The following is a 287446-nucleotide window of genomic DNA, read 5'->3' on the forward strand; positions in this document are numbered from 1 at the left end:
GTTCTTTGAGGTGAACTGATATCTCAGACTGTAGAATGACCGGTTGGCAGCCAGCAGCCTTGCGCGCAACTCAGCTAAAGGGACAGAAGTGGTTACATATATACGGAGAGCAATATATTTGAGCTAAAATGAAAGCCAAACCAGTTCATCCATGAATCGATTTTGCAATAGAAACGATCCACTCCTATAGATCCACTCCTCCTAAAACCCCATTAATATTTGATACAGCATCATACATGATTATTACTGCGATATTTGTTGTAAATGTATTTCAAATCTAATTTATACTGAAACATGAGTGCGCCTGGTAAATTTTAATGAAATCAATTCGGATATAAATTTATTTTATTTACATCATTTTAAAGAATATAGAGATGAATTTTCTACTTGTACGGGTGTTCTACTATGACTTACTTTTATTTTTCTTAATTTTTTAGCATGGCAGTCCATTGAGCAGCATGATTAAAAAGAACATAAATACTGAAAGAACGAAAAATACGAAATAAATAAACACATACAAATAAAAACATAAAAAGTACAGCGTAATTCCTTCAAGCTTGGTCTTTTTATTCTTGACGATTGGTGAATGAGCAACACAAACAAGGATTGAGGATTATGATCAAATCATAATATTTCGTACGAAATATATACATAAACGATCGCAAATGAGCAAAACGCACTATCGCTATTGTTCGCTTCTTCGGTACGTGCACACGCACACACGTACACACGTGCTCCACGACCACACCGCGATGGTCTCTTATAAATACAGTCACACACGCACGCACACATCCTTTTGCAACCGCATGTCTGCAGGCTCCCCACCCGCAAGGGTTCTGTGTCTGTGTGTGTTTCTCCGTTTAGTCTGTTAGTTGCTACGTCCTCTCCATGCAGTAGAATCTAAATGCGAATGATGCTGGAAATGTGATGTCCTGATGGTAAAGCAAAGGTCCACTCGGTCACAGATCGAGTGTAGTTGCTCCGGCGGAGAGCTCGCTCGCTCGCTCGGTCGGTCGGTCCTTCTTAGACGGCCTTGTAGTAGCGGACGCACTTAGCGTTGCCGGCAGTCATGGTGGCGGTCAGATCGGTGGCAGTGAACTCGCGCACGATCGTGGTCGGCTTCTCGCCCTTCTGCTCGTGGATCAGCTTGTTGCCATCGAAGGTGCAGACCGACTTGACCATACGTCCATCGACGGTTTCCTCGTCGAACTCCTCGCCCAGCTTGAACTTGATCGTCGTGTTCTTGAAGGTGGACAGCGTGTTGAACGTGTACTCGTCACCGTTCTTCACGAGCTCCACTGTGGGCGAGATGCTGTTGCCAAGCTTGCGAAGCACCATGCCGACACCTGAATCGAGGAGAAAGAGAGGGTTGGTGAATATTGCACAAAAGAAATTTATATAGGTATCGTTATCAATCGCTGGGACTGACGTTGTCAATGCAGTCAGGGTATGGTCCTTGTGCGCGAAAGAATGCATTTGATGCAGACATAGCCTCATTATTCGATCGTCCATAATTTGACGCCACTATCACAAAACACACCCACCCTACGCCAATGCAATAGAGGAGAGAGTACAACAGCTGATTACCGTGCTATGGCAGGGTTGGACTTAGGTTCTAACACCGCATGAAGGGCAAGGCATAGTCAAAGTCCAATCCAAACGTCGATAACGTACACCAATACAGCGGGTATGAGAGAGTGGTAGCGTGTCGACTTGGCGCATTTGCTACTGGACGATGCCGACCACTTCCTGGTGCAGCGTCGGAAATTAATTCAACGTCCCGTGTCTGCAGCACATTACTGATGCCTGTGGTTCAGGAAGTGTAGGAACTTTATACTAGCAGGAAAACAACCATTTATGTCACACAAATATATTCGTGCAATGAGTGCGGTACTAAGGTAATGAGCATTATTCCACGTTCTTTGTCCGCTTATGGATGGCTGATGCTTAATATGCATACTCCATTCGTCGGAAGACTTGGTACGAAATGGAAAAAAATCAATAAGTCTACCAGATGAACGAATTGTCGAAGAATATTCTGCACGTTAGGCTGCCCAGTAAGGTGCAAACAGAGCAAACATCCTTCTGGAAATATGACTGCATCGTTACACAACATATTTTTTCTCACGTTTGCAGTTACTGATAACAGATAGCTTCACCTACTCCTACCTATAGCATGCGGCAAGGGAACAATCAGGGCGATTATGTTTATTTTAAACTGACCGCACGAGGGCTCAACTGTTAAGCTCAATTCCCCGATAAGCGGCCCCCGTCACGAAAGTTCAAAGTTGCTCGGGACGCCTTAATCTTGCACCTCGGCGCTTTTTCTTCCTATAATCTTTCCTGGGCCACGTTCATTCCAGCGTGAAGTAAGTTTTCGATCACACCAAATGTAGAAATGTTTCATCTTTTTATCGAGCACCGATTACAAGCCTTACCGGGCCGAGACCTAATGACTGGCAACTGGGTCTTTTACTGGCTTATCGATATTTAGACCTTTAATCAGTGTACCCAACTGAGGAATACTGAGAAAAAGCAAAAGGTACCTAAGCATCGCGTATAACTCTCTGCTGGAGTGCAACTTGCGAGTCTTATCATCGCTTATCTGGGTACAGTAGAATAAATCCATCAAACACCAACACGCCCTCCGTCGTTCCGTCTTTTCTTTAGGGTTCTCCCGTTCTACTGGCCTGTTCCACAAACGTTTCGGTTTAAATTTGTCCTGCCTCGAAAGTGCTACGAGTTGCTGCTGTTGGCTGGAAGCGACGACGGAAAGCATTAATTCCAGCTCGATTAACAATCGATGGAAAACTACCCGACCCAACCACAGGCCACACCGACCGTGCGGCGACAACTCCGTCGTCGACGACGCCGCTTTGTTGGATCGGTAATTTCAAGTGACGCTTAAATGAACCGAAATTATGCAATAAACATTGCGTGTCGACCTGACAAAATCGTTAGCAACAGGTAGTAGTGCAGCTAATGCTTTTTTGTGTTTTGCTCGCTTGTCTCAACCAGGGAGACGTCGAGGGTAGCGACCAGGGAAAGTGGCAATGGGGGAACACATGAGGCATCATTATAATTACATGTTTTACGCAAATATGGCGTCAACTGTACATATTTTGCGAAATGGTGAGGATTAATTGTGTTACACTGATCAGCTGATATGACCAAGGGCTGACGCAAAATATGGGAAGACGCCTAATTCGTTGCGTTAATGATAATGAAGTTAGTCTATTATCCATCATGCTATCTCGTGCTGCCTTCCGCATCAGTGCTGCTGGTGTCGTCATCGGGAACATCGGTTCTCGATCTGGCCACCGAGGAGATAACAACGTCCACCGTCACTTCAGTTCACTTCAGGCAGTTGACTACTGCCCTCACCCCTGACCGACAAACCAGTGTAAATGGGATAATATAATGGATTCTTGATTCAATTATGCTGCCCTCTTCTTTACCCAATTGAACCTCTTAAGCCTCGGCCACGGTGTATGTTGGCCTGCGGGTCGTGTTTAAACAGAGATTCCGTTGCGTTAGCTCGGCCTCCAAAGGGGCCTCTTCTTGGGAAGGATCGGGTTGTCTGACTACCGCCGTTGGATGGTTTGACAAGTGTCACCTCGGGTAGCATGGGAAAATACTTCAGCTACAACGACTGCTGTATTGTGCAGCTCTGGCCCGCGGATGTGGGGAAAGAAACGCAGCCCCACTGACCGGCAATTGGATTGATATTAATTGATTCACAATGGTCTCTTTATTGCACCGCCAGAAAGGAAGCCGTCCAGAGGTTATGCACTGCAGACCATTTGATTATGGCATTTTACTTTCTGCTGAGTGCATTCTTCCAGTCATCGTCACGTGAGTTCGTGAGCGAACGAAGAAGCCAAGTGGCTCTCCGGAAGTGTCTGTCTGGTATTTGCAATGCACCGTTGCTTTCATTGGAAGGAAGTCTGCTGTTCCTCTTATGAGCCCGTTGTGCGGCAAATTGAGCATGATTAATGCAATAAACACGAATTTTGCCATAAGGAGTAACTTGAAGCGACTTGAAAATGAAGCTACATGTACTTTGTTGTTGTGGACAAATGTACCTTTAGAAAGCTAATTTGACGCTCTGCCGTGACTCATTTCATACAACAAAATAAAGTGTTCTTTTGCTTCAACGACACAAATTCAAACATTGTACACCACGTGCTTTCGGACATCGCGCCACTCTTGTATGTTTGTGACGGGTTGGAAAGTACTCAAGCGTGACCGGAAAAGTGTGCCATGAAGTAATGACAGCACAGAACATTACACCGCCTTTTCCCGCTTCTGCCCTTCCGCTTGACAAACCCCCTCAAGCGGAATAGATGCGACAATACGCAACACAACAACTACGCTGCGCGCAAGTGTGTATTTGAATCGTTGGAAAGGCCATCGACCCGGGCCATCTAATCGACACGCGGACATTTCTCTCCTCGCTACATTTGTTCAGCGTGTTGTGTCGTTCGCAAAGAAGCACTATCGATGCATCGTTGAGCCGGCCGGTTAGAAAAACCGGTCTCTTGTGCATCCAATGGCGCGAGACTGTATTGTGCAAGTGGCAAACAAATCGATTCAAGGAATGCTGTTCAACCAACAGTTCAGTTTAAAAATATAAACTAATTTTCGAGATAAAGCAGCAGGATGCCAACGAGAAGGAATTCGCTGGCTCGTCATTCCAGGAGAGATTCGTATTGCGTATTTTTTGTGCTGAACCAACGAACGATGTTAGCGTGTTAACTACCCGTTTCATTTCACCCCTCTCTTCATTCTGGTCTCTGACTTCTCTTCAGCGCAAACGCGCCCTTGCATCGCACGATGTGGTGCGTAGCTGAGAGAAACTTTGCTCGTTGGAGTAGGCTAGACTGAAAGCAAACGACAACCGAAAGCTAGAAGGAAAGAGACAGCAAGAAGCAGATATACAGCATCGGATGATAGCTCGCACGATGTGTTCTAAATTACACTGACCCACTGTCTCATATTGATGCTGATTTTTACAAAAGGTTCAACTAAAACTTTGACAAACGATGTGGAATCTGCTAGCTTTGCACAAGTTTTTTCTAACCACACACGCATTTCACACCACTTTGGCTTCCTATCGTTTGGGAAAACGAACCGGCGTTTTTAGCCCCCCCCCCCACCCCCACTTGCACGCTCCACACACCCCACCGCTGACGATCGTCTGTACTTACCGAGAGCCTTCATGTAGTCATCGAATCCCTCCGACTTCTCCATCTTGTACTTCTTTCCTTCCCAGACGGCCATTGTGGATGTAAAGTGAGGTGGTTTTACACGGGATGAGTGTTTGGGAAATGCAATCGAATGTTGCTTGCGATGAAAGGCCGGGAAGTCGACTTCTGTCCCTCGCTGTGTCTGGCACCGAACTTAGCTCTCTCTCTCCCAGGCCGTGTGGTTAAATACACCATCACACCGCGGTGTCGGGATCGGCGGCCTTCGTGCGGCGAAGCACGAAAGCAGGTAGCGTCCTCTAGCGGACATCGCCCGTGGCACGGACGTAACGGTCGAAGATAACGCATCGTGTCAAACGCGCGCGTTTGAATGTACGGGTGGCGAGCAGCGTTGAGGTGGAGGTTGATATCGGCAGATAGATGGGATTTTATCTAATTTTAGGGCTTGATATCCATGCACTCCGGTTGGAGATAGGAATAATGTTTGCCTTGGTGCATCTAAAGGGATAAGCTAAACAGTGTTTGGTGGACTTTGGCCATTTTGCAGAGAATGTAAAAATGTATTTCCCAGCAAGAGTGATTGATGGGAACTTTATTTTATTTAGTTTTTACTTTATTTTTTGACGCGCTATAGCGAGGAATTTTTGTTCTCCGTGAATGCTCTGGCTTGATCTGACCAATTTTTAGTTTTAAAATGACATATTAAGTAACTGCACGGTTAAGAAGCGATCCATGTACGTTTTACAGCAACCGTCAATGTGACTTATAAGAGTCATCAACTGCAGCTAATTTAATTTTTGTTGATTTACTGAATTGATTGCTAAGCTCGGAAACCATTTCAATAAAATGGTGAATAAGAATGAACTTAGTTGATTTACTCTGAGTAAGTTTTGATCACAAATAAATGAAACAACCGAAGTAAAATGTATCTTCATTCATGTATATTCAACGATCTAATGTTTAACAGCTGAAAACAATAGTTTCCAAACATTATCGCACTATCTGCACTGGTTCAAAAAAAGTACCATTTAGAAGTAACCTTTAGTTAAGGAGGTAACTGGATGTATTGATTTGTAATTCAAATACAGGTAGCAATTGAAAATTTATGTTCATAAAAATATGATTTCAAGTGATTTGTTCAATTATGCTCAAACAAACAACGTATATATTTTTTAGTCTACAAACTCCAATACTTAATACGTTCCAATTATGAAAGAGAAACATGTTTCCGATTTAAAAAAAATATGTGTGGTTTTAAAATAATTGGAATTCATTGACACCATTTAAGTAAACTTGATGCTCGATGTTAGATCGTATGATACAATTTATTACTACATATTTTGCTACTATGTTTTGAAAATTTTCACTTATACTTCACTTTGTATCATATTTTACTAAATTATTTGCCAAAGTTTCAAAATTATTTAACAGTGTGTTTTTCTTTAAATTATTTTGATTTTTTTTTAATATATTTTAATTTTTTCTCATTTATCTGATTATCTGATTTTCTTATTATCTCACGATAAAAAATAATCTGCATGGTTTATGTTGAATGCATTGGTTAAAAAAAACAAGAATGTTTGCTAGGGTACTTTTTTCAGCTACAACAAAATGGACAAAATGTCAAAGAAAATAATGAATATATATATATATATATATATATATATATATATATATATATATATATATATATATATATATATATATATATATATATATATATATAGATATATATGTGTGTTTTTGTTTAAATAATGTGTAAATTACGGTTACATGATTTTTTACATTTTTTTTTTGTTATTAAAATTCAATTTAATATCAATCATACAAAATAAACTTGTGAAGTTTCATTGAATTTAGGAAGCCGCTCTCCTTATTTGGTGCGGTTCTCACCAAAAACACGCTACCGTCGTATAGTACATACCTTTTTCTCGAAAGAGTCATAAAATATGCATCCTTCAATCGTTGAAGGATAAAAATACCGACTGTTCTGCATCGCTGGCAGCCGGCGTACACCGAGCATCCCAAAAATAAAGTGCCCGAAATATAACCCCTTTGCATAGCCGGCCAACCAAAGATGCTACCGCGGGAGCGTCTCCATCGGGCATACGTGCATACGTGCGAGCATATTACCGGTGTGCCCTTTGGCCGGTGGCTCGGCTGGGTGTGGTAGGCTTGGGTGAGCCGTGCCGCATTATCGATTTCGATCCGGGATCATCTTTGGAAATGGCTCTAAATTCGATGCCGTCGGTGCTTCTTCAGTGCCTTGCATGGGGCCCGGTGATCCGATAAGAAAATCCCTCCCGCTCCGCAAAGGTCAAGATAAGATAATTGGACGAGGGACTCGAGGTTTCGTGTCCGGGTTGTGGACCCTAAAACTGGATTTCTTTTTTGTTTTTCGTGTGTATTACACCACTGCGCTGTTTTTCAGGGTTGCAGCCTGTGTTTACGTTCGCGTTTCCGCAAGGTGCGGTCGACCCTCGATCGAATAAAACTAATCCCATGAGACAAAAACAGAGGATGAAAACAGAAGGCACAAGGCGAACAAAAACAACGGTTAAAGTTTTACACTTTGTTGTTGTTTTTGTTGCTCGCTTTAGCATCAAAAGGTGGTTGAGCGGAGCTCGGTGGTCCGTGTTTTGATGGCACATTAGCTACGGAACGTTTCTCATCCTTCCAACAACTAACCGCGAACACGCTACATTGGGATTTAGAAGTTTGTGGCTTCGGCAGAGGAGAAAAACTTGCCTGTCCATTCGATAACAGGGGAAGTGGGAAGGACACCAAATGGATAAGGCATCTAGCAGTATTACAGCGGTGGGCTGCACTGAGGGCAAAGCTGAAACGGCTATGAGGCTGGGAGCTGATGGCTTGGTTTCTCAAAGAAAGAGTTTATATGTATGTATTTTTTTCTTGCAATGTGCTTAAGCAACAATTGTATGCTTAACGAACCTAAGCTATAACGCGATTCTGAAGCTACTTTAGCTGCTTAACGTTGAAACAGCAGCATTAAGGAAACAGGTTGTGTTTATATTACTTTGTATTCAACGGACGGTAGATACTATCCCATTTTTGTGAGACAAAAGCACCTATTTAATAGTCAAAAGCACCTTAAAATAAATAAATTTTACAATAAAACAATTTTATTATTGCTACCCTTTTTGTTGGATCTTGATTTCACTTTAATGCTTCGAGCATTCCAATCCTATAGTGTTGTTGGCCACTATTTTATTAAATGCTTTTGTAGCAATCATATTCCCTCTGTATCTATGACTACGTCTCGTATGGTTTTATGGGCAGTCTGAAGAGGCTGAGTACTTTAGTAGCTCAAGAACAACAAAGCCTTACAAAGTTTGGCATGGATCATGATTGAGGAAGTTTGGGATACTTTTTTGAATCTTACATATGAGAAATGAACTTTATAGGATGGGTTTTGGACTGCTCAAGGTATTCAATTTGGACAGGCTCTTTAGATTCGTTGGATTCGTTGCCGCAATTAGATTCGTCCAAAAAAGGTGCTGTAGAGTCCAATTCCTTTCACATTAAGTTCATTTCCTGTACGAAAGATTCATGAAAGTATCCCACAAGTAATACAACCCCTGTAACTCTCGTTTATGTAACGAAAAATATCCTGATTGTTATGAGAAAAAAATGCTACTTTTTCAGTGCAATTGAAAGAGCAGAACAGTAGCAGTAGACCTGCAACAGCTTTATAGACGACGGAGTTTCAGTTATGTAGCCTGCCTTAACACCAAAGCTGGATGGCTGGGTTGAACTGGCGGCAGAGTTCTTCTGAGGGCTCCATGACCCTGTTCTAAGCAATTACACAAAATTCTAAAAATAACAAAACATCCAGACAAATAGTTGGATTATCAAGGCAATGACAATCAAATTGGCAAGCCCAAGGATCTGCACATGAGCAATACCCTATTGGGAACCGAGATGGCGACATTTTTCACGAGAATGGTATCTAACTAGAGGAGCGACCAAATTCTGAGTCTCAAATGACGTAAAAAAGAAAATATATCATCATTTCTGCCAACATTCATGAATGCTGCCAACAAGTTTCAAGTTTCTGATTGAAGTCGGATCCATGCCATAGAAGACTATTTTAGTAACTCTAAATATCCCAAGAAGAAGAACCCCTGAAAGCCCTGGGGAGCGTATGTTTTCGATTACGTTCCACCCTCAAAATTGACCATGTTTGCCTTTCTAAGAACAGCAATAAGAGAAGTGGAGACTCCCTGTAAAGGTATGGAGGTAAAAAATAAAGTAGACACCTTCACATCAAAGCTATCCACAGGGCTGGTTAGGACAAGCACAAGCTGCACTTTCACTTTGATAAGCGGGTTTTTTCCCTTCATTCCTTTTCTGAAACCGTCAACGCTATGTATAAGAAAAAGGTTGCAAATAACCGAAGCAAGGGAAACTTTTGCACCCCATTATCACGCAGTAAGTAACGCTCTGCTCGGAGTTTCGGCGGGCGAGAAAACATGTAAACATTGTGCTTTCGGTGCCACTACAACCGGGCAATCGAGTGAGCTTCGTTTTTCGTTCCCTTGCGCTTTTCGCGAAACCATCCCAACAACAAACAACCCACCTTGCCACCAGCCCCACACTTCTACGCACATTTTTACGCATCGTTTACCTGCGTGCTTTTTTGTCCTAAAAGCTCGATACACGCACCCACCCACCCAAACACACACACACGCGCGCGAGCACACGTTCAGGAAGTGCTTGTGGTAGCTTTGTGACGATGCCAGACGCCGAAGCGCCGAGTGCGGTCGTGCGACGCTCCGGTGCGTTGGTATAAGTAGGCCAAAAGTGCATCCGTGTGTAGCCGAAGTCTCGCGGGCGTGCAGTGTGTCTCGTGACCTACCAACGACCGAACGGTGAGCAAAGAACGTGCAGACGGCATGGCGACAGGCAGTAGAGGGTTGAAGCCGTGACGGGGATCCATTTTCCGACTTCGGGGGCCTCCCCTATCGAGGCAACACTCGGATCGCATTCGGCTTTCGGGCAGGGGAAATTGGCCACCCTTTAGCAGCAGCAGCAGCAAACCAATGTATAGCAGCAGGCGGTCGCTGCTCTGTTGCTGCCTGGCAACTGGATTCCTTCGTTTCCGTTTGATTTCGAACCAATTTGGGACGGAACATGTGTCTTGGGCTGTTGGGAAAATTCCCGCGCTTTCTTCTAATGTCCCCTAATGGAGTGTATATGTGTGTGGACGCATTCCTATCGATTAGCCGCCTCGCAAGAGGTTGAACCATTGAGTGGCAGAGAGCAAACGGAGAGGAAAACGAAAAGGAAATCAAACCATACGAAACCCCCTAATCCAAAGGCAAACGTACCACACATTTGGTGGGGAAGGGAAGCCATGGTATTGCAGGGTGGGTGCAAGGGGCATTGAGCATTGTAAATTACGACCAGGCAGGATACGTATGAGCCAGCCAGCTTTCAAAAGGGGCCACACACATACACAACTTTTATGACCCTACAGAGGTGGAACCGTCCTCCACACCTTACCGCCGTAATGAGCGGAACCTTGAAAACTTAAAACATTCAATCGATGTCCGCTTCCGCGGACTATTAATAAAACGCGAGTTTGTTTACTAATTCAGTGGGCAAAGGCAGTGGAGGAGGTCCTTTCTTCTCTTTTTCTTCTCTTTTTTATTTGCGCTTGCGGCGGGGAAACGGAAGGGAAAATAGTAATCATTTTTCCGTGACTAGCGTTTTTTTTTTCGTACCTCAATCGTAATGGTCGGTTGTGTGTGGCTCCTAATCTTGACGATATGAAAATGCCGCTCTGGGGCCGATCGATACGCGTGATGCGATGTTTTAACGAACAAAAAGGTGCCTTAGAACGATTAGTAGCAGTGCGCTTTTAGTATTTTGGCTTTTATTTTCAATTTCTGAGCTTGTCGTTAGAATTGCCATTGATATTATATTGAAATGTACTTAATATATTTGCTCATTAGCTGCGTTGAGAAACTCTGTCTTTACCTGGATTACAATCTCGGTGCGAAATTTGATCAGCCCATACTCTTTTCACCTCACATCAGCTAAAACACTCTCTTGCGAAATGTTGATAAATGCACCCATCAAAGGGCCGACAGTTATAAGCTTTAAACTATGCTTTTGACGGATTGCTACAACTTGTCAAAAGGCTGTCCGTACTTTCCCACCACCGAAATGGTTCCCTCGCCGTTACGAGGTGTGCGAGGAAAATCATCAAATTTCACATCCCCCAATGTCACTCACAAATTCTCATTTGCCCCCTTTTGCCCAGCGCCACCTGGTTCGTAAATCCTCAGCTCGAGCATTTCCAACATAATAAAACCAACGACTAAAAAAAACAACAAACCCCGTTCCGTTGATCATTTCAAGGACGAAAATGGGTCCGAATTCCTGCCTAAAGTAACGAAGGAAAGGATAGCGGGAGAGGGGAAGGGAGGGAGGAGGCGGAGGCCCGACAGCCCGGAAAGAGTCCAGAATATTTATGTAGTATTCGCGGATGGCGTTGAATCACCCCACCGAGCCCCAACGGGGGTGCGTGTGTGAGGCAACGGTAGGGCGGTTGTGTTTTCACCTTCACCTAATTTCAGGAACTCACTTTTCTCACGGTTCCACCCCCACCATCTCCCCCTCGAGGGCAGGAAGTAGGGTGGAATTTTGAGTGGAATACGTTAGCAAAGGTAGGAAATAATCCGTTCGTTCGTTTGTTCGGTTCAAATCGTACCGCTAGGCTCTACCAGCAACATACAAAACACGTGCGAGCGACAGTGCAGGCATGAAACGAGCGAAAGGGATGCCAAATGCCACTTGACAAGGATTCGCTAGTAGTGGTGGTGGTGGTGGTGGTATGGCTTAGTTCACAGCTAGTGCACATTCACCCCTCGAACACATCGAGACGCCTTGCCGAGCACTGGCAGTCGTGCTCGTTCGGGTCGGTTGGTTTGACGAACGTGTAGTGTGTACAGAAGTGGGATAGAAACAAGGAAGCTTTAACGGTCCTGTCCCAGTGTCGGTCAGTAGGGGAGAATTTGTTTCCTTTTTTATGTTAAGCAATGACACATACACTCACACCGTACCTCATGGAGAGAGAGAGAGAGAGAGAGAGACAGCCAGAGCAAGAATAAACCAGCCGGAGGATGGACGAGCGAATGGGACAAAAAAGGGAACAGCAGGGAACAACAGCCACCAGGATCCACCGGGAGCGGATGTTCGAAAATTCGAAAATTGCGCACGCAGTTGTAGGTTTTTGAACTCTCGCTCCCGGAAGCTAGCGGTTCGTCTCCAGCTGGTGGCGACCGCTCGGGCTCGGGAAGCGTAGCTGAAGCAGCGATAGCCAAACCAAAACAAGTGGAATGTAACTACCAGCAGCCGTGAGGGAGGACGGCACAGATTGTTGTACTAAAAACCGTTGGCCGAATTATCGGCCTAGGTATGTGAAGGTATCCGGGACTGTTCGGGATTCGGGCGGTCGGGTAGGGGAAGTGTTTTTTGGCGACAGGTGCAGCGCTGCAGAGCGAGGTGCAGCACGCCAGACGCAACAGCAACATTGCGGAGGAAAGAAAAAGCGCGGGCGATAAACAAACGGCACGGATCTACCGTTCATCAACCCGATCCCCGTTGCTTGTAGGATCCGTGGGGAAGAGAGGGGGGGGGGGGTAATATTAAAACGTCGGGTCGGGGTGGTGAAGCAGGTGAGAAATTCGCAAAAAAAAAGAAAACACTCACACAAACACACATAAACTTACGGGCAGGCAAGTGGGTGAAGCTTCCCAGCGGCATGGCACGGAACTTGCACTCCCGGTTGGGATAGGAGCGGCAGGGAAGCGGGTACAGGAGCCTCACGGTGAAGGCGCGAGCCCAATCGGGAATCGGGTCCGGATCGGGTTCGCTCTCGCCACCGTTCTGGCGTTCTGCCGTTGCGTGGCGGTTGAGGCGGGCGGGCGGGCGGGCGACGACGACGAAATCGGCTGGCGGGCACGAGGGTATGCACAGCCTAGACTGCGGACTCCGGACGGTGACGGTCGGGCCATCACTACGCTTACGGCTGCGAGGGTGACCATATCGTGCGCCCGGATCATCGTCCTCCTCCGTGCTCAAAATCCGACACGACACGGCCAGGGTTCCGGGTATTCCAATTTCCTTCTCCGGTGGTGTTTTTTTGTCCTTCTTCTTCTTTTCGCTGCTGGTACAGCGTGCGCCTGTGGCACACATATCTGTTGCTTGGCCACACCAGCGTGTGTTGTGCTGCAGTTTGCTCACCTCATCGTTGCTACACACATCCCCTGGTTTCCTTCACGGGCAGCTTCTTGTGTGCAGGTCAGTAACATCCAGTTCTTAGCCAACAGCCAACAACAGCTCGCCAGCAAATGGAAGGATCACGCCTGGAAGGAAACGGAGTTTGAACATTGCTGGTCGTGAAATTGTGTGTGTGTGTGTGTGTGTGAGTGTGTGTTGTGCAACGGGATCATAAAACATGCTCCACGCTTCGTTGCTACCCCAAAGCGCTTAGAACCAACAAAACGGGCAGGCTGTGGCTCTGGGACGAGCGAAAATAGGTCACATTTTTGTGCCGTAGCCGTATCATCCACAGCACAGCTTTCGAAGCTTCCGAAGTCGGTACAGTGTTTTGGGAGGGATACATGATCCTCAACCGTAATATAATTAACACATCATTGTTGTGGTGCAGCTCTGTAGAGAGAGAGAAAAAAACGAGAATAATTGTGAATTGTACGAGTGTTTGGGTGTTTGTGTGCGGTGCATTGTGTAGGAAAGTTGTATGCTCAGCGTGCAATGCCGTTTGGCACGCAGTGAACGCGCATTTCAGAACGCAAACGAACCAATTTGACGCGTACCCCGCGAAGAACAGCTTCGTGTACGGTGGTTTCTTGAGTCGGTGGCTTTGCTCGCTGCCCTATCTAGTGGCCAGCGTATAATCGCGCTTGTACTGTGTTTTATGCCGCCTCGCTCGGGCTGGCGGCTTTGTGGTGGAAAACATGAGCAGCAATAGATCGGCGCTGGTGCGGAGTCCGTGGCTCGATCGTCAGTGCGAGCCCCAGTGTTGTCGCATCGAGTGTAGCTCAGCACCGTCCAGCCCTAGCTGGGCGTAGAGGGAACGGGGCGGGAGCGAGGAGCCGTTGTTTTCCTCCGACTTTCCCTTCCGGTGTGTGTGTGTGTGCTCGGATCGTTGAACACTCGCGTGGCAACAGATGTGCGACCGTGCGTCCCCGCGCCTGGTACCCTGAACGAAAAAGTGCCCTTTTGCTAGCCTCGTCCCCGGGATGGAGCTGGGCGGCGAAGTGTTTACGATGGGGTTGGCCCTCAAGCTGCAGAAGGTGCCACCGGGCTCCGGGATGGCCGATTTCACCGAGCTCCGACGGGAAAACTCCAACACTGCCACCTTCGCCAGCGACTGGGACAGCTATCAGGTGAGTACGGTGTAATTCTACATCACACAAGGGGTGACCAAATCACATGCACTGTAGCATTTTCTTGAGTTTTTAAAATAATGCCCATAAAGCTAACTATCATAACCTACTCGCGTTTGCATTTGTACAATCGAATCGAGGTCCTGTGAGTGGCGCTGCCAGCCGGAATCGTATGCATGCGGTTCATGCATTATTATCAGTTTATTGATTGCAAATCATTATCGACGTATACATGTGCATAGGCGCGCCCCAGAGCCCGTACCTGTCCCGGGACCAATGTGCTTGGGGCACAGCAACGCTGGTGGTTTCTCAATAGGCTACCCCAGCCAGCGCACGGCTATGTGTATGTGTTTGCGTCCGCATTTGTGGCTGTCTGCGTGCACGGGTGTACGGGCGTCGATGGAAGGGGCTGTTTGTTTGGTTGGTTTAGTGGAAAACTGGGCTGCAAAACACGGTTTTCCACCGAGCGTGCATCGTACGAAGCTCATTAACGTTAGGGTTTTGCTTCGGCAACTGCACGGGGGTTTCGGGTGCCCATCCAGCTGCATGCACGCTTTACGCTTTACAGCTCTCGTACGATGGGTTAATGTGGTGTGCTTACGGGCCGTCGTTGGATGTGGAAAATGTGAGAAAGCACGGCCGTAGGTTTATGGGCATTCATGGGGTGGATTTAAAACCGAACTTGGATTTAAAGGCCGGAACAAGCTAGTGGATAGAGCTGTCTAGTATTGCTAGCTTGGTATTATAATTAGCATTAATGGTGGAGATGTGTCAGGATAGAAATGTAAGCATTTCATCCTTACTCTTTCATTTACAGTACAAATGCTCTAAAGCTAAGAACTTTTCTTCTTTCACAATCATGAATTACCCTCCAGCACAAGCGTTATGGCAATCAAGAGTGTGTTCAGAATAAAGGAATGTAATATTTCGTATTAAAAATCATTAGCGTGCTAGGCATCAGACGATATGGAGTAGAAAAGATTGTTGAAAATATTGAGTTAGCGTATCATATCAATTCAGCTTTTTCCAGTTTTTGAGATTTTTGAGAAATTCGAAACAAATTGAATTGTTGTTAACATATTAGTTATATGTAGCTAGTTATGTTAACATATTACATATAAAAAATAAGTGGATAATTTCAAGCATTCTCATTTCAAAGACTAATGCAACACAAAATGGATCAAGTGGTTTTTGTGACTTTATTTTAAATGCTTTATATCTAAAACATTCTTATTTGCAAGGCATTCCTCCTTGCAGTTACCGCAATCACGGGTACGCTCAATTAGTGTCGAATGAGAGGCTATGAATACATAAAAAACAAGAGGAAAATGCTTAAAACGCATTTATTACTTTTCTTTTTTTTGCCATTCTTTCGCTAAGAGATGAACAAACATAGTTTTGTCTTGGTAACCTCACTCACCAGTTCATCAGAACGCTGCCAAGTGCTCTGCAAAAGGAAGCTCGCGTATACGCCTAAATGTATGCAACGCTGTAACATGGGCTGCTTCGCCGAGCCACATTTGTAGGGTTCTATTTCTGTTCCAGTTCGGCGTTTACAGTTGGTGAAATTGCATATCGAAACCGTCTTCCCAGTTGTATGGTTGAGTCAACTTCTACGCGCAAACCCTTTTTGCGCTTTCTTTGGGTTTGCTAGCGTACGGGCAAAACCACAAAATGGACGATGGAAACATCAGCACGATGGCCGATGGAAGTTTGCCACGCTTAATCAAGTGTACACGAACCGCAAGTATCTGTAAAACGGCGGTACAAACTTCCAGCCATACTGTGCCAACCCCTTTTGCCAGCCTAACCCTGCTGTGTTGGTGTGTAAGTGTGCGCTTGTGTGTGTGTGTGTACATAACGAAGTGCGCGCGTGAAGGGTTTTGGGGCCCACCTGAACATCTTCACATTTTCTTCGCACCGTACAAAACCATCGCGACCACTCCGAAACCCTTTTGTCACCCAGCGGGTAAATTTATTGGAATGTCTATGCGGGTTGCGGCAGTGGGAAGGGTGATGCCGGGAGCAGCGTGGTTTAATGCGCGCACCGGCCCCCCCATTCCTGTCCGTGTGAGCCCACCGGGGACAAACACCGAAATTAGGTCACCGCTAATTGGAATGTAGTTTTCCGTCTTGAAGGACATTCTGGCTGTGATTGCCAGTTTGGAGTTCCCGCCATTCCCGCGCTCGGTCGGGTTTTTCGTCCATGTGCGTCGCCCCAGCAGACCATGCGGAGCTGGAGTGCAATGTTATGTGCCACCGCGTGTTGTGCGCGGGGAAACGGTAATGGGTGTGCGCTGGAAAAAAAGCGAGAAAAACGAGCGAGGCAAACAGCTAAGGAAGCATACCATCACGGAAAAAGAATGACGAACCGAAAGCTTTATCCCTCCGCCCCCCCCCCCCCTTGCCCAGGATGGGTATGGGCTTGCAAATGGTGCGGCAAGACAGGACGAAGGCGAATTGATGTTGTTTTTGTTGGGAAGCTATTATTATTTCCGCCCGGGAAGTCGTACAGATTTCCTGGCCACGATAGGGATGCACATCGTCATCGACATTCGTGTAAGCGTGGTTCGCCGTAGCAGCTTACCGATTGGTTTATGGCACAGCGGTTTATTTGTGAGTCTTGCCAGGAGGGAGGGAAGCGGGATGAGGCACGGGATGAGGGAAGGGGTTTTTATGGTTCAATGTGGTGGTAGCACGGTACACACCACCAACGAGGACAGCCTGCTTGCAGATCGCAGGAAGCAATTAACGATCGAAGGAGATGGATGTTTTGTTTCATTTGGCACAGCAGCGCAGCAGTGGCGAGGGCAGCGGCAATCAATTATCTTACCGCTGGCTGAAGCTACTCTAATTTGTCCACGATTAGGATAGGATTGGAACGGAGCGCAGAGCAAATCCGTGCAAATGGAGCTTTGGTCGGGGGCAAAGCCTCCGTCCCGGAGGGTTTTCTTTGGAATTTTAGTTTTCCTATTCAGCTATTATGAAAATATCCCGATTATTATTGGAAGCACGATGAAAACTAAAGCACGATCAATTGATTGGGCTGCGCTTTTTTGGTGCTGCTCTTAAGACGAACGGAGTACGCTGCTCGCAGCAAAGCAGTGCAGCAAAACAAGGACTAAATAATTACCAAGTCATCCAAGCCAGCTTCTATTGCCTTGTGGGAAAACTTTTCCTGCTGCTTAGTTCTACAGAGTGACATGTTCGGAATTCGCGTAACATACAGCACATATACAAACACAAACACATCACTTTCTCGCGCGAGAAGGAGTGCACATTACCGTGGACGAAAACGGAGCGCACGGTAACAAAGTTGGCAGGTTACGTAACGATCAACCGGAGCGCGGCCGACCCCCTCTCCGCCGTCGGGTGAAGCCACATCGTTGCCATAACTGTGTAACTGCCATAGTGATGTGTGGCAACCGTCAAGGCGCGTTAACTAACCGCCCTGGCAGCAGCCACCATTTATCCATCATTTACTGATTTCCCCGTGGCGGAGTAAAGAGTCCCCTCTGACAGTCAGCCATCGTGGTAGTGGTGGTAATGGTGGTGGTCGTGCGCAGGTAAAACACCGGTCCGGTGCACTGTTGCCCGCTGTATGTGCAGGACCCGGCATCGCTCTGTCAATTACCGGAAATGCAGACCGACGAGGCGAAACTAACGATTAAATAATGATTCTTTATGCAACGGGCAACGGGGCTCGCGTCGCGGCCACAGTCGCCTCGGCTGTTCGGGGAAAGCAGTCGGACGCGCTTTGCGAAACGTTCCACGGAAATCTGGGCATGTGTATGTGCCCTACTCTCTCCGGGCTCTGTTTTCAGCGGGTCCAAAACTCGCGATAGAGAGTGAGAGAGAGAGAGCGAGAGAGAGAGAGAGAGAGAGAGAGAGAGAAAGAGAGAGATAATGAGAGAGAAAGGGAGGAGAGGTGCCTATTTGCCCTTTATAGGGAAACCATATTTTGCGCTCGTATCCTCAAATGCCCGGAAGGAATGACGTTAGTGGGTGTACGATAAGCCAAGATGTAGTAAGTTAACAAACTAGCGTTGAAGTTTGGATTGTAATATGTTTATGTTTTTATCCCAAGTAATAAGAGTATTTTGGAGGAGGTTTGGTGGTACAGTCGTCAACACATACAAGTTTACAACATGCCCGTCGTGGGTTCATACTCCGAATCGACCGTGACCCCATACATAGAACTGACTGTCCTGCTATGGTAACAATAAGTCACTGAAAAACAAGCCCACTTCACTAGCGGGTACAGGCAGGCCTTGATAACAGTTGTTGTGACAAATAAGAAGAAGAATAAGAGTATTTCAGGTTGGAAACAACAACACATTTCAGCATCTTTAACATCTTCAGAAGGAAGGACCAATTTCATATGGGCAAGTTAAAATGGATTAAATTTCAACTTGGCGCTAAAACAGCCATCCGGGACTCGAGAGTGGAGACTTCGGGAACCATCTTCTATATGTCAACCCAGATCCTGATGATATAGACATCATTGGTCTGTGGCTCTCCTGATAGCAGATAGCGAAGACCAAACATCAGCGGACCTAGCAATAAGTAATCTAAACCTACGTAGGCGTGACGTACAGATAGGTGAACACACTTTTGAAGTCGTCCCAGAATTCACCTATCTCGGGTCAAAGGTCAGCAACGACAATAGCATGTAACTGATCTGCGCGCAAGGATACTGGCTGCCAACCGGTCGTTCTAAAGCCTGAGAAATTAGTTCAGCTCAAAGAACTTGTCGCGACGGACGAAGCTGGGACTATATAGCACATATAGTACCGGTACTCACATACGCCTCTGAGACATGGACACTGTCCAAATCTGACGAAACCCTCTTAGTCGCGTTCGAGAGGAAGATGCTCAGAAGGAAGGACAATGGAGGAGCCGTTATAACGACGAGCATACGGATTGTACAGCTTCCTCACTCCGCCATTAAGGCAGGGATAACGGACTGTGAGCGGTGAGAGGTTTTCAACACTCCTGAGGCAGACAAAGACCGCAAAGCGGCTATAACGCCGGATTAGTTAGTAAGAATGTTAAAATGGAACGATTGCGATGGCACATCCATAACATGCCCAATACTTCAGGAGATCGCACACAGGTTTACTCTTGATTTTTGTAATCTGTCCATGTCCAACCAATGTTCAATTATTGTAAATTCTTATCTAATTCCTAAGAATTGATTATCAAATAATCAATAATCAATTCTTTTCTCTCAGCAACTTTCTCGGAATGTTTATTCTTGCTTGGTTTTCGTCCACACGACTCGTGCTTCTTATTTATAGTGCTGTGTTGGTCTCGTATGTATTCTAGTCTCTGAATATCTTTAGCTCCACCTCAACCACATATCTAATCACCGTCTGCGATGCTATTATCGTGTGTATTAATATCGACGTTAAACAATAAACCATAACTGCCAAACCGAAAGTAACCAAGAATTCGATGGATATGGTGGCACTAATTATAAAAATAGTTAACTGTTATACTTACAACCGTGTTTAAAAAATCACGATGATACTCTATTTAAAAATTACACTAATTGACTTACTGTACTGATTAAAATGAACTGTAGGTTACCTTATTGGGCCACTCGTTTAAACGATAAGAGCGGTAAAAGTTGTTTATACACTTGGAGTTTGCGTTCTAAACAACATCCTGCATTATCATTCAATAGTACGAAACTAGGAAGATTCCATTAGGCTACAGGAGGCAATTTATTCAATTTGTGTGTGGTACTCGATAAGTATTGTATCGTACCACATCAATGGGATGGATCTACAAGTACGACGTAAGGTTTTATTACACGATAATCTACGGAATTCTGAGATCCTTTGTGTTTGAAGGCATTGTATACTTGTCTAGTGCATCTATTAGAATCCTTGAGTTTAACTTTGTAGAGGAGCTCCAAATAATAGGGCATTACAAACAATCAATACAAGCAAAAAATGCTATTTAGGCACCAGCTACCATAGACAACAGACATTTCTGCACAATGAATATAGGAGAACAATAGCTTCATACAACAAGCCTTTATTGACAATATGCAGAATATTCGATAATAATTTCGTAACTTTTGACTTTAATTTGACAACTCAGTGCGAGTAGAACAAGTAGGATTTTAAAATCGTACATTCTTACAAATAACCCGTAACTAACTGAAGCAGTAATTGGCAGTAGGTCATTCATTAATAACTTATTGTTGTATTTGGCGTAACGTCCTACGCGGACCTGCCGGCCTATATAATGGACTTCTGGAGATTTATAACTTACACAGGTCCATGACAGTACTGATATTCCAAGCTCAAGCTGATGGTAAAGCTGCAAAGAAAGCTAGTCAGTTCAGATGTCTGTTATTGAATTTTAAAATTCAACTCTCATCAGTAGATCTCTCGACCCACACATCGACTCCGATGGTGGTTCGATATTTCGTTGCAGTCATTGTTGATCGATCCCGCATGTGCGTCTTCTCTCCGCAATTTGTCCAATCGCTGTTTTTTTTTTTTTTCATTCGATACCAAAATTGCACATTGTTGAAGGGCGAAGCTGTCGCATTCCCGGCGCAGCAAAGAATCTGGAATGGAATCGAACCAAAAACCGGACACTCGCAAGCATTTCCGATCACTCCGCGAGGGTCGAGGGATCGAGGAGACGGCGAGGAAGAGTGCTTTCGTGCCAACTTGGCACGGGGATGGGATTGATGGGAGAATTATGCAAAATTTATGCGGTATCATTCGCACTGCGGAGCACACTATTACGTGGTGTACTGTGCCGCCCACACCGGCATCCGTCTGCCTGGCAGATGAGTCGGAATTCCTTTCCCGGGCGGTACGGCCAAACGCTTGCGAAGGTTTTTGCTGCCTGGTGGAGTTTCGCCTGCAGCGAATATCTAATGTGAATCAAACACTGCTCAAAGTAGTACTTTGGCACGTTTATCGATCTTTATTTTGAATGTGCATCCGACGGGCGATGCAATTCATACGTAAGGTCGTTTGTTTTCGAATCGCGGGGTAGGGCAGCCGGAGGAAGTTTGCCTGTTGGGATGTATGTTGCTTTGGTGCTTTTCTGAAGTAAATCGGAATCGATCTGTAATCGGGCTCGAAGCAATTGCAAAACAAAATAGCTCCCCCGTTGCTAGAGATCGTCCGTTCGCGATAAGGTGTGAGGTTTAAGCTGGCGTTGGTGTCGGTGTTGGTGTGTTGCTGTTGCCAGGCCAACGCATTTACTGCCCTTTGGGCGATCTTGATCCATGGATCGATAGAGCAATCGCACAGTAGATGGCAGTGCTGTGCAGAACGGTTGAACGATAGTGTCATAATTTTAACCTTTTTATCTCGTCTCCTGCTCCAACTTTCTCCCCTTCCTCACGCACATGTATTCTTCTCGGTGTCCGGCTGTGGAGAATAAAGTGTTTCGCCTTGCGTAAGCTAATGGGAAAGCTGTTAGATAGTATCTAATTGTTGTTTGACACAGTGAGTTGCAGTAAATGGAGGGCGATCTGACTCGTTGTTGCATTTGGTCGAGCTGGTAGATTGCAACCCCGACTTTATAACCATTATATCCCGCACGACGCCCGTAAAAATGTGCCAATTAGTTATGCTGTGCGGCGGACTGGGACGCGGGACGCAAAATGACGTAAAAGCAGGAACATGAAACAAAGGGCAAACGAAGCAAACATAAAGTTAATGTTATTTTGTAGAGCTAAAACAGGTGGAACAGAACCTGGTTAAAAGAAATAGGGTTATTGTATTTTTTTTTGTTACCAAGGCAGTTTTGTAAGAAGAATGGTTTCTCTATTAAAATATTTTATTTTACTTAACGCTTTAATGATTTATTGTTGATTAACGAATTGCTTTACAGTTTCAAACACTGCTTTGCTATATTAATAATCAATAATTAATAATCAATTAATAATGCGTTCTTCTATCGGTCTCATGTTTTCGATTGTTTGATACATGAACATGAACACGATTTTTCGATGTTTTTTAAATAAAATATTATAGTTGATAGATTCAAAAAGTAATATATTGATAATACCAAAATCATGCGTCTAGTTGTTATTGTCCATCTATCAAGGTGCAACTTTTAATTGTTTCAAATAGATATTGCTCCAACAAGTGGTTTGAAAACGGTTCACAAGCTCTGTATTGTATAGCTAGCTAAGAACATCTTTGCTTCAATATAGTCAGGATGTTACTACCTTCCATTACATAGTCGACCGGAACAGGAACATCAGGAACAGTTTTCCCAAAAGGGTCTTATTTGAAGTTTACCCAAAAGGGTCTTGTTTCAACCTAATCATTTCTGGTTCACATTACATTACTGATTGGCCAATTAGGGTTTGACGTATTGCAGGGTTCCATCCTACAGGTAATCTCAATCCATCTAATATTTGAACCGATAAAAAACGTGTGGTTCAAATTCGGAAGTTTGTCTACAAAACAGACACAAAAACAGATGTTGTTATTATCTAATTATTTTAGTAAGCTTATACTTTTTAGTATTGATGTTAATCTTGATGTAGCCCCACATGAAAAAAAACTATCCTTAAAACGCATAAACAGAATTTATTTAAAATTCAAACCTGTAAAAAATTTTTTTTTTGTATCTCCACAAACTGATGTTACCTTGAACAGACTTCGAGACTTAATTCATTACCACGCAACCGGGTAGTCGAATCCTTGCTACGGTGGGACGATCCATTCTGTACTTGAACCCATGACGGGCATGTTATTGAGTCGTTCAAGTTGACGACTGTACCGCGGGACCGCACTTGAACAAATATAGTATGCAATAATCAATTTTTCAACAGTTTTCGGAACTGCATAAAATAATCAATATTTCCATGAACGGCAGCTATCGCTAATCCGTCCTTCTTTGCATCGCATTTTACGGAAACGAACCCGAATTCAACGAATGATTGATACCCGCCGCGCATTTCGTATGCATTTTCTTTAAACCGAAGCTCAAGTTCTGCAACCAGTAACCTGACCATAGACCGATCATTAAGCAACTACCAACGACTGCAACGATGTAACGAGTGAAATTTGGACGGGCGCAAAGTTTCCGCTTCAATCTGAGCTTTCTGCCACCGTGGCCCGCCCTCGGCTGCACTGTTTACCATCGACCGCTCGGTACTTTCGGCGGAATGATCTGTGTGATGTGTAAAGCTGTAAAGTTTTCAACTCGTTTTTTCCTCTTTCTCTCCTTCTCTCTCTCGCACTCTTGTTCTTTTTTCCACCGGTTTTTCCCCCGCGCAGGCTCGAGGCTCGCGTGCTCAAATCAAAGAATATTTTTTTCGCCTGAAGGCACTGCTGTTTCGGTTTCATCATTCCGTTCTCTCTGCGCGTTCACATCGATGTATGTGTAGCAGAAATATAACGAACTAAGAAGCTGCTCATCGTGAATTCCCAGTTTCGGAACGACTTTTCCCCCCCGCGCCGCGAGGACAGTTCCCTGCCCTGCCACCGCCGATGGTCCTCGGGTGGGGACGGGGTAGCCCAAATGGACTTTTATAATCTCTGAATTTGCCAGCCGCGTCGTTCGGTGACCTTGGCTGCGAAATTGTAAGTTGCACTTCCGTTGGCCCGCTGCACCGAACCCACTGCCGCTCGTCATCGTTTTCGTCTGGCGCTGGCATGATCTGGCTCATGATCACGGGACTGGAGTTGCCGCTTTTAATCCATCAACAGTGTGCAGCGTACGAAAGGAGCGCGATACCGGTTTCCGGAGTTTCGTCTCGATTCGGATGCGACTCGTTGCAGAGACTCTTGCTTGGGGTATTCCCTCCGGGGAAGGGATGAAGACGTCGGGCGCTCTGTTGCAGACTTAAAATGTGGCACAAAGTTTACTTTTAGATACTGCCAGCCGTACGGATCATCGGAAGGCACCATGGCGAGGGGGCGATGTGTGTCTCGAGTGAGTGTGTGTGTGCACAAGGATTTATTCTACTTGGTCACTGCTAAAAGTAGACTCTGCTAATGTGGAACAAAACCCGGTAAAAATGGAACCGTTCCTATATGCTTGCTTGTGGCAGTCTGTGTCGATGTAAAACTATGTATCTGTGTGTGTCAGTATAAAACCGGATAACTCGCTTAAAAATGATGAAAAATAAACTTGAAAAAAAGGAGAGGAATGGCGGGCTGCGATGGGACAAGAAAATCGGACAGTAAATGATTTATGGGATTGCTCCAAAACCGGCTTTTCCGGCTCAGCTTCATTTCCCCATTTCCCGGATGCTCCAAAGAAGCAAAGCTTCGGTGCCGGTTTTCGATGCACAGGATTTCGGAGAAATCTAATTTTAGCTTTGCGCTGTGTATTTATACATGTGTGTGTGTGTTTGTTTGTTTGTCCACCTGTCACTTCCGCTTGCTACGTGACGGATTTACTCGCTAATCTGGTCCGCTCGCTGCTTTTCTCATTCCAGAGTCCGAATGTAGCGGTAGGCAACGACACGGCCGGCCCGTTCGAGGAGTATGAACTGTTCTACCGGCACTCCTACACGATGACCGCCGTCTATTGTGTCGCGTACTTTATCGTCTTCATCGTCGGGCTGGTCGGGAACAGTTTCGTGATCGCGGTCGTCTTTCGGGCACCGCGTATGCGGACGGTTACGAACTTCTTCATCGTGAACCTGGCGGTCGCGGACGTGCTGGTGATAGTGTTCTGTCTGCCCGCAACCCTGATGAGCAACATCTTCGTGCGTAAGTACCTTACAAGTTTTGTTATATGTAATTATTAAGAATTTTTGACCGAAAAGGGGATATAAAACAATTGCATGTGATAGCAATCATCAAACATTCAGCCAATTACAACATTTCGTAAGAAAAAGGAATGCAATATGTCGAAATTTTTCAAAATTGTAATGATGGATTGTGAATCTGTAAACGAAATGATTGGAATTTAAATTGAACAATTGTCATCGAAGATTGAATTTAAATTGTCGGTGAACATTGCAGTTTAATTCAGCAGACAATATCACTTCCTGGGATCCAACCAAATCAATTAGAATGCAAGGAACAATTGTAATCTTTTGAAACTTTTCGAATACCTCCCAATATCCCATGTTCTCCACACGTACAGAAACGGCTTTTATCGATGGTACGTGCTGGCAGCCCTAGAATCTTGATGCACAATTGCAGTTTGTTTTTACCATTATATTTTTTTTTTGCAGCGCGATCTTAAACATTGCAGTTCGCCCCATTGTTGTGCGCTGTAGTACCTCCAACGGTGCGCTTCAATTGTTTTTGTGTGCTATTTTAACCGCAGCATTGTTTTGTAGCGCAGCGTGAAGACAGGGAGCAAAACAGGCGATGCCCGCGCTAGACGTTTCACGATCGCTGTTCGGGAATCGAAGCAATATATGCACTTTTCTAATTGGTTTCCATCGCTCGATTTCTTGCTTCCGCGTACGAGGCGCACCTGAAGTAAATATTGATCGATCGATAAAAGGGGCGAGCCTGCCTGTCTGCGCGGGTTGACCATCGTGTGTTCCCGCTGTTCCCGCATTGTCGGAAAGCAATCTCGCGTTGACGGCAAGCTCACGTCTGTCGGCCGTTAAGCGATGGAGAAGCCAAGACCAAGGCGCAAGGGTTGTTTTTTTTTGCGGTGGATGTTGTGATGTAAAGTTTCAATTTAAACGGATTAATTAATATTTTGTTTTTCAAACAAGTCCGCTTTGTACCGGATTGTTTGTGTTCAGATTGCCTTCGAAAACGGGGCAGGAGAGTTGCTTTAGCTCATACGCAAATAACGTTGTATACCTTTAGCTTATAAAGAAAACATTTTCTTTTGTAAATCGCTTGAAGCGGTTAGCATGTAGACATGGAGACGCCCAGTACTTGTCATATAGCGGAGAGAGACCAATACCGTAAGCTTAATTTTATCCTTAAATCTAAAAATTGAACTTACGAAACATGTCACTAGAGCAATTAATAGCAGCAAAGCGTGATAAGATATTAAATTAATGTAAAATAATTATTCACATAGAGCTAGCGGGTAATTGTATATCAATTACTATGTTGAAATAATTACTTAAAAACTGTGCATTGTTGCATACTGTCAATCAAATCAACCATCTACTGAATTTTGCTTTTCATAAAAAAACACCAATAAACCTGCCACAAAGGGAGTGGTTTGTTTGATTGAATGTATAGATTAATTTTCAGCAAAGTGTAACAAAAAAATAACCACACTCAGCATGCAAAAAAATTCCGTAACACCGCGCCATACACAAAATCCGGTTTTTGGTCAGTGACAATAGCAGCAGCAGCAGCAGCAGCAGCTCGTAGCATTCATCTCGAGTGCAAGTAATCGGTTGACCTTTTCACCATGTGCACCAATGGTGGGCACAAACAAAAAGCGCTGCCGGAAAACTTCACAAAATCCATTACAATGGGTCCATCTGCATATATCGGCAGAAAAAAAAAAATAAATAAATCCACTTGATACGGAAAACACGGGAATGGGATTTATTCCCGTTTTTCTATTCATTTATTTTCTATCTCACATCGCCTCCTTCCCTTCCGCATCATGCCGCTGTGTTCGATCAATGCGTTCCTCGCAGTGCCCTTAGATAAAGGCGAAATAAACTACCCAGCCAGTAGTCTGATTTACGTTCCGGTGGTGGAAAAAGTTTTAGCAGGAAGTATTGTGAAACTTTTTCCCAGTCAAATGTGCTAACCTTCACTTCCTCCCCCCCCCCATCCCTCTGCCCCTCTACCACCCGTCAGTCCAGCAACACAGCCAGCCAGCAGTGGACAGCAGCACTCCGTTCCGTTGTGTGGTTGCGTAGAGCATCGGTCCGTGTCTGTTGAGTGTGCTGTGTGTTGATGATTTTTGTGGACAACACATTGGCGGCGTTGGAAAACAATTTCGAAGCTGACATTGCAACCAATTAAAAAGACATTAAATTCACTGGCTTGCAGTTAAAGAGCGGCTGAGCGAGCTAGGCTGCAAGGAGAGACAGAGTGCAAGACAGCGAGTGACCTTTACCATTGAAACAAAACAACAACAAAAAAAACATACAAAACTTTCCTCTAATCCCGCTGCCCGCCTTCCCGGCGTGCAATGGGGCTAAACAAAAACTAATTAAATTCTATAAATCAGTGTCCTGTCTCTGGTGTTTGGTGCCCTTCAGATGCAAGCAAATTCGTTGACCTTGATACGGCGCTCCGCGCCACTGACTGCCCTTCAAGTCTTGCCTCTCGTGCCACACGATCCTTTTTCCCGTTCTTGATCGTGACGTCTGCTCAATGTAGCCGCACCCGGGACGGTCCGTCGAACGAAATTAGTATCTGCCAGTGCGCCGGAACCGAATCGAACACCCCGAACACTGATGGGTTGCTGCAGTAGCAACGGGTGGCCAGAGGGGGAGGGGGGGCTTGCGGTTTGTAACTATTAATTTAGAAATGCACCAATAAATAACCACCTTTCGGAAAAGACGAAACACGACTCGCCGTGAGGACAGCGCCGCGCACACATCTGGCACCAGAACCGTACGTGCGCACTGTAATTTGTGTCGAAAGTTTTCGTGTCAAGTTGCTGCAAACTGCTCGACCAACCGTCCAACCGTAGCCGTAATGCCGTTTTGCGTGAAGGGTTTCTTTTTGCACTCGGTTACTGGGCAATCCGGGGTTGTTTTGCATGCTGGTTTTTGCATTATCACACCAGCGCATATGACACGGATGTGTCCGGTCGTTTGGAAGCGAATGGATCCCCTATGTCCCATGCCCTCCACTCTTTACCCGCAAGGGACGTGCCGATTGCAATTGGATCACTTTTTGAACCATCGTAGTGTAAATATTGAAACATCATGTCACAGTACAGCTACCTAAACTGGAAACAAAGAGGAAAAAAGGAGCGCTCAAACGAAAACGCTGCAAGGTACGCTCGAGATAGCTTTTCACGCTGCGCTGTGAGGAGTCCGCGTGCCATCCGGCAGTGTGTGTGTGTGTGTACACCATTTGTAATATATCTCTCGCCTGGTCTCTATCGGGGCAAACGGCGTTGTACAGTGCAAATGCAACTCTTTTGTCATCGCCTTACAATCGAACGGATCCAATGGAAGCGATCGAGCGATCGGATGCTTCTTAAACGCGCCCGGATGTCGTCTTGGGGCTTGGGAGCAGGATGTCAAATATTCATCCACGAGTTTCCATAGCGGCGACTGCTCGCAATCGCATATTACTATCGCCCGAGTTGGCTTTCGTTTGCAGACACGATTCGGACCAGCTGATGGCGGAAGTGCATCGCGTGATGGATACACTGGTACACCTTTGCTCCCAAGGTGTAAGGTGTCGGATGTGCGATTGGCTATCCATTTTTTTTGTCCTACCCCATTTCCGTTGCAAGACATTTGCAGTGATGCAAATGAACTTCCCGTTGTAGGTGTGGGGTGACGCTCTCTTGCCTTCTGACGCTCTGAAGGTAGGTAACATAATAAAAATCAACACCTCTTTCCTTGCTCTACCTTTACCAGAGTACAATGCTTCGCAATATCAAATAGTCACAGGTATGATGAATAGTAAATTCAACTATCTTACCTTTGGCGTGGTGCGTGAGAAAAGGACAACCATTCTGAGAATGTATGGTCTTGCGATTGATAGCTACTGCATACTTTTTATGTGATAGATGAAATGCCACTATCCAGATGTAGGTTAGCGAACATGAGATCCCACTTCATTGGATTGTATTTACACCACCCAGATTGGTTCGATTTCGTTTTAAACATTTTTATTTGCATCTCAGTTCTTTATTATGTGTATTTTGGCTCGTAGTCGAGTCTGTGATTGCAAAAGAGTTTAATGATAGAAAGAAAATCGGAAATAATTGCTGATGCTTACCACTAAACTAGTGGTCGTTCCGGCGAAGAAAAAGTTGTAGTTAAATTTTACTACAATATTGCATGGATTCAAACGATTTAACATACGGAATATGGTAACAAACAAAGACATTTTAAATATCGTATTCAAGGAAGGAAGAACTTTAATTTTTATTTTTATTATCATTTTTATTTTTATTATTATTATTATAATTATTGTTATTATTACTATTATTATTATTACTATTACCATTCCTCCAGTGACATATACATGGTATATACATTGATGCTGGTTAGTAAAATAAGTCCAATTAGAAGAGTAACGACAAAATTTTGCTTCCATGTACAGAGACAGCAATTACTATGAGACATTCGCATAAAAAAGAAACATTTTTAGAGCAAATTTCTATACGCGCAGACACGAGCACATGAGAAACAGGCTTGATTGTATTGTCTTTAAAATCTTGAATTAAAGTAACTATTCCCCCAACTTTTTTTTATTAATGTCTGCTCAGAATAATGATAGCAGTAAGGTTCGAATTATTCAATGTGTATCATCATCATCATCAATACTACTACTTTCATCCATACTCCTCAAAAGCTTAGGCAAATCGCTACTACAAGAAACTCTGCAAGTTAAGTCAAGAGAAACAATAGAGATGATATAGTTTTATTTATTTATTTATTTATTTATTTATTTATTTATTTATTTACCAACATATGTGTCTGGCACTCTTGAGGCTGTGACACATTAAGTACTTAAAACCTATCCTACACCTAAGTCCTAAATTATTCCCCTAACATCTCCCTTGATCCAGTGTCGCCAACATTGAAGTTTAATAAAATGTTTTATTTAAATGCGTTGGTTAATCTTTTCCCTAAAACGTAAAAAGTGCGTATTTCATTTATATGTTTGCTTTACATGCTTTACACGGTACTTGAATATCCGGTTATTTCCGGTTCGGAATCTGATTCGAATCCAATTATTCGTAACCGCAATTCATTTTAGGGAAAAGTTATTACCGTCACGTCGTAAAAACGTTTCCGCGTTAGTGGAATCTTATTGTTAAACATGCACACATGAACAAGTATCAATCAGGAGCGGTTCCAATGGGCTGCTTTTACACGGTTTCGCCCCGTTATGGTTCGATCCCGTGTCTGTTGTTTACCCGGTTGCTTTGATATATGCGTCCGTTGCATGACGGGCCGAAGGGAATCAGCTTTCGATTCGGAGCAAACGTAATTAGTCGACAATGGCAATGAGAGCCTTTTAAAGCGGGTTCCTATTTCACTAGCTATCACACAGACACACACAGACATACATCTAGACCGTCTCCTTTTTGTTCTATTTTGTGCTCCACAATCGATAAGTGGAATTGGGCTGGGCCCGTGCGCCGGTGGAAAAGGGAATTTAACTATCAAATTAATTTGAAAACTTTCAACTACGAAGTGAGTGATTTTTCATCGCCTTTCGTATCATTAATCTCAATGGCCGGGTTTCACATTGACGGTTTGGTGGTTCGGTATCCGTTCGTTCGACTCAGCGATGGTGCGGTGGTTGCAATTGAAGAAATAGTTTGTGTGGAGCGTGTTTTTGCTTTGTTTTGAACACTTGGTCACTGTACTGCATTTCTAAAAAATAAAAAAAAAATAAAAATACAGTTGAATAGTAAGAGCTTCTGCGGAAGATAAAACAGAGAGGGTGGAGTGCATTTTTCATCCATTGCACCGATCGCCGTACCAATCAGCCTTGGTTTGGTGGCTGTCACGGTTTCATTTCCCTCTCTCACACACATATATTCCCAAAGCTGTAATGGATTGGGGTTAGCGTAAGATCGACTGCAGCGCTTCATTGTGCCAGCACATACGGGCAATTTGCTGCAGCTGTTTAGTACCGACCGATCGTGGTTTCTGTGCGGGGCCACTTTTCCCCTGTAAGTGACCCACTTTTCTGATGGATGGTAACGCTGCTAAGGGAACAGAGGAATCGAACGCAACCACATATGCCGCCGGACCCGAGTAAACTGCTATGCAGGGAAGCAATTAATGAACTCGCGAGGCGCACTGATTGATATTGCCAGTGCGTTCGGGTTTTGTTGCTGATGTCGGAGGGATGAAGTTTGCTGGAAACGGTGCCTGTTCTCCGTCGTGGCCGGCGTGTAATAGGAGAGCCACCCGGCACATCCGAACTTCCCGAGCTTCCAAACAGGGAAAACCTCCAAATCAGACGAGACATTCCACTCACCGACGACACCAGCAGGCGAAGTGCAGCAGTAGCAAACCAACCGCCCGAGATGTGGCCACACATTCGACGTACGCGTACGGCACATTCGGTACGGTGATCAGCCACGGACCGCAAAACGTAAACAAGGTATCGAAATATGCACTAATCATGTAAGCGGATTGGTTGGTGAACCAGTGTCCTGTTTGGGCAACGGCATTGCCCATCGGCCCGTGCGTTGTTTGTCCGGTCCACGGCCACCCAATTGGAGCTTTATCCCGAAATGGAAAATTTCGCCCGAGAATGGTGTGGTTTTAGCAAATAGAGGATCGTTCGCTTTTTTGTCGATGCGCTTAGTACGCAAGGGATATAGCAACGTTTGGAGAAGAAAAGAGAGAGAGATAGAGAGAGAGAGAGCGCGAGTAGAGAGAGTGGCTAAGGGTGGAAGTGGGAGGTAGGAAATAAATATGGAAATCATTTTCCGGTCAGCGCATCGACGGTCGGCTGTTTGGCAACTGCAACCACAACCGGGCGGCCCGGTAGAAGTTGCGGATCGGTTGCGGTACAGGGAAAGGTCACGCTGGGAGATTCGTAATTTATTTTGATCGGATAATGCCCGCATAGGCTCCGTGAGACCCGTAGCCTACCCGGGTTGGAGTTGCATAAAAACGACAGCTGTTCCGCTTGGCTGAGGGAACAAAGGAAGGGCTGATGACCGGCCGTGCGGAGCGCTGGAAGTATCAACATATGAATATGTATTCAAACGGATTGATGAGCGATTGAGTGACAATGTCATATCGCATAAACAGGGCAGGCAGCTTTCCCGAAAATAGTTGACCGCGTTATTGTTCAGCTGTAATGGAATTAATTACACCGGCCCTTAATTGCATGTAAGGGTTGAGTTATCGGGTTCGGGCTTCGGCCCATCAAACTCGCAGCCCTGAAACGCACGATTTACTGAAGCAATGATTATTGTTGTGTTTGGAATCGTGTTTTGGGTTATTTAGCGAAAACGGTCATGATACTCATTTCTTTTTATAAAACATTTTGTAAAGTGGTGTACATATTTTAATCGAATTCTCGAAAACAAAGTCTGATAAACATCAATCTTTGAGAAATTTGTTTTTTTTTTCTTTTGATTTTTGAACCCCAACCTGTGACCCTTTTTGTTCCTTGTGAAAACGCTTCCAACATCATGTTTGTCGAACGCCGTGGAACGCTGTTTATACGGGTACCTTTTATCTGGCTGTCTGTTTACCCAGTGTATACAAAAATGGTAGTTTTATGCGAAGGTGACATGATAGGCAGATACTAATTTCTTCCAATTGACAGCAACTGAAAACTACAAAAAAGTGGTTATCAGACCATAATATCATGACAAGAAACAGTCCAATTCTCGACAAATTTGGTGTAATTTGTTGAACAGACTTGAAATTAAACGAAAATTATTAGAATTTTTAAAATAAATCGAAACGTTGGAAAAACTATATACACAATGTGTAATACGGACGTCACACGAGGCGTCAACTCAAAAAGTTTACGCTTGATTTGTATGGAAGAGTCTTCCTGTCAAAAGATTATTGGGTTGTATGGCTGAAATCTAATTTACGAAAAAGTTTACGCTTCGTGTGACGTACGTATAAAATAACGTTTAAGTAAGTGTAAAACAACCACTAGGACCAATCAATCGTTTTAATCGAATATCCGGGCAGTTCCCGGATGAGCGCGGATAAACGGTCTTTGGCTGTACTTTTTTCTTAAACATTGATCAAACTCTTTCCATTTGAGTGTATAATTTAAAACAGTTTCCTCTCGGCGTCTCCACGAATGTTTAAGCCAATGAAGATTTATTTTTACCTCCCATAAGCTAGATCTTTCATTTCTATTGACATCAACTCGCAGAATTAATCTAACCATACAAATGGTTTCCAGCGAAAACACCGCTATTGTTTCGGCCGCTAAATGTAGGAAAATTTTCACCACCGCATTTCCGTGGAGCCAAAGTTGTCAAAGCATATAAAGGCCACTTATCGCACACGTTGCATCGGGATGGAATGAAACAATGCGATGATATATAAATAGCTGCCGATGCTGCCGCGTTGCTCGCCATGTTCTAAAGTTCTTCCATACAAGATCGCGCTAACATAAAGTAAGCATTTAATGAAGTGCCTGCCTGCCTGACGGCGAATGGTTTGAGTGCTAGTCAGCGGGTATGTGTGCAGTGGGAAAGATTTCCGAAATAACATTGCCACCAGGCGAAGCCGTTTGCTGTGCACTTCAATGTCGAGCTTTTAGCTGACGATTTTTATGTTCGTTCATTTTCCATTTCCGTACACGGATTGCATTTTTCCGCTCAATCACATGACAGCTTTGGAAGGAAAAAGGAAGTGGAGCAAAAGTCAACCCTCCACGCTCACGGACGAGTTCGGGGTGGGCGCTAGTCGGCGCTAAGACGACTGTCAAAATACCACTGAATTGAAATGTCAAGTGCAGGTTAGAATGCACTATCCGTCGAGAACGTCTGGTGGGTTAAACCATTGACACACGTTAATGCACAGTTTCGACTAAATTATAGATGAAATACGAGTATTAATTAATTCAATTGCATTTTGAAACATTGCAGTACTAAGTTAAACTCTTTTTTCTTGTTCCTCTATAATTTTGCGGAACAATGGAACTAGTTGGTCACGGTATCTCCAACCTATTAATGGTGTCTAAGATATGAAATATTTCTTTTTGAACACATGATGATGTCTTGACAGTAGTAGACAAACTAAAAATGTAAAATATAGCATGAGGATAATGTTTAACAAAAAACTGTTAGGTCATACGGCTCAACAACTATACTACGAACCAAGCAGACCTACATTTTCAGTGTATAAAATATTCAAAATAATAATTCTCGATCCCAAAATGAATTACGTCGGTTATTCTTGGACACTTGGAATGAAGAAAAATGTTGAACTGAAAATGTGAAAAAATGGTGAAAAACGATAAAAAATTTAACGATTAAGCTTCCACCGTTGCAGGGTCACTGAGCGAATCGAGCTGCGCATATGTGCCAATCTTTTTTCGTAGGATGCTTGAGGATGCACAAATGTAAGATTTTTTTTTGTATGTGTTTCTTGTCTATGGATATATGTGAGTTTTGTGTGTGTTTTTTTTCTTCTATTGTCGCATGAACGTCGCTCTAAGCCTTCTGCCAGGTTTAGCTTAGCGATGTCACTGGCAGGCTTATGCCTGCATCGTCGACGTATTCCCGGTCTTTATCGGTTTAGCGTAAAGTGTGCGAGTGGCATGGCAACGGAAGCAAACGTATAAAAGCGTTCGCCCATGGTTGGAGCTGGTTTTCATTGCTGGTAGGCTTGCAGCCATAGGCCACTACGTTGAAGTTTGTTGCCGATGGTTTTTTGTGGTTGTTGTTGTTGTTGCTCTGCCCACTGCTGCTACCTGCCCTGCTAACAAGTGGCGAAGCAAAGATAGGGACGGCACTTTAGGTTGACCGTTATACGGTCGCGATTTGGAACCGATACGAAGCGACGCCAAAAATGTGCATCCATCCTGCGATGTCAAGGGAGTATAGTTAGGATTTTTTGTTTTTGTGTTTTGTTTGTTTATTTGCGTCGCATAGTGTTACGACACTCGGGGTTTTATTTATCTCACTCCCTTTTTGCCATAGCGTAGCTGCTCATGGCTGTAGTTAGCCTTTGGGGCTGTAGTATGCAGTGCCCGTATGTTCTGCCCTGGCTAGGATATATTAGATTAAGCTATAACAAAGTGTGATTTACGCTTTGCATCAACCATGCAAGTGCAATCACTGACGGTCTAAAAAAAAACATTTTTCTTGGAAAGCGGCGCGCCATTAAGGATGCGGGTGCATGATGAATTTTCGGAGCGAAGTAGTCGGTGTGCTGTGTAGATTGCATAGTGGCAGGCGTTTTTAAAAAGCTTCGTTTAAGTTTGAGTGGGTTTTGATTAATAGTTTTAAAATTTTAAATTAAAACTTTAAAACAAACAGAAAGGTATAGACACGAATTTTAATTACTGTAGAAAGTTTACGTTGTGCTCACATTTATGACAAATGTTAGTATGCTCGGGTTAGTAGCGAGTGTTTGAAAGTATGGATTATCAAACGCACGGTATAATTATATCACACACCATTCTCGACATCTCCCGTTTTACGATGACAACTAACATCCAACAAATGCTGCAATGACAACACTCATTGCTTAGCGTGCTGCCGTTTGACTGTGATACTTTAGAACATTTCCAGGAACGCTCGACCGGAGCATCACAGATCGTGTGCACGGTGTAAATCACAACCGGCAACGTAGTCACACGTCGCCGCGAACATCATGTTACAATGTTTGGAACAGTTTTGTCTGCCCCAAACATACCACTCCGAATCCGTTTGCATCTAGCGGCTGTAAGGATCGTGTTGTTTCGTACATGGGCGGTGAGGCAAACTGCGAGTCGGTAAGTTTGTCATCGCTGTCGAACGTTACGCTGGCGGGTAGGTATAGTACGTAAAAGCATTAAATCCCCACAGCACCATCCTAATGGTTCGGTGTGGGTCAACGGTCACTAGAGATGGGTGGCTCCGTGCTACCCGAGTGCTCTTGGCGCAAGCGTTGGCGAAGAGTGGCGCCGAGGGTGAAGTGCAGTCGAATGGACAACGTGACCGACGTGATAAGGATGCAAGAGTAATTTGTACAAGGAAAAGGAAAAAATAAACGAGAAAAACAACACCGCCCACAGCAAGTGGTGTGCGGTTGGCTACGTGGGCGACAAGAAGCTAACGTTGCTGATCGCGGGAAAGGATTGTGCCGGAACAGCGGGAAAACTTGCCACTCTGATCGTTCCGTATGATTTGTGACACTTCGTAAATGACCGTGGTCGTAATGCGAATGGGCAGGCATGGGTGTGATCCGGGTGTTACAAAGAAGAGAGTGCTTAAGAGTTGTCTAGACATGTACGTTTGCATGTTTGCAGCGGCGTTGTTTGATAGCTGACCAAGGGCTATAGAGAGCCGATAGGGTCGGCAGGATGGAGATAGGCCACTTCGACGATTTCTGATCCAAATGAACAATCCCACAATCTGAGCATGCACGCCAGTCATTTGCAGGGCGGTGGAGAATTTTTACATCGAGTACATCCACTCGCTGTGATTGCACTACAGTCGGATGTGAATATGCGAGTGTGTTCACTTCAATGTGCCCGGCAGGGAGACCCACTTGAGACTGGGATGGCCGATACGATCAGATGGGCGGAAAAGCCGGACCGTTTGGGGAGACGTTTGTTTTCCCATGTTAAATGCCATGTCATGCCATTGTAGAGGACTTCAAATTGAAATAGAAACAAATGATTGTCAACATCTTCTTGCCGGGTGGGGTTGAATGGATGAGATTTATCGGCGCTGGTTGGAGAGAGTGACGCTGGAAGAAGCGAAACAGACACCTTGTTTACACGTGACACATTTTGTTGTGTCATAAATGGTGGAGATTAATGATGGTGCAGCTGTGTGACAGGTGTTTTGAGCGTATAAGCTCAATATCTAGATATTTTTTCTCGATCCATTGGTGGTAAACCTAATATGAAATAATTTAAAATTTAGACTTTCTTAAATAATGAATTCCCAAAAAAATATTATTAAGTTCTTTAGCTCTTGAGTTCTTTAGTTTGTTAGTTCTTGAATTATTTAGTTTTTTAATTATTTGATTTTATTTTCTAGAATATCACGTGTTTCGTTCGTCATTTCAGTTTTTCTTTTTTTTATTCAAAAAAAAAATTATTGAGTTCATAGGTTATGAAATTTATGCAAAGTTTTGTTATATAAGGCATTAACTGTCACGTTCGTTTTTTAAGCATTAATTGACACGCAAACAACAAAATACATGTAGAAAACTCCTTTCCATGAGTTGGTTACACTGTTTACTTTTCTCTTTAAAATAAACCTATATAGCACAAAGAGCTGCTAGTAATAATTTAAAAAATAAGAAACAAAATAGTTGATGTAGTCAAAGAGCTACTAATTATCATAAAAATAATAAGAAACAAGATATTTGATTTAGAGTTTCTGATCAATGCTCTATTTGACCCTTTGCCAGTCTAAGAAACTCTTTGCAGATCTAAAAGCTTTATACTGCCGTACTGTAAAGTAAAGTACTATACAAAACCGTTTTAAGCATTTTTGCATCTACTCAAAGGCATTACGGATACTCAAATAAACAGAAGATTTTCAGAGAAGGCTTTTTTTAATTTTTCCTACCTAAAACGTCCTGCCAGCCAAACGAGAAAGATTATCAAACACTTTTGGTTAATCAATTTTTGAAATAACATCTATTGTTATTGCTCCGATCCACCTAAATACCGATAAATAAATACCGATTAGGGACTCGGATATCTAAAAAAAACTTGTTTTAAAGATATCCTGTTACCAGAAATGAAGAAACGTCATCTTAGAGTAAACAGATTGAAAAGAAACAAGCATTAATTTTTATTTTATTGTAAATTGTAAATTATATTGTTTCGTATAGTACGGTACATACTAACAAAGTATCATTTGTCTAATATATTTACATATAAAAAGAACTTTGCTTTTAATTAATTATCATTGTTATGCGTATGCTATTTAACATCCGCTATCTATACTGTCATTGTTCCAGCTAACAGAACGCTCATTGCTCATTGCTTTACTTAGAACCATAGCTTTACAATGTACTCAAAGCTGCACAAAAGCCGCACAACAAAGTAGAAAATATTAAAATCAATTTACTAGTCTACCGGTTAGTGCAGTAAAAATGCAAACCAGAGCAAAAAATGAAAACCTTTTCAATCGTATCCTAGAAACCATCTAAAACCCGAAAGTGGAATTACATAACCCGTTCGCTGGCTGTTGCCAGCGCGCAGAGACGAACCGGCTGGTGCAGTGCCCAGGCACACGGCCAGCTAGTGGATCGGCACATCAACCGTTTGCATGCCGGTTTGCCGCCGAGCAGCATCATCCGTAGCAGCAAAGCCGAAGAAAATCCATTCCAATTAGGCGATCGATTGACGCTTTAATCGAATCGGACCGTTCGTCCCTGGCACAGGGAACGGGGAAGCGAATTACAGGCTTCGCGTTACGATGGTGATATTCACTTTTCTGTCGATTTGTGTTCAGTTAGTGCGTGTGCATAGATGCGTATGATTATCCATTCGTCGGTCTGGACCGGGCTAGTATCTTTGCCGAAAAACGCAACGCCAAGCTGACTAGCTCTTGATTTCTCGCACAAACTGCAACGGGATGAACGCACACACTCACACAGTGCTGCTGCCAGACCGTGCACTTGTACAGCATCATTTAGTGTTTTTGCTCATCAAGTGTAGTAGCGAGTGTAGGTGCTATGGTAATGAAGCACCTGGGAGTTTCTGGGCTAGCCAGTCGGTGTGTCGGCCCCGGTCATCGGCTGCTGCTGTTCGGGAGGGATTTACATGTTGCCATTCGTTCCATGCGTACGGCACATAAATCCTTTGCCCTCGACGCATCCGTGTGCACTGTGTCCGTTCACATAACGACCGACCGACCGACCGACGCTCGCTCGAGAGCCATTGAAGTTTGATCGTAAAGGTGAAAAACCCTGGGAAAGCGATTGCAACTCACTTTTCCGCCGAGCAAGAGCAGACCGCAAACGGTGAGGTTAGCTGAGAACTGGCACAGCAAGAGAACTCGGTCGTTGGTCGTTCGAGTTTGGATGAGAACAGAGCATGCAGCGGGAAGTTTCTCTATGCATTTGCACCGAGTGCTGGAACGGCTGGCCTGGCTGGCAGGAACAGAGAATTCCAAACTCAATGATGAAGAGGTAAGAGTGAACGCGTTAGCCGATCCTGAAGAACATGTGTGAGAAAGAGAGCATTGAAAAGAGAAGTGAGACAGATAGAAATACAGAAAAAGAGAGAAATAGAGACATAGAGAGAGAGAGAGAGAGAGAGAGAGAGAGAGAAAACGGCAGGAGAATGGGTAGATAACTCGGTGAAAATCGTGTGTCCAAACGTGTTGGCGACCGGAAGTAGTGAATGTATCCTTGCAGGAAGGTTCTTGCACCGAGCGTCGACTTTAAACTAGGTCGAACGGTCAATAAACCATGTACCTTCTACTACTACTACTACTACTACTACTATCACGCATTTACCTGGTCATGGTCGTTGCTCGGGTGCCAAGCGCGTAGCGAACCGTCACAATCGTTGGGTTTCGAAACTCCCGGAAGGCGAAACTACTACGACCACGACGGCTAGCTGTTACGTTATGGCGTGGGTCGTTCCACGATGCCTGGCACAGCAACGGCACCGGTTCTGGCTTTCCTCTCAACGCATTATGTGCTTGTGCATGTGTATGCATTCAGCATTTCCTTCTGCCCGGCTGCCGTTTCCAGCAGCGGATCAATATTTTTATAGTATTTACACACCTTTTGCCACTTCCGAGCTGGCCGAACGTATTCGATGGTTCAAGTGTCGCTTGCCAATTGCATGCACGGTGCGGGGCTGTACGTGCCCATGGCAGTGGTGTGAAATGGGCAAAGACAAAAGCTCACTTTCGCACCGAAGGACGATAAAAATGACAGTACAGTGGACATAAATGGGGAGTACAGTGGAAGACAAATGATGGATCGCATACGAACCGAAACACCCTCGCAATGTATCGCAGCCGAGCCAACGACCGGGATGGAGGGGGGGAGGGGGCAATTCTACGCTTTCGCCCATCGCTGGAAAGGCTAACGGGTGTAGTATCTTGCGATCCAATCACGTACCTGGCGATGGTGTCGTGTTTGTTGCACTGACACTTACTTTGGTTTTGCGACAGCGGTGAAGAGTTGTTTGAAGCTATTAAACCCATCACTTCAAACTTTTTCGCTAAGAAGCGGTGAACAACAGGGAGAGCATGATAAATAGACAGTACGATAGTATTGGGATTAACGCCTGTTCGAATCAGCATCAAGAATCTCAAAGAACCGATCGAAATTGGGACTGTACAACCCTAGTATAGGTTTCAGTTCACATACTCAAGCTTTTGGAAGATATGTGTTTTTAATCATTTTTTTATCTGGAGAGTATTTGGAGTTCCTGGTCATGTACGATTGAATATAATAAATCATGATGTTTTTGTTTGCAATAACGTTGGAGTTACTAAAGCAAAGTATTTTTTTTTCATTTCAGTCTTTTATAAACAATCGGGTTTACACCTTTCAAGCTCATAACTTCAGAATCTTCTTCTTCTTCTATTTGGCGTAACGTTCTACGCGGACATGCCGGCCTATACAGACTTTCGAGACTTAATTCATTACCACGTAGCCGGATAGTCAATCCTTGCTACGGGGGGACGGTCCATTCTGGGCTTGAACCCATGAAGGGCATGTTATTGAGTCGTTCGAGTTGACGACTATACCACGGGACCGTATATTACTTCAGTATATTACTGTATTACTTCATGATGTAGATGGAATATTTACAATTAAGCTAGAATATTCCTGAATAGCAGTTCGAAATAAAAATTGTACATAATTAAAATTAGTGTAAGGGGAATTGATACAAATAAAAAAAAAATCACTTTTAACTTATAAAATAACTTATTATAACCTGTACAAAAATTCGTAAACAAACAACTAGGAGCAGTGTTTCTATTTCTATTCTATTTTATTCTATACAGGCTTTCGAGGCTTTATTCAGTACCAAACGGCCGGATAGTCTGTCCTTGTTACGGGGGGACGGTGCATATGAGGCTTGAACCTACGACGGTCATGTTATTGAGTCGTACTAGTCGAAGTGTTTATAAATGATTATAAACACTTAATTTGTTATTAAATCTATTAAGTTTGTCTAAAAATGTTGCCCTGTACAATGTTTTATTCGCACAAAGTCTACGAACATAAACCATACCGAATCACGGAACCAGTCACAAAGATTCGTCATCGAAAGCTCGTTCTTGTTCGGAAGTAAATGATAAACCATTTTACGCTGAAAACTTTATTAGGTGCGGTAAAATTTGATTCACTGCAAAGTTTGTTACGAGCTGTAGCTCATACGTGGCCATACTAACCGCAACTGCAAAGATTCCATTCCGAAAGAAATGCTTTCCCCACCGTAGGGTGAGGAAAACATCGGCTGCTGGGTCAAGGGGCCCGGGAGGAAGTAATAAGAATTTACCGCTGTTGCCGGTACAAACCCGAGTTTCCGTTGGCTCTGCAGTCATTGGAGCATTAAACGGCTTGATTTTATTGCCCCGGCTGTCTGCAGGCCCATACAGTCCACACTATTTGCAGCCGCCCCGTGTTCGAGTACGGAATGGTGCACGCTGTGGCGTGGGAAAAGCTGTGTCCTGTGGCACCTAGCAGAGCTTTGAAGTGCCATTTTTTATATGCCCACCAACTCTGCTCTGCCCTCAGCGTTTGAACGGTTTCCAGTCGGTTACCCCGCATTGTCAACCTTGACACAGTTTAGGCTTCAGCTCGTTCAGCGAGCGGCAGGTGAGCACCGGAGGCCGTTCTCGTGCACCAGCATCCGTCCCCAGCGTCCGGGCGTTGGCTTCCCCGTTCGCATGCGGCCTGCCGATCGGCAGCGCAGATGGAGAACTGGGCCAATCGACACATCATCATCGTTCAAATGGGACTAGTTGTGAGGGCGGTCGATTGGCCGAGGTGAACCCTACACGGCACGACCACAGTGTGCATGAAGCCATTGCAAAACGGCGCACTGCAAAGGAACCACCCCGTACGGTTGCCAACCGTAGCACTGAGCAACTTGAAATATTTGCCTATTTATCAAAATATTCACACCACCGGCATTTCGTTCCGGATGCGGGACGGTTTCACAGGTCGGAACCAGGAAAGACCGACCGACGGGTACGATGAATTGCGAGTAGCTTTCGCCAGCCTCCAACCACGAACAGGCCCCGAATGGCCGCCCGGAAGTCTTGAGCATGCATCCTGCAGAACGTAACATGAGGTCGGAGATACTTTCCACAGTCACATTCATCATCATCCTACCGCCGTAAGATGCTTTGCAGCAGTGCCTCGAACATACCGGACCAGCATGAATGCCCCCGTCTACGGTGTCTGCGCTTTGTAGTGGTAATGATTTGGCACTTTTTCGTGCTGATATGATACCGTTCATGGCTAGCAAACGATGGGTTGCCGGGGAAAAAATAAAAGTCATAACCACCCAGATAAAACACCAAATGAACGAGACGTCATTAACACGACGAGATAGTCCATTCAGTGTCCCTTAAGGTCTTCTAGCTATGGGAAAAGCATTCATAAATTAACTTGCTTTAAATTAAATCATCAGGGATGTAGATTACTGAATTGGGCTACCTTAATTAGTTAGTGCACACATGCTCGTTAGGGCAATACGGTTGTCGAATGAACGCCTTAAAACATGGTTTTTACAGTGTTGTGTACGCAAATCGAGCAAAGATAGAATAGCAGAATCTCACACTCAAGATGTGAATCAATCAATACAATCAAATAAGTATTGCATGGAATGCTTATCGGATTATTTGTGTATCCCACTTTTATACGGGACAATTGAAAATCTCGTGAAAGTCAATGAGCAGGCCAATAATGTATATGATGCTACGAGTGTCCTATGATAAAATTATCAAAAAACGTACTTGAATGCAGTGTGTTGATGGATATATTAAAGTATAATACAATAAATGCTTTTATACAATGACTCTATACGTACATTCCATAGATATTGAATTCTAGTTCACCATTTGAAGTGTATAATCCTTTCAAATGTGAAATAAAAATTTACAATGAGATCTCCTTTTGCTCTTTATGCTCACAACATGATCGTTTTCAAAGCAGTAAATGCAAGTCATGAGAATAATATCGTGAATTGTACATGAAAAAATTAAGTTCGTTTGCTCGAGTTTGAGTAACAATTAGGAGTTGAAATTTTAATTCTCCTTCTGATTAAATTAACAAAATCTCCAAAATGAATGCTACATTCATGCTACATTAGACAGCTGGGTGACATTTTATTCTGCATTCTTGGCCATTTTTCCTCGCACTCTTCCCTCGCACAATCACACTCTTATACGAGCTCCTGTTGAGAATGTTTAGCTGATTCTTTATTCGACATTTCGCAATCGATTCGCTAGCATGCACTATACTCCGTGCCGCCCGTGTGCTCTATACGCATCTTGATTGAGTGTGCCAGCCATCGATTCGATGCGACAAATGACAATATTCGAGGATGAGGAGAAATGATGGAAATGAGACGAGAACGAGAAAAATACGTGAACAATCAGCAACATTGAGCTTGGCACCTGCCGTAGCTATAGTAACCACGGTGCGATAATTGCTCAACTCAATTCCGGTGCACTTGATTATGTTTATTTATGCTTCACGTCGTATCGATTTTGTGCAGCGGGTTATTTTTTCCTCCAGCTGTTTATTATGTGTTTACAGGTGCATTGCTGGTTAGCTGCAAATGCAGGAGTGCAGTGCTCTTAAAGTGCGATTTGCAGGGAATCATCAGCAAGGAATATTATATTGTATGTGCTACAATTAGAGCTTTATGCTACTTTCTTAAATTTCTTAAGCATTATTTAAGGGACCAATATTTAATGTACATTCCATGCTGTCAGTAGTTCATAAGTACTGCATGCAGAACTAATACAAACTAATAGTACACCTCGGTTTTTACAAAACATAACAAACAACTCAAAATGCTCATAAAGCTCACAATAATTACCGAACTGCAACATATTTGTATCTTATTATGTGGAGATGTATGTCTTTTTTCAAATTCTCCAATTGCCTTGTCCGCTAACAAAGATAAAAAAACAGCACATGAACACGCTAATAAAGATACAGCAGTAAATTCCGAGCAGCAACACTGAAACAGCCATTTTTCATCCACTGATAAAGAGTTGACAACAGCAGCGAGCAAAAACACAGCTCCCGTGCACCATACTTCCGTGAAGCGCCCCATCAAAAGCGCGGTACTCTCATCGTCCTGCGCGCTTAATGGAAGCAAACTAACATCATAAGAAACACACGCACAACTAGCTTAGTATCAGTGTTTGGTGCGGATGGTACAAGTGTAGCACACAAAAAAATGCCAAGCGTAACAACAGCAAAAAGTTCATCCTTTACTAGTTCGCGGAGATCGACGGTTTAGCGCATCGGTTAGCATGCTTCGTCTTCTTCTGGTATTTTCTATTGATAGGTCTATTAGTCAATCAAATGTGTCGAGCAACTTGGCAACGCTCTTACGTTAAGCGGTCGTCGGTTTCGTCCTACGTGTTTCGCCATGTAGTTTGTACGGCGTGCTGCTGTCCGCACCGGATGAAAACGTGATGTTTGGCGCGGTGGTCATGTGAGAAGTCGCATCCCCACTCTTTTGATGTTATTTTTTATACCCCCGTCGCTTGCGGCGAGATGTATGATAAGTTCGTGTCTGCGTGCGATTTATTCAATCATCTGGCGGTCCGGATCGATATCTTGGACGCATGGATAGAGCGGGGAGATATGGATCTTCAGGTTTTATAGCTCTTCTGCGTAGAAGTTTTCTTAACGAGAGTTTCATACAAATCAACCATAATTTTAGTATATGTTTTAGAAAAAAGGCATCCTTATATAACAGACTTAGAAGCTATGATTAAGTGGACAGTGGATTATGCATAAATAATAAGTGTTCGTAAAATTATTCACAGTAATTTCAAAGCATTTGGCCTGATGCTGCCATGATTCACCCTTTAATACTGGAAGATTTAAACGGGGTTTTTTTAAATTCTCCTTTATTATTACCAAAAAAACCGTCCGCCACAAAGTTGAACGAGAGCATAGGCATACACAAAGGCAAACATATGGATAATTAGATGGTACATTTGTTTGCTGACTACATTCCAAGCTAGTTCGATTAATTTTACCGACCAAAAATAGAATCAGTATAATACAGCGCTATGCATCCGTTATCCGCCACCGGCTGGTTTCAGACGTTTCGGCGAGGAGCACGTTTGCGCATCATCTGACGAACAAATCAAACTACGATCAGCTTTCATCGATGTTACACATTGTAACATCTACCCATAGTACCCGCTGTTGATTTGTGTTGTTGTATACTAACAACTTCCGGCGATTTCTTGTTCATTCTTTCGTTCCCTCGAAGCTGTAGTGGCTTCCGATTGCAGCGACTCTCGTTCGACTCTCGTGCCACGGGGGCCTGGCACGTCGGGGATCATTTCACGCCGGAAAGCACGAAGAAGGATGCAATCGCTTGACAGTCGGAATAGGAAAAACGTGTTACGTGCAGTAAACACTGATTATCCTTGTTACGTTCGCGCTTCGCATGCCAGATTACGGCCAGATCCGCAAAGGCTGGCCCGAGATCTACTCGTTTCCATCAGCCGTTATCCAATGGCGATATTTGTAGCATTTCATTTGCACAGCACGGCAAAACAGCATAAAGGCAGCCGGATGGGCGATGTTATTTCTTCTCTGTTTTTTTTTGCAACCTGTTGGAAATCAAAACTCTTCACAGCAGTTGCAGGAAGAGGAAGGAGCAGTGCGAAGAGAGAAAAGATTACGCAGCGAAAGAGTTCAGTGCCGTTCGGCGGATGATGTTTCGATTTGCAAGTGTTGCCCCAACGTCTTCATCATCCTCCTCTCGCTGGTTTCGCTTGTTATTATCATCCGCTTACAACAGTGGCGTTTCTTGTTGCGTTTGTCGTTGTTCATTTCTTCCCGAGTGAAATATAATATTATCCTCAACACTTAACAATCGCGTTAGGAAACAATTTCGAAAAAAAATGGGAAGGAAGCTTCACGAACCCCTGCTGAGGCAGCAAAACCGAGCATCCCGTTTCATTCCATTTCGCTTTAACCCTGCTACAATCGTTTGTTTGGTCGAATGGAGACGCCCAAGGAGGGTTGATTTTGTTTGTTAGAGTATATTTTGTATCAGGGTAATTTTGCTATTACTTCATCAAACTGCCAGGCCGTGTATTGTTCTACTGCTTTAATGATAGGGAAACAAAACACATCTTAGAATGTTACGTATTTATGGCGTCTTGTATGCCTAGAGCTTATCATAAAGGGAAAAGTGTTGTTGAAGAAAATAAAGGGATCCTTTTTATAAACCATTCAATATTAACTTTATTAATAGTTAAATTATGGTCCTAAGCAAAACACTTTTGTCGGTGAAAACTGGAAAACGTCAGACGCACGTTTGATTCCCCGAAGATTTTCATTTCAAAACAATGGTCCATTTCAAAACAAGCAATACATTATGGTGTTTATGTTCAAACTCCTGCTAAATGACTCGATCTACAGATTCCAAGAAGGGTCCACACTACACTCTATTTGTGCCATATGGTGTTTTATATATTATTAAAAAACACGTTTTGTCAATTTCATCCGAGATGTACCTGTAAAACAAATCCTACAAATATTCATATTCATATTCATATGAATATTGAAATATTGTTTGTCTATTGAACACTTCGATGGAATGTGTAGTACCCTTACAGAGACTGTTAGTGCATTGCTTTCAAATTCTATTCATTTCTCTCCCGCGTAAGAAAGCAGAAAAAAAATCGATCTCCCGAAAAACTACATCACTGGAAGAACATCAACCGAACGGTCAACCCGTCCGCCCATTCGATGTTTCACCTGCCAGATAGCGCATTTGCCTTCTTTTCTCTTTTTTTGCAAACGCAAAACGCTACATGAAAGCAGCAGCCGGCAGCAAAAGCAATCCGAAAAGTGGACGGAATCTCTCAGCGGATCTTGTTGACTACTCAACCGTATCAAGAAGCGTGGATTATATCCGTGATTTGGCGGGCCCGTGGTGTGAGTTCAACCGTTGTACCACAACAAGGAAAGCAATTTCTACGTCCCTGCAACACACAACTTCCTTCACACGCATAGCCCTTTTTCTCGCGAGGCACGAAACCCGGCCCAACGGAACGAGCTAATCCGGAACATTCTTTCCTCCTCAAATATCCCACTTCCAGGTTGTGAACTTGTGTATGTATGTGTGTTTTCTTTTTCTTTCCTAATTCCCGGAAATGCGTATCACTCGCTAACAGTGGATGCGGGTCATGCGTGCGAAATCTTTATGCCATCATTGTTTTTCTCTCTTTTTTTATCCTGTCAGACCTACCCTTCGCATTCCCTTTGCACGGTAGCCAATTTTTTCGGCCCCGAATGCGCATTCCTTCCCTAATGCTCTGCCCGTTCCGCTTTAAACGACATTTTCAGTTTGCTGTTTCTTTTTTCTAAACAGGGCTAGTTTTAGGGGTCGTAAAGCGAGAAGAGATTCGCGGCTAACAGAACGATGTTGGGGGAAAAATTGGCCAGTGCACAATGGGCAGTTTAGAACAAATTGCGGGATAAAATTATTTTTGCAGAAATTGTTAGTTTTTATCGTTTGTAGTAAAGTATTATGATAGTAAATAACATTTTATTTGTAGTTCGCATCCATACCACCAGGTGGCGCTACATAAAATAGTGTTTTAAGGGATCTTTGCTTAGTTTTATTAATTTTGTGTGTTTTTTTTCTTGTATTATTTGTTGCTAATAGTATAAACCATTTTAAAATATACTGTAGTGTTCCATAATGAAGATTAAATAAATAATAATAATAATAATAATATCTAAACAAAACATAAAAATTTTGAATAAGATAATTTTTTCTGCTTTGTATAGGACAATTGTAGCTAATTCTCGTCACTTTTACTCACAGGTAGTAAAAACATTAAAAATTTACATACACAACTTAGGTGGATGCTATTACAAGCTCCTGACGTCTAGTTCACTTTTCTAAAGACATGAATAAAGGCATTTAAATAATTAGATAGAGCAGGTGCATTGAAATAAAGTAGTTCCCAAATTCGTAATGAAAAGCAGCACATATTGTTTGTCTTTGAATATTCATCCAATACCTTTCCAAGTGATGTACTGCCTTCAGAAGGGGTAATAAAACTAAAAATCCTTCTTGGTTTTACAACTATCTGAAAAAATCAAAATTGCACGATAGCAACAAACTAAGTATTTAATTCATTTGTAAAGTTAAACCCTGTCTTTGTTTTAGTGCGTGTAGCTACTGATATTGAACTGGTTAACGAATCAGAGGAATACAGCTCATTATACAAAATGTCCTTCTTTATGCATTTTCTTTCTTGCTAAATATTCTTTGTAGCATCTCCCCTCTATCCTTATATTTAGTTTGTCATGAGTTTTGGGAGTTTCTTCTCCCAAAACGCCAATAGATGCTACTGCATTCATAACGTTTTCCTGTTATGCGTATAATTTAAGAATTACTTTCCTTATATCCTTCTATAATCTGCAGTAGGACCAAAAGGTATTTGCTTCATTATATTTAATGATAAAGTTAGGTTAGAATAGAAATTTACATATAAGATAAGTAAATGAGCTAAAACTAAGATACACAGCTTCGTAATTGAAATGAAAATTGATCAAAAGCACGTAGAATATATTTTTGTAGAATACACGAAATACGCTACACTAGGCACCTATGGAGCCGCCTAGTTACGCATGTGTCTGTTTTTAGAAAAAGTTGATGTGAAAAAACTTAAATAAAATTCGCGTTCGCAAACTTTCGCAGAATATTTCTTCACAGATTGATAGTATATATATTACACTATGATGTGACATATATGAGACAACGCCACTCTACGCCACTTTTATAATGGCATCAAATCAAAAATTAAAATTATGAAAATTTTCAGGAGGTTTCTTCAGTTATTATCGTATATTTTTGCATAAAATTAATTTAGCTCAAAATTTTTCATTTGTTTATAAAGCTGACTAAATATCCTTTATAAAATGTCTAAATTTATCAAAATCGGTTCATATTTGAATATGTTACAAAGGTTTAAAGTTTTCCAAAAAAGTGAAGATTTTTCTGCGTTTTTTTAACAAATCTCGACTTTGAGAGGTGTTTTCTAGAGAACCAGAACAGATAAAGAGCTTATATTTGGTATTTTTCTTAGTTTAACCCTTAGTATTAAAACCTATTATTTGGAATTGCGCTATTACAAAGTTGATTTTTTGAATTTCATCCCGGCAAATGCCCATTGTGCAGTGGGAGCGGGATGGAGCAGGCGGTAGAGTGCCTGGGCGTACATCGCGAATCCTTCACCGACCGGCTGCTTCAGGCCCACTGCTAGCGACTGCGGAAAGGAAAATCAATTCGGATATGAGTGGGAATAAAATAAATAGGTCATCGCAAAGCCTCGGCACGCTGTACATAAGCGCCTGTTTTGGGGCGTTTGGGACTGTGCTGGCTTCGGCCTGCTGTACACAGGCGCACCACAGAACGAACACATAGACACACACACACACACACACACAAATACGTACGTACACAGACAGACACTTGTTTCTGCCAGCACTGGCTGCCGTGCAGAAACGCTCCGGCCAAATGTGAGCACAAGGGAGAATGAACTTTCCAGCGTGTTTTGCAGCATTATGCTGGTGTTTTGTCGGGGTCAACATGAGAGGTATGGATTTTATTAGATAAATAGAATTCAAGATTAAAGGAAAGACAATAATGGAGCAGGGGAAGGGTGCGGGGAAACGGGAATCGGAACCAAAGAGCATGAGATAGCAATTTTATTTGATGATTTGAGCTAGTTCTGTTGTGTGTTTGATGTGCGTTTGTCCTATGTACTATTGCTCCATTGCCCGCACAGTAGCGAGGATAAGAATGACCGCACTGCTCGGTTTATTACACGGGCCAGCGTTAACAGGTTGGTTATAAAACGCAAACCTAACGGTCCATTTCATTTATCTATTCTCGATCGGAGTCATCTGAGGTTTTGTGGTAGCGCCGAGAAAGACAGCAAAATAGGGGAAGCATAAGCGTGAGAGTAACAGCTATCTGTTTGAGATGGGCCGAGATGCTGCCCAAAGATGCTGTGAGACGCATCAATCAGGAAACTCATCTTCAATTAAGGAACCAGGAACGGTGCATCCCGGCAGAGCGGTATGAAGTTCATTGGAAATGGCAATAATTACAGCGTTCGTGTGGTTATGGTGTCTGCTTGGGAAACTTTACGAAATGAAATGGTTCCAGTTGGCATTCCCGTTGCCATTGCTACCGTTAGCATTAGCACGTTCACATGTGTGTGTTTGTATGGGTGGCTGGATTGGTGGATTTAAACAGTCATTTGCAAACTGTAAACTAATACCTAAACGACTGTTACCATGCAACTGTACGTGTGCAGTAGAAGTTGTCCATTGCTTTAGCCACCGCTAAGGGTCTTGAAGTTATTTTACAATTTGCAACTCCTGGCAGAGTGCTCGATTGTTCGCGTAAAATAGCAATAGCAAGTGGCCGATGTAAATAGTTCCTGTTTTGAAAAAAAAAAAAAAAAACAATATTTAACTCAAAACAGGCAGCATAACTTACATCGTGCAGAGTAGTTCCACTAAAAAAAGCTCATTTGCAAAAGATTCTACCAAGATGAGGCTTGTATTAAAGATTTTTTAGACATTTTTTATGCCCGAAAGTACGTAACACAACAAGAAAACCCGATATTTACTTTATAATCCACCATAATATTCCTTCTTCGCATAGTAATGCCCATACATTGTCACTGGGCTCTTAAATAGTCTACAAATTTGCGTCAAAAATCCACTCGATAGCAGCAGGCTAGCTTAATTCTATTTGTTTTCGTGCACCACTGTCGCCCCTGCCCGCCAAGAGACGAGGTAGAGTAGTGAAAGCTATTGTCAAACGGACTGGACAATGGTTTTACGGATTTACGTGATGCGCCGTGCCTGGTGTAGACGATGCAGCACCACCCATAAATGGCTCACGTACGCCTGGCGATCCTGTTCGGTCTTTTGGCTTCGACTCTCGGGAAGTGTTTCCGCTAAACGTGATCAAACTTTCAACCCCAGCCCGGAACTGGGTAGTACCCAACTCTCCCCAGCTACACCTCTCGCCCTGCATGCAGCGTCTGTCTGTAAGGACAATCTTCGGCACAGTTTCGATGGAGCGGTAATGCCGTGTTATGCCGACAGTGTTGGGAACGGTGGATCCTAGACGTATCCAACACTCCAAAACCTTTCGCAAGAACGGGGTTGGGTTTGTATTAGCAGTCTAAACACAAACATTTTACAGCAACGTGCCTCAGCTGGCAAATGGGCATAGGGTGCTCTCCAGTGCGAGAGTGGTTGCGAGAGCGCGAAAGAGAAGGCACCGCAACAGAGAGGGAGCGAGTTTTCACTGCGAGGGTGAAATGTATCCATGATGGTGCGCCGAGGAAAATCGGGCACTGGGGTTCGTCTACCGTCGAGCAGTTGAACCCATAAATTTTCCTGCCCAGACAGCCGAGACGGGCCCGAGTCAGAAACCAGGCCAAACGCACACCATCACGCACGGCGTGTGTGTAGGTCAGTCGAACAGCGCCAGGCATCCCAATCGTCGGAACCGATCGCGGAGTGGCAATGCACTCGGAAAACGCACGAAGAGCGCGAGAAAAATGCATCCCGTACGGAGCGTTCGCATCGTGTCTCACGCAATAGATAGAGAGAAAAGCGAACAAGGGGAAATTTTCGAAACAAGAACAATTGCATCCCAGAAAATGCATTCGTTGCATCCCTTTCGGACCTTATGGGAACGACAGAACGAGAGAAAGAGATGTTTTTAAGCTTTTTCCTCAAGTAGGAGAAAGCGGCTGCCGAAAGCTTTCGAAATCCGAAAGCGATGATTGGTCGGTAGTTCGAAAACCCGAAGCGAGTCCTTGGAAGACGCTTCAAGTAGATTTCCGAAACACAACGGGTGTATCATTTTGCTGTTGATTGCGTAGCAGGGATGAGCGTATGATGTTTTGCTCTTACCAAATGGCTTACTGTTTGATTGCTTCACTAGATTGTGCGGGTTTCGCTCGTGTCCGGGAATGATTGCATGTATTCTCTAGAATTCCTGCACATCAAAATGCCTGCCATGTAAGATAGAAGCGATTTTATGAAAACATAAATACTAATATAGAGTAGTTCTTTGTACCGTAAAGCTCATGGAATTCAAGAAGCGATGCGATAAACATCGACGGATGACATGTTGCGCCTGCCCCAGACCTGCCTCTCGATAAAGCAGCATTTTGTTGATGACGCTTGAAGCAATCAATCATAATCATGCATAAGGTTGGCAGTTAAAGGGATGACGCTGATTTGATAATCCTTGTTTCATAAGTTTCGTATAAATCATGGTACAACTTGGCTTTCACATATGCTCCGAATTGTTTCCATTTCAGTTTCACTGTTCGGACAGCTTTCAAACGATTGTAACATTATCAAAAAGCTAGATGATACGTTAGTTTGATACCATATCTTAATCTCAAAGTTAGCAAGCATAGTATCGTGTGTCAGTTTATTTATTTGTAGCTCGTTTTCAAGCATTTATACCTCGATTGTTGTCCCTCTGCTACTATTCCGGTATACATTACAAGTTATATTAAATATTTATTTTCAAGTGTTTTTCAATACTCAAGAAATGCACTAAGTACGAGAATCCATAGCATTAACTTTAAAAAAAAACGACTACTGTAAAATTTGATGCTACAAAAATGGCTTTTCTGTAAGGTACACTTTTATAAACACTTTAAATGATTTCGTCTTCTAATTCGGCGGAACATCGGTATTAACAGGTTTGGCACTGAGAGTGACTTGATTGATTTATATGATTGACTAGAGTATGGCAAAATTACAAAAAACCGGAACTGGGTCCAAACGGTTTTATCAAATTTCGGAACCCGTTTCGAAAGGTAGGTTTAATTACTTACACAGGAACCGTTCAAAATCGTCCGAAACCTTTGGAATCATCAGGAATTGTCCGGAATCATCGGAATATATGAAGACACATTTAATATATTTTTCATTTTCTCGGGCATTGTAATGTCAAGTATGCCCTCCCTAAAATGTTTGGAACGTTGATGGAACCTCCTAGTATACTGGCAACAAAGAGACTTGCTTGTTTTACGGTGTTCAAGTGTTTCGAGGCTATCGAGGCATTTAGTCGGATCACTCCATAGTAGTACCTGAAATGAAATCGGATCATTTTTCTTTGTTATTTTCCGTTATTTTCTTGCTCTAAATATATCCAAGCAAAGACTGCCCCATATTCTAAAATAGCACGAACAAAGACGCAGTTCACTTGACACTATGTGAACGATTAATCAAACTGTAACTCATTGTTGTATCCATAGTAGGTATGTTGGCTAGGCCCATTCAGGAATCGAACCTACAATGGGCATTTTGTTAAACTCGTACGCACATTTACAAATATCGGTCGACTACAACTCCGGGCGATTTCGGACGATTCCGGACGATTCCGAACAATTCGTACGATTCCGGCGGAGTTAGCGATTCATTTCTTTGGAGTCGCAATTGGAAGCATCCTTGCCAGAACCGGAGCGGAACTGAGGGTGCGATCCAATGAACACATATCTAGTTTATAGCGGAATTTGGGGCAAGAGTGCCACCAAGCATTTTTTCCATAACAACTTTAGTTAAATGATCAATTGTGTATACCGATGGTTGCGTTCCAATGACTAGGTATACTGTGCCGAATTTCATATAGAACAATCGATTTTTCTCATTGTTCTGAACTGATTTAAATTGAGTTTCAAAATTGAGCAGAAAATTATAGTTTTTTAATCAAACCAAATAAGCTCCCAAAAATCATGGTAACATGGGATCATGGGAAACGTGAGATAACGTGAAATCTTTTGTGGGGTTAATTGAAAAAAACTTTCTTTTTGTCACTGAATAATTCAATTTCAGAAAAGTTACAACTTTTGGGGCAAAACAACCACCTCTATTTGGGTCAAAAATGTAAACATAAGAGAGGAAATAGATATAAAATGATTATGAGATTTAAATCGGCTTTAGACAAACACGTTTTAGTGAGTTATAACATGAAATGCTTAAGGTAGCACACTTGCCCCAAATTCCGCTATATAGCAAATGCTGGAAACTGTTGCATGGTTTCAACAGACTGTCAACGATATTCTCATCACGAAAATATACCTTTATAGGGAAAAACACATCTTGAGTTCTACGAAGCATAAAACAGTTACTATTTTCAAGAGGCCAATGTCGAAAGACAGACACTATAAATAATGAAATAGTTTCTGAGAAACAGTTTGGAATATCGTTGCCTTGTCGTTAGCAAATCGTTACGATCTATGCCGTTAACTAAAGATAACTAATATAGATTACTAATATACTAAAACATTGCACTTATGAACCATACAATTTTCCCCACATTTTTTACTACCGATCGCATTGGTTGACGAACAATATGCTTAACAATCAGCCATTATTTATCAAGCTTAGATTTTCATTAGAATACCGTGCAGTAATGTAGCTCCTACTAGCTTTAGCAGTAAAATCATAAAACATAAAATCGAAAACTATTTACACCGCTTTTACATACGATCAGCTACATCGAATCGAAACATCGTTGCATTGATCCTAGCAAAGCGACGTTCATTTGCACAAGTTCCATTCGGATCCATTCCGATCAATACTCAATTACTGTCCCGGGGCAGATAAAGAGGAATGATATTAATATCAATTTTTCAGCACACTTCAAACGCCACGAACGTGACATTTTCATTCTGCCTCTACTTTACCCCTCTTGGTTAACCCTAACCTTTCCAACGGAAGGACAGTTTTCTGTGTGTACGTATGTGTGTCATCCGTCTCATATAAAACTTCAATTTAATGGCTCAATTCGTCGGAAGCGTCCATAAACGATCGTTATCTCGATGTAATCTCTCGTAAATGAGTTTGTCTTCTGTGCAAAAGTGTTCCGTGTTTGATGCACTGGGCATCCATGGAAGGCGAGCTGCAATGCAGGGCGTTGGAGCCGGGCTGAGGTTAAAACTGTCGATTGAAATAAACGAAAAGAGCGATAACTGTGTGTGCGATTCGCAAACGAGCGGCCGACGGAGGATACTGAAGGATAGTGTGCCGGCCGGCTCCATTGTGTGTTTGGCGGCTCACACACGAGCAGAAAACTATGTCAAGATGTAGCATTGGAAGCCGTGTGTGTCTGTGTGTGTGTGTGGCTAAGTGAGTGGGCACGATGCACTTGAGCGGAAAGGCGGTATATTCCTCCTTTTTGTGGGTAATTTAATTTCCAGCAACCGTCCGACCTTCCCCATCCGTCTTCAGGTCATCAGTATCGCCCGGAACTGCTTCAAGGCGTTGAACCGTGATCGTTGAGTATCCTACTCGAAAGGCTCTTGAAAATGGAATGTGTTTGTGTGTGGGAGAGCCATACGTGGTAGGGACATGGAAAAGCGTTTCTCATATAACTTCCTTTTATACGCCCGCCACACATGGCGATGGGGCGCAAGGGCGTTCATTTCAATGCTAGCCGGTCATTGTGATGAGAGGGTGAGAAAATTGAAAGAAAGATCGTCCTCATCCGGACCCGGCGTCCCCTTACACTCTGCTTCCGCAAATGCAGTCCCAGCGAGATTTCGATTTATGACATCGAAGCGATATTCCCCCGTCGAACATTCACTCATCGAACGTCGAATCGCGCCCGGACGGCAGCCCGCCTCCGGTAGATTAAGCTCACCTCCGTCCCGTACGAACGTTCAAGGAGCGACCTTTAAAATTCACTCCTGCCTCTAGTGCCCTACCGTGCTGTCCTCGCTTATCTTCTCCACTCCCATTCCCCCTATCCTTACGAACGCTCGTGTGTGGGAAGCGTGGTGTTGGCAAACCCGGACTCGACAAATATGTGGCCCGGGAGGCTCCTTAATAGAGTGTCACCACGGGAAAATGGTTGCACAGAAACGAGTGTTGCCAGCGAGAATGTTTCCAGAAAGTCGGTATGCGACAAATCATACGACGGCCGGAACGAACGAGTCCCTGCGCTGGTGTGCAGACTGCCTGGCCTTGAGATTTGCTCCTTGAGAAACTCCGGATGCTGAAGCCGGCAAGGACCCCGCACCTCCCCTCGGTGTGTATGGTCTTTTTGCCGCTCTACATTGCATAAGATGAGTCAAATATTTACACTTCAATGCAATCCATAAACGCTGGAAGGTAGGTGGCAGATGATAGATGGTGCAACCGCGGGACGGCTAATATGATGCAAACCCGGAAAGCATTAAACCTTAATCCCGACCAGTGGAAAGTCGGCGCACCAGGAGCAATAGCTTGCAAAAGCTTTCGCCCAGCCCGGCGGGGATTAGCCAGCATGCATTAATAGTTGCAACTTAAAGCCGATGAAGAGCTGCTGTACGAGGAGCGATGCTTTTTCACTGTAATCGAAAACTCACCCTCAAGGGCACTTAGAGTATGGTTAATGATGTTAGATTTATGATATGTGGTGCTATATCTTCCGCCCTTTTCACCTACGAAGGTCATTGGCGGCTGGTTTTGAATGCTTTACAGGGTTTCGAATGTTTGTTTTTTTGTTTTTTGTGTTGGTTGTTTCATAACCATGTTTGGATCCTTTCCTAATATTTTTGAATTTGTTCAACGATGTGTTGGCCGTTATTCAGTTTTTTAAATCATTTATTTCGATTAACAATGGAGATATATGCGAATAGGTAAACAATTCGTCAGACGAACTCAAAACAATAAGACGAACGGGAAACAACCAAAGAAATCATGAAAAACACATAAGACAAATGTAATAAGACCAAACCCGGCCAGAACTTAGAGCTAGCAGCGAACTCTAAAAAGATTTTGGAGCAAAAACCCTGCTTTTCTGCAGATAAACTCAACACGACAATTTGTTGCAATTTACAGAAAATGATCATTGCTTGTTATTATTTTTTATTGTTTCTAATTACTTAGGATAAAAAAAACAGAGGCTTATTTTGTTCCGTCTTTTGCAACCGCTTGTACAACGATAGAACAATCGTATTACGTAAATAAGTGGTCAGGAATAGGATACTAATTGGAATTGATTATCCTTGAGTGGGGTTGTGCGCTTCGAAGGTCTCTGTATGGCTTACATTTTTTCCTGGTCAAGCTATCAAGGGTAAGTGCATAAAATCCTGTGGGGGGGGGGGGGGGGCGAACAAGAGTGAACAGAACCAAATGGGGGAAAGGTAACAGGGACTGGTAATGAATATTCATGACCTACCCCAAAGATTCCCATTCCCAGGAATTCACTCTCGAGATGAATTCAGTCAAGGTCTCTCTGGTGACGGTATTTGAGCAGCACCGTTTCCAGGAATTTGCCTCTAATGGAGTGGATGCTTGCTGCTTTGTAATAAATGAATTCCCTACTTTGACGTGTGGGGCATATGCTGTTGTACCTGCCGGTGGTTTTATTTACTTTTTTTATAACCTAACGGAAGATGGCAATTTTATGGCTGGAAAGCTTTTTGCTAGTCCCTTTTTTGTTTGGTTGTTTGTGCGTGTGTGTGTCTTTGTGATGTTTCCTGAAAAACTTTTGGATAGTGTTTTTAGAGGGCCCCTGCCATCAGAGGGCATTTCATGGTGACATTAGTATTAAACAGTAAATTTAAATAAGTTAAATTACTGAAATTTTGCATGCAAGTTTGAAGTTATTTTGAACTGAATGCTAGGCGTTTAAGCATGTTATAACAAAGCTCAATGACAATTTTCTCGCTCGTGACAATGTGTTTTTTCCTGATCTCGCAGGGCACTGTGGCCAACTGAAAAGTGTTGTGATATACATTGATGCAATATAATAATCGTGCATTGAATTATACATAGAAAGAACGAAACTAAGTTTTATATTGTTACCCAAATTAACTAAAAGCTAACCCAATAAGATTACACAAATTAACATAAGAAAAGTACATCATTTGTCATAAATAAAACGTACATCAAACGAAATTGAGCTGCAAAACTCAATGGAGCATAGAAAGATGGAAAAAGGGTGTATGTGTTTTTTTTAATATGTGTGAGCGAGAAAGAGATTTCCACCTTTCCCCCATGACAGCCAGCAACTGCAGTGTCCAATGTGATGTGGTTCGTAAAATCATCTACTCAACATAAACGTGAGCAGAACAATAGCGCCGGGTATGCAACGGCGGAGAAAGGATTTACAGTCCAAGTTCAGAAACACGTAAAAAAGGGGAAAAAAAGTTCAATGTTGTATTGCGCGCCCACTGCCAGAAACTGACCCGGCATCAGAGAACAACAGAGCAGTGAACAGAGAGTGAAACGAGAACAATGTGCCGGCACGGGAAAAGGCTGGCAACAAGAACGGGCCGGGAAAAGTGTGCATACCATCACTATGTGCCACCACCACCATCACCACCACCACCACCACCAACACCACCACGATCGTTTGGGTGGGAATGAAAAGCGGTGCACTACTGTGCATGTGCACCGAACCTATAAACGCCATTAATTTAATGCTTGCGGCGAGGGGTGTGGGTAAAGGCAATGCTGCAAAAGCCTGCGCGAGTAGCGCAGCGAGAAGAGTGCAGGAAGCGAACCATTATGAGATGTTTGCTAGATGTTTGAGTGCTCGTTTGAATGGGGCATGGTAGCGGTACAAGCACAGCCAAAGAAAAGCCACACCGGACAAGACATATCGCACAAGGCATACATGCGCGTACACGGTGGCGTATGCTGTGGCGGAGTGGGGAACGTGTTCCGGTGGCGGGTTGGTAAATGGTGATAATTGTAATTGCTGCACTTTTGCACCCGCAAATTTGATTTATCGTCCTCGGGCAGACGGAGACTGATTAATTACTTCCATGCGCACTCCTTACCTGGGTGCAGGGCCAATTCTGACCAGGACGTCGGGTTGTGGTCGTACATCGGTGTCGGTACATCTGTGCAGGATTGACAATAAACGGGGTTTAAGGATGAAGGGACACTCTCGACCAGTATGAACCAAAAGGTACTGGTTTGAAGGGTTTTCGTGTTAGTTTTCATGACACATTTAACCAAAGTTGAGAGATAGCTATCTCCCTACACATTCTCATTTCCGTGTGATAGCTCATGCAAATATGCACTTGGGTATATGAATACTATCATGCACGTATCATCTGTAGAAAGAATATCTACAATAGCAGATACACGGAGAAATGAGGAAGCATTGTCAACAGATGGTATGTGAAAAACCCAAAGCACCATGGCAGAACAGCGTGGATGTGGATTAATATATCTAAAAGCTATATTGTTTCATAGCGATATGGTAAGGTACATTGTTACCTGAGGTAAAGATCTGAAGAAGGTTTACTTTTTGTTGTAAAATTTACACTCAGTTTTCACGGAAGCCCAGTGGTCTAATAAATAGGCGCACCGGCTCCGTACAACGTTTCGACATGGATTGTTTCCTGGTAGCAAAAACCTTAGCCACAAACTAGTCTTTATTCGATCTTGTTTTAACAGGGAAAGAATAAGAGAGCCTGGAGTGTATTGGTATAGAGTTACAGCTGCGTTAGTCGTTTTTGATTTCGGTTAAATACACACTTTGCTTTGAATGAAATGTTATGTTTAAGCGCCATTACAAAGTTTGTAATAATTGTATCTTCTTGTGATGTGTTTATAAGCAACACGCCAGCGTGTGTTTATTGGCCAACACCTTCCCGACCAAGTTTTCAAGAAGAGTTAAGCTACCGATCGAGAGAAAAGTGCTTTCAGGGAATCTGTTCCGCCGTGAATATTTAATTATGCATGCACTTGCCGCTATCGCGAGATACAGTCAGTCTTTGAAAGAAGCATGTATTTTTGAACTTATCTAGGGTACGTGGTTCATTTTACATTTAATCTTTACCTTTTTATTTGATATCATAACCCTAGTCGGTCACACCCGGCCTAAGCATGACTAAATTTTAAATTTTCGACTACTGGCTGCTTTGATGTAAAGCGCATACAAATAGCTTTGCCGACTGTACGCAACTCAAAGTAGATCGTCGGCAAGTCGGAATCCAATAGGAATCCACCTACCGGAGCACGATGGATGAACTTGCAGTGTTTGCTGCCAACCGTTCCTTAGACGCATCAAGTTGAATAACATTAGTGCATAACACGTGTATGACGTTAATGTCGCAATAGCCTACCGTGCATATGGTTCGCCGGCTTAACATTCTCGTTAATGAGATTTCTCTCTCTACTCCCCGTACTCTATCTCTCGCTTGCACGTTTCCGTCTCGACATACTCTTACCGGCATCCCTATACTCCCACTCTGTCTCTTACCTTTTATGAAATGGAAAATGTGCAAACAAACGCGAGGTTTTTGAAAACCCGCAAGTAGTGCCATGAAAGAGCCCGCTGGGATGCTCTTCACGTGCTGCGGTTACACTTGACGGGCCAGGCCGGAGAAGCGCTAGCCAAGCGGGCGCAATGTACAGCCAACCGACCGCAAGATGAAACTGCATTTCGATTCCAAAGCGACTGCTCGACCTGCTCTGTGGCTGTGTGTAACCCCGTGACATTTGTGCCCTCGGCTTGCAGCCAGGTCGACCCGGGGCCGCTGCCGCCGTCACGTGTAGGGACGGGAACGGAAGCGTGGCGGTTCCGCTTACGGTGTACATGCAATTTTCTTTGAGCGAGGCAGGATCTCGCTGCAGCAAGTACCGGTGTACGGTTTGTTTCCGAAGCAAATTATTGGAGTCCAATGTCGAATGCCGTGCATCGAAGGTAAAGGTCAAACGTCAGGTGGTTTTGTCTGGCTGTGCGCGATACCTAGCTGCCGCTCCGTACGTAAGCACTGATATCTATTTTTGGGGGGGACGAAAGACATTTTGGATGTGGATTTTACGCTGCACCGGATAGCAAAGACGGATAAAGGGGGAGCATTCCTGGGGCTGGTTGACATTTGGTCATCGCATTAACGGTGCGATTTAATAACACGGTTGTATTTTATCATCAGCTTTGCCTGTTAAACGAAGCTAATTGACACGGGAAGCTGTCTGGGAGGATACATTACACGTTATAGTTGAATAAATACCTTGTAAATAGTTTAAAAATTGTACAACAAATCATGTTGAAATGAAAGTTTATTTTGTAGGATGTTTGTTTAGCTTTGGGACACTTTTTACCCACACTCTCTACTGGTAATTGCGCTGGCAATTAAGGAAAGATAACATTCGAATGAAAGTTGTTCCGGGCGTTTGAATTTCGTAGCTGCACTGTGCCGCGTTGTTGTTGATAAGTATCTAACATTTCTCTCGTTCTCTCTCTCTCTCTCGTTCTCTTTCTTTGTATACATTCTAGCATGGATGCTCGGCTGGTTGATGTGCAAAACGGTGCCGTACATACAGGGAGTGTCCGTGGCAGCATCCGTCTACAGCTTGATAGCCGTTTCGCTGGATCGGTAAGTACGATTGCATGCGAGATCAAAGAATGGATCAACTGGTATGGTGGGACCGACTGTACACTAGACAGTCACATTATGCAACGTCTCGTTTAACGAGGAAGGCGTCGGGACGGGGGGGGTGGGGGGCTTTCGATACCGATACCAGCACCGTCTGCTACCGTGCGCCACTAGGCTGCTCCATCGTACGGCGATGTGAGAACCAATTTGCACCTTTCGTCGTACTGGGGCGCCAGGTGGCAGGCTATGACACAGGCGATAAGCTTGTCGACATCAGCGCAAACAAACTGCACCGTGTTGGGTGGCATGTGCGAACAGCGGTGCCAGAAGCGCGAAGGTAAAGTTTTGGAATTGATCCCGCACTGCACGCACCGCACACGGCATCGCTTCGATTCGCTGTGGACCGCTTCGCGATGCAGTCTCCCGAGACTCTCGCAGCGTCTCGCATTTGGAACCTGCCGCCCAAACCTAAGAAGTCCTGTCCCGGAATCTATCCGGCAAATTAACGCCGCTCGGGTGTGCTGAGATGAATGCTAATTTGGACGTATCTCATCGGTGCGCTTCGTTGGTGCGCCCGGCCCAAACCCGCCTCCGGTGAAGCCGTTCGGCGTGCAACACTCCGACGCGCTGCTGCAGCGTGCGTAAAGGTACGCCTTGGACGGGACCAACAGATAAATAGTTCCCAGCGGAGAACAATCGCATCCACATCTGAGCAGCCCCGAATGATGCACTTGGGCTAAAAAAGAAAAGGAAGCCAGCAGGATGAATGTGATGTGTTTGTGTGTGTGTGTGTGTGTGTGTGTGTTAGTGTGTCTGCGTTAACAGAAAAAGCAGCTGCAATGGTAATCTGTTGAATGTGTGCCTCAGGGTGGATGTAATGCCAAACCAAAGGTTCGAGTGGTTGTTGCATGGGCGGGGAAACCCATCAGTGCAATGGCATAATACCATTGTGCTGCCAGTCAGGCGCACACCAACAATCCCCGACAGTGCCTTATACATATTCATTTCGGGTACTGTTGAATGCCATGAGGAGGAGGAGGACAAGGGGGAGCAAAAGAAATGAGGAAGAGAGATTGGAGGTATGAACGCATGCGGGAGGATATGCTATCAACAATATTAGACGTAGGTTCTATTGAATTTAGGCACATTACCGATGCACTGAATCCTCCGATGGATGGGCATGTGCGATCGCTGTGCGGCCAGGCTGACTCTGTCGGGATGGAGAAAAGCGGAAGGAGTGTGTGCGATATGTTTATGAACGCACGGATAATCTACTCTTCTTTCTATTCACTTTCACAGTAACTGACCACTGGGTCGACGCTGGTCGATGAAGACCAGCAGTGTGGTTTAAATTGTGCCAGTGCATATTTTACCGCCGGTCTAGCTTTGCAGGCTGAGGGATGCTGTGCAAGTGCTTCGATTTCTTTTGGTACGATTCGAAAATCAAAACACTATGTTGTACATTGCTGATCGGTAGCAAAGGAGTCGTATCGATGGCAACAATGTTACATAGTTTTGTCTACATTTGTATTTTGTTGGTGTGTTTTCACCAATCAGAAGAGCTTCATGCACCGTAGTTCAATGTTACATGATTTGTATATGATTTGTAGATGATTTGCAATGTCACTCAATATCCGGTAGTGTGGATGTTGGATACTTAATGTAAATTGTTTAAATTTATTGTACAGCAACGCATCTAAACAAACCGTATATTTTGATTTGATTGAAATTTGATTTCAGTATTAATATTACGGATCCGTGTTTAAAGATCTTTTTCAGTGAATCGAATGAATGTGAACCCGTCATATTTATTTTTGATGATACAATAATCTAAATACTCTAAAAAAAGAGTATTACGCACCAAATTAAATAAAGTTATACTCTCCAACTATCAGAATCTGAGCCTCATGCACTCATTGCGCGTAAAACTCATTCTGCTTGCGCTAAAACGGTTTACTAAATTATGCTTTATTTGTGTAATTATGTCACAACGGACCGGATAATGATTGTTTAATGCACTCAGCACACACAGCTCCATCGGCACCCACCGATCAACAGCGTGCATATGAGGCGTGTGGGTAAGTGAGTGGAGTGGCAGCATATTACCCGACTCACAATCGATGTTAGTAATCGATTATACGGTTGATTAAATTTCTCATTACACTGGTGCTGTTGCTATTGCTGTGGCGTTGCTGATAAGTACGACGATGAGATTTCATGGTAAAATGTTTACCGGAATGAAAAACAAGTGGTTCATTCCTAGGTGAACGTACAGGAAGATTTTTCCTTTACTTCGCAAAAAGAAAAACAAGGTACAAATGCATAGGCCAGTCGGCAACTAAGTGTGCTGCCAATTTGCCATTTTACGTTGGTGGCATTTGTTTCAATTGCAATTTTCTTCGGCCAGATTTCGATAGCTCCTACTAAATGCTTCTATTGCACCATTCTCGGCCACCGTACAACCCGACGCTGCACATGAAGCAAGCGCGAGTGCGCGCGCTCGCGATTGCATTACTTTGCCACTTAATCGTTTAATCAACGGCAGGCGCGTCATGATAGCGCGACCACGCAAATGCTATCAATTTATTATTTACAAGCTAATTAGTGTAATCCTCTGCGCAGTTCGATCGTCACCCCTTGTAGCCGCCGCCACGCGTGACGGCCACGGCTTCTCCTTCGCGCGCCGGAATTCAATCAGCGCCAATCAATTTCAGGCGCTGCATATTGCAAACTGTCTCTAATTCCCTGCACCGTTGAGCCGTGGTATCGGGCTCGCGTGCAGCACCGATTGCAAAGCACCGGTGCTCCGCGCTGCGCACTGTTAAGTCAATTAAGGGATTTTAATCGATCGGCTCGAAATTGGCCATCGGGGAAACGGGGTTCGCGTACCGATGGTTACCGCGGGCATGTGCATGTGTCTCCTCTGCGCGGACAATCGGGAACGGGCGCTTTGGAGGGAAAATTGAATTTTCCGCACGGTTTTCCTTTTCTCGCTCATTCTTTCGCCGGCTAGTCGTTATTCGTGACCTGACCTTCTCAGATTGTTTTCGTACGAAAATCGTGCCATTTCCAAAAAAAAATGATTCAATTTTACGGACATTGCGTATCTGTTTGCATTTTCACTGTCAACAGTTGTGAATGGAACATCAGCAATGTGAAAAAGCAATGTTTTTTTTACTGAGCAGCCAATTTTTATAGCTTAACAAATTACTCCATTACTCAAGGGATGCGTTTAATGTTGCAAAATGAATTGAAGAAATGATATGTTAATAAACTGTTCAATTTGTTGAATCGTGATTGCCAACTTTTGCGCAGAGAATTAAAGCATTCATAGAAAATGTGATTTTATTATGCAAGAAATATGTGACCCAGGCTCTACCAATGCGGCTCGGTAAGCCGTTTGTCGCTTAAAGCATATGCAGCAAACTGTGGCAAGCTATGAGGACGTCAAATTGAGACCGGCACACATCAATAGCCGGGATGGGATTGAATGCTAGAAAATGGAACGAAACGTTGTGCAAGCAAAGCCATACCGTAACACTGCATATCCCGGCTCCTTCCCTTCGTACGACCCTAACCTGCCCCATGTGCCTGGTCTTCCCGGCGAAGCGTAGTTTGTTGTAATGTAGAATTCACCGACGGAAGATTTTCCACCTGCCCGATACGGTCGCTCCCGTGCGAATGGAATGTTTATTCGCATTTATATTTCACCAACAAACCCCAGCCCGCCCCTGCATGCACCAACGCTTCCAACACTGTACGGTACCATCCACCCGGTGACCCGGTGCAGGGGGGAGCAGACGAAGGGATTCTTTCTTTTCGTTGCCTTTTCAGCAGCATCTTCAAACCCCTTTGCATTCCGATCCGAAGAATGTGCAAGGAAAGCACGGGATGCACGGGTTGTTGGTGATATGTTTTACATTGAACCATGCACAACTAACACGCGGGCTGACGACAGACGCACAGGGGGTGGTTCTGCGCGGAAAAGGATCGGAAAGAAGCAAGGGATGCCGCGTGTGCACCACTCACACACACACACACACACACACAGAACGCCGGCTGAATGGCGATGGAAAACCGGGATGGATGCGAGTTCGGTTTGCATGCATGGTTGCTTTTGTTTCGTTGCCGCATGTTGATGCTGCGGTACGCCTTGCTATTGCCGGGCCGACGGTGCTTCTTCTCGTTCGTCTGAGTACGTGTGTGAATTGAAGATTCTTTCAAGTGCAGTGTACATTTTTCCACAAGTCATCGTGTGACTGGGAGTCTTCTTGGTCGGATAGATAATGCAAGACGAATAAAGGAAAGTGTAGTTTTAGGAAGTTTAAAATGTTGCCCCGTAAGAGTGTCGTTTTTTTTTTATTCGCAGAGCTGATAATCCAAACACACGAGGCAACATGTTACAGCAAAGGCAATCATTTGGATTGCAATTCATCTTCTACCATGACTTTTGCTAAAAGGCATAGTTTTGGGCTGAGCGTAAAATACTATACATTTTAATGGCAAAATTAATGGCTGACCACACCGGTGTCGATGGATGATTAGAATTTTTCTCTTGGTTTGACCTTTCAATACACTAATGAAGCTCATCTCTCGTCAGCTGTGAACTTTGTACTGAGTACTTGAAATACAACGCATATCATGCCCTATGCACCTCAAAACTATCGCCCATCTGTCTGCCCATTCGTGCACGATGGGCAGCAAATGGGCATGCCCATACAGCCACCTTTAAGCTGCACGATGCATTCTTCTTAAAGCGACCCATTGCCCATGGGACAGGCACAGTGTAAACGGTATGCAGCATACGCTACAGCCTGAGCATAGCTGAAATCCCTACGCTTACGATCGAAAGGGCACAGGTCGCAAGGCACCAATCGCAACGCTTTTGCAATGGTTAGCCATACAAGTATTGGGGACTGCAACGAGGCTCACCGGTCGCTGCCAAAAACACATTGAGCAGCGAGTTTAGTCTCTTGTGCACGCACCACGTTTAACTCAAAACCCTACACATTCACACGCACGCAGCGTGTTGGAGAGCCCTTTGCTAGGCAGCCCTGTTTAGCCCTTTCCGCAGGCTCTGCCAATGGTGTCTGTAACGTTTGTCATCAGCAAGCCCTACCAGCAAGCCGATGTGGAGTGGAAAAAAATTAATCACAACCCCCGCACGATAGACGAAGACAGTCCCAGTGCTTGAAGTTTTCGGCACAAAGCCGTTGGTGAAATGAAGGGCTCGAGCAGATCGATAGGCAAGTCGTCACACACTCGCTCACGCAAGGGCAACGGCTCAAGCACGGTAAATATAGGTCGAAAGGTTCCACGAACAATGCGCTCAAGACGTCAGGCGCGCGGTTTGAGATTTGGTGTAACTAATTCTTGGTGTGTGTGCAAGCGTTTTTGTTTTTTTTTTTGGTCGCAATGACCTTCCACCCGGGTTGGACTGGATGGCAAGAAATGGTTGTTCTACCAGCCAGTCCAAAAATTATGTTTTTGTTGTGCTCGTTGTAGTTGTAGCTTTTCGTTTTCATTTCACCCCGTCCAGGTGACTTCTAGCGCTTGCTTCGCCGCAGTTTCTTTTAGTGGTGCGTCAAGGTCGAACTCCCGTTCGGTGGAACCTTCGCCGAGCTGTTGTAATGCGTCGTTTTGGGACAGCAGTGGGGGAAGGGTTCGCTAAGGTGCGGCAAACGACAGGCGTCCATCAATCAAATGCGTTGAGATTATTACACAAATAAGATTGGGAAAAAGCAGCATAAAAATCATGATTTTTTGTTTTCGGCATGTAATCCTCCCGTTCATCTGGGCCGCCCCAGAACGGGTTTGAATGGGCCGGTTTGTGTGTGTGTGTATGTGTGTGTGTTGGGAACGATGCTCCGGCACCAACTGTGTGATCGTTCGACGTAAAAGAACGACCTTACGAGAGGAAGATAAATCGACAATGTTTTGGAGGCTTGCCAACTGCGGAGCGTAATGATGGTGTTGCGCTAGCGCTGCTGCTCGCTGTAGTTTTGAATCGTACCAGCGTCTGGTGTGATGCTTGGTGGTATAAAAACACATTCTGTAACTTTGTATGTAATCTTGATCCTGATATAAAAACGCCTCATGAAAATAACATTGCTCGAAAAGTCGAAAAAAAAACATCTCCAGTTGCTGTCAGTGCCATACTTGTAGCTCATATTATTGATTCTCCTTTAAATGGCTTTGCTTTTTTGTATATAAGTAATTCTAGTATATAAGTAAGTAAGTGTATACAGTGAACCCTCTCTTATTTGAGAGGCGATGGGACTGTCGAATAAGAAGGGTTTTCAAATTACAGAGGTTGAAAATGAATGAAAGGTCCACACAAACAAGAAAGAGACAGAACCTATTTAGTATGCAGCCTTAACTGTTGCTATAGGAAACTGCGAACAGGATTGCCAATTTGAGCATACATCATTCAATAACCATGGCAACGCCATACACAAATAAGAGGGACACCGATTTCAGAGGTTTTCCAAATTAGAGGAACAAAAATGTACTGGAAATCAAGGGACTGTCCAAAATGTTCAAATAAGAGAGGTTTTTCAAATTGGAGAGGTGTCAAATAAGAGAGGGTTCACTGTATAAGTAATTCTAGGCTCTCCTATAATTTTGTGGCAAACTTAGTTGCAAAAACGCATTCCGAGCTTTAAAAACAAACTATTGGATTATTTAATAACTACTCCAAAGGCCCCAAATATCCCTTCGCATCAGACACATGTTAGCTGATCGCAGGTGCAAATTAACCATTAAACTCATTCCGCTTTTAAGCTCTGCTGCTACACTGTAATTTGCCAGCAGCTTACATTCAACCCCTCTCGTCTACCACGGTTCTAAGTGTCTAGTTTTCATACTCAATTTGCTTCTTAAATGCGGAAAACGTAAAAAAAAAACAAAAAAAATTCAAGTGCTGCGACACTTTCACTGCCCCCTGAAGACCTAACGCCACCTAATTGGCACGTGGCTTTCAATTGCCGGGCGGAGAGTGTTAATAGGGCAGCGCATTATTATTTAACATTTCATGTCGATTGGGCACGTTGCCAACGAAATGCTATTGGGCCCGGTTTGTGCAGCACTTGTGCCAAATGAAAGCGCTTCTATCTTGGCAATGTCTCGGTTTCGCTTGTTGTGTTTGGGTTTTGCAGTTTTGGGAAATCCGACACATTGAGACAAGAAATCGATCGAGGGACAGCGGCAGATGACCGGGTAGGCAGGATAAGCAGGACCCGCGAGTGCGGCATGGACACCAAGCAACACAACAAAGAAAAGCAAAGACAAACGCAGGCAGCAGGCGACAAGGTAAGGTTAAGTCTTGGAATTGCACCACGGAATAAGCATAATTGAAAAGCTACGGCTGGTTCGCATAATGAACCGACCATGACTATGAATATGCATTACCCGGAAAGGGATTGCTCGGGTGCCGGTAGTTCATACATCTGCTTTTCAATCTTACACTCACCACCACCGACGCCACTATCTCCAATGCATCGTGATGCCATCCATCAGCAGTGCCTGCATTAAACGCACCGTGCTGCCTGCCCTTTGCACGTCCTGTTCGACGTACCGGCGTCCAACAAGGTGGCAGTGAATATTGTTGTCTATTGTTTAGCGCCTTCTAAAGGCGATCCCTGACTTCTCGTTGCCCGCACAGGAGCCATCCGGTTTTGAAGATTCGGTCCCATGGTACAGTGCAAAGACCGTGTTTCTTCCTTGTCTTATTCTTTCTGCCTGCTCTATGACCGTGAATGGAGAACGCTTCAAACTCGATGGCCTTGATTTTCGATGGTGCGAAGAAAAGACCCTTCTGAATGGGGAAGCAAGCTGACGGATGCACCCTGGGGAGGGGGCGTGGACAGTACTGCTGCTTCTGCTGCCGCTGCCAGCTCTCTGCGTGGGGCTTCTCCCAAGGATCCCCTGGCTGGAGAGGATTGGCTTACTTGCAATTTCTACCCAGTGGCTCTAGTGGCAATGTGTTTTAAGCCAAGGATGAGTAGTGACATTTTCATCCCCGCTTCGACAGACACCAGCTCAGTTAACCTTGGCACACGAACCATTCGTCACTCAGCTCCCGAGCGCGACAGGATGCGTCGCCTGGTGATGGTTTGACAGCGCGCTCTGCAATGACATTATTTCCATTGCCATTCCCGACCTCACGCAAGTGCGGCTCCTCGCTTGACTCCCTTTTGGGCACTGATGAATAAACAAATTTAAAAGTACCGCTTTGCCCAAGATCGTTGCTAAACTTTGTCGAAGGTCGGAAGAAAACTTTTCTTTATCCAAGTTATTTTTTTTGTTAGTTTCGCCAACCACCATGAAAAAGTAATTGATGTGCAACTGTAACTGTGGCTCTTCTGGACCGGTTACCGGTTGCTCCGCTGAGAAGCACGAAATCTGTGACTTATTAAGGCTGCATTGAGCAAAACTTTTCTGCTGTCGGGGTTAACAATTTGTAAGAAAATGATGCATCTCTAAGCGAAATTGCTTGGGGAGCATTTAAAATTATACTGTCGTGCGAAACGAGTTTCAATTGGTACGTTGGTAAAAATTGGTTCAATTTTACTGTATGCAAATAAAAGTCACACGGGGGAAATAGTGTATTGTACTGTAATAAATTTAAATATAACGGGATTGGTAAAAAAACAATTATTTATTCAGGTGATACCCGAGACACGACTGTATTTGAGATCGAAAAAATGTCCCAAAGCAAGGCGTATGTCGAAAAGGTCGTATGTCCAATATCTGTCAATATAGTGCTTATAGATGAAGTTGAAGAGTCGAAATCTATGAAATCATTTATTTTATTTAAAACAATGTTCGATGATTTATTAGTTTTACTTCAATAGTCGTTGGTTAGCCGTTTCAAATGTTCACGATTGGGAGTTAGGAAATCTTTATAAATGTATATGTAATAGTTATCAGTGAGAAATAAAAAAACAATACAGGCTATCCCCGAGATACACTATTAAGGGAACCAAAACGACCGCAAAAAACCACGTAGATCGAATTTACGCGTACGTCGAATTTCTCGGTCTCAAACCAAAATATCACTAATTTTCGTACAATAATTTTATAATAGGTTTTAGCTACTAAATTAAAACAAATATATAATTCTAATCGAAGTTTACAATGTTTATAGCTTCTTGAAAGAATTATAAAATTGACCAGAGGAGAATTTATTTTGCATTTGACAATTGATATGTCAAATCAGTACAATCTGCTCAAAGAACTGTCTAATTTAGAAAACCGAGTATCTCCGAATCCGCGCATAAGAGATACCATGTATCTGGGGGACTGTATCGATACCATGTTCTTCTTCTTCTTCTATTTGGCGTAACGTCCTACGCGGACATGCCGGCCTTTGCAGGCTTTCAAGACTTTATTCATTACCACGCAGCCTGATAGTCAATCCTTGCTACGGGAGGACGGTCCATTCTAGGCTTGAACCCATGACGGCTATTGAGTAGTTCGAGTTGACGACTGTACAATGGGAGCGCCCCGATACCATGTATCGAAATCAAAATCGACGTATCGTCTGTACGCCACATTAATAAGTCGTTATGAAATGAATCTTATTTGCTTTCAGCAAAATACTACACTAACATAGAATATAAAACCTTAGGTGCATGGATTGTTAGCTGACTTGCGCGAGATAATGCTTATTGGATAACATTCGAGGATGTGTCCACAACGGAGACGCCTAGTACTTTTAGGATAGCAATCGTCAGACAAACAAACGGTTGAGATTGACCAAAGCAACAGGACAGGACATAACACACTAGCGAAGTTGTATAAAGTTTTTGGGTCAACTGATGAAATGAATGAATTTATCAACTCAAATTGAATTACAATAAAATTCTCGTTTTTTTTTTGTTCAAAAGAACAAGTAACTATTATTGAAGCAACCTGTCGTTAACAGCAGCTTGAAACAATGTTGAAACTTCAATCAACAAGGTGTATAAGAATAAGATGATTTAGCTCATTATCAAACCGTTGAAACCAAATTAAAAGGATTCAATTGTGCTTCCGATTTCCGACTATTTAAATGTGAAATATCTCTCGGCAGATTAGACATTTCACCTTTAACTAATAGGAAAAACTGATGCATCCACTATAAGTTATTTTTTACCAACACTTCATTTCATATTAAATATTATTTTTATACACCAAACTTTCAACACTAAAAGCTTTACACTTTTTCTCACTCATTGTCAGCCGTAAGCGTGCATCCAATGTGCAACTTGCAGCTGCCGTCACGTTTCGGATATCAATCATTTTCAATCCGCACTATGTATGACTAAAATGGGAAGCAATTTGTCGCTCTTCTGCGTTTGCCTTTCACGAACCAGCCATCTGTTCTATTCAACGGCGGCTAATGTTTCCCAGCCGTTTTCCGCCGCCGTTAAACAACATAATGGCACGTGAAAAAAAAACAACACAAAAAAGTCGCAAAGCAACCCCCTTTCAGAAATTATTGCACCAGAAAACATCCGCTTTTTTGGAGGGTAATTTTTCGACAACCACTTGTACCGGTGCACTACTCCCTCTCGAGCGACCTTGACAGTGAGTACCGACGGCATAAGCGACCTGCAACGCGGCTGCTAGTGTCACCGAGCATTACCGCTCAACGACACACCGCTCGCTGTACCAACCATCGAGAGCGATGTAAACTTTCCAACAGTGTTCAACAACTTCTCCTCTATCACCGGGAGATGAGTGGCGATGTTTGTGATTGGGGTTGAACAGTATTTCACCGCCAAAAACACACCATCGAAGCCATCGCAAAAAGATCGCAGCCCTTTACGCTAAGGAGGAGACTTTGTGGCTCTTGCGTCACGGTGAATGTAAAGATGTCTACCTCACTCGCCCATCTACCGAAAGCATCCCAAACGCACGTCAAGGACACATGCAGTGTCTTGCAGTGTTAAAAATAGTCTTAATTATAATTTGTCCTCGTCTTTAGCACAAAACAGCGAGGCGCGAGGAAGGGGTGGGAGCAGAACTACAGCACGAACCCGTCGGGCTTGACATTGTAACGGCACGATGGTACGTTGTGCCGCAAGATGCCGGATCCTTGCAGATCCGCCCCGTGCTTTCTTCACGCCGTTCTGCCGGGCTGCACTTGACACCTTGGGCAGGGTCGGTGGAGAAATTGAAAAAGATTTATGATCCCGTCCACAGTGAGCCAGTGAGCATCGGACAGGCATTCGCTGTAAGGTTGTAAAACTTGCGCAAAGAAAAGCGGACAGAGACGGTTTCCTCCCACTCAGGACACCGCGCGTACCATGTAATGAGGTTAGTAGACTGGTTCATCTGCACCGACTTACCTTTTAAATGGCAATCGAGTTTTGCACCGCTGCTCTTAATGATTGCTTATTTCTTTGTACCGGATGGTTACTTTAGCGGCTTCTGGGAAGCAATACGACTTGGTGCATTAGACAGGGGATGCAGTTGACGGTTTGGTTTCCTCCTTTAGCCTCTTACTAGGTACCCCGGGTTGCATACCCGGTTTGTGTCTTTATTAGTGTTCCACGCAGACCTGTGCACAGGTGATTGGTTTGTTTAGTAGATTCAATAGCAAAAAGTTCACCGCAATATTTTCAGCCCTGTAATAAATGTTATGAGTTTAAAGCTATTGCAATTTATATCTTATATTATACATACACAAAAAGGGTACACGAGACTGCCAACCGACTATTTGCTCGTAATCAATCTGGTGGATGTGCACTGTAGTACTAAACATTGAATTCGAAGCTAAAAAATAACGTTTCTTCAATGATCACCCTTGTACCTTTGTCAGTTCCGAAGTCAATATGACAGCAGGATCGTACAGCAAGCAGCTAGACTGTGTGCCGTTTCCAGTACTCTTCGCTGTGTTGAGGTTTAACTCTCTCCCTTTGCACGTCGATTCATGGTTGTCGTTTTGGTAAAATGGTAAGTTACCGTTAGCGCAAACTCGTTCGTGGCTGACTGCTGCAGTGTGGAGGACGAGCGAATGGGGAACCAGTGCGCCAGGCTGATTAAATTTAGTTGCCATATTAAATTTGTAATAAAGTTCCACATTCCCTGTCAGTCGTAGCCATACCGCTGTACCATTGCAGGTGAGTTAGTAGATTCAGGGAAGAAAACTAATAAAAAAGCGTCCTTTTCTGCCGCTATACGAATGCCATCAAAATACACAAGTAGTAGTTGTAGTAGCATTGAGAAAAAGTCGCTTAAAAAAGGAAGCATCCGTTTACAATACTGCCAACAGGCATATTTAAAGGATCCGTGTAGAATGAAGAAATGACCATTTTGCTACGTATTTGGTTAATTTTGTTCTAAAATGTATGACGTATGTGACGATGGGCTCTTAATATGATATATTTTTTACATTGAAACAAAAAAATACATTCACCAATGTCTTAGTTAGCATATGAAAAAGAAAGTCTAATAAGTAACACATCACTAAATTCTTATGGAAATTTATGTTTACTCGTTTAATTCCGGAACAATTTGGATAATCATTTTCCCCATTTATAAAATTTTTGGTGTAATTGTACTGGTTGAAATATGCAAACGAACTGCATGCAGACATTAAGAGAATTTAACAAAATTGATCGCTTTAACGTTAATGTTAATTGATGTTTAATGTTTTTCTCGCCAATACTGATTGCGACAGAAGAAAACTGCATCCACAACACCCTTTTTCTAGTGCAGCTTTATCCATCCAAACCATTGACAATTAAGAAAATCGAATCAACGCTCCCTTCAAAATGTGGTTTTCACTCTTTCCAGCGCGCAATTGAAGTGCATTCCCGCTAAACCGTGCATTCCTGGATCGCCCCAGGACAAGCAACTGCGTGCTGTCGATAGGAGAAGAAACGTGCTATTCAATCCGTTCCGCGCAGACCTTGAACTTGACCAACGTTGTTTCTCAAACGTCCCGGCGGCCGGGGCAGGGAAATTGTAAACCGACCAGATGCCGTTTCCACCTGACCGAAAGCGGCCAGCGCATAATAGGGCCCCAGTTGTGCTTACATTTTTCAAATCACGGACCGCAAACCACGGCACCGTCCACGCGGACGGACTGTTTGCTTGCTTGGGAAAATCTCAACAGCGCAATTCAATATCCCATTCCACACGCACGCGGCATTCTGATCCGATTTGGTCTTCTTTATTATTTTTGTTTTCCATTTTGTTCGGCGCTCCTCTCATTTCCTTCGCTGCAACAAATTGGTGCGGATGGCTCAGGCCGGGACCACTTTTCCGAGCGGTTGGCTTTGGAAACGACAATTTTCCCACTTCCACGCGGCGCGTGATGGCGTGAGCCGATAAGCACATTATTTATGTCCTTCGGGATCGGCTGCGGCACGTAAGTCACGCAGCATCCGCCGGTCCGGTTGCGGTCGCGGTCCTTCCCAGCATAGACGCGCGGCTGCTTGCCGTGTGGAGAGAGTCTGTTTTTTTATTATTTTGCTTCCTTACCTTGCACTGCTCGCTCATTCGCCTTCGGGACCGGTGCAGCTGTGCAGCAGCACACAGCTCCAAACGACGGTTTGCTCAATAATCTATTTTCTACATCCTCCGGTCCTCAACGTTCGCGCCGTCAAACGAGCCGCGCGACTCGCGCAAGGTCAACCGTGCCGTGACAATCGGTAACTTCGGGCAATTGCTCCTCATTTTCATCCACCGTTCCGATGGGGTAGAGTGAGTGTGGTTTTATTTCCGCTCGATTCGTCAGTGGTGATTATTGAAAGCACTCTTATCTGTCTTGGCGTTTAATGCATCCACCGTCGTCCGGGGTGGAGTGGCTGCGCGGCGCAAAATTCCCACCGCGGGGAGGAGATGGAAAATGCATCGTTCGTTTGGAGAAATCACTTACTTCACAGCTATAATTTACTAACCGCGTGATAATCTTGTCCCCGTGGCAGTTTATTATCGGGTTGGAATTTACCAACGGCTAGCCACATATTTTACAAGAAAGCTTGCTGTATGGAATGCGAAATGGTAAGCATTTTCCGGTGCAGCACACGTACAGGATTGCATTCTAGAGCGTAGAAATGTTGGCCTCTTGCCACGTGAACTTGAAAAATGTTACGCAATCCAGAGCGTTGAAACGCAGCTAGCTCACTTGAGCCGATAATGATAGCATCTTTAAACAACTGTAGCGAGCTCAAATTAGTCGGTGATTCTCACTGTTATTTATCTGTATGTTAATAATTTTATGTCACTTTTACTATCCTTTTAAAATCCTTTCGCGTTGAGCTTCTATTAAAAAGCTTATAGGATTTTAACGATTGAGTTTGGAATTGAATCTAGACTAGGAGCAATAGAGGATTTTCTATGAAAACAAGCTTTTATCAAACCAGTGGTCTGTATGAAAATGAAATGAAATCTAGATGAATATCTGTTTATTTCCTTTTTATGAACATTTCATCATGGGTTTCCTTCGTATACTTGTACAAATAACTAATTATTTAAATGTGTACTTATTACATTTACCGTTACGACAGGTTGTTTCGTAGCTGGCAACGTAACTTCTTGAGTTTATCTGGAATTATAAAACATATTCTTTGCTTTCGATGAACTAGTGCAAATAGTTTGGCCGTGTTTTATTTTCGGAGGCAACGTTAAACATAATGTTGGTGGTTGCATGGTTTACTTCCAAGAAACAGACGTTAGGAATTTGACCATTAAAATGCAGATTGCAGATAAATTGCTTCTAGAGGTGTGGGCAGAAATAGTGTGAATATTAAAAAAAAAATTTCGAGTGTTTTGGTAAAAGCTTGTTAGCAACATATTGAAATACCTAGAATCCCGGAACGTTCCAAGTAGGACAATTGCACAAGAATTTTGTTACAAAAATCTTTCTTCTTTCGATACTAGTGATGTGCTCTTCGGAGTGCACCCACAACTCCGATCCTACTCCCAATAGTCATTAGTCCGATTTTGACTCCGGCGAAATCGGAACCAATAGTTCCGCCCGGAGTCAACTCCGATTCCGGTCGACTCCAATCGACTCTGGCCGACTCCGGATGACTCCAACCGATTCTGAACGACTCCGGGCGTCTCCGACTCCGAACGACTCCGAGCGTCTCCGACTCCAAACAACTCCGAACGACTCTGGATAATGCTGGACGAACCTACCTTCCGGAGTCGGATTGGAGTCGACTCCGGATTTTTGCCAACTTTGCCTATCACTACTCGACACATTAAAACAACATCAAGAACTCAGGGTAGTTTATACTTTGAAACCTAAAACAAGAACAAAGTATTAAAAAACAGACGTTCTTGGTAACAAATGGTAAACGGAACCAAAAGATGAAAACAAAAACATTCAGAAGAAACACATAACCCGCAATCTAATGCGTGAAGCCCATAACCTCTGAGCAGCATAAATAAAACCCCCACCGATCTTGGCAAGTCAGATTCGTTCGGACTATCCGAAAAAAAACTATACCCTTCTTACGCGTCTTATCAATTATTGAGCATGGAATGTCACCCTACCTAAGGTAAGGTCCCTTTGCTCCAACACTCCCAGTCTCTTCAGTCTTTTAAAAATTTCAACGACCTCCAGGTCGATCAATCGCTGATATCAAACTATCCGCTTCGAAAAGGATTTACTTTTCATATTCACAGCTGTTTTCAAACAAATTATCAATTATATCATCGTCATAATTACAGTTTCAATTGCAGTTAAACTGCAAGTTTTTACTCGTGTATCGACGCCCTTAATCTGTTTTCGGTAATTGAAGACCTAAAATCGGGACGTTATACACGCTACAACAGCGTATTTGCGGTCTTGGGCTGCAGCAGGAGTGTTCGAAACCGCTCACGGTATTGCGCCTTCTTCACCTCAATTTGGATCTACCATGACCAGGTCTGTCCTTGTTGAAACGGCCTAAAGGAGCTTTACGGGCTCGGTAGTCCGGTTCCATGCGTATAGCGTGGCGAGCCCACCGAACGCTGGCGAGCACAAAGCCTCTTAAAAAATTAGACTTCAACACTGCGCAACGCCTTGTTCATGGAATAAATGGAATCTGTCCAAGTACACTCGAAATGAGGTGCCTTTGCATGACTGCGAAATGGAAATGTCTGGCAACCTTTGTGAATTACACTGATGCTGAATACACTGATGCTAAGCAATACGACAGATGCCATCCCTCGTGAACAAAAACTAAACAATCAAAAATAAATAAAACCTGACATTCATAATTTGCTTTGCCCATTCACGGTACCTCTTATCATTGTTTAACATGGAACCGGTCCCGTAATATCAGCAATGCTGCAGCAGCGAAATCAATCACCTGGGAGTGAATAAGATTGATTGTGTTTGTGTGGAATGGTGCATTCTTTGTATGGTGTTGTCACTCCGCTTAAGATGCACACCCAGACACGTACGCGAGTCCTTCAGGCTTGCTGCAGTTTCATGCAGTTTACTTTTACCGCCCAGTCTCGATACGACCGGCGTGATTCGCTGAAGATAAAAGTAGCTGAAGATACGTTGGAGGATGACAAACAAAACAGTAAAACACTGTGCCGGGAAACGGTGCCCAAGCAAGTGTGCTTGTAAAATGTGCTTCCTTCTACACCGTCGAACACGTATTGGTATGCGAGTGGCTGCACGGATTAAGGTACAAAATATATATTGCCCGTTTTGATTTGTTCCCATGGTGCGTCCGCTTTCTACCACCACCACGTCGCCCAGCACAGGAACGGACACGAGTTAATGTAAAATCGCTGTGTGAACAAAGCGAAACCGTTGCACCTTCAGCAACGACAAGTCGTTTTCTTTGCCTTTGGGTTTAGGTTTTCCCTCTGTCTCTCTCTCTCGCTCTTTCTATTTCTCTCTTCTCGCTCGCTTTTAATTGGATTGCAGATTTGCTGCAAATTGTTGCACGCATTTGGTGGCTCACTTTGCTACTCCCATTTTATGGCAGACATCGGCGAACGGCACAACCACTGCCACAGACAGAACCACTTTCTTTAAACGCCATACTGTTTGCCCATCTGCTGAGCGACACAACGCGCACGCTACTAAAGCTACTAAAACTACTAACACTACCTCGTACTGCACTACCATTTCCCTCACGGTACATTATGTTTGCGGTGCACGGTACGCTGTTTCATATCCGTGGTTTTTGTGTTCGTTGTTGCAAAATTGCTAATGTTGCAGGTTTTTTGGCCTGCTCTGGTCTGTTATCGTTCGCTAACGAAAGCGTATCATGTTCGGATATACCCAAGAGGACACTAACGGTATGCTGGAGGTAGGAAATAGCGAAAGCATCTTGATGGAAATTCAAGAAGCGGCGCTCACGCGGAAAGCCATAGAGCAAAATGGAAAGAAAAAACTAAAACCGATAGCAAAAAAAAGCGACAACTACAACACACTGTACCACAGCGTATCAGCAACCAAGGCGCCTTGGTTGCGTTCATAAAGCTGGTAAGGCTTTGGCAAGCAAAGAACTTGACAACAGTTTTCTCAAACACGAAAAGTCATTGTTTTTTTCCCTCCACCTCTCTCTCTCTCTTTTTCTTTATTTGTTCCTTTCATCGGATTTATTCTACTTTCACACTTACACATAGACACACCTACACACACATACTTGGCGTACATAAAATTCGTCGTCTTGTTCTGAAAGCATTATGGGCGGCCACAGGGGTAGCGAAAGAAAGAGTACCTCAAACGCACTGTTGCAGCTTGCAGCTTTCACAGTTTGATGCAGCTGGATGCAATCATGAAATCACTCTATCATTGCTGTCATACACCGGTGCTGCCGGGCAAAAAAAGTCGCACGTCCGCGCTCGCTTCGGTACTGTCCGCTGGTGGGACCGAATTTTTAAAGTTATTGCAATCTCTGGCCTAACTCGCTCGGTTGTGCAAACTTTAGCAGTCGCTGGGGCAGTGCGGGAGAGATTGTGGGTGCGCTTTTTTCCTCCTTCCCCGGCTCAATATTTGTATGGCTCTGGCAAAAGTTTTCCAATACCGAAACCACGTCCTAAGTGGACATTTCAATTACATCGGTCGCCAATGTTTACCCGGTGGTGCGCTCGTGTTGACTTACGGTTCTGCGCGGTTTACTCCGTCGCTACAGTCCGTTTTCTTGCCATGTAATCTATTATTTTTGCTTTCCGTGTATGATGGTGTGGGATTTATGCGAAGATCAACCTATTATAATCAATTCGTTTATCCAGATAATACTAAACATGATAAATAATAGTAACGCTGATAAAATGAGATAATCAACCCTAACTGTTTTGGCAGAATATCAAACGCGGCACGATAAGGACACTGTTTCGGTATTTAAATATCAATTTTTCATAACAATGAGATTGATCTTATTGGCCCAAATTTGAGCCTGTTGTGCTCATTCAGCTCTCTGTAAGCTTGCTTTTAAATAATATTAAGCATTATTCTTTGCAAAGCCTTTCCCTGTCTGCAATTACACTGTATAGAGTAATATGGGTCAAGAATGACAAGTTATCGAATTCAATTAAACATAACTTAAATCAAAATGAGTAAATACTTACGACAACATGAACATTGATGAAGCTGTGATATTAAAAACTAAATAACTACGATATTTATTTGTACGTGGGCTGTGTATTGCCTCATAACATGAACTAATACGTTTACTGTTAAAATAAAAGTAAATTCAAACGAAATGTTTAGAACATAAGAACCAATTAGCGAATTATTATTTAGTATACTTTCTGTGCTACGGATTTTTAAAACTAGCTTGAACAATTAGTCGAATTTACTAAGAATTTATAATGAACGAAGCTTTATAAAACTCATTTTTGGTATGTTTACCTATTGCTGATGTCTTGAAGGTGCACTGCGGTTCCTTCTTGACACGCTGTTAGATTTTGTAACCTTTAAGTTGCCGGAAAATCCCTACCTTCTTCAATATAGTTGTGTAATGATAAAGTTACACAACATGTGCACTCTTCCATGCGCCCAAGTAACTGCCAATCGCGTACAACCTGATCCTTCCCACGCAATGTCGGTGGGTAAAGGTTACATCTTCATCAGTGCCGGCAACGGCGAAGAAACACTGCCATCCTCGGCAGCGCCAGCATAGAATGTGTTCGCTTTCCCAACCGGGGTACCGGTTGAGTTCTCGGGTGAAAAGCCTGGGATTGCCCCGGTGTGCAGTTGACATTCATTAAGGCAATCTCTAAAGAAGGTGCACGATGTATCGTCAAATGGCTTTCGCCGGGAAAATACGGAAAGTATCAGTGTAAAGTGTGACAGTACCCGACATTCGCTTCCTTCGCCGTTGCTTCCCGACTGGTTCCCTTGATGACTGCACTTAAACGACTCATGCTGGTGAGGGGAGGTTGTACAGTGACAGTGTTGGTCGAATGGCTGAATGTTAAAGTTCAAGGACATCTGCCACCAAACGCACCGGTATCGTACCACCCGTACCGCTTTGTTGGAGCAGATTGTGATAAAGTATTATGCCGTTTTAATTTGATCGTTTTGCAAATTAATAGCACACCACCGTCACAGCACTGCCATTCCATTCACCCCTTTACGGCAGACCAAACATCCCGCCAGTAATCATTCGGTGCTATTTTGTTCGCATAAAAATTAAAATAACGACACACGACGCAAACACATTACTGCGAGAGAACGATCACCACACACTCGTATGTCGTCGTTTACGCTTCCTAATCTGATGAAACAGCCGGACCGTGTTGCGTGGTCTTGGCACACCGTGTCCAAAGATTGGGTAGTAAAAATTAACGGTTACTAGAGTGTAGCCGAGAGAAGGGAATGTAAAATTACACACCGGAAACGACGGGGGCAATGATAGACATCGCGGGGTCCGAATGATCTGTCACAAACAAGTTGTCATTGATCAGCAAACGCGTTGCAAATGAAACGATCGTTTGGCACGGCAGGAAACCCCGAATGCACGTTTGTAGCAGCTCGATGGACGTTTGACGGTGATCTTATATTGCAAAGTAAACACTTGCTTTCTAATTGCATGCGATAATTGTATTACCGTGGGATGTAATTTTGATTGACGGCATACGTATGGCTAGCCAATCTATACTCGTTGGTAATACAATGATTCGTAGTGAATTAAACCGGAGACCACACATTATCGTAATTTGGCTTCTTAATTTGCTTGGAATAGCCAATAATATAGCGTTTTATAGAGGTTCATAGTAAATGAAAGATATAAGAAGAAGAAGAATAAGAAGAGTGAATGATTTACGTATGTAGTATGGTTAGATTTACGGGCATGAACATAAATAACTTTCATTCGCTTGAAATATCCAGTAAATTGTGCGTTGTTCAACAAAACTGTTGTTGTTTTTAGTGTATGTTTTCATATGATTGCATTCATATAACCTGTCCTATTATTGATACTATGCTTTAAAAATTCATTGCTTTCGTGTACTTATTTTACAATTTTAGTCAGAATTTTCTAGTTAAAGTTGAACGAGGTTCAATTTTCATCTCACCAGACTCCAAAATATTTGGAGTATTTAAATAAACCAAAACAAATATCTAAAGTTGAAATAGTTTCTTCCATTGATCTAGGTCAGCGGTCGGCAAAGTCCGGCCCGCGGGCCAAATGCGGCCCGCCGCAACATTCAATCCGGCCCGCGAAAGGATTTGACTGATTTTGAAAGATGGGAAGCAACGATTCGTACACAAATTACTGAAGATCTTCTAGTATACCATATAAAACCATCGTACTTTTTCAACTTTCAATTAAAGATACTGAACGGTCCATCATTCCATAGTACTTTAATTAAAATTTGAAAAAGTGCGATGGTTCGAACTCGAGGCCAATATCCCCGTAGCTTTTGCATGAAAAAATATGCCATTTTCGACTTACTGTAGAAAAAAGTAGGAAAGATAATTTCTTTACATTTACATCTGTTCAAAGGGAATTATTTCAGATTACTTGCACAAATATGTTCAAGACTTTGCGAATTGCCTTTTGTCAGTTATTAGGAATTTTCATCATGGTGGACGAAGACATGCATGATTTAAGTTCTACCTTCGATTTTCATCAATTCCTCCTAAGTTTTCGCTACAATTCCTGATCTGTTTCTTGATGTTTCCCAGGTATTATTTTAATGTTTGGTGGGTTGCATCGATATCCCGGTCCAGCTAACGCAGGCAAAATCGACAATTGTTGTCCATTTTTTAATGCAACCGTTATGTAATATTAAAATTATTTTAACACCACAATAAGACTATCGGAATGAAGCTCGCATACGAAATTTTCTGATTTTTGTGTGTTACTTTTTTTATAGTAGGTATTATCAATTTTTAACCATTCTGGGATGACACAATTATAGGAAAACAGCAATAATAGCAATCGCATTGCTTGATATCATCAACCAATTATTTTGTTTCTAAAATTATTTAATGTAATAATGAAATCACAATAATAGAAAACACGCTTTCTCCTGGCCCGCTGCTTTAAATCATTTACTAAATTTGGCCCTTTGCCTCAAAAGTTTGCCGACCGCTGATCTAGGTCGATCCAATCGATCTCTACTGCACATAGAATTGATGATGATCGAACAAATAGATTACGACTTGGTTGATGACCAACAACAATATTGAAGTATTTTTATGTATTAACATTTAAACGCCTTTTCGGTTGTTTGTACATTTTTTTTTAGTGAAACAAGATTCGATGCTATAAGAAGAACACTGTTCGTCGTAACAACCTGTCAGTTAACCATTTTCTACCGGAATTGTTATTGTTCTCCTTGTTACGGAGGGGGGGGGGTCCATTCTCGGTTTGAGCTCACGATAGACATGTAGTTAAGTCGTGCGAGTTGATGACTGTACCACCAGACTACACCATGTGAATTGAATGAATAATTTAACTTCGCTACTTTTATCATTCTCAATGCAAATGAAGTAAAAACTCGAGTACTCGATTGAAAAGCATATTTACTTATGAGCGGGTTGTGGGTTCCTTTTTTCGGGGCCCCCTCGAGTCGTCGGGTCCCTACGTGAACACTTTGTTGGCGCAGCGCTTAATCCACCCCTAACTCTTTTAAAATTCTCTGTGTGAAATATTCGGTAATATATCGAATAAAATAAAGCACGTCACCAACATTTCTTTAATACGACTCTTTAAAATAACATGGAAGGCCTACGGCCGGGCAGAACTAAAGGCATCGACCACATAAAACCACAAATGAACATAATAACCACCAGGTAAATTATGTGGCATTGCTGATTTTACTGTAAAAGTGTTGTAAAATAATTGATTATATTTGCTGTACCATTTTCAACCCGTGTGAAAGGAAAGGATAATTCACTTCAAACGATCTGTCATCAAATGACCTTTCTCCCCTAACTTGGCAAAGGATACATTACGTTGTGGCTTACAGTGCACCACTATACCACATTGCCGAGCGTAATCAAAGAGACGGACCGGGCTGTCGAAGATACGGCCCACATACACCGCATAGTCCTTTCTACACACGCGTAATACTTTGTTACCAAAGGCTTGTGTTAAAAGCGATTACACCAAACAGATGCTCGCTGTGGCGCACTGTCATCGTTGGCGTTGTACTTAAACGTGTTGCTGTCATTTTGAGTAGCATTATCCTGAAAACGGATAATTTACCCACAAAAGCTTTACCACCTCTTTCTCGGCCGAACCGGAAGTTTTGTGGACAATTGTATTCGAAAGTGTGGCTTGTGCGAATGGCACGGGGACGAGGAAAGACGATTGTGGATAAATATTTTTCCCACCCAAGCAACGGAATAGGTGAACACTCACTCGGCAGGACAATTGCAACGAATCTATCGCATGGGTCATTCGGATGGGGCAGACGCAAAATCCTCCCGCATCCATTCCAACGCTTCAAGAGCTTGCCGTATTGCGCACAAAGTGGTCGTACGAGGGAGGCGGGATGCGTTGGAGTAGATGGAGACGCGGAAGTTCATAGGAAAACCGTTTACCAGCACGGGAAGCCACAGAGTTTCCTCACAACTAAATGTGGCCGACGAGCAATCCATTCTTCTGGTTTGAGTGCAGCCCAACAACCGCTGTTGCACACCATGCTTCCGCACCGCATGGTCAGCGAAACGCCAGTTGCCTTTAGGCTCGGCCACGGTTGCATATAAACCTTAGATTGCTGCAGCTTTCCTCTTCCACAGCTCCGCTGTGTTGGGTTCGTTACCAACAGTTCCAACGGTCCCGTCCACGGCTTGGCTCTTTTTCAAGTTCAATATCGTTTTCTACGCCACTTTACGGCCAGCTTGCTCCCAGCTTCCGATTCAACCGAGAACCCATCGTTCGTTCGTTCGTTCGTCGCTGTGGCGTTCGGTGAGGCGTACTTTTGTGACAAGGAAAATTGCAATCCACCATCCATTCCAGCTGCAACTCTATTTCGCACTTTGAGCATCAGGCCCCACGATCCCTTCCGTTCGCTCTATGTGTATGTGTGTGTGTGTTTTTTTTTTGTTTCTGCTTTCATCGCTTTCGGGCAAAACCGTTAGGAGAGAAAAGGAAAACCCCAAGAGATCCCGGTACACTTCCTTTTGCTACATTTGCCTTTTGCAATTTTCGCTATATACTATAGTTTTTTTTATGCATCAAGCACTTCCTCCAGCTATATGTGGCTCTGCGAATCCGTTTTCCCATTGATGTGCGGGATATGAGGGAAGAAGAAAAAAGGCGATAGTTTTGCTATCTGACAATCCCATCCGACCGATGCTGGTAACTTTCGAAGATGGTAGAAACCGTCGCTCCTAGCAGAGCGCTTCTTTAGATGTCCGTGTGTGTGTGCGTCTGTGCGTGTATTCAGGCAGTCTTTTCTTGCCTCCGTCGCCGCTCGCTTCGCCTTCAAAGCAAACGGGCCCCGGATGGCATCCCGTGGGAACACTCGTTATGCATTTGATTTGTCATCGGTTACGACGAGCAAATAAACAGTGTTTCGTTCCGGAACAGTGCTGGCGACATGTTGAGCGTGCCAAAGCATTGGAACGGGGTAAGGACGGGGTCGGGGCGGATCCAACGGTAGCGACAAACCGATGTGCCGGTAAACGGTGCAATCTCGTGTCGATTGCAACTCCATCAATGCGCACCACGCCCCGCGCCCCACGCGCCGCAACATGATCGATAGCAATGGGTTGGGTTGGAGGCGAAATAGAAAATAATGGCATACAGTTCGAGCTTTTGCCGTCTCCACCTGCCGCTTGGTTCGATTGTGCCGGCTTTATAAATTCCTTTGCAACAATCTCATCGTTTATGCGTGCTTTCGAGTTTGTTTTTTTTTTTTTTGTAAGCACAGAGATGGATAATTAAAATGTCTTAAAGCATGTACAGCCGGTCTCGTAGTACAGTCGTCAACTCGTACGACTTAACAACATGCCCGTCATGGGTTCAATCCCCAAATAGACTGCGCCGCCATACGTAGGACTGACTATCCTGCTATGGGGGGGGGGGGAATCAATTAGTCACTGAAAGCCAAAGCCCACAAGTGGGTACAGGCAGGCCTTGACCGACATCGGTTGTTGAGCCAAAAAAGAAGAAGAAGAAAGCATTTTTAAATGCGATAATCATAACCATTTATTTGAAAGTTTGCTATACATTTACGTTTCGCCTATGTTGTTCACCAATTACCATGACAATGGCAGTATATTGCATTCATCCATTTTTTTATTATTTAGACTTTCCCCCATGGTATCCATTTTTTTATTATTTAGACTTTCCCCCATGGTATCCATTTTTTATTATTTAGACTTTCCCCCATGGTAAAAATCAAAGTCTATATAATACAGAGGTCGATGTATAGCTCGATTTTGGTCCACCATTTTGTTTTGAATTTAATTATCATTACATTCCTGTCAATAAGGACACTTCATACATCTGTTTAAAATGATCTGTTTGCTTAAAATGTCTGCTGTGTGTTTGGCGTGTTTATTTGTTTTGCAGTTCATAGAACTAACATTGTTCTGTGAAACAATTATAATACTAATTATTCTTCAGCACTAAGCGTTCAGCTTTCTTTTGAGTCAAATTCCTGGCAAATTGGAACAAATGTGACACCCTTGGGAGTTTTAATTTATTCATGTTTCGCAGAAGCTTCCTCATTAACCTGGGTTGTTTATCATGTTTCATCAAGAAAATAAAAAGCACTTCCTGTTGCTGAACGTTCAGTACTTTTCTGGTAAATTTCGAACTTAAACATTGTTTTATCAATGTTTTATTGTTAGTAATACACTTTTTTTTATTGAAGTCGCTTACTTTTGGCTCTGAAAATGTAGTGGTCGCCGTGTTTTGCGAGCATTATTCTCTCAAATGCACCCTACCCTCTAGATTGCGTTCTCTCCTTTTTTCTATTCGTTTCTAGGGTGCTTTCTCTTCTTTCACTATTTCTTAGATTTGTCGCAATCAACTTGAAATGAGCCTAGTAACCCTGTTCAAAAAACCATAACCATCTGTTTAACGAAATATTAAACGTAGTTAGATAAGAAATACTAAAAACAAAATGCCTTAAAAACGTGCTTAATTCTTTCTATTTTATTTTTTACTGTTATCAGTTTTCAATTGGCAAATACAACGATGAAGAAGTTACCTTTCAAACATTAATATTTTCAAACTTTATTCCAACTGTACAACTGCCATATCACACACGGTTCAGGCTACGATTACATTTCATGAATGCGATTCAGGCAGCACGGCCTCTTTGCCTTCTGAATCCCGATTCGTGAAGAGATTGCATTAATTTTTTTAAGACACATTTGATTCAAACGTTACTCGTATGGCATAACTGTGATTTACATATTATACATTCCCCTTCGTTTTACAACTTTCCAACAGATGTATTTGCTGTGCTGTGTCTCAGTGTTCTCATGCTCGGGTGAGTGTAGGAAACGCATTTCAAAGTCAAATCAAAACTTTTACAATATGTTGCTACACATACAAACCATTTCAGAGAAAAGAGTAAGAGTGAGTACGGTTCTAAAACGATGTTTGATCTATAGTTTTGCCCTGTCCACTCACACAAGTTTGTGCGAACTATTCAACACTTTTTGACAACACAAAACAGTTACGATTCGAGCTGTTCGGTATCGGTGACCTTTCAATGTAAACAGTCGCTTGAGCTTCTTGCCTGGCGGAAACTTTCTGTGCATACTTACAGCTGAAAACTCCCACACTTTTCTGTGCTTACATTTTAACGTCAACATCAAAGCTCAACGTTGAATTTGAAGAACCAATCAAACTTATCAAATTAATCGTTAGAGCACAGCGCGGGTCAACAGGCCAATTCGCAAACGTTTTCGTCGTTGATTAATGAAGCGAAGCCTGCCAAAGAATGATGATGAAGCTCTTGGCTTGGTCAGCACCACCTCGGCGCGATACCTCGCTGTCCGGTGGTCCGGCGGTGCTGGAAGATACAAACACGCATACATAATTCAATACAACAGACGCTATTGAACAGTCTTCAATCATCGGCTCGAAACCGCCGATCAAAACAAAAAGGCCCAAAACGGCACCAAAAGCACAAGCCGGCAAGCCCGCCAAGGTCACCTAGTTCCCCGTCCGCGATGCGTCTCAACCATTCCATCCAGCCAAAAATAAACTCATCAACGTCGGACATGCAGCGGGTATTGGAATGGGTATGGAATAGAGCAGAGAAGCAGAAATGATCCAAAACCCGTGAACCGGAATTGGAAAAGTTATGCCTGACGTTGCGCAGGTTTACACTTCCGCGATTTGTGTGACAGTGGTAACGACGACTTGGGCCAATTCTTGCGGCCTGCTGGCCAAGCAGGTGGCAGACGGAGCCAAGACCTTCACGCATCTCCGCGACGTTCCCGTTTTAATTGCCGCGTGCGTCAGATAATGCGTGGAGCTCTCGGGTTGGTTGAACTTCACCAGGGTCAGCCAGGGAGCTAATAGTATGAGGGCAAATCGTTGGAACTGATTAGAAATTTTAACCACTCAATCAAAAGTTTTTAATTTAAAACTCACGCTCAACTTTACTGAGGGGACGAATTTTTCGTTAGAATTGCTTAATAATATCGCCGTCTAATGACAGCGTTTCTTTTTATTAAATGTACCATCCGTGTACCAGCACCTCACACACATTTAGTTGTCGGGCTTGTTCGAGTAAAACACAGGCTTCTGCCATTTTCTACCGTACTTTGAGTGGAACATCATCCAATCCTGGCACTCGTGAATGCAAAAGGCCATCGTGGATGAAATTCTGAAGAGCGGAACATACACAAGCATGAAAATATGCTGCCACGACGGTATGAATCGTTGGACAATTTGCCCCGGACGGTCTCGAATGCACTCTTACATATGTTTACACTGCTTGTTAGCAAACACGGTTGCACGGTAGAAGAGAGGCACAAACCGTACACGGGAGTTCTAGGAGCGAATAACACGGAACTAAATTTTGGGATGTTTGGATCCGCTCACATCTAAAGTTCTTGAGTCTAGCTCATCTGCTAGACCCAGATCATTCAATGGGTGGACGGCGGAAGTGCCCATTGGACGGAGCTCAGCTGAACAAGTGCGGTCCTATTGTCTGTAGAACAGAGCTGTAAGTATTGATATTGTTTCCCTCACAAGAGCACTCCATCTATGTTGGTTGCTCTTCATTCGAGCCGAGCCATTGTTAGATTTGCGCTCATTGCTCTAGATACCGCCGCCGTATCTGAGCCACATACATTCGTTGACAATTTCTGCAATCGAATTTGAGGTGGTTTTTCTGCAAAATAAACACTAAGCCAAAACATGCACTGATCTGACATTTTGAAATTTACGATCTCTTCGAGGTTATTAATTTTAATTACGAAAATTAAAGCAACACTTACCCCATACATTCTGCATGGAAGCAGCTGAGGTGCCGATGGACAGCACTCAACCCACGACACGGCACGATGTGCTTTCCGTCACGTCTTATTTAGCTGCTCATTAGATCTCGACTACGGCCGCCGGCGTACACTTATCTCCGGGTTAATTGAATTTAAAATTCTAATCCCCCGTCAAGGGGGCCTGGTGCGCCGGTGCTCATGAACTTGTCGCTACTTAAACCCGTATGCGCGGGGGATGCTACAGGTACACCGTCCGAGCCGGTCCGGCATGATCTTGAGCTGCGCCAAGTCACGAACTTATTGGTGTCGCTGTCAACGAAAGCGAAAGCCAAGCTTGTCTCCAATTGCATAACCGCGTGCACTGGCAGCTGCGCGAACTGCACACTTCTGCAGCATGCATTCCGTGTCGCTTGCAGGACGGTGCATACCTTGTGCCACCATCTCACCAGCCTTCGCTCGTGCTGTTCATCGTCTGCCCGGGAGTGCGATCGCCAACACGATGATGATGACGACAACGACAGGCACGGCAATCGTGCGAGCTCATGCGGTTTTACGATTATTGCCGTAATAATAATCTCGTTGAGCTGATTTGCTGCCAGCTGCTTCCATTAAGGCGACAAGTGCCGAACGCACAACTTCTGCTCAGTCTGCCTGGTTTTGGTGCACCCTTTGACCCTGGCGCTAGGTGCGATAAAATTGCAATGCCCTCCGGCAACATGCCGTAAAAGTGGATCAGGGAAGACGCCGTACACTCACGCAAAGTGATATTCCTTGCCGCAGCGACTGATCGGAGCAGAAGCTTCCCCAAGGTCGCAAGGTCGCACTATATGCATCGGATCGAACCCATTATCCGCCGACCGATTCCGGTTCACGATAATGTGCACTCTAAGAGAGGATGTATGCAGTGCGTCTCAAGGCCACAGGCACGGTGACACGACCAAACAACGGGCCCTGATTAATGCCACGTTTGTGCGTAATGAGATACCGCACGGTTGCAGCAAGATCAGTCCTTCGTCTGCTTCGCGTAGCCTACCGCAACTGTAAACCGATCCAAAATGCAGATTCGACGGACGCAAATCTGGGCCAGCATGCATCTTGATGGTTTCGGATCGGTTCGGGACATTGTGTAACCTTTCCGGCGAGCGGAACGTATCACAACTCATGATCGCCCACCTTGGCCTGAAGGATCGCTTGTCTACCGATCGATTGCAACGGTAGCATTTCTGTGTTTGTGTGTGTGTGCGCTAGTTTCGTATTTCTCAACTCCAAACAACCAACTGCATGGGAAGAGTTGCCAGAACGGTCTCGCGGTTTGATTAATCTTAAAGGCGTGTTGAGAAACATATGTTGATGGAAGGATTAGTACACGAACTAATGGGGTTGTGGACGGTGTGGGATGGATTATAATATATCATCTGTCCAATAACGTAAGTGTCAAATAGAATTCTGCGAATATACTTACATTGTGGAGTATAAGGTTATTATACTTGGGTAGCATTGTATTTCAAGAAGCCCTTTTAACGTCTCATCCAGCTCATAACGTAGTACAAAGTCAAAGTAACTTTTGATAGCATTTTCCAGAAACTCTCTTACTCCTTAAACTACCTTAAACAGCCTGTACGCAAGTCGAATATTCGAAGGCAAAGCATTCGTACACCACAAACGGAATTAAACTGAATTGTAATAAAAAAGGCAAAACATAACAAACAACCCACAACCAGATTAAACTCGTTAGTAAGCATGTAGATCATTTAGCACTTGCCCTGTGCGATGTCAAGTACGCTGTCGTGCCGTGAGTAAGGTCTTAAAAGCGTCCAACCTGATCGAGCGAAATCGAGGTAGAAGGGAATAAGAGAATAAAATAAAACAGCAGATACATCAACAACAGCAACAACAAAAAACCCGTCCTGACACTGGCTAACCCTCGGTGCGTAGCGCGCTGGCCAGATTTGACAAGAGGAAAACATTGAAACGTTGCGCACACACATCCACTCATCGCATCGCATGGCCACGATCCCTCCGCGACCTCCGACCCAAACCGATCCGCGGCGGCACCAGCATCACGGCAGTCTCGAAACACAGGCGGGTCACGCCGATCACCCCCGGGGGTTGTTTTCCTTCCTTCCGGCCCCGCTTGCGTTCACGAGCCCGCTGCTTCCGCCTCATGCCACAGCAGCAATGCGCTATGCGCCGTTCAATATCCATTTCAATTATCCTCGCGTGCTGCATCTTCCCTCGGCGATGATTGTGCACTGCCATGACCTCAAACACTCTTACCCACGTGATGCTGACCCGGGCCCGAGCAGACTCCGCGCGAAGAGGCGAACCCTTTATGCGCACAAGGATTTGATCGTGTTCCAAAGAGCGAGACGCGGGAAAGTTCATGGTAGACTGACGCCGCACACGATGGCAGTTGGTAGGCCGAGAAAATTCCACCGATCCTTTTGCATGATCCTCACTGCTACAATTAATTGCGGCCCAGTGTCTGCGATCGAGCGATCCGGGGGATACCGATCGCATAAATTAGCAACATAGTTCAAGAGCGCTCCTATCAGCGGCCTTTACTTTTTGCATCTTAATTTTTATGACACCAGCAGCAATTCCAAAGATTCCATGGCTCCGATGTCGGCTTTGCCGCATTTTCCCACACCGCACAAAAGAGTAAGCGATAGCTTTAAATCATACAAAAAAGTATGCTTTCATTGTTATGGAGAACGACAATAGTAAATAAAAGAGATAAAAAACAACAACCACCATTACCAACTCTGTCTCTCTCTCTCTGTCCCTCCCTCCGCACAGCATTGTATGCATTGCACAGCTCACGAGACACGGGTCGATATATTTATAGTTCCCGGTTAACGGCCAATCAATTAGCCACAGCTGGCGCGCGGCAATTCAAAAGGCGTAAAAACATATCCCGCCACAGCCACAGTAGCGCGCTAAACGCATCGAATCGAGCCACACACACGCACACAAAAAAGTACTTAAACATTAAATTAATCGCTCAATTATATCGCACGCACGCACTGAAAGTGGCCGGTGGTTGTTCGGTCCCTCCGGATTCTTCCCTTTTTTCCTCACCGCTTCCTGGATGCTGTCACCGGAGAACAATCAAAACACGGGGATCGCTCGCTCGCTCGAATCGTCACTGAATTGTGGTGCATTTAAATGGTTTATGCGTTTTAATTATTTTGCAACGGAATGCGGACTTACAAACGCATCGATTGCTGTCCACCCACCAACGTTTGCCCTTCGTTGCGCCGCTTAATGACGGTTACAAATGATTGTAAGGCCAATATTGGCACATTCATAACAAAGATTTTTCTTTCTTTCTTTTTTGGTAACTTATTGCCAAACATTCTAAGCGCGATTTGTGACACGTTTAATTATTGCTTAGCTCTGCCATTAAGTCCTTCCCACATGTGAATGTTAAAGTTCCAATTCGCAGAAGGACATGGGATAAAGATAACATTCGTTTTTTTTTGCACCTCAATCATCATCATTACGCGATCTTCCACTCTTAAGGCACCTTGAGCGGTTTCGGCGGATTTTTAGTTTTATTGACAATGACCCTCAAACGCTCCCCCCCTCGGGCCATCGCAAGCGTTCGGGTGAGTTATGCATGTGGCACTGTTCCGTGGTCCTTAGTTCCGGACATCATAAAGGTTTGCAAAAACGACACGCACACACACACACTCACTCAGACAGACACTCAAGCCATACCACGCAGGAAGTATCATGCTGTGATAAAAAAACACCAACAGTCAAGCTCCCAGCAAGGAAGGGAAGGCAGAGAGTAAGCTCAATGCCATCATCCGTCGTTTCGCGAGCTTTGCTAATTTGGCCAACAGCGCGCTCTCGAGCGCCTCACTCACTCTAATTGGACGCGTCTCGGGGACCGTTTTTAGCCGCCGTTTTACTGTCGTTACTGCTGCTTGTGCTTGTAGCTGCTGTGCCCCTGTATCTATCCAGTTTTGGGCTACTTCAGACCGCGCGTCTGGAGGTCGGGAGGACTCCTTCGCAAAGGTTTTAAAAATAAACAAATGCTTTTTGTTTTTGTTTGCTTTGGTTGCCTACTTCCCGTAATATCTTTACTGGGTCATCGGGTTGTGGACGAAATTGTGTACATCGAATTCGAGGCGGGTTTTCAATGCTAGTTGTCTAGCGGCTTATCGGACACCATCCAAAAACAACCTGCCAATCATTAGCCAGCAAGAGAGCTCGAGCCCGGCCGTGGTGCGTACCGGCGCTCCGCTACTTTGCCAACGCGATGACATTGAACCACCGTGGCACCGTGAGACCTCTTGAGCAGAGGCTTTAGCTTCAGCCGATCCCTCCAATGAGTGGGCTCGCGAGTGCGCGGGTCAAAACCGGTGCGTCTACACATCTAAACAGTGTTCCCAACCCCCCCCCCCCCCCGCCACCCCAACCGCGAGCAGCAGCAGCGTCAAGAGCAATAAAAATTATAACCGATCGCCGATGCCGCTGGGCTGGAGGGATGCGGGGCAGAACTTGTTTTCGGTTCGTGCGGGGACCCCCACGCCTGGCAGTGCGGCACAGCTGTGCTAATCAATCAGCTGGTGCCGGGTGCCGATTGATTGTACCGTGCGCCACCAGACCACCCGATCGCGTCAAAGCCCACCCTTAGCCCCCCGGCCCTTTATGGTGCCCCTAATGTGACGACATCGTGCACGGCCGGCCTTAGGATCGGCGGAACCCTTCGAAAGGGTCTCGGTAATGAGCCGTTGCGTGGATTATTATGATTGAATTCTTGGGCAGAGTGTGCCGCGCGCGCTTCGCCGGGGTTCGAGGTCGATCGTCACCCGAGCGAGTTGTGTGAGGGATCCGCTTGCCTACTCCCCACCCCCTAATAGCTATTTCTCTGTCGGCAAGATGTCGAACAAAAAGGCATGTTTAGTTGCGTGAAAATGATTTAAGGGAAAAAATGGTTTAAATTTTAAATCAAAAATGGCCCTCCAATGTGTGAAGGTCAAGCTGAGAGTGGGAACTATAAGGTTGATTTTGTAATCAGCGAACCGTTTCATATGAGCGAACCGTTTAGATATTTGAATCGAACGAAACTTTGCCACTTTGGATTGTCTTTCCACCAAAACTTCTTTCGGAATGTGCAGCAGCTTTTTGATTTCAATAATAGTACCAAAACATTGCCTTCTTCATTCGTTTCAATCAACATTCAATAATTCCATACCAGCGTCTCACTGGACCAAAACGCAATCGATCGGTTCGCCTTAATTCGCCACCACTTACCAATTTATACAACCACTTATAGCCACCGGATTTTTATAACGGACGAATAAATTTGGCAGGCCGTTCCTTTTTTTTAATTACCGCGCTTTTCAGTTGGATCGACTTCGCCATCCAAGAACGCTCCCCAGCACAACAAAATCAGAACGAAAATCAATTTAAACCATGCCCATGTTTAAAATACAAAACAACAGAACGCGGAAACAAGTGCTCTGCTTGTTTTTGTTTCACGCACTGCGTGCCTACCCTTGGGCGAGATGAACGCACGTTTGTGCAACCAAACGAAAGGGAAACTGTGAGCGACAAAAAAAAGCTGATTCACGCGGCACCAGCCGTGGAAGCTCGCCACCGCCGTCGTTCTAGCAGTGCCCTGCGTGTATGTCCGTTGCAGGTTCGGTTCCTTGATTGTGACATACGTGCGGGGGTTTCCGTCGTTCGCAGCCGCGCGGCCCTAGCAAGTGCATCTCGCGCCTCGCATACGGCCCTCACCCGAGCCGCACGAGCCGTCACGAGATACACGGCGAACGGTACGAGGGCGAGCGGTGCGATGCTTGCGGGCGCGATCGAGTGATGCAAAGGGTTAAAGTATGAAGACAACAACAACAACAACTACAAAAAACATATTTCTTCTCAAGCAAAAACAACAACGCGATGGTAATCTTCCCAGGCAAAGCGACCTGACCTGAGCAAAAGGGGACGGCACGAAAAACATTAAGCAAGCAACCAATTTACCTTTTGGTCGAATCCTGCAGCCAGCAGAAGGGGCAAAGGTTGCAACGGGCTGAAAACGGGTGGGCAAAAAACAAACGGGAGGTTTATGATGTTGCGGATATGTCGCACCAGCAGCTAGAACCTTCCTTGTGCCTCTCGCATGATGAAACGACCGACCCGATCGGCCGATCGGTCGAGCGCGTAAAGTCAAAGGGTAGAAGGGGGTGGCGCTCGAGGCGCAAGTCACTTGACTGGAAGGTGGAGGCTGAACCTCGGCAAGGCTTCGCGTGGAGTAGCGTGGCGAAACCGAAAGGAAGCTTGTGGAAGCGGGCGCACGCGTAGTGGGGGGGAGGCGAACCTTAAGTGTGGCACTCGCGCGAGTTCTCGCGTGGCTGCGTACGAGTGGGTCTGGAAGCCGTACCGGTTTGTGCGAGAGCGACGGGTGGTGCGGTGTGCAGCATAAGCTCGAAGTCGTTTGCGCTCAGGCTCGGCCCTCGGTGCACGATCTTTGACTATAAAAGCTGGCGGCACCGGGGCAAGATCGTCAGTCAACTGTGTGTGCTTCAGCCTCTAAGTGTTACAAACGCTTCACCCGCGAAACTTCTTCGTCGTTCGTCTTCGACAACTTACAAACAAAAAACCACCAAAATGTACAAGCTGGTGCGTAGCAATTGCATTGTCCCGAGGATGGTTCTTCCTCACCGGTGTGATCCTTTTTTACTAAGTGTTCTGTTGTCCTTTGTCCAATTTGGTTACAGTTCGTTGTTGCCTGCTTCCTGGCCGTCGCTGCCGCCGCCCCAGGAGTCGTTCTGCCGGCCCACACCGTTGTGCACTCCGCTCCCCTGGTTCACGCTGCCCCCGTTGCCGTGAGCCACTCGTCGTCGTAAGTGTCTGAACGCGTGTGTGTGTGTGTGGATGCGTCTGTGCGGACTTACACCGCCACAGTCGACCACCACACCTAGACCTAGTCCGGAAGGAGTGCTCCGGTTCAATGATGATTCGGTGCCATCTTGCTTACCTCGTTTTCTTTTCTCCCCTTCCACGCAATCCATCCTCCTGCCTGCAGGCACGTTGTGCACCATGCCCCGGTCGTTAAGACTGTTGCCGTCCACTCGGCCCCGGTCGTCGCCGTCCACCACGCCCCGGTCGTGAAGGCCCTCCCGGTCGTGCACCACGCTCCGGTCGTCCACCACGCCCCGGTCCTGAAGACCGTCGTCCACTCTGCCCCGGTCGTCCACTCCGTGCACCCGGTCCCGGTGGTCAAGAGCGTGCATGTTGCCAGCCCGGTCCTCGTCCACCACTAAAACCGTCCCATCACATCCCACATCCCGCACCAAGCGGTAACACTTAGAGATCACTACGAAACAGTAACTTTTTCTGCAAGACAACCATCAACACCTCCACACGTTTCGCGGCCCGCCACGGATCTTCCGGTGCGGCCATGTAAATACAAAGTGCATCCATACATAACACACACACGCTGAACACATCATCAGGCGAACAAATTTGAGTCAATCGAAAGATAAAGCGAGTACTACTAGCAAGAGTGCGTGTGAGAAAGAGTAAAGAGCTATGAACATGTCAATACAACTTTGTTGAAAAAGTTACATCTGGTGTTTTGGTTTTATTCTTTCCAACTACTTTTCTAACACTTTAATACTTGAATTGCTAACAAAAGTATGCTGAAACCTCCCAACTGCAGCTCACAGTACACGTGCAGCGTGCCAATGAAGTCATCGGCCATCCCTATTGCAATGCAATTCACTCCGCTGGCGCCAGCAAACATGGCAGCTTCGACGGTTCCACTGCATCGCACTAAAAGTAAAATAATATGGCTTAACAGCGTGTACTAGCGCGCCAGTAAAAAGGACGAATTGCATTATCACGCACCGCTATCTTGCTGCTATCCAAGCGCTGTCTTAAGCTGCACATAATCGCCCAATTGCGTTTGCATCTTCGCAAGCATCGCCTGCATCCAGCCGGGGAATGGAGGAGCAGCACGTGTCTGTTTTATGTGTTCGTTCTCAACGCGCTGACTTTACTGCTTGACGATGCACACACTTTTACGGTCATGTTAGTCGGTCAGCGCAAGCACCAGTTCGTCCGTTCGTCTTCCTTTGGAGTCCTATAAATTTACCATCGTTTCATCGAACACGGTGCGATTGAATGATGGTTGGCAAATCAAGTTCAATAAACATATTTTATGCATGGCTCAGGAGGTACAAAAAAAATAGAGATGCCTCTACGGAACGATGGATCCGCTCTGACAGCGCTCAATATATGCAGCGGAATAAATGCATGCCCGGGATGGAGAGAAGGAATGATATGCATCCGCAACCGATCCGCAACCAAGACGCAACCATCCTGTACCGTGTGGCGCACGATTTAACTCGTGAGCTGATGGTGAATGGGAGACGAACGAGTCCGGTGGATGGTACGCCATCGAAAAGGGGCCGTCTCGCCCGTCTATCGGTGGCAGACAAAAGCGTAATGTAATCGGAATCGCATTCGTCACGTGAGGTTTTACGATGCGCGGGTGCGATGAACGGGCAGAGCAGTTCCCATGTTTACCACCAATCGGAAACGTGTCGAAGCGTTGGTAAACATATTTTATCACCCATTCGTCTATGCGTGCTGTAGCAAATCGCTCGGCGGATAAAGGTCACTGTCACTAGAAGGCGATCGATTCGACCGGGCTGAAGATGAATATCGCATTATCTCGGTTCTTTCGTTTACTTCGCTGCTTTTGCTACAAAATTAACGGGGTGATTTAAGTGGTCGCTGGAATGAAGATGAACGAATCGATTAGAAATTGTGGAATGGAATTGTTGTTACACACATTTTAACTGCATGCGCTTAATGTGTTTTTATACATTCAAAAGTTGGTCATCTATCTTATTGATGCATTCTATTGAAGAGTTGAATTTTTGCCCCATTTAAATATGCTTTTTTGAAGAACAGAATGTCATGGCCTTTTTTCAACGAAATCAGCTTATTGCTTAAATTTGTTACAACTCTAGCAGTGGGACCTGGACGTTCTTCTGAACTCACTCAAAATTAGATACGAAAAGGTGATTTAAGCGTTATCTTTTTCGCTCTAACTTATTCCTTGAAAATAATAAAAAAGGTTTAGCACAGAAGTTTGGAAACTTGTGAAAAGTTATAAATCAGCAGGTTATTATTAAAGCAGGATAGTTAGTAGCTATCCTAAAGCATTCCACAGCCTAACGCATTCCGTGGAGTTTCTAAAACGACTTAAATGCTAAACCAGCTCGCTCAATTACTAACATACTTTACGGCATATAGTCATACTTTACGCGACCACTTTTCGCGCTGCACGCATTCCCTGTAAAAGTGATTGAAATTCTACCAAACCAATCTCCAACTCCATGTGTCGCGTGTTGGATGTTCAACGAAAAAGGGAAAAAACTCCAATGAGCTTTCGGTTGTCATTCCCCAAAAGAACATCTCTCGCCACCACTAACGCTCCCCTTTTCCCGTCGTTGGTCCTTTGGTCAACGTTTGAGCCTGAGCAGCCCCGGAGCAAGTTTAGGACTTTTGCAGCGTTTTCCCACATGAAAACGGCCGCAAGCGTAACGAGTCTGTCTCGGCCAGTGACACCCCGAAGGCTCAACCGGAAACTCATGCGACCCGTCCACCCTAAACAACCCCTCCCCCTCCCCCCTCACAGTGGCCCCAGCAATGGAACGGCCGTAACGCCTCACCCAATCAGAGCACCAAATGGGAACCGGAGGAGTAGCTGGGCTGGTGCGATATATGGTGCAAAATTTTAGAAAAGTTAGTAGTTAGTTTGCCGTCCTCTCTCCCCCCCCTTTGGTTCGGTCACACGGTATCTCGAGTACATTCCGATACGATGGTGGCCACTGCACAGGCAGCAACAACCGAACCAGCAACCGAACCGGAACCATCGAGTCCTGCCACAATAGTACCGCATTGTTAGTGGTAGAAACGCTGTACACATTTTGGTCTTCATGCGACATGGGGGCATTAGCACGTTCCCTACAAATTCACCACCCGAAACATTTAGACCGTACGCAGAGCGAAGACAGTTGCTCGGTTAGATGGGTAAGCCACAGTGAATCTTGTGTGTGCCGGGGTTTTTTTTTTGCTGTTGTTAAGTTTGTTGCTTTGTTTGGTACAGTCCTGCTCATTTAATGGACAGGACGAAGTGCAATCTGTAAGTGACACTTGAAACAACTTTAAATTCAATAGCAAGTATGGTTAGGGGATCGTAGAAAGCTGTGAGATAAGACTTTTTTGTTGATTATCTTATTTTAAAGGGATGCGTAAAGCAAAGTCCTCTGTATCGATCGTTCGTATTGGAATTTCCTGCAAATAGTTTTGAGTATGATTTGTGGTTTTACAAGGTTTTCCAATTCACTTGCGAATGTGCACATAATTATTCACCACCTGCAAGATGTTTCAATTTTTACACATAATTTTCAACACATAACAAAGAACTGTCAAACCCAACCCAGCTTGATACGTGTTGAAAATCATGAAGATGAAACATTACAGGGTTTTCCAAGTCACTTTCGAATGTGCACATAGTTTTTTACCGTCTCCAAGATGTTTTTCAACAGCTGGTAAATTTGCTCCATAATGAAATGAACATAAAATTTTCCACACATCACATCACATCAGGATCGAAAACGATGCTTTGTCAGTTTTAAGGTATAATATTCCACTTTCATGTTATGGATAATTAAGTACTGACTTGTGCTAAAATTAATAAAAGCAAACAAGCAAATTAAAGTGAAACTTGTTGGATGAAAAGGCACAAAAAGGTATTATTGATTGAAATTGTATAAAAAAGATTACCTGTTCTGATTATCCATAAGGAAATTCCTTAGTTTTTGGCTTACGTTCAAATGCTGTTTACGTATTTTAAATTAATTTCCGAAAGTTCGTCTGGCAGTTTGACGCCTACTGCGATTTTAGATACCCTTCTCAATGAATTTTCTCTAGCAGATTTCTGTAACAATACGCATATTTCAAAAAGCAAGTTTCTCGACTCGACTCAAATCGAGGAAAATAATAAAATAAGTCTTATTGTTATTCACCACGTGCAAAATGTTATTCCACATCGATCTGCCGTTTCATTTCCATCATAATATTTTTTTAATTTCTTCAGCATGATTTTCAACACTGTTATGGGGTGTTACCATCGTTTTTTCACCGGAGTTTGAAGCCGGATCTCACCACCCGTTGACAGGGCAAAAGTTGAAAACCATGCTGAAGGAATTAAAAATTATTATGATGAAATTGAAATAATAGAGTGATGTGGAATAACTTCTTACACGCCGTAAAATGTTTACTTTTGCAAGTGACTTGAAAAACCCTGCAACATTCGATAGCTGTTGAAAAACATCTCCCAATCAATGAAAATTGTTGTAGACATTGGAAATTGAATCGGAAAACCCTGTAAGTTGGATGATTTGATCACGTCCAACAAACAATGTTTATACCATGTGGAATGGATATTGATACAAGAAACACAGAAAAAACAGTCGAAGTGTATATGATGGCACATAGAGAGTGTGTTTGTGATGAGAAAACGAATCATGTTAGGTTTAAATGCACCATAAACACACTGTGATGACGGTTGAGAACTTGGTGGTCTGGTAACACCGACTACCATAAGTGGTAGTAGTCACTAATGGTTCTTGAAGCACTATTTGACAACGATGGAGACATTTTATCCGGCTTTTAAGGAAGCCCTAAAGGGACGAATGTTTGTTGAACTAATACTGTTTGCCTGGCCACTTGGGTTGGGAAATCATCTGATAAGTACCGTACACTGTGACTGGCAACGGCGGGAAAGGCAGCCAATGTAGCTGCTTCAACACAAACAAAACCTTCAATATTTAACTCAACCTCTTCGCTTGTTATGTTTTTCCTCCCTCTACAACTTTATTCCACAGCTTCCTTGCCATCTGGTGGCCGCTGAAGCTGCAGATCACGAAACGACGGGCCCGGTTTATGATCGTGTGCATCTGGATCATTGCCCTGAGCTCCACCGTGCCGTGGGCGCTGTTTTTCGACCTCGTGCCGATCATCCCGGAAGCGCCCGACATCAAGCTGTGCGTCGAGGTGTGGCCACCCGGGACGGACGGGGCGCTCTACTTTCTGCTCGCGAATCTTGTTGCCTGTTATCTGCTGCCGATGACGCTTATCACCATCTGTTATATACTGATCTGGATCAAGGTGGGGCGATTCTTTTTCGGAAAAAAAATCATAATAAACAGATAAACTGTAACTGTACTAACTGAGATCAACCGGCGTACTCCTCCGTACAGGTCTGGCGCCGCTCTATACCGGGCGACTCGAAGGACGCCCAGATGGACCGGATGCAGCAAAAGTCCAAAATCAAAGTTGTTAAAATGCTTGTTGTAGTTGTTATACTGTTCGTTCTTTCCTGGTTACCTCTGTACGTTATCTTCGCCCGCATCAAGCTGGGCGGGGCGCTCGAGAGCAGCGAGGAGGAGCTGCTACAGATCGCCACCCCGATCGCCCAGTGGCTCGGTGCGTCCAACTCCTGCATCAATCCCATCCTGTACGCGTTCTTCAACAAGAAGTACCGCAAGGGCTTCGCGGCCATCATACGATCGCGCAAGTGCTGCGGACGGCTGCGGTAAGTACTGCGTTAGGGAAAAAAATACAGTCTTGCTAAGGCATTGCAATTAAATGGTGTGTTGTTGTTGCTTGCAGATACTACGAAACGGTAGCGATCGCTTCCTCCTCCACCAGCACGCGCAAGTCCTCGCACTACCACAACAGCCAGAAACGGGCCGGCGGCAGTCCCTCGGTCAAGTCGGCGGACGTGGTGTCGTACATCTACGAGGAGAAGGGTGGCCGGAAGCACCACGCCATCTCGAAGCAGAACAGCGACCTGTCGCGGCACATGCTGCTCAAGCAGGACAGCAGCATATCGCGGCAGTCGCTGCTGCTGAAGCAGGATAGCGTTGCGTCACGATCGGGTAAGCCTTGCAGCAGCACGCAAATACGTCCGCGCGAGCAGTGATGATTTAACGCCCATTCGTGCACTACTTTTTTCCTCTCCTCTACCTCCTCCCCCAACAGCGATCCTGTACCGGCAGGACAGTGACAATTCGCGCCAGATGCTGCTGAAGCAGGACAGCAACAGCTCGCGGGACATGCTGTCCAAGCAGTGCTCGGCCTCGGACTCGATATCGCGCCAGGACTCGCAGATCTCGTACATCGAGCCGCCCCGCAAGGGCATCCTGTGCAAGCAGGACACGCAGATCTCGTACATCGAGCACGGCGGGCCGGTCGGCACGCTGGCGAACGGTGGCGGCCCGCCCGCCCCCAACAAGAAGTACTCCGCGTCGCTCTCCTCCCAGGACAGCGTGCTCTCGATCATCGAGCACAAGCGCCACAAGCTGGTGAAGCAGGACTCGATCTTTTCCTTCAACGAGCCGAAATCAGGTAAGCCGCTGAGCGCACTGCGCTTTCGCCTCCGGTTCGCCGGCCGGCGCCCCTCGGTCCGCGCTGCTGCCCCCCATCACCCATCATCACACGCTCCCGCACGTACCGGTGCGGGTCCGCCGCACCGCCCACCCGGCTCCGCTGGGGAGGTGCGCCTTCCCGCCGCCGCCCAGCCCACCATTGCACGAACGCACGCATGCACGCACCCTTTCACGGCCTTTCCCACCCTGACCACCGTCCGGCCGGTGGCGACCCATCCGGCTGCCGGTGAGCCCGTCGGCCCCAATGCACCCATGAATGTAAATGTGAATGTAAATGTGAATGTGAATGCGAATGTCGATGTTAGTGTTCGTAGCGATATCCTTTCCGCACCACCACCACCACCACCAGCTGCTAGAATCTCGGCCACCGCCCGCGACACCATTGCTTCATCCGCTTCACCGCATGTCCCCGCAGTGCACCGTCCGACGGCGATCGATCGGGCCCACTGCACGCTCGGTACGATACCGGAGCTGCCGATCGAGCATCCACCCTTCCACCCCAGTAGTAAGCACGCTAGTGTATGTCACGCATGTTTGGAGTCGGGTGCGACAGCAGCTAGTGCTAGCGGCACGACCTCCACCGTCACCACCGCCACCACCACCAGTCCGGTCCGTCGCTGGGACCGGCGCCGCTGGCTGCCCTTTGGCACGGGCAAGCGCGGCAAGCCAAGCGCCACTAATACGCGACATCCCTTGTTGTTCTTGCTTATTGTAGTGTACGAAAGTGCCACGCCGGCCCCGTTCAAGCGGCACCAGCTCGTGAAGCAGCACTCCGTCATATCGTTCGCGGATCAGAAGCGGGGCGGCAGCCTGACCAAGCAGGACTCGGTCACCACCATACACCGGGCGGGCAATGGCGAAGGGCCCTACATTTCCTCCATCCTGAAGAAGACCGATTCGCAGTGCAGCTCCGCGTCGCCGGTGCGCAAAAATATTGGATTTTTCGAAGGTTAAGAAATGTGAGCGAGAGTGAGTGAGAGAGAGAGAGAGAGAGAGAGAGAGAGAGCAAGTAAGCAAATCATTTGAATCAAATCGAGAGAACTGAAAACTTTTAAAAAGTGTGTGAGCAGTATTTAATGTTTTACCACAAAGCAAGGGAGGAAAATTGACCCCATTTTAGTGGAGAAGTACCGAAGGTGGTTCGAGAACGTTTGGTTCTACACATCGTATCCCTGACCTGAGCAATCCCCTTACCTTGTTCCATTAATCCTTACTCCAGAGGTGGTTTTTTGAGAGGTTCGTGAGGGTCTAATATGTGTCCAGTGTGAATTGCTTTTTTTCAATGAGCTTTTTTTTTTTACTACATTCCAACTTGTTCTCCTGCCAGATTGCATGTTCAAATTAGGGAATAACATATTTCAAAACCAAAGTAGCAGCATTTCTCCCTTGTTTTCTTTTATGACAATTGATGCTCTCTCGTAATTCATCAAGGACTTTCCCCTTAATTTCGTATGATTTATACACATATTTTATTTAATTTAGGATAGCTGGGTTGCTTTAATGAGTAGTTCCTTCTTTAACGACTTTTTCTAACAATATGATCCATTGTTAAACAATTGTTTTAAAAATGGTGCTAAAATTGCAATTCGATCCAAAGCTAACAAAATGATAGGGGAAGGTTGGCAAAGACGGACGCTGAACACTTTTCATAAATGCATGAAAAAGGTAATTTTCGAATAATTCAACAATGCAGCATCCAAACTTACAATACAACACATTTGAGAACATTTTTGGCATAATATATGCAAAATTGGGTAAATTCACGAACAAAACAAATTTTCGATCGTGCGCACCCTTGTGGATCTAATTTGACTACTGCGGATGTTTAGCTCTGTAACTTGAATTGTTTATATTTTCGGAAGTTTTATTGCATGAGTGAGTTGTCGTGATTATTAAGCACAAGACTGCTGAAAGAACGATAATGAAAGTTATTAAAAATTCTTGTTTTCTGGTGGTTTAAACATTCTGACACCAAAGGCGGGCAGGACGGACACACTGTCGTAGGGAAAGATGGACACCGAATTTGTTGATTTATTTTACTTCTTATATCAATTGGTGATAAATCTATTTCATCAAACACCTTTAGAAAGGGTATTTCGAAGACATAAACCATTCAGGCAACTAGAGAAAGTATTGAAATTAACGAGAAATGAAACACCGGTAAAAATAGCAGTCATGCGTTATGCTATTACTCGCTGGACGCTGGTGAGGCACTTCACAAAACCCAATATCTTGCCACGACTTGGACAACTTTCATCATCAAAATAAGGGAGCACTGATATGTAATCGTGCAGCAATAGATGAGGGATACTATGGGTTTACAAGTATCAAAAATTTCATTGTTCAATGGGAAAAATGGCTTCACCTATTAGCAAGTCCGTAAAACATGCTTTGGTCGCAGACTTTCCGCGGAGTAATTTCCTAAACGGAAGTTATAGACTGTTGTTCTGTAAGCTAATACAACGTCAGCTGTTAATGTCCGATATTTCAATAATGCCAAGGATCTGCATTATTCGCGTTGTTAGAAGTGGCGCTTACAATTCCTAAATGAACGGCTGAATGAACCGTGGTTGTATTTGGCCAAGAATTGTTTTATGTACGTACCAGAATGTGAAAATCAATGAAATACGTTTAAATACTATGAATCTCTTCAATTTCCAACGTTTTCGAAAGGTGTCCATCTTACCCTTCATTGTGTCCATCTTTCCCATATCAAGTATCCGTCTTATCCGAACATTTCAAAACTGCATGAAAAAAACACGTTTTTATTTCATAAAAAATCATAGAAAGCGATAGAAACTAAAAAGGTCCGTCTAAAGGTGTCCGTTTTTACCTGCCTTCCCATACATTAAATCATTTGCAAAGTCTAGTATTATTTCCAATTGTTATTATTTTTTAAATAGAATATCTGTGGCAGGGCAACTGTTCCCTCAAAAATCCATCATTCAAAGTGTCCTTAAAGCATTTTACTCACGATCAATCTGGACTGTTCCACTATCATGCGCTGGAGAAAGGGTCCCCTCCCGTACTACTAAGCGAAGAAGCTAAGGTTTGCCCAAACCCCCTTGAAACTCCGTTCCTGTCCTTTTGCGAACCGATGCCGGTGGTTACGAACTCCGCAAATTGTTACTGCTAATTCGCACTACATTAGACATTACACCCCCTCCCACCTCACAAAAAGAGTGGATTCCAATCCAATGGTGCTGTCTGTGGCCGTCGAATGCGTGCACTACACAGCTTCTGCAAATCTGCTTTACGTTACTCGCAAAACAGAGACCCAACCCAGAAGCACTATTTTGCAACACTTATTTAGCAAACGCGAGATGAAAACACATTTTTAACCAATCGGGCTACCACCCATTTGCAGAACAGCTGCAAACTAAACATAGTCACCTATATACATATATCAGAATATATTATATACCTACTGAGGGAAAACAAAACGAACAACTAACTGAAGAGGCAATAAAACGAAGCACAAACGCATTCTGGCGATGCGAGACGAGACGAGGCTGTTTGAGGCTTGGATGGAGAAAAACATTCAAACCACATACCGATACACACACACACACACATACTCATACACACATACACACACAAATCCAAAGAAATGGTGTTATTTTAAACATAACAAATTAACCTACTCGTGCTGTGTAATAATAGTAAACACACATAATCCAGCGATCATGTTTGAATGTATTTTTGAAGCGTTTGAAGGTACGAAATCTGTACACACGACGCTGTTAGCATCTGATCAGCACGGTATGACCGTCGCGTAATCCCCAAAGCCTCCCCCACCCCACCCCCAACGCATCGCGAGACACAACTCGAAATGATCCTCCCCTACCTAGCGATAAACGATAAATGTAACAAACAAATTGAATTTTAAATAACAACTCACGATAAACAAAACACAACCATAACAAAATCGAACCCGAACCCAAAGGACCAGTGTTAAGAAGAAATAACTGAACTCTAATAATAATAAAAAAAAAAACAAAAATAAATGAAAACAATCGATCATATTGTTCATGAGCTATTTTAAACTTCTCTTGGCAAACGAAGGTAAATTTATTTTACAAAAAAATAAAAAATAAACAAAGTAAACCCACTCTAAGCCCGACATATTTGATGCTAATAATAACAAAAAAGAAGAAAAACACGGAACCAACGGATTTGCGCAAAAAAAAAGTAATAGCGATCAAGCAAGGAATATATTGTTATATTTTTTGTACGAACCTGCTAAAACAACTAGAAGAGAGAAAATGGAAAAGAAGCACACGGAAGAAAAGAAAAAACAAAAAAAACAAAACAGACAAATTTAACCTGCTAAACCTAACCGTACGAATTGATGCAACAACAACAACAAAAAAAACTTACAAAATGTATTTAAAACAAAAAGCAAACCTAACAAAATATATCAGTAAAGAGAACAAGCAAAGACGGTTCTATAAAATGTCTTGCAAACCTGAGCAAAAAACCGAGGCAGCGCCTACTGCAGTGAAACGCATAAGGAATGATTACGTTAAGAACATGATCGAATTGAAATAGCCTACTGCACATGGTACGGAGCAGCGCAGCAGGGTGCGGCTGTGCAGTGTTTGATCGATCGAAGATTACAGTAGCATGGTGTGTGTAACGATCGTTAAAATACATAAGAAAAGGAAAAAAACCCCGATCGTTTACCATTTTCCGTTTTTTGTTTATCTTTCGTTGTGAGCCATTGTGTGTGCAATGCACGGATACACAAATGAACGAGCAACTCATAATTGTGATAAGAGCATAGACCATTAATGTTACTCGATAAAAGGGACTGAAGGGGAAGTGGAAACAAAATGCCCATTCAGTTCCTTAGGGAACCATAGGGTGAAAGGGTGGACGTATGGGGCTTGCGGGATGGGACAGAAGCGCATCTAACCTTATCACACATGCATGCACATCCCACAGCTTCGCAGGTGGGCACGCGATTGCGCGATTATGTGTCCGTAGCAATAGCAAACATCGATCCTAACTGTTTGGCGGGCGCGAAAGGGATGCGGCCGTATGTATGTTACGTGCTGAATATTGTTTAACAATAAAGCAACAATGTTAGCGCCATTAGAGCAATACACGCGCACCGGCGTAGATTTTATACCTATTAAGCTAATACATATATAATACAGATAAAAGAAGGCTGCAGAAGAAGTGAACGTAAAAAAAAACAAAACCAAAACAAACAAAAATACATTAATTAAAAACCGATCATAAACCGGTTTTCTCAGTGCTATCGTGTACCAGATGTTTTGTGTAATGCAAACAAGCAAACATGTACAACCGATAACCTAATCATTGTCCATTATGCATGTACAGCGGTAAGATGGAAATAATACAGGTTTTAGCATTTATACAAACTACAAATCATCAACCACAACAGCAAAACAAACAAATACCCAACAGTTACACTGCATAGAGTTGCCAGGCCTTCGGTTCGATCAAAACGGATGCGAGCTAAGCATGAGCATATATGCATTTATGTGTGCGTACTAATTTCTGCTGAATTGAACGGCACCACCACGCACGGGACAAGTGGCTCATCTCACAGTTTTGTAAGCCATTTAGGCATATTCTAATTAGCTGTAGTGCGGTCTTAGCAAAAGTGACACATAAGCCACACAGTTGTCAACGAAAAATGCTGCCATGATGATGACGATAATATGTTGCACTTGTCCTGCACACTTTCCCAACGCTCATTGCCGTGTGCGGTGCAGGAGAGGGCCAATACCGTCTTCTTGTTTACACGGTTGGAGCGGTTTAGCGTTTGCAACAGAAATGTTGATAACTGCGTGAAAGCATCGCTTTGTGATGCGTAGTGGTGAACACTTTTTCACCTCTTAATCGATCCAAGTTGGAAATAGGAATTGTAAAATAGAAACGAATGCGCGCGAATTTATTGCTCTACTCCACTCTACGTTTTTTATCCATTTGATGTGTCTCGCCCTCGAGACGGGGTGAGCGCACAAAACGCGCACCTCCATCTTAATGCCACGTTCTATACCATTCTGGTAAGGTAAATGCAAAGCAATAATGTATATCGATAACAAGGGAACAGTGCAAGTGAATTTCAATCATACTTGAAGTAAACATACCTTCGTTTACGATTCATGATGAGCAAATGGAACGAAGTTGCACATTTTGAAGCATGCAATTGTGCCGTTTCACTACATTAGAGGCACATTTTCGAGACACTGCCTATCATCAACAAGAGAGCGAAAAAGAGAGGGGGGCGAGAGAGAGCGAGAGCGCGCAGAGTGCCCCAGCCAGAAACATAACAAATGCATCGAAACAAATAGAACATACAGAATACAAATGATTATCTACATGTATTAAGGCATCACATTCTAATATGTGGACAATTTAAAAATGTCGGGTTCGTCGCTTGAAGAAGTCTTTCGTTCAACTCGTTCATCTACACGTGTGTGTTTTGTTCTTCTACGAGTTTCAGCCTATTGCAACAAAATAAAGTTGAAAGAAGATGCTCGAGTTAATGCAGCATATTTTTAGCAAAAAATAATACAAACCCTCATTTCTACTTTATGCATGTTATGCCAACAAAAAATGGCTCATAATGAAGGCAGGTTTTAAAATATTGTCAGCCAAAACGGCTACATCGGCTGAACTGAAACGTCAAAAGCAATGTGTGCGTGTGTGTTTCAATGTGTTTGTGTTTTATAAGAAAACTTTCCTCCAATTGAGAGCAACAGTGCAATTTCCTGTTGCAAAGTATCCAATTTCAAAAGCTTTAACTCTTAAAAGCAATTGCTGAACTTTTTCCTCTCAACTTGTTATCAATACACATTCCGAACTACAACAGTTGAGCTAATCCATGTTTCCACTATTTCAAACCACCTATGGTGCTTAAAAATTTTAAAATAAAACAAACAAGCAAAGCAATACACTGTTCATGGGCTCGCCAGTGCTTAGCAGAAGGTAAACTTTGTGATCACAATTCAAACAACCAAACCGCTCTCCACTGCACTAGGAGCGCCCGAAATACAGTGAAGTGAATGAATTAATGGTTTTCCTGGTCAACTTTTTGACATGCCCGGTGTTCTGTTTTACACCGTTAGATGGTGGTGTTTGTGCACCAAAATTTAAACAGAACCACGCAACAATGGCCACATGAGTGAAATTTAATGTTTTAATTGGAGGAGAGAAAAAAAACGGTAAATGTGTACATTTGTTGATGTTTGACAGAATGTTTTATTCGTTGTATTTTTGTGTGCTGACGGGCAGAATGTGAGAGAGATGGAGTAGAACGGAGATGGGTAGAATAATAAATTAAAACTCTGTGCTAAGTATAGTAGTCTAACAGATAATAATTTCCAAATTTAGAATTATGACACGAGTGCTGAACGCTTCATTCAAAACTAGACACAGAGCGAAGTACAAGAAAGCTCTCGAGTGAACAAAAAACCCCGCCCGAGTATTGGTAAAACTAAAGAAATAACGTTCAAATTGAACTGTGGCTAAAGGGTGAGCAATGTTTCAAATCATACTGAACAGTTGTGGGCAAATCAAATTGAAGGCAACCTTCGAGCAGAACTCAGTTTCAGTGGTCAGTGTTTGTCGTTAGATGTACCATACACGCTTCAAGCATGAGTGTATGATATTCTGTTTGAATTGGAAAATATAGTTAATGTTAAAACAAATGTTTTAATAAAATACTGCTGTAATATACGTATAGGTAATATACGATAAAGTGAAAGAAGAAACACTAAACAAAAGTCTGCCACAATGAAATGCAAAAAACAGCTAAGAAAGGAAGCAGATAAACAACTCCCTTCAGCAAACGAATACACCCATGCTTGGCACGTACGATCCGTACGATCGCATTTAAATAAAAAGAGGGAAAACAAAATAAAACAAACCAAAACAAAAATACTTTAAAATGTAGAAAACAAAAAAACCAAAACTAAATGGAAACACAAATAGGAACAGTACGGGAAATGGTAGGTAGGACTGCAATCGCGAACGGCAAGCAATCCTCCCCGGGGGGTGCCGCTCACGCATGGAGGACACTGAGGAATGAGGCAGAGCAAAGCAAGGGGGGGGGAGGGAGACGTAGAGAATGTGCAAATGGGGAGGAAATGCTAGCCCGATCTCGGTTCGATTGCAGACACTACACACTATAGTTGAGTGGTGGGGCGGAAAGATATGGGGGGAGAATGTTCCGCACCAGCCCAAATCCTGCTCCCAAATGGGTGGAAGCGGCTGGTGCCGGGCACTTCAACACTTCCAGCCCCAGTACACAGTTTTGTAGCCACACAGTAGTCCGTGAAGACGTATAATGGAAAACAAACTATCAAAACCTCAGCAAGCGATGCGAGCACGCACTAGGTCTACTAGGTTGCCATAGAGGACAAAGCAAAGCTATCAGAAATCACTGTTTTCGCGCTCCCACCATACCCACCCCTGTTAAGCTACCCACGGTGAAGACGGCACCGGTGTGCATTCACAGCAACAACAATAATATCAAAATATCTCTGGGAAGATGTTTCGTTACTATGTGTGAGTGTGTGTGTGAGTGTGTGTGCGTGTGTTTTGTTATCTATTTGAGCTTACTTTATTCCGTAGTGTTTGATGTGTGCGATGCAGAGTTGGTGAGGATGAAAGACAACTACTTAAAGTGTAATATAAAAAAAATGAGTAGCAAAAGTATCACACACACCTTCACCATACGCTTCATCCACACCCCAGTGCAATTGTTCGCTGCGGTGACATTACAATAAAAAAAAAGATGCAATACAGATAGAGATATAGAACGATAAAGAGAGAGAGAGAGAGAGAGAGAGAGAGAGAGAGAGAGAGAGAGAGAGAGTTATATATATATAGAGAGAGAGTAGAGAAAGGGAAAAGGAAGACAAGAAGAGTGAAATATAAAAGTGTATCAAATAATCGCCACTGTATAAATATAAACTACAAAACAAAAACAATCTGCCGATGAGGAGAAGCGCCAAGCGCATCCACGCTCGTGCAGAGTTGAGGCCGAAAAAACCGATTACAAAAGTAATAGTAATAATAATAATAGTAATCATAAGCGATAGTACTAGACATGGGCGCTGTGTTGCCAATAAGCGACAAATGCGCAAATAAGTACTGGCACTAGCAGCAACTACGTACTTGCGCATACTCCCTAACGCCGATACCGAAACGCAAACAAAGCCACAGCCCGAAACTGTTATCTAAGCCACTTTCCCCGTCACCTGTTAAGTGATAGCATGAATGTGTTTTTTTTTCTGCTCCTACCCTTTATCTGCCACGTGTGGCGCAGTGTTCGATGTGTAGTGTCTGTAGTGTTTGTGTGTCATTTTACAACATTTTACGTTCAATGCCCTTGTTAGTAGTAGTGTACGTCCCACCGGCATTAGGCGAAAGTGGCAATGTTCAAAACCGAGTGTCTGGAGAGCATGGTGGACAGGGCATACGTATGTGTATGTGTGTGTGTTTAAATGTGTGTGTGTGTCTGTGTTTGTTTGGGAGCAGTCAAGCAGTTTTCAGTGGAGAGCGACAGAAAGGAAAAATCCCCAATACAAAGCACATAATTAGATCGCTTTCGGTTGTGGTGATAGCGCTATGTACTTAAAACTAAACGAGTGGTGCTGTTTAGCTCTAGCTGCTTGGCCACAGCGTACCAATCAAATGATTATTATTTTCTTTCATAGAACACGTCCTCCCTCGATAGTCGATCTTGGATTAAGTGGTTCTTTTCATACTTAACTGATCTGCATAATATGTTAATATTTGCTACCCATATAGTTATTAACATCGCTTAAAAATCTAGTGCTTTGTTATCGTTTGGTGTGAACTGTTACAAGTCTATGCTAGTGGTAGTACTGCTGCGCCATCGTATACTATCCTCCAAAACCACACATTCACACAAACACACACACACAAACACACCTTTACAAACTAATCGTGGTGTACAAATTATGGTGTACAAAAACAAAAACCCCAACAAATCAAACCAGCAACAGTTTCAATTCAGTACAGTCGAAAAGGTGTTTCGGTTGGAGCGCTTTAGACTGCTGCGGCTTGTGTGAATCGAAACTTACCACCCTGTGCGTAGTACTACTACGCCCAGTGGAAGTGAAGCCCAGACCTGATCGGCGTAATACAAAGCATAAAAGAAGAAGGATAAAGATTACTATCACGTTTATATTTTAATCGCATCAAATGCATAACCGAGTACTTGAAAACAAACACGGATGGTGGAGCGACCAACCTCCGATGGATATCATATTCGAGCCAGTTATTGAAAGAGAAAGCAACCCTATAAATGAATACTAATATATATACATATACAAACAAACACCTATATATATATATATATATATACACATACAATATCAAAGCGTGGATAGAAGATGAAAGGACGAAACGCGGCCACGTGGCTAGGACAGAGCAAACAACGAAAACGAAACACTAACATCACACAAAACTGTACATGTGAGCGTGTGTGTGTGTGTGTATGTGTGTATGTCCCATCTATAGACTTTTTAGACTGATTTGCCCGCCCCGCTCTGGTGTGTGGTGAGACCGAAACCGAGCCGCGCGTACGCGTAAGTGTATGTGTGTATGTGAATGTATGTGTATATGTTTGTGTGCGTGTGCATGGCACACATGGGGAGTGGTCCTGGCGGCCACCTGATTGGTACAGGAGCGATTCCGTTAGTGGCACTGGTTTGGTTGACGAAGCAAGGGGGAGGGGAAACCCCCCATTTACGATTATCATTTGGAAGCTTAGCAAAAGTATGAAGAATGTACTCGGTACAATAATAATAAAAATATGAAGAATAATATTATTAATAATAATAATAATACTAAAGATAATAATAATATAATAGTAAAACTAATAAAAATAACAAAAAGTAATAATGATAATATAAACAATGGCAATTGCACAAATAGCGCTACGATCAGAGGCCATCCGTACACACGTGGCACGAAACTAGGCATGGCACGGGACTTTGGGCGTAACAGAAGCTTTACCTGAAGCGCGGAATAGAGAAGCAGCGAGTGGCAGTGGCTTGCGTGGTTGGAAAAGCATAAGCATGTAGAGGAATGTTGCATTCTCGCAAACACACGTTTAGGCATCTAATGCACCGAATGGCGGACATAGAGCAGTAGCTGAGCGAGCATTTGTAGCGATCGTTTGTAGCCAGACGGTCCAGAAACACAGAAACGCACAAACAAGCGATGGTAGAGAGAAAAGGTCGGCGGTTATGCGGCAGCGCAAGCCGAATGGGTAGATTTTAAATCCACAGCGCAGCAGACACACTTTAACTACACGGTGGACAAGCGTTGATTTGAATGACGGTTTGTGCGCGCACGTGGCGACATTTGAGTGCACCGCGGGGTGGGCTTTGAGGAGAATTGATTGAACCGAATTGGTGATTTGGAGTGTCGGACGGCGAAGGAAAACATGTTTATAAATGTAATACAAAAAAGTGAACAATAAAAAGAGAAGAAAAAAATCTCAAAATCTTTAAACATGAATACTTGTGTGGCAATTTAGCATTGGTTGGTTGTGTTGGGCTGTTGCAAAGGTAAGACTATTTTCCAATACAATACTTACATGGTTTTAGTGGTATGGAGTTATTTTTCCCCTATTTTTTGCCATTAACGGTTTGAGCCAATGAAAAACAAAACTGTTTGTAATGATTTTTCCCCTTTTTTGAATGGCGCGAAAATACACTTTCGTTAAGTGTCGGGTGCTTTCGTTAAACATCGTTAAATGTTGTACCAACAGCACAAGGTTAACAGCAAGGTGGATTAAAAATATCAGGTGGTGGATTAGGGCCTTTGGGTGGTCGCCATAGTTGAGGGACTTTACGTCATTTTTGAACCGTTAACCATTGGTTTCCGCACACAAAGCTTAGCAAATAGAACAGATTTCTTTGTTATTATGTGCATTTTTGTGTGTCTATTGATTTTATCGAAAAAATGAGATATATTAACAAAAGATTTGATGATTTGTGTATGCACGAAATTTAAAATCATGTGAGTATGAGTTCTAATCTCACGTAAATTGTCCATGCGGCTCGTCGATAATAAGGAATCAATGTGAAAATTGAAAAAATAATGGTTTTCTTAATTTTTATCTCCAAAAATGTCGAAAACACAATGAATTATAGAATAAATTCACGGAATAAAACAAAATAACACACTTTAATCCATGTTCTAATGTTTAATAAGAACTCGCAAAGTCCAAAATATATATTTTTAAAGAATATTTAATCGAAAAAATGGGGTAGATAAATTATATGAACAAATTTAATAAATGTAAGCAAAGTTTGAATCCTGGGGACCTTACGTCAAGTGACGAATTGTCAAAATGCACTAGAGTCCACCACCTGATATTTTTAAATCCACCTTGGTTGACAGCAACCGCTGTTGACGCTCATTTGAGAGCAATGAGCGAGATGCAGCGATATTCGAACGTCAAAAACCCTCGCCATGTTGTACGGGAATATAACACCAAGTACAGTACATGCCTGCGGAAGAAGAAGCAAAACATTTCAGCAAGGCTCCACAAAGGGAAAAACTGTAAATAAGAAATTCCGTAGTCGTGCCCTGCGACAACGCGTTCCAGAAAACTCCCACAGCTCAAGGTGACGAAACCGTAGCACGCCTGCCACATATCCTCGTCCCCATCTGTTTGGCTGGAATGGGCGACAAAGTGCTTCCAGAGGTTTCCAAAAGCGACGACGAACAGTTCGAGGATGCACAGAGCAAGGAAGATTTTAACGAGCGAACCGTCGACGAAGTTATCGAAAAGGTGATGGGACTGTCGGTCCGGAGGCCACCCGACTCGGACGCGGAAGAGTTTGTCGACTGCGTGAATGGGCCGGAGGTGTCGCAATCCCAAAAGAAACCGACGACAGCAGGGGAAGAGAATGAATCATGTCGACAGGTAGCGGGAACGTCGGAAGAGGAATCACCACCCGAGGACGATTTAATAGACGAAGACTCCCAGCGGGACTACGAGTGTGGCCTGTCGGAGGAGGAACTGGAGGCGAACAAAACCAAAGCGGACGAGCTGAAGCAGCAGGGCAATGAGCTGTTCAAGCAGGGCGAGCACAGCCGCTCGCTGGACCTGTACACACAAGCACTCCGGCTGTGCCCGCTAGATCGCAAAGAGGCCAGGGCCATCCTGTACGCGAATCGTGCCGCTGCGAAAGCGAAGCTCGACCGCAAACAGTCCGCACTGGAAGATTGCACCAAAGCGCTAGAGTACAATCCCCACTACTTGAAGGCGTTGCTCAGGTACCGAACGACAGGCTGGACAACCGTCGCAGTGGTGCAAACCCCGTTATCTAACCATCTTTCTATTTTTGCCAGACGCGCGAACCTGTACGAAGAGACTGACAAGCTGGACGAAAGTTTAGAGGACTATCGGAAGGTGCTGGAGCTGGAGCCGGGCAATGGTGAGGCACGGTCCGCCCAGGTACGGTTGCCGCCGAAGATAGCGGAACGCAACGAGCGGTTGAAAGAGGAAATGATGGGCAAGCTGAAGGATCTGGGCAACATGATACTGCGCCCGTTCGGACTGTCGACGCAAAACTTCGAGATGAAGCAGGACCCCCAGACGGGTTCGTACTCGATCAACTTTAACCAGGGCGGCAAACAATGACGCGTGGTGGGCGCGCGTGTCGTTTGATAGCGTGCCGGCGAGATGAACACGGCTGTACTGGCGCTGTAATGGGCCCGTCTTCTCGCTGGAGCAGAGGTAATAAAATTACGAGCAAAACATCTGTGAGCATATTTTTAACACTAATACACCTACACACACACGAACACCACACATTTCAAGCTATGAGGAAAAAATAAAAGGGAATATAAGCATACACAGAGCGTTTTGTTTAAAAGTAACCGTTTTATTTTTGCAATGCAATTGTAGAATCCTTGCATAAGTCAAACATGAGCGAAGCTAACCCTACTACAACTCCTTTGCAAGTGAAATTCCAAATTTGGACACAGTTTTGGAGTCTGATGGAAAACCCCAAGAAGATCCCAAAAGGAAAGAAAAAAGCTACTACATCATACACACAAAATATTGCAACAACTTTCTAGGCCGATTCATACTTCTACCTTGTGACGTCCAACAACGTAAATACTTTCGGCTTTTCGCAGGCAAATATTTAAAAAATCGCCTAGCCGCACTACCCGTTTATCACCAGAGTTTATGCGTCCTTCGGAATGTCAAACAAACCACACTCACGATTCGCCGGGACAGCTTTGTCTATTTTAGATAGGGCGTAATAGAAGAAAATAGAAAATGTTACCCAACGAAGGAACGAAACCTCCACCCACGGTAGTGGAAAACTTACCAATCATCTTCGGATAAGGCAGGTTCAAATTGTTCATCAGCTCGACGAACGCTTCCACATCCTTAGTAAGCCGTGGATTGTACCGCTTCTCTTCTGCAACCGTCGTTTCCATGTTACCCCTGGAACGACAAAGCACAACGCACATTGTCACACACACACGTTTCCGCGTTTACAAATTTACACATCCACAGACTGCTTACTTGTAATCGTGCGCCGGAAACAGACGGAAGTTTTCCGGCAGTGTGAAGATGCGCTCGTGCACGGAACGATACAGCGAGCGGGAATCACCTTCCTGGAAGTCGGTGCGTCCGCAACCTCGAATCAACAGCGTATCGCCAGTAAACGCAATGCCCTGCTCCTCGACCAGGAACGTCATGCAACCGTTCGTGTGGCCGGGCGTGGACATCGCTCGCAGCTCGTGCCGCCCGAACTGGACCGTTTCGTTGTCCACTAGATGCTTGTCCGCCTTGGCACCGCTGCTTTGCGAGATGACGCTTACCGTGCCGGGTAGCAGCTGCTTGAGGAAACCGGTGCCGGTGACATGGTCGGCGTGCATGTGAGTATTCACTAAAGAGGTAGAGAAATGAAATGGCAATATTAGAGAAGAGCAGAATTAGGCAATATTATGCCTTACGGGCATATTTCAGCGTAAATCCAAGCTCCTTGATCAACTGAGCATCACGTTTCGCCTGCTCTAGTACGGGATCGATCAGGATGGCTTCCTTCGTCGTGATGTCTGCCAACAGGTACGAATAGGTGTGGGATTGCTCATCGAACAGCTGAAACGAACGAAACGGGCGTATTATCGCTATCATTATTGTATCGTGTTGCTTTTGGCAGACGGATAGTTAGCCAAACTCTAGCTATATGAAGGCATCATGGAAATGATAAGCAACTTATTTTATTTGCCGTCTCAGAGCGTAATAATAGAGCAGGTGCATCTCGTAGGGAGAGATGTATTTGTTGCATCATACTTCCGCAAGCGCAAAAAAACGATAAGAACACTGCATTGCTACTGTTAAAAATAACTTTAAGTTTACTCATTTTTCTGCTCTCACCTATCCATCGGTTGCCATAGTTATTTTAAAGTCAAACAAAAGTATTTTCCCTCGTGTGCGTATCACCCACAGTAAGCTTGTTTCTTGGGAATCACGTCCAGGAAATTAATTTGGCCAAGCTTGCTCCTAGCATGACACAGCGGAAATCATATTACAGCATCAATACATACAAAACTAAACCATCTCTCATTCCATGCTCTTCATGATGACCCCCACCATGAATGTAATGACTCTTGTCAGACCCAATGCACTCCTATTTTGTCTTCCTATATTAGTTGTTCGTCCGAAGAAAGCTGCCGATTCCAGTGACGACAATGATAAATATACGTAAATATACGAGCTCACCTGTCTGAAGAAGAAATCTTCCGTGAAGGGCTTGCGTGAATCCAACATTTTCACCCCCTGCGCTAACGTTGCGGTCTGAGCAAAAGGACAGGTTGTTGACGACTTTATGTACGCCGCGGCACTGCTGGCAATCGTACGCACAGCCAACTTCGTCCCCTGCTGCTGGCTAGGTAGCACCAACACACTCGTCCCTGCCGCTGACGCCGCTGCCGCCAGTCGTCGAACGCTAATGACGAGCTGTCGCATGGTTTCACCCCCTCGCTGTTTTTGTCTTGCAAGGCAGCCCACGAACACACTGATCAGAAAGGGAGGCAATGGATAGCAACTCATTAACAGTGCACGATTGAATGCTGACGAAAATTAAACCTTTATCTTCAGAATCCTGATAAGCAGCGATAAGAACAATGCGATGTTTCAAACACATTTTGATAAGCAAAACGGATGAATTGGGAACAACAGAGAGACTACTGGCAAAGTAGGAACGCGCCAGATGCAAATGAAATTGAAACCCATATTAAAAGCAATTGCGCTTAATCATAACATTGTTTGTCAAGGTCACAAGCTATGCGTTTGTATTATCGCCGGGTGATGAATTAGAAGCGCGAGCAAAACAAACCTTTTGTCGTTGCGTGTGCCTTTGCGAGGCTGGAAACACTTTAGTCAAACTAAGCACCAAACACTTGACGCACGTCGGTGGTTGTTAATAATTCACCAGCTGCATTTATATTTGCTGCAAATCGTGTGCACCGATAGCGTAGTTTGCGAATAATCTCCCCATCAACAGAAACAGCTGATTACGATAAATAAGCTTTATTTACTAATAACGAGCTGATCTGACATCATCGAGGCGGGTGCAGTGTGTCCGATTGTTGCACTACGTCACTGATCGCGCTGGATGTTTTGTCATCCAGTGCAGAAAAGCGAATTGCCCATTTTCAAACCGTGAATTAACTTACGATTCTTAAGCACTGTTGTGGAATACTAAAATATTAAAATGTTTAATCCAATTTAATCGCATAAAAAACATTTTTTCCTATTTTTTATCAACTGTCACTCTTGACATTTCTCCAAAAGTGGAAACGTCAAACACGCTGTTCATGTCCGCAATAACAAAAAAAAAAGATTGAGCAACCAAAATTGGTTCCCCGTTCGGTGTCTCTTGTGTACAAATCTTTGGGCCAATATCCCCGTCTTTTCCTCGTTATCTGTGTTTAGTTTTCTTTTCTTTCTACACTTCGCTGTTGTTAGCTAGTGGATAAGCGTTTTATTTCGATTGTTGTTGCATTAAATGTACGCTCGATTTTTGTGTCTACTGTAGGCGGTGGTACGATAACTTTGGATAAAAAAAAAAAAACAAACAAACAAAACAAAGCTATCTACAGTGAAAAATAGAAGGTATTTATCAGAACGAAACCTGCATACTGCAGCAACATAAACGCCTCTTAAAGGTTGTGCTGTGTGCTCTCGCGCAATTATATTGCTTTATGTAATGCCGTGCTACTGTACGCACGAAATTGCGTGATTAGCATAGTGCGCGACAGATGTACCTAGAGGCGGGTTGTTGCCGCATGTATAACGCATGTGCCAGAGCATTCCATATCTTCTTTTCTGATTACCTCTGATTCGTTACCCCTTTTCTAGCGACGTAAGAGATAACACACACTCAACACAATGCTCCGTATCTTCCGCAATGCCATCCTGGACAAACGCATCACCCGCAAGACGTTCTCCTTCTCAGCCATTGCGGCCAAGCGCTACGTCATAAAGGATCACTACGAGTTCGACCAGAAGGTAAACAACAACAACACCACGCGAAGGCCACTCGCTCGCACAACAGCTGATAGGCTGCAGAAGTCGTTGCCCGACCTTCCACAGTGGGGTTATTTACCCCAGGTTAACCCTTCCCCCTTTTCCCCCAGGTGATAAACAGCGACAACCCGGTGATCGTCAACTTCCACGCCGAATGGTGTGACCCGTGCAAAATACTTACCCCGAAGATGACGGAACTGCTGGAGCCGTCGGAGGAGATCGATCTGGCGATCGTCGATGTGGACGACAATGCGGAGCTGGTGCAGACGTTCGAGGTGAAGGCGGTCCCCGCCATCCTTGCCTTCCGGAACGGTGTGGTGGTGGACAAATTCATCGGCCTGGTGGACGCGAACATGATCGAGAATCTGATTGGCAAGCTGACGAAGAAAAAGGCCACCTAAGGACCGGCCGCAGACAAACGGTCCCTGGGGTGTGTGTTTGTATGTGCGCGCGCGCGCGCGAGTGTGTGAGTGTATGTATGGTGGAACCGGATGCACGTGCATGGAATTTTAGCGCAAAAACGGAGATGAGCCGTGCACGGGCACGGATTTCGTTAGATATACCAAGTTAGCATAGGAACGACTACCCCCTAGAACGGCAGAAATGAGAAAAGTGACAAAAAAAAGCAATTGTGTGCATTCAAAAGGTTCACATGTGGTGGTGTGCGAAACATCGCGACCTTCGTGCCACCCCTTCCTCTTATACTACTACGATAGGCATTGTGTGATTGTACAGTGATCGATTGTATTGTTTTGTTTTTTTGTTTTTCTGTAAGAGGCCACACACCAGGGGTGAAGCGATTTTATCTTTTAATTTACGATCGGAAAATATACGGGAAAGCGAAAACAACTCATCCGCCGTTCGAGTTGTGTGTATGTTGGAGACGACGAGAAATGTAGAGCGTTAATGTAGGGAAATATCCTTTCGCTGTGGCCCACTTATCGCACTATTCTGTAATTGTTTCGGTAATATTTAATATGGCACCGCAATTTACACATCACCTCTCCCGGAGCATACCGACAGTACCGCCTCACGCATGCTCCAGCGAAGCTTAGCAACAACTCCAACCAGCTGCAACCGTCACTATTAGCAACGGTATTTACAGTTTGAATACTATCACATCTAGTCACAGTTGCCCCTTGGTCCCTGGCAGTCGCTGGTGTTTTTTTTTGCATTTGTGCAAACTCGGACTTGGTTAAAAGCCCTTTCTCTAATACAACATTCGTGCATTGGTGGGATAATGTTGCGGTGCTCTGGATTACCATTTCTTCCCGGTAACACCTTCCAGGATGTGAGTCACCACGGTCTTGGGCCGAAATTGGTAGAACACGCTTTAATCGATTCGGATTTTGTTTTGGTCCTTTTCCTCCCTGTTTCGGTTGGTCGCTCCCAGATTGGTCGTTCGAAGTTTCACAAGTCGCACCACTTCGATCAACGCAACCAGGTGTGCATTCTGGTCGACGCAAAGCGTCCCGGCATCGGCGGCAAACCGTTGCTAGCGACGGACAGTCCCGAGTACACGCTGCCCTCGCTGTACCCGCCCAGCTATGGCCCTTCCCGGCCGGGCTGGCTCGAGTACGACCGGCAGGTGCTGTGCTTCTACGGCTACTTCCAGGAATCGCTCGGCAACGTCGATCGCATACCGTACCAGATACGGAACGTGCGCATTCTGTACTACCTCGAGGATGACACGATGCAGGTAAGCGAACCGCGTACGCTCAACTCCGGCATCCCGCAGGGTTGCCTGGTAACGCGCCAGCGCATACCGCGACCGCCGCCGTACGACAGCGAGTTTACCTCGCTGCTGGACCTCAACATCAACCACACGGTGCAGCTGTTCGACCGTGTCTACACCATTACGGGGTGTGACGATTTTAGCCGCCGCTTTCTCAACCGGCTCGGTGTGGCCGTGCCGGGAGCGGTCGAGCAACCGAGGTAAGGCATACGGTCAGGTCTGCCTTGTACTCAGACGCAGAGCAACAACAAAAAACAACAATTCCACTTTTCCAGAGATCCTGCGACGGAACTGCGCCAGCAGCAGGATTCAGCCAAAATGGCCCGCCGGCCGGCGTACAAAATCGATACGCTGGGCAAATTTCTCCAGTACGATCGGAAGGTGCTCCGGTTCAAGGGTGTCTGGGACGACCGGGGCAGCGTGTTCGGGGACGTGCACGAGCTCGAGGTGCTGTACCATCTTAGCGACGACACGTTCGAGATCAAGGAAAAGCTGCCGGTCAATTCGGGGCGCGATTCGAATGGGATGTTTCTGCGCCGCGGTCGGTTGCCGAAAACGTTCGACCACCTGCCGGCGATGGGCGCCAGCACACCGGTCACCGTGCTGAACGTGGTCGGCGGTGGCCTCAAGGGCGGCCGCTACCTAAACGACTCGGTCGGAATTGGCAAAGCGGACGGGAACTACTACCGGGACGCCGATCTGCGTATCGGGGCGCGCCTCAACGTGTACGGCCGGATGGTGCTGCTGACCGGGTGCGACCAGTTCACCGAGAGCTACTACCGCGAGTCGTACGGGCTGGAGGATTTCACCCCACTGTACGGGTACAGTGCGCCGCGGGAGCAGTTTGTGGCGGGGCGGCGCACCGAGCGGGAGCTGCCCCCGTTCAACGGCTGGGGCACGCACGAGGATTCCGAGGGCAACTGTCTGACGCTCGAGCCGAAACCGCCCAAAATCAACTTCCGCAAGTTCGTCGTGTACGATCGGTGCAGTTTGCGGTTCGGTGCGCGGATGGTCTCCAAAATACAGGAAAACAACGATCGCTTCTTCGTGATCAGCTACTACCTCAGCGACGATACGATCTCGGTGTACGAGATTCCGATACGCAACTCGGGCTTCCTCGGCGGCGAGTTCATCAAGCGCCGGAAGCTGGCCCTGCCCCAGCAGGACCCGTACGCGGCCGAACGGCCCGCCTGCTACGGGCCGCAGCACTTCTATCTCGGCGCCACCGTCCGGCTGCAGGACCACCAGTTTCACATCACGAATGCGGACATCTATGCGCTGCGCTTCATGGAGCAGCACTGCGAGGAGTTTCCGCTGTCGAATCTGGGCAAGATTGTGCGCAAGCTGCGCGATGCAATGCAGCCCCAGTACAAGGAGTACGTGGCGAAGCACATGGCAAAGATAGCGCAGGTAAAAATAGACGGGCGCACGGTCAGCACGATCACGTACGAGGCGCTGCGCGAGATACTGATCGAGCTGCTCGGGGAGCGCATCGTCGACCAGGAGATCGTGACGCTGTGCCGATTGTTTTCGGCCGAGTCGGAGCAGCCGGAACCGTGCGATCGGGAGCTCGTCCGGTCGGCCGTGCACGCCGAGCTGAACCGGGCGCTGTGGAGCGATCTGGAGCGCACCAAGGAGCACATCTATCATCTGGAACCGACCGGCGCGGAATGGCTGACGCCACAGCGCATCCGAACGATCGTGAAAGCGTGCAAGATACCGTTGGACTGTGCGCTGGTCGACAAAATGCTGCAAGTGTAAGTGGTGTTAGTGGCCGTTAGTGGCGAGTATGATTGTCTAGAGATTATTGAAGGTACGCTTTTTGCAGGTTGAATAAAAATGGAGAGGGCAACATTTCGATGGAAGATTTCCTGACCATGCTGAACCCGGCAGCCGTACCGAGCAAACCGATACAGCCGCTCAACATTAAGCACGATGTGTGCCACTTTACGCCGTACCGCGTCACTGGTAAGCTGGTCAACTGGGATGAGCTGTTGGCGCACATCGACCTCGAGCGGACGTTGACGAATCAAACTTCTTAAATTGTGGCCAACTATCGTGTAGTAGCAGTGTGTGTGAGTGCTGACACGTGACAAGGCTGTTGCGTGCAGTAAATTTTGTGTGAGTGCAGTTTTACTAAAATATATTTTTCTGGAAATTGGGGCTTTTTTGTCTCTCATGACGAATGTAATAAAGAGAAGACTTTCATAAACAAGATCAGCTTAGTTACACTTTCATTCTCAAAGTTATGTTTTATTCACACTGTGTAAAGTTGGAAATATTCCGATTTTACCGCTCTAAACCGCTAACCTTGCAGCCAAGAGCAAAATTATCGTACACCACACTCCTCTCCTTCTTAAAACTGGATAAAGGTAAGAAAAGGGGTACACAGGTTCGTCCTCTTATTTGGGCAGTGAGCAATGTTGTGAGCCTAAACTACACTCAAAAGGGCAGGATTTCCTGTGAAACGGCTTGACCCCACCTGTGAACGAACACACATCGCGCAGCAACTAAAACGATAGCTGCTTTTCCGTCAGCTCATCTTCGTCTTCCTCGTCAACGGCAGGCTGCTGCTGTTCCGGCGAGTGCAACATTATCGTTGGATTCGTTTGACCGTTCGGGGATGGGTCAGTCGCTGACTGCTCCATCGGATCCAACTCTCTCTCCTCTGACTCTTCCGGCACAAGTGATACGTCATCGCCGGTGTCTCTTTCTTTTGTCATCTGCACTGGATTTCCAGCCTCCGCTGCGCCATCGTCTTCTTCATCATCCAGCATAAGCTCGACGGCTGCCCCGTAGGAGGAGAGCTCCTCGTCCGACAGCTGGGCGGCCAGCTGATCAAGCAAAAGGACGGCCGAGGTGGTACCAGTGGGCGGAGGATCGCGGCTACTTGGATGCTGGCCCGATGCTTGCAGCCGGAATATATCACAGGTACGGTCGTACGACGTCAGGCTGATGTCGTTCGTTGAGGTTACAGATGTTCCAGTCAGCGAGTGCTTCGTTATGCTTCCACCATCCATGTCCGAAACTACAAGAAAGGGGTGTTAGGTTTTAGTTGCTTCGCGACGCTTTGTGCTGCGATACGCAGTTGCCTAAACGCAGGCAGAGCGAAATGGTTAAACCAAAAAGATCGCGCACTCATTGAAAACTTCCATGCTTGGCAACCATGTTCGAGTCTACGGAATAATGTCATGCTAAGGGATGCACCAACTATTGCCAACAAAACTATAGAATTTGTATAGAAATTAAAACACAACTCAACTATAACAATGGTAGATCCGATAACGGCACAGAGCAAGCTTTATGCGTAAATTATAATAATTATTGCATAGGAAAATCAATACGCCGAATCAACCGTTTCTCGCCAACTGTGTGTTGCATGCCGCGTGCCAAAAAAAAAAGAATTTAGCACATTTTGGTCGCATCGTAGCACAAGCACTCCGAGATCGGTAGCGGTGGGAAGGGGTTTTTGTACGCCTCGGAGAACGCCGGAACCGGTGCCTTCTGCTTGACGCAATCGCGCACCGGCAAGGGTGCGTCACACTTCGGTGGAAACTTAACCTTGCCGCAACCGGGCACCTGCACGCGCAGGCATAAGTCCTCCTTGATTTTGATGCATTCCGGCGCCTCAACGCTGGGAGCGGGCGAGGTGCAGCTGGTCTTCTTAAGCACCGGCTCGCGTCTCCGACGGGTCATGTTGAGCAGACCGGCATCGTCGCAGCTAAACTCGCGCGGCTTCGGCGGATCCGGACAGGGTCGCCACATCTGCGGGCTGGCCACCTGCAAGCGCTCCGGCACGGTGCCCTCGAACACGCCCAAATCTCGGGCACGGTCTTCGCACACTTTCTGCTTGCACTTCTCGCTCCCCGTTCCCGACCGGTTCTTCGGGGCTTTCGAGGACATTGGCCGTACCTTAGGGACCATGCTTAGATGGCCGATAGTTTCTTTAACAATTCGATACATTCTTTGCTCTGTTTGATTAGATGATGGATGATTCGATACGAACGTTCCGAAGTTCTCTCCTTCCTTGGCTATGGCACCGGGGTTACACTTTGAATTTAGCTAAAAGACTTAAAATTTTGCTTCCGCCACTAACGACAGACCGAAATCGAATGAACGTTCTCTAGTGCTCTTGCTACAGTGGAAGCTTCACGCACCAATGGTTACTAAGATAGCAAAAAAAGACAAAGCACGTAAACCACCTTTGATCTTCGATTTCATGATGGTGCAAGTGTATGCACTGCGAACGGGGTTGCTCTTTTTTATTTTTGAGTATTGGTATTTGCCTACTTTACGCACAGTTTACGCTTACCCATTTTGTTGTTGTTGTAATTCTCACAAACCGAGAGAACTACGCAGAGGAAGGACGACTACCGGAATGGTTCCGCGCCATATTATGCTACACCGTTCTTTACAAGCGAGTACTTTCTTCGATAATTCTATCGTTATCACAATAGTCATCAATCGAATCGATGATGACGAGGGAATTTAAGCTGGTCGCCAACGAGGTACCGGTATCGAACGTAGTGAAACTCTGGATTGTGCGCAACGAGCTGGTACTAACGCCTGCGTTTTGGGGCACGGCAGGAGAGGAGTTTATCAAAACGGACAGGTTTTTTTTTCGTTCAAATGCACACACGAATGGTTGTTGAGCCGGCACAGCCGCGGTTGGAAAGGGGGGTGGTTGCAACATAAAAATAAATGAAAATAAAAACATATGTATAGATGAATGTACCCAGTTTGAAGAAGGATTGGAATTTTGGGGTTTTAGAGCATCAATCTGCGAAACTGCGAGTGATTAAACCATTACCTTTGACTATACGCGCATTTTTTGGCAGCCTTTGCAAGCCTGCAGGTTTAGTTAGGAGAGCAGAACAATCGTAACGTTAGGAGAAAAACAGAGTCATTATTAGTAGAAGCTTTGCTAATGTGGATGGCATTGGGCGGTTGCTTTTTAGCATTTTTTAAATGTACGAGCTAAACCCCGACCGACAATTAATGGACGAAGTGTACCGATGGAACACAGATGAGCACAACGCACAGACACGACGCATGGGACGGTTTCATTTTGTGTGTGTGTTTAGAATGTGATATGAGATTGCTCGCGACCCTATGGTTAATTTTGGCAACAATACACAACAAGAAATGCTTAACAAGCTGGCAGCACATTAAAAAAAACAAGACACTACAAGAACTAGCATAAATGAAAATACTACTTAGTTTAACGTAATTATCAAACGAAACGCATGAACAACAATTAACAGCGCTTGGAAAGCTGTAACTAGCTACATACCAACTCATGTTATCAATGATTTTAAGCCTATTTTGATGAAACCAACGGACAAACAAAACTGAAGCAAATAAGCAAATCGCACATGCCACCGATAAAAAGAACAATACGTAACAACGTACTAACCTGTATGCAGTTGGCTCACGGTATCTTCCGTAATATCATCGTAATCTTTCTCCGTGCGCTCGTCGTCTTCATCTTCCGCCGTAGCGGCACGGTCTCCGGCCCCCTGCACGCCATTATTGTACTGTTCTTCTTCCTCCTCGTTCTTCGATTCGCTGCGATACAGCACCGTCTCCTTGAGTGCTATCTCTCGCTCCGAAAACTGTTCATTGCGATGGCCGATCTGTGTATTTGAAAAATAGAAAAATCCGTAGCATTTTCTTCCAAAAAACGAATATGACGCACTTTCACTTACTCTCGCCTTTGTGGAAGGTTCGACCGTTTGCCCTCGTGGCATTGTGGGTAGCTCGTTGGCGGATGGAGGTGGCAGATTTAGAAGTTTTAGCTTCTTCAGCTCGTCCATCGAACTCTGAAGCGCTTTTATCACATAGTCATCATCATAGCCGAACTGTTTGTGCAGCGATGTCTGCCACAAAGGGGAGGTAGGAAAAAAGGAAAATAAATGAACAGATTACAACGAGTTTCTCATCCGCATCAAAACTCACCTGTAGGAAGTCCGTCACCTGATCCATGTCCTTCATCCGAAGAAGCTTCGTTTTGTGAACCTTTAGTATCGTGTAAGCCATCGCCGTTAGTACGCGTTCGCCGTACATCATGTAGATGTCCCACACCCGCAGACAAAGACTGAAGGGTATCTGCAAGGCAATGGGTTAAACAAACATTGCCAATAAATTCAACGAAACAGAAAATTCCGACCCCATCCGACACAACTTACCCGCTCGATGAAGATAACAAAAAACCATTTCAACGAGTACAGCACCGAGTGTACCTCGTGCTTGTCGAGATGTTTCTTCACCTTGGGCAAACACTTGGTCAGGATGCGGTCGTGGTGCGCCAGGAACCGCATCAGCTTCGGAAACCCCACTATATACAGCCCGTGCATGGCGTAGCGCTGATTCGTCATCAGTACGTCCAGCGCCCAGAACGTGTCCTCCTCGTCGAAGTACATCAGCAGCACCGCGGCGACCGTCGACATGCCCTGGCAGTAGCCGACCTCGGTGTTGTACATACTGTACGCGGCCAGCACGCGGAACAGGCTCTGCTGCTTCACGCTGTACCGCTCGCGGTAGAACACGTGATTGCGGAACTGGCGGTTCACGTCGAAATCGATCTGCCGTATGTCGGGACTGTGGCGCCGGGCACAGTCCAGCATCCGGTCGTACATGCCCCCATTCTCCCGGATCTGCCGGTCCAGGTCGAGCAGCTTGCGCCAGATTGCCGAGCGCATCCGATCCGGGATGCCTTTCATTACGCGCCGGCGCAGATTTTCCTTCGTCGCCGCCGCGTCCCAGTTTTTGTGCATCTTGACCCATTTCTTCACGCGCTCCATCTCGATCCGGTGCTGCAGCAGTTCCGCCTCCTTCGACTGGGCCGGCGCCACGGGATGCAGGAAGCCGTACCGGTCCGCCTGCGTGTACACTTCGAACATTGGATCTTCCCACGCATCGATACTGTCGCACTTGCGGCCCTGATCGTAGCGCAGGAATATCTCATCCCGCTCGGCGTTCGCCCGCTCGAGCAACAGCAGCTCCTCGTCAGTCATCGTTGTGCGAGAAGCGACCGCTACCGTGTCGAGCCTCCGGTCTGCTGCTGCTGCTGCTGATGGTGGGTTTAGCGTCTGCTTCTGTTGCTGCTGGTCGGTCGACAAGCTGTACCGATCGTACCTGGTCATGGACGGATGGACGCAGGCGACAGTCCAGTCTGGCGGGTTGGGCTTGCTGCTGGGTTGCGGCTATGGCGGCTGGCAGGAACTGTGGCACGATGCGTACTACTGGCAACATCAGCATTGCTCGCTGGCACATTTTTCCATCCACACGCCCAGATGCCGATTTGGAAGCAGCTGGACACCGGGTGGGACACACCCGTCCTGGTGCGGTCACACACTTTCCGATTGGGGCAGGATTTTCTTTTCTACCAACGAGCTGGAATGAAACGAGCAAACAATTAGTAGGCTGGATTCTACTACCGACCTGGTGGGGCCTTTGATCTTTCCACTTGGTCGACTTCTTAATTTAAAATGCAACGAAGAAGAATATTTAAAAAAAAAACACCGTAAGCATTCCCCGTGCGAAAGGTCGATCAAACGGAGAATTTTGATGAATCATCCGACAGAATGGAACTGTACGAGCGGCGCCGATAGGTGAAATCGCACGTCCGTATGAAGTAACTATATCGTACTTTTGGCTTTTAAAATGCCTAGATTGCCCTCTTCTAGTCGTGAACCGAACAACAATTCATTATTCATAAGCTGAAACTGCACTTATCACGTGCAAAGGGGCGTAAATAATGAGCTGCCCACCGTGGCAAACAATCCATCGGGCAGTTTGCGCTAGTGGTGCGCCAGGCTTATCGTACTGTTCGTCTAGTTGGGTTAAACCAAACCCTATCCCCTTCGCTGGCCCTTTCCGCAACGATATATGAACGCGAAAAGTGTCCGAATATGTTTTTTCTCGTTTACTGGCACAAGGCAATGGTGGTGGAGCCAGAAAAATGGGTTCGATTATAAATAAAATTTTAATTCTGCTCTAATTTAGGGTTCAGCAACCGCCGACCAATGCACAATCCAATTTTACCAGTTGCATCGTCGCTGTTTGTCTGCTGCTCGTACTGTACCAGCTTCGTACAGACCAGCATGGGTCGTGGGCACTGTGCCAACATCATTTATGTTGCATCTTCTTCTTTTATTTTTATGCAGCCATTGTCTCCACCACTTTCGCTTCCGCATTTTGAAGTCGAAAATCGTCCACGTTCAAAAGCGTTACGTTGTCGTACCCAAAGAGACCCAAATCCTCAAAGCCTACTTACACCCGGCGAGGGGGTCCACACGATTCGCACGTTTATTCCATTTAAGTTTGTGTTGCATTTGTCTTGTGCATTCAGAAAGCCGGCGAACCGTGAGAAAGTTTGCCATTTGTACGCGACGTGCCGCCGCAGCCTGGCTTCGACGTTGCTTGGGGTTTGTGGTGGCGAAAAGCTGGCAAACAAGGGAGACTGTGTGCCAAACCGAGCGGTCTCAATTGGGCGACGAGCTAGCCGAGCTGAATAGCATTATCATGCAGTAACCTTGACGGGGCGGCACGGCAAAATATAAATTTCCCGACCATCATCATTTTGGAGTCGGTCGGCCATTCCATTATGCAATGGGGCGACGCTGTGCTTTATTTGTGACGGCTTATAAATCGCGTAATTGAATGCACGTGAGAATAGGTACGAATAGTTAGCCTAAAACACCGCCTAAACATGAGCTTAGTGTTTTTAAAATACATCCAACATGAATGTTTGGCAATGTCCCATAAAAATGACAAACTGATGATAAATATAAAAAAAGGCAAACATTATTTTCGCCAAAATGAAAAACTCGTTCGTGGTCGCGCGCTCTACTCCTCCCATCCGACGATCATCTCTTTGAAGGATCATCCACTTCTCGATCTTCGAGGGCATATGTAGCAATGTCGGACCAAAACGGTAACCAACAACGACATCAAGGCAGTACGCAGTAAGCGGTGGCTCGTGAAAGTTTCTTCACCACCTTTTCGGCCACGGTGGTGTTCGGCACGCATCGTTTACTTGGGCCTGGTCATAAATGCCGGTCAGCATCGAACACCGAGCTCGAGCTACCAGCTGCTGCTGCTGGTGATGTTTGTTATACTTGATTGCTGTTTGGCGCTGGGCAACAACGACGTTGCCTCTCGACATCCATATCTATGCTTCTCCCGTGTCGTTGTGCGTGTGCATCTCCAGCGTTTTTGCCAAATGAGGAATAGCGGGGCCCTTCGGTGAAAACTGCAGGGTTTCGCTTACACGCGGCAGATGTTGCAGTGGAAATTTGTGCTGGAATCATTACGGGTGTTCTCTCTTCCTTTTTGCGCATCTGCCAGGGCACACGCTTTTGCACCTTGCTACCACACCATATGCAGGTGACGGCAAAGCATCATGGCAACGCAAGGAGAAGGATTTTTTGTTATCGTCGACGAGAGACGACCGGTGTTGCACCGGGAAATGCAAACAAAAACAGCAGTCACACACAAACACACACACACACAAGCTCACGCGACTCCATGGCTTGCTAGCTTACACTGTATGGCTTTCTTCATTGCCACCGGGGAGCGTCTTGGTTTTGCGTTTTTGTTTTCTTTTTTAAACAGCTGCTGTTTATCTTATCTATCGCTTCACCGTATGTACATTAGCGTCAAATATCACGAGCTAATGAACCTCAGCAAGAATGCGGAACCAGCATACACACACACACACACTCACTGTTGCGGCGGAAGGTTAAAGTATTGTTTCTACGCCATATCCAACACTGCCCGCTGGTTGCGGACTGCCGAGACGACGATGACGCAGTCCTCTCGCCCAATCACAATTATTGCTTACAACATCGAAATTCCGGTTATGCAAAGTGTAGGCCCGATGTCGGCCACATGCACACACTCGCGGGGTATTATGGGACCGTCGTCGCCACCGCCGCCAACAGGGTGTTGATTCCGTAACACAACACTGGGACCGTTTTTCGTGGAGTTTGGAGGAGTGCGTTAACCACAGATGGCAATGCGCGTGTGGGAGCCTTCGATAACGCACACTACTGGGACAAACGATTAAGAGCAGCGACTGCCATTTCTGCATTCGACTAATCACATCCCGTACATAGCAAACCCTTCCTACCTCACTACCCCGCTGCCCTCTTCACTACACCTTTTCTGAAAGGGCACAACTAGCTTAGTATGTGTGGCAAGCGTTGCTAATAGCAACGTAACGAGGCTTTTCCGCGAAAGGTTTTGCGAATGCTCTTTCTAGGTACAGTTTCCAGCGTACTGCTCACCAAACACACTTCCCTTTGGCACACTACAGCTTCCATCAACAAAAGGAGGGGGAAAGGTCTCTCGACAGCGTTCCGCGCCTCTGGCTTTGGTGATGGATTGATTTTCCTTTCACAACGCGTTTTTCGTCGTCGAATTAGCGATTAAGCACACAATTTCAGCAACACGTACACAACACTCCTCTAGCAGGATGCGAATCATGATAGACACAGCGATAAAGCACCATACGCAAGAAACATAGCGAGCTTGAAATGCTTTACTTTTCTGCAAGCGAGCGGAGACGCTACATTCCATTCAACATCACTACATCACATTAAAACTCTTGTTTCCCTTTGCAAATTACACAAACACTACGGAAGCTCAAAGCCCGTGCGTACCGAACTTTAACATTTAACGATATCCACTCCCACCGCTTGCGACTGCAACCTGTTCTTCTTAGGGCGGAAAACGACGAAAATATCTCCCCCAAACAGCGGCACACAACAAAAGCGCGTCCGACGTCCCGAAACGTTTACAGCACACACAGTCCCCGCCCGATTTAGCCGAGCCGTCCCGCTGCCCGCTGGGCAAAGCGACGGAAGAAATCATTGCCTTTCGCGCATTTTCGCATGCCTTCTTTTTCCCTCCTACGGCAAGCAGCTTTGTCAAGCAGCTTGTCGAGCTACCCGTCCCTGGCTCCGCTGTCTACCCCTCGCCTGTGCGCGCTGACCAAGGTTTAGATGTGCTGGTGCGCCAGATGGCCAATCGCTGTCAGCCGTCGTCCGTGCTCATCAGTGTGGCCAGATTTCTTGGCGGTAGTCGGTAGGAGGTTCAATTTGTATGGGTAGTTTTCGGTATGTTTTGAAGTGTTAATCGGAGGGGTTGGGGGGGGGGGGGGGGGGGGGAGGTGGGGTTGCTAATTTGCACGACAAAATATTTAAAGGCGATGCATCAGATTTGGTTCATAGCGGTCACACGAATGAGGCCTTTCTGAAGTGTCGATCTGAAAATTGTACTAGGGATTCTAAGCCAACGAAGGATTGAGATGCACATTTCCTTTTGAGCAGAGGCGATTACCTTTTCTCGGGCGCGTAGGATTAGTCGCAGTGGCAGTGCTAAGTCGAATGCGATTATATCGTATGTGCTGTTAGCAGCTATTTCGATTGATAATGCGACTATTTTGATCAATTGTTAAGTTGAACATAACAATAACAATAAAAAACATACGTTTGAGCTTGTCTATACAAATTATAGATACAAATACAACGTCTGTTGCCGCGTGTGTATACTATAAAACAGAAGAGCAAGTCCTCTAACCAGGCTACATTGATCAGCTTACTTTTTCTCTCTATTTTCATTGAATATTTTTTTCACACTTTCTCTTTGGCTCTACTTATCCTGTTGTTCTCTTATTATTTTATTCTTTATTCTTCACCGTTTTCCGTTTCCGTTCTGACGTTAAATTGCACTGGATAATCGTTGCAATTCGTCGTCCGACGTTATCTGTCAAATTCCATTCAAAATTTTGACATGCTTTCCGATAAAATCGCATGCGAAAAAGTAATGGCACGGGCCCAAAAAAAGGTGATTACAGCCCTTTCCCGTGTTACGCGGTTCTTGACTTTCACAGATTCGGAGGTACACAGTTCTCTAATTTTGATACATTAAATGTCAAATTAGTACAATTTGTTTCAAGAATTGTCGAATGCGGTATAAGTTTTTGTTGTGATCCGACTTGCCGAACTTGCGATCGCCGTTACTGCAGTCACTCACCACTGACAGTCCTGCCAGCGTGTCGATGTGTTAGTGAGAGCGGTTCGGCAGGACAGGACAATGATCGACCCAGGCTCGCCAGGACAACGAATGGGAGCAATGTTCCGAACACATTTGATGTAATCCAGACTTACAAGAATGTCCTCGGTGTAAGCAGTCGCAGGTTTTAGCAATACAGTTATATTACTTGATTAAGTTTTAAATACGTGTGCAGTTTATGTAGCTAGCAATACCAAATATCACAAAACCCTCGTTACAACACAAAACTTTTAATAATACTAAAAAAAATATATATATGCTTTAATGCCAGACATATTAGAATTTTCTGCACGAATCGTGTTAAATAAATAATAAAGGGAATAACAATATTAAATTAAATTTAAAAAAAATCACCGAGTAATCTAATGTATTTTAGCCGATCGTGAAATTCGACATTTGCGAATATTCGAGTCACGCGAATTCCTGGGGAACGCACAAACCGCGTATCTCAGGAACAGACTGTATTGAAACAAATCGTCACATCTCACCTGTATTTATCTTGACATTGCTACTCCGTGCGGCAATTGCAAGAACACTGCCTAAGCTCCTGGTTGCCGTAGCTTTCTGTCAAAACTTTGGCGGGCTTTTGGTCCAATTGCACGAACTGTGGCAATTGCTTAGCTCGTCGTCCGGTGTGTGTTTCATTGTTTTATTGTGGCGTGTTTTTGTGCAAACGTTCAAACAAATACTCAACCTTCACTGAAATCATGAGTGATGAAGAAGATATTCTATCCGGCAGTGAGGAAGGCGACGATTTTTCTGCCAGCGAAGACGAATGGCTGCCCACGAAGGATAGCAAGAAAAAGGCCGGCAAAGGCAAATCCAAGGACGAAAGCAGTTCCGCCGAAGAGGAGGACGAGGATGAGGACGATGGTTCCAGCTCGGCAGATGAAAGCGACCTGGATGATTTTGCTACCAGTCCCGCCAAGAAGAAGGGGAAACAGCCAACATCGCGGAAAAGGTTAGTGTGCATTGTTTAATGTGCCTGCTAAATTGATCTATTGAATCACGTCCTTTCCTTTGCAGAGCGGCCGGCAAGTCGCCTTCCGGCAAACAGCCGGGTGGAAACAAAAGAAAACGTCTGTCACCCGGCCTGCGGGATCGGCTCTATCAACAGTACAAGAAAGATTTGCTCAAAGAAATTGCCCCATCGAAGGCTCCCCTAAACAGCAGCGTTACAGACATCTTGCAAAAATGCCAATACCAGCGCAAAACGAAAGTCACTGAGCAGGCACCGAAATCATCCTCAGTGGCGAACGACTCCGATAGCAGCGGGGATGATCATTTGGTCGATCCGGAAAAGCTAGATCTGGGAGCGAAGTTCTTCGACAAGAGCGCTCCGCCCAACGAACGACCATCGGCAAGCAAACAGGGGGAGGAGGTGGAGGACGGTGGTCCTCCCCAGTTTGATGTGAACGCCGGCATGCGTCTGTCGGACAGCTCGGACGGCGAAGGAGGGGAGCGACATATCGGTGAGGAACCATTACTGCCAGCCTCGATTCCGAAGCAGGCCGCTGACAAACTGATCAGCCATATCAATCAACAATCGAGTGAATTTATGAATTTTACCAATCTCGACCAGTTCACGGCCAAGGTGGAGGAAGCGAAAAAGTTTCTCATGAGCTACCAGCAGCGGGAAACGATCGCCGATAGCGCTGCCGGCCGCGACGCTGACGCATCACAAACGAGCGAGCAGCAGAGGGAGAATGTGTCCAGCTTGCTGGCCATGGGTGAGAAGGAACCGGGGACGGGGACGAAGCACGAGGAGGACGCCAGTTCGGACTCGGACTGGGAAGAGGTGCAGACGGGCGAGGGCACGGCGGGAAAGGAAGAGGAAGCTACCAAACCTTCCGCCGAAACTGCCGCCGGTTGGCAGGTAACGATAGAGCTGGAAACGGCACAGAGCAAGCGTAAGCGCAGGGAAGAGCTGGAAATGGAATTGTACATCAAGCGGGAAATCAACCGGGTGAAGCGCAAAAATCAGCTCAACTACCACAAGAGCAGCGTGCTGGGGGCGATTTGCATCGGGCGGCGCTTGAACGGAATCATCAACGGTGGCGCCATCCGGGGCCTGTTGATGTCGATCATGCAGACGAGGTGCGCCGAGGCGAAGGTGAAATGGGACGAGAAAAAGATGAAAAGCCTGGCAGAATGGTACAAGCAGGAGTTTGCGCTCATGTCGAACGAGTTTCTTGTACCGCGCAATGGAGCGCATTGTAGCTTTGCCCTCTCGCTGGCAGTTTACACGCGTAAAGTCGCCTGCCGGCACGATTACATTCTCCTCTTTTTGGCCTGCCTTCGATTGGCCGGGGCACAGGCGCGGCTGGTGCTTTCCGCCAATGTACCGCCCAAGCGGCCGCCGCTGAGCGACTTGTGCCCGATGTCCGAGCGTCAGATAAAGGAAAAGTTTGAAAAACGTGTATCGAATGGTGGCGGGGCCGTTGGCTCCAAACAAGAGAGAGCTGTAAAAGCACCTGAAGAAGCAGTACAACCGAAGAGCATTGAGTTGAAGAAGGAGGACGATGCGAACCCACCGAAAACCGCTCCGCCCAGTACGGTAGACGCCGTGGAGAGGAAGGAGAAACTTCCAACACCAGCGAAAGAGAATCCGCCGGCCCCATCGAGACGATCGCCCCGAGGTAGTGGCGGCACCGTACAAAAGGACATCGCCCAGCCAAGGCCACCAACGACCCGCAGGAAAGCACTAATGACACTGAACATTCCTCAGCTGGACGGAGGGGATGATCGGTTGGTTGAAGCAAGCCTTCCGGCGGCACGTCGTTCCTTGCGCTCCAAATCCGTTACAGCCGTACAAGCAGAATCTCCCGGATCTTCCCCATTCGCAAAGCGAAAATCAAACACACCGACCACTGCGACTAACGCATCCAAATCTCAAACTATTGCCACTCGTAAGAGGAAGCTTTTCACCGCTGCACAGCCGGAAGTTAAAGCTGTTCCACCACCACCAACACCACCAACAACATCCAGACGTACCTCAGCGAGAAAAGCGGCAAAGCAAGCAGCGGAAACAAAGGAGCCGAAAGTTAAGCGAAGGACGGTTCGTCCAGATCCTCCATCGGATGATGATGCTTTCGAGGTGAAGACTAAAACCAGCGAGAAGAAGAGTGCTTCTTCTGGCAAGATCGTAAAAAAAGACCCAAAACCGAAGGTTCCAGTAATTGTATTGGAAGACATTGCAAACAAATCTACCGAAGACGACAAGCAGCTTCTGGGCGACGGCGAGGCAGCTTCTGTCCCAACATCCGAGGAAGAAAAGACACCGCTGAAACAGGCGAAAGCCACGCGAAAACGTGCCACTGTAACCCGGAAGCAGAAAAGCGCCCACGTGTCGGACGACTCCGCAGCAGACGACAGTGACTTTGAGATGCCGAATAGTGCGGCAAAGGAGCGGAACAAAAAGCGAACCAGCTCAGCAACGAAGGCGAAGAAGCCAGCACGGCCATCGCCGCGTCAAAAGCAGGCCGGAAGCGAACAGGGCAGCAAGCAGAAAACGGATCTGTGGATAGAATTCTACAACGAAAAATCGAAACGATGGCTTCCGTTCGATCTTGCAAGCGAGCAGATTGATTGTGTGGATTTAATTATGGTAAGGTTGGAATTTTGTCCACCCTATCGCGATTGTATAGTGATTTTCCCCATTTATTTTCTCCCCCCAGCGCAATGCCTCCAATCCGATAGCGTACGTGTTCGGGTGGGATAACGAGGGCCATCTGAAAGATGTAACCGCCCGCTACGTGAAGAACTGGAACACGGCCTGCCGAATGCTGCGCGTGGAGCAGGCCTGGCTCGAGAACGTGCTGCGCCCGTTCGTCGGCGAGAAGAGCGAAATGGATCGGCTGGAGGAGAAGGAGCTGAACAAGCTGGACGCCGACAAACCGCTGCCGAAAACGATCAGCGAGCTGAAGAACCATCCGCTGTACGCGTTGCGCCGGCATCTGCTCAAGTTTGAAGCGCTCTATCCGGCGGAACCGCCCACGCTTGGGTTTATCCGCGGCGAGGCAATCTATCCCCGGGAGTGCGTCTACACGCTGCAGACGCGCGAAAAATGGTACAAGCAGGGCCGGGTCGTACGCCCGTTCGAAACGGCCTACAAAGTGGTCAAGTGCTGGAAGTACGACCGGCCGAACAACAACTGGCTCAAGGATCAACCGTGCGACATCTTTGGCCTCTGGCAGACGGACGAGTTCGATCCACCGACGGCAGAGAACGGTGTCGTGCCGCGCAACGAGTACGGCAACGTGGAGCTGTTTACCGAGAAGATGCTGCCGAAGGGGACGGTCCATCTGAAGCGTACGTGTTTGTGTATTATTCTTATTTGCTTTTATGAATTTTTTTTATAAAATAATTTCTCTCTTTCGTCTGCAGTGCCGGGGTTGAACAAGGTTTGCAAGCGGCTCCAGATCGACTGTGCACCGGCATTGACCGGGTTCGATATGGCGAAGATGCGCGTGGTGCCAGTTTACGATGGGTTTGTTGTGTGCAAGGAGTTCGCGGAACAGGCGGTCGAGGAGTGGTACAAGGAGATGGAGAAGGAAGACCAGCGGGAGCAGGAAAAGCTGGAAAAGCGTGTGTACGGCAACTGGAAGCGGCTTATCAAGGGACTGCTGGTGCGCCGCAAGCTACAGAACAAGTACAATTTCGATAATCTAGCGCAGTAGTAGAGAGGGGCGTGCGCATTGTAATGCGAATCTACCTACGAAGTACAATCAAATTTCTTCTCTCTTACACAACACATTTCAATTGTACCTTAGCCATTTGTGTGTAGTATTATTTTTACATGTTTATCTTGTTACGGGTTAAAATATACATTTATCTTTTTTGTACGCAAATCGTGTTTACGCTTCGGAAACATATTTAACTTTTAAGTTCTCTTCGACTCTTACAAGGGATGACTATCTAAATGTTTGTGATAAAACCGTTCCGCAAAGAAGTAACAGAAACTTCGTTGAACGTTCCAGTGTTTAATTCGATTCTTTCACGATTGCTTGAACGTGTGCTCGCTGCATGTTTGTTTACTAACAGCTTGTTAATACTTGTTTCGGACGCGCGCCCTAGGTTAGTCGTTCTTAAGGTCAATCTCTTTCGTAACATCAATCAACGAACTGTGCGGGACAACTAGTCCAACACAAATCCACAGTAACTCGTCCCAATATACACTAGTGTTGGGTTTCATGAATCTTTCGTTGTAAAATAATGTAAAATAATTCACAAATTTTTAAAGATATAATAGACGATTAAAAGGAAAATTATAAAGAAGAATCTATAAGGATTAATTCATCCATAAACTTTCATCCAATCTAGAGAGATTCATGGATATTTGGAGATGTATCGTATTCAACTTATTGAATTTTTAATACCCATGTAGTACTCGCAAGACTTAGCAATATGCACGTTCTTGGGTTCAAGCCTCGCATGGACCGTATCCCAATAGCAAGGGCATACTGTTCAGCTGCGCGCAGTACTTGCCAATAAGTCTCGAAAGCCCTGTATTGGCTGGTATATGACCATGTAGTTTATTACGCCAAGGAGAAGAATAAGCGCTAGCTCCTTGAAATCTTGGAGATTTTTTTATTTTCTTGAGATTTATTTATCTTATAAGATTCATTAATCTTGCGAGAATCATCGATTTCCAACTGAGAAGCAGAATCATTGCGTCCTTTGAAAAATTCATTAAATTTCATGAATCTGAATCAGATTTATCTAACACTAATATACACACCTGAGTCATGAACAACCGATGGAGTCATTTGAAAATGATGGCCTGAACCTTCCAATCATTTAAAAAGTAAATCGTACAGAAGCATTTAAATGGTTCCTAGCCTCTTGCATTGGAATATTTTACACCAAAAAGTGTCTTATTTCGCAATTTTAACTGAAAATGAATGTCCAGATGTACATGTTTAATCATGGAAATGTACCGAGCAGGAGATTGTAGTTACTTGAGCTCCCTGGCTACCAATCACCCCTTTTGCACGGATAGCCATATATGTACACTAAACTCTGTTCAGCAAGCTCGCTGATAAGCGGACAAAAAATCACATCCGATAAAAAAGTCACCAAGGGATAGTCAAATTCAAGTGGTCTTTACACACCACCCTATCGTTGTGTAGCATACACACACCAGATGGTGGCGCGTTCTCTGTCTCCCCGTCCTCCGAAGTTCTCCAAACAGGTTCACAGATTCAGTTTATTTTTAGTAAATTCCTTCCGCACTCCGATATCCCTCCATTAATGCTTCCCGAATATTATGAACGTTAGAAGAGGAAAGACAAAAAAATGCACGTTATCTCCCACCAACGGTCAACCGAAATGTACACTAACACGCGGCAAACCTCGATCGGTGATGACATCGGCCCCCCACAAACACTAACCTGCGCCAATGCGTATGAAGAAGAAGAATGAAAAAATCATACAATTTGGCCGCGCAGCAGTCAAACGCGCCGGTCTCGCAAGCGTAAACCTAACATTCGCTCCCCAAACACGGAGCAACGTGGAGGTGTTGTGCGTTCGTCCGTTCTTCCCTTCAAGCACCGTTCGAAAGTGATCACGGGCGGGTGTTTTTAAACGTAAAAGATGTTTGTCACCGTCACACTGCTGGTGACGGCGATCACGTTCGTGTACGTGTATCTGGCATGGTACAGCAACTACTGGACGAAGCGGGGCGTTCCGGGACCGGCGCCGCGGTTACTGTTCGGTAACTTTCCCAGCTTCATCCTGCGCAATCGCCCGTTCGTGGACGACTTTCAGGACATTTACGAGTGAGTATCATTTACGAGTGAGAATGTTGGTTTGGCTCACTAACAAGGCCTATCCTGTCACCCACAGCAAGTACCGCTCGAAGGGCAATGTGATTGGAGTCTTCAATGGGCGCCAACCGGCAGTGCTGGTGATGAAGCCCGAACTCATCAAAGACGTGCTGATAAAGAACTTTAAACAGTTCCAAGATAACGAGTTTGCCGATTCGGTCAGCAAGGACAGCGATCCCATCTTTGGCCGCAATCCCTTCATGCTCAAGGGCGAGGAGTGGAAGGAGAAGCGTGCCGAGGTGACGCCGGCCTTTACCACATCCCGGGTATGTTGTAGAACACCCAAAAGCCCCCGGGGTTTTGCGAATTTTGAATGAGAAGATCATATAACTTTCCAAACTCTCCATCGATCCCCCCCTCCTCGCACAGATGAAGGCCCTGTTTCCGTTCGTGGAGGACGTATCGAACCGGATGAAGCAGTACATCGCGCAGCACACTACCAAGGGACCGATCGAGACGCGTGAACTCTGTGCCAAGTACACGACCGACGTCGTGTCGAGCTGCATCTTTGCGGCCGACGCGCAATCGTTCACCAAGGAGAAGGCCGAAATACGCGAGATGGGCCGGAAGCTGCTCGAGCCGAACTTCCAAATCGTCGTGATGTTTCTGCTGATCGGGTTAATACCGGCGCTCAAGAAGCTGATCAAGATTTCGTTCGTGTCGAAAGAGATCGAACAGTTCTTTACCGATCTGATGGAGAAAGCGGTCGCCTACCGGGAGCAGAACAATGTTAAGCGCGTCGACTATCTCGATCATCTGATGGCACTGCGCGCGAAGAAGCAGCTCAGCTCGCTCGATATGGCCGCGCACGGTGTGACCTTCTTCATCGATGGCTTCGAAACGTCCAGCCTCGCAATGTGCTTTACGCTTTACGAGCTGGCCAGAAATCCGGACTGCCAGGAGACGCTCCGGAGCGAACTGATGGCCGCTCGGAATGAGGACGGCAGCATCGATTACGATGCACTGCTGGAACTGCCCTACCTCGATCAGGTGTTGTACGGTAAGCGATAACTAAGAAGGGAGATTTGGCAAGAGTGTGTTGTGTTGAATATGCCTTTCCTTTGCTTTGTACCGAGGCACTGCGCATTTGGCCACCGGCCGCCTTCTTGTCGAAGGTATGCACCGTGCCCACCGAGCTGGAGGTAACGGACGGCCAGAAGGTGCTGATCGAACGGGGCCTGCCGGTAATGCTGCCCGTGTGGGCCGTCCATCGCGACAAGGAGTACTACGAGGAGCCAGAACGCTTCAACCCGGACCGCTTCTCGCCGGCAACCGGCGGCACCAAGGTGTACCGCGAGAAGGGCTGCTTCCTACCGTTCGGCGACGGACCGCGGCAGTGTCTCGGCATGCGCTTCGCACTGATGCAGGTTAAGCGGGGTCTGTTCGAGGTGATCACCAAGTACGAGGTGTCGGTCAACTCGAAATCGAAACAGCCAATCCAGCTGGATCCGAAAGCGTTCATCGTGTGTCCGCTGGGCGGTATCTGGTTGGATTATAAACCGATTGAGGCGTAAGCCAAGGGCAACCGAGGGGGGTGTGTCGGATTGGATTAGTGACGGAGGTTGTTATTGATGAGTCAGTGGGAGTGTGTGGTTATAAATAGAAGATATCTTAATGCAAGGTACGATTAACAGAAGATATGACATGAGAACCTGGTTTTTACAGATTACATGGGATGACCTTTAAATAGTGTTTCTTTTATTCCTTTTTTGAAAATATAATGTTCTTTACATTTTTATGGGTTTAGAGGTGGAAATTTTAATAACATTTGAATAAACGAGGAAAATTAACATTAAACAACTCTCGAACATTCGTTATTAAATTCAAGATTTTTTAATTATAAGCCCATCTTTCTATCTTGGGAGAAGACGATCCAACGATTAGAATCGATCCAACATCCGGCCTTGTAATAACTGGTGCGTTTACCATGGTGATCATTGAGTGGTTCTTGTATTGGGCGGTTGAAAACAAATTTAAAATAATAACAGTATGCAGACGATATCGTCTATAGGTTAGAAAGACATTTATTGAAGCTGCTTTCTAGACTTCAAATCACACAGTTTAATCGTGTAGCAAAATTACAGAGGACGGAAGGGTAAAGTTTGAGCACTCTGGCAGTTGTATGTTTACTTGGTCGCGTTTTGTTTGCTCGTCAGTGAGGTGAGATGCACTGAACACGATACTGCGAATGAATAGCCAAGGGAGTGTGTCGCATCAATTGAACTCAATTGCCTTTTCGAACGATGAGTTTGCAATTCTCCTACCAACGGCCCAACACACACGGGGTGCCCTGTGGAACTGATTTGTTTCTCGTATGGCATATTATCTCCCTCCGGGAACTTGGGAGGGAAACCTCTCAGAAATCGGTTATCGCATGTTTGTTTTGAATTGTTTGTAACCAGGCTTTTACTGGGATTTTACTGGGCATGCAACTAATATATAAAAACGAATAAGAAAAACGGATATGAGTGTAATATATATGGCACAATTCGTGAGTTTCTGCCTAAAATTGAACCTCTTCCCCCGACTCATCTCACCAAACAACGGAAAGCGTTCATCTGGAGGACACATATGGCATCGATCTGTTTTTGGAGCACATTTACGAACAGCAGCACAACCATACGGCGACCAAGCGATCTTAATGCCACGCTTCCACACCAAAGGAAGCGTGTGATGGTTCCATTCTGGTGCTGACCTTAGCTAGCACAGCTCCGATGGGGTGGGTTGATTTTAAATAGAATCAAACTACGTATGAATATAACCTTGGCTTGCGAGCATAATGCAGGCAGCCGCGGAACGAATCGTGCAGAGTGTTTGCGGGTCAAAAACAAAAACAAAAACAGCTGGAGTGTAATCTATAAATTAAGTAATTTATCACCTTCCAGACGTAACGTGTGTACTATCGCAACTGAGCGCGGTACAATTGTTTTGTTTGTGTGATGTTTTTTGTTGCTTCCCTTTCTTGATGATAATACGTTGAGATTGTTAGACATAACTTACGAATTCGAAGCATAGAATTCGATAAGGTCTTCACATTGGGCTTGCCACCCAATCAGATTGCAAACTCCATTGCTCCATTAGAATAAATATGTACAATTGGCATATGTACTGCATCGTTACGGCATGTTTCGGTGCCATGGCGTCATCTGCTGCGCCTTATTCCAAGAAGCAAATCCCCTCCAATTCGCTGGTGGGACAACTGCATATGCTAAAATTAATATAAACTTACACCGCACATACACTAGCAACAAATCGCGCGCGCGGCATCGGGCAACGGTCGCCGCATTCAAACAATGTTATCGCGTACGCAAGTGTGCGAATCATACACGGGCGCGTGTGCGCTAAACCATACCAAGACTACGATGACCAAATGGTGGCGAATTTTCAATCGAGAGTCGTCGAGAGATTTAAAATCTTTCGCCAACGCAATAACCAACGCACAGTCAGTCCAACCGAACCAGTTCTGATCGGTCGATTGTGTCGATCGGAAGCATTCGATAGTGGGTGCGCGGAGATTCGTGGAACAGAACGAACGTTATAAATTGGTGTGTTTTCTTCCGTTGGCAACACGAAACGCTTGAAGTCAAACCGACCGAACGATGTTGCTCATTCTGTTCGGCACAGTTGTGGCCTTCGTCGCATTAGTGTATATATTTCTTACGTGGGAGTTTGGATTCTGGGAGAAGTATGGCGTCAAGGGACCGAAACCGAAAATACTGCTCGGCAACATACCGTACTTGCTGACCAAAAAGCGGCACACTGTCTACAATTATGATCAACTTTACAAGTGAGTTATAATTACTGTAGTCGCTTTGTAATTATTTTTATAATTTGAATATTTGCGTTATTACTAATCAGTGGTGATTTCAATGATGAATTTATGGCAGTTGATTTAAGAACAGTGTTTCCTAAAACTGGACACTCATTAATTAATTAATTTTACATGATTCAATAACGGACTTAAGTGAACCTGTATAAATATCAAAAACACATGTGCATATAAATTACCAAGCTATCGTGTCAAAATAATGGTACTGTGAACTTGCATAAGGAAGAAAATTTAACTATTTGCGTCAAAAACGATTAGTTTAAGTTCAAATTCTCGTTAGATGTTTCTAATAGGAATTCTAATAGGAATGAAATACAATAGGATTGCACTGAAGCAATTCAAAGTATTGCTTTCATCCTCTTTAGCGCAACGGCCAGGGCAACAGTTTTTGCTACGTGGGCAGAATCCGAATGGGAATCAATTCAGTGTGGCCTGGTCCATTCGTTAGACTGCCGCATATTCTAAACGTAGCTCATATTTGAGTAGAAAAATATATAAAGAACACCTCATACAGTAAAATATTTGACGAACGGGTAGAAACATGTTTAAATAATGATTTTTTGGTATGTTTCTATTCTTATTTCATGCCATCAATCGCGATCGTTTTGGTCTGTTCTTTCAATTGACATTAATTGCAAATAACTCACCAGCCGTTTCGTGTAAAACACAGCAATCGAAAAGCCCTTTTAGGACGTGTTTTATTTAATCGGTTTCATCTGCCACAATCCGTCGTTGAGATAGTGGCAATTTTCCACACCAACGCCCTTATTTACTTTGGCACTGAAAACAAAACAGAGAGAAAAAGCAAAACGTATAAACATACGACTCGATTTCCCTACAGCGCAATGATATTTATAACAGTAATAAAACCAATACTCACATATCATCGGTCGACATGGCGGTCAATCCGATGGCCAGCGCGTGCTGCTTGCCTTCGGCCATTATCGCCACAACCGTTCCCTTCTCCACCTTGGTCATGCACGCACCCGGTGACGTCAGCCCGGGGCACATAATGTTGGCTCCGCTTAGTACGAACCGGATCGCACCCTTGTCCACCTGCTCCATCGGCAGGAAGAATGGAAACCGATGGAACAGCTTCAACGTCGGCATCCATGGTCCGTCTCTGTGACGGAAGAAAACCTGCTCGCCTGCGCCATTGATTAGCAGCTCAATATGGTCGTGACTGAAACGGGCCGAGGAGTGAGGCAGAGCAGTATTAGCAGTTAATTTTTGATGGTAAAGGTCATATTGATCAGCATATGCAGATGCACTCACCACTTAACTATCCGGAAAGCATCTTTCTTCGGTAAAACTAGATCGATGTGATTTTCGATGGTGGGAAACTGCTCAATCAGCTTGGCCCGGATGCCTTTCTGCACCGAGGACTTCAGTTGCTGAACCCCCGAGACGCTTTCTTTTTCGTCAAACCTGTTGTAATATTATAATTTTGAATGTTATTCACTTTGCTTTACAACAGACGCTGCAATTTATTTTACTTACTTCTTGAACATCGTGCGGCAGAGATACGGCTGAGTCTTGTTTTGGACGAATTCGGCAAATTGACAATTGTACAGTCGGCAGTGTGACCAGATAATATTGGCGGTTTTCGGTAGGCGCATCAAAATTTTATCGGTAGTTTTCGGTAGGTTAAAACTCGAAACATAACTCGAAAGAAAGAAGTGAAAGTGAAAGAAATGTTAAGCGTGATGGGGGGGGGGGGGGGGGGGGGGCACGAATGCGCAAAATTAAAGTTCCATTTCAAAAGAATATGCATCCTTTACTTAGGATATGGATTAGATTTGGTTCAGCGGTTACACAAATGAAGGTCTTTCTGAAGTGTTGATCTGAAAATGGTACTAGGAATTCTAAACCAAAGAATAACTAAGATGCTCATTCTTTTTTCTCAGTGGTGGCAAGTTATTTTTCTTGTGGCTTCACGCGACCGCTTAGGGCCACTGCAGTGCTCCATTGGATACGATTTTATCGTACATGCTGTAATTTGTTTTCGCTGGATTATTTAGATTGATTTGATTGTTTGGCTGAGTTTCATCGTTCAATGATTACAAAAAATTGAGATTTTTTCCTTCAAACCCAAATACATATACATCGGTGTTTCTGGTCACTTTGCCCACAGGGCAAGGCGAGCTTTTGGCGGCCACCGCCGCAAAACCGTCGCAAAACGTCAAAACCGGCGTCGCCAGCGAGCGAAACTCGCAACGATTTCGAGTGACCAGATTATGTGACCAGTGTGACCAGATTATATTGGCAGATTTCGGCAGAAGCACTGTTAAGAACGCAACCATTTAACCGTCTTGTGTACGACCAAAAAACATTACGTAATCGTACAACCGCCTACCCGGGTAGGCCATACAATTTGTATGGAAGAATGATTTTTTTTGTGATCAAAAGAGTATGGCTGGTATTATTTAATCCGATCGTAGCGGGAACGTACGGCGCTCACATGAAATTCTAGGGATGGCAACACATTTCTTTGGCCCGGTCCTACAACGCCGCGGTGAATACAGGGTTTTTCAATTGAGTTTAGACTAGCAGCATACTTTTTTTGAATAGTCGCAATAGATTCTTGACTAGCATCCTCTATTTTTGATTACGAGCAATGGATTACCCAAGCGCCACAGATTAAGCTTAAACGACTGGAAAATTGAATATCCATATAAAAAAAATAAAAGCTCCACAGCTTCATTGGTTTGATCAATAGATGGCGTATTACAACTCATCATTATATTGCTATCCTTTTCTTGCAATGTGTTTCGACAAGTTTTATCTTATCATGACCTACATAGCCTTCTAACTTTCTGAGCAAAAATCTATGTGAATGGTCGTGTGGTCAGATACGTGGGTATCAACACCAACGACCATTGCTCAAATCTCACATGCTTCAGTGCTGGTGGTTTCCGTTGGAGTTTAGTATTTAAACAATCGTATCGCCGTTCTAGTTCTAGCGATGCATAACTTCAATGCGAAACCATACAACAGTACAGAGGAAATGAGAAAGCTCTCCTCCAAGCGATGAAGCTCTCAACTGGTTGGGGTATCCCACCAACATATAGCGCCACCAGCTTTTTTTGCTATTTTTAGAATGCATGAGTCGTTTGCCGTCTGCTAAACGAAGTCTTTCTATATTCCGTTTAGGTAGAGAGCTTGAGTCGTTTAGAAGCCGTTTAGTGGTCTTTTAGTGGATTTGTGGCATTTGGGAAGTCACTGAAAACCAAGCCCACTTCACTAGTGGGTACAGGTAGGCCTTGACCAGCAGCGACTGTTGTGCCAAATGATGAAGAAGAATGAGCAAGAGAGCGCATTCTCCCTGTGGTAGCGCTCCATCCGCCATTCATTAAATATCAGCCCAAAACAACGGACTTCGGATCCGATCTTGGGCCGGACCCCCACCGTGTGTTTCTACCTTCCCCTCGCCTGAAAATTTCATTCTCTTTGTCTGTCGGGTAAGCTTTAACCGCCGACAGCGAGATTCAAATTCAAATTTAAATGACTTTCTTTGACGAGAAATTTTCGGAATCCACGCAACTGACATTTTCTACTTATTATGAACATTAAATTTTAACGGATAAAAAGTGCCAAGCAAACAAACGTGCATCAGCGCGTTAAGTAACAAATGTGGTTAACAATCCTTGAAATAGCATCCCAAGCGCCACAGATTAAGCTTAAACGACTAAAAATCAAATATCTGTGATTTTCGGTAGGATAAATGGAAAATCGGTAGTTTTAGGGCGGCCATCTGTGAATCGGTAGGCATATAAAAAATCGGTAGGTATATAAAAAAAATCGGTATTTCTGGTCACTCTGACAGTCGGCGCTGTTGACGTGTCCAGTGTTGCCAATTCGAACGGTTTCTATCAAAATTTGAATCTGTCTTCTGTGACCGTTGCGTATTTGGATTTCATCGTAAGTTTGATGAGCCCAAACTCATGATCTTCGGATGTATAGTGGAAATGAGTCTTTTCCGGTCTTAAAATTGTCCCTATTCCAGTAGCAGAACCGCTCCCTAGTGTCCCTAAATTTTATCAAATGTTTCCATTTTTACAGTGACTTCAAAAATGAACCAGCCGTCGGATTCTTCAGTATACGGTCGCCTCAGCTAATGGTACGTGATCCGGAGCTGATCAAAGAGGTGCTGAGCAAAGGCTTCCAAAACTTTGCCGAAAATGATTTTTCGGACACTGTTGACGAAAAGTCCGATCCGCTGCTGGCCCGCAATCCGTTCAGCTTGAGTGGGGAAAAATGGAAAACTCGCCGGGCGGAGATTACCCCTGGCTTCACCAACAACCGGGTTCGTTGTTTTACTTTAACCCTATTAAATGCCTCGGTTTGAAATGTTTTATTTCTTTGAAACTAGATTAAAGCGATGGCACATTTGATGGACGAAGTTTGCGAACATATGACCGATTATTTGCGAACCCAGGCCAAATCCAGTGACGGCGTAGCAACGTTGGATGCAAAGGAGGTAAAGTTTGAAGAATGCCATCCGCGAGTTCTTCCTGATGTTCACGCCAATTTATTTCCGTTAGGTCATGGCAAAGTACACCACCGATGTGGTGGCTAGCTGCATCTTCGCCATCGATGCCCAGTCGTTCGTGAAAGAAAATCCGGAAATTCGTCTGATGGGCAAGCGTATCATGAACTTTAACTTTGTCGTGCAGCTTGCCCTGCTGGTAACGACCTTCTTCCCGTCGGTGAAGAAATTCTACAGGTTTACCTTCATCCCGAAGGATACGGAGCAGTTCTTCATTCGCATCATGCAGGACGCGATACGCTATCGGAAGGAGAATAAAATCAACCGGACCGATTTTCTGGACCATCTGCTGCAGCTGCAGGATCGCAAGCAGATTACGGACATCGACATCGCCGGGCATGGTGTGTCGTTCTTTGCCGATGGGTTTGAAACATCCAGCATCGTGCTAACCTACTGCCTGTACGATCTGGCCAAATATACGGCCATCCAGCAGGAGCTGCGCGATGAAATTGCAAAGGCAAAGCAGGTGGGCGGTGGAACCATGTCGTACGAGCAGCTGGGTGAAATGGCCCTGCTGGAACAGATTATTTGCGAATCTATGCGCATCCATCCGCTGATAGCCGTCATGGCCAAGCGGTGCACCGCCGATACGACGCTCGTCGGGCCGAAGGATCGTAAAATATTCGTCAAAAAGGGTACAACCGTTGTGCTGCCGTACTATTCGATCTGCTTCGATGCGGAACACTTTGCCGATCCGTATAAGTACGACCCGAAACGGTTCGCGGCCGAAAACGGAGGCAGCAAGGCGTACCGCGAGCGTGGCGTTTACTTCCCGTTCGGCGATGGTCCGCGCATGTGTCTGGGGATGCGTTTTGCTGTGACGCAGGTGAGACGGGCGATAGTAGAGGTAGTGGAACGTTTCTCAATCTCTGTCAGCAGCAAAACGATTGAACCGTTCGAAATGGATCCGGACCAGTTTATGTTGATGCCCAAGGGCAGCATTTGGTTGGACTTTAAACCAATTGCATAATACTGAGCACGCATTTTTATTCACGTTGACAAGGTGCAATGTATGTAACTCGGAGTAACAATATAATAAGGTAAAAGTTTTGAAAACGAAAGCCTAATTCATAACATTTCGTGATACACGAAAACAGAGAGCTTCACAGAGATGCAAGGATCGACCTTTATAGAAAAAAACGCTGAACCGTAATAAAGCAACACACAAAACGTGAACAAATTAACAGCAAAACAATAAAAGAGTAAACATACCTAAACATCGTTCAATTTGTGTGAAATTAATCAGAGCAAACGTGTGCCCCAGTTCTACTGGACGAGATTATCAAAGTTGTACTTGTGCTGGAGCTTTCGGCGGATCAGCAAACCCTTGATTAGCTTCTTCCAATTACCATACACGCGTTTTTCATACTTTTCCCTCGCTCGCTGCTCTTCGGCCTGCTGCTCCTCATGCCAGGCGTCAACAACTACATCCTTAAATTCTTCACAGACGACGAACCCATCGTACACCGGGTGACTACTGCCGCCGTGAAAATCGAACCCAGTGACGGCCTGAGCACAGTCGATGCGAAGTTTTTTACATATTCGGTTCAGTCCCGGCACTGAAATGTGGTTTAAGGTTCAAAATTACTTTAAATGTTAAAGGCGTTGTGTGTTTCGTCCACTTACGTTGCAGATGGACCGTCTTCTTGGGCAGCATGCAGGGCTTGAATAGCTCCACATTGCCGTACGCATTCCGCGGCACGATTCCATCTTCCGCCGTAGGCGGATCGTACTCATCTGTCTGCCAGTAGCCAAAGAGTTCAAGCGGTTGCGATGGTAACATTTGTCCGGATGACTAGAATTAAAAAAAAGTATATGGTTTAAATGTTTAATTGTTCTAAAATCCATATCCAACACAACTCACCCTGTCGTATTTGGGCCGGCCGGAAACAATCTTGTACGGTGTTTCGAACATTTTCACCGTACGCGCCTGCTTCAGCCACACTTCGCGCGCATGCAACGTGTGTACGCATTCGCGGGCGTACACCGGCTCCTTGCCCGAGGTAAACCCAAGCGTTGGCGCATCCGGCGGGTAGATCGCTTCAAACTTGAGCAAATGGCGCTTCAGCGCAAAGTAAGGATGGTTTTTGTACTCCGCCACCGTGCGTGGCAGTGGACGCTCCTCCAGTATACGGTTCAGTTCCCGATCCTCGGCAGCGTCCCGTGCAGCGCACTGTTTACCGCCCCTGAACGGACCCAGCACGTTGTCCATCCACTGCTGCATGATGCGATGTTTAATCGTTACGGTAAGATAGTCCGCACAGTAGCGCGCAGAGATGTCCTTTATCGAGCCGTCGTTGTTCCAGGCGAGCACGTACAGCATAGGGGTGGATGCTTGCTGGACGATTTCATTGACACACTCCATCAGGCCGCGCGTAACGTCCAACGGAATCCAGCGTTGCTCCTCCTCGGCAAAGGCTTCAATCCACAGATTTAGTTTGTTGCACGAGCTCGTTTTGTTGTTGCTTTCGTCGTCGTCCGTCGATAGCACTGGGTTTTTGAGCAGTTTTCTCGTTTTCGGATTGAACCGTTCAATTTTGACGATCTTTTTGACGGGCGAAGGTGTACTGGTGGTGGATTTGGTAGTGGGTTTGGTAGTGGATATGGTAGTGGATTTGGTAGTTGGTTTGCTGGTTGATTTTTCTGGCAGTTTGTCATTCTTGTCTTTCTTCGCTTCATAATCTCTTCGTATCATTTTGGAGGATTCGCCGTTTTTATCTTGGGAGCTGGTGGTGGGTGCCTTTACCTGTTCGGACTTACTTTTTACATTTTTAGCCTCTTTAGATGGTTTACTATTTTTTTCTACAGACTAAAAGGGGAAAGAAAACAAAATAAATGTATTAAATAGGTTAAACTACCTAAACCCGCTTTGGTGTTTTACCTTTGTCGTTTCGTCCTTTTCTGTAGTCTTTGCTTCATTCATTCGTTGTTTTCGTGTTTTTCGCGGTGAAATACTGACCGGTTTAGTTGCTTCCTTCGACACCTTCGTGTTACCATCCGGCGGCACAGCTGACGTTCGCTTCTGCTTGGAACGGTTACTTCGGCTGCTTTCCGTATCATCTGCTCCATCTAGCTGCGGAATTTCGACAGGGGAAGATTTTCGTTTCCTGCTTGCTTTAGCTTTTTTCTTCTTTTCCTCGCCATAATCATGATCGCTCTCGACGTTTTTCTTCGTGTCATTGGCCACTTTCATTTTCTCCTTTGCCGGTACCACTTTCAGCAGATCGGAGTTGGACAGCACCTTCGGCACCACCTGTAACGATGTCACCATCCGACACTGCACGCCGATAGAGCGTAGCAGTATGATGAACATCAAAATGTAATCCCGCTTACAGTTGGCCATCTGTGAGAGCAGCTGAAGGCGAAGCGATTTTTCCAACGTTAGCCTTTTCCAGCTGTTCACAAACATTCGCCTGTCCTTCAGATCAACGATTTCGCGATAGTACTGCATGATCTGCTGAAAGTACTGCACATTGGTGCGACCGTTGGGATAGCACCGTTCCGATGGTATGAGCGCATTGCCGATTGCCAGCAAGGTGGGCGAATTCAACACGCCGTTGGTAAAGTTCCCATGCGCAATGCCCATTATGATGGTCACCTTGTGCAATACCAGCTGAGCGTCCCGTTTCTCGCGATTGATCATCCGGTTGATGTACGCCTCCACGTCGATTTCGGTACACTTTTTCTTCTTCTGCTTTGCCAGCTCCGGTTTGAGGGTGATTTGAACCGTTTCTGCACGGGACGTACTAGCCGGCTCGGCACCCTCTTCAACTTCCTCCCAGTCGGAGTCGGATTCTGCCTGCTTCTTTGCTGCCTTACGCGACTTGGATGTGGTTCCTTTGGCGGAATGGACAGGTTTTTCGGCCACCGTCGAACTCTTTTCACCCATCGCAAGCAGGCTCGAAATGTCGATCGCATTGCCGGCAGTGAGTTGCTGTTGCTTTTTCGTAGCGCTTTCGAGATGGTTCTTGGCCGTTTCGAGCGTTTTAGTAAAGTCCTGGAAATTTACGTACGCCTGCGACGCTTCGTTAATTTTCGCTATCAACTTTCGCCCCTTACGGTCTTCGGGAGTGCTATTGTCGTGCTGTACCACAGCATCGTCTTCCTCTTCTGAACTATCGGAGAGTTTTCCCATCCCAGCGTTACAATCGAACACTGGGGCGGCATCTTGTGCGGCTACCTTTCCGCCAGCGAGTGAGCTCGATGAGATAGCAGCAAAAAACTTTGAATTTAGATCCAGTTTAGTGGGATCAACAAGATGTTCGTCGCCAGAGTCGGATTCGGAATCTTGATATGAGCTTTGCTTTACTGATGCTCTTCCAATGGTTCCAGTTGCCTTTCCGGTGCGGTTAGTTGGCGGTTTGCCTTTCGTGTTGCTAGTAAGAAAAGGAAAAAAAAAGAATGAGATAGAGCACGACCTAACGCGTTGGGGTTTTGTGAACCCTTTTTGAAGCAGGTAACAAATTCCAATCCCCAACCGTTTTGAACAGCCGATTCAAGGTCACGAATGAAGTAGCGTGCACGTGTTTGCAGCGGAGGACGCGTACCTTTTGTGGAATCGTTGGTTGTTTTTGGCCATTTGTTTGCCTTTGCCAACTGTTTTGGAGGTTATCTCATCATCTTCGGAGTGGCCATCCGATTCGTCGGAAACAGCTTCACTATCTGAAGAATCGTTCCGCTTTCGTTTGTTCTTGCCATCCGATTTCCCGGGCAACCATTCGTCTTCGGACGCTGAAAAATCGCCCCCTTCTTCCTCACTCTCCGACATGAATGTATCGCTCATTTTTCTTTAGAATTAAGCAAGAACACGCACCAAACACTAACCAACTCCGAAACGGAGTTTTAAGCACTAGTTTAATTGATTTCTACCACGAAACTAGTTGCGAAATACACACCACCTGTACCGCGAAACGAAAATGCGCGTGCAGATGTAAACAAGATTCGCTGTCAATAAAGAGGGAAAGAGAAAGAGAGCAAGAGAAAACAAGAGGGAGAGAAAGATCAACAACAACAAGGTGTTTGAAGGTCCGGTATCCCTTTCTTTCGTCAAAATGACAGTTTAGCACAATCAGTACAAACTGGTTCAAGTGTAAAATAGCCATAATTATCAGGCAAATTCGCAATTCATAGCTGTACTGAGTGATGAAAGGTGAACAAACCCATGGTAATGTAAACCTCGAATTTTACTAATTTGAACTAAACGTTGAACTTATAAAAGGCACAAAATCGGAAGGCAGAAGAATTAACAGAAGGCTGAAGGTGTTGTCAGTACAACGATCCGTAAACGAATAATCTTTATTTTTGACATTCGGATTATCGCACAGTTGTCGCGGTGATGGTCATATTCCGATCCGGCACTATGGTCTAATTAGGGGTCAAATCTCCAGGGTACTACAGTAAGTTGAATTGACCGAAGAATGATATGTAGAAATGAGCTTAACTCGACAAAATAATAAAAAATATGCGATATTTTTTGTCGTAAAATTATTATTTTAATTAAGCCGTGTAGACGCGGCTTCAGGTTGCTCTGCGCTGGGCGAGATGTTTTGATTTGTCAATGCAATTTATTCATTTGTTGTCATCGGTGCATTGCGACGTCTTCGTGGATTGTGAGTGATAAAAGGTAAAGAAAAAGATACGTTCGTAGCGAAATTGGCTCATTGCAATTAGAGCGAACAAGTATCGCTAAACAGCTCCAGGCTGGAAATGTGTCCACTCTACGCAGGGACAGGAATACACGTTGGAGCAGCAACGGCTCCACTATTTCCCACAGTATAGGAGTCGGTGTTTCGTGGAAAAAAAAGAAAAGAAAAGAGAAGACCTTTCAGCGTACACGATAACGCTAGAGAAAAGGTAAAATTTACCCTATTGCAAGCTGCAGAATATCGAAACCGACTGGGCTCTTTGTATTCTTGAGCACCGTTTTCACGGTTGAATATTTACCCCCTGGAGCAAAGTGAATCAATCGCACTGCCAGCATGAACGTTCTGGAAAGCTGCACACACTAAACGGGTGCACACATTCCAAACGGGGCGCCGTGATCGTGAGACGCGGGGACAAGTGCGAACAAATACCGTCTTGTTTGTGTCCAGGCGATAGCGGTAGCAGGAGGCAGTGGAGGTGCGAAAGAGATAACGACCGACTCGGTGGGCCGTGGGCGAGGCGGAGCAGAGAGAGGTGTAGCAGAAGCTGTTGTTGGAAGTGTCCCCGCGGCAGGTAGGAAGAGGGTGTGGGATGTGATAGAAAATCCATCTACTGTCACGGTGTGACGTATCGACGTGTTTAACGTCCTGTTTTTGTTTGCAGCGTTCCAGCCTGCCATAGGAAAACGTTTGCTTCTGGTACACAGGCAGTCAGTCTGTCTACCCACTATATACACCAAGTCATCAAATTCCACCACCATCAATCGACATCCGTTCCGGGGTTTAGAATTGCTTCCGGAGGGGTACCGTTTGTTTTCGTTACCGAAAGCTCTGCTCGCAATCGAGCAGCAGCTGCATCCGGTGAGCAATGAACATGAAACCGAAGCAGCCGTACGGCAACACGACAAATGTCACCAAAATCTTGACTAGCCGCCCGTACTGGGATATGGAGCATGTGCTGCGGAACCGGCTCCGAACGGCACCGCAGTTCGTGGACAACATCGAGCTGGAAGCGGAACTGCGCGGTCACAACGGATGTGTGAACTGTCTGCAGTGGAGCGACAACGGGCACATACTCGCTTCCGCCTCGGACGATTTCCATGTGATGCTGTGGGATCCGTTCCGCCACAAGCTGCTGCACGATCTGATGACACCGCACGAGGGGAACATTTTTTCCGTCAAGGTACGGTTGTGGAAAAACACCCCTATAAAACGACCTCAATTTAACTTGATTCTTTTTTCCTCCACTACAACACCGTCTACAGTTCTTGCCGAAGCGGGGCAACTCCCTGCTGGTGACCGGTGCCGGCGACAGTAAGACGTTCGTGTTCGACATCAACCGACAGAACGACAACCCGATCCGGCAGTGCAGTTGCCATCTGCAGCGCGTCAAGCGGTTGGCCACCTCGCCCCGGAATGCGCACATGTTCTGGTCGGCGGCCGAGGACGGGCTAGTACTGCAGCACGATCTGCGCCAACCGCACGCCTGCCACGGACAGGACGCGAACGTGCTGATCGACCTGCGCAGCTACATGAGCACCGTGCCGGAAGTGAAGTGTATCGCAATCAACCCGCAGCGCCCGGAGCAGCTAGCCATCGGGGCCAACGACATCTACGCTCGGCTGTACGATCGTCGCATGATTTCTCCTGGAAATGTAGGCACTTTCGACGCGATTCGGACGAGCGAAAACAGAAATAATATTTTGTTTTGTTGGGGGGTCTTGTATGTTGCAGCCTAACAGAAGAACGGAAGTGATGGGCGACACCGTCTCCGTCACCAATCTGATCGACAACATCCCCAAGGACGGTTGCGTGCAGTACTTCTGCCCGGGACATTTGGGCAGCAAGTACCAGGCCGCGTCGCAGCTGGGAGAAATGTATCAGTACAAAGCAGTCACCTACCTCACGTTTAGCCCGGATGGCACGGAACTGCTGGCCAACATGGGTACGGAACACATCTATCTGTACGACATCACCCGTTCGCGCAATCCACTGGTTAGTAGTAGCGGACGAGGATGGGATGGCTTTTTAACAACTAACAAACGAACGGGTTTTACTACTTTGCAGTTCCTAGAACTACCCAAGCTTCCCGGTGCGGCCGAAGGCAGCAAGAGTGGTGCCAATTGCTCCGGCGCGGATGCAAGTGTGGGGGCCGAAAAAACGAAACACAAATTCTCCCCAGATGTGGAGCAGCTGAAAAAGGAAGGCAACGCTAGCCTGGAGAAGGAACAGTTTCTGCAGGCGATCAACAAGTACACGCAAGCGATACAGAAAGTCAATGGCAAGGATTGTGCCATACTGTACCTAAATCGGGCCACGGCCCTGATGAAACGCAACTGGTAAATGGCTGGCAAGGATATGATTTTGCATGCAATCGGGTTAATCGTTTTTGGCGTTTGATTTTTTGCACAATTTTCCAGGTACGGGGATGTGTACGCGGCGGTACGCGATTGTCACACTGCGTTGCGGCTCGATCCACATTACGTGAAGGCCCATTTCCGGCTCGCCAGGGCGCTGCTCAAGCTGGACAAACTGAAAGAGGCACAGATATGCCTGGAGGAGCTGGTGCGACGGTTTCCCTCGTACGCAAAGAACCCGGGCGTACTGATGCTGGAGAAGGACATAGGGCTTGAGATGGACAAGGCACGCCACCGTTCGCCCTGCAGCCGTATGCAGACTGAAACGTACGAGCAAAAGGAAAATGTGGGTAACATGCTTTGTGCCGTGCTTCTCATAACGCTACTCCCGCGTCGGTATTGACTTAATAATCCTTTTCTTGTAGTACTGGCGCACGATGTCGATTGACTACGAGCAGCGATACATTGGACACTGCAACACGAAGACGGACATCAAGGAGGCGAACTATTTGGGCGATTCAAATTACATCGTAGCCGGGTATGTGTGCTGTCACGTTCGACGCTTCTGACATGCAACAATCAGGCATGAAGCATGTTTTGATTGGACTGGTTTTTTTTTCTAGCTCCGACGATGGCAATTTCTTTATCTGGGATCGGCACAGTGGCATCATTCACTCGGTCTTTCAGGCCGACGAGCTTATCGTGAACTGCGTCCAGCCGCACCCGTACATCTGCATGCTGGCCACGAGCGGTATCGATCACGAGGTGCGCCTCTGGTCACCGCAGTCACCGGAAAAGCCCGCGGTGCGTCGTACGACCGTGGTCGACAGTATCGTGCACGACAATCAGACTCACATGCAGATCGATCCGTTCGACTCGATCGCACCGGATCAGGCGATCTGTCGGGCTAGTTAGCTTTTAGTGCAGCTGGTAGGTTGAGTTATGCCGCTTGTGGTGGTATTATCTGAAGTGGGCCGCTATTAATTATACCCAACGATGCATCCCATTACAGATTGGCAGTATCATTCATGTGATTAAAGCTAGCATTAATAAATTATTAGCAAGGGCTCGCCTGCAGTAACTAGACCGGGACCGGCTGCGGTGGCTGCGTGTACTCGAAGGGAAAACAGGATAAAGGAAGCAAACCTTGCCGGACACATGATTAGCCGCGACTGTACGTAGATGGCATCCGGCAACAGCGTGGTGCATTGTTGCAAATGGTAAGCCGTCGAAAAACAGCGTCCCTTTGAGCCATTTCATACGATGGAGATGGTTTAAGCATACCGCCGAACAGGAAGCAACGGTAGTTTAACGCACGACCTCTAGACAAGTTGAGCCTCGCACGGTAAAACGATGACCTGCCACAAGCAGACAAGTGTATGAGCGCTCTCTTCAGCATCTTCCATCCACTGGGGTACTCGGGCAATTACCCTACCTTTCGTTACTGAATTTTGCAAATTGTCTAGTTTAGTGTTCTGTGCATAATCAAAACATTCGGAATCAAATATTTAGAGTCAATTTTGGTTGAATTTTGAAGCCATTCGATTACCTTTCAGTTCATCTGTAAACTCCCAAAATCGATACAGTGCGGCATTCGGCACTACAAACCGCTGTTTCATCTTACTTTGGGATAGCATTTCATCGAAAGTTGTACCATAATTATTCAATTTTCATATAATGATCACGTCCCTTGGATTCGGTGGCTATTGAATCGAAAAAAAAAATCATAATTAACATACTATCATGACTGCGATCGATGAATACAACGCGAATAAAAGCGAGTTTCACATCCGAACATACGGAAGCGTTGGTGAACTATGTTACCAAAAAAAAAAAAAAAAAAAAACTACGGGCTCTGCTTTCTGTTGCTTTGAGGCTAGACGTTACGCTTCAGCTACGTTCGGAAGGGATGACAATGTTACGAAACGGAAAAGATAGCACAGCGGCAGAGGTAGAGAGCAAAACAGGCTGTTCTTGTAACTAAACCACAAACATCCGGTGCTGCGGGGTTGCATCGATAGGCCTGTGCATGCTTCCTGTGACACGGTGCGACCACACAAGCCGCAATGAAACAGATTAGGCATTGCTTGGCAAAGGCATGGAATTCAAAGGAAGTCGTAAATATTGGTGCATCATTTTCGTTGCCGTTCTGCAGTTCAACTGATCCATCGTTCCACCGTGGTGTAGTTCTTGGCTTGGAAGCTAGAATCTACTAGCATGCCAGGTTTAAAGACTGGCTGGCTTTTTTTCACCTCTGTTAAATACACTCACCCGTCTGCGACAAAGTAGAATGGAGTAAAAGCAAAGACAGCACCTTGAGAAGTGCAGCGATTCTGCCATCCCGCAACCCAAGACGTTTTGTATGATCTTGTTTCCAAACTGTTCCTGTTTTTCTTTCGCTCCGCCAGTGTTTCCTACACAGCGAATAGACAGTTTGCCTCGTACACACAGTCTTAACGCTACATTTATCTTCTTTTTTCTTCGATTTCCTTACCTCTCCGTCTGCCAACCCTTTCCAGTGTAACAAATATAATAGATTTTAATCACCATCGAATTAATCATTCGTCAGAAAGATTAACGGCGAATAATGGAATATAAACTGCAACGTTTCCGCTTCGGCCAATCGTGTTCTCGGCCATCTTCTGCTGCCCATGATCAAACTCCCATGCGTCTTTCGGACCCGTCAGCTCGTCGGCCGAACATGCGGGGTCCATGTTTCTTCCTCGTCGCTCTTCCTCCGCACCGCGGAAAGCACTCGATACCATTGCCGATGCACTTCGTGGTGCAAAGCGCGGCATACGCGATATCAGCATCGCTGCATCGTAGTTGGCGGTGTGCGCCCTTCAATATGCGAATGGTAACCTTTTCGCCGGCCGGGTGTTCTGTGGCTGTGGGTTCCGTCTATCCGTCGATGGCAAGACCTTGAGTGCCTGTAATTGGGCGAAGGGGTGGTGGTCTGGTTGGTGGTTAGGTCGGTCGGTCAAACGGTTGCTGTTTCGATGCGGTTGATATTGTTTGGTTTGCAAGCTCGCAGGCAAAGAAGATCACGATCGTGTGTGTGTGTGTGTGTGTTTTTGTTTTGTTTGTTGGTATATTTTACCCTGTATACACGCAATCGGAGAGTGCATAATTTATTCTCGTTTGCATCGTTCCTGGTATCGTGCTATTGCAGTGCTATAGCCATGTTGTGGTTTGCGAGGAAGGTATCTTTTTTTATCGGCTTAAGATTATGTTTCGATTCTTTCTGAACGCGTGGAAATCATTTTATGCAGACGATCGACTGTGAAAGACATGCATTTGCATCCGTTGTAAGAGCGATGTGCATTAAATCGATGTCTTTCATAACTTAACAAAGCTTAATAATAGCTATTGACATTATTAAATTACTTATAGAACGGCATAATGTTTTACAATATCGTGTCCTTTCACCACAAGTGCACGAAGATCATTAAAGTAATGTAGGATTAATTATTATCAGACTCATCTTACCTGACTCGACAGACATGTGGGTGGACTAGTGATGGGTAAAGTTGTTAAAAATCCAGATTCGACTCCGATCCGACTCCGATACTTTCGGGACCGTCTCCGCAAGGTAGGTCCGCCCAACAACATCCCGGAGTCGTTCGGAATCATCCGGGATCGTCCAGGATTGGAGTCGGAGTAGTCTGGAGTCGGCTGGAGTCGGCCTTCCAAACAAAGGCCTGTATACGAAGTGCACGCGCAAAGTGAAAGACAAAAAAACACAACGAAATGAAATACCTGATCACAAGCACATTGCACCGGACGGCTCCTGTTGACTCTGACTGACGACGATTCCAGCCGACTCCGATCGACTCTTGACGACTCCGAATGACTCCGAATGTCTCCGGACGACCCCGACTCCGAACTACTTTGGATGACTCCAGACGATTCCGAACGATTCTTAGCGATTCCGGACGACTTCGAACAACTTTGGACGACTCCGGACGACTCCGGGATGTTCTGGACGACTCCGGGATACTCCGGACGACTCGGATTCCGGACGGAATTAGTGGTTCGGATTTAGTTGGAGTCGGATCGGAGTCTTGGGTGCGCTCCAAAGAGCACATCACTAGTGTGGACTAACGTGTTTCGTGTAACTGCTGCAATCAACCGGCATGTCATCAGTGTGCTGCCCGAGGCTTCTATGTTACCAGCCAGTATGTGCCAGAATTTCCAGTGACTCCCATTGTGCCCCAAAACGCCCGAACAAACCGCTCAAAGAGTAAATTAGCAACCTCGCTTGATGCACCCTCCCCGTCCTGGGCAGGATAAATCTTAAATGATATGCTGAAGCGCACGTACACACAAACTTTGAAGTCGTTGCTATGTCATTAAGTAATACGCTTCACTGCACATCAGACTTTAGTGCTCTGCTCAACCGGACTGTGGTTTGCGAACGATCAAAACAGATCGTCCAATTTTGTCTGCAGCCGGGAGATAGACTGGAAGAATCCCTCGAATACTGCCTCGGATATCCTTTTTTGTGTGTTCTCCCCCTTTTTACGGATTGGTTAAAGCGCGCCCCATAACATGCCATTTAATTTACATAACTATGCTAATTCGTGGTGCCGAATACCGGGAAATGCACCGCCGAAGGATTGGGGAGGATTTTTGTTGTTGTTGTAAACGCCAAACATTTGAACCTGAACCCCCGACGGATCGTTTAGTGATCGTTCGCAGTTGGGAGAAGAAAAAAAAAGGCACGGAAAAGAACAAAACGATCGCCAGGCTGTTGATGAATTGAAGCTGAAAGGAATGCTCCGTCCCCGTTCCGAGGATGACCATTAGACGGAGGGCGCGATAAAGGGCGATTTTCTTAAATCGTTCCCTCAGACCGCCCGCCCTTTTCTGAGAGAAGAAAAAAAAAATACTCCGAACCGATTATTCCGAAACCGTTCTGGCTGGCGGTGCGTGATTCTCGTCGATCATCAGTTTTTTGTTTTTGCTGTTGTTGATGTTCTTGTTGAATTGGTCGCACATCAGCAAACCCAGGGCATTCCAGGGCAGCAAAGGGCAGCCACATAAAGCATAATCACACGTACCACCACAGCCCGGCTGGCGGTGGTGCAAGTGTTGAAAAGCGCTTCTTAAATGGATTCGTGGCGGCTTCCCGTTTCCATCCCGCTCCTCCTGCTCCGCTTCGGAGCGCTTCGGGGCAACCGGTCAGTGGCAAAAGGCACAAAGCATAAAGCATGAAAACATGTTGCTTTTAAAACAAAAAAAGAAAGAAAATCACGCTCGTCCTTGTGCCATCGCAAAATCGTACCTCGGCTCTGGTCCCGGGCATAATAAACGGCCCCGCCGCGGTCGGGTTTTGGTTCTTCCTGCAAGGTTTTTATGCCACGAATGCACCACGGCAAGAGGCGCGATACTCGTTCGAGCATCAGCGCAACAGACAAAAAAAGGGCAGCAGGACAAAGGGGCTGCCCTTGCGCAAACAAGGGCATGGGCTCTTTCGCTCCCTTCCCTTCATCTTCCATCCTCTGGCAACAAAAAAAAGGGACGACCGAACTGCTCGGAAGCTGCTGACCATGTCCTGCTTGAAGCTGCTGCTGCTGCTGCTGCTGCAGGTTCCCAGGCATCTTGGCATCGGTGGTGCTTGTGAAGTGAATACAGCAAACCTACACCCGGAGCCTTGATGGCATTTTAAGGGCAAACCGGTTTGTTCGTTTCGTATCGTCCCCTCGCCCGGTCCCCTTGCCCGTCCCTGTTGTGGCTCTGTAAATGGGCGATTTTTTTTGTGGCGCAGCAAAACGAACCGAAGCAAAGAAGGACTCGCTAAGGCTAAGCGTCGAATGGTGGTGTAACGGCAGGGAACAGGGAAATGGCACATGGATTGGCACAACGGGGAAGCGGTGAAGTCCAAAAGGGAGTACCATCCAACTGCCCTTTTGCCCTTGTTTTCTTGCTGGGCTGCGCTTCTTTGTGGTGGTGGACGTCGTTTCTTTCCAGCGCAAGCCTTGTCCCGACGTTTATGTGCGATCCATTCTTGACCAGCGTGTGCATGCGAGAGCTTCTTGAAGCGAGAGATCTTGCCTGCTAGAATAGTTTGGTTTTAGAAAAACGGGCTTCGCTTTAAATTTTAAAAACAATCTTTTGAAGGCGTAAACACTACATGAACCTATCACATTTTTTGTAAGCTTTAAAACACATTTTCTTATTTCAATTTCAAACACACAGTTGATACACTTTATCGCACCCGGTTCCATCTCGACGCATTAACGTTCGGCACGCGGAAACTCCAGCTCCCATTGGCAGTCGAATCTCGCCAACGGTGGTGGAGTTACCAGGCTCCGGAAACGTGTCACTAGTGAGCAGTGATCGCTGCTGCCTCTTGGAAAGCGTGATCATGGCTCTATTCTTTTTTCGCACCCGTTTACAACACCCCGTACCTTTTGTGTGAATGAAGATGGCAACGGTCCGCACGTAATATCTCGCAACTTTGCATAATGCACACCCCGATCCTCGATCAATCCTCGATCGCAAACCCCGTCGCAACGATTGCAGGTGATTCGAACGCCAACTCGTCCATGGCGTCATCTCGCCGTACGCAAGTCACTGTCCTCTGACGGTCGAAGTCGAGTTGACGAATTCATGGCTGACACGGGCAAAAACAAGGCGGCAACATGCAACACCCGCGCCGGATGACAAGTCGTAACAAGGGACGTGATCGCGGTATAAATTATTCTCCTCGGCGCAGCGAATGGTATCGGCCGGTGGCTACTTCCTGTGGCTGCTAGAGAAAAGGAGAGAGAGAGGGAGAGAGGGGTACTGTAGGAGAGATTATTATTTAGGCATAAAGATATTGGAATTTGTGACTAAAAGTAATGAGATTCTTAAGCAAATTCGGGAAAAATATTTACAAAAAAAAGGTTTATAAATAACATATCTTGTATTTTTATATCGTTTTCCAAGTCCTGCTGTCGCAAATCTCCACACGCATTGTCGCAAACAACCCCCCGCCCGAGGCTGTCCAAAATGGCTGCCACATACCGATGAAATTGCCCCGCGCGTGTAAATTAGTCAACCATTTTCGATTGATCGGTCGTGGGGCTGTGCATAACATTCGCACGTACCCACGTTGCCTTCTTCACCCGCGCGCGCGCGCGCCAGGATGTCCGTTCCTGCAGTTGGTACTCGATTGTTTTGCACTTACTTTTTGCGCCCTTTGCAAGGCGAGAATCGTCGGCGCGGCTCCCATTTATTTATTGCACCATAATAATTTCAGGCGCCCGACGCTTGCGTTACGTACCCCTCTCCCAATCGACCGACCGATCCAAAGGGAAGATGAGGCGGATCCCAACATTGATGGGCGGAAAGTGGCGTCCTGTTATCGGTCTGGAGGCGTTGCAACATTGTTGCACTGCTGGAGCACAAGGGAGGACGGGAAGGGGGGGGGGGGGATTAATGGGCACCGTCTTGCGAAACCGATCGCTTGTGGTTGGTATGTGGTTAATGTGGGTTGGTTGGTTGGTCGATAAAAAAGGGAATGGAAATATGGAATGTCTTCTGTCCATGCGCAATTGATTGGGATGATTGGGGCAGGATGGGTTTAGTCAATTTAAAAAAAAACAATCTCGTACCTTTGGCATTGTGCCTGGGGTTAACAGTAAGTTGTTGTAATTTTACACTGAAATGTTTTAATAAATGATGCGCTGGTAAATGGTTTTCGGCAACGTAGAATAAATTATATTTTAAAATAAGATGAATTCTCCATCATACAGGGTTTTCCAGGAGTTCTCATAGCTGTGGGACACTTTATTGACTCCTTCTTGAGTGAAATGAACTTAATGTAATGGGAATTGGACTCTATCGTATTCTTGTTGGACAAATTCAATAGGAATTTCCAAGGCGCCTGTCCAAAAAGGGTGCCATATAGTCCAATTTCCAACATATGAAGTTTACTTTCCATAAGAAAAAGTCAAGGAAGTGACCCACAAATATAAGAACTCCTGGAAAACCCTGTAAAAGGGTAACTCTCATAAGAACAAACCGAAAAGATTATGAATATTTCAATTGTTTTCGTATGTGCGATACAATTGTACTCTAGCGAACTAAGCTAACACACTACTGTTGATGATTTAACTACATTTTGGAAGATGAAAAAAAAATCCCTATTGACTGCCCCATTTTTTCCACGTACAAAAAAGTAATTCAGCTTATTAAAAAGACACCCTAAAACCGTTGCTGTTTGAAGGGAACATGCGAAAAGCCTCGCACTGCGACGAGCTAATGAGCTCGCAGAACGCACGCAGTAGCACGCACGTACGCCCGAACACAGTGCACGCCGATGATCAATTCATTAGTTAAAGAGGCCCTTCTTCCCCCTTGAAAGAACAATAACGGAACACGAGCAAAATAAAACACGCCTTCAAGAAGCTTCGTTCAATGCGGAGCAAAAATCGTTGAAACACCCCTCGACGCATGTGTTCTCATCTGTCACAGGACGCTGTCTTCGCATGCACTCGTGACGCGAATGCACAATTGCATTCCCCCGATGGATGAAGGGTTAAACAGCATCGCGCGCGTGTGTGTGTGCTATTCCTGTACGGGACGCGACAGAAGTGCAATAAATTCGTTGGCGCAAAGTTTCGCTTTCGTTTCGCGGGCAATCATTTGTGTGCGCGCCGCTCCCAATGCCTATTGTCAGGCGTCTGTGCAACGGGAGGGCGAGGCGTTGATGCTGCCGGTTCCCCTTGGCACACAAGTGCCCTTGTCACAAGTATGTGCGTGTGTGTGTGTATGTGTGTGCAAGCAAATACACACACACACAAACACACACACATGTCTCACAGATTCATTTTCTTTGCAGTTTTCCATTAGCAAAGTTAAACAAGAGCGCCAACGCACAATAAAGCAAAGCAAATGCAATCGGCGGCCGAGGGGGGAGGTAACGGCAGTGCAATCGTCTGCAAGGGTGCCGAACCGGTGAAGTGCATTTTTCAAGTTCACAGTCAACCATTTTGTCAACCGGCAATGGCGTTAAGAAGGGGCGGAGGACAAACACAAAGACAAGAAAAAGGGAACGAGCGTACACAGCGAAACCAAAAGAAGGAAAAAAACACGCTTCGTGTTGGGTTTCATTTTCTTTTGAAAAATAAAAAAAAACTCCCTACCATGCACCCGTGTACAGTTGTGTTAAAAACGAAGGAATTTGTGTTCGTTCACCAGTTTATGGGCCGTTTTTATCCGCAGCATCGTCTGCGTGCGCTGTAGGGTTTTTGGAACACTGTGCAGTGAGGAGGAATAATATGTTAGTTGGTGTGTTTTTTTTAAAGACAGTTTAATGCAGCTGTCGAAGTAAATTATAAAGCATTTGCACTTACTGCGAGTGAAAGGATGAGTGCAGTAATCGCGTAGATTGCGTTCCGTGCGATAACATCCCGGTGGAAATGAGAAAAACGATGGTAAACAAAACTTCATCAGCAACCAGGCGTCTCCATTCAAAGATGGGACCCGGACTGGACTGGGCTGGATGTTTAATTAACAATCGGCGTGCGAGCCCGCGCCGTACGTGAGAGATTGCGCAGCACATTATGAAAAGCAATGGTTGGAAACCGTGCTCCAACCAGGTGTGGGTGGTTGCACGGTTGTCCTCCCATTTCATTTATTGCCATTAAAGGAGCGCGCCGAAGCGAACGCGCAATGGAATGGGATAGGAATGAAAATAAAAAGGAAGTGAAGCACACAAAACAACTGCAAACAAGCAAAAGAAGCAGAAATGCCTGCCAACGACAGCATTTGTGCTGAAAGTGTCGCATAGCAACGGCACTCGAAACAGCGCCAGGCCAGCACAGCACAGCCCACCGTTGTTGCGATGGTGTTCGTAAAGTAAGCTGGTCGTTTGGCTTTATCGTTCTTCCACGTTTCCCTTTTTAGAGGCTTTTGCAACTCGTGTAGGCTGTGTGTGTGCACGGTTGTACACGGTAAAGCCACAGGACCGCTGCCACAGGACGGACGACGAATCAGGACACTGCGATCAGGTGAAGCGTGATCGTGATCGAGCGCAAGCGCAAAAGGGAAGGGGACAAACACAGACGCTGCCAGTTCGACCCTTATCCGATCCGGGCAGCAGAACGGGAGACAGGAGCAGAAGAGGGAATATAGAGAAGAGAAAAAAAACTGGTCATATTAATTCAGCCCTACGCCCCGATCGTATGCTCGAGGGGGATCTGTGTTGGTGTAGCCCATCGTATGTGTGTGTGTGTGTGTATGATTTATACCGCGTCCCGAGCGACGCGCCTTCGAGGTCCCTCGGACGGGAAGTCTCCGGGGCCCGTGGGGCTGTAATTTGCTGTGTTGCCGTACTCTCATGGCCACAGTTTGGTAGAAGTGATCGTACGGCAGGCGGCACCGCCAGTCAGACGGTGGAGGGAGCGTTCCAAAACGAACGGGCGATCAAGAACTGAAAGTGGGCTTGATGGTTCTTGGAACGGTTTGGAGGAATGTTCGGTTGGTTCGCTTCGTTGCACAAAATGCAGCATCGAGCCGCCGTACGGGCCTCGTTTCGTTTCGAGTGAGCCACAACAACGGAGCAACGGCGAAAATCTCTATCAATGAAGCAGTTTGAGTGGTGGAGTGGCTGCATACTAGAAGAAACTTCATTTTTTTGTGCTTGTGGAACATTAATTTCTTACTCATTTCGTAAATAACTCAAAACTCTACTTTTGAGACGCCCTATCCCGTTTCCAATTAAAAAAAATTCTCTCCTTTTCCTCCCTACTGCCATGTATCTGCACACTTCAAAGCACTTTCGCCTTTCATATCGAAGTAAAAAACAAAAACTGCTTACAAGTCGTACCATCTTCATTCGCTTTCCACCTCATCAAGTCTCTGCCTCACACACACACACAGTCTGTTGTTCTGTTTCACCATTTTTAATTTCACTGCCTCTTCCCACATTGCATAAATCTGGCCCTCCACGCGCCACCTCCGGCTGCACACACACCCAGTAGAACCATTTCCTCGACCGTGCTCACCGTCTCAGTCAAGTGCGTCGGCCGCCGTATAACAATTGGCGTGACTGTGCGATCCGAAATAGGGAATTACAGCAGAAGGCAGAAACTTGTGCGCGAACGAAACGCATCATCAACGCAGGGTGGGGAGAGTTGGGTTGGGGAGGCGGGGTGCGGAAGATGGTGAACGGTATTCAAGGGCCGACTGCGCAGACGGCAGTGCCGAACCGCTCCGGCAACCGAGAGGCAGAAGGAAGAAGAAACGTTTCTTCCAAGTGCCCGGGCGCGCGCTCGCCTTTTGCGAAAGGAAATGAAACGGAACCAGAAAACGTCGGTGCGAAAGGAGGCAAAGGGAGAAAACTGGGAAGCATCCCCGGAGCACGGATGCACGAATGCAGCCGATTCTGCGAATTGACGAATGTGTCGGGTCCGGGACTCGTCGAGACTCGTCGGTAGACAATAAAGTGACCTTGACTCCCTATAATTATGGCGTGGCGGTGGGATTTGTGCGTTGGTTACTCTCGCTCCGCTCTCTTTCCCGGCGTTTTCTTCCCGGGCATTTGTCTTGTGGGGGTTTTGTTTTATGTTTTATTATTTTTTTTGTTGCGAAGCCTGGGTCTGATGTCTGATACGTTCTGCGCTGCGAATGGGCGTCTGTGGGAGATTACAATGCAAGCGAAACGTGGCCGCGATGCGGCTTCCGAATCCCGTGTGGTGTGTGGATGGTGGAAAGGCGGCTCGTAGAGTGGCTTAGAACCATTTTACTAACAATCTTTCACGTACATAATAACGCATTAACTGCATGCTTCCAGGGAGCAACATCTCAACGAGCTCTTTCGGCCACTGACAGATTGGTTTGATGAATGCATGCTTATCAAGTGCGGCTTGTCTTCATCGGCGAACATGTTAATTATATCGTTTGATGCTTTGTTTTTGATAGCTCTATCAAACGCTTTTCTGTGGACCTTTTAAAAACACATCATGCAAATGACATACCCCCTTAACTTCCTTTATTCTGCATCTCCTGTATGTCCTGTGTCCGAGCGGGACCGCTTCGAAGTGGGCCCCTTTAACGAAGACTGACAGACAAAACCGGGCACCGAACGGCAAAGAAAACGGCATTAACCCCCGGCCGACGCAACGAATGCCGCATTTCACCGACGTGGGCAAATGGGGAGGTTGGTGGTGCCGATCGCCGATTAGCAAAACTGCCCACGTTTTTCGACCGACGGAAGGCGCGAGGACCCGGGAAGGAGGGAGAAAGATGGAGAGCCCAGAACCCAAGTGCCCACATTCTCGGTCCCGCCGAAGATGCGATTGAACCGTCGGGCAGACCCAGACCCGCTTTGGGCCCATTTCGAACCGGTTTAAGCCGTTCCACAGCCACGTTCTTGAGAACGTTCTCTTTCACCGGGGATGCAGTTTGTGTTGTTGGTTGGTTGGTTTCGGCGAATTGCATTAGCTTGCTTCTGGAGCCATGTGTGCGTGTGATTCGGGTTAGGGCTCGAGATAAATGCGGGCCCTCTTTAAGAGGATTTTAGCTGCAACTGCTGATGGTGCTCTGGCTATCTGAACCTGAACTGCATTTGGTGTGCTTTTGTGGGGTCCAGCTAGGGAGCTGCATGTTCAACACACACACACACACACACATACACACTCACACATGGCTTTGACCTTGGATCTCAGAGTACCGAAGCACAGGAATGGTTTCCTTGAGCGCTCTCTTTGCCTGAATTTCGCCTCGAAACGGTGCAGTTTTGCGGCGCACTGCAGCAATGGGGGATTCTCTACCAGCGGAAGAAGCTTAAACCGTCCCGTGATGCAGCTGGATGGAACGGCCACGAAGGCAGCGATTGGAACGCAACGCAGCCTTTCGAGCCTTCCAAGCTTCCGCGGGCAAGTTGTTTAACCAGCAGCAATAAACATGGGCGTTTTACGAGCCGCCTCGGCGTTAGCCGTGCACAGGCGTTTAACAGCGTCTAGACGGGCGGCGTCCTACATTCGATCAGCCCCTTTCTTTGTGTGTGTGTGTTTTTTTTTTGTTTTACTTCCCCGCTCGCAGACAGTAAGACGTTTGAGAAATTACCAAACAGGTAGTGTTTTATGTAAAATTATTCATCCAACAAATGAGATGTAAGATATGAAGATGTCGCACCGCTGGACGATGGATAGTCCCCCTGCCTTTCAATAATAACGACTGGCTGCGGATGCGATTTCCGCTTGAAAGACAAACAAAAAAGAACAAAACTCCCCCAACATTCGCCTCAAGAACTGGTCGACAAACTTTGCTTGGCATTGCAAGTGCCACAGGGAAGGAAGGTGATCGTACGATTGAGCCGGCCGGTTCGATCCGTTCGGTCGGCGACACACAAGCGCATTGTGGAGCGATGCGCTTGCTGTGAAGCCCTTGCAAGCGCAGCTCACGTCGAATGTAAATGACACTTTGTTTGCTCACCTTATTTGTCCTTCCACTTAGCGAGCTACATAGCAGCCTACGGGAAGGGTTCGAACGCGTTTGCTCGACCGCCGGTCGATGGTCTGCGAAGGACAGTTAATGTTTCACTGCCACTTTGTGTGTTTATATCAGGTTATTTCCCTTGAAAAAAAAACCCCTGAATAACCCTTACATTCATGTGGTCATTTTTTGAAACTTTTAATACATTAAACAGCAAAAGCAAAAATCCATCATCCAACATTGTGAGGAACAGAGGGCAAACCATAATCATTGAATTAAGCATCGCTCGTATGCATTCAATACCGGCAACGTGTTTCTCACTGTCCCTGCTTGGGCACGCTAAATTACTTTGACCATGAAAGCGTCCCTGCTCAGTCACACACAGACACACGAATTTACGTATAAAAAAGACACACACAAACATTTAAAAAAAACCTTGCATTGAAGCCCTTTCGCTGCGAAGGGCTGCACACACTGCAATACCATTCATGCTTTCATGCTGCGGACTTTGGGCCTGCCAGCGGTGGCAAAGCAATATGCAAACAAACAAAAAAACAGACACGTTGCGAAAAGCAGTGTACAGGCAGAGATGCGGAAGATCAACGGCGATCGCTGTGTCGGACAAACACAATGGAAGCGGAGGGTGCCTGCTGGATGACGAGAGCATAGCATAATGAACCCCCGTGTCCCAGTGCATCAACCGTACGTGTGTATGTGTGTATAATGGGGAGAGGGGCGGGAGGGGGGGGGGGGGAGAATGAAATCGGGCACCCTAAATTGAAGGCAAGCAGTGTCCAGAATGTGATTAGGCGAGGGACAAAAATGGACCTTTAAACGAACGTGGGGCGTGTCGCGGTCCGAGGACCGACAGGTAGGGCAGGTCTAATGTGTCGTACAGCGTGTGTGTGCACGCTTTTTTTGTGCTCAAATATGACCCTCGAAATTTCGCTTGTTTTGTGTTGGTTTTTTTTATATTTGCATGCTTATGTTGCTTCATCAAGCTGTGGTATGAACAAAAAAAATGTATACTCTAGAACCAAGGCAAAACAAGGTCCACATCGTTCACGATCATTAAACGACCGGATGGGGCTGACGTAGTGCAACATAAGTGCATGGTACGTATTTTTGTTTTGTTTTAGCTGATCTTGTTTCTATTTGAAAGGAAATTCTATATTTTTCAATTCAAAAAATGTAAAGCAAAACACACACACAAGTCATACATGTAACAGCAGTCAAAATGTGTCTCTTTTTTAATAGAAAAATTGAACACGTTATATCTGACAAAAAGAATTGGATAATATAAAAATTCATGGGAGTATGTATTCTTTTTACACGTTTTCATCAATTTTAATTCTTCATTTATGATGTTATTATTTTTTTTTAGTTATAACGCATTTTCGATTGAAAATTTTACAAAAGATAAATAATGAATTTTGATCGTAGACCGTTGTATGATCAAGCAAGAAGATTCATCACAATTGTAATGGGAATATAAAATAAAATGATATAACCATAACATTTATAAACATTTTCAATTTCTAAACATGTAAAAGGGTATGCTTTGCAAACATCCAGAAAGTATCTTCTTGCTTCAATCTGGCGAAGAATATTAATAGAACATAATTTAGCACAAACGATCTGCACCAAGCAGAAGCTGTATCTAAAAAAATCCCTTTCCTTCCCGCCATCCTTTACATTCTTTATGCAGCCACTTTACTGAGAAAAAACGTATGAGCAAAGCAAAAAAAGAACCTTCAAACCCTCCTTTTATCCCGGTGTATACTGCACTTGGCGTCAAAGGGGCCACGTTTTTGGCTGTCTTGGGGTCTATTTTTTGCTTCCGCTGCACGATCGTTTCCGTCTACTTTGCGTGCTTCGTTCCCATTGGGCGAATCTCAAAAAATGCGCAACCGTTCCCGCATCCCGGCTGCATGGGGCGAAGGAAGGAAAAAAAATGGCAAATTTATGTTGCCCTATGGAAACACCGGATGCAGTGCGATGCATGCTTGCATTATGGAGGCGTATGAGGGGTACCGTGTAATAGGCGGGAGGAAGGGTATAGGCCCATGCAGGAAGGGTTTAGGCACTGTTGATCGTGGAGAACATACTTTGGCCGAACAACCTTATTCTCTGCTGTACTGTTTTTTACGTTAGCGTTCCCTTTTAGGCGTTGCATTGGATGACAGTTTTGCGTCCCCAAAATGCATCCCGCTTGCGGTACCGAGTGTTCGAGTTGGGAGGGTTTCCCTGAGGCCAAAAAAGTCGCTTGCATAGCCAATTCCCCCTTGTTTGAGCTAATTTGACTTTTGGGGTTTCTGAAGCGCGAAAGGGAAAGTGCTAACTCAGGCACTAGAGCTTGTTAAATTTAGCAAAAATGGTTGAAGAACACAGCGAACAGCGAACGCCATATTTTATGCAACGGGAATTTTAAATAGAGAATTTCATTCAAACTGCTTTTAGATACCTTTTTTACATTAAAAATTCGCCTCCCATATATGTTCATGAAAGCCCAAACTTTAACAAGAGTATACACACCTGCACAAGCACACCGAATCGATGCCACCCCGAAACGAGGCTCCGTCCCCGGGATGAACGGTCCGAACCACCATACTAACCATATCCGGCGTTTCCGTTAGAACACTTCAAAACGCAAACAGCTCAGAAACTCAGTAACTTCACCGCCCTACACTGTGTGCAAATGAGTCAAAATTGTACCCCCAAGACGGGGCAACACCGGGACACCACGGAAGGGACACTTGGCTGGCGCTAACTGTTCAATACCACTATCGCCATCGGCCACCACTGTTTTGCTGCATCGCGTACGTGCTGCACCACGCGTATCCTTCTCACCGAGCGTGCCTTTTTCGAGCGACTGTACCTTAAGCGACGACCTCGGGCCAGTCGTGCCGGGCCTCTGTGTCTGTGGCACGGTGTTTTAGTGGCTTCTACGCGAGGAAGTCGCTGTCTTTCGCTCGACCCCGAACGGAGGCTCCGATTTTTTAAACCTCATCCTAGAAGATCCACCACGAGACTGATCGTAAAAATTGAAAAATCTCTTATGCAATGGATCGCCCAACGTTCTGCGTGCAGCGTTTTGTGCCTCCCCTCTTCTCTTTCTCCCTTAACAGACACACACACACACACACGCATACACATTCCGTACGGCGGCGTCCCTTGGATGGCCAGGTTTTGCCTCCAACTCGTTGATTCCCAGTTCCAGGGGACTGTGTTCTGCTTATACGTGTGTGTGTGTGTGTGTGTGTGTGTGTGATTTTTTATTCGTTGTGTTACCCCGTTCTACTTCATGTTTTTTCCTCCTTTGTATTCGCAAACTGCTTATTTCTCTTTCCCTTGCCCATTTTGCAAATGTGTTTGCATCTTTGTTTCACCCCCCTTTTTTTTTGTTCAGTGTTTTCCTTCTCTCCACTTCATTCCTTTACGTGTGTTCGTACATGTGTGTGTACCTGCGTGTGTGTGTGTGCGTTTTATGTGCTGTTTTAAACATTTTTTTAGCGTTCTTCTTTCATTCGCTTTAACCCTTTTCCCCCTTGCTAGTGTGCTCTCTCTCTCTCTCTCTCTCTTTTCCACGCTCTTTCTTTCTTTCTTTCTTTCTTTCTTTCTTTCTCTCCCTTCCTCAATTTTAATGTTTTTTCTCCGTTCCCCAGTTTCGTTGCGAATGCAATTCTGCTGCTGTTTTTTTCATCACCCCTCATCTCCCCCCCCCATTGCACACTGCAACACTGCTTCATCCTGGCATCGTTCGCATCCGATGCTGCCCGTTTCATGCGCGAGAGTTTTTTGTTGTTGTTGCTTCTACGTGTTGGTGTGCTGGCATGTATGTATGCGACCATTATGCTACCAGCAGACTGCATTATTTCGGCCGAAAACTGGCAAATCGCTCCTCCCCTCCCTCACCCCTCCCGTTAGAACGTCGCTGAGAAGTTTGTCGCGCAAAGTTGGTGGCATCCGACCGAGCTGCCCGCACGAAGCGCTTGCTGTTCTAATGGGGGACCCTCTGCCCTTGAACGCTCTTCGCGCCCGTGTATGCAGCAAACTGTGGCGCACGAATGAATCAACTGCCTTCCCTCTTCTCGTCAAGACGATTCGTCAAACGTGGCATCGGTTTTTGGGGGTAGGAGGCAAGCAAACTGGCAAACAAACGCACGACAAGAGACCCTCTCCTTGCGTACGAACACCACCTTGCCATCCGGGCAGCCGGGCTCGTGGCGTGCCCGGGAAGCGTTCCTTTCCCCGCCAGCGTTTCCGGTGCGTGATGTAAGGGCGTCCCAACAAAAATCACATATACACACATACACACGGAGTGGCAGAGACGATCCTGGACCATCCTAACCCCACAGGTTTCAAAGTAAAGTCTCTTCTTGCGGCATGTCTAACACCTTCGCCCCGTTCGGGGGGAGCAGCTTGATCCACTGGCGAAGTTCTGCACCACCACCCAGCCCCGCTCGAGCTCGTACGCGCGGAGGACGCGGAACCGTTGGGGAGCGGAACCGCGACAGCATCGTCGGCGTTCGCCTTTGTGTCTGCAGCATGTGTTTTCTCGTGTTTTTCTTATTGCTTTCCTTTTGCACCCGTCCTTGTCGCGACGGTACGCGACATTTTGACCAGCGCGATACGAAAAAGACCTTTTCAGCCACTGGGCGAAGGGAGGAGGAAGGGGGGGGGGGTTTGAGGGACTCGTTGGAGAATGCTGATGCCGTGTGTTTGTTTGTGTGTGTATGTGTGTGTGTGTGTGTCTGTCTATGGAAGAGAGAGCGAACGGAGCGACAGCAGCAGCAGCAGCGCGCCGATAGAAACTTGAGATCGTACATCTCACGTTCACGAATTAAGGGAGCAACGGAGGAAGCAACAAACACACCGAGCAAAGAGAAAGCGAGAAAAGTAGAAAACATCTCGGCTGAGAAGTGAGAAATGATCGTAGATCGCTCACTATGCGCGTGGATCAGCCTAGCGTGGAAGACTGATCGGATGCACTTCTAGAAAACCGCTTGGACCGCAACAACAAGCGTTGGCAACAAGCGTAAGCGTACGAGAGTTTGAACGTTGGATTGGAGTATTTTACGTAAAGCAAATAAATATTAAAATTGATTTCATCGTTTCAAAGACAAGCCTTCCCTCTAAAAAAACAAGCAACTTTGATGCAACAAAACTTTGTGCAAAAATTTTTCCTTCCTCTCGCAAACATCACTCAACCCTTCAGGTTCCCCCGACACTCCCGGTTGTCCCACCCATACGAAAACGCCTTAAATGACGAACGAATGACGAAATTGGGAGAATGAAGAAAAAAAAAACCTAGAGGGGGGGAATATTTCTGTGCCAAGAATTGCATGTGGCATGTAGAATGAAGTGCAACATAAGTGCAGTGTGTCTATACATGTGCTCTTATGACATGCACTCACCGGCGAAACCTTCACGACAACCCACTCTTTCCCCCCCACTACAAACTCGGAAATGCGTACATTCCGTGCCAGTTTCGGCCAGTCTGCCGTGCCCTCCCCGAGCAAGGCGATGAATAAGGACGAGCAAATTAAGCATTAATGAAACACGACAAACATACATGGGCGGCACAAAAATGAGGGGGGAAAACAAAAAAAAAAGAGAATTAAGCCTGATGTACAGTACAGAGAGTGAAGGTAAAGCGAATACGTTTGAAAATGGTAACGTATGGGGACGGAAAACGAGAATATGATAAGTATCGCAAGGTAGGAAGACAAATAAAGACTAAAAAAGGATACGAGAGAGCGAGAGAGAGAGAGAATGAGCGATAGAGAGAGAGAGAGAAAGAAAGAGAGAAAGAGAGAGAAAGAGAGAGAGAGACAGAGAGAGAGAGAGAGGAGACTGGGGGCAAGGTACGTGCGTTGATTTAAAATTCTCACCCTCCTTGCCCAAAAAAAAAGGGCGAAAACCAAAGGAGTGTTAATCATAATCCGGTGGGTTTTTAGGGGGTTAGACGAGCAGAAGAAGTTATTTATGCGTTTGGAACAAAAAACAGAAAAAAAGAAAAGATAAATGAAACATAATGTAAAATGCAACCCAGGTTGCACATGCAGCTCGACAGAATGAATGGGCGAGGAAAGTTGGCTGACAATTACAAGCCGTGGAGGTAATTTAACGATTTATCTTCTTTTTTAATTACAAATATTGCACTACAGCGCGCCGTGAGTAACTGTGTGAGCACAGAAGGCGTCTAACCGGGTCGGATCCCGTGTGTGTGTGTGTGTGTGTGCTTAACGCATTCACTTCAACTGACACTTCCGCCAAGGGGAGTATTTGTATTTTCCGAGGTCCCCGACAATGCTGAAGATTGGGCACGCAATCGTTACCTTCAGACACGGTAATGAGGCTCGTCAGCATCGTAGCTGCTTTGTGTGGTTTAGCACACACATATACACACACGCACACACGCCGGTGCACCGTAGGTACAGTTATTGACATTACCGTTGGATGTTTGGCATAGTTGCGCGGCTCGTCTAACAGCTTAGCCAGCCCCAACCGGCGCGTGCAAACGTTCTTGTTTTAAACGGCGCGTCAGCGACCTGCGATCAACCGGTACCGGGTGCCAGTTCCCATCGGGATAAAAATCATCAACCTGCATCGCTGGTTCCCCTGCCGTCCTGCCACACGCGGTGAAATGGTGTCGTCAAACCGGAATCCGTTAATGTCCACAGCAGCCCAACCCTTGGGATGGGTTTTGCCTCGGGATGGCAATGGTTGCGCCCGCTTAGCTACAATGCAGATGGCTCGGTGCAGCCACGGTCAGTGGGTAATTAAATTTTTTACGCTAAGCACCACCACCACCACCACCGTGGAGCATACTTTAATTGATAATGCTAATACAATTATTAGATGGGTGAATGTTGGAGAAGAAATAGACGAAGGAGTAAAAAAGTCCCCATTACAGTTTATGATTTAATTTCATTTGAGACTGCGTCATTTGCTTGGATTTGCAGTATAGAAGTAATTTCCCGAATGTGCGACAACTCCTTCCCACACACACAGATTGGTCCTCTATCGGGTGAATGTGCGTTGGAGTTGAAGCCAACGGTTGTTTTATTATCGGCAGATGCAGAAACAGGTTTAAGACATTTTATTCTAGCGCTTACCTCGCTAGCTAGGGTAAGGTTTAAGCTCTTTATCTTGCGCTGTCTTGCAGCTGCAGCATAAAACCACAGCTCTAGGCATCAAACCCTATTATTGCCTGCCATTTATCAGTGCTTTCCTTGCTGGCAAAGCGTTGATCTCTTTCCCCGCGTTCGATCTCCTGTGGTTTGCGTTTATGTTCCTCTCTTTGCATTTGCTGTTTGCATATTGCTGGTGCAGCCGATAAATTGTATTTGTTACATCTTAAGAAGAATAGAGTTATTGCGAATAGGCACCAAAATGCGTTTAAACCTAAGTCAAATGACATCTCTTTTGCTTCGAGACGGGCTCGAAATTCCTTCAGACTTTGCAGTCGCAGGAACTGGTTTGCCGCCAGAAGTGTCGCACCATCGCCAAGGTTGGAGCCACCCGCCGCAAGAAAAAAAAGAACTAGTCCTTCGCGTTCCCACCGCCATAAGAAGCTGGAGTTGGCTGGCTGCTGGTGAACCGGTGAAGGATCACATTGTGGCACGTTTGCCACACCGACCCGGGCCAGTGTTCGAGGTTTCAGAATGTTGTCCACCCGTTGATGTAGTACCCTCCAGAACGTACCGCGGCGGGGAAAGCGTACACGATCGATCCATCGATCGCGTACCCGTCGGTATGTGCGCTCGCAGCGACGGTAATGTTGGCGCAATTGCTGTCCGAAGCAAACGACATGTATTATTTATGGCTCGACCACGGTGAGGGACTGCCACAACCACGCGGCGAGTGGCTGCCGGACGCCCCGATAAGGACAGGTTTGCGGGTACGAGATTTCGCGTATGGCACAGTCCACCACCTCACGCTGGATTCGGTGGGACGGGGGGAGGAGATCACGGGTATACTTCTTGGAAGCGGGGACAGCTCGGACGTTCAATGTCTCGGACCGCTGCGGGAGAGCTCCGTTCGCTATCGCGCCCGGGGGTCTAACCCGCGGGACGGATGGCAGCGCGATGCCGGGACCGGTGCCGCCTGAAATGGTGATTAATTAAAATGATTCCTTATAAATCATCGTCCCTTGTCGATCGGCTGCTGCTATCCGCTCGATCGAGACCCCGAGGAAGCGCGTCCATCAAGGATACTTTGTTTTTCACCGCGTGCCCGGCTACTGCGTTTGGTTCTTCGCATTAACATTTCCCTTGGTGGGCAGGTTCTGCGGCGGAGTTTGCTATGACTACGTCGCCACCGTACACCCCGGGATGCGTACGTGCCTGTGGGTACGAGCAGAGTGATTTTCCCCCCGTACGCTGTTGTCGATGTGTCGATTACAAGTGTCCTTCTGCAGTTCTGCATTGACGCACTCGTCCGCACAGATCAGGGCAGCTCGTCGGAGAATGTCACCATCAATGTCGCGCAAGATGTCCCTTCTCTATCGCAGCATGCCGAGTTGGCGGGTTTTCCGCGATCGGCAACCGTCCCGGAATGGGATCGATCTGCTCGGCCGATAAGCTGGTGAAGGGGGGGGGGGGGGGCACCTGTGGAACCATTGCCTATCCGGGACGATGGTATCAGCGTGCTGGCATGCAAAAGGAGCGCTACAGCGCTTGTCACACACTTCCGATGGAATTTGCTGCTGGTTGTTGATGTTGGCTGATAAGGCATGTCTGTACAGTAGCTGAGGTACGAAATAGGCAATGTGAGTGCGTGAGGGATGTTTGATAGGCTAGTGTTAGCCATATTTGCATTAACAGTTTCTGAAGGAAACGCTATCCAGAAGGAATCAATTTCTGGATTTTTTCTTTGTGTCTAACATCAGGAGAGTTGTAGATGTGTATGGCAAGTGTAGATGCTCCATCTTTGGACTATATAGACCAGCGGTTTTAAATGAACAGCAAAAAATATTTAGAATTTAGTTTTGTAAGTTAGACATATCGTTTCTACGTGGCACCGATTACGAATGACAGTGATCGAATAGAGCATAACCTCGTTAAGTGCAGCGAGAATTTTCAATTAGCTTCCCGACGCTCCGCACGGACGTCTGTTGTTCTTTCTCGCTAGGTCGCATCCTCACCAACAGTAGGATAGGTACGACTTACGTCCGGCTGTGACTATCATCCATGCCCGCGGGAAGACTAACAAATGCTTTAAAAAAACACTCTACCCCAACGGGGCTGCCAAGTCTCGTACGGCGTAAGCCGGCTAGGTTAAGTCAATCGGCCATAAATAAGTGAGTGTAAATAATGGCCCCGGTCAAACTGAGCGATCCGTCAAGACCGTTTGCATTTACCTTTCCACTGTGCAGCGAAACATCCTGATGGTTCATCCCGTCGCAATGAGGTCCATCTGTGTGCAGCACATTCCTGGCCTATACAACGGGCGAGCAAAATCGTGCTCCAGTTCCGGGGGTGGGGAGTTCCGGGCATCCCAGGTCCGGGGCAGTTCGTCACTGGACGTCGACGGCACACGGTTTCCAACTGACATGCCAATTGTGTCATGTGAACGAAGCGCTGGTTAATAGTTTTCTTTACCTCTCCTCTGTGCCAGCCTTGACGGGCCGGGACGTGCAACGGCCGTGGTCGTGAGTTCCACCGGGCGTCTTTTGCGTTCATTAAATAAGAATCATAATTCATTTCGGTCGCACATTCTGTGCGGAGAGGAAATTTCTATAATTTAATTTTAATTACACTTAACAAGTGTTTGCATTCGGCGTGCCCGCCGTCCGTCGGTGCGTTCGAGTGCAGTTCTTGCTGTTGTAAGCTGGTTTGCGCTTTGTTTTGCAACGGAAATCGTGAGGGCTGTTAGTGTCTGCGGAGCTGGTTCAATATTTATTCTTTTACGTGTACGCGATTTGTTCGGTGGGAATAAGCCGATAAAGCTGTTGCTAGACTATATTTTAGATTTCATTGGCTAGTATAAAATAGTTTATTAAGCTATACGATCTATTTGGACCGTTTCTACTGAATTAAAAAATATATACAAAAGAGATTATACTTCCTTTTTGAATCCTCCATTGGTTGATTTTAAAGACATAAACCATACGTTGAACAATTTCTCAATATACCTGTAAATGTCTATCATTTTCAGAGTGCCGGCACTGATATATTATGTGATTTATTGAGATTGACAATATAGACTATTTATATACATTGATTATAAAGAAAGACGACTGTATTCTATAGGTTTGACGATGTTTTTACAAGTTGAATGAAATGATATGATGCAAATCATATTTATCGATTAGGGTAATATACTACGTATACATCCTACATCTGAATCTACGGCTACTATCGAATGAAATAAGGCATTGCTTATCTTGTTGATATGTTTTACATTAGTTGCAGCCTTCTTATGTGCTTTTATGAAACTCTTGTGTAGGTATGTAGGTGTCTATTTAAGTACTCAACTGACGCGGATGATTGGGTTGAATGAGTTGAAATCCACGCGAAGAGCCAACCTGATAAACCAAAAGAGAAAATGTATGAAAGTTCTATGAAAATTGTGAACGGTAAAGTGCCGCATGTGACTTGCGAGCCGATCGCTGTTATAGACCATTAGTTGCACTAAAACAACACAGCTTGTGTTTTATTTAAAAAAAGTAGTTTTAATGATACTATTATTATTTTGCGCAACACCAGCAATCAGTTTAGGCCTGTCGTATGGGGGAATGCTCCAGACGGGACTTATGACATATGACATCATGTTGTTAATTCGTGCAAGTTGACCACTAGTATTACATTCTATTGTTTTATTGCAGTTTTGTCCAGTTTAGAAAACAAGTTTTGTTTACAAGATGCTTATAAGATGAGTTTTGTTTCTGCGCTTGGCACTAAGCTATGCGTTTCGTTAGTAATACGCTCTACGGCCGTCCTTGGAGAGTAAAACAAAAGATAAATCAAGTTTTTTTTTTATATAAACAGTCTAAAAATATCTAAAGCCCGAGCATGCTTCAAAATGATACGAAGTAAACTAATGAGAAACATTCCTTCAGGCCGAAAGGCGAAAGCCATAAAACAAAAGCAAAAAAAAAACGACAAAAAAGATGCTCAAAAACCCGTTCGCACATCGTCAGGGGCCCCAGAACATGTTTCGTATTCATATGGCGCGCTGTGATGAATTTAATAATGAAGTATAATGATAGTGCGCCGGTAAGCATTAAGGTGTATCGAAATCGGGATACTTTTGCAGGGCAAAAGCAATGCGTTGTAGCTGCTAGCTGCTTCTGCACAGCGACATTGCATTGCAATCAGTGCATTTATGTTTGCTCGCACCACACCGGGTCCGGCTTGGTTCGTCTGCTGCGGCGATCGGAAACTGGTTTTTGCTGGCCGCTGGAAATTGCACCAGCCGCTGTGTGGTTGTTGTAGATCATTCGCTTACGCGCCAAGCCGGTGCTCGCCGCAGATCGGAAGGATGGACCAATAGCTCATCAACGGTTTGACGAACGAGCAACCGAATGTGTCCAATCGTTAGCCCTTGATGAAGGGAGTAGCGTTGTTTTTATTGCTCGGAAGATGGGAACAGCGCAGCCAGGCATGGTTGGACCTTAGTTAAGTGCCCTGAAACGATCGAATAAATCACTCCAGCTTGTTGTGGGATGGGGCTTGGGTATTGGCTTTACTGACGTTTTTTATGAAAGTGTGAGGTTAGAATTTATTTACTCTGCTCTCGTATTCACATTGATTTTGCTGGATTACGGAAGCGTTGGGTTGGAGCCATGATTTAAATGGAGCAACTGGAGTTGCTATGTGATGTGCAAGAAGTGTGACGAGCTGTATTCAATATTCCATCGCACAACATTGTACGGTGCATCCTTTAGTGGTCATATTTTGCATTAATAATGAAACTTCTGCGCCGCATGGGCTCGTTGCCACTCCAGAAACCATTCATCATCACTTCCCACTCGGCCAGAGAGGCCAGAACGGACCCGTAGGAGCACGGGAGAGTGTCAACAATTTAAAAGCAACTTTACATAAATGAATGTCATACAGGTGTTCATAGACTTTTGCACGATGCGTAACAGTGCACCATTACGAAGTGCAAGTGCATACGACGTGCGTGTGTTGATAAACGGGCAATTTAATTATCGCTGCCCTGGCGATTAACAGACCCTGCCACCGGGGACAGAACCAACGGTGTCGCACGTTGGGCTCGCGATGCTTCACTGGGCTCGCAATGCTCGAGCAGCACGTCGCGCGGCTCAAGGTCCACCATCGACGCATTTAGGTGCGGTGCGCGCCCTGTCCACCGGGGCTAATAGGGCGCCGATCGGTAGAAAGCTGAACACCGGTAGCCAGCCGTCCGTCAGCGTCAATGCTGTCCCAGGCGCTGGATGAAAAACTGGTCCGCACTGGGGCTTAGTTTCCCTTGTCCCGTGCTGCGTTTTCAGGGTCGAAACGCGCAACCGGGCAGCCCTGGAGAGTGGTGTCTTTGGTGACAATTTTTTTTCTTCTCCCTCCCCCCCTGCATGCCAGCATCTTTGGCCTGCCCCTTGGGATGGGAATATCCTTCATCAGCCATCGGTCGTCTCACCAGCCATCCAATCATCGCCGGCATGTATTATTAATCAAATCAGTGATGAACGGGGTGGTACACCAGTAGCTGGATGGGGCTGGGCCTCGCGCTTGTGGTGGAAAGCCGGGACTAGATCGAGCAACATGTTCGATTAATTAAAAGTTCAGTGAATTTATTACCTTTCCCGGTTGAATTGTAGTGGTCGCTCTCTCTCTCTCTTTCGCTATCCTTCCAGTTTTTCTCTGTCCTTTTCTCTCCGACTCCGTCAGTCTGCGGCAGAGAGCAGCAAGGAGCTGTAAAAGGATTTACCATTCCTTCCATCTTCCATTGGCCCTTTTTCCTAGACAGTTTATAGACAAAAAAAAGTCCCCATTCCTACCGCTCGGAGGTCAGCCCTCTGGAGGGCAGCAGCAGCAGCAGTACCACCATCAGCTCATAATTAAAGTGTATGTACGCACAGTGCGTTGAATAATTCATAACCGTTCTGAGCTGGGCGAACGCAATCGAACGTTCTTGTAAAAAATGGCCCTGGAGAAGAGGAAACTTGCTTGCTGTCCATGCAGCGGCAGGTAGGCAGACTTGCCTCAGCCAACCTTGCCAAGGACGCAGTGGTTGTTCGGGTGGCCGCGCCTGGAGTTGGCTTGCACTACGGCCCACCTTTCGCCCGTCGATGTGGCCGTAAACGATCATTGGTGGTGGGGGGGAAATGCAGAGAGCCTCTATTTATGGTGATGATAATGTTTATGCTGATTACGATCAGTACTCTGTCTTGTGTGTGTGTGTGGATTCAGGACGTACCGTGCTACCTACCGGAGAGCTGGGCTGGTTCTATCACCAGCGATTGAAAATAGCGTCGTTGTCTCCTAGGCTAGCCGGAAGTCATTGACTGCAATAATGTAACACGAACGCAAAGATTCACAGCTTTCGAGCTCGAATAATTGATTTGATTCGGGCCGGTGGCTATCGGTTAGCCGCGGCTTATGAGTTTGGTTGATGATGCATATCGGTTGACCGAATTGGCCCTTTAAACCCGCACAGAGAAAGGTCATGTTAGGGCGGTAGGACCAAACACCATCGTTATAAATGAAAAACGTGCAAAGGGCACGCCAAATGCACATGCAGCCAATCGATTGGGTAATAGAGTTGGGTGGTTTTGTAATTAAAACAGCAAAAACGGATTGCAATTACCATTTGTCATAGGAAAGCGAAAAAGGATTAATTTGTGTGCGCTTTGTGTGTGTGTGTGTGTCCCACAGCGGGAGCATTGATTATTTCCTTGCGGTCGATACAAAAGGGCTTAATTTTCGGAGCTTAGAATGTATCGATCAATAACTAATGGGATTTATCTGGATTATCCTCCAACATGATGAGCTAAACGGCGAGGCATATTTTAAATATTGAAAGCGTATGGTATGAGACTATCAATTGTTTGCTGATGCGAAGCGTTTGTAACTATATAAAATAATTAAAAAAAACAGTGTCTATCGCGTGTCATATTCCACCTGATGTAATGCATACTCGTTAAATGGAATTTATTGTGGAATAATTGCAGGAATCGCGCACAATACATTTCTTTCTGTTTTAAGCCAGAACCACAAAAAAAAAATCACAATACAAATGCTTTCAACAATTTCAACATGTTTGACTTTTGTTTCAGGAAATTTATTTGTGGTTTGTCGGTCGGTTGGTTGGTTGGTTTGTTTGTCTGTTTTGTTTTGGGATGGGATCTTCTTTTTTTACATTGTTTTGTTATCTCTAAATCACTTTGATTTATAAACAGTATTATTATTTTCATTTGTCACGTTCTATGTGCCAAGCTAGGGTAAAAGAGTGGTCTCTTTATCAGTTTTCATCCATTTTGCTTTTCTCGCTATTCTGTATCCCTTTCGCTTTGTTTCTGTTCGCCTTGTAGTACCTCGAGCTAGTAAAAGAAGACTGCCTTTTACATGCATTCACTCACACACGCTCACGCACATGCTTTCGGCCCTTATTCCTGCTTTTACTTTAGCCAACTGATCGGCCAGAGGAAGTGATTTAATTTTATTTAAAAGTACTACGTAATACAAATCCGTTATCTTACTTCTTAAGAGGAATAACATATTTAGCAAAAGATGGCAACTGGTGTTTGCATAACTTATTAAAAAATGATTTGGTTTAATGACAAAACAAAATAATAACAAATTAAATACTTTAGAAAGACTAAATAACTATTTGAATAAACATTTCAATACAAACGTTAAATTTACTTTGTAAAATAAACAAAACAAAGAACGTGAAAACAATCTCAACACACTGCAGATTCGTGGAAAGTAAATCTAAACCCCTTGGTAACTAACCATTGACCAATGTTTCCATCTATTGCTAAACTAGTTAAACTAAAGCTATTGATGTTTTGGTTGGTTCTATATCTATTTAACACGCTCCATTACTGTATCTTTCTTCGGTTTACATATATCTAACCCTCTTTCGTTCGCTTGTTCGCATCCTTACTAAATATGTTTACATTTGTTCGGTTTTGGGCTGGGCCACCGTGCCACCCAATCCATTCGGTTTTTGGTCTTGATGCGATCAGGATCAACTGCTGCTATGTCTGCTATTTGCCCTTTGGTAGTATGCGATTATATCCCTTTCTAGCATCCCATGTGTTTACCCCTGCCCATGCTACTCGTGTGGTTTACTATAATTGGCAAAGTTAAAGTGCTATCATTCATTTGTTTTTGTTCAACATTATAATCCTCTGCTACACTACTGTTTCTAACCTGGTTCTCCTCATCATGTTCACCTTCATTCTTTCGCTCGATCTAGTTAGTGGTACTTTGTGGTGGAATAAAATCGTGTAGTTATTTCGTGTTCGCGTGAACGTGTGGGAAGGAAATGTAATGCATTAAACTTATTATTAGAAAACGGTTACGTTCACAGCATAATTACAAAACAGCGTTATCGAATATTTTCAGCTAATAACAGAATATACAACAAAAAAACTCTTTAGCTGTAACGATTTTATAGTCACTTTGTTCTGTTCTTATAAATTAGCGACGGTTTGGCGCTCTAGGTTAAGGTGTACAAAAATCGAAATGGAACGATCAGGAACTCGTACGGCAAAATTCGAATTCAGCTTGAACCCTTTCCCTTGTTCACATTCCTAGACTAATGCGAACGGGTGCTGTTGGTCGATTTGTTTTGGTTTTCGTATAAGTAAAGCATTTGCTACTACCCTTCTATGCTTGATTATTACGTTAACTTCCTACGGTTTAGGTCCATCGGGTCCATCGGTGTGCACCGTACCGCACACAGGCCTAGGTTTATTATCGTACAAACTAGATTTGTTGTCCTTTGCTTTTCAACGAAGCCCTCGCCATGTTGCAATTCTCCTTTCAGAGGAGATTAGCAGCAGTTGTAAGTATTGTATCTGCTGGTTGCCGGGATTGGAGAAAGTTAAGCTTTTTTAAGCCACCATGGATCTGTTTAGAGACACAATCCACTCACTCATTCTGCTTGATGTTTCCCTGCCCATAGATCATAGCTCATAGATTAGATTATATTAGTTTGTCGCTAGTTACACTATCGATGAAGAGTAATTCCTAACGCTACAGCAAACACTTGAACAGTGAACAAACAAGGCATACCGGAATTTGGAACGTATGATCGATCACGATTACAAAACAAAGGGAGGAGCAGCTTTGAATCGTCTACTGTACTTCGTTGGCGAATCGGTTTGTTTGCTTTGTGCTAGACATATTTCGGTTCCACGCATCGAGATCAGGGGACTAGGATGGCCCAACGATCGCAGGGTAGCAAGCGTGTCTACTTCCTTAAAGCCTGTATGACTTCTGCCGCTTATTTGATGCCGATTTGTTCGATGTGCAGGAAGAAAGTGGTGTAGTAAACCTAACAACACAAACACAGGAAACAACAATTGCTAAGCATTGCGGTTTTTTTTTGCTTGGACGGGAATGGGTACGAGAGACTGCTAGCAGCTCAACGATTGCTAAACGAATTGCCAATTGAGTTACACGCCTAATCTCACTACTGGGTCGTAACGGAACTGCACTGCGCTGGATTGTTTCGGGCGAAAAGGGCACAGGGCGTTGGATTGGTTGGTTGGAGTGTTGCGAGTGTGCAGCGCATCACGCCTCACAGCTGCTAGAGACGGAGCGGCTTGATCGGGCCGCTCCGGCGATCGGTGCTGGACGAACCGTCGATCCCCGGTCAGCACGATTCCACTCGATCACGACGACCTTGGTGATGCTGGTAAACATGCACACCTCACAGTGAAGCGTTAATTCTCAGAGACGATCTTTGTCCCGGTCGAAGCTCAAGGCCTTAAAGATGCCGCCCCGCGACCGGGGCGCACTGGGGCCGGCCGACGGTGGGCCCGCTATGGTCGGGGCCCGGCCCGCCCGCCCAAAGGCGGCCCGCCGCTGCAGATTGTGCTGATCGAGGCTGGAGGCTCGCGGCCGCCCGAACGCGTCCCGCTCCGTTCCCTCGCTACCGTCCGTGTCCGTGTCGCTGCGCTTGCGGTGGCTGCGACGGCGCACCAACCCGTCGCCACCCTCCAGCTCGGCCGGGAAGTCGGTGCTGATGCTTTCGCGCTTTTTCAGCTCCGCCGCCAGCATTCGCACTTCCCAGTCGTTGTGATTGAGCTCTTCCTCCTCCTCCTCCTCCTCTTCCTCCTCTGCCTGTTCTTCCTCTTCTTGCTCTTCCTCCTCATTGCCTGCCTCTTCCTCCTCTTCCTCCTCTTCCTGCTCAAGCTCTCCCTCGAGCTCTTCGCCAAATGCTGCCTCATCGTCGCACTCCTCATCCGCACCATCGTTGTCGTCATCGTCGGTTTCGCGGCTCCCGGAGCGCCGATGCCGCATTAGCTGCCTCGCCTCGCCCTGCTCGTCCTCTTCCTCTTCTTCCTCCCCGTAAGGTTGATCGTTTTCGGACTGCGATTCCGACTGCGAGCTGGACGTGGCCTCAATGTTTACAATCACGCTGTCGGAAACGATGTTCCCGGTGAGCTCCGAAATGACCAGATCGCGGTACGGGCTGCGGATACGGTCCGTCGTGGCGGACATGGTAACGGCGGTGGTGGTGGAGGTAGCCGTTGCCGACATTCGTCTCGGCGGTACGGGGGGCGGAGGTCCAGTGGAAGATCCGCCGGCCGGTGCACCGTTGCCACCGGGCTGCGGGCGTGGACCGATCGGTGGTGAGTCTTTCCGATCGAAGCTCTCCTGATCGGTCGACTCGTCCCAGTTGGGACGGTTGCGTAGCTGGCGGTGGCGGGGCGATGTGCGCGGCTTTCTGCTGCGTGTTTTCGGTTGCCGCGGGGTGTCCGAGTCGGAGTGCGGGGAGGAAGCGAAGATGGTATCCAGTGAGTCACCGCGCTGTGGAAAGAGAGTGATAGAGTAAGGTCGGTTGATCTGATACGGAATGAATCAAAGCTACTAGCACCTACCATAAACGGTAGCTCGTTGGACGATCCCGTGCTGCCCGATCCGGACGAACCGGACTTGCGGTAAGGCGTGTCGCCCTGCTCCGGGGGCAACTGTACCTGCAGTCCCACCAGACCGTGGTGCTCCGCCTCCAGCTCCAGGATGCGATTCTGCAGCTTTGATATGATGTCGTCCCGCTTCTTCACCTCCTGCTCCAGATTGAAGAACTCGTCCTGAAACTTCACCTGTATGTCCTTCATGTGCGACTGGATGACCTGCTTGATGCCCAGCAGCACTTCGCCGAAAAACTCCTGCTCCTCCAGCGAACCTGTGCGACCCGCGGACCGGGACACAGTCAGGTTGGAATCGTTCGGTGCGTTCCAGGTCGGGGACGATTCATTCGGACGTGGTCACCGTGTAACCCCGGAAATGGATCCAGCAAATAACGGGTGCAATGAGTAAAACACAGTGCACAAGCGACCGAATGGGAATGGGAGAGGATGGGGGAGGAGAAAGTAGCGACCGGGATCACCGGTTACAGCGGCCGCACGTAATTGCGTTAGAAGAAATGGAGCGTCGGTCGGGTTCCGCGAAACACGTCGTAGTGATAAACGTAATTAGTATGCGTTCGCCAAAATGGCATGTCGTTAGAAAACGGAAAACAAAAACCAGAGATAGGAGGGGAGGCAAAAGAATAGAAACACTTAATTAGAGTTGGCTCTTGCGATCGACTACATCAGCGCATCACGTCCGCCAGTAGCTTGGGTTAAGTGGTTTGCCACGCCAACACAGTAACCGTGCGGTGCGATGTTTCTAGTAGTAGCAGCGCAGGAGGAAATACACTACGGAGGGAAGAAGGGTGCGTTGGTGTAGAAGAGAGCGTGTGTATGCGTGTGCGTGTGTATGTGTAGTATTGCGTTCTTTATCAAGTTTTAGGCGATGAAGTGATCCCAAGCGAGCCTGTTGTCGATTGTCTCCTTGTCGTTGTCTTCGGGCAGGGCGGGCCGGAAATCGGAATAATCGAAAGCGCATCGCCGGAGCCGGACATCCCCGTTCACTCCGGTTCTAACGAAGTTAGCCAGGCGGTACAGCTGTACGGCACCGCATCTGGTGGCACTTGCGCCGTTTCTGGTTCACTTACTTACAGAAGTGCCCCGACAGCCCGTGGAGGTGGAGGCCACTTCAGTATGCGTGCCTTGATGCTACGTGGTGTGCATGCGTTTCGTTCGATTCCCTCCCTCGCCAGACAAAGAGTTCAGCCAATCAACAACGAATCTAGCAAGGAGCTGTAGGGCAAGGTAGGGCAGGGAGCCTACTAATGCTAAGGGTCGATAGAAGGATAGTTTTATGTGGGAAGGAAATTTGTGTTTGATAGAATTTTGTGTGCGAGAGCGTGAGGGAGGGACCAGGTGGCACAAGAATGAAGTAATTTCCTGCGAAAAAGGACATCGATACTAGAAGCGTTCTGCCAAGCCCTGTGCATGCTGCCAAAGCAAAGGAAGCAGGACGATTTATCCATGCAAGCAAAGATGTAGGTCGATAAGTAGTTCTGCCGCTCGAGTGAAGAGTTCTTCAGATGAGCTAGAAGCCAGGAACCTCATGCGAATGGTGAAATGCATTCATTTAGCCTTAGAGCATGTAGAAAGAGCATCGGCAAACATTGTGAGCAGTATGCATCGTCCATTCAGACGGTACTTCATCCGGCATCTAATTTGCCTACGAAGCTTCAATCACAAATCATCGGTATTGTGTGAACGAATCGGAAATTTCAATCACAAGAACCAGCTACCCCGAGGGCAACAAGAGATTGGCCCACTTTGCAAGTGTTGATGATGATGAAAGGAAAAGTTTAGTTAAGGAAAGTGTATTACACGTACTTCCATTGTTCATGTAGATAGTCGGACTACGTGAAAATAGAAGTGAACAGATTTTCCCATAGCAATGAATTGACGATGCACCAAGAACATACGGGTCAGCGTGAGATGGCATGAGATGAATATCAAACAGTACCGTTGATTGAAAGCAATTTTGCTGATTGGCAATGGTGCGAAGATACTGTTAACATTTTGTTGGGAATGGATTTTTACTTTATCATAAAATAAGGGGAAGAATTTTCAATAACAGAAAATTTTTAGATAGTGCCAAAAACCGAAGATAGAAAGTGTATTCCTTTTAATAAAAATAATGAGAGGTTTAGGAAAGTCACAAACGAATGAAATGTATGCATGATACAAATGATACAGAGGCAACATATTGTCTATATTTAGGCGCACTACGCAAATGAATGAAGTAACGTTATGAAGCGTTACATACGTTACATTCCCAAAAAAGGTAGCTACTAGTGATGGGCAAAATGAATCTGCAGCCGGATTTGGATTGATCGGAATCGGAATACTTTCGGATTCGAATCCGGATCATCTCCAGAGATAGTGGGGGAGGGGGGGGGTTGGTAAGGGTTGTTTGGGACGGAAAAATGTTCAGCCTTGTTTTAAGTTGTTGAGTAAATTTCACCTTCCTTAGCCAATTATTCCAATCAATTAACTCTAAACTACACTTCCTAATTTACGTTCCTTTATCTGCACTATACAGTGACACTATACATTATATATCCTCTATAAATTTCATGTGAGCTTTCCGATTTGCCTGTCAGACATTCACGATTTGTTGTTAGCTTCCAGAAATAATTTGGATGCAATTAATTTATTTGAATTATTCAACAAGATATATTGAGCGTTGCTCTAAATTTATTGAACAATTTGTTTGAAAAATATTTAGATAATGACAACTAATTGTGGAAACGGGTAAAACATTTGCGGGAAACTGTTAATAAATCGTTGAAAGAATCCAAACGTATTAGGGAAGCAAACCATAAATCACGAGATTTATCAAGACAAAAATATGAAAGCAACCAGAAAATCATGGAAAACCCAATATACGGTTTATTGGTGGTACGCACATAGACGATCGAAAGTTTGTTTACAGGGTTTTTCAAGCCATCGCAACATCGTAACACTATTTTTCGAACACGTTAAACGATTGTCAACATCGTACATACAATTCGAATCCGCAAACTCTTTTCGATTTGGTAAAAATCCCAACCCAATGGGTGATAAGACAGCCAACATACATTTTCCAGATTCGAGTTGGGATTTCGATCAAAGTAATCGGGATCGCACGTTCATATTTATTTCGAAGTCGGATCCGGATTAAGAATATCGGAGTCGGAGTGGACTCACGAATTTTATCCGGAGCCTCCATCACTAGTAGCTACCTATGCGATGTATATTCTAGCATATGCAGCTTTCGTGTGGTTTGTTATTATTTTTTAAATGAATTAATAAAAAATCTCTCAAAAATATTATTTTATTTCGTTACATTTACTTTATGGTTTATGTAGACTGGTAAAAATAAAATATTATTTTAGAGTTGATCTAAACCAGGGGTCTCCAATCTACGGCCCGCGGGTAGCATGTGAGCCTCGATAGACAACAATGCGGTCCGGCAAGGCTTTGCAAAGTTTAAAATAAACCGTTATTTTGAGCTTTTAAATCAATATTTTATTTTATTATTTTAATTTTTTTTATTATTAAGTTTGGAGACCCCTGATCTAAACATTGAAGCGGCGTTGTTTCTGTTCTTGGAGTCAAGACTCAATAGCATCAAGCGGAGTCGATCTTACCTCACAAGGTTATTTCCCTCAATTTAAAGTCCTGAACTAATTCATGCCTTGTATCAAATTCTTACATGAAACACTTGTTCGTTCTACAAGGTGCCACAGATATTTGGTGATTCTAGTGGTCAAATTAGAGAGTCCCGTTCAATAGAGCAAGTATCCTTAGCATCCTTAGATTGCAATGAGCGATGAGAACTAAAGAGTATCTAATACAAGACTAGACCAACAATACAATCTGTTCTAATAATAAATCTAATAATGAACCGAAAACTGCGTTGAATATCTTTAATACTTCAGTTAAAACATATGGCCACAATAATTAAAAAGTTTTTTTTTAATTTAAAATAAGTGTGTTAAATGTAGGAAACATGTGTGAAATGTAGAAAAAAATTAAAACATGCAAATATTTATTGAATTTTTTCTTTTGTAAAGTACACAATTATGCATGTACTGTTTCTGATCTCAGCTGTTAGCTATCCTATTAGGAGCAGTAATGTTCAATTAAATAAAAAATAAGGAAGAATTTTGCCCGAAATACCATTAAATTTAAATTTTAAATTATCAAACAAGAAATTGGAAACAAAAATTGTATATCAACAATGGCTTAGACTTGCTCAGTGCTTATTACAAAGAGTACGAAGCTTTAGATGGACAAAACAAGGTAAGCACATCTAAAAGTGAACAGCACTAGAATTGAAACATCCATGGAAACAATAGCCGAATACAGGGGGAGAGAAAGCGGTTGGCAGTTTGAGAAGGTGTGCCGAAAACTCCCTTCTTCGGTTACATTCTGCGAACGACGCTGCGAAAGTGTTGCAGTTGGCAGGTGTGTGTAGCTGGCGCCATGATACAACCACTTACCTTTGATCAACTTGCGCTGGCTGGCTAGGGCGGAGAGGGACGATCTGGTCACCGGATCCGCACCGTCCCCCGGCACTAGATCCATCTCCTGTTCGGCGTGCGGATCGTAGGGGAAGCCCCGGTGTGCGTCACCATTGCTGATGACCGCCAGGGCGTTGCGCGTATCGTCGTCACCGATCGTCGGACCTGGGAGCCCCGTCGGTGACACTCCGCGGTGAAACTGACGGTGCTCCGCGCGGTGATGGTGCTCCTCGTGGTGGTGGTGCTCCTCGTGCAGCACCTGGTAGTAGCGTTCGTGCTCCTGTTCGATGGACGCGGTGGCCACCGCCGACAGACGCTCGTCGACGCGCGACGTTGCCAACGGGGCCGCCGCTACGGAATGTGGCACGCCCGGCACGGTGCCGGTGGCCGTTTGTGCGCTAAGAAGGGGAAAAAGACTACGTTCTTCAATAGGGTCACACTGGGCAGCACTGCTGGGAGGGCTAGAGAGTGTGTTCCTATGGAAGGTGACGCTTTTGGTGAATTTGCTGTGTCTGGCAACGTACCCTTCGACCGTTTGCGCTCGCATCAGCTTCTTGAGGTTCTCGCGGTTCGGGCGCTGTTCTAGCGCGGCCTTATCCTCGGACAGCTTCTTCAGTATGCTCTTCAGCTGGCGCCGCTCAAGCGTTTCGTTCGACTCGGGGCTGAGCGGCAGCAGCCCGTTCGAGTCGGAGCGCTTCGGCGACTCGCTTTTCGAGCGGACCGTGTGCGCCATGCCGGAGCCCTCGCTCTGGCTGCGCGTCAGCTGGTCGAGCAGGTCGTGCGTGCTGGCGTTGCTGGTGTTCGAATCGGTACAGTCCAGGCTGAGGCTGCGCGTCTTGATTGCCGACTCCAGTTCGGCCAGCTTCTGGCGCTCGTTCAGGATCTTCAGCTTCTTCACGAATGGCAGGCCGCAATATTCGGGCGACAGGTCGTCGATCGACAGGTAGCTCTTGGGCTCGGTAGATTCCAGCTTGATGGGTTTTGGTTTCATGCGCACGCGTGCCGGTACGGCACGGGCGCCCCCTTGGTCGCCAGTGGTCCGTTGCGTCCGGCTACCACTGGCTACCTCGCTGTCGCTGACCGAGGCTGCTTCGCCCGCCGCACAGGATAGGATCTTATTCGACAGAAAGGACGACGGTGGAGCACACGTGGTCGGTGGGGCAGAAGAAATGGGCGGTGGTGTCATCGAGACCAGCGAGTTCAGATTGAGATCGGCCGGGATGGAAGTTTTGAGCCGGCTGCGCTTGGATTGCTTCAGAATGGGTGACTCCTCGGACGCGGCATTGTTGAGACTGGTGTAGCTTCCGCCGAGACTGACCACCGTTGCCAGCTTCAGCTTGGACCACGGTTTCAGCTGATCGTCCGCCTTCAGGTGGCCCAGCGAGCGTATCTTATCCTTCAGGGACTGCGCGGTGGACGGCTTGCTGGGATGGTGCGATTGTTGTTGATGTTGCTGCTGCTGGTGTATCGGCTGCGCTTTACTGCCGGGCGACGGTACAATCGGCAGCAGGTGCTGCTTCATGTCGGTGGTCTCGTGTATCGTGACCGGTACGGAGGAGGGCTTCGATTCGCCGTGATGCTTGGAGTCTTGATGGTGCAGTTGGCGAAGGCGCTCCTTGAACGACACGCGCATCGTCGGTTTGGCGTGATGGCCTGCCACACCCGTCGTGTTCAAGATCGGACTCGGCGGTGCCTTCACCGTCGGGGACGTCGGACTCATGCTTTGTACGATCGATGGTGAGCTTGATGTTTGGTTCGATGTCACTTGCAGCTGCAGATTGGTACAGGTCGGTCGATGGTCGGAAGCAGAAAAAAACGCACGCAACAACAACAAAAAAAGGAAGAGAAAACACAATGGCGAACATTACATTACTCATGGGTGGCCACAGGACAACAGGGGCCGGACTGTGAGGCGGGTAAGGCGAGCGACGCGCTCTGGGTTCTCAATGACATGACCGCAAGTCCGCGTGTCGTATTGGGGGGTGGTGGGCGCACGGTGGAGCTTCGCTAGGCGGGTGGGTGGTTAGTATCCGGGATACAAGAGCATGGTGTTTTGATAGTTTTGCTGCACTAATTTGCATTCTCGCATTCGCCTGGCTATGCATTCGGGGTTTGGGTACGGCTTGTGCCAAGTGCCTTTTCATTGAAGGTCCGTGCCGGGTGTTTGGGTTGTAGTTGCGGCAAGGTGCGGGAAGTCTAAAGATTATCTATGCGATTCGAGCCAAACTCGACGGGGGAATAAGATTTACATTCGACAACAACACAGATTTACACGATGAGCCCGCCCCACGCCTGTAGTCACCAGCGTAGGCAAACAGACGCAAAGTCCATTCTGGCTCCGGTGAAAGTATCTAGTGGACCGTAAGGACTGTGCAGTCAGTGATAGATTGGAAGGAAAAAGGCTAGAAAATCCATACTAGTGCAAGGTATTTTGAAATAGAAGTGAGAAAAGGAAAGATTCATGTTCATGAGGTGACTGGTGTTTAACAGCTGCTGCTGAACTTGTTATTCACATTGTCCCTCTGTCGTGCTCCAAGCAGATGCATTGCGTACAACGAGTTTATTAAGATAAGCCGTTTATTATCTGCTGGTAAAACGCATTCGTAGAAACAAGAAACAAGTCGTAGCAGAGGCATGTTGTTTGCGTTGCATCTTCTACACGCTAGTAATCCTATTAAATCCAAAGTATCTACCATGTGGTAGCGGATTGCACGGGGTTAAGGTTTAGCCAACCGAGCGTTGATCCGGCACAATATTTGAACTGAATAACTAATTTGTCTGACGCGACATCGCAGGAATATCATTATCAATCCATACACAGCTTCTAGGAAAGCTTGCGTGCGATTGCGTTAGATTGTAAAGCGAACCTCTCGTTACTGCCTTGGGGTGTTCTGGGAACTGTACCAAGCGAAGCATGCTACAACATTCGCTTCCAAGTAAAGGAACTTTGGAACAATTGAAACATTATAAAATTGAAAATACTTTGAACATTGTTATGCATTTGTGTTCTTATTGATAATGCAAAGCGGTAGCTGTTTTTCGTGGACAATGTTAATTCCACGTTCAAAGTTAATATTCGTTCTAGGAACTGCTGTGGATCGTTTTGTGCACCGATGTTTTGGGGAATTTCTTGTTCTCGATATTCACGTACCTCTATGGAAATGTACCAAAACCCTTGAATATTTCACGAAGAAGTCGTGTCATCAAACGTTCTTTGCTTACTAAAAGGCTACTTCTTAATTGGTCAATACTGTTAGACAGGAAAACAGCTTCCACATCCTCTTTTCACAAATAAGATCACATTTTGTCGTCTTACTTCAAAATGAAAAATCAATGTTGGAGGCAAATAAAAACCTAATTTTAAGATAGTTGCTGGGACTGCATTGTGGTCTAATGGTAGAGGCACAATGCTGTGACTATAAAATAATCACAATTAGACGAAACCCATTGGAAAGTGTTTGACAGAGAGATGTGGTTGTTCTTGCCTTCAACTACAAATTTCGGGCTAAAGTAGAACGTGTACGTAGAAGATCTTTCATAGCAATGTTAGATCCCTTCTAAAAGACTCTTATTCTCCGTATTATCAAAGCTGCGTTGCTTTCACAACAAACCACAACTCACACATATACATATTTGTTGATTATCTGACCATCGTGTAACGCCACCCGCGGCTTGCTCTACGACTTCCCTTGCATTGTGCCACCACATTACCTTCGATTGGCTTTCCTTCGCTAGCCGATCCTCTTTCGCTTTGAGCAATTTCAGTCTTTGCATCAGCGGCAACCCGGCGCCGATCACTTCCGGTTCCGGTTCTTCCTGTATCGATTCCTGTGGTGATATGGCAGAGGTTACGTGAGTATGCGGCGGTGAGATAATTTGTGCAGTCGCCTTCGCGGCTCGTTCTTCGCGATCCTATTTTGTTTTTTTTTTATGGTTTTGGTTTTTTAGTTTTGTTGTTGTTGTTGTTGTTGTTGTAAATGTTGTAGTTGCAACCATTCGGTTTCGTTGACCGACACGATCAGTGGTTTTTTTGCGGTGCACGAAGTTTCGTTCGAATGATTATTGTGCCCGTTTGATGCACGTGGATTTTTCAATTGCAAAGCGATTGCATATTTTTGTGTGGTGTTTATTATTTATATCAATTTGCAGTGAAGCAAATCGTGGCGGTGGATGTGGTAGGTGGTGGTGGTGGTGGTGGTGGTAGTGGTGGTGGTGGTTGTTGTGATGAATAAAACATATTTGTTGGTTTTTGTTTTCGTTTGGCGGGGTACACGTGCATTTTACACAAATACACACACACACACACATTGAAAGACGAACACATACACAAATTTACAAATGTTTATAGAAAGAGAGAGATACACACGGGTACGTGGAAATAAAAAAGAGAGAAAAGAAGAGAAAAAACAACGTTCTAAGAATGCGCTAGTAAGGTCGGCAGCTCTAAAGGATATTTTATTTATACAAAAGTGAACGTGTTCGTAAACTCGCATGTACTGATGAGTGTGTCTGTCTGGGTGCGTTGTGTGGTGCCCAATGATGATCGTTCTAATGATGCTTCTGTAGCGTGTGTGTGGCGCAACTGTCCGAAAGGGGGGAGATGTGTTGGTGTATGAAATCAACTTGGCTTACACTAGGTACAGGGAAGCTTCTCCGGTTGTCGGGTTTTCTGCTCTATAACATCGGACGGGGGGCCTAACGAAGCGAACAACGGATGGGTGAAGCCTACGGTGGGTTTTCAGGGGTGCCAAAAACGACGATAATATTGAATCACTACTCCAAGGAAGATGTTGAACGTACCGCTTGAATACAACACAAGGAACTGTTTTAACCTAAGGACATGAATCTAACATCGAACAGTTCAAATTGGAGCCTTCATTAAAGGTGTAATGTTAATGAATAGAATTACGTCTTTTTAAACGAATGCGGGAGCATTAATATCAATATGGGTCAGCTTTCAAAGCGCTAATACACAGCATTAAAGGAATCTGGCAAAGGTTACACACAAAGACTAAAAAAATAGCGGAAGAAGGTTTGGGGACGCTGGAACCCTAGATCGGATGCGATTGATTGTGAGCCGGGGAGGAATTGTCTCGCAAAAGCACCGGAACATGTAATGTACTAAGTGAGAGCGAATAAATTCTTGCTTGTGTGTTTGGTGTTAGCGTGTGGTGAGGTGATATATGCGTCGTGACTTGTTGGTGAAAGTGTTGGGCCAAGCGAAGACTCTGGCACATTGTTAGGCGAATGAGAAGGTTTGACGATGATGCGACGATGATGTGCGGATGAAGATGATGAAGGTGAAGATTAGCGCCACTGTGAGGTATGTAGCCCTGCCGATGAGGATGATCGTGTGTGTTGTATAACGATTGGTGGATGAATATGGTGATGAGATAAAACGATCCACTGACTTGTTTCTCCTTGAGCAGCCGGAGACGTTGCAGCAGTGGAAGCCCGGCACCGATCGGGCTCGGCACCTTGTCATTGTCCTTGCCCTCGTCCTCCGTGTGTATGTCGTCCGACTTGACGCGCGGCATGCGCTTCAACATCGTTTTGGACGTTTTGCTGCCTCCGCTTCCGGCACTGCCGCCACTGCCCGCACCGCCCGATCCACCACCCGAGGTCGCGTTCCCGTGCAGTGGCTGCATCTCGATCGACTCATTGCTGCGTCTAGTTGTTCCCGTCCTAGCGTAGAAAAGGGCAGAAAGGTTAAATTGTTAAGGCCGATCCGCACGCGAAAGCGTTACCGCGTTACGTACCTGGACTTGCGCAGCACATTCTTCAGTCCCTTAACATCACTCCTAAGCTTATCTACGATACGTTTTGAGGCACTATTATCACTACTATCACCTTGGTTATTGTGGGTATTTGAGCTACGATCACCGGCGTGTTCCTTAGCGGCGTGCTTGTTGGCGTGCTTCTTGTTGACGCAGCGCACCTCCATCAGTCTTTTCCGACCCAGCGTCTGCAGGATCTCTTGTGCTTCCGGGTAGTCCTTCATCGCAGTCAGGACGTCTTCGCGGGACAGCGAGAACAGCTCCGAATAACCGACCGAGCGCACATCGGCTGTTCGTCTGCCGGAGGACCGTGGGAGAAACAAAACGATATAAGCCCTTTGCTATGATGTCTCGTTCCGTTCGTTTGCAAGTTCAAACTCACTTGTTCAACCCGTCCAGGTTGAGGATGCCGATCTCGCCGAAAAAGTCACCCGCCTTCATCGTGGTCAGCACCTTGCCAGTTTCGCTCAGCACCTCCAGGATGCCGTCGGCGATGATGAACATCTCCCGGGCGACCTCACCCTTCCGGCAGATCGAGTCGCCCGGCGTAAAGATGTAGGCCTTCATTTTCAGCACCAGGTCGTGCAGAAACTCCGGCTGGCACTCTTGAAATATTGTCACCTTTTTCAGCACGCTCAAATTGACATGTAAGGCCAGTTCGGTTTTAAGCTTGTCCGGCAGCAGCCCGAGTGCGGTGTTGATGTCTCCGCCGCCCTGTATTCGGCCGCGTGACCAGCTGTAATCGTACCACCGGAGTACGCGCCGCTTCATTCCACCCGGTACCTGTGGGAAAGGTGCCAAATTGAAGGACGGGATATGGAAATGTTGTGATTGAGAGCGAATGATAAAGCACATTCGGTACCGACCTTGTGGTGCCGCATGTACGTCTTTGCACCGTCCAGAAGTCGCTCGAACTCGAGACGGTTGGCATTGCGGTTCGTAATAACATTGCCCACCTGGCCGACGATCGTGGCAAAGATGAAGACACCAATCAGGTAGCTGACGATGGTGAACACGTACCTAATCGATGGTATACATTGATTGATCAATATCAGCAATATAATTAGAATTCGTATGCATCTCATACATTAAAAATCGTGTCACTTTTTCTGATAAAATTGGCTTTCTTTGCTAGGAGAAGCATCATTATGCCACGTTATTGTTAAGATTTGCAATGATAATTGGACCACCAACATTGTACTTGTACTTAATTGACCACAGTATTAATTGTATCAGATAAAGTTGATAAAGATAATCAATGTGCTTATGATATGAATATCAAAGTTTTCGAATATAATAACCTATCGCCTTATACTAGCATAACTGGCAGAAGCAAAACTTGTTTGGCAAGTTATGTTTTTATACTAAAGTGTCTGAATAAATCTCTGAAGGCTGTCACCGACATAGAAAGACCGATCACGTTTGATCGGCAAACTCGTTCAATCTGATGTGTGGCGAATTTTCATCCCAAAAAAACAAGCATTTGCGGCTGGATTAGCAAAATGGATGATTCGTTTGTGTGGATAGGATAGATATTCGAAAACTTTGATTAAGGTGTTTTGACCATCGGACTTTTGGGTGGAAAAGGTTAATCATAGACGACGGTACCAGTAATCGATTGCATTCTCGTTTCGTTCTAGTTTCAGCGAGGAGAAAGACAAGGATACTATGTATCGTGCGTTACAAAACTGTCCGCCTGTGAGGTTGTTATTTAATGCTTCAACCTCGTAACCAGACGTGTGTACCGCCTGCAATCTAATCAATCTAAAGTATGCCTGTTTTTCCTCGCACAATTATGGTAGAAAAAGGATATCCGTTGAGAATCAGGCAAACCCCCAACGAATTGAGATGGAAAGCAATAAAGCAAAAAAAGAAGAAGAAAAATCATGAGAAAGGACGAACCGACGGACAGCCTCCAGAAAACTTCACCAAAATAACCACCGGTGACGGGTAAAGCATAAACAAACGATCGATATCGGTATGGCATTATATTCGAAAACTTTGAGATGGGTTTCAGTATGAACACACATATTATTTGCACAGTGGAACAAAACAAAAGTGAGTATAAACCCGTGGCCACGCAACCATCGGCCGTGGATGGTGGAGCCGTACGTCCTACCCGCGGGATGAGTTGAACTGCAGCAGTCTGGACTTGAGGCCGCGCCTGGGAAGTGATCTAGGGCCGTCCGCCGATTGTGACGGTCTGAGTCGATGCGTTTGTATATAGAATACGCGAACCCAGGCGATTTAAAAAGAACAAGGGGTAGTAGTAGAAACAGTGTCGTGATTAAAACATTCAAACAACGATGTGGGGAATGGAAGTTAGAACCATGGTTTGCATTCGAAACTTACTCGGCATTCGTTTCCGGCGTCGGTAGGTCCCCAATGGTGGTTAGCGTCAGCGTCGACCAGTACAGGCTGCCGAGGTACTTGCGCGTGAGCGTGGCATAATCGCCGGGCCGATACGGATACACCCAGTCGCCCTGTGTGAAGAGAACCAGCGTCTTAAATTAGCACCGGGTGCCTTTGTTAACTTGAGCCGCTATGGTCTCCTACCTGGAAGCCCTCGGCCTCGGACAGCAGGAAGTAGAAGCATCCGAACCAGTGGGCCAATATTAGCAGGATGTGTATGAGGTTCACGACGCGCCATAGGTTAGGCCACACGGTGCGACTCTCTACGATGTAGTAATACTTGACCGCTCGATAGACCTGCGGGACAACATAGGAGGGAAAACAAATTTGGACCGTGCAAATTGCACCCAACCGCGGGATTTTTCCGCCTTGCTTTCTGTGACTTACTTTGAAAAACCGCGGAAATCGTAACATCGGCTGACTACCGAGCCGGAACTGTAAAATATCTAGCGGTACTAGTGCCGCCAAATCTAGGAGGAAAGCACGGGATCGGAGATAGTGGCCAGCCAGCTTCCGCGAGTCGTACACCTGTGGCAAGGGGACACCATGCAGTTAAGGTACCTTTGTGGAACGTTTCTACTCATCAACGATCGTTGGACTCACCATCAGACCTTGCTCCAGGTAGCCGGTGCGCAGCTGTACCGCCACATCGAAGATGAATACTATATCGGTGAAGCAATCACAGGACAGCCAGAAGCGGCTCGCATTGCTCTGCAGCTCCGGGAAGCTCTGGCGCACGATTAGCGTCCAGAGGTTGTACAGTATGCTGATCGTGACGAGCATCAGCCAGTAGAAGTAGAAGTTCTCGTCCGGGTTCACGACCGTGCGCGGGATTTTGGCAAACCGACGCCTCCTTCGGACTGTTTTCTCTGCATCGGTCGCACCCTCGGAGCCGGTATCTTCCACCGTTTCCTGCAGAGGATAGGAAGAAGAGATGTATTACAATAAAGCACTAGACATCATAGGCAGTACACATCATAGACATCATAGAAAGTAGACATCATGGGCAAAAGTTAGTACCAGCTGTTATTATTTGGTAATCGATATAGAATCGAAAGTATCTTGGATCGATTAACTAGTTATATGTATCTGATCGTTGATATGTATTTTTAATTTGTTATACGTAAATCAAAGATTTACAAAGAAAGAGACTATTCGTTACGAATAACTGAATATCCCCGAGATACGCGATTAATACGGACGACGAACAAACTGCGTATGTCGATTTTTTAGTTTTTCAGTTCATCTAATGCATCTAAATTTCGTGTAGTTTGGCCTTTTCATGTGATATTAACTACTACATTATTTATTTAATATTATTCTAACTAAAGATACAATTTCAGAGTTTTTGAGCGATTTTAAAATTAAATAGGGATCATAGTCTATGAGATACCGCATATCTCGGGGACTCCCTGTACTAATTTATGAAAACATGTCAGTTATTTTCATCAGTTACTACTAGAAGAATATTTATGTCAATAGCAAACAAGGTACATCAGCATGAAAAATATCAAAAATAAATTGACAGATAAATTGACAGAGTGTAAGCTACCCACCTGAGCTTCCGGTATCTGGCGCGTGGAAAAGCGTTTTAGAAAGGAATCCTCTCGCTTGAGAGGTGGTTTCTTCTGCATGGCAGAGGATATTTGTACCGTCGTGCGCAACTTCATCCATCGCTGGTTTGACTTCGTCCTGCAGTGTGAGCGCGGGTGTAGTTTTGACACATTTTCCCAACCATGCACACCGGGAAAAATCATTCCCCATAACCAGACAAAATTGGACACGGCCAAAAGAGAAAACGTGGTGCAGTGAAAGAGTTGGAAGAGAATGGAAAAAGAGACAAAGGTTTGCAAAAGGTTAAAACATACTCTGCCAATCTGGGTACAGGGGAACTGGTCAGCTACTCAGTCAGTTACGCATTTCGTTAGCACACAAACATTACGACGAAAAAAAGGAGTAGTAACAGAGAGATAGAGAGAGAGAGGCAGAAAAAGTAATAGTTAAAGAGAAAGAGAGAGAGAGAGCAAGGATCGTAACGGTGGCATTATCTGAGGGTCAAATTTCGAGCACACAAAGTCGTCTTAGTTTTCCAATCGCTTGTTTAGTGGGTATTTCTGTTACTTTTTTTGCTGGTATTTTTAGTTGTGATACAGTAGCTGATTTGAAAAGCAAAAACACACACACTCACACACACTCGAAACATGAAAATACGCTAAAGAGGGAAACGTAGCAATGCAGGGGAATGAACGAACACCGAAAGGTTTGGTTTGTAGTACGGTTGAGAGAGTCAAAACACTAACATAGAGATAACATGAAGACATAGTGAGGGGCTCCCAGCGAGGAGTGGCTAGCTATGGGCGTCTAGGACGGGGAAAATTGGTACACGGTTTCGCTAACCCACCGCACAATTTGAACACACATTCGAAACTAAACGAAAAACGTAAAACAAAACAAACAAAAAACCATCGGTCAAGTGGAATGACCTACCGGCTGTGACTTACTCATCGAAACGCATGAGACAACGCAACAACAACAGATTTGAGCTTGATCTATAACAGTACGTAAACGATGCACAAAACGGTGATAGAGAGTACATTCAGAAAAGAGGCAGAAATTAATAGGTGACAGAAGTGTATTTTGAACTAGGCAAGAAATATACGGGACTGAGGAAGATAGAGAGTGAGCTCGAAGAAGGACCGAGTCCACCTTTCGGCAGGACTTGTGAGTTCGCCGTCTACTGTAATCGTATCCCGCAAACTGTGTGCCAGGTGCTGCGTGGTTTGTGAGAGAGGGTATCATGTGGCTGTAATTTCGCTCAACTTGGAATGGTTCTAATCATGTGTAAACGGATCCATTTGAGTGAAGTGTGGGCGTTTTGAGTGGGAAATTCCAGTTTTTTCCCCATTGGTGCTGACGTGGTGGCGGATTGGAAGGCTCAGTTGGTTTAGTACGTGCAGAGCTCTTTACTATCGGGACGGTTCGTACAGCATTATACAGAGAGAGAAAAATAAATAGACAGACAGACACAGACACACACACACAAACAGACCGGACAATTAGAGAGAAAAGTAGGTTAGGGAAAAGTTCAAGTGTTGTTAGTTTAGAGGAAGTAGTCCGGTGAATGTTATAACCACGAAAGTACAATTTGCTTGAAAAGACAGGTAAAAGTAGATCATAACAGAGAGAGATAAAGAGAGAAAGAGACGAAATAGAGACGAACGAACGAACGCCAACGAAACAGAAACGCACAAAATTCCAATCGCGCACAGTTTTGGGTTGCAACCTGTATGTTTTGTGTTAGAGTTTGCTAGAAAAATGCACAAAAAACAATCGAATTATGCACATGTACACATGTGTTTATCAGTGAAATCTGCAGCAATTGTGCGTTTGAATGTCTTTGTTGATGGCTATTGCTGCAACTTTCACCACTTCTAGAAACAGATACTAACAGTACATAGAGCTTAGGTTGAAAATGTCTCTTCTCTATCCTAACTCTATTCTATTAAACGAAAGTGTAACGTAACCTTAGGGTAGTTTGTAATTCGGTGCAGATTTCATTCATCCATCAAGGAGAATGGTACCACTAACAGAAAAAGATGTTTCCACGTTCTAATATTCGTCCCAGGAGATCATCGTATGCTTTTGAACCGTATCTTACTTAATCGCTCGATGAGTTTTACCCCTCAAAAATGCATAATTACTAAGGTAGTGATCCTGCAGACGGTTGTGATTAATGGTCAATTAGTTGTATTCTACACCAAAGCAAAAGGGACATTTTCGTGGAAAAGGTAGGCAATTCCAGGATGTCCCTCGAGGAAAGCTAAACAGACCGAACTAATGGAAGGTAAACCACCGATACGGCCGGGCCGTCTTGTGAGCCTCAGAGATGGAGAGCTGGGTGATTTGGGGGCTGCTTCCTGGTGAAAAATATTTGGAATCCTTCAAATTAGCTAATAAAACAGCTTTCACTTCTGTGCTTGTGTTTAGGCTTTGATTGCGACATCGTTTATTCTTAATTAAACTGCTTCCCTTGCTCTCTACGTTGCTGGTGGTGGTGTTAAGTTGACTTTACCAATTACTCGTGACCAGACGGCATCTTAATGGTACGCGAAGTCAATCCAATCAGCGAATGGAAAAGGTCAACGCGATGTTTAAACGGATGGGCGAAAGTAACGTTAACTTTGGCCGTTGTTGACAGTGGTTTTGTGTAGCGTTTGTTGCAAACAGTGCTGGAAGGCTCAAACAGTTACTCTCACTTTTTTATCTAAAGTTGTTGTGAGACTGCCTACCTAAAATTCTCAACCAAATGTCTGCAAATACGCCAGGGGAACGCAGATCAGCCATTATATGCAGGATGATTTATTAATGGCTATGAGATCGTGGCTAACCTCAAACAACACCATCAACTGGTGACCCTTGGGGCTGGTGGTTTGGAAAATTTATGTAAGAAGTAACCGAAGTTGTAAGAGAAGAAAATTAATCTTAAAGTTTGCCGTATGTCCTCTGGCATCAAATGAATGCTTTGCCATTCACCCTGACTGCTTGCTAGGGCTACCAAATTGCGTAGAAACCTAATTGGTGGTCGAAATTCAAATCAACATCTTTGGATTGTTTCCCTTGGCCCTTGTGTTTTGTTTCGAGGGAGCTAGCTCGGTCACTTGAGCTCAAATTATCACGCATCTGTACCAAACGTTGATGGTATCGCTTTCATCTATCGCGACATTTGTCGCACCTTAAAAAGTGGTCCACAAATTTTAAATACCTTACGCTTGCGGGTCAAACCATAGCGTTCAACCGCAGGAGCACCACATTTGGCGTAGGCAATATTGAAATTTAATTGCTACCTATTTGTGTGATCCATTTTCGTGGTTTGCCATTTTGCATGCCACTGTATGGTTGTGCGCTTCCGCCGGGTTTCGGTGGTTTTGCCGAAGACAAATTGGAAAACTTTTCCAATCAGCAGCTGCTCTGACGATCGGCGGGTCCGGCATCATAACGGACGGATGCTTTGAGGCTTTTTTCTTTCTTCTTGGGAAAATGGGTGACATCTATTATTATCGCGTTATTTTCACGTACGCGTTCCGCACACTATCTTGTGTGTGTGTGTTAGCTCTTTATTGCTTGATGGTCGTTTTTCATTAGAACATGGAAACATCTTTTCATTATAGTGGGGGAAGAGATTAAGGAAGGTGGGGAAGTGGGTCATTTTTTTCCTCTCGCCCATGACGCACATACCAGAATCGCAAAAGCGATGGTGAGATATATATTCGGAGAGCTAAAGCGCCGTGAGGCACCGTGAACCATATCAGCCGTACAAAGCTGTCCGTCTGGCGTGGTATGTTTTAATTAACGGGTGCCTGCCCAACGTTTCAACGCCTCTCTGGCTCGGGTGACGCAACTGCAGCTGCAACCGATAGTCTGTTGAATGATATCAACCTGCTCGTAACGACCTTTGACCCGGTAATGGTAAAAAAGCAGCAGTAGCAGTCGCTACTAGACGGGCTAAAGCCGACCAACGAACCGGCCCGGCTTGCAGGAAAAGGATATCAAGTAGAAAGGGAATGGCATCTTCCCTCTAATGTTCGCAAGACTCCGAGCGTGTGTGTGGGGCTGCTTATGTTCCGGATGCCTGTGTGTCTGTGGTGCGATTTCGGCTCATTCTCATTCTCGGTCATCACCGTTAACAGGATCATAAGTTTGAGTTACCACCGGCTAAGCTTATTAGCGTACGGCCGGGTACGCTGGTCCTTAGCGACTGCGGCAGAATGCTTTTGCGTAATCCCTCGGCAACCACAGTATGGTCGTCGCTAGCGTTGAGTCACTGAGTTTAGTGCCGGATTTTGTTACATGTGTATGCATGAATGGAAGAGGTGCAAGGTTGTGTTCCGTTCGTGAGGTTGCTTTGTCCGCATCATTTCTGTTTTAGTAGGTCAACTACCATGTTACTTAAAAATCGAACATTTGGGCAACCCGGTGGCTGAGTGCAACCGAAGCTACAAACGTTTCGATGCGTTCCGCACAGGTAGGCTGGCTACTTTTACGCCAAACGCACGGTACGATGACTTGTGAAATGGCGATGAGTGTTCATCATTCTTATGGAAATATGTTTTTTTTTTCTAAAACCCCAAACAAAAACGCACGAGCAGTTCTAGCGAAACCGTGTGGTTCGTAAAATGGATGCATCAATGTGCCGGTACATGTTGGATACGCAAACAAACATACACACACACATACAAAAACACACATAAAGTATACAAACACACCCACACGCTCTACGCGTACGCTCATACACACATATGACACTGGTGCAGGTGCGATGGTGCCGTGCGTGGAAGTAACTACTTGGACGGTTGTAAAAAAAAGGTCGGTTGGTACGAGCTGGGCGACTAGTAGTAGACTATCGGTGGCGCTACTGCGAGCTACGTTTTCTAGTTCAAATATTGCTGGACTTCTCCAGTCTAAAGCTAAACTCCGGTCAGTCTCACCGTCACTTGCGATACGCTAAGGTTCGTTACTGAATCATTTTCGAACATATACGGTTATTCTAGATAAGTAATACTTAGTTTGGCTGTCAAACATATTTGGTTCATTGATATAAAAACGAAAACATTAGAGAAAACAGATCGTGATAACATAAATTTATATCAAATTAAGTTTCAGATATAAGTTAGTTTATGATAGACAAATAATGGTAAAAAAGATTCATATGAATTTACTTCTGCCACTGTATTTAATGCTTTTATATTGATCTTTTAAGTTGGAATTGTCAACTGAGTAACGAATTGATTATCTTTCTACAAATAAAATTTCTCACTAAGATGTTTATTTAACAAACACTTAAAATTTCAAAATATTTACCACAGCAATCTAACATAGTCACGAAATTTTATGACGTGTATTTGTAAAATAGCAGAAAGTGAAAACCTTATAGTTGTCTTCGAAATATGTCCTTCAATGGTCAATTCTTCTAAGAAATGGTAAAACTCATTCAATATTATACTGAAAAAGGAACTTTATGTCCCAAAATTGGATAATAATGGTGTAGTAAAGAAAAAAAACCAACGTTTTGTGTTAGAAGTACGAAACATTTAATATTAATTGTTAGAAAAGAAAAGAAGAAATATTATTATAAAATTGAATACAGTTCGATAATGAAAGCTAACAACAGGTACGAGGAAGTAAATAGACAAGAAACAGTCTAAGTATCACTTGTTAAAGACGTAAGGCATAACCGAAGAGCCAGAGTGAGTAATATCGACAAAAGAAAATGGGTAATACAATAAAAAAAGGAGAAGATTTTAGCATTTGGCACCGTTCCTCTTGATTTTCCGCAGCGAACAGTAGTACGCCATCACGGCACGTAGATTCTTCCAGCTCTGTGCGCCCCGTGTCGTGCCGTTGGAGAGGGATTGGCTGAGTTGCTGCTGCTGCAGCTGCTGCTGAGAGGACGATAGCTCGTCCCGCTGTTCCTGCTGCTGGTGCTGCTGCTGCTGTTGCGAATGGTACGACGATTGATCGAACTGATCGAACGATGAGGACGCAACGGACGGGTGGCTGACACGGTGCCGTGTAAGCAGCCCACTGCACGAACTCTGGCCGCCAACGCTATCGAACGACACCATACGATTCAGCCCGGTCGGCATGCTGCCGTCGTCGTCGTTGTCCCGCAGCGAGTATCGTCGGCGCTGGCTGCGCGGCACGCTGCCGGTGCGGCTGCCGGTGCGGGACAGTGGGTGCCGCTGCTGATGGTACTGGTACCATCGGGACATGGCATCGTGATCATGCTCGTTGAAGCTGTGACTACGGTCAATTGATTGATAGTGGCCCGGCACGGTCGTACGCCGCACGAGCCCGGTGCGGCTGGTGGTGCTGGATTGCTGCGTGGACTGGTAGCCGGCACGCCGGTAGCCGTCGTCCTCACTGTTCGTACGCGACACAAGCGAGGTGTGCACCTTCGGTGGCGACGACCGGTACGCGGCACGACTGAAACTAGTGCGTTTTGTATTTTGTTTCGATTTTGGGCGCGATGTTCGAGTTTTGAGAAGAGCAAAAAAGAGGGTGAAAGAAGGGGACTATTTACAAAAGAGCTTTCAGAGCAGGGAGGCGGCGCAACATTTGCACCAACCGAACAAGGGAGACTAAGGGTACACAGCGCACGTAACACGTAACGACACACGAGTCGTTTGGTTGGACGGACAACAAAATAAGCCGTAAGCGGACAGGGGTGGGAAGATTTCGTCGTAGACGTTGTCACCAACGAGTGGTGATGGGACGTGAAGCGCCCTCTACCGGAGTGGAGCATCGCACACTTAATCTACTATCCGACGGACGGACGTCTTTGTAACGAGCAAGGCAAATGGATTCGGTCGCAGATTCATCATTGCCAAAGCACCAATTAATTACAACCGGATCGGTACATCAGCTGTAGGTACCACGCGTAATGGATGGGATGGGCCTGTCCAGTCTGTCCCACAATGTAGGGCCATGTATTTGCGCCCGTAAAGTCTGCCTTTCCATTCGGATCTATTGTATCCATTGGTAAAAGATAATTTTGGTAGCCACTGAAACTTCACGATGAAAATGGGAAGTGGGAAACGGATAGGAAACTATTGTCGATTGCAGTCCTTAGAGTCCTGGAGTGTGTAATGTAAGCTGTGGTGTAGAAGCCGGTCCGTTTCGTGCCACAGTGTCTACCAGTGTGTGTGTGTGTGTGTGCGTAAGTGGGGACTAGTTAATTAGCAGCAATAATTTGTTTGATCGCGACCAACGGAATGTACAGATCCTAAAAAAAAGAACACCGAGGCAGCCTCGTCCCCGACAATGGAATGATGCACGACTGAATTAGGAAGGTAATCAATTCAAGACTAAACACTGCACGCTTGCTTGCTGGAATATATATAGATATATATACATTGTGTGCGTGTGAGTGCCTCTTCAGCTTAGCGAACGGGACGCACTAAGGAAGGGAGTATGCTTTTAATTGGACAATTTCCGCCCAATTGACCGGCCGGGCTCGTATGTGCGTATTGATGAACAGCACGACGGAACCACATACACACTGAGCGACACACACACACACCAACTGCTAGAGCATTGGAACAGGAGTGTCACAAAGAGGGGCAGGGGCCGTGGCAGGGGTATGGTAGGTAGAATCAAGAAAAAGGTCGCATCCTGTTCCGCTCGATCCGCGCCAGTGCACTACTTACCGCTGGCCGGAACCCTTGCTGCCGGAGGAGGCCTGATTGCTCGAGTCATCCTCCTCGTCACGCGAGGTCGCTATCGAGGCGGTGCCGGTGTTTGTCCCCGGGGACAGCAGCGTCGGGCTCAGCAGGCTGGACGCATGCTCGCCGACGCCGCCTCCGGATCCACTTCCGGTGGCCCCGTGACCGGATGCGGCACCGCCGATCGCACCGAACGGTGTGGCCGCCGGGTTCGGGTGATGATGGTGCTGATGCATCTGCGAGCTGGCGGACGATATGGTCGAACATGTTGGTAGTATTGCCCCTCCGGATGCTGTCCCTGCTGCACTCGGATTCGTCGGGTCCATCTGAAAGCGACGAGCGATCGTACCGGGTATCGTTGACAGGGAGGGTGGAATAGAAAGAATCAGAAGAAAAGAACAAAACGTTAGTTTGCAACTAGACATACCATCTGTACTGCCCACTCGTCAGTGCGGTTAGGGGGCTTTTATTTTTGCTTTAGAGGACAAGCGGCGTCACAGAGTGGCCGACTGTTTCGGGGAAGCTTGCTCACTAGCTATCAACTACGGCTCTGTGGTTTGCAGGCGTTAGAGGCTGGGAATGCTCGGCGTTGAGCGTATTGCATGGATTTATTCGAACAGGCGGGCAGTGCAGCGGTATGAGAAGAGCAAGCATTGCAAGCGAAGCGTTGCTTAGTGTTTATGGGGCACACGGTGTTGCACCAGTCGGTGCAGTTGCATGTACTGTGCAAGGGTTTGGCCACGCAACGCGAAGAGGAAACACTAAAGTAAACAATGCTATCGCTTTCTGGCAGTGCATTTAGGCGGACTACATTGTGGCGAGAGCATAACATTCCATTTGCTTACGTGAAGCGAAACTTTCCACCGAGGAAAAGCAGCAAATGGAATGCGCTCTGGTATTTGTACAATTGTTTTAAAAATAAATCGCTAAACTACCAGCCTGTGCGGACAGAAGCATATTGTTTGCGGTTTAGTGTTGGCTGTTAAAAGGTGCAATATGTAAAAAATACCATAAAAATAAGATTGTGCTACAGCGGGATGCTATAAAACTTTATGTGAAGATGTAAAAATGTACATTTCTGAAACAAAAAATGCAGCTAGCGTTTTTACAATTTTTTGTGCGGTGCAGCGAACTTTCATACCCAAAAAACAAAAATCAATCGGCAGCTAGCAACGGCGTACTTTGAATCACACATTTTCATTAATTACGTTTCAGGTAAGATTCTATCAAACAGGAATTCTTTTTATCCGGCTCCTGAGACACGAAGTAGTTATTTAATATTTGAGGTTGGCATGAACAGAAACATTCCCCCATGCCAGAGAACGATAGAGACCGAATGGCATAACGATTTTTAATAGACGTGCTTTTGTTTTGTTTTAGTTCGCCCAATTCATAGCGAAAGTTCGCAAAGAATGCCAAACTATTCGACAAACACACACACACCGCTCGGTAGGAACGGCTCGACCGCGTGGCTCAATGCTTCAGTTTTCCTATATTTTTTGTGTCTTTCTTCACATCACAATTCATTCCTTTCTGACGGGGAACTTTCCACTCGCGTCCTTCACTGGCATGGCCACTAGGAGCGCTGGGAGACGCCTTGGGGAGAATGGTACGATTGATTCTATTATTTTCGAATCTTCAAATGCCACTCGAGCCAAATCGATCGATCACCAGGGGGGGGATTGTCCCTGGGTGGACGGAGACAGCCCCAATGCGACGTGGGACGGAATCCCTTCGAACGGGTCAATGGGAAAGGGACCCGACAGGGCTTTGGTGGGATTAAATTTCTCACCGGCGACCGGCGGAGCAGGGATGTAGCATCAATTCTGTTGGCGTTTGCGTTGTGGTTCATTGAATTCAGGCAACGCTGGGATAGTGGGAGCTTTCACTCCCCGCTGTATCCCGCGCAACCGTGCGCGGTGAGTGCTTTTTGCGAATGCTTCCCTAAGGATAGGCAACCAGGCTTTTGGATGGAGTGAAAGCAAACGTGATCCCCGCGTTCGACGGGCGATGATTTGATGGATACGAAATCAAATATCTTGCAGCTCAACGGGAGCTGGTGGTTTGATACGCAGCTTAAGCGCAGCTGCTCGCCAACATATGGGTGTATGGTTGTTCGAGCAGTTAATATATTAGGGAAGAGATTATTACCAAAGTTCTGCAAATAGTTTTAATGGTTTCAATGCTGATAGAATTAAGTACATTTATGTGTTGTGTTTAATTTTGATAACAAAAAATATGTACAAAAAAAAGGGTTTGAAAAGTTTATACAAAATTCAATCGTTTGTACAAAACATGTTTGCTAATCTACATTGATTTAGAAACAAAACATACAATTTAATTCAATAGTATAGTAACTAGATTAATAAAGACGGGTAAACGAAATGTCATGCGTGTAAAGTGCAAAAAAACGTATGGTTGAGATTATTGAATATGTCTAAAACGAACAAAAAACCTAAAGCAAAAAATGCTATTGAGAATGTGTTGCAAAATTGATTAAACGAAATACGAGAGCAACACTAACGAAACTGTCACTGAAACGTTGACAGCGAAGGTGTTATGCTAAGCTCAGTTTCATTCCACATGACAGTTTGGCAACGCGCAGAAGTAAGAAAAATTGCACAAAAATGTTATTGAAAAGTTAACAAAACAGCGAAAAGCGCAGCAAGAAAAGACCAAACTCTGCGGTACCGCCAGCAGCAAGAAGTAGAAGTTTGCAAGTTTGACACAGGAACACAAAAATACAAACGGCTTTGCACAGTTCGGTGTTGAATCGCAGGCAGGTAAGGCAAAATACTTAAAGAAAAAAAAACACAGTAGAAAATGTGGAACGTGGTAGCAGGCAAGAGGTCGGGCTTGCGGAGGGGACATTTTGCGCCGCTGCTGCTGCCAGCCGTAACGTACCGTCGTACCGTTTGCCCAGGAAATCCCGTTCAAGCTGACCGTCGAGCCTAACACCAGACGGTTATCAACAAATAACACCTCAATGTCAACATTTATCCTGCTGGAAAATAGAGAGAACAGAAAGAAGAAGATGAATGCTATGGGGTGGATGAGAGTAGATGAATGCTGTCAAAAAAAGCAAAACAAAACCAAAATAAACCCACGATAAAAAGAGCTGCTTATCAGGGGAGAGATTCTCTGTAACCGTGGCAGAATGGTGGGCTGAAAATAATGCATAATTTACTTCACTCTTTCGTTCGCAATAATTTGCTTCTATTTTCATACTCTATTTCCAATATCGGACGACATAAATGTAACGAATACAAATTGATTGCAGCCCGAGCTGACTGAAAAGAGATTATGAAAGGCTTCAGAGTTTCCTTTCTTGTTTGACGCGATTGAAAAGGGGGATGTTGCGATTCAATTTGTTCAAAATTCGTTCCCCGAATGTTCGCTATTGCCCATTGTTGCCCGGGAGCTTTTGGGAAGGTAACCCATCTCGCGAAATGGGTATACGAATAGAGAGAGAGAGAGACTGAGAGAAGAGAAAAAGGATACTTTACACAAAGCGATACATACAAAAAAGCACATGCGTGAGGGAAGCAGTAGAAAATCAATTCACCTCTTTCAATGACAGGATAATGGGGAAATGGTACGAAATACGAGTCTGCAATCACGCTCGCGTCGTGTGATTGTCACAGTGCGCAGTGTGAGATCGAGTAGGAGGAAGGCAATCACACACACATCAGATACATAAAAAGAAAATATTAAAAACTGGTTCCTAAGGTTTCGAATATATCCTGAAGAAATTTCGCCAATTCTTGCTAAACACTCACGATTGCATCGCCATGCGTGAGATCCATTGCTTTCCCGATTCTGTTAAAACTTTGGTTAGAAACTCATTGCAAAAGCTTCCGTGGGAAGTTTTCATTTTTGCAATTAAATATACCTAAACGGTTCATATTTCAACTTTCGCAAGCTTTTGATATCGTCAGCCACATTTTGAAGTGTTTTTGCTGCTGTTGAAATGTTTCCCCTCTGCCTACGCGAGTGTTATCCAGTGTTTAACGCGCGTTTTATTCATGAATTCATTACTGGTTGCTGGGTTCGTTGTAAGCGATCTATAGCTATGGCCAGAAGAAGAACTTTGTAATCATACTTTGTGAGTTGCTGCATCTGTTATTTTCAGCTTCTTTTCAGAAGTTTTGTAAACGAGTGAAACTCTAAAAAGTGCAAACAAAGCATATACTGTACACGCCGTAATGTATGCAAACTTGTTCCCTGTTACGAATGTAGCATTTTCATCGCAACAAACATCCCCGTTATTTGAAAGCAATTGAAATTGTGCTTTATAATACTGATTTGTAAGCTGAAGGAACACGTCGGCAAGTCTTCGTCGGAGTTTTCGTACATAATGAGCAAGAACAATTCCCAGCCCAGTGCTGTCAGGCATGCATCAGGTGTGTTCGACCAGTTGCGCCACTGGTATTGCATCATTAACCTGATTTCTTTGGGGAATAATTTATGCTCTGTGCATTTTTCACTCGCGGCGACTGTGGGCTTTCGTGGCTAGCTTGCACGCATCGGTGTAGCAGAGACGACATACAATAGTTTTGCAAATGGTTTGATACATCTATAGGACGACGAATAAAGGGTATTTTTGTTGTTGCAAAAATAATGGCCTGATTGCAATAAAAGCCAGCCCAGCTTCCCAGCAAGCCCGTTAAAGTGCTAGGGTTTGGTGAAGCGAACGCAATAAAAGAAAAACAATAAGGCGGAGGAGGAGCGACCCTCGTGGCTCGTGGATCCAATTTCGTTCGGCGTGTTACGGCCCCCACCGGCAAAGTGCAGTGAAGCGAGAAAGTTGGATGCGTGAAGCGTGCAGAAACATACTGTTTTACAGTCACTCGCCCTCCGTCTATGGCTAGTGGCGACAGCAATAGTCCCCCACAGTTTCACAGAGAAACGATTTCAGCAAATTGTTATTTATTGGTTATGTAAATGGGGATTGCTTAAGCCTGGGTAGGATAGTGCAAAGGGCTTGCTGCGTCGGGTAGGATACTGTGTAGCAGTTTCTTGTTGCATTCATGTCAAGGTCAGCTTTAAGGTATCGTGAACCGGTTACGTGACATAACCTCATCAGCAAGATGTGTTTGTGTCCTTTTAATGAACCATTTAATTAGTAACAGTTTATGTTACAGAACCGTTTCTTGCTCGGTTTGGTTTTTTACACCATTTAAGTGTGCAAAAAAAAAAAAAAACAATATTCGACGCTCATCTACAACCACAATGCTAAACGGCATTGCGTAACACGTTTTGACATTGATCTGTAACATGCTCACTTCCAGCGGGTTGCTAGGGAATGGCTCACTTGTTGGAGTGCAGTGGGAGTGTAATCCACTTACCGAAACTGTCGGAACGAATTCGACACACGGACCGGGACGACATGCTCCCGCAGGACAGCAGACCCGATGCACGATTCGCACTTTGGGCAACAACTTTGTCAACATTCGCCGTCCCTTGGCGACATCCGTTGGCCGCAAGTGGATCGTTAGGATTTGCTCCTTCTTGCCCTTCCCGACTTCCTCCACTTCCCGCTCTTACACATTATCGTTTCACTTTATTTTTCTTCCCTAGCGGAAAGTCACAGCACTGGTCATTCCTATGACACTCTGAACTCGTGGAGACTTGGTCCGATAGTAGTAACGTGCAGTGTCACGCCGGTTGCGTTTGTGTGTATGTGTGTGTCAATCCCAGCACCGAGGCACGGGAATCATAATAATTCTCGGTGATGATTTGGTATGGCGGTATTTTTTTTCGACCTCACAAAAAAGGGGAAAAGGCCCTTGGGGGCGGCCAGTGACCGGGAGATGGGTCTGTTTGGATAGGTTGTTCCAACCTTTTTTTGTTGTTGTTGTTGGTTCTGCTTGGTTGGTAGAGGTTGGTTTGGGTAACAGATTGGCAATAAGAGAGATGACATGCCGTATGCGTTGTCATATGTGTTGCCCATAAAAAGTTATGACGTTGTATTGAAGGGCCATTTTTTGTCGAGTCCCTGTTCCCGGGGTTGACTTTTTTGTGACCTTTCATTATGCAGGACCGCGCTAAACCGAACGGATTGGATTTTGTTTACCTAACAGCTTCAAACCACGTTTGTCAGTTGTCACGTGGGACACATTGCTGGTCATCGAGGAAGGTGAAAGGATGGATGTGGATTATTTTTGGATGGCTTTCTTTTTTCGATGGTAAACATGATTTATGAGCTGAAATGCGGGTTTTGAGCTGTTGATTTGTCATGCGTATGCTAAAGCTTTAATCATTGTGCCGCTGTTGTCGCTGTTAAATGTCTGTTAGTTTCCATCTGTACCAATCTGTAGTTGAAACATCGAATTAGTAGTCTAATCATGTTTTTCTTAACATCATTTGAGGTAAATTGCATTTTAATATTTTTTGGTTTCGAAACTCTAATTGAATTGCGTTAAAAAATCGAATAAAACCTATGGCTTAAGTTTAGGTTCTTAGTAACGTTGAATTTATACATATTTATGATGCTTTATGAGAATTTTTTTAAATAAAATTCACAACTTCACTTTATGTTGCCACTCGTAGTAGATGAATAATAGGAGTTTAAATTTACGGCTATATTGTGTGCAAATAATCTCCATTCCACTGATGCATTTGAATATAACTCAATTCGCATTCTTGGAAAAACATGTACTCGAGCAACTTTAAATTAGAGTCTATATTGTGTTGCAGAAATCCTCATGAAACCGTAGTCGAATACCTCAACTGTGGAATTTAATAATGTTAGAAAGAGTTGTAAATCAGTGAGTTAACGAAAGTAATGTTATGAAACTGTTAAATTAATGTAGCTTCTACTGTTCCAAATAGATTTGAACGAGAAATAAAGCTAGTAAGTTTTATTAGTAAGTTCACACATTCGTAGATATTTGATAGACTCTTTTCCATAAATAATCAAAGAAGCACTTGATTGTTTGAAAAAATCTCACAATTTACACTCTCTCCGTTCATGACTAAACCATGTTATTCTACGATAACGACTCTTTTACCATCCATCACTCGTATTAAAGCCCACGCTGCAACTTATGTTTGAAGCGTGTGTACGCGCTTTATCTTCATTCGAAAACCAGCAGAGCCGCCGAGGATCGAGAAGGCCAATGTGGCGTGCTAGAGTGGAAAACAAATTTATTCCATTTTTGCAAACATTTGCTCATGCGATATGCGAACAGGATCAGACGGATTTCGTGGGTTTTTGGAACGTGTTATGAAACGTTATACCGCACGTCCATTGCGTTAAGGGTCGATGTAAGACAAAAAGACTGTTTGAAAAATATAATTTCGTTACTGAAAGCTTGCGGATCGTTTCAATGGTACAATGATGAAACAAAAAACAGTTAATAACGCTAAGAGCTTGGGATAAAAAGGAGTTGTATTTAAATCATGTTTGAATGGTTCGTATTAGCAATGTATGTGCAAACGGCGAAACAGAAAAAAAGTACAACACTTACAATAACTTTTTTGCCAGAGCGGTGCTGCAACAAATTCACACGTGAGTATGGCAACATACAGCGCAGCAAGACGTAAACCAAGATTTTATGCATCACACTCCGATAATCCTGCTCGTATTGACTGTGATGTGGAAAAGGAAGTGTACTGAGCCGTTTTATTTGTGTACAAATTTAAGCCGAGACATCTTGTAGATCTCATCTTGACAACAGAGACAGTTGTGCAAGATGAAATAACTGAGCAAGGTTTGTGAAGCGCAAAGCGAGTGAATAAACACGAGAGCTTTACTTTTCCTACACCACAATCCATACGCAAGCCCGATCCGTTCCTCCCAACGCCATCCAACGCAACTGGTGCGCAACGATGGTGACGATAATTTTGTTTGCAAATCTCGCAAAAATCACGAAAACACGCTATTTGATATCGAATCACACGTACACATGCACACAATGCGCGTGTTCTTCGTTAAGCTTGAATGCACAGCCCCAAATACGGCGCAAAACTGTCTGCCTTTTGGTTGAAATCGGGGAACATTAAGCTCGTAAAACATATCGAATGACCGTTAAATCGATTTTATTGGATCCTGTTTCTCACTGAACGATGAAATGAGTATCAATTGAATCCCGTTGCTAGCTGTTACAGTAATAGGAAATGTTGGGATGATGGTAAATAAGAGTGGAAATCTGTCTATTTCGATTGGACAATGGAGACGCCTGGTGGAAAGCTATGGGCACGCTTGCTGGTCATTCGATTGAATTGTGGTTAGTTGTCGTGTTTTAAGTTGTAAATACGATTGAAAATAAACAGATTGTACAAATTGTTTTTGCAGACCCAACAGTGTTTGAAAATAAAACAATCTGATTGATTTATTGCACATGTCAAAACTTCAGAAGAAATAATCTTGGCTGTAGCTATTCTCAAAACTCCATGGTTCTAATTCAAGTTAATGTTTTAAGTTCATTTTTAATAAAGTAACCAATAAACCATTCATATATAATCATTTCAAAATCTATAATAGTTCTACATCTTCTTTATGCAAACCAATACTAAATTGTAGCAACTGTAACACTTCAATGTAATTTCATTAATTGTTGAGACTGAATGGAATCGAATCGATGGTTTTTAGGTTCTTCAAAACTGAACATGTTAGCAAGAATTCCTTTCGAAAATGTTGCTCATGCGAGAGAAGTGCGAATGAACATTGCTTTTCACGTTAGATTTGTTTATATCGGATTGATTTGATTTGGCGTCTGGCAAACGGATGAAGTCCTGTTCAAACAATCTGGCTGTCTTATGAAACGCTGTAATTGTCGGTATTCAGAAAGTGAAAGTTGATTAATGTTTGCTTTCCATGTTTGGTGAAAGTACGATAGCTCAATGGGTTTTTTTGTATTAGAGATTTTCTACATTTTCCTATGACGTACTGTGCATTTTGAAAGCTATGTATAGAATTGATTCGGGAATATAAGATTGTAATAATGTATGAAACTGTCACTGAAATATTACGCAACTATTTTTACGGTACGAACAGAAAACAGTGTGGAGAACGATAAAACGCATCCCATCCACCGAGATACAGTTTCATTCACATCTCTAATCCTATTTACCAACACATGAGAAGGCGAAAAAAGCACCTAGCTCAATGAAGCATCCAATGGATTATTCAAAACTTATCTACCCGGTGGCTTGGGCACCACGATTCCTGGAAAGCGCTATCCCTTTTGAACAGTTAGTGTCCGTGTCTAGCGCGCACCAACCTTACAATGTTGTGGTTGTTCTGCAGTGAAGTTTCGTCGTACGCTGTCGACCAGGACAAAATGTACAACGAAAATAGGTGAGTGAGTGTATGTATCTATGTGTGTGTGTGTTAGTATATGTTGTTTTAAATTTGGTAGCTGCCAAAAACTGTAACAAATTTTACCATCCACAGGGTTGTTGCTTGTTCAATTCATCAGTGGTCGTTTCCACCCAGTACTCAGTGGTACATCGTGGGCTGACCGATGGGTGAAGTTTGGGCTGGACAGGACGATCCGAAAAATAACCGCCCGCTTTGTTTTGCCTTAGAGAAGGTTGCACATCACTGGCAATGGTATGAAGCAGGCTGCTGGCTAGCTCTGAGAAGCCAAGCATGATAATAATGTGCCCTATTGACAATCTACTCGGCATGCTGCAGGTTGATGTAAGTCCGGTCCTCGTACGAGAGTGTTTGGTCAAAATTTGGTGTTGTTCTGAATACTTTTTTGTTATATGGCGGTCGTTCGTACAGTTCATTGTGTTGGCTGTTTTCGCTGGCTGTTTCGAAGATGATGGTCATCAACGTCAACAAGAGTTTTATGCAATATATTAATATAATTAGCGTATAATGTAGCTGATTCTGTTTTGGTAGTTTGGAGCCACTCGGTGACATTGGTAGCATTTAATTATCTTTTGCAGGAAAATTATGCATGAAACTGTAATGAAATTATGATGTTTCACATTACCTGTCAACTTTGACATTGTACACCTATACTAGGAATAATTCAGCTATTTACTAAAACTGGTAACTTTAAACCCTGATTTAATTATCATCTTTCTGAATTAGGTTGTGCTAATTTCCTTCAAATTAACACATCTGCGGTTATCCAATTTCATTGAAATGATTGCTCTCCATTGCAACCATTTTTAATGGTACATCTTGTTCACTTGTTCGTGTTCGTTGATTAGTTGCCATAACTTAAATAGTACGGTGATCAAACGGTGGTCAAATGTGTGTATAAAGTTTAAATGTGGCGTTTTAATGGAGCAAACGCCTACACTAAGATGCGTGCCCATAATTCACAAACACGCACACTCCTAAAGGACGAAACAAATCAACAATTGAGCCAAAGTAACTCGTGCTTCATCGTGGTACATGTAATTTGGGAAAGTAATTATTCGACAAGTGTTGATCGCCAGATTCCGTCAAGCTTAAGGTTACGCTCTACTGTCAAGCTGAAGGTGAGTGCCAAGAAAGCGAAATGGACTTAAAATACCTTTGCTTCCTACGTCGTTTGCTACAGTAATCCCTACCTATAAGCCACACACACACACACACACGCACACACTATCTAACTATCACACGTGGGTATTTATTAGCTCGAGAAGGACGAACGGCACCAAGCAATGGTACCGAGCGCCGCGACTGATGTAACAAGCAGCAAACCGAAAATGAAAGTAACCCAACGATACATACCTGCGACTCAGTGTCTGCCAATAAGTGCTCCAGTTCCTGATTGTCTCAAAGAGTGTCATGTTTGTTAATGTATTTCGGGTGGGTTAATAATTGGTTCGACATTTAGTGGTATTTAAAAATGTCGAAAGAAAGAGACAGACAGAAAGAGAGAGAAGGAATCAATCAAAGCGTCAAGATGAAGCATGAAGTGGATTGTATTTTGCGAGATTTGGGAGCACTACACAAGAACTTAAAGCATCTTATGACAGGTGCTTTAAGGGAAACAAAACCGGGGAACGTAATATTTCAAACTGGCACCAAAAGCAGGGAAATAGTGCGAACTTCTCGCCCAGAACCGAAGGACGGATACAAACACTATACACGGGTAAGGAGGATAATTTCATGCGCGAAGATTCAAATCCCCCGACCCCTGCAGAACAACAGCCAAACCAGCTGTATCGCCGCCTTGTAAGGGAGGAAAGTTGTGAATTACGAAACCTTCTAAGAATTCCGTTATGCCTTTCGGCCCCTATCGAGACCAGTCCGGTGACCGGTGTTGTTGGGTGCCACACAATGAACGACGACGGTACATTTTAAGGAAATGAATCAACATACCGGACAGAAAAACATAAATCACCGTCTCACTTTCACGCGGGGGGCGCATGGGGTCAGGATCTTGGAAACGGGTCGGCAAGGCCAGAACGAGCGTTCTTGCAACTAAAACATGAATAAAATCAGTGCGCGTCTTGTATCTGTGCGGTAAACTTTCTTCCTGTTACGTGTGCCGTCCCACACCGGAGTCACGAAAGCATGAGCATGTTCATTTCTTTTTTGCGGGTTAGGGAGAAGAAACTTTTTTAACTTTCTTTTTTTTTACATTTTCCCTGTGATAAGCTGCATCACGCTCAACGATAGGGAGTAGCAGAAGGTAGCAGAGTCGACCTCGCTCGCGGTTGTGAATTATGCGTATGTTGCGCAATCAAAATGACATGCAGCACAAGGACGGTTCACGCCGGAAGCTTTCACTCAAAGCCAGCCCGCATGGTGTGCGGGTTAGCAGCTGGCAGCCACCGTGGTAGGAGTTGTTTATTTTTCTCGTTTTAATCCGCCGAATGGGCATGGTTTTGCTCCATGCTTGATGTTCCTAGTAGCAGACGCTTTACTGGGTTGAGCTAGTAGAAAAAGACGTATAAAGCTCCTGCCATCCATGAACGGCCAGGCTAAACAAAACAACTTTTTGTATGTGACAAGCATAAACGCCCATTTCCGTTCTGGCTGCGTGCGGTGTCGTTCCATACCGGATGCCACGCATGCCGGTGTACGGGTTCAAACGGACATGACAAAAAGTGAAATGACAGATGTAACCAATTTCCGATAAGAAATCGATTGATGTTGTTTTCGTATGAACTGCTCAATAAATCATCCCTCATTTCCTTTCGCTGCGCAGCGCTGTGGTTTACAACGTTGCAACCAATACAGAGAAGGGCTTATGATGTAAAAAAAAACAAAAGCGTTTCACAAAGCGCAAACATAACTCGGACAAAGAATGAACAATGGCAACAGGAGGTTGTTGTTTTGAATCTTCAACTAAATGTGTTGAGTTTTTGGGAAAAGGGAACACATTAAGCATCACGCATACATCAAGAGGGTAAATTGTATTAACGGAAATTACAATTGAAATTTTTATATCAGAAAACATTGATAACACTGGAACACAACACAACACAATCGTTTTGGTACCATCGAATGCAAAACATTTAAGCATTGGTAAAAGGATTACAATCAAAGGGGCTTAGTGCATTGGATTTGAATTTATTGAAGAATAGAAATCACGGAATTATCTGAACCATTACTGTGTGAAGGTGAACAAAGAGATAAAAAAAGAGTACAAAACGTTGACATTGAGTTGAAGTTTGACTTATGCTAAAAATTGACTGTAGCTTTAAGGCGGATGAAACGAAACAAAATTGGACGGGGAAAGGTATAAATATATTTAGATTCATTCATACCTTCACCTCGCGTATGGTCGAGGGTATGAGAAATTTGATTTTCCTTCTGACCTCCATGACGTTGGACATGCAGTAAATGGAGTGAAGTTGAACACAGACACAGAAACAAGAAACAGAGAAGTACGCCTCGATGTGTCCACACCCGGCACGATATGTGAAGGTATGCTGCGCAATCTTCGAATTCGCTGCGGTCCGCTATTCGCTGCTTGTATCGCGGCTAGCCGATGGAACCGTTACGGGTTCAAGGACGTCGAGATGGTGGGATACAAAATGGTTGCTCGCAGTTATATTTTTTGTAGCAAAGACTTTTTTTGATTGTTTGTCTCTTTTTCCTTTTCCTTCTAGCTAACGGCAGCATTCTTGGCGCTGGATCCAAGCAGCCGAAGCAATTTTCACCATCGAAATAACACTCTATATACTGCAGATTAGTGAAAAGCTCGTACAATTCAGCGCTAGAGATATGTCATGCACCATATTACATTACAACATCACTACAGTAGAACAATGAAGTTTAGTTTCATACACGTATGATCTTCCCCGTGCAGCATCGTTGATTATGCATGAGCAAGGGAGTGGACAATCAGTTTTGCTAGATTCTTTTCTGTTTGGTTTGTTCGCTTACTGCCTAAACACAAGAAATTGAAAGATGTATAGCTCTGTTTTAGATGACTTCAAAAAAACTAGAACGAAACAATAGAAAAGAGATAGAAATAGAACGAAAATGGCTGTGGAAAGTATAAATGTCGTAGAGTGATACAGCTTAAACAATACACGTCAAGCCGGAAGGAAGAAATGTACGCGTTGAAATGAATAAGAGTATGCGTATGACGAAGTATGGCGCATTTACATACCTATACGAAATATGCAAGAGAAAAAAGAGAAAAAAGAAAAACAAGAGATGTAATTAGAGATGAGAAAAATATAAACTCTTGAACACGAAACACCCACGGGGCGGGGATGTTCACGCACAGTAACACCCAGTCAAACAAACGGGACGGAACGGAAATGACAGAAAGTTCCGAACAGAACAGCTAACAATGAACGTGAAAGACGAGAACAGGGGGAAAGATTCACACAAACAGGTCATTTCACTAAAGAAGCCAAACACGTAGAAAGTATGTACAGTTGCGCAACATCGCGCAATAAAGACAAGGTTGTTGCTTTCGTCTGCGCCAACACCACGGCACTGCTGGATGCTGGCACAGCACGGCTGTCGGCTTTGGGGCAGGAAATAGTTGCAAGGCTGAAAAGTTACGCCTCACTTTCGTCTGTCGGTGCTCGAAAGTTTTAGGGGTGGGTGTCGAAACGATTGGTTCACAAGCACACGGACTACATTCATCGTACGGATACAGGGAAGGATGGAGCAAACACGTAGTGGGCAATAGCGGAAAACACGCGGGCGTATACAAGCAACAAGGTAAGGAATGGAAATGTTGGAAAAGAAAACAGTTAACGACAAATTAATTCCATTACGGGGAATGAATACGCTCAGCAAAAGGGTGTGCGAACAGAGGATGGTTCTTTCAGTTGTACTGAAGGATGGCAAGCAAAGTGGTGTATTAAGGGAAGCTACTACCCCTTAAAGTGGGTTATAACCATTAAATCTGAAAAAATGGCGTCTAGTGTGGTATGTTTTTGTTTGTGGTTGTTCGGTCATAAAATGAGTTTGCGTTGAGCAGAGCTTGCAGTTGAAAGCATGTTGTGATAATAATACTAATAAAATGGTTGCTCCTAACGTGCGCCTAATGGAATCGGAGGCACCTGGAATCACTTCTTTTGAACTTGCCCTCGATGGAATAAGCAATTAAACCTTGAAATCGTTTGACATTGTGACCAGAAATCTTGTTTTTGATTAATGAATGCTTTTAGGGAGTAGACATGGCGCTGACTGTTTAAATTTTTAATGGTTCAAATTTGAGTTTTGTCGCAAGTGCTTACTGAAACACGATTTCAAATAGCTGTTGGCTAGGCTAAAAAAACGAATAACAAACTATTGTCACCTTCCTAGATCATTGTACTGGCGACTGTTGTGTTTTTGTAGCTCATCTTACAGTAAGACCTTCCACCTTTTTCCACGAGGGACATCTCAAAAGCTTCGGCACCGGTAAGCGTAATGCAAATGTGATGAAAATTTAATCTTCTTTACCAGATTGGGTAACCATAAATGTGTCCTTGCTGTGCCTCGGGGCCATATGTCCCCCGAAAGCTAGTGTTTCCACACTCAAGGAAGTGTGCAAAACAACGCAATAAACTTGGTCGGTTCATGTGCGGCTTTTCAAAGCGTTCGTCCGTATAAGGGACGGAAATAGGATGTTTTTCTCGCGAAATCTTAACCCTTGGGGAATGGGGAGCCTGGCAAGCAGCGTGGGATGCTAGTAAGGACGGGTAAATGCGAGCGAAAGAATAGTTCTTTTCCAGTTCTGTTTTTGCTGTCGTTTTTTGAAAGATGGGGATGAGTTTGTTTACGCTGTAAATATATATAGAAAAAATGTGTCACCAAAGGGTTTTCTATGGAGGAGCAAAACATTCCTTTGACGATACAAAAAGCAAACATATGTACAAACACTATGTTTGAATAACATATATTTACCGTTTTTCAGAGAAGAGTTATTATGATGGATTTAGACCATAACTGCACTATATTGAATTTAAATTCCACATGTTTAATTGATTTTACTACAGTATTCATGTTTTACGGTACATTTTTTCTGTAATAGTAATTAATTGTGCAAACAGTGATAAAAATTACGCACAAAATGTTATCAGTTTTCAACTCCAAATTAAAAATATAGAATCCATTTCTATGATATATACCATTGTTACGCGCTACCAATGTCGTATTATAGCCCGTTTACTTGAAATATTTTCCAAAAGCTTATTTAGTAGTCTTTTTCTCTTTTTGGAATTTGTTTAGAGCATATTGCTTGGAGCCAGCATCTCAAGTTGGGAAGCTTTGAACGATAAAGCTCTATTGATACTAAGTTATTATTCCGAGTGTCTTGTTCGACCGATCAATTTCAAATGATCAAACAGCACCATTCGTTAGAATCATGAGGTCTGTTTCAGACCGCTTAACTAAACATTTGCAATCTTTCATTTACATCTGATAGTAATGATTCATTGAGATGAAAGAACAAGACCACACCATCACTTGTAGATGATAAGCTTTAGCCATAGTGTTGATGCTCAAACACGTTGCTTTAAAGCACACTCTTTCTCTGTCTATCTCTCATCCTCATAACCCTTTCTCGTTTAGATCGCCCCATCTTTTACACCAGTGCCGAAGGGTGGCTTTGTGGCAACAGACACAGACCATGTTGCCAGCACCCGGTACAGTGAAACATCTAAAGGATCAAACTAAAGACAACAGTCCGACCGACCGACCGACTTGCCCTTATCAGAACATCAGAAGGGGAAGTAAAACCGCAAACTTCAAGCCCGAGACACGTTCTGCTCGTCCAAATTCTATTGTTGCTCGGTGTCCTCGACGACGGCAAGCATGTGGGTCTTCCTGAGTTTGTTTTCATCTCATCAAGATGTAGAGGGCAAACCTAGGCAAAGAAAACCGACGACCAACGGTGCAAGGGTTGCTTGTGAAAAGAGCTCCTTTCTAGTGGGTGTGTATGTCTTTGTTGGCAGGGAAATTAATTATAGTGTTGGTGAGTTTCTTCGAAACCGTGCTGTCATGCTTGCAGTATCCAGTGTTGCTTTTTTTTTGCTTGTGCAGTGTAGATGAAAAACGAACCCAGAGTGAGATTTTCTCAAGAGCTTGAAAGGCAATAAAATGAACAGTAGCAAACTGTGGACTGTGCTCGTTAAAAGCGCCTCAACAAGGATCGAGTTTAATCATAACCACATTAGCGCTGATGTTAAAAACATTAATTGCCCACCAGGTAGAAGGTTCTTGCTGCATCACCATTTCGAGCCATAAAACTGGTACAAGGTATTTTGTTCTTTTTTAGTTCTACCAGTCATTCAATTTGTACGATTCATTGAGCAAAAGGAGATTGTACTTGCCTTATTCCACGGCTTGCAATCTTTCTGCGCGATTGAACGAATGAGTAGGGGTTGGTTTGACGTTGATTACACAAGTTTACAAAGTTCTTTTTCTGACGGTTGATAATAATTGTATGAAAAATGTATTCCTGAAACACTCAAAATGGAATGGTTACAAAAAAATTTCCCATATAAATTCTACCTTGATTTTCATCTACATCTGTTCTTCAACTAACTGCCTAAATTGGTGGCGGAGGCGATATTGTCATTACGAACTTATATGCCATTTAGCCTGTTTGTTTTTCAATTATGTTATTATTTTTAAGTTAATAAACAGATCGTTAAACAAATATCGGTACTTTACTAGCACATTACTACCCTGATCGACCTAAAAAAAACCAACACCATTTTCACCATGCGGGCAAGAATGCTCCAGCTAAAACTGTGTCTCAATCTGCTGCGTTTGTTTTTTCCTTCTGCTTCCCAAATTTGGCAGAAACGTACACACAGAAAAACGCAACTTTCTGTTAAAGGCTCGTAAATGGGATGGAACGGAAGTTTATGTTGGTTTATGCAAATTCGCTCGGAAGCATGATGATGATCCCACACTGCCGTGTGTATATCCTCGATCTGTCGTACCAGAGACGAACCGAGGCGTCACTTTCTCCGAACGGCATCGTTAATGGTTTTATGTATCTTTGGCTGTCGTTATCTTTGGTGTGTTTTCCGGTTTTACATGGAGCAACAACCAAAAAACTGAGCAGAACTTTTGTTAGTAAAAAAAGCAACGGCAGGTTGCTGGAAAAGCTGGAGCAGTTTTGGTAGTCGCTACAAAGTTTTCGTTTATTTTTTGTCTCATTATTTTCATGAATAACAAATGTTTCCAGCACTAGTACATCAAAGTTGATATTTCTTGCATTTAAAAAAAAATCATCGCCGCTAAGAATGTTCTGTAAAATGGAACAAATCTCTTGCCAAAGAAAGTATACAGCTCTGTAGATATTGTTCCGCTTTGCAGCTTGGAATTGCTGTAAGTTAAAAATTAATGACTGAAAGAGAAGTTTTCCATTTCCATCCACAGGCAGCTCCCATCACGGCGAGACAGGAAGTCAACGGTGGCAATGAATTGATAATGGAATCAAGAGAGGACGCGGGGAATCGAACGAGCACTTCTTAAGCGTGTGCAATATTAATCAAAGCCCATGCCATGCCGATTCCCGTAAGCCGACGAGCGCGTTTTAATTTATGAGCTGTAAAGTTCAGCTCACCATAATACCGACAGTGAGACGTACGTCAAACCGTCTAATTGAAACCCTGAACAAAAGGTGGGTGCAGGGGTCATACACAAGAAAAAACAAATGTTTTGAACTTTACAATAATCGCTATTGAAGCACATCTCGGTAAACAATAAAGCAAATGCGGAGAAAGTTCCCAGCAAACGCACTGGCAGGGAAAAGTTTTCACACTGCAAGATTACACCAGCATCATTGGTTGGTGGTATAGAAAGTTTTCTGTTTTCTTATGGGAGCAAGAAAATTACTTCGAAGCACATTATATCCACTTGACCATCGTTTTCTGTTTGCCCAGCGTTATCGCTCAGAAGGGAATGATCGCGCGCACACGATGAAATGTTTGATAAGGACGGTGAAACTTATTACGATTGCATGTGTTCCTGGCGAAATTAACAGGAAAACTGCCAAAGGTAAACCAGCAGCACTCTCGGGTGCGATACAACAATTCCTAACTTTGACTATTACATACAGCCTACTAGTGTACGAGCGTGCTGACGTTTACCGGGCAGTGTTGGTTCCTACAGCCGCTCTGATCTAGGCTTAAGCTGGTTAAGCTCCCTAGGATGTGCGGAAATGTGATAGAAAAGCTTAATTGAGGAAAAGCTAAGGCGATGTACCTGAAGGTTATGATAAGATCTCACCCCCAAAATGGCACACCATTCCAGGCTGTAGCTTATCCTGTTGTTCTGCTGATTGAATAACAACGCACAAAGCATGGAAATAAAAACAGAATTATAAGGTGGGTCACATTAACAGAATAACAACAACCGGAGCACACATACCAACACATGCCAACGAGAAAAGTTTTGTGCGAATGTGACCTATTAGTAAAGCGAACGAACGCTAGGTCATCGTCGTCCAGGCGGTGGCGATAAATTCACGTACGGTAGCTAAATTGGATGACACTTGAGGGATAGGGCAAACAAAAACAGTTTACTGTTTAACCTGCGAAGCATCGTTTTTGCGGCACTGTCTTCGCCTCCCTTGGCTAGGGTAAGACGTTTTCTACGGACACGCATCGCTTGACAGACAGACCGGGACCCGGAACGATAAAACGCTCGCCACGCCATCTTCCCGGGAGGCTGGCTGGCTGGCAGCGTGTTGGGCAGAAAACAAACGGCTCAGGTGATGTCTTTCCGTGACTGCCTTCACCTTGTTGTCGCTTAGCAAATGAGATATATGTGAGTGTGTGTGTGTGTGTGTGTGAATTCGCTGGAAGCGGAAAACTAAGGAAAGTCGACGCAACTTGAGGCTCACCCGGAAAGAGTGGACCGGAAAGGACTGGCAAATCTAATTTGGCGTGAAGATAGCCCGAGCGTCTCTACACTTTAAGAAAAGCGAGTCTGGTCGGGAACACGAACATGCTAAGTACACACAAACATACACATTCACTCACTCACACACGTCCAGAGGCACACATACACTCACACGCCCCTGTGCTGTAGCGTGCGGCGTATCTAAGCTTCCACCGCTGAGCGCTTGATGTATGCATGCATACATTCAGGCGCAACGGGACAGCTTCTGCCTGGACGGGGACCGGGAAAAGGCAGTTTATGTTCACCGGTCGCTTCCTCGGTTTCGGTAGTTATTTTTAGTCGACTGAACATGCTTTAGCACTTGCTGATCCCTTCCCCGGCACGGCTTTCCCCGACCGCTACGCCCTGAGTGGGGCGGGAATCAGGGGACATTTATTGGGCTTAAAGTGAATTTCTATGCCACCCGTTTTATTGACTGCGGGCAAAAGCCGACAATGATGTGATAGGTTGGGTGCTGTATGCGCGTTTGAGTAGGTGTGGTCTTTTGTGGGTCTTGTTACATGCTTCAGCGATGCCGACAGTTGCAGGGGTTTCTTTTTTACTGCCGGTTAATTTTGATCGTTATTGTTCGAACAAGTGCTCGTCCGCAGGTATATTGTACTTACGGGCGCGGAAAAGTGTACCACTAAGCGCATCAACTCAGTGATGGTATCGTGATCGCACTCAAAATACTGTTCCACATACTTGATGGACTGTTGGCTGTTGGTAATGCATCGTTAGGGACGATTGAGGGCAACTGGAACAACACGCTGGTAGGGGAAATGTTCTCAAGAGCAGCACCATATCACATTCTCCCGCGTTCATGAACGGTACTGTGAAGCAACGAAAGCAATTTGTCATGAAGTCGGTTTTTTTCCTCTTCGTCTCCACCGATCGACTCACTCGGACGAAAAAGAATGTCAAATAAATCGTCCCAATGGCAGCTTCACCTACATTGAAAGGGCGTTGTTGTTTTTTTTTATCTCGTCGAAATCAATCGATCCGGACCCTTCAATGGTCATTACATTCCTTCCCGCCCGCTATCCAACCCAGTTTCCGTCGAGGTCACATCGGCACGGAACTAGAGAAGCAGTGGCGAAAAGTGGGTGGAAAGGTTTACGAATGCCGCTTCCTAACAGTTTCCGGTTCCCTCTTTTACTCGATCTCGAATCTTAATGTGCGCCAAGGACGAAACCATCCGAAAGAGGACGGAAATGTCTACCGGATGTCGATTTCGTATTCGTTTAGTGCCCGTTTTTGGAACGGTGCTTCAATCTCGTACTATTCGGCAGGCGGGCATTTGTATGGGCCAGGCGGAAGCTCCCATAAAATGGGTTCAAAGTATAGGAATGTGGAGCGGAAGGTGGGAATCTTCGATCGTTAAATACTCCATGGGAGGGCTGCTACCGTGGTTCGGGGCTTTTGCAATACCAGGTAAACATTTAATTAATATGTCATAAATATTTGGTTATTGAATGGTAACAGAGCCCTTTTGACAATAAATGCACTATTTTATTATATCTCTTTGGTGGGATCATTGGACCAGCAGCCAAAAAGGGTGTTGTATATTTTGATGTACACAAACACAGTCTGTCCCTGACTATCCAGGCTTGTTGAATAATATTTTTTAAATGAAAGAAAGGGGTTTAAATTTAAAGCTTTAATTTCAGTATTATTTCTGTTTTAGGATTCACCAATAAGAATGGCTTTGTTTTCTATAGTTAAAGATATAAACATTTAATGACAATGGCAATTTATTGTATACTGATAAATTGATGTGTGGAAATTTATTGTATACTGGTAAACGGATGTGTCAAATCACTACAATTTGCTCTAAAATTGTAGTGTAAAAAAAATACAGTCTATGTCCGAGATACATAGTTTTTGCATCTCTGAAGTAGCCGCGTAACTCGAATCTTTGCGATTAGCGAATATCACGTATTTCAGTCAAAAACGTATGATCAATCTGTTTGTTCAAGATCAGTTAATTCGTGCCGAAAATTTGCCTATTTTCTGGTTTAAATAATGTAGCAGAAAGGCAATTAATTTTGCATTTGACAATGCTTGAAGCAAATTGTACTGATTTGACATATGATCTGTCAAATTTAGAAAAACCGCGCATCTCCGAATCCGCGTAACTCGGGAACACACCGTACCTCTGAAACCACGTAAACTCAACCACGAACTGATTTTACGTGTATGTGTGTATGTCAGCCCCATATATGGTTTGATCTTGAGCTATATCTCGTTAAAAATGTCAACCAAGTCCTTAGCTTATACGTGCCGTGATTGTGAGCCATCGTAAATGGAAAAATCCTGTCCTTAATGTTTACCGTAGTGAAAGCATGCAAATTCTTCCCCTTGCAACAACCAGCGTCTTACAACGAAAGTAAGCCCCATGTACTACTCCAAGAATATAGGGTGGAATGAATAGATGGGTAGGATTGTTTCAAGACAGACCATTGTATTGCTGTTTGTCTTTCACATACTGGTATGTGCAATTGTGCAAAATCCAAAACTCAAGTGCAGCCATCGAAGCAAAGAGTGTTTCTTTGTTGAAACAACTGAAAACAGTAACGCTCAGCGACGTTTGTTCTTTGTCGTCTTAGAGCATTGAAGCATTTTACAGTATAGAGGTACATGGAGTTAGATGACTCTTAGATGACCTCAGCAACAGAAACAAATGCCACTTGTTGTGGGAAATGTAAGGATATGTGCTGGCATATCCCAAACAGCTGCATACGAGTTTACAACTAGTGTAGATATAGTTTTGAAGCGATACTGATCATTAAGTGTGATTTCTTGGAATTGATGTTTACGTAGCGACCTTTTTTTTCAGAGTAGACTTAGCCAACGTTACATTATTTGGGATGTACAAAGACACAAAGATGTAAGCTGCTGTAAGGTATGGTACTGGATTTATAAGAACTTCCACAGCGGGGAAACGGACAGACACATTTGGGAAACAGTCTACAAGTACGCACACTCGGGTTTTGGGACCGGAGGGAACAAAGGACACTCGTCGTTGAGTGTTTTGGAGGACATTTTGCAATCAAAGATAAGGATTGTGCAACACTGAAGGGTATAGGCTGGAGTGCTGGTGGAAAGCTAACCAGCACGTAGTGTTGTAAACCCGGGGGTACATACTAAAAGTGGCCATACAACCAGGATTAATAAATAATTTGCAAACGTCAAACAAAAGCTCAAACAAAAGGTCTGCAACAAAGCTACTTTCAGTGTGTGTATTTTTAAAATCAAGTAAACAAATCACTTTGCTGTGCGAATACACAAATCTGTGAAGATAAAGTAAACGCTTGTCGCCATAAGAATAACAAAAGAACATGGATTACACAAAACAAAGAAGAAGGAAACATAAAACAACACATCACGAAGCACGCAGAAAAGGTGCTGATTGTCGTTTGCAGTGCATGTATGTATAGTGATATAATATTTTGTTTTTGCTATTGCCTGAGCAAAACAAATCTTTTGTAGCTGCTGTGTGGCTCAGTGCTTTCGCTGCGTCCCTCCTTGCACACCGCTCACTTACTGAAAACAGTGCCGACGAGGTCGGTGCTGAGCTGGAAGCGGCCGCCGTACTTCCGTAGTTGAACTGTGTCTGATAGCTACTGCTGGAGAGGATTTTCTTGTGTGCTGATGCATGGGCTCGATAGGCACTGACACTGAGTTTCATCGTGTATGGTACGGGCTCCCTGGGACGCCCTGGGCTGGCCGCCGGTACTAGGGTATTCACATACACGCGCGCACACAAACACACACACACAACACCACTTACACGCCCCGCACACTAATACGCGCCCTCCAGGAAACCACTTGAGCGTTTTGCACACTGCGAACGCAACCCTTCACTCGACTGCACACTCGAAAACGCACGTCTGGCGGGAATCTTCATCCGCCCGGTGACGGTAGCGGGCGAGCAGTAACTTAACACCGCCTGAACTATTGCTCATCCCACTACGTGTACGAACAATAAGCACAGAGAAAAAAATCATTAGGCAGAAAGAATTGTCTCTAAGCTTGCAGCCGTCTTTGACGCTTTCTGGTTTACTTGTTTCGCGGCAATCCTTTTGCGCTCTACTGTTTATCGGACGAGAAGGTCACACAGCGCATCGGAAGGTGTCCGACAGGTTGACACTTTTAGCTTCTTCTTGTTTCCCTCGTTTCACGCTTGTCTCACATTCCGATCACACCCTGCATCTTTCCGCGTAGTGGCCACCGGCACCTGATGGATGGACCGAAGATGTCGGCAAACAGTGGGGCGCCGTCTTCGCCGCACGCTAGAGGGCGCTTCGGGGCATAAAGTCGTCACCATCACACCACTACTGATTGGGAAGGAAGTCGACGGGGAACCGTCGTTTGTCGCCATCCTTCCCTCCAGCCTTGCTCCATGAAGATGGATGTCCTTGCACCAGTGCTGCCACCGGTGAGCACTTTCAGGCCTGCTCTTCTGCTTCCGAAACGAAACGCTGAGTCGTTGACGGGGATGACGAAATTCTACAGAAAGAGAGAGAAAGAGAGAGGGGTGAGAAAAAAACATGATATAGACCACACGGCTAGTAGGTTTGCGCGAAAGCTGTCAGCTGGCTGGAATCTCACGAGTTCTGCTTTTTTTCTCTTCCAGTGGTGAACAAATAAAGGCTCTGCTTGTCACCTGCGAGCGTTTTTTAGGCTTTCAGTTTGTCATGATTAATGAAATTATTAACACCCGGCTAAAGATATGGAGCACATGGCAGTGTGAGCCTCGCTGCGGATGGAGAGGTGAGAACATACAAACAAACACACGGACAAAAAAAAAAGGCACCAACAAATGATTCTTTACACGAAACAGCATAATTACGATGATGGATGGAGTGGCAACCGTTTTTATTCAATTTTCTGCACCAACCAATCACCCAACCGAGCGATCGATAGCTTCCGTTATCTGTGTGGGATTAATGTGGTTAATATCATTTTCGGTAACGAAATTTACTTCCCCAGTCGGGTTTACTGCTAAGCCACTGTGCCGAGTTTTCAAGTGTGATGAGCGAACGAAGGGTGGAAAAAATTAACGATAGAAATCAATGTGTAGATAGATATGTTACGACTGGAACAAACCTACATCTAATTAAGGCCCTATATTCCTTCCAAAACGTAAATGTAATGATACGATTACAACTTTTTCATTCGAATCCTTCGAACAAAAATTTACCGTTCGTTTTAATTGCTGATTTCCTTCACCGTGATCACTCCCCACTGTGTGAAATTATTTTCCTGGCGCAATTCGGAAAAATGGACCTACGTAAGAAAGCAAACTGCATAAATCAACCATAAATAATCACAGAGCACCATCCCTACTTCTCATTCGAACGGAATCGTACCTGAGTTTGGAATGGTTATCGAAGCACTTGAAGAATATATGAAAAAAAAAATGTACTAACTAATCGAACGGTTGCGTGCTGTTTCCTTTATCGCGTGTGGGAATACAGTTGGGGCTGCGTTTTTGCTCCCTACCTACGAAATGAATTATGTGACCGATTCGGGACTATTAAAACATCCACCCTCAGAGAACCTTTCCTCCCATTCTAGGCGTGGAAAAGGTCACAAAAGAAAGAAAGAACCTTGGAAGCTCCGAGTGCCGAACGGAATTCAAATTCCATCGCGACCATCGGCGCGCTGGCGTTTGATGGTGCGCTGGAGCGCCTTTTATTGAAGTCATTACAGCCAGTTCTTGGGCACAGATGTGAAACTTTCGTCAAGATTGATGGTGTGTGAGCGGTTTTGACAGGCCATAGCCGGGCGGGATTATGGGTTTCTTTTTTTTCTCCTCCGTACATCTTCGATTCTTGCCCGGACCCGGTCTGACGCAACAACATGCGCCTCCCCAACACGTTGAATGGTTCGAAAATCATCCAATCATTAAATATCATTCACCATAGGCTGTGGTGCGTTCCGTGCTGGGGTGAAAGATGCTGCAACACCCTCGGATCCGATCGCTACCGTATCCCAGATGGTGGCACCATTTTGATGGCTTATTTTTCATGTCCTTTGGTGTGTTCTTTCTGTGTGCCTTATGTTTGCACTCGCTTGTGTTTTGCTCCATCCCGGTTTTCGATCAAAAGAACATCGGGAAGATCTGTTTCGTTTTTCATGCACATCGAATCTATCGACTTAATGTCTTTATTATTCGATGAATGATTCAATAAAAAGTGTCGCTCGATGATGTTATTCAAATATATGTCATCAAAAACAAGCCCATTATGTGCCCTTCGTTATTGTTGCTTGCTGTCGGCGTCGACCAGTAAGTCGACCAGTGCGCTTGCGAAACTAGACGGTGTGTTTCTGTGTGCTTGTGGTTTTTGAATGCTAAGCTTTCCCACTCATCAGCATCATCGCTATTTTCACCACGTGGACCGAAGCTCGGTGTGGTTGTAGGACAGCTTAATGATTTACAGTAAGCGCTTAGGGAGTAGAGCTTAGTGCTTTTGGGAGGAAAATGATAAATGGATCTTTGCTGAGCCGGATTTGCAAATTAAGAAACATTTTCCATAGCCATGTCCTTGGCCACAAACAAAACAAAAAAAAAGCACATGAATGACTAATCAACAATTAAAGGAAAGAAAAGCTGTTGATACTTGACAGGAAAATTGATGGCAATAAATAAATGATTGAGTATTATTGAACACCACATTACCAGCATATTTTGTGTAATTAATACGCGCCGGTCAGGAAAACTCGTATGAGCATTATCCATTATGATTTATTCCAAAACAAGTTTTAAATGAGAAAGCTGGAACTTTGCACTCAAAATTGTTAGTTTATTAAGCATTCTTGCTTTAGCGTTTCCTCCCTCCCTCGTCCAGTAGCTGCAAGATAAGGGATGGTAAACATACTTCCGTACTCGATCATACCCAATTACATAAAATAGGATTTGACGTACGATGTGTTTTTCCGACAGTTTGCAAAGTTTGGGACGCGGTCCGAAAGAATTCGTTGGCTCCTGTTTTGCCACCACCTTCAGCGCATACTTTCTTATAACTTTGGCTTTTCACATACACCTCAATGGTACAACTCTCGAAGCATAGATTCTTTGCTCTATCCCTTTTCAACTGTAGCATAATGCTAACCGCTCCCACAATGGCCAATGGCTCGTTGGCCATCCATTGCACGCGCTCTCCAGCACCTTCACTGGTACCTCTGGCCATCCACCCATTCAATGTTCGATGAACCGTCCGCACTGAACTGTCACTGTCTGTTTGGCTCGGTTTGAAGTTGTTCCCATTTTCCGCCCTGTTTACCGAACATCCGTGCGAAGCAACTTATCGGTCGAAACTGGACGGAAAAAGCTATCCCACCCACCCACCAAATAACAAACAACGGGTCCATCCCAATCGATGTCATTTCACGGGGTTGGGAGGGGTAGTGCGTTATCGATGTGCGTCGCCACATGTCTGTATGTATTTTTTATCATCATTCTGTTCGATCATTCCGCGCTACTATGGTTCTCAACCTTTTCTCAACCCCAGAGCCCCACCTCTCTCCCCCCCCCACCATGCCCAAAAAATCAATGCAATGTTACCCCCAAAAAAAAAAAACACACACACACATACTATTTCCAAAGCATACTGCTGGAAGTATTCTACTTTACGTGTAGATTGCTTTTGCTCTTTACGTTTCGAACGGGTCGGCGAGTGGCGAGAAGAAGGGAAGCATTTCATTTATTGTCCGTTTCGATTCACTGCCCGGTCAACAACTTTAACGAAGGAGCTTCCCAATTGAAACCGAAATGAACCCCAATTCAGTGACTGGAACCAAGAGGTAGGGAGGGGATGTGGCGAGAGACGGTAAAGGGCGTGTTTTTCCTTTCCATTATTGTGCATCCGCTAACAAATGAGTTCGCTTTTATGAGATTTTGAGTGCAGGAATGCGATGGAATGCAATATTACTTCGAAAATAGGCGAAATTAAATATACACAATTTACAAGAAAACAACTCTATTGGAATTTCATGAAATGATGAACAATATGTTTTTGTTTTATTCTATTTTAATTTTTTTACCACAGAATTTGACAAATAAGTTTTTACATTTCATTTTACTTTGTTTTAACAATTTATTTTCCTTAGCATTGTTGCAGCTAATGATGTCAAAAGTGAAATATGCAAAAACACACACCCTTTTGAGTTTGATTTGCTCCTTTCGGGATCGGAGCTAGCTTCCATTTCGTTGCATCATTCCGTATTGTTCCCGTTCGATTGCTCGTTCACTCAAAAATGTGTCCTGTTTTATGGTTACATGCTTGAGTCTGTACGACAAGCGGAGGTCGCCTGCACTGGCACTGATTCCTGCCAAGCAACCATGCGTGTCAAATAAAAGTACAATATTACGATGGAATCCATCGTTCGTGCGACAATCGCTTCGGACCAGTTCCGCCATGGGAAGGTAGCGCACGTAGCATAACAGGGGAAGGGCCAAGCCGCTATCCCGTCGGTGAAGGAATCGAAAATGGTCATTTTTTACGATTCTTCCTTGTTTCTTTACGCTCCAATGGTGGGAAAGTGGATGGCACCCAGCTACAAAGGATCGATCGATTTCATGCTTTACTGGCGGTACCGGAAGAGATGATCCGGTAACATCGGCATTTTTTTAGATCGAATTTCTTCGCGTAAAAGCGGAAATTAACGCTGCAAAACATAACTGATGTGTGCATGAGCTGTTGCTACAAGTTGAGTTTTTGTCAAAGTTGCACTGAAAGCAAAACAAAAAACTGTGTATTGCATGAACAAAACTATGCTTTGTTTGTTTAACATGCAAAAGTGTGTTGCGGTTAATATTGCGTTTAGTATTGCGTACCGCGAGATATCATTTAATATTGGGCTACATCAGGCTATAAAGCTAATCTCTTTATGTTACTTTACATCATTATACGTCACGTCAAATAAAAGTACTTCGAGATATTCAAGTCCGTGCTGCCTAAAAGCGCTAGTATGTCACCTACCTCGCAGTATTTATCGCTGAACCTTAGCTGTATTCGTAAAATAATAAGGTAGCTACCTCATTTGCTGTCAAAGTCGTACGGTCGATATTCAGTTGTTTGGCTTCGACTGGTCAGAGCTCCATTGCATGTGCGGAGACCATGGAGCAACAAAATTTGCCACTAATTGGGAAAACCTGCACAATGTTTAATTAAGAAAGTTTCGCCGCCTGGCACGAGCACATGAATATTGCTTCACTACTTTGCTTAAGTTTTGTGACGATGGTTCAGTACCAGCATTGTATGTATGAAGCATAAGCATCACTCTGAACAGTGCCAAAAGTTCCTTGACATTGTGTTTCTTTCGTGGTGAAGTTTTTTTTTCGAAGTATAGAAAAAAGTGATGGAATATTTGGAGTATGTACGCTTGTGTTTATAATTTAATGTTATATGTAACCCTAATGTTTGGTGCTCTCGTTAAGCCTTAATGGCGGACAATTAATCTTATATAATAATAATAATAATAATAATAATAGTTATAATAATAATAATAATAATAATAATAGTAATAATAATAATAATATTAACAATAGTAATAATAATAATAATAATAATAATAATAATAATAATAATAATAATATTAATAATAATAATAATAATAATAATAATAAATAACAATAATAATAAATTGTGTAATGATATAATTTCTAAATTCTTCTTAGGTATTTTGAAGAAATGTTTGATCACCACCATTGTTAAAATACTTCAAACAATTTTTCATGGACGATTCCAGACAATGTTCGGGGCAGAACAGATACATGTTAAGGGACTTAAATGGTTGATTATATTGTTGCAAATTATCGTTATAGCAATTAGTTTTAAAAACGCTGAATCTTTTTATGTGAATTTGTTGCATTGTTTGTGACATTGCCGCAAATTAAAGCCCGGAATTAAATAAACATCACAATGTAACAACAACCACGCCGAATCGAAACGGCACCCAGCGGATGCCCAGCAGTGGAGCAATTAATTTGCCAATTTTAAATTTCGATTCGAAAGCACTTAGCCGTACTTGTGATAAAAACAATGCGGTGGATGAAAGCAATGCTTTTGTAACTTTCTCCTACCTGCTGTTCGCAACGTTCGCAAGGCCTGACAGGGCAAACGTCGAATGCAAATTGTTGGCACAACCGGTTCGGTTGCGATGACACAGGCGAATGTAGCGGAGCGCACGTATCTTTTGCTTCATTTGGTGTACGGTTGTCACGTTTGAAAAGTGCACTCCAACAGGAGCAAACAGTTTTGCGTTACAATTGTTTCTCAGAATGCCTCAAATCCTTTAGTTGACAGTGTGAGTCGTTTTTAATAAGCTATGCAAAAGGAGATTAAATGTAAAACAAAACAGTGCACTGAAAGCCATTCAGGTTGCCTGTGCGACGCTACTTTCACCGGAATGCATCGTTCAAAAAGATGTTTGTTTCCTTCTGGCAAGTAAAGCGCGATCCCACACGACCTAGCTGCCAGTCAGTCGTTGTCATCGATACTGCAATGTGGTCGGTACGGGTGCTTCTCGTGACGTTCTTAGCCGTGCTGTGTGTGCAGCGGTGTGCCGCCCATGTGCGCCTGCGAGATGAATTCGTCTGGGGAAACCGTGACGACCGAACGGATCGTGTGTGTTTCTCACAGTCGGTCGTTATCGACCCCACTTGGGAAGCGTTCTTTGCCTTTTTTCGTCCCGTCACGCGGCTTGTGACGTTCATTCCGCCCCGGGTAATGTTGTGTAAAGGCAACGCAATGGTGCTGATCACTAATTGGAAACGATGTTCCTTTTCTTACTGTCACTTTCAACAGCCGGATCAGGTGGTGCGCTACATACGAGTTTGGACCGATGCTCCTTGGTATCGGTTTCGGGCCGAGCTGCTACACGGTGGCGTGGGGACAAAGGCTCCAATCATAACCATCATTCAACTAAGCCGCCACTGGCTGCTGTTTGCAAATGTAGTAATTTATTGTTCGACCGTACCGCCTACTAAACACAACTAAAAAACACAACTTGCAATTCCGAATCCAGAACATTTCTCCTTGCTCTAAGGTGTCTTATGTCACGATGATTGGTTTTGAGCATCGCTTCGCTCGATGGAATTTAATCCCTGATCCCAGGTTATTTGGAGGCTTGCATCGTTAGTTTATTCTTTTCCTGGAACAGAATTTGGAATGCCTGCCAGCTGCAGTGTGAAATTACATATCTTTTCTGTAATATGATATAAGCAATCAATTTATTCCTCCTATTTTTCTTTGTGCTTTAGTCAGTATTTTTAACCAGTAAGCACTTCTCTGTAAAGAGCTACATTTAAATTTCAATACCAATCAAAAACATAATGAGTGATGTTTCATGTTGAAAAACCAGACTATATGATGTAAAAAAACGATGTGAGTCTTGCAGTGATTTCGTAGATTAACTTGTACGAAGTTTTCTGAAAGCTCCGAACTGATCAGAAGTAATGAAAATGGTGATGAACGATGTTTTTACTTGAAAAAAAAAATGAAAAAAAAAACAAGGAATGAACCAAGTGTTCTAAATCCTTCGGTTCAAAAATGTCGACGCACATGGTGGCAAAGGAATGTCAATAAAGAAGCGTTTCTGCAAATATTTCCTCCAGGCTGATTAGTGCAATTTTTCTTCCCCGTTTGCGGACCTACGCCACTGAGAACGGTCCGACAGCTTGAGGCTCCGTTTTCATGGCAAAAGTTGACATTTGATCCTACGGCTTGAGCTGACATTTATTAAAACTCACTCTTGGGTGCACGTAGTAACCGGATAGCGTAAGGGTTTCGGTGCAATGTCGTTTTGCAAGTAGATGAAAAACAAAACCCAACTGCTAGGAAAAAGGGCTGGTTTACTGAGAAGGTTTTCGATCAGATCCTTCCATAGAAAAAGTGAAAGTTATTGAAAGATTCGCAGTAACAGAGATGGTTGTTTCCATATCATGTTTGTACCAATTTTATTGATACGTTTTTGATTTAACCCACTTGTGGCTAGCATTCATTTTTACATTTTATGTTGCTATAAAAGACGCTTTTAGAATCCGAAGTGACTCCTTGAAATACAGCATGAGTGAAAGCACGAAACAGTCATTCAACCTTTTTTTTATAACAAGTCAATGTTACAGAAGCTAAAATTAGATTAACTGAAAACTACGATTGCGGAGTTGCTGTCAAATTTGGGTCGCTTCACCATTTCCTGTCACCGTCCCTAGGCGCTTTCGACGTAAGCAGAGCGCCCATGGAAATACACCTAAAGCTTCGAGCCCAATTTACCGAACGCAAAGGGACGGATGTGACAAATGTGTTGTCCATTTAAATTCATGGTCCCAAAAACTTTCCCTTCTCCAAACAACCGATGGGCTGTTGGCAAGATGTGCGTTTTTGGCAAAACGTTCGACTTTGATTACGATTCTTGGATCCGAAATCGTTCATGGACGGAAAGAGTTCCCATTCTGCACTGTGGTCTAATAAAATTATCTTTCCTTAGGTAACATCCTGTCCAACCATTTCCCCTGTTCAACCCAAACGCAAAAGATGTTCCCATTTGTGGACAGGCTTTAGGCTTTAGTTTCCAACATCGGTATAGCATGTTGAATTTAAATGTAACTTAAGGGTTACTACACCTTTCAGGCGACTCCGGTAGTACATTTGTTTGTGGTTTATTTTCGTGGTATGTTCATTTTCATTTCTTTACTTAAAGTTTATGGTTTTTTCCTGAATCTACTTCATCTGCATGAAGCAGTAGCTGAAGATAAATTTAACCTTTTTGGCAGTGGTTGACTGCTTGGAACACCTTACAAGAACGGTACGAGACACTCCTAAGCTCCAAGCTCAAAGGTTTGGGAAGCTTATAACTACGCTGCTTTCTGAGCGCTCCATAAAAATCTTCCGGATTTGTAGGGCTTTACAGGGGGTTTTTGGTTCTGGCCAATCGATTTCAGAAGGAAAGATAAATGAGGTGATTACGCACCATCTCCGGTGGATTTTTTGCGGTTTTTTACGCAAGGTTTCTTCTCGCCAGCCAAGAGCCAGACATGGCATGCTGCGATTTAATAGACGAGCTTTCGGTTACGATTGACTTTGTAAAAATTATGCGCCAAAATGGCAAAATAAGTGGGACGAAACGTGCCACGACAGAACGAACCATCAAATCTGGCAGTTAATATCAACCAAAAGGGACGCATCATTATCGAGCCATTACGTGGGCATCCTTTCACAGCAAAGAACCTCTGTCAACACAGGTCAACCACCGAAGGAGCGTACGGAGCGGGTGGGAAATAAAATGTGATTCATCTCACTTTTGCTCGAGAGCAAACACATTTTTCACATCAAAAACAATGCCCCAGCGCTTGCACGACTCATGGGTAGGGCAAGCAAGTTCAAACAACTCTTCGTTATGCATCAACTAGCTCGCTCGTACCGAAGTTCATAAAGCACCAACGGGACGGGAGCTTCCTTTTTTTATTCCGAGACGCACAAACTGAGGCGTACAATAAAAGCAGCGAACAAGAATATGGATCTATATATATTACTTCGCACTTTTCGTGTTTGATTTCTTTCTGCTCACGTTTTTTTTTTGCTTCTCGCCTTGCTCAGCGTTCCATATCGTGCGCACTTACGCACATTGCAACCAATTTTTAAGGAAGCTGTGCCATCGGCTCTGTCGGAAAGTAGGTCAAAAGGTTGTTTGAACTTTCGCGGAAGCTCACGAACCTTGTGACGGTTAAAAGTGATGCGCACGATGTCGCTTTACATTTTGCCTACAAAACCGTCGGAACTTTGAAACTGGGGAAAGGGGGTGTTTGGTCATGTGATGGAATGCTTGGAAGCAACCGCGAACATCAACCATCAAGCGACAGAAACAAGCATCTTTATAAATTTGCGTAGCGTTTATAAAATCAGCTAAAAGACGGAACTTACTGCGAGGTACAATGAATTTTCGTTTGGTTTGCTGAAGATGTACAATTTTAATCAAGCAAGAAGTAGCACATACTGGGAATGTTTTCAAATAACTTATTTGTCATAATGATTTAATTAAACCTTTTGATTTTTTGCTGTTTAGACGACAACACTGCAGCTGAGTATGTAGTTTTTGAATCATGTGTTCAAAGTATTGTAAAGATCAGCAATGAGAACTGAAGCTGAACAACAAAGTACAGCTGCTCTCTCGAACGCAACGCATTTGTGGTTTTCCTTGGACACATTGTACCATATTTGTTTTGTCACACACATGTGACTGATGTGACCTCGGTGACCACGGCTGTTCCACGTAAAAGCTTGTTGATTGTTTGGTATGCAATGGCTTTGGGAACAAATATGTATACTCATCAAAGCATCAAACGACACACACCCTACCACATGCAAAGTGTGCGGCAAGTTTATAAAACAACCAAACATATTGTTGAGACCTTCTGCTTAAAAATATTTTGCTAGCCATATTGTGTTTACCGAGAAAAGACGACGGAAACATTATTTTGCTAATGGTAGAAACTTCCACTGTATGTAAACGCCGACTCCCGAGCTGCGGTGCCACGTGCCACACCAGGATCACTTGAATGGGTAAGAAAAGAATTCCAATGGAGCAGAACAAAATAAATTCTAATCATGAAATATATCAGCCCTGACGCAATTATGCATGAATGCCCTTCATCGCGGCCCGGCACAGGATGCGAGGCGCGGGGAAAAATGCCAAAGACAATACGCTGTAAATGTACCGTACCGAACCGTGCTTCTGCTGACAGACATGTTTGCCCACGGTTGCTGCGTGTTTATTGCAAATTCAACCGCAAACACACATGAGCGTGGCATATTAATTTCAATTTATGAGAACAAATCACGCCACTTGTACTGGGCGAATGTTTGGAAAATATGGAAAATAATATCGAGCCCGACCGCTGAAATGGCGTGGCGGGGCTGGTCGCGGCTTGCATAACAGGGTTGTGTGAAGAAATATGAACAGTGCGTAATTCATAAAACATTCAAAGCCCCGCGAGAGCCATTTTGTGGGTAGCTGAACGATACAATTCTAGAGCCTCGTTGAAGCTATTTCATCATTTGAAATTGACGGATTTGTTTTTTGTTTTTCAAGATTAGATGTAGGCATAGCTTAATTGTATCGATGTAATGTGATTAGTGGTATGTGTGGTGATATTTAGTCATTTGTAGTTTAATAATTAGTTGTGTAGAAATTCAAGTGTGGCAATATTATCAGGATTTGTTGCAAATAAAATAATAACACATCATAACATTTATTATTTAAAATTAACTACTATTTGGCAAATGCATTTCCAAACCAGTCTTTTACACCCGCAAAAAGATGAAATCGATTGTAGCAGAAAAATATACGAAGTTCAGCAGTACATTACACTAACACAGATGACACAGTGAGTGAATATATAATTCCAGAAAGATGCGTGTAACAGTTTTTTTACTTTCTTTAAGTGAAAAACTGCGCCCACAGTACAGCATTGAAGAAAATCCCACCTCGTTACTGTGTGTTTGGCGTCTGTTTTTACACGCTCCCAACAGACAGCCGAAGCATTGGGGAATAGCAAGCGAAAAGAAGAAAAAAAAACAATCCCGAAATGCGGGAGAGGCTTTTCAGGCGATAGGCGATGAAATTAGCGGAAATAGACTTTGTTGATTTAGGCTGTGGTTCACTTTCCGAAAAGAGATACGGAAGAGTTTCAAATAACTTAAGCAGAGGGTTTTCCGGACCATCGTTGCAACCCCATTTCCCCGGCTGTGAAGATGGGACAGAAAGGAAAGTGGTTTTGGTTGTTTCCGACGCACCGCATGATACTGGATTTTTCATTTGCTTTTTTATGTAAAAAACATAACCTTTTTAGCTCGGTAAGGCTTTTTAGCAGGTTTTCGATTAACAACATGGTTTCAATTAATAGATTTTTGGAAAAAATATAATTTCCGTTCAATTTAGATGTTGCACACAGGGAAATATTGTTTTACGTGTAAAAATCTGTCTCTAGACTGAACGAGCTTAAGAACCTTTCGGTAAAAGGATGTACAATATACAGGGCTAAAATAGCTCGTAGATGTTTTTAATGTTCATGTAAGCTGAACATTGTTACGTCCTGATCTCATCGTCATCATCCTTCAGAATACGTGATGAAACAGGAAAGACCTGTCTAACCAAAGCTGACTTAAGACAGGTGTATCAGTACCAAGGATGTTGATGGCTTATTCTTGTAAAGTTGAAAAATTCCCCGAAATGTAAATTCTTATCTACTGTGGTGGGAAGTATGAATTATTGTTGAAAAAGTATTTTCAATACGGTGAATAGTTAACACATATTTAATTTACTATAAAAATTATCAAATCATGTATTCACGAACATTTAAAGAGGCTAGTAATACAGCATTGGTAAATTATAATTCTTGAACGCTACTTTTTGAACATAAATGGACAAAAATTGATACAGTCCTCGCTAAAGTGTTTTTAAAGTAACTTAAAGGTATAGTGCAATCTAATTATGATCTGGTCTTATATTGTACAGCTTCGTTGTAGCATCATATAACTATCTGATCGTGGTGTTCCTTCAATTCAATAATTTGGAATATTTCCGTTGCTGTTGTTAATCAATACCTCATATGAAGTAAACGTAATTGCTTTAACGTGATTTTAACGTGAACTTAACTTGAAAGGACGAATAGTAAAAAAAAAAATATTATCGGCATGAGTTTTAGGTTATATTTTATGAGGTATAACTTTAACTTTAAATTAAGAATATATGCCCAAATTATATCTCCATGCTTCCCGAATTCCATCGAAAGTACATGGTGGTGTAAGAAATAACGAAACAACGTAAATCTACCTGCAAGAACGGACGGATGACAAAAAATCAAATACCGTGCATGGTAATAAAATCACCCTGTCTTCCAATTACTATCACTGTCGGCCTTGTGGGCTAGTGTTTCTCGTTAGCACAGCGTTGTAATCAGATTCGAAGAGCATTCGTCCACTGCCCGAACTGCTCCCTGTACGACAACCAAACGTTACTCGCAGTGTCCTCGGTGCTGTTTTCCGAGCCAGAAACCCAGCCCAAACTCAATTCACTAACGTAATGAGCATCCATTGTCGAGATTAGATAAGTAATGACCTCCGACATGGACCATCGGGGTGCCATCGCCTAGTGGCGTCACGGTGTTCAAATTGATTCACAATGCATTTGTGTGTTAGTTGTACCTTCGTAGCGATGTCGTAAGAGAGTGGTTTAGTTTAGCTTTGTGGCAACGCTATGCAATTTCTTTCGCACATCCTTTCCATAAGATTACACTAGATGGAGATAGTGGATAGGGTCAGAGAGAAATATTACGACCATTGTGTTAGAAATGGTAAATATTAATTAGTATAAATGGTATGTGACCTTATTGAACGAAGGAATCGTTAATAAGGGACACCAACATAAAAGGTCGCTGATGTTGCTAATGTTACGGTGGAGAAATGGGTTTATCAACAGGTAGCACTGGGTATGTTTCAAATATCATTGGCATCGTTCTGTATAGCATAGACTAGAAGCGTCTCGAGCAAATGTTAAAAGAGCACAACGAAGGAAGATGAATCGTTTAATGTTATTAAAAATAATCACACAAATCAACCCAATGTTGACACAGTAATCAACGGTTGTTATTATACGAAACATCCTTTTGATTGATTATGATAAGAAAGCGTTCCAACCACTCGCATTCCATGTTTTCCCTGGAAATCATTATTTTATACTCCACACACATCAGACCCGGCATAAATTATGCATTGCGATCTGAAGCACGCCGTATCGCATGGGCGTACGGGCGAGCCGAAGCTTCGTTTCCTGGGCATCGCAAATACCTTCGCAACACTACCCCATTCGCATACATCCTCTCACTTGCCAACAGCTCGTAAACCAAGCGGCAACAAAAACTACGATGCAGCGCATAAATCGAACCAACTAAATCTATAACGTTGTTTAGCGCTTTTTCGCTTGTCCCCAGGACATCAATCGCATTGGAACGGGATGCCATACCGAGTGGCATTTGCTGAAAGCTTTCGAAACAGTAACACACAACTAGTGTGTATATATGCGTGTATGTGTGTGGCGGCCAAATCCGTCCCTTCGATTCACTGTCTTCAAGATCTCCGCCTACTACCCTCCCAGAGTGTAATATGATCAACAATGGGCAGCTCCATGTTACCGATTGTGCCCGCCAGACATAGCACAAACACATCAACCTCATCATCTACCAGCTCATATACAGCGAACGTAACCCACGTGGAGCATTTACTACACGGTACGATGCAGAGGGCCCCACTGTAGCTGACAGTGGGCGCAATAATGGATGGTGAAAAATCATATTCATCTCACGGCTAAATCATATTCCAATCTCGCACCACTTGAGCCGGTAGCGGGCCGAAGGGCTCCGCGGGCCGCACGGAACGCGGGGATGGGTTCTTTTTGTAGGAATCATTGAGCCCACGGAAGCGCTGGATTTGTCCACGGGCCGTGAGGATTTACCCGGAGCCACCATGGCAGCCGAAAAGTAGACCAAGCCATAATGGTCGTCACTTGAGTGCGATATATAAATGGCACATATTTTATGCTACCACTTTTCCCACCGAGCGGGCCGGCACACCCGCCCCGAGGACGGACGGCAAGAGGAGTGGAGTGGAAGAAACGATGAAAAATCATAACCATCGTAGGCACACGTTTCGGTGGCAGGGAGGGAAGCGTTCCCGGGGCATATGACTCGGGCCCGTGCCCCTGAACGATGGCATAAATTTATTGAGCCTTAATGGTGGCGACCGACTCAGCTGCTATTTGCTACTCCATTCAACCATGAATATTAGTCCAGCAGATGGAACGGACTAGGAATGGGGCGGGAGCTTTATCCTTATCGGGTGGAGGATGGGTTCAGGCGTTCGTGATTCGATTCCACTTTGATGGACGCTGCAATCGGAACAATTTTAATGCTAGCAACCGAAATGGATGAAGAGAGGCAGTACAGTAAATGTCATATTGTACTTGGCAAAATGGATTTGGTGTTTAGTGTTTATTTTAACCACAGAAAATGAAATCGGTCGCTTTGCTATGTCAGCGAGTCAATACTTTGTAGAGCGGTTTGGATGCTGCATGGTAAGATATGCTGTGCATCGAACTATTGTGAAATAGCTTATGAATAAACTAATATTTGTGTTTTAAGCTTTTAAACATTTTTAACTAAAAGTTTAACAAGCTTTATTATAAAAATTATAAAATGAAATGTCCCGAGTTAGGTTATAGCGTACATGGATCACGATGGATTTTCATGTAATAAAAAATACAATTTAGACGTTACGTTTTCAACTGCCTTTTTTCAAGTTTTGGTTTTACGTTTTAATGGAATTAATGAAATAGTGTAGTGTAAAACTCATTTACAGATATGCATATAAATCAATACAAGTATCATTATAACAATATTGCGTATAAAAAAATAGCTGCAATGTATGTAGGAAATAGAAGACAACTGCCAGTTGGCAAATAGAGAATAGGGGACAACTGTCATAGAGTCTATTTGGGATCACTCTGTGCTGGTGGCAGTCGAAGCTGACAGCGCGGTAATTTGAGCTACAGAGATGCTTTTTCTTTCTATATCCTACATGTATTCAAACTATTAGTACTATTAACATATATTATGATGTAATCTTGTAGAAAAGGGTAACCTCAAAAAGAATTCAACCAGCAATCAGTTTTAACAGAACAATCTTTGTAAATCGATAAACTAGCAATTTACCGTCCCATCTCGATCTTCCTGCATAATCGATGATCCGCTGTAATCGTATTATCAGCTTAAATACAGTACATCTTTTTGTTAGTTTCCAATGTCCAAGAGCACATATTTTCCTATTCCAAGTTTTGTAAATTATTTCGTGAGCCACTTAATCGGCCGGAAAGTAAACACTACCCATCAATTAGCCTCTTTCCTTCAATTGGTCTATTTTGCTCCGGTCCATCTCTCTCTATGTTTGAAATGCACTTGAACTATTTAGATACAACAGCATCGGTTAGGCGCATTTTTGCATTTTACGTAAGAGACCATAGTACAGGAAGAGAATTTCATCGGCTTTGTCCTAATCTATCTTGTACGTTTGTTCAAACACAGTAGAGCATTGTCGGTGGTATGGATTAAGGGATGGAAAAAGAATTAAAGGTATTTGTGCTTTTTGTTTCAAATCACCTTATTTCAGATACAAGTTCAATATACCAGTGAAATCGGTTCAAAGAAATAAACGTAGCGTCTACAGCACACTTCCAAATTCTAAACAAGCCATATTCGAATGAAAGCACTGAACATTCTGAGAGAATGGTGAACATCCCTGTGATCCAGCACTATGTAATTCTGTGCAAATTCATTTCATGGATTTATGCCGTTCGCTCAGACAACGTTCAGCTGGGTCGAAAGTGCAACATTGCACTTTGCAGTCTTGGGATCAATTTTACAGCACTCAAAGTTTTCAATGTCGATGTAATAAAAAGCCATCCGCCGCACCTTTCAATTGCTCAATTCGCTCAGGGCTACGGACGAAAATAGATCGCTCGGTTAAGCTGAAGGATGCTTCGAACGGATGGTTGAGGATTGAAATCAAATCCTAGCCCCAAAAGCGATCCAAACGCCATTCACTCTACAATCGATTCAACTGCAAACCGTCGTACGGTCCACGGCGTTCCCATGCTGGCGACCATTTGGAGGAGTTTCGTTTAGATTGGTCCTATGGTTTTGTTTTTGTGCAAAAGTGAGTTCTACTGCCGGTTTCATTGCGGCCGTCCACTCTTTGCCAGCAGCTCAATGTTGCAATGAAAAGGCTATTCATCATGCGCCCGGGGCGTTGATTTCTCATAAACGCCTAGCATCCCGAAAGGGCGATTCGCCACTATTCCGCAACGGGTTCGGTTTTATCGAGAGGCTGTGCTTAGAAATCCAAGCAAATGGACATAAAAAATGAAAAAAAAACGAACCACAAGCGTCTAGTGCCGCACTGCGCGCTGCATTGCCAGCTTTAGTCATGCTGGTCTGCTAATGCCCGGCTACTTCGATGCCCTTGATTTCTACTTACTTGCTGCCTTGCTTTTACGGGATGATCCGTGGACCAGCGGAGCCCACGATAGATAAACATGATTGATGACCCATGGCATCAATGGTTTCGGGGGAGAGAGAGAGAGAGCGAGAAAAAGGGAGGAAAAGACGGAAAGACAGTTTTCCAATGCTCTTTCCAGTGTGTGTGAGTGTGTGTGGAGAGGAAACCGTAATGTGGCGTCAGAATGGTTGATGGATTTTGTCCCATTTCAGTGACTGTTTTTTGCCATTCCGAGTGCCTGTTTACTGGTTAGATATGAAAGCGATTGGATAAAAACGGAATGATGTGGCTGTGGAACGGAAGCTGGCGGATAAATAACAGGAAACTTGAAGAAAGAAGTAAACTTTGGTCAAAAGCTTTTTGGGTGCATCGTTGTTTTCGGGCAGAAGATGCATTTGTTTTGTTGAATTAGTGTTTCATATTTTGTCTTTGACTCAAAAAGAAAGGACAGTTTGTTGATGGTGAAAAATCATTCTACATTTTTTATCTTTTATTTTTTATGCTATTAAAAATGTGTTTTCTACTGAAAATATTTATCAAATTATCTACTTATACTAATTGAAATTAATGACAAAACTGCAACGTTGGAGCTTTTATTATTTGGTACCTCGTCGCTGTAACCGCACAGAAGTTGTTTACCGCAATCAAACACATTTTAACTCATTTTTGTGCACTCACCCTGGATACGCTTGTATATGTTAGAACTTTTTAATGGATTGCTACCGGAAATGACGCTCTCATTTGCACATCACATCAAGTGTACGGTAAGGTGTTTGCGATCCTTAGCATGCTTGAGCTCTTATCCTTTGCTCCGTTCCGGCAACATCATCAAACCGAAATGGCACATGTTACCGTAAGCTTGGTAATGCTACCAATTCAATTGCTTGCTTCATTGTCGAGCAAATCGACATTTGTCTTTCGTTGACAGGATTTCAACCTCCCACCGACGCCTGTGACAAAAGCGCAAAAGGGGAACAGCAAAAATAGGAGAAAAAAGAACGCGTGCATTCTATGCACAGTTGCAACTCGTTCACTTGACACACAGGCTCACAAGCTCGTGCTGCTCCTGACCTGACACCCTGCTGCCATCAGAATTAATTAATTAGTGCTATTGTTACTACCCGTAGGAAACGATAAAGAAGACAAAATGACTGCAGAAAAGACGAGCCCAAGGCAGGCACATACACATAGAACACTGAACAAACGGAAAACGGATGAAAAGAGCAAACGAATGGAGAAAGCATGAAGAAACGTTTATCTATTCCATCGTAGACCGTGCCGGGTACAGACACACACACATACACACTCCACTGATTGCAGCTGACACGTAATGACGTGATCCTGCATGTGGTGTAAATGACATGTGAGCAAAATGCTGATGACACAGGGCAGCTAGAGTGGTTTAGTGGAATTAAAGCTAGGCCATCCTCCCTGGAGGGATGTAGAATATGCCGACTATGCCCAACATGTGCAACCGTCGCCGCAAAGGGTCACATGTGCAAAGTTCACCTTCAAATGAAAGTAACGAGCGGGGTGGATCCTTATGTGTGAGTGTGTGAGTTTTTTTTCTTCTTGCACGTTACAACGGTACAATTGGCACGAAGGCAGCTTTATTTTACCGACTCGTCTAATATGGTAATTGTGTTGATATTATCTCGCCTTTATGCAGTACAGCTTTGTTCCCACGCTTCATTCTGCTACTTGTGTACCAAAAAAAAAAGCCTCACGTCCAGGTGATATAGAGACTTTCCCACTATTCATGTAGCACTATTCGCGTGTACCCCGTACGCCGCATTCATCTCGCTCGCATTAGTAGGCCAACAGAGTTTACACACACGCACACAAACGTTCGCCCGGTCGCTGGTGCATTAGCATAGAAACTGGTGCTCTTATTACACCCTACTGCGCCACAGGCCGACAAACACCCACTAAGTGCACCGTTAATGAGGTGTTCTGACACTGGTTAGTGAAAGGAGCTCAAAATTGCGCTAGGGTACTTCAGATCAAGAGAGCCTGCCCGACGATAGCGAGTGGTTCAAAATGGTTGACCTTTTAATGATGGACAGTGTGTGTTCTTTCCGTCGAGGGGCGTCTGGAACGATGAAGGGCTGCGAACGGTAGGCTAGATCATAGCAACCTTCTCCGCTCTTGAGGCCATGACTGAATGAACGACCGTGCGCCTCCTTTTGACGCTTTTGACACTCGCCACACGATTGACAGCCGGAAAAGCAGCACACTGGAGTACTTCGGTGGAAAGAAAGGTTGTGTGATAATTATGCTGTTTAGGCTTGAAGGCAAAATGTTTGCAGGTCAGATGTAGACATTCATTGCTACGTAAAAAGCAGCTTTTATTTACAAAACATGGCAATTTGTCCCCATCAGACCTATCAGCATAATTAATTGATAGCTTGAATCGAGACCTTTTTCATGATTCTATGATTCTTGCCATTCAAATAAGCGCAAGTAAACGAAACTGAATCACGATCATATCAAAAAAATAGTTATGTTTGAGTTGATCTCGTTTAAATTGTTGTTTGCTCAGCAAGGATTGTCTTGCTTCCAGTTGAGCAACGCTGTCAGATTGACGGCTAACATCATACATTTGGATGACTCCAGCACCGAACACGCACGATCCGGCGCCAAGACAAACTAGACACCCCTAGCTTGTCAACACATCCGGTAGCGCGTCGCTCAACTTCTGACAACTCATGTCGAAGCAAGCGTCGTGCTTGTAGCATCCACATGGTTCCACGATAGCGCAGAACATATCCAACATGCGGTAGAGCGAAGGGTTCTTTCTTTTTTATTTCTATCCAGCTCAACTTTGCCACGCGGGCGATGCCTGTGCCAAACCTTCCTGTTTCACTTCAAACCAAAATCGTGTGGAAATTTCCACCCTGACACGTGGCAAACGTGGTAAATCGCTACCCACAGCACTCCATCAATCAATTGTGTAATCGTCGTCAAAAAATTGATTGAACATCCTGCATACAATATTTCACTATCCTGGGCGATTGGAAGCCCATAGTAACGGCATGGTGCAAAGATGTACAATATTTGAATCCGTTTCGGTGTATATAAAATCCAGCGTACGTAATCAAACGTACCGTAGCCGTGGCAAGTGTATTTGAACGAACTGGCGCGCAGTAGTGATTGATTTCGGACGAGTTTTATCGAATGTTCACGACGCGCAGATTCACGATCACCCGGGGACGCGGTCGGAGTCTGCGTTTATCCCCTCTAGTGAAGCGATGTTGACATAAACGAATTGAGAGGTGAGTGAATGGGGTAGGAAAAATAAAGTATAAAAAATGCACACCCTCACACACAATATATTTCATACAAAACGGCCTCCCCGCGACGGTCACCATTGTCAGGGCTGAGAGGCAGTGTTTTCGACACCGTCGATAGGCATGAGTGATGGATTCGCCCCGTTCGAGCCTCGGAAAAGCATCATTACCCGGTCGGTTCAATGTCGCGGTGGGTCGGAAGTGTGCTTGTGAGGTTTCTCCCAGAATTGTCGTCACTTTTCAGTCCGTTCTTCTGCACATTTGCCACGAACAACGGCTTCGTCTTCGGCAGTGTCATTGGACGGTGCGGTATGGCTAAATTATGCTAACGAGCTGTTAATCCGGACCTTCCCCGGTTTCCCTATTCCTTCCGATTCCGTCTTGGAAGGGAGGCATTGGGGAAGGTGATGGTGATGGTGCTACTGCTACTGTTTGATGGCCCCTATAGTGGCAAAGCAAACGCAAAAGTGGGAAACAAGCACTGGGGAAGAAAACGCCAATGAGCTTCGTTCGCTCCCGATTTATCGACCGCGGTGAGGCGACAAAGCTTGTTTTTTCCCGACCCGCCTTTGTCGTTAGTGATAAAAAGGGGTGTTAATAGATTTAAGCAAATAAAAAAAACCATCCTCATTTTCTAGTTCAAAAGCACGGTAAGAGAAAAGTGACCTCAACATAGTATGGCTCACAATCGATCGTTTTAAATTTGCATGAAAATTGAACTTGAACGTGAGAATGAACGAGTTAGTTAATTAAAAGTTTATCCATTTAATGGAATATTGTGTGTGAAAAGCAAGGTAGATGTAAAGGCTTGCAATAAAGAAGGTTAGCCTCAATTATCTTTACGACAGTTTTGCATTCCAATTATTCGATGTTCCAAATGTATTTATATGCTCAAACCCAGTCAAACAACGGCACAAACATGGTTGCTACTTCCCCAAACAACGTCTTCGATTTCATTACGGCAACATGTGGTTCCATTTGGCATGTGCTGTAACCGTAGAACGACAAGGGTCATTCTCCGGCTGGTTTTAATGACCAGTCAAATGTCGTCGTCCTTTCGGCACCGACAGCAAGGATGGTTTTCGAGGTTATGTCTTGGCCATTCGTTTTACAGTATTTTTATGTCTGTCAAAATCGTTTTTATTGTTCCTCGATTGCTCGAACGAATCAATGTAGAGCGCTTGTTAAACGTCTTCTGCGTCCCAAACCGGGGGTTATTACAATCGAGCACTTTTTGATTGGATTTTCCATCATCGGCTAGCTTTTAATGGTATCAAAAACATTTCATTGAAAACCGGGTTTTATGTAACGATTTCTCTTTCCTTTCAATACTAAGGGCACTGTGTTTTAGGAAACTTTAAAGTTCATTTCCATGTTCCCGGACACTTCTTCTGTCACGATCTAGTTACATCATCGCAAGCATCGTCGCGTACCCATAAAAACTCGATTTTTCGATTTCAACCTTAAAAGAAACATTTTTTTTGTTTAAAAAGCTGGAAACCCGCTCAAGGCAGCAAAATGAAGAGTGAATTCAATTTCCATCCACATATCTGCCGGTTTGCGATTTGCTGTGACATTCGGCATACAAATAGTGCGAGTGGAAATCTCCGACAACTCTGGCAAACCAAACAATGTACCGATGATACCCTTTCGGTTCCGAAATCAGGTCAACTGAACCGGTCATGCTGCTCGTTCGGCCAGCTGACGGTTCCATACTGGTGTAAGACGTACCAGGCAGATTGCCAAACTTTGTCCTCCCACTGCTTTCACCAGGGCTGCGGTACACACAGTTTGCCGACGCCTATTGGATGGAAACAAGTGGCAATGATGCTGATGTATTCATAATACATTACTGCATCCTTCATGGTACGGCCGAATGGGTTGCATCGTTTCGGGCTTTACGTTCTCTTGCCTGAATGCATGATGGTTTTGGTCAGCAGCAGTAACATCAATTGCATTTCGACTAGATCGTTCTCCAGCCCTAACAAGCAATCAAGCTGCCAAGAAGCTATTCTACATTCGCATACACAGTGTTCCTTTCTTTAGTGCGATAGAGCCGCTGGACATTGCAACATTTCGGAAGGAAATGGATCTGTTTTTTTTTATTCGGATTTGCAATAAGTCAGGCCCATCGAAAACTTTGTGCTGTAAACGTTATTCCACACTCTACAATCATGGTAGTTATGTTGGTTGTAGGTCGAGTGACATCATCATCATCATCATGTTTGCTTTTGACAACTGGTGTGATATCTATGGGGGTTTGCTTCACTATGCAGCTGAATCTTATGATATGGAACGATGGAGTCAAATATCAATAACCTCATTTTAATTTGGTGACATTATGCATAGTTAAATCAGTGTCTTTAAATATGATATCATAGACAAATAATGATTGATTTTTTCTCTGAAAGAGTGGTTGGAAGTTTAATAAAGTGTTATTTAGTTTACTACTCAATCAAAATGTTATTTATTCACTTATGGAAATTTATCCATCTCATTTAATATGAAATGGTTATATTATTATCTTTATTTTACTTTATAAAAATATTATTATTCAAATATCTATTACAGTAGAAACAAACGTACATTTAATGGAAGATGTAATCCTCAATTAATATATTTTACTAAGATATTTATGTTTGAGGCACTAATTTATTGAAATGGTCAGAAACCATACATCAAATTATTTCTCTAGAAAAACAAAATTTGTACAGATATGGTGGAATTGTTTGTGTTCCTATAAAACATGAGATGATAAAAATAGATTGATTCTATCCGGACAGGATGTATAAGGATTATGTCAGCTCATCCATGGTACCTGAGGCAGCACGGTGGTTTATTGCATGCATTATGGATTATGTTGTGCAGTGATATGACGCTGATTCTTCGTAGTCTGTTTTTTCGTGAATTAAATTTACTGGTCACGATTCTTTATATGATATCTTATTTCTTTTTCAAACCAAGTCGAAAATCATTCCAAATGAGTACGTGTTTTTAATTAAGCTAGATAATTTTATCGAAAAACATATAGAAAAGCTTTTAATACTAAAAGCTAACTTCCCTCAAACGCATAGGTAAACAAATTTCATTAATAATGCAGTACACGCTTTACATCGACTGACTGTCATTAAAATATTCTGCGAATATTTTCATTTTCTTGTGTTTAATAATTCCTTTGATCGCTTTTTCCTGTCCCAACTAGAGCTAAAATGATCACAACAAGGTGCACATTTTAAACTGGTGTCTCCTTTTATTTCCCCGTCACGTAGTTTTCCCAGTGCCAAGGGTGTCGAAGATATGCATTAATAATGCTACATAGCTGCTGGAGATGCATTTAATTTAACTTTGCTCTATATTAAAATTGTCGCTGAAAGAAGCTTGTTTTACAAGTGATTTATGCTTTTTGTGAGTTTGTTTTTATTTTGAAGTTTTGTATAACAAAGATAAAAAACGGTTTCTAAACGCTCGTATAGAAAAGCGTTATAAAAATTCTTCAACTGTTAAAGGGTGAAAGAAACTGCGAAAAGGACCGGTGGGAACAATTTTTCCACGTTCATCACTCAACTATTTGCCACCTCTTTTCCTTTCGCCGCAGATCTGCTTCTTTGTCTGCCAGACGAGCGGATGATGGCACCTTCTTCTGGCACCAGTGCGACGAGCTGTTTCCACCGTTGTGCGGCAGTGAATTAAGTGGATAAAGCAAACGCTGTGCGCGTGTCGGTGGGAAATGGGATGGGCAGAAATACTTTGCATTCTTCCGTTATTTCATTCCGCCAATTTGAGGTTAATGACAGCCATACTGGCTGCAGGACCGCAGATAATGGATGCTGTGGGCGAAACAAACTTTATGCACTTGTGCTGCTGAGGTGGATTGAGCTTCCGGTGGGAAGGATAGCGAAAAGTGCCTGACGATGACATAAAACAGCGAAGCATTCTTGATTAAACTTATTTATGAGCAAGGAAACGAACGTTTTTGAAGCGTTTTTTATTACCAATGGTTTGTGACTACTTGTTTTTTTTCGGGTTTTGAGTAACCACAAATGTAGTAAGTACAAATATATTGGTGCTAATTGCAGATACGATTATGCTTGCATAACACGAACTGACAAAAAATATTGTTTATTAGCCACAAATGTTGTCTTATCAATTTTGAAAATCATTTCCTCTGTACCGTAGCGACCCTCATGCTAGCTTGTGCAGACTTCCTTACCTTTAAGCTAGTGAAGAAGACTCAAATAGTTAGTCCCTGCTACTGTGGAGACTGTACAAATATCCTCTATGCTTACCTTTATTATATACTGAACCATTTACCACTAATGCCTCATATCATATTGCCTTCATTTTTCAATGTTCGAAAATACATCGAAAGCTTCTTTCTTAAAGGACAGAAAGAAACTCTCAAAATGCCTTATTCATGATTGATACTCGTTTTATCCTTTAGTTCACTAGACCAGCAGGAAAAAGATTGCGCACTCAGCCATTACAGTAGTTGAAGAGTAGGAGTAAGAGGGATATCTTTTAGAAACTTTTACTTACACAAAGAAAAACCAGCGGTCGAAATCACACCATCAGCAAACGATCCCACGCCACTCAGCATAACCTCAACGAGCGAAACGGAGGAAATGGCGGTGGGACACTCAGCTTCAATCTGCTCCGATTATCAGAACACGGCTATCGGCTCCTCCATCGATTACCGTGAAGCATTGTGGGGCCTGCTTGCTGCACGATAAAATCTTGTAACCACTGGTAGGGACATAAATTTCACGCACGGTATAAGAGTAGTGCAGTAATGTTGGGCAGAAATGAAATCAGAAAGCTTTGCCGTAAGAAGGATTCATTGATAAATTTGTTGACATTTGTTAGGCAACTTTATGATAGTGGTTTTATTTGCCCAATACCTGATGAAACCAGGAGCTTTAATCGCGATAAATGGCCTTTTGAGATGGTGTGATGCATGATAGGTAAAGATTTTTAATGAATATGAAATTGCGTATTTTCTGTGCGAATAAAGTACCTTCTGTAATAGCTTTCACGACTCGTTTGCTCTGCTAATGCTCGGCCATGAGCTGATAAGTATATTCTGCTTGTACCTAATTACTCTTGCCTGTGGTTAAATTGCCCCATTGAAACTTTTACCTTGCTGGTAGCAATTGCTGCTCACGTACACTCCATCGTCAGCCAATTAGAGGCAGCAATGGGCGAAACATGATCAAATGTTTTCCCACCTCTCTCCAGATGTAGTAAGACAGGGAAAATCAAACCAATCCCGCAGCACATTTTCTCCCCTCCTCGTGATGCGTGTTTAAACATTTTCATATTCAAAATTTTCCCCTTTTCCATCACTTTCTCGCTCACATGTTTTCGGTGGCGGCGAAATTTCACGTCAAATTCCAGCTGTCCATCAACTATGTTGTCGCCCCGGCGCTAATTGCAAGCAAACACGGGCCCCGAACACGGGTTGCCGAAATTCCACACCATTTCCCGTTCACCTTCGGAACGCGATCTGAGCTACGTGTTCACTGTTTGCCATTTACCTAGCTGCAACGGTCGACACGTTTGTCTTTCACCGGTTCGCGGGTTTCCGTTTTGGCAAGCCCACCACTGCCAATAGCAAGGAAGTGAGCTAGGAAGAAGAGGAAGAGGAGCAGTATTTGGAAAGCAAATGTAAAATATATGTTCGTCACTAATGGATGCCTGTCGACGGTCCCGGATCGGTTAGTGCAGCGCGCCGAAATCTTCATCTATATTTTTGTCCACAGCGGCATTCAGTCAACGGCGTTCGGTGGCGCAGTTGCATCGATCTAGTCATCAATCTGATCTACCACCACAACCACTCAGCTCATCACCTACGACCGATCTAGAAAGGAAACGACAAGCAAGTGATCCGGGCAAATTTCAAACCGGGGGAAAAAATTGGTAAAGTTATCTCATGGTGCATCCGATGATGCCATCATCTGCCTTCGTGAGCGGTGGAGAAATATTTCTTTCCGTATTTCGTTATGTCGTGATGGATGACGAAGATGGGGAACTCATGGATACAAAGTAAGTGCTTTGGCATACAAGTAAATCCCACTCAAAGTTTGACCGAGTTGTCGATCGGTATGGTTTATGCCCAGTTTTGATAGAAAATTGCAATTTGCTCTTCTAGCTCCGTGGGTAGCATTGATGCTACTACAGATGGAAATGGAAATTCAATAGGAAACGCACAAAGTGTGTATGCTTACATCGCGATGAAATGCATACGTTTGGATAGAATTCAATTTATGCTAGCAGGAAAAAAAATGCTACCAAACCAATTTAGGTTAGATGTAAAAGGCTTCCCAGGCAATGTAAAATGGTTAAAAATATCCAATAGGAAAATGCATAGCATTGAATGTTTGTTAAGCTGTTACAAGCGAAGGAAAAATCAAGAAAAATTACTTGACCTCACAATGACACAACGACCTTGGCAGTTGGTCATGAAACCTTTGGAAGCATTGCATGGTCAAGATGCAATTCGATCTATTCAATTCGAGCAGAACTTGAGCCCCTCAATCTTCAATCCCGTCACATTGGACGTCGCTTCGGGCCGGGTGATCTTTGATTCGTTCCTCCACGCTCGGTAGCTATAAATATCAAAAGTTTTTGCGGGGTTCTCCTGTTGGCAAATGCATCGACCAAATACTGTCTGGGCGTGAAAACAAGCTAGATGATTGGCTGCCACTTACGGATGGCAATGATGGTAATTATTTTAAAACTTTTCCGCTCTATTCTTTTCCAAAATTTATGAGCAATTAAGGTAAAAAAATCGATGTTGATGCATCTCGCAGTTTAAATAATATGGATGCATGTTTGCTTTTTTGTTAGCGTGAGTGGTTTGATTAGCGTCACTTTTTGAAGATCTTTCACTTAAAACAGATTATCTTTTGTTCAAATCATGCAACGTGAAACTAAAAACTGTATTAAAAAAGGTTGTCACTATGCAACGAACCACTCTCACGGAAACAGTACCCATGATAAAGCATTACAAAGCGATGCGTCCATGATGCGTTCCTCTTAATCTATCGCTTTTAACTGAATCCATTTGACTAGATATTGGTAAGCGCAAAGCAGTGAAGCTGATAGTGAACCGGTTTACATGGAAACAAACGTGCGGCTCGAATGGAAACAGTGAGCAGCGTGGAAATCCTGGGAAAGCAGATTTCCGATGCTAAAATTAGCATCAAACATTCGCTGGCCCTGAACTTCGCTATGCTGTTCGTTGCCGATGTGAAACGTACACGTGGGTGAGGGGAGAGGAGTGGGGGGGGGGGGGGTACTTTTATCGGAACGGAGTGATGTTTATGAGCAGATTGGATGGGATTTGCTATTAGATTTTAAGAATCAATTACTATCGGACTGTAAATGTGTATCCCGTTTTTCATATCGAATAGAAACCAGGTGTCCTATTTTGATTTCCTATTTCGAACTTATTGATTTACTGCCTTAGGCTTTTGAAGAACGGGAAAAGAGTTTATTATATTTGATATTTGCATTAAGTGATTGCTGATGAGTTTTGATGATGAATAATGATAGAGTGCATACATTGTCTCCGAAATGGTAGGAACATAAATATCCCATAATGAAATGTGATAAATCATTCTGTAAAAATTAAATATCTATAGAACAGTTAAATATAAGCTATTTCAATTTAGCCTTACTAGCATTTAGCCTTCATTTTGCGTAAATATGACCATCTTTTAATTTAACCAAAGGTTTCGTAAAACAAATCTCAATGATAAACCAACCAGATATGAATTAACAACCCGCAATATGTTTTCTCTCATGTCTGGATATTCAGTTGGAAGGGAAGCGTATCTTAAAAAAAACCTTTTCGTTCTAGCCTTAAAAATAAACTGAAACCCCGTTCTCATCCGGAGCCAAACATCCATCACGGTAATCATGTCTTATCTTAATCCTTATCCGCTGGCAGCTAAAGCTCAATCAAGACTATGGCAACAAAGCAGCAGCGAAACCTGCCAAAACGTTTTCGCTCCGGTCCGTTTGAATGCCGGAAGTGGCATGTTATTGTTGTGCATTTGTTTGCAAAAAAAAGGATAGGTGTTGCTAGGGAACTTCAGAGCCATATTTTCGACAACACAATAGATCAAGTTGGCATTGCAGCTAGGGCTTCGTCGTTCAGCCAACGGTCAGGCCAATGGCATGCGATAAGCGCCGCTGGCGCTGAAACGTTGGAAACAATGACCTCAGAACCAACTGTTGTACCGTGTACCGTATGTTCGTGTAGACGGTGTTGCTGGCGGCTTGAGTCAGCGCAAAAGTCGAACGGACATGTTGGCAGACCGCTTACGCTTGACTCGTAACACGGGCAACCCATCATAATCCCATATTCAATTAAAACTTCATCCTTTTGTCTTCGCAGGTCCTCGGGCTAAAAGCAAATCCAGCACTGGCGGATGTGTCGTTCGCCCGGTTGGCTGTGTGGCTGCCTGGACAGGCTTAGGTATGAGCGAGGCATGCGTGCCGGATATCCACGCAACCCATCGGTAAAATTTCTCAACTTGCTCGGATCTCGACTTTAAGGCCGGGTGGTGCTGCCGAAGAGCTGAAAGTCTAGGCCACTTTCGCTAATGGTGCGACTCGGTACTACGAGCAAAGAGGGTAAAGTGTTACCCGCTTGATGGCACTCGTGCGGTTCAAACTTTACCCGGGTCGTACGCTTCATGTGCTGCAACAGCCCTTGGGCGGTACCGTGCGCCTCCATTCGATTGAAACGTACACTTAGGCCAACCCCGGGTCGGTTAGTCGTGGTGTCTCCAAGCCGCATACACGTTGGTGCCTGTGTCAAAGGGCTCGCATTTGTTTCAATATTTTTCCTTTCTCGTGCACACGCACACACACATTCTCTCTCTCCCTCTCCCGCTCCATTGATGCGGTTTGTGATGAGGATGACAACGCCGAAAGCGGCAAAGGAACGAGCGACGAGTGCCTACGACTGTGTGCTTCAGATTTGAATGAAAAATAAGCGCTGGCTTATTATTTAATTAATTCGGGTAAAAAACACACTCCCAACCATCGGTCGGTATCGCATCGGTGTAGGGAACGTGGTTGGGTTTAATTATTTTCCAACCTCAAGTCTTAAGCTTCCAAATCCATTTCAAAACGCATGATCGTAGTGGTGATGGAGTTGTTGGTGGTGGGTGTGGTGGCGGTCACTAAAATCCTTGTCCTTTTGTACCAAATTCCAGCTAAATGGTTGGTGTGTCACTTACATGCCGTTCGCTTATGGTTTGTGCATGACTGGACACGTTTGGCGAATAAATCACTGTGCTCGTTCTGCTGGAATTGTACGTTTTGTGGCCAATTTGTGGTACCGGATATTTTGTCTTTAACGTTTGTTATTCCTGTTTTACTTCTATATCTGGATCCTTTTTATCATATTTTAACATTGGACTACAAATTCTCAAGCTATACAATTTTTATATTTAATGAAGCAGCATGTCAGATATTTTAAATTGTATATTATAATATTAACTGGAAAAACAAATTCCGTCTCAATTTTAGAAAACAAGCACCACACACCATTCGGAGTGAACGGTTGGTTCGTGCCTGATGAATAATGTTTTGCCACATCCGACCGGCACATGCCGCACAGTTACGATCCACTCGATGTTTAGTACCGTTTTACGGCTTAACGCGGTGTGCAAGTATGTATCTTGCACGACCGCAACCACTAGCATGTGAAACTTAAAACAAACACATATTTTACTACCATCCAATTCCGATCCGGTCAAAGCCCGAGTCAATCAATTCGTCTGAAACCTTGAAGGAAATTTTCTTCCCGCTTTCAGGCCCAATCGCTAGAAAAACAAACATGCGTCTAGTGCGAATGAAGCAACAGCTTTACTCTGTCAACCGAAATTTTATAGTCGGCAGACATTTGCTACCCGTCACTGTCGGCTCGCACCCGCGCAGTTTGCAGAGGCAGCAACAAAACAAAAATCCGCAGCATAAACATTGGTGCCAATTATGTCGAATAAAAGAACATTTCGCACGACGCACCCTACACACTTGCTTCGACGTTTGCCCAGCTTCCCAGTGCTATTTAGTCTCATGGGTGATGAGAAAATGAATAAGGCCGACCAATGTTTCCTTAAGAACTCACCCTTGCCCCGCTCCTCAACCGCCCTTCATCATGAGGCGTGATGGAATTTCGTTGCCCTTTCCATCGGCAGCTGTTTATCTTTCCCATATGCATACGTTGTCACCCCGACTTTCCGACGGCATCGAGTAGAAGATTGAGCTTAAAACTATGTTCTCCGCGCATCATCGCGCTTGTTTGTTTATCTGTGTATGCGAGTGTGTGAAAAGGCTAGACAAACATGTTAGGATGTGTGATGGTGGGATAGGCAATCTACTACCACACCTCTTACGCGATAGAGGCGCAGTTGCGAAAGCAGTTTGCATTTGATTATGGTTCTCCGTTAAAACGTAGGATTTTGTGAACCGTTCAACGGAACCCACCGTACATGTTCGTTTCATATATTTGGCCAACTCTATCACCCTTTAGCAAGAGCAAACACTGGCGGCCCACTGTGTAGCTCACAGAAACACATTAACGGCTTTAGCTGGTCTACAACCTACACACTCACACGCAAGGTGTACAACGGACAATAGATAGCAGTCTTGGCTGATGCTTTCGGTGATATATACTAGAACGCTAATCGAGGTGTACATAATGAATATACAACTAAGCTCATAAATTAATTTCTCTATACTTTGAGCCATGCCAATTTTTGCCGTGGCTTTTCCCACTATACTCATCCCTTTAAAGCTATCGCTTAAACCGTTCCACCACAGCGGATGATTGGGATTAAAATTTGGTTTTCCTCTGTGCACATCACCATTAACACAAAGCGGAGCGAAACCGCTGCTAATAAACATCCAATCAGTACGGACTACGTACATGTGCCACTTTTTTTTTCTTCACTCCAGTACAGCCATTCATACGTGAAGTGTTGCAGTAAATTGAAGCTCTAATTAAAATTCAATTAATATCAGTTCACCACCTACCACCGTTCAGGCGATCGCATGGAACCTGATTTCAGTTTGAAGTGGTCGGCGTCAACTGTACACGCTATCATTTGATTGCAGACTTGTTGGGATTGAATTATTAACTGTTTTTTTTTGTTTTTGTTTGGGTAGTTGTTTCTGTGTTGCGGTTTGGATCATCAATCATAAAAACGCACTTGATGAAATTGAAGGATTTTTTCTCTCTTTCGATTGATAGTATGCTACAATGGACCGTCGGGAATGGAATCGGCAGATGATTGAAAATATATGTTTTGTTCTCCAACTCGTTTCAATTTTACGCTGTTAAGTAAAACTGCTGTGTTGTATTATACACTGCTTTTTCAATACTTTGAATTATTACTTTCAAGCAAGCAAAACAAAATACATAAAATGATTCTCGCCATCTTTACTCCATCAATTACGCATGGTACTAGCTAGCAAAAGAAACAAAGATCGTTAGAATCTCTTGAAGGGGCTTGTTTATACGTTTCTCTTTTCATAAGATGCTCCTGCTGCTTTTGAAAGGTTGCTTTTTATTGTCGATTGTTGATCTTGTTGCGTTATTTAATTAGTAACCAGATAGTCTTCGGAATCCGAAGAGGTTCTCAGTTCGTTAGTGTTTTACCAGACTTCTGTTTTTATTCGAATTTCTCACAACCTTCTATAATTATGATTGAGTGTTCCAAGACAAAACAACAACAAGAATATGAATAATCGAAAATAATAAAAAAAATAATAATAATAATAATAATAATAATACTAATAATAATAATAATATTAATAATAATAATAATAATAATAATAATAATAATAATAATAATAATAATAATAATAATAATAATAATAATAATAATAATAATAATAATAATAATAATAATAATAAAAATAATTATAATAATAATAATAATAATAATAATAATAATAATAATAATAATAATAATAATAATAATAATAATAATAATAATAATAATAATAATAATAATAATAATAATAATAATAATAATAATAATAATAATAATAATAATAATAATAATGACAATAATAATAATAATAATAATAATAATAATAACCAAAATTATAATAACAATAATAATAATAATAATAAAAATTATAATAATAATTAGAGCGAGTCCCTACATTTTCAAGCTATCTCATGGTTTCAATTTCAATAAAGCTCAATTGCACTTGGTAACAAAATTGAGCCTAACCCACATACGATAAATTTTACTTGCTATCATTCTAAAAAAACTGTCAATTTCGTTTAACAACATTCGTAAAAAAAGCTCCCAAACTGTTTTTTGTATGGATTGTATTAAAAAAAACCTTAACGAAATCTAAATCACCTCCACTTACGGTGTTCGTTCAAAGAAATTAGGCAACATTTGGCCTGAAAAGCAAAGGGATCCTTAGCAACAGGGTGCGCCTTGCCGCAAAAGCTTTCCGCAAACAAACATTTTACATTTCTGCTATGTAAACCATCCGGCTGGTTCCGTTTTTTTCCCGCTAAGGATCCATTTGTTTTTGCCCCAGTATCGTTAAGTATTGTATGTTCTATCATCGGTGGCAAAGATTCTTTTAAAAGTACCGAAATTAATTACCCTCTCAAAAGGGGTTCGGAAAAAGATTTAACAGCTTAACGTAAGCATGGAAACGTGAGCGACGAACAGGACAAAGTGTTTAAAAAAAACGCAAACGCACTTCCCGATCAACGCCCGAGCAACTTGTTCCGGTGGTGAGATTAGCTGTTGTTGTAAAATTTATAAACGGCATGTTTTCCGCCTATACTGTAAGCTTTGCACTGCGGTTTGTGAAACAAGAAGTGTTATGATGTATAAAGCCTTACCTTACTTCCTTACGTCATGAAACGGATGCCATTGGTTTGATTCACTTGAAATGGAAGAAAGGAAAAAGAAATAAATTATAATTTATGCTTAAAGTTTGCTGATTTATGTAACACGATTATTGCTTATCAAAATTTCTACAATTTATGTACGAACATACTTAATGTTTTGTTGGATGGTATAAAATAGAAGTTTTAGTCAACGCATTTAATAAGCGTAACATTAATGCAACATTCATGAGCTACGAGCAATAGTCTCCACCGTTGATGATAGTTATTCTGGAATGTGAAACTTCGTCTAGACATTTTACAGCTGTTTAAATAGTACTTTCTGCATTATCCAAACACCGCGTTATTTAACTACCCAAAAGCTTAAAGCAAGCTCCTTATTGGCGAAGGTACAACAAGGGACACCGGCGCGTGGCCGGAAATGGCAATGGGAAATCACCTTACTGACAGCTGTCAAATTCGGACGAACCCTTCGCATGCTCAGCGGAAACACTTCAAAGTTATTTCATTTTGCACCAAATTCCGGCACTTCAAGACTAAACGCTGAAGGTGCTTTCATCCCGTGCCCTGAACGAACCCGTTAATCGCTCTTCGGGAATCTTTGGAATTTTCCTTCACCCCCCACGGCGATGTTGTTGCCGAGTGAGTCGTAGGGAAGGATGAAAGATTTAGAAGAAGAAAAAAATATTTCTACGAACTTCTTCGCCAGACTGTCACAAATCAGGATCAACTTTCCATTGGCCTGATCCAAACCTGTGGTCTGAAGTAGCCGTTTTTTTTTGTTTTGTTGTGTTATTTTATTTTGTTCATCGCATGGAACATCAACGTCTTGAGCATGGTGGTTATTATCGGGTATTTGTGTTTTATTTTTGTTGTTTCGCAACATTTTTCAGTAGCTACGACTTGGAGCACCCTTGCTACTTTGTTGGTAGAACGTGATGCTAGACGGAAATCCTAGAAATTACTTCTCCTGCACGTAATGTACCTTTAATTATGAGCATGTTTTTTTTGTGCTGTCTTTTTCATCCACTAAACCTTATTATGCACTCCATTGGCTCGGTAGCGAGAGTTTATGTCCTTCAACATTGTCTCCCTTTACCGAAAGCTCTCGGGTGGCTCGCACTGTCGCAGCTAATGAAGGGACAGCTTCCGTGAAATAAGTACATCTTTGTTTCGCACCTTCTTTGAAGTGCCATTTTCACCTAGTCAAATTTAGTTTTTTCTTCCGTTCCTTTTTTCTACTTTACCGCTATCTTCCTTGCAGCCTGCCGGAGTTATGGTTTTTGCAAACTTTTCACTTTTTTCACTTCTAGCAAAAGCAAATTGACCCTCCGTCTATGATGGTGGGCAAACATCGACAACGTTGGATGAATAATTCATCCCGGATGAAAATGCCTCCGAGCTTAATAGGTTTATTGATTAAAAGATAAAAATAATCTCCCCTAAGTGCACGCGCCGACAGTCCGCTTCCTGCAACTATTGCTCTCGCACATTTTGGGCACATGGGATGGGAAAAGTGGTGAACTGGTTGTGGAAATGTAATACAAAAAGGTTCAAATATTATGACCGTGTACCGCGTTACCTAACCTAATTATAAAGAGTGGAAGCGACAGCAATGAAAAGGTTATACAAGGGCCCTATTTCTTACCACCCAAAACCGTCGTATCCGTATCGGCGAAGAGCGGTGCTTGCGTTGGCTATCATAAAAAATACATGTCCTTTTGCTGACTTTGATTTGACTTTCAATAGTGCGCCCGTGATATTGGCTGCACCAATCGAGGAAAGGGAAAGCGGCCCATGAAGCCTTAACCTCGACGTGAACGATTCCCGAATTCCAGCACAATGATTAAGCCGTATCAAGTTCAATTTTGGAGCTAAACGTAGCGAACAGCGCAGCCAAATAAAAGGACGGACCAAACGAGTGTGTTTTTCTGTTTCTCCCAGGCACAGGATAGAAAAAAGTCTGCTTGGACTTTCCTGTTTATTTTTGCCGTTACATGGGCGTTCGTTAACGTTCAGTTTTCTTCATTAACCGATCGATACCAAGAGCTGGTCCTTGGTAAGCTGGTGACCCTGTCGTACGCGCAAGGAGGTTGGAAATAACGGGCATCCCCTATAATTTCCCCGTCCCAGCTTCCCGTCCCATATGTAGGGCGGATAAACTGGCCCCGAGGTCGCATTACTAATCAATCGATCCAGAGCAAACGAGCCGGATGGGTGGGAATTTTAATTTAACTTATTATAGCCTTTGTATAGCCTTAGCCTGCGAAAAATCTACCCACGTGTATAGGGGGAATAGAACGGGCCAGTCCCTCATCATACGATCAGCATCAGCGTTTTGCTGCTGAATATTTCATCAACTTATATGATAGAAACTGAACGTGAAAGCGACAGGAAGCAAAGTTAGTTCCGACACTCCCACTGGCCTCTGTAACGCTGTGAAGGTTGTGAGCTTCTTTTCTGTCCAGCACATTCCACACCAGGAAACAAAACATGGAAATCACGACGAACGGAAAGTTTTTAATTAACTACCATAACTTTGCGCGACAAAAGGATGAAGTTGCAGGTATGGAAAAAGTCACTCTTGACATGTGAAAAACGCCTACAGGCTTCGTTGAACAGTAGAGCAAAGCTTCTCTACGGCGAGGAAAATGCTGATGCCGCTTAACAATTGACAAACTACCGTGAAAGTGTGAATATGATGAGTTACCCGTCGGTAACCGGTGGGCATTGTATGGCGTAAAACAATTACAAATTGTTGCAAAGCACAATCAAGAAGATTGAAATTTTACTCTACTACCAAGCAACGTTTTACGGTTTATTGTCATGGAAAATAGAACATTGAAAAAAAGTTAACAATGAAAAAAGTCTCTTTTACCTCCATAAAATAAAATACTTAAACAAAGAAACGCAGGCAATTGAAGCCAAAGGTGCATTTTATTTTGTTAAATGTCTCATAAACAATTTGCGATTATCCTTTTTTATTTGTTAAGTTTGTCAATATGCTTAACAGCTTCAATAGTTTGGCAAGTTTTTAATATTGCTGAATTGTAAGTACACTAACAAGATTGAGAGATACACAGAGAGATAGAGAGCAAGAGAGAGATTATTTCCATTTTATGTCTATGAAATATTAAACTATAATCTGCCTTACATCACAGTTCAAAGCTCCTCAGGTGCTTGATAGGGAGATACTCTTTCCACCGAAATCTCCGTTGGGAAAGGGTGAAGTTAATCTGAAACTCATGCATGACCTCGAACGCACTGATACGATTTTTTCCGTAAAGCATCAGAGCTTTCAAAACTTTTTACCTGTGCAACTGCCCATAACCTTCGGAGAGAATTGTTTACCCTAATTATGCGGTGGTCAAGTTGAAAGCAAAGGCTAAATAAAATATTCCCCGACACCGTCCCATCGGTGTTGATGGTACCCGTCAGCTTCTGGGCCCACCTGGCTAAAAAAACAAATCCCTGAACACGTGAAGTGTACGGTAAGCATCATCAATCAGGATGAAAAACCATTGCCCTTTCGGTCTACCAGTATCTGCCCATAATATTGAGGCAAAGTGGACTAACGATGGACACACGGGGGTAGCGTTACGCTACGGGCAGACAGGTGCTAATATCGCTTCGCATAGAACTGTGGCACACAAGGTGACAGAGAAAAATATGATCAAATGAACAATCGTTTCTCACCTCGGCTAGGCTCCCCACCGACGTCAGACCACTGATGATGGCCATGATGTATGACCGGCTGGAACCAGGGCGAAATGGATTCGATGGCTCGTACAGAGCGCTGCTACAGCAATATACCCGATCAAATGGAGAAGAAGCAATTCGACCACGAGAGAAGAAGCAACGCAAAAAAACCGCAAACGTGACAATCCAATGGTAGAAAACAAGGATGTAGCCCGCTTTTTCCATGCTCCCAGCTTATGTGTATGTGTTTTTTCTGCTTTCATGTTTTCCTAGCAAAGGAAAACCCAGCTCAAGCGGCTCAACGGTAACACATGCGGCAAAACGATTTCGATTGGCTGCGGGCAAAAATTTATCAAACGCACTCAGACGGATAACATGCCGATAATGATCACACCTTGGTAGTATGGCACCTAGCCGACACGCAATGGTCCATGAAACCGTGACGAGTGCAATCGACGTTAGTTCGTGGCGATTTAATGAGCATGGAGATGCTGAACATGTGTACGATTATGGCTTAAGGCAACGTGAGATGGGGAGAAAGCGCGAGGAGCATGATAATTAATATTTCAAACTTTTTTATGATCAGCAGATGGCATACTTTTATAGGTAGCTTAGGAAGCTAACATAAGTATTTTGCGTAAGGTGCTAAACGCTATTTGAGGAATTGATTTTGCCCTGTGTAGATGTAATAGAATCACGAAGAGAAAACATCTATACAACAATGCGCCCCAATGTACTTTGAAGCGTGTTACACGATAGAAAATTCATTGACCAATATTGAAATTGATTGTTTATGTTTAACAAATGATGTTAATAATCCCGTGTTCCCTCAATTCAACGCTCATCAACGCATTTATTAAAGCGATAACCAAGACATAACCAGCCGCCCAGTCTCTTCCATTGGTTCGAAAATAATTTTACTTATTGCTTAAGTGTTACCACCATCCAATCACTGCTGATACAGGGTCATATACACTCTTCGCTTAAATCCCAAATCAATGTTACCACACATAAACGGCGATGAGCCACCTTTTTCCCCAGGATCGTTTTCCATCGCATGAAAATTGTATGATAGTATTGCTTCCTTACTACAGCTTGATGGCGCCCAGGAACGTTTCGGTCCTAACGATGCCTGACGAGCGAGATAATATTTTGTGCCCCGCTTATACCCGGAGCTTATGCCCTACCCAGGTGAGCGTTTTTCGCCACGACAAAGGAGGTCGGGGGCAGAGGCCCGCGGCGCTCACTTTTAACGGCTTTATCGACCTCGGCTCGTTCGCCCACCTCACTGCTTAGGCCGGCTCTGCCGCTAGTCGGCTTTATTACGAGGGCGAAGCAAAATCCCTGCCAAAAGATAGCGTATTAGACTCATATTTTCAAATGTATTACTTTTTATACTTTCCAACTGCCTACAGCGACTGCCTTCTTTCAGCATGATCTGAGTGCGCGTTGGGAGTTGAGCAAATTACGTAAAATTGCTTAGCGAAATTCTAAAATTGACCAGTGGGCTCGATTGTATGGGCAGCATAAATGTGACTGGTATAATTAAATTATATAGGTACATACAACAACGAATTATTGAACATTAGCCCCTGGTCTAAGATCAGGTGGATGCTGTTTGTAAGACGGTAAGGACACTATTCATTCCTCATTGGCAATGCTATGCTTTTGGCAAGCTTTATGCACCTCAAATCTATACTTCGTGCCAAAACAGAATATACTGTTATGCCTAATTCCAGAAGTTAGGGTCCTTGTTATGTTTCTTTAAATTTTTTTTTAATATTTTACTTGATTTCGGCCGTCTGATACTTTCATCAAGATGTATGACCTAACAACAGGCGGCCCGTGATGAGTTCAAATGTGGTAGACTATGTTCTTGCAGGTCCTAATTACTTATATGTGGTATAGAAAGATATGGACTAACCAAAGTTTTGCGTGAAATAGAAAAACGCATCTTTTTAGAGATGACAGTCATTCTCTTGCTCAAAAATTGGAACATTGTTCTAAATCCCAAACTAAAACGTTCTTATTTGAGATTTCATCCATTCTGTTTAAAGTCGATGCATTAAATCGAATTCATTTTTAAAAACCGTGCTGTACAAATGTGAAAATCACACTTCCACATTGTACACATAGGCGTCGAGCTGAATACAAAACAGTCACCGTTCCAATCACACCCAGATTAGCTTTTGATAGCATTTGCAAACAATCGAATTCCCACGAGCCTCGCGGCATTCTTGCATAGACGCGATTTGCGGTAAACTGCTGATCATATTAACCGCAAGCTGTGTATCCAACGTTCGAGAAAACTCAAGCACAGCCACTCGATAGCATCACTAATAAGATCGCTCCAATCCCGTGAGCTATCGATTGCTGCTCGGTTGCTTAATCTTCCGGAAGCTACAACAGGAAGTCAAGATAATGATGGGTATCGGTAGGGAAAGGTAACGCTATCAATCGGCAGGAACAGGGTTTTCCATAATCATTACGTTATTGATTTTATTACATCCTCCGACGGACGGCACATTTGCCGGTGATAGCGAGCAATCGAACGTTGCCGAATGTTGCTACAGACACTTACTCCCCGTATGTGCCGCATCTTCAGGCGTGTGCGCCCAAAGCACGTTGCAGCGGGCGTTGTGAAAAGAACGGGAATACCCAAATGCCAAAAGTCGAGTGAGGCAAGTACTAGCAGAGTCTGAATTACATATCGCGAACCAAGATTCGGTTCCGCCCTTTCCTGACCCGGCGGCTGACGTGATGTTTCTGCACGAACACGGAACGGAAATATTATAATATAATCAACCGCAGATCGAAGAAAATATCCCACAATCTGGGCCGATGCTTCGTGAGGGGAGAGCGTGGACTGTCTCAAAGAGATAGATACAGCTGAAAGAGGCCGTGCAAACGATGGGACTAACGGGCGAAGGCCACGTACTGCGCCGCCCTTTTCCACTGTAGGCGTAATATTACAGTGGAGTGAAAAAGCGTTCATTATTTATGTGCATTTTGTTTGCTTGTACCGTACCGTTTACTTTCATCCTGCTGCAGCTGCAGCTGACTGTTCGGGGGACCTAACCAGCAATTGCTGAATATTGTGACAGCGTCTACTCGACATTTTGTAAACGATGCGGTCTAGCTAATGCTTTGGCACGGGTTTTGGCTTAACTGATGCCGTACAACCCGGACAGTTGTAAAGTAAACATGCCTGCCAACATCAATTGAAACGTTGGCTGGCTGGCTGTAATGCAGATGCACTGTTGCTGTTATGACGTTTAACTCGGCAAGAATTGTACAGCCTGGAAAAATGCAATTAATTTTGGCTTTTGCAGATAAGCTTTCCTGCGGGGCGAATTATTTATTCAAAGCCCCGCATCAGCTGGTACAGCTCTCACACCCTGGTGGGAGTCAGCAAGTAGCGCGTGGCCACTTGTTTCTTTTTATGTTCGTGAGCTTCTTTTTTGCCCATCGTCATTATTACAGCTTACAGCGAATTGGTCCTTCAAGGAAGCAGGTTATCTATAAAACCGACAACTTACGTTTACTGCTACCAGAGAGCAAAAGCCTACGAGACCGGAACAAGACTGCGTAATTGAAATGGATGTCTGAGAGTGATTAATGTGATTAACATAATAGCGCAGAGATGGCGGCAACTTAATTGTGAACTCACACCACCACCAATGCGTTCGTTCGTGATATTCAAGTGTTTTACATGTTCTTTGTTTTTTTGTTGCTTTGCTTAAATGCGTTTGTTTTAAACGCTTCATGCAGCCTTACAGTACACTCCCACCTCCCTCCCACGTTCGATGCGCCTCAATATTGTGGTCAAATTTCCTGCCGGATCTCCGGATTAATCAGTGAAGATGTTTAAATACCCTCCAACGCTGGGTGGGCACTTGGGCAGGTCTGCCAATTTCGAAATGAAACACACGCACACAGCACGATCTGGATTATTTCGCACTCCTCGCAACAACACTGAACCGTCGGTACACGAACGGTGGTGGATGGTCCTAAGATCAGGTTGATGATTTACGACGTTGTCTCTCACCTTCCGCACGGTGTTGCTACCGTCGACTGCGTGGTTGTGGGTTTCGTGCTCGAAACACAAAACCAGATACACACTAATCGAGCAGCAAAGCAAACTTGCTAGACAAACAAATACTATCCCAACACACCGTCTCCCCTTCCTTCCCCTTATATGGGAAATTAGCTGCTGCGCTGTGTAAGTTTTGTGTCTGTTTACGTACATCATACATTGGTTTCATATTTTTACTACTGTATACTTTAATGAGTGTAAATTACCGGCTGCAAGATGAAAGGGAATGTACAATTTGTTTGAATCACACACGATGGAAGTTCTTGTTTTAGGCACGGTTGGTTTAAAAACAAAAGGAAAGCTGTTCAATTAAGGCACGATAAAACCCTTTTGTTTGGAAGCTAAATCTGAACATCTTTAATGGGATAAAGGGTGCATGAATATCGGAATTTTGCACAACATAGTAATGGGATTTTGAATTTAGTCCAATGTGATTTTGGATAACTTCCTTCAGCACTCACATTCACATTTCTTGCTGGATTGGTTTCAGCTGTATCATTTTACAATCCTTTCACAGCAAGGATACCATGAGGTAAACAACCCTTTGAATCAAGCCAATCGATTGACTGTTGTCTGGAGAGTACAGTTGATACAGTCCATATAAAATTCATACAACAATTGTCCATTTTCCATCGTTCTCAGAATGCACCCTGTTGGCTTAAGCTGTTGAATATTCTCAAGCCTTTACGATTGGTTACACCAGCAGACCTTTACAGTTGAGCAGCCGCATGCATGAGGTACGTATTTCCCAGACACTGTAGCAAAGAAAGGAATGTGTGTTTGAACGGCGTCTGCTGTTGCTCGGTTCAATTACTTATCGATTTCCGTGTTTGACTGAAGCGCCTTAAACTAGCATAGCTGTTACCCCAGAATGCACATCATTTCATACGATTGACCATAATAAAAAGCGAAACTAAGACACTGAGACGAAGCACACTGAAGGTGAACAGGAGAAATGTTCTCACGTAACAATGCTGCATGGGAAAACGTGCGACAGCTGACTCCAGTACGTAACGCGAAGCCGTCCACCGACACCGTGCTCGTCTATTCAATATTCAAATGATATCCTTCACTGCACCGAACCATTTCCCGGCGGGAATCGTAATGGATTATTATTAACCATCCTAGCTGAATTCCCGAAGGCGCGGTTGAACTGTCGGTGGATATGGGAACACACATACATGCGCTCTTTACCTCTGGGGTGCTATAAGAAAATCGGAAAGTAATTCGTACCACACCAATCATGTACCACGAACCGATGGTCACAAAACTTCCCCCAACTATTCGCTTTATTGAACGCAATCACTAGCACCACTTTCACGCTAATCCAATTTATCTTTCTTCCAAGAACAACTGGAAACGGTTCGCAACGGCCACCTGGCAGTACCGTGCACAATCTTATCCAGTTACTGCACATTTCACACAGACGACGACAACGACGACAGTGACGACGAAATCAACTAGGAAGTGACAACGCTCGAGCGGAACCGACGGAATGTCACCAATGTCAACCACGTTTTATGGCAACTGGGGCGCACCGAGCAACCTCGGCTTTTCCACTGACACTGATCACTTCCTGGACTTACATTGCTGATTACAGTCATTATTACCCTTGGCCAAGGAAATGTGGCGAGCGTAAAATTCGGAAAAACTCTATCGTGATAATCGTTCCTGGAAGACGTCACTCGGGTTTTACATTTTACGTAACACTTGTCGACGCTTCAATGGAGGACAAAACTAGAAGCTACAGCTCAACTAGTGACAGTTTCTATTCAGTCGTTCCGAAACACATTGCAAAGATCGGTTGATCATAGTCCCAATTAATCGATTTTAAGTTTACGGAACAACTTTTCTTCAATTTAACATTTTACTTCCACAGTTTTGCACACTTGCGCATTGATCGGATATATTGTACAAACTGTACCACAATGTCAACGTAACTGCTGCCTAACCTTGCGCAATCGTCACCAATCACTTTTCTCGCCAATGACGGAACAAACATGCACTATCCCACATTTTTCAACTGTAAACTCTTTTCATCAAAAACATGCAAATTCAAAAAATAAAACTAGACGCTAAAGCAAATGTTTTAACATTACTATCCATAAACTGGACCAGGTACATAGAACATGCCAGGGCACAACCGAGTGCGGGGTCGAGCTCTAATAATTGCCGCTAATTTAATTTATGAACGCCATCACGCTCACAACCACACAAGCGGTAGATTTTTGTGAGCTATTTTTATTAGACACTGTGAAAACCGACACCAGCACTAACTCCCTAACGGACACAACACAGGGACACATAGCAGGAAGCAATAGCATAGTAATGCTACGGCACTGTTGGATATTCATCAATCTCGATCCGCACCGCACACGATCGTTGCACAGGAAGTACTTGAAATTCGATAGCGATCGGCCGCCATGCTCGTCAGTCGCGAAAACACAACCCCGCAACCCAAGTCCTCACTTCTAACGCGTTCATCATCGGGCGATCTTGAACCGATTAAACGATCCCAATATTACGATAGGTAAATGCACATAACGTAATTTTGGGCTAGTGTAAATTAACCAAATAACTTTTCCTAAAATCACTAAGAAACTTCCAAACCGTTTTGTTTGACCAAAAAATGACACATTTATGGTAAACGATGATCGAAATTAAACCGAACTGAAGGTATTTTACAACAGATACTCACTTTAAACCACCGTGCGATCACTTCTCGAACAATTTGCTTTTGTCGCTTTGGAAAACTGTAATGGCGTCCTTCACCACTAGCACCATGTTGGTTTCTCGATCGATTTTTTCATGCCATGTAACGTGTGTTTGAACCAGACACGAGTGCTTTGCTTCATTCTTTTTTGCCCTTTGGTTTGGTTAAAACTTTTTTCCGTTGCTCACTTTACACATCCCGTGTGATCCTTTGCACGTTTTCGGTCTACAGGAAGCATCAGAATCTGATACGACACTTTTCCGAAGGCTTTTCTCCTTCCACGATTCGCACGATACGATCTTACAAAGTACTCACTGAAACGTGACTGCACACGCAGCGCACACTCTACACCTTTCCAGAACACATCCACACGCTCCCACCCACAGTCTGCCGCCCTCACGGTGTGAGCAAGTGTTCCACAGGCTCATTGATCCCCGGTCCCGGTTGATCGGACACACCAGCCGGGGTATTTTCCAGCGACAGGAGCCGGGTAACTTAACGGCATGGAATTTGGCACAGTACTGAACGGTACGGGAAAATGCGAACACGAAACACGCCAACTCGCCCGTCCGAGAATGTCCCGAAACGTTCCGTGCACGAGAGTATGCGGCGACTCACCACGGTGCCGTGGTGAGTTTAGCCAAGACACAGTACCATGCTTTCCGACCGTTGGCTGTTGCTGTGCAATTTCAATCGTGCGGTTTGAAATTTGAATTCTAATACGCTCGTGTTGCGTGTCGATTGTGAGTGAAGTGGGGAATTACTTCAGAAACGGTAAAATGTAGACGGAGAAAAAAACTTTGCTTGATGGTGAAGATAATATTATTCCAACTGTCGCATTTTAAAGTTTATCTCGGTCCCAAAAAAGTCACAAACACAAGCTTAAAAAACACACATACTCTAGCATGGTTCTTTGCTCCATTGCTCAGCTAACGTTTGCTCTTACCAGTTACCATATCAAACGAATGTTAATTCGCAACCACCCCCAGCAACAGTAAAGTCGCCGAGTGAAACTTTTATGCATCATTATGTGGCGGGTGCGTGGTTGAAACGGTGCAAGTTAGCTGTAAATTTAGTTGCTTACTTCATCGAAACGCGTGTACCTGTGATGTGGGTATCAAGCTTGTGATCATCATCATCGTTTCCGCTCAAGCCCAACCTGGCCCAGGGTGAGTGTGAATGAGTGAGACACAGTTAAGTTTGTGCCAAAAACTTTTCCCAATTGAATCAAAGCTGAAGCTACGTTCGTAGATGGGAGGGGACAGGAAAAGTTTCCTACCCGTTTGCAATTAGGGGCACACTGTAAAGATGATAGATGAAATGTGCTGTGAATTATGTTTTTCAATGCTCATGTGATGCAAATTACAGTGGGACAGTTGAGACACTCTGTCATTGGGAAACTTTTCCCTGTAGACACACACACACGCTGTCGTAATGGAGTGATCATAGAGAGTGAGGGAAAAAACAGATAAACGAATGCATGTTGTGTAAAGTCAGTATCCGTGTGCCGGCCATAAATACTTGTAATTTGGGAAAACTTAATTTACTTCCTCTTCAGTAACTGACCTGTAGCCGCACCGCTGTACGAACACTGATCTACGCCCGGAGTGTAATTGTTTCCGTCGTAAAATGACACCAGCTCCTAATCTCTTACAAAATGGGGAGAAAAGGGCAACAAAACCGGGATGCTTTATCAAATTTATACCGCCACCCTTGTGGTGCGAGTGTATTGAAAATGGTACAGTTTTGCAAGCGTAAGGGAAATTCGGCTCGAAGCTGTTGGCAGAGCCATTTGCTGTGCGTGATATTCCACCCAAGGCAAATCGAAAGAGACGCTCTCGGCTCACGCACACACACACACACACGTGATTTGAAAACGAGTGACAGGTTTTATTATTTATTTTTTGTTGCATCTTTCCTTTTTCATTCGTTACCGCTCGCTGTGCACTGTTTCGATACTGGTGCGAAGTGTTGGCATTGTTCCAACCTAATTCATCGCCAAAATGGACAAAAGTGTACTCTGGACTGATTTACCTAAAGGCACGTTTGCAAAACAGTACGATGGTGGGGGGGGGGGGGGGGGAAACAAAACGCTATCAAAACTTCCGCGCTATCTACAGCCTTCATCAGCGTCACACTACCGTTTCGGGGCTGGTTTGTATCGTTTGAGGCAACGGCAATGTGCCGTGAGTGAGTAGCAATTTGTGGCAAAAACTCTAAACTCACGTGCCATTGTTAGAGTGCCGAAGAAAAATAAACATCCTGCCTGCTTCGCATTCGGGTCCACTGGCAGCTGTGCAGCGGGATAGGTTTGGCGAATAAGTAGCTCCTGCGCGGCGAAACAGTGCAAAACTCTCGTAAAACTCAAACAGTTCGTCTGTTGAACTTTGCCACAGATTTTTCACTGCCCTTGAATTATGGTGGTATGGAAAAAGATGCTTCGACTCTTGAAAATAATAATAATAATAATAATAATAATAATCCAATGTTACTGTCATGGAGCATTACTTCACAAAAAAGCAATTATTTGAAATTATAACAAACGAATTAAAATTATGGAATTTATCTTCTTACTAAAGATTGAAATTATAATGAAAGACGAGTTTGCAATCGATATTTAATAAATATAAACTGTTATTTATTTATTAGTAATAACTTAAACTCGTTTATTTGGTACAGTTTTCATTGATTTTTAGGATCGATGAATATATATATATATATATATATATATATATATATATATATATATATATATATATATATATATATATATATATATATATATATATATATATATATATATATATATATCTTTCTATAAAGACATAAACAAATCAGTATCAATCAATTTTCATTTACTCTGTTCAACCCTTGTGTTTGAAGACAGTTTAAACTCTATTAGCATGAAAATATATTATAGACCTTCACCAAAGACAAAGTAAGACTGAGACATCCAAACTTAAAATCATGTTGTTTTTTTTTAGAGAAAACCCCCGGAAATGTCAATCATATAAAAGTCAAAAAGTACAAAGCAGACATCAATCTTTTCGGTCACCTATTTCGCGGGCCACGAATATGTTTCATAATGAAAGCAATCAATCTTAAATTAGTCAACCTTTTTTGCGTCGTAAAATCAGGGATCATGCTGCTTTTGCTACTAGACAAATAGGGAGTTAATTGACACATTGCACTGCCGTCCGAACTGGTCATGATTAATTACGTTATGTTGTCTAAACTAGGACAAAAATAAAGGTATATAAATAAAGGTTTATCCTATTCCATCTGATTGTTTTGCTTATAAAATTCTTTTGATTATTTCAAGCATATGCATAAATTATGTACAATCACACATGATTCAAACTTAGACCGTATTTGTGGTATGAAACATAGCTAAAATGAAATTGGCATTCTTCTGAGTACATTTTATTGTTGATACAAGAATACAGTTTACACTTCGTACTGCATATCCCTGGCTAAAACGTTTGGGTGTAGTTGTATCGTCTACCCAGGTGGAAGAATAACGGTCCTGTCTAGTCCACATCGTTTTGATAAATGCTGCTTAATATTTCGAGAAACTGTATCTTCATAGTGGAGTGGAGTATCTGGGAGAAGAAGGGATATGAAATCCAGGACATATTTATGATTCTATCCGCACCACTTGCTGGCCAACGAATAAAAGCATTGCCTGCACTACCAGCACAAGAAAGAAAACAAAGCTGATACAAACGATCTTCACTTTACAGAACTCAAGGATCGGTAGTTCTTTGCGGTGCATAGCAGAGAGGTAAAAAAAAACTTAAAGAAAGATTTATGCAACGCAAGGAAAAATGGGGTAAAATCATAGAGCTGGATCGAAATCAGAAAACAACAAAAAAGTTCTTACTAGACAATAAGACACCGAAGACGGGATAAAAGCAAGTTTCAAAATTCCAACTCACTCACCCAACGAAAATTCGTTACTGCCACCAGAGAGCTTCCTCTTTGGTCCCATAAATAATGACGTAGACTTTTGAGTTTAAAGCCCTTCGGGGTACTATCGAGATTCAAGAGCACCAAGATGGACGTTTGGCCCTGCTTGCGCTACTCTTCTCGCGGCACTTACACCAGTTTCCACCGCGATGCATGCAGTGCACTATTTGTAGTAACAGGACAGCGGGATAAAGTACGTCGATACTGTAAAATTCGTTTTTTTCATGCATGATTTATCCTTAGCTATGCCGAACTTCGACATCATTATTTTTTGTGTATTACTCTTATGCAGCGAACAACAATATTTTCTAAATCACCTAATCAGTTTCGTAAATCATTCAAAATATTGTCCACGCTCTGCTCTTCAACGGCTTTAATCGCCAGTTTTTAAGTTTTATGTCTATGAAATGTATGCCAGAGTAAGGTTATCGTCAAGTTTAGTGTGTTTAAACCACACAATTTGTTCTATATTTAAAGCTAGTCCAACAAGCTGCCACCTAACACACAGTTAAATCAGTCGGTTACCTGTTAAGCCCCCGAAACCACACACTAGTACCAATGTTACCCAAAGGGAGATTTTTGTTCCAGACTCTTGCATCAAAGTTGGAAAGTTTTAGTGGAATGCAATCTACACTAACTCTCTGCAAAGATTCTCATTCACTTCCAAGTGGGAGTGTGTGTGTGTGTATATGTGTCTAGCACATTACTTCTTTCTCTTGTTGGCACCCATCCAATCGAGGATTTTCACTTTTTCGTAAACTTTTACTAAGAATCGGAGCGGTTGCTTCCCCACAGCCTCCCACAGCCAAACCGCGAACCTGTTAAGATGGAGATGACGGCAAGACTTTGCGGTTTGAAGGAATTCTCTTTTGTTTTGTTTTTCTTTCGCATCAATCGCTCATACGGCTGTTTACAGCTGGCATTGTTTCATTAATTGTAAATACTACCCATTTGTGGAATAGCATATTTTCGCCCTCAATCACTTTGAGGATTGTTTTCATACTATTTGTAGCTCCTTTGAATCAATACTTGCCAGCAACATTCAATCTAGTGGAGAGTGGTTCATTAAACTTTAAGGTGGTTAAGGTTAAATGTTTAAGGTGGTTCAAGTACACTTTTTAGAATCGTACCACTGGTATGAACCAGTATAAGAGAGTATCTATAAAATATGCAAGTAATGCAAAATGAACTAACATAATCTTTGGGTGAAACTTTCTGCACATTGCTCGTGAACCAAACCGAAATATCCTTAATCAGCCCTAAGGCAGTATGATCGTTCAGCGGATGCACAAGAGAATGGTGGAAAGTGTCCAAAACAGCTACAGTGTCAGATGCAACTAACACAACTGAAGCAATACTTTCAACAAGGAAGACTTATCGCGAGTTATTAATAAAAGAGTTTTGGTCCTCCTCAGATGAGCTGCTGAAGTAACAGACAGATGCTTCAGAGATAATAGCTTTTGGCGCAGGAGCAATTTAAATCATTGTTGAAGTTATGTTTAATAATAATAATTAAATCATATGATAACTATACAGTTACTCACTTATGTCGTTTAAATCTAAATACAAAAATCGAAACCCATTATCACGAATCATCAACAATATACTTGATAGCTATATCTGGCACATACCCAAACTTGTAATAAATAACCATTATTATTCACATTGTACAATACAAATTGGTTTTTGGAAAGTTTTGCGAACAAATTAACCCCAATGGACAGCTTAAAATTTCATTCGCGTTAGCAAGCTTCACCGCATTGGCAGTGTCATTTTCCACCACGATCACCTTTTCATGGATATTAACGCTTGGTTTGTTAGCTCATCAGTGCTGACTCTACAATATAATATCCACAAACGTTTCGTTACAGCTTGCTACTGCTCTTGATAGCCATTAAACTCACCGTGTCAGTTCACGTGCAGTGTTTGGGAAGCAAGTGTGTCGTAACCGGGATGAAATCTATCGAAGATTTTTTCGTGTTCCGGTACTTTCCGAACAGAACGCACTTTATAGTGTTGGATAATTTACAGTTCGACCAGCTTGATATATCGCATCTCAATCCGACAGGAAGTGCCAATCGTAATAACATGATACAAAATTCGAAAAAACTTAAAGGAATCAGCATCCCTACGATGTCCGTGCTAAGAACGCTTGACATCAAACGGACGGGCTTGAGCAGCATCGGTTTCGAGGATAACGTTCACCTGCGTTCCCTAATGATCTCGTACAGTTATCTATCATCCATACCACCTACAATATTCAGGGCACAAGGTTTGAAAATACTTGAAATATCGAGTTCATCCATTCGTACAATCGATTTCGCATCATTTTGTGATCTACCCGAGCTGAAGAAGCTGCTCTTAAGCGACAACAAAATACGTAGCATTGTGAACAGTTGCACGAAGGAATGCAAGCTATACGAGTCGCTTGAGGGAATAGATCTGACAAAAAATAGGCTGAAAACGTTAAGCATGACACCATTCAGTCAATTAACTGCTCTCAGCAAGTTGATTTTGAGCAATAACTTGCTTCGAATGCTGTCAGGTGTTTACGTTTCCGATGAGCTGCAAATATTAGACCTTTCGTGTAATAAGTTGAGATCGTTTTCCGTTTGTCAGTGGAGAATTCCGTTCCTCCAGACGCTTCGGGTTGATACAAATCAGCTAACAGAGCTGCCTGCATGTTTAGATAATATCAGAAGTCTTAACAGACTATCACTTGAATCCAATAATCTTTCTGCTCTTGAAATGGAAGAGTTGGCATGGCTTGATAATTTACAGTATTTACATTTTAATGGCAACAACTTACGAACGCTCACGCTGAACAGTTCTGAATTTCCGATGAAGTTAGAATTGCTGGAGGTTGAGCGTAATAACATTACTGAACTGAACCTTTGGTGTGTACCAGTGGCGTCCCTCAGGGTGAATGCAGATCATAATTTAATTACTAGCATTGATATTAATGCTACTTCAACAAACATTAGTACAGTGTTTTTGCGAGAGAATCCAATTGATTGCTCATGGCAGCATCCAGCACGGCGGTTCATTAGTGAGTGTAATGATGACAGTGATGAGTGATAAGCAGTATCTTGGCAGTGTTCTTTAGAACCGTTGATAAGTTAGTTTGGGGTGAACCTGCTGTGAATTATAAATAAACTAGCTTTAATTTTTTTTAGAAACAATTTCTCATGATAGTAAATTAAGTGATTAGGTAATTAAGTAAAAAATAAATTAAGTGGTTATAAGCAACGAAACTCTTGTTTGCAAAAATTTGATCGACTAACCTTTTTTTTAACATCAAGCACTTTTATCAGGCGATGTAAAAAAAGCCCATTTGAACATCATTAGTGCAACGATTATAGTACTTTTATTACTATCACAGGTCGTCTTCATTCCTTCTTTTCCTATTCTGATAGCTGAGTAAAAAATAACATTCATTAGTTTTCGCTCATAAGTGCATCCTAATTATATCGCTCAGTGCATCCAGATTTCACTTCATGCATCTGACATAAATAATGAGCAAATCATCATCCTTCAACTGCAGGTCAATAGGCATGAGGGACAACACTTACACATAAGCGAATGATCCTTTCAAATGAAGTACCTACGCCAGGAAATGTCTCACACAAATTGTGTAACATGGAATTTTGACCTCACGGCATCAAACCTTGCAAAAAAAAATATCAAGCTATCAAGCTGCAGTTTGCAATTTCAATCACCAAACTTCACCAATCATCTGCAACTACTCTTAACCTCGAGTAATGACGAGCGCAGCTGCGGCAGGAAGTATCATTAAGGTTTAATGGTTTTCCACGATATATAAGCGCCCCGTCATTTGACGAACCACCAACCCACCACAAACCATCCGCGGGTGATACACCGCAGTCCATACACTAACGAGCATCGCTGTCCTCGAACGGACAGAACAATGCAGCCGTTGGTTTGCGTTTTCTTCCTCCCTGTGGATGTTGGTGGATGACCGGCAAATAACCAGAGAGTAGAAAAGAAAAAAAAATAATATACACTCCACTTCCGCCTTCATTTGTTTCGATCTCTGTCATTTTTTATGAGCGTTTGTTTGTGAGCTGTATGGCTGTGAAATGCAGCGATTTTTAATCTTTGTCACCATACACCTCAACTTCCGCTCCATTTTTTATCGATTATGGCCAGCTTGGACGCGCTGCCATGGACATGCATGAGCACGGTTGCAATTTATCGATCGAGCGTTCCGATCACTTCGCGTACGTGGTGTGACATGCCATAGCACAAAAAAGAGCTAGATCCACATATCATGCAATTGCAGGAAAAGACAAACGACGGAAAAGGCTTTCGGACCACACACACACCGCCAACGGGAAGCTGTACTTCAAGAGGAACCGAAACTAATCAATCAGACCATGTTTCGTGCCTGCATGGAATGTATGGAACAGTGGAAATCCTAGCAATGTTTAGCTCCCTCCTTTCAGAACGAGTAATAGTGGAAAAGTACCTCCATCGCATTAAATGTAATTTTATTGAATCTAATGCTAGAATATTATGTTACATTAAAAAAGGAAACTGACTTCAATTGGGTATAAAATTGATTCCATCATTTGAACAATTTTATTCATGATTTTTCCTATAAACGATGACCGAATTCTCTTATCACGCAAGCTTCATTTCCTTTTGCTATCATCTGTCCAAGCTATAAACATTTGTGGTATTGTTTTTAAAACGACAAGCATGATGAAATATCATTGTCTAGCATCGCCTGTTTTTATGAAGCACCGGCCCTCTCATTGATTGCATCTACAATTGCTGTTTGTGATAAACGTAGTCCCAAGCACACACCCACTCGGCAGCATTATCATTACCGCGTCATCGCGCCTACAAAAATAAATACTCACCAAACAACGCGAATGCAATTGATAGTAATGATACAGCCGAGGGTGCCTTTAAATGCTGGCCGGAAAACATTTTACCACCGCAAAGATAAGCTGCCACACGAAAGGGGATCCTAACCAATCGAACAGTTAGCATTTATCTGTCTCTTTACGCTTCACTCATGGGCAACCATAAGTAAAACGAGCTGATTACACTTGCCCGAGGCGATTGCATTGTTT

At 44.4% G+C, this 287446-nt stretch overlaps 16 protein-coding genes across 35 annotated transcripts; 9 read left to right on the forward strand and 7 right to left on the reverse strand.

Annotated features, from left to right (window-relative positions):
* Positions 1–546: 546 nt before the first annotated feature.
* LOC11175492 (probable fatty acid-binding protein) lies at positions 547–5483 on the reverse strand. The gene is made up of 2 exons (XM_003436397.2): positions 5211–5483; positions 547–1346 (listed from the first exon to the last, which is right to left on the reverse strand). Exons 1-2 carry the CDS (start codon positions 5281–5283, stop codon positions 1024–1026), a joined length of 396 nt encoding a protein of 131 aa, XP_003436445.1. The 5' UTR covers positions 5284–5483; the 3' UTR covers positions 547–1023.
* A 7700-nt stretch (positions 5484–13183) lies between these two features.
* On the forward strand, positions 13184–114838 carry LOC1275011 (neuropeptide SIFamide receptor). Its single transcript, XM_061652478.1, has 9 exons — positions 13184–13369; positions 13561–14647; positions 25086–25362; positions 61894–61993; positions 101738–102020; positions 102113–102447; positions 102525–102793; positions 102897–103262; positions 104019–114838. The coding sequence occupies exons 2-9, from the start codon at positions 14501–14503 to the stop codon at positions 104255–104257; spliced, it is 2016 nt and encodes a 671-aa protein (XP_061508462.1). The 5' UTR covers positions 13184–13369; positions 13561–14500; the 3' UTR covers positions 104258–114838.
* Positions 96317–97399, forward strand: LOC1275010 (larval/pupal cuticle protein H1C). The gene is made up of 3 exons (XM_314230.6): positions 96317–96452; positions 96551–96675; positions 96859–97399. Exons 1-3 carry the CDS (start codon positions 96441–96443, stop codon positions 97094–97096), a joined length of 375 nt encoding a protein of 124 aa, XP_314230.3. The 5' UTR covers positions 96317–96440; the 3' UTR covers positions 97097–97399.
* Positions 114839–115759: 921 nt separating the features above from the next.
* On the forward strand, positions 115760–117189 carry LOC1275012 (tetratricopeptide repeat protein 1). Its single transcript, XM_314232.6, has 2 exons — positions 115760–116608; positions 116684–117189. The coding sequence occupies exons 1-2, from the start codon at positions 116010–116012 to the stop codon at positions 116973–116975; spliced, it is 891 nt and encodes a 296-aa protein (XP_314232.6). The 5' UTR covers positions 115760–116009; the 3' UTR covers positions 116976–117189.
* A 9-nt stretch (positions 117190–117198) lies between these two features.
* Positions 117199–119833, reverse strand: LOC1275013 (persulfide dioxygenase ETHE1, mitochondrial). 2 transcript variants are annotated; one of them, XM_314233.5, is made up of 6 exons: positions 119692–119833; positions 119076–119370; positions 118307–118451; positions 117873–118239; positions 117673–117791; positions 117199–117584 (listed from the first exon to the last, which is right to left on the reverse strand). In XM_314233.5, the coding sequence occupies exons 2-6, from the start codon at positions 119319–119321 to the stop codon at positions 117526–117528; spliced, it is 936 nt and encodes a 311-aa protein (XP_314233.4). In that variant the 5' UTR covers positions 119322–119370; positions 119692–119833; the 3' UTR covers positions 117199–117525. The 2 variants fall into 2 exon arrangements, with proteins under 2 accessions (XP_314233.4, XP_061508464.1); XM_061652480.1 differs by lacking the exon at positions 119692–119833 and adding an exon at positions 119442–119614.
* A 451-nt stretch (positions 119834–120284) lies between these two features.
* Positions 120285–121733, forward strand: LOC1275014 (thioredoxin, mitochondrial). The gene is made up of 3 exons (XM_314234.5): positions 120285–120470; positions 120717–120866; positions 120995–121733. The coding sequence occupies exons 2-3, from the start codon at positions 120747–120749 to the stop codon at positions 121283–121285; spliced, it is 411 nt and encodes a 136-aa protein (XP_314234.2). The 5' UTR covers positions 120285–120470; positions 120717–120746; the 3' UTR covers positions 121286–121733.
* A 319-nt stretch (positions 121734–122052) lies between these two features.
* Positions 122053–124834, forward strand: LOC1275015 (EF-hand domain-containing family member C2). The gene is made up of 4 exons (XM_558349.5): positions 122053–122175; positions 122278–122819; positions 122895–124376; positions 124448–124834. The coding sequence occupies exons 1-4, from the start codon at positions 122125–122127 to the stop codon at positions 124659–124661; spliced, it is 2289 nt and encodes a 762-aa protein (XP_558349.5). The 5' UTR covers positions 122053–122124; the 3' UTR covers positions 124662–124834.
* Positions 124835–124841: 7 nt separating this feature from the next.
* On the reverse strand, positions 124842–133490 carry LOC1275017 (USP6 N-terminal-like protein). 10 transcript variants are annotated; one of them, XR_009765582.1, is made up of 8 exons: positions 133287–133459; positions 128808–130014; positions 128578–128727; positions 128328–128498; positions 128036–128255; positions 127430–127468; positions 126932–127185; positions 125508–125647 (listed from the first exon to the last, which is right to left on the reverse strand). XR_009765582.1 is itself a non-coding variant. In XM_061652483.1 (7 exons), exons 2-7 carry the CDS (start codon positions 129762–129764, stop codon positions 127031–127033), a joined length of 1692 nt encoding a protein of 563 aa, XP_061508467.1. In that variant the 5' UTR covers positions 129765–130014; positions 133287–133490; the 3' UTR covers positions 125897–127030. The 10 variants fall into 10 exon arrangements, 7 of the variants coding, with proteins under 7 accessions (XP_003436446.2, XP_061508465.1, XP_061508467.1 ...); XR_009765583.1 differs by lacking the exon at positions 125508–125647 and adding an exon at positions 125897–126785; XR_009765584.1 differs by lacking the exons at positions 125508–125647; positions 127430–127468 and adding an exon at positions 125897–126785 and having other exon boundaries at positions 133287–133458.
* Positions 125897–126582, reverse strand: LOC5667483 (uncharacterized). The gene has a single exon (XM_001688496.3). The coding sequence runs from the start codon at positions 126580–126582 to the stop codon at positions 126025–126027; it is 558 nt and encodes a 185-aa protein (XP_001688548.3). The 3' UTR covers positions 125897–126024.
* Positions 133491–135254: 1764 nt separating the features above from the next.
* LOC1275019 (DNA repair protein complementing XP-C cells homolog) lies at positions 135255–139550 on the forward strand. The gene is made up of 4 exons (XM_314239.6): positions 135255–135661; positions 135727–138307; positions 138378–139011; positions 139087–139550. The coding sequence occupies exons 1-4, from the start codon at positions 135408–135410 to the stop codon at positions 139377–139379; spliced, it is 3762 nt and encodes a 1253-aa protein (XP_314239.6). The 5' UTR covers positions 135255–135407; the 3' UTR covers positions 139380–139550.
* A 1641-nt stretch (positions 139551–141191) lies between these two features.
* Positions 141192–151122, forward strand: LOC3290816 (uncharacterized). Its single transcript, XM_061649207.1, has 8 exons — positions 141192–141479; positions 141547–141793; positions 141897–142535; positions 142604–143037; positions 145111–145314; positions 149419–149662; positions 149729–149836; positions 149901–151122. Exons 1-8 carry the CDS (start codon positions 141295–141297, stop codon positions 150873–150875), a joined length of 3036 nt encoding a protein of 1011 aa, XP_061505191.1. The 5' UTR covers positions 141192–141294; the 3' UTR covers positions 150876–151122.
* Positions 146010–146934, reverse strand: LOC1275021 (malignant T-cell-amplified sequence 1 homolog). The gene is made up of 4 exons (XM_314243.5): positions 146857–146934; positions 146632–146784; positions 146237–146539; positions 146010–146136 (listed from the first exon to the last, which is right to left on the reverse strand). The coding sequence occupies exons 1-4, from the start codon at positions 146865–146867 to the stop codon at positions 146055–146057; spliced, it is 549 nt and encodes a 182-aa protein (XP_314243.5). The 5' UTR covers positions 146868–146934; the 3' UTR covers positions 146010–146054.
* On the reverse strand, positions 150873–154874 carry LOC1275022 (DNA repair protein complementing XP-C cells homolog). Its single transcript, XM_314244.6, has 5 exons — positions 154453–154874; positions 152787–154281; positions 151770–152714; positions 151532–151700; positions 150873–151464 (listed from the first exon to the last, which is right to left on the reverse strand). The coding sequence occupies exons 1-5, from the start codon at positions 154686–154688 to the stop codon at positions 151172–151174; spliced, it is 3138 nt and encodes a 1045-aa protein (XP_314244.6). The 5' UTR covers positions 154689–154874; the 3' UTR covers positions 150873–151171.
* Positions 154875–155444: 570 nt separating this feature from the next.
* On the forward strand, positions 155445–159642 carry LOC3292573 (WD and tetratricopeptide repeats protein 1). Its single transcript, XM_061652488.1, has 9 exons — positions 155445–156121; positions 156212–156730; positions 156813–157202; positions 157282–157542; positions 157615–157886; positions 157968–158250; positions 158330–158442; positions 158528–158834; positions 158917–159642. Exons 2-8 carry the CDS (start codon positions 156416–156418, stop codon positions 158817–158819), a joined length of 1926 nt encoding a protein of 641 aa, XP_061508472.1. The 5' UTR covers positions 155445–156121; positions 156212–156415; the 3' UTR covers positions 158820–158834; positions 158917–159642.
* Positions 159643–185544: 25902 nt separating this feature from the next.
* Positions 185545–278908, reverse strand: LOC1275026 (uncharacterized). 10 transcript variants are annotated; one of them, XM_061652496.1, is made up of 20 exons: positions 278361–278908; positions 267862–267905; positions 234108–235072; positions 214213–214312; positions 211294–211634; positions 203644–203779; positions 202691–202999; positions 202475–202615; positions 202232–202384; positions 202028–202158; positions 201795–201878; positions 200542–200695; positions 200058–200458; positions 199658–199972; positions 199310–199583; positions 197610–197810; positions 194423–195669; positions 193878–194296; positions 189367–189671; positions 185545–189295 (listed from the first exon to the last, which is right to left on the reverse strand). In XM_061652496.1, exons 3-20 carry the CDS (start codon positions 234218–234220, stop codon positions 188213–188215), a joined length of 5907 nt encoding a protein of 1968 aa, XP_061508480.1. In that variant the 5' UTR covers positions 234221–235072; positions 267862–267905; positions 278361–278908; the 3' UTR covers positions 185545–188212. The 10 variants fall into 10 exon arrangements, with proteins under 10 accessions (XP_061508480.1, XP_061508476.1, XP_061508473.1 ...); XM_061652492.1 differs by having other exon boundaries at positions 193878–195669; positions 197610–197726; XM_061652489.1 differs by having other exon boundaries at positions 193878–195669.
* On the forward strand, positions 241069–241569 carry LOC133391969 (uncharacterized). The gene is made up of 2 exons (XM_061649424.1): positions 241069–241296; positions 241378–241569. The coding sequence occupies exons 1-2, from the start codon at positions 241075–241077 to the stop codon at positions 241567–241569; spliced, it is 414 nt and encodes a 137-aa protein (XP_061505408.1). The 5' UTR covers positions 241069–241074.
* Positions 278909–287446: the final 8538 nt, after the last annotated feature.

Source organism: Anopheles gambiae, chromosome 2 (genome assembly GCF_943734735.2).
Source record: "Anopheles gambiae chromosome 2, idAnoGambNW_F1_1, whole genome shotgun sequence".
Lineage (NCBI taxonomy): Eukaryota > Metazoa > Arthropoda > Insecta > Diptera > Culicidae > Anopheles > Anopheles gambiae.

Excerpts from the sequence above, each read along its gene's own strand:
- LOC11175492 (XM_003436397.2), bottom strand. The coding sequence starts at position 5,283 with ATGGCCGTCTGGGAAGGAAAGAAGTACAAGATGGAGAAGTCGGAGGGA. Across the intron at positions 1,347-5,210 it reads TGACTACATGAAGGCTCTCG|GTGTCGGCATGGTGCTTCGC; the intron begins GTAAGTACAGAC and ends TCCTCGATTCAG.
- LOC1275011 (XM_061652478.1), top strand. The coding sequence starts at position 14,501 with ATGGAGCTGGGCGGCGAAGTGTTTACGATGGGGTTGGCCCTCAAGCTG. Across the intron at positions 102,021-102,112 it reads ATATACTGATCTGGATCAAG|GTCTGGCGCCGCTCTATACC; the intron begins GTGGGGCGATTC and ends TCCTCCGTACAG. Across the intron at positions 102,794-102,896 it reads TAGCGTTGCGTCACGATCGG|CGATCCTGTACCGGCAGGAC; the intron begins GTAAGCCTTGCA and ends CTCCCCCAACAG.
- LOC1275010 (XM_314230.6), top strand. Across the intron at positions 96,676-96,858 it reads GCCGTGAGCCACTCGTCGTC|GCACGTTGTGCACCATGCCC; the intron begins GTAAGTGTCTGA and ends TCCTGCCTGCAG.
- LOC1275012 (XM_314232.6), top strand. The coding sequence starts at position 116,010 with ATGGGCGACAAAGTGCTTCCAGAGGTTTCCAAAAGCGACGACGAACAG. Across the intron at positions 116,609-116,683 it reads TACTTGAAGGCGTTGCTCAG|ACGCGCGAACCTGTACGAAG; the intron begins GTACCGAACGAC and ends TATTTTTGCCAG.
- LOC1275013 (XM_314233.5), bottom strand. The coding sequence starts at position 119,321 with ATGCGACAGCTCGTCATTAGCGTTCGACGACTGGCGGCAGCGGCGTCA. Across the intron at positions 118,452-119,075 it reads AAGATTTCTTCTTCAGACAG|CTGTTCGATGAGCAATCCCA; the intron begins GTGAGCTCGTAT and ends CGTTCGTTTCAG. Across the intron at positions 118,240-118,306 it reads ATTTACGCTGAAATATGCCC|TGAATACTCACATGCACGCC; the intron begins GTAAGGCATAAT and ends CTACCTCTTTAG.
- LOC1275014 (XM_314234.5), top strand. The coding sequence starts at position 120,747 with ATGCTCCGTATCTTCCGCAATGCCATCCTGGACAAACGCATCACCCGC. Across the intron at positions 120,867-120,994 it reads ACTACGAGTTCGACCAGAAG|GTGATAAACAGCGACAACCC; the intron begins GTAAACAACAAC and ends CTTTTCCCCCAG.
- LOC1275015 (XM_558349.5), top strand. The coding sequence starts at position 122,125 with ATGTTGCGGTGCTCTGGATTACCATTTCTTCCCGGTAACACCTTCCAG. Across the intron at positions 122,176-122,277 it reads CCGGTAACACCTTCCAGGAT|ATTGGTCGTTCGAAGTTTCA; the intron begins GTGAGTCACCAC and ends GGTCGCTCCCAG. Across the intron at positions 124,377-124,447 it reads GTCGACAAAATGCTGCAAGT|GTTGAATAAAAATGGAGAGG; the intron begins GTAAGTGGTGTT and ends CGCTTTTTGCAG.
- LOC5667483 (XM_001688496.3), bottom strand. The coding sequence starts at position 126,582 with ATGTATCGAATTGTTAAAGAAACTATCGGCCATCTAAGCATGGTCCCT.
- LOC1275017 (XM_003436398.2), bottom strand. The coding sequence starts at position 129,764 with ATGACCAGGTACGATCGGTACAGCTTGTCGACCGACCAGCAGCAACAG. Across the intron at positions 128,728-128,807 it reads TTGTTATCTTCATCGAGCGG|ATACCCTTCAGTCTTTGTCT; the intron begins GTAAGTTGTGTC and ends ATTGCCTTGCAG. Across the intron at positions 128,499-128,577 it reads AGGTGACGGACTTCCTACAG|ACATCGCTGCACAAACAGTT; the intron begins GTGAGTTTTGAT and ends CCTTTGTGGCAG.
- LOC1275019 (XM_314239.6), top strand. The coding sequence starts at position 135,408 with ATGAGTGATGAAGAAGATATTCTATCCGGCAGTGAGGAAGGCGACGAT. Across the intron at positions 135,662-135,726 it reads CAGCCAACATCGCGGAAAAG|AGCGGCCGGCAAGTCGCCTT; the intron begins GTTAGTGTGCAT and ends TTTCCTTTGCAG. Across the intron at positions 138,308-138,377 it reads ATTGTGTGGATTTAATTATG|CGCAATGCCTCCAATCCGAT; the intron begins GTAAGGTTGGAA and ends TTCTCCCCCCAG.
- LOC3290816 (XM_061649207.1), top strand. The coding sequence starts at position 141,295 with ATGTTTGTCACCGTCACACTGCTGGTGACGGCGATCACGTTCGTGTAC. Across the intron at positions 141,480-141,546 it reads GACTTTCAGGACATTTACGA|CAAGTACCGCTCGAAGGGCA; the intron begins GTGAGTATCATT and ends TGTCACCCACAG. Across the intron at positions 149,837-149,900 it reads CAACGTTGGATGCAAAGGAG|GTCATGGCAAAGTACACCAC; the intron begins GTAAAGTTTGAA and ends TATTTCCGTTAG.
- LOC1275021 (XM_314243.5), bottom strand. Across the intron at positions 146,540-146,631 it reads GCTTTCCGGATAGTTAAGTG|TCACGACCATATTGAGCTGC; the intron begins GTGAGTGCATCT and ends GGCCCGTTTCAG. Across the intron at positions 146,137-146,236 it reads GCCATGTCGACCGATGATAT|TGCCAAAGTAAATAAGGGCG; the intron begins GTGAGTATTGGT and ends TTTTGTTTTCAG.
- LOC1275022 (XM_314244.6), bottom strand. The coding sequence starts at position 154,688 with ATGAGCGATACATTCATGTCGGAGAGTGAGGAAGAAGGGGGCGATTTT. Across the intron at positions 154,282-154,452 it reads AACCAACGATTCCACAAAAG|CAACACGAAAGGCAAACCGC; the intron begins GTACGCGTCCTC and ends TTTTCTTACTAG. Across the intron at positions 152,715-152,786 it reads AAAAGGACGAAACGACAAAG|TCTGTAGAAAAAAATAGTAA; the intron begins GTAAAACACCAA and ends TTCCCCTTTTAG.
- LOC3292573 (XM_061652488.1), top strand. The coding sequence starts at position 156,416 with ATGAACATGAAACCGAAGCAGCCGTACGGCAACACGACAAATGTCACC. Across the intron at positions 158,251-158,329 it reads CGTACGAGCAAAAGGAAAAT|TACTGGCGCACGATGTCGAT; the intron begins GTGGGTAACATG and ends CTTTTCTTGTAG. Across the intron at positions 158,443-158,527 it reads TCAAATTACATCGTAGCCGG|CTCCGACGATGGCAATTTCT; the intron begins GTATGTGTGCTG and ends TTTTTTTTCTAG.
- LOC1275026 (XM_061652489.1), bottom strand. The coding sequence starts at position 234,220 with ATGCATCAGCACACAAGAAAATCCTCTCCAGCAGTAGCTATCAGACAC. Across the intron at positions 211,635-214,212 it reads CCTGGGCAAACGGTACGACG|ATGGACCCGACGAATCCGAG; the intron begins GTACGTTACGGC and ends CGTCGCTTTCAG. Across the intron at positions 200,459-200,541 it reads CGTACATGCGGCACCACAAG|GTACCGGGTGGAATGAAGCG; the intron begins GTCGGTACCGAA and ends CCTTTCCCACAG.
- LOC133391969 (XM_061649424.1), top strand. The coding sequence starts at position 241,075 with ATGTGGTCGGTACGGGTGCTTCTCGTGACGTTCTTAGCCGTGCTGTGT. Across the intron at positions 241,297-241,377 it reads TGACGTTCATTCCGCCCCGG|CCGGATCAGGTGGTGCGCTA; the intron begins GTAATGTTGTGT and ends CACTTTCAACAG.